General features: G+C 45.7%; 13 protein-coding genes, 1 long non-coding RNA gene and 2 other non-coding genes across 28 annotated transcripts in view; 6 read left to right on the top strand and 10 right to left on the bottom strand.

Annotated features, from left to right (window-relative positions):
• LOC121176459 (histone H4) overlaps positions 1-33 on the bottom strand; it is a 1,209-nt gene extending 1,176 nt beyond the window's left edge. Inside the window, exon 1 of the mRNA XM_041030523.1 lies at positions 1-33. This exon is cut by the window's left edge and continues 1,176 nt beyond it. The gene's annotated coding sequence lies outside the window, so the exon portion shown is untranslated.
• Positions 34-412: 379 nt separating this feature from the next.
• LOC121176462 (histone H2B 1/2-like) lies at positions 413-792 on the bottom strand. Its single transcript, XM_041030525.1, has one exon. The coding sequence runs from the start codon at positions 787-789 to the stop codon at positions 415-417; it is 375 nt and encodes a 124-aa protein (XP_040886459.1). The 5' UTR covers positions 790-792; the 3' UTR covers positions 413-414.
• Positions 793-20,377: 19,585 nt separating this feature from the next.
• LOC121176136 (potassium voltage-gated channel subfamily A member 1) lies at positions 20,378-22,105 on the bottom strand. The gene has a single exon (XM_041030125.1). It carries the CDS (start codon positions 22,103-22,105, stop codon positions 20,378-20,380), a length of 1,728 nt encoding a protein of 575 aa, XP_040886059.1.
• Positions 22,106-22,745: 640 nt separating this feature from the next.
• LOC121176395 lies at positions 22,746-24,032 on the bottom strand. Its single transcript, XR_005892972.1, has 3 exons — positions 24,013-24,032; positions 23,477-23,897; positions 22,746-23,160 (listed from the first exon to the last, which is right to left on the bottom strand). It is a non-coding gene; the product is annotated as an uncharacterized LOC121176395 (long non-coding RNA).
• A 14,889-nt stretch (positions 24,033-38,921) lies between these two features.
• Positions 38,922-46,338, bottom strand: kcna1b (potassium voltage-gated channel, shaker-related subfamily, member 1b). Of its 2 annotated transcripts, XM_041030078.1 has the most exons (2): positions 45,029-46,338; positions 38,922-39,555 (listed from the first exon to the last, which is right to left on the bottom strand). In XM_041030078.1, the coding sequence occupies exons 1-2, from the start codon at positions 46,336-46,338 to the stop codon at positions 39,351-39,353; spliced, it is 1,515 nt and encodes a 504-aa protein (XP_040886012.1). In that variant the 3' UTR covers positions 38,922-39,350. The 2 variants fall into 2 exon arrangements, with proteins under 2 accessions (XP_040886012.1, XP_040886013.1); XM_041030079.1 differs by lacking the exon at positions 38,922-39,555 and having other exon boundaries at positions 44,848-46,338.
• A 13,108-nt stretch (positions 46,339-59,446) lies between these two features.
• On the bottom strand, positions 59,447-69,146 carry LOC121176174 (shaker-related potassium channel tsha2-like). The gene is made up of 2 exons (XM_041030174.1): positions 65,453-69,146; positions 59,447-61,953 (listed from the first exon to the last, which is right to left on the bottom strand). The coding sequence occupies exon 1, from the start codon at positions 68,689-68,691 to the stop codon at positions 67,249-67,251; it is 1,443 nt and encodes a 480-aa protein (XP_040886108.1). The 5' UTR covers positions 68,692-69,146; the 3' UTR covers positions 59,447-61,953; positions 65,453-67,248.
• A 29,469-nt stretch (positions 69,147-98,615) lies between these two features.
• LOC121176081 (rho GTPase-activating protein 8-like) lies at positions 98,616-109,657 on the top strand. 4 transcript variants are annotated; one of them, XM_041030048.1, is made up of 18 exons: positions 98,616-98,702; positions 99,028-99,084; positions 101,059-101,202; positions 101,342-101,429; positions 101,517-101,648; positions 101,830-101,916; positions 101,994-102,092; positions 102,266-102,376; positions 102,496-102,569; positions 102,769-102,846; positions 103,035-103,163; positions 103,407-103,510; positions 103,599-104,925; positions 105,038-105,112; positions 105,624-105,749; positions 105,935-105,990; positions 108,570-108,665; positions 109,331-109,657. In XM_041030048.1, the coding sequence occupies exons 2-13, from the start codon at positions 99,045-99,047 to the stop codon at positions 103,794-103,796; spliced, it is 1,284 nt and encodes a 427-aa protein (XP_040885982.1). In that variant the 5' UTR covers positions 98,616-98,702; positions 99,028-99,044; the 3' UTR covers positions 103,797-104,925; positions 105,038-105,112; positions 105,624-105,749; positions 105,935-105,990; positions 108,570-108,665; positions 109,331-109,657. The 4 variants fall into 4 exon arrangements, with proteins under 4 accessions (XP_040885982.1, XP_040885980.1, XP_040885981.1 ...); XM_041030046.1 differs by having other exon boundaries at positions 109,277-109,657; XM_041030047.1 differs by lacking the exon at positions 105,624-105,749 and having other exon boundaries at positions 109,277-109,657.
• phf21b (PHD finger protein 21B) lies at positions 104,684-159,222 on the bottom strand. The gene is made up of 15 exons (XM_041030050.1): positions 159,042-159,222; positions 158,316-158,381; positions 131,550-131,594; positions 118,494-118,754; positions 111,615-111,707; positions 110,809-111,141; positions 109,845-109,973; positions 109,324-109,375; positions 109,133-109,209; positions 108,987-109,041; positions 108,615-108,637; positions 108,238-108,396; positions 108,057-108,123; positions 107,870-107,973; positions 104,684-107,725 (listed from the first exon to the last, which is right to left on the bottom strand). The coding sequence occupies exons 1-15, from the start codon at positions 159,093-159,095 to the stop codon at positions 107,471-107,473; spliced, it is 1,773 nt and encodes a 590-aa protein (XP_040885984.1). The 5' UTR covers positions 159,096-159,222; the 3' UTR covers positions 104,684-107,470.
• Positions 159,223-168,882: 9,660 nt separating this feature from the next.
• nup50 (nucleoporin 50) lies at positions 168,883-175,298 on the top strand. Its single transcript, XM_041030584.1, has 8 exons — positions 168,883-169,026; positions 169,839-169,916; positions 170,510-170,593; positions 170,759-170,960; positions 172,056-172,730; positions 173,428-173,512; positions 173,840-173,958; positions 174,305-175,298. The coding sequence occupies exons 2-8, from the start codon at positions 169,848-169,850 to the stop codon at positions 174,502-174,504; spliced, it is 1,434 nt and encodes a 477-aa protein (XP_040886518.1). The 5' UTR covers positions 168,883-169,026; positions 169,839-169,847; the 3' UTR covers positions 174,505-175,298.
• A 97-nt stretch (positions 175,299-175,395) lies between these two features.
• On the bottom strand, positions 175,396-188,186 carry kiaa0930 (KIAA0930 ortholog). Of its 3 annotated transcripts, none has more exons than XM_041030587.1 (11): positions 187,579-188,186; positions 187,029-187,465; positions 181,905-182,053; positions 180,656-180,760; positions 180,413-180,490; positions 180,213-180,314; positions 179,978-180,118; positions 179,628-179,816; positions 178,614-178,773; positions 178,179-178,334; positions 175,396-178,029 (listed from the first exon to the last, which is right to left on the bottom strand). In XM_041030587.1, exons 2-11 carry the CDS (start codon positions 187,171-187,173, stop codon positions 177,989-177,991), a joined length of 1,266 nt encoding a protein of 421 aa, XP_040886521.1. In that variant the 5' UTR covers positions 187,174-187,465; positions 187,579-188,186; the 3' UTR covers positions 175,396-177,988. The 3 variants fall into 3 exon arrangements, with proteins under 3 accessions (XP_040886521.1, XP_040886520.1, XP_040886519.1); XM_041030586.1 differs by having other exon boundaries at positions 187,029-187,693; positions 187,834-188,186; XM_041030585.1 differs by having other exon boundaries at positions 187,029-188,186.
• On the top strand, positions 185,974-186,046 carry trnaw-cca. The gene has a single exon. It is a non-coding gene; the product is annotated as a tRNA-Trp (tRNA).
• A 529-nt stretch (positions 188,187-188,715) lies between the features above and the next one.
• Positions 188,716-192,960, bottom strand: fbxo7 (F-box protein 7). 7 transcript variants are annotated; one of them, XM_041030577.1, is made up of 10 exons: positions 192,847-192,960; positions 192,160-192,292; positions 191,666-191,909; positions 190,851-191,108; positions 190,402-190,546; positions 190,237-190,320; positions 190,052-190,147; positions 189,688-189,864; positions 189,545-189,585; positions 188,716-189,282 (listed from the first exon to the last, which is right to left on the bottom strand). In XM_041030577.1, the coding sequence occupies exons 2-10, from the start codon at positions 192,279-192,281 to the stop codon at positions 188,980-188,982; spliced, it is 1,470 nt and encodes a 489-aa protein (XP_040886511.1). In that variant the 5' UTR covers positions 192,282-192,292; positions 192,847-192,960; the 3' UTR covers positions 188,716-188,979. The 7 variants fall into 7 exon arrangements, with proteins under 7 accessions (XP_040886511.1, XP_040886515.1, XP_040886513.1 ...); XM_041030581.1 differs by having other exon boundaries at positions 190,851-191,084; XM_041030579.1 differs by having other exon boundaries at positions 190,851-191,111; positions 191,681-191,909.
• A 550-nt stretch (positions 192,961-193,510) lies between these two features.
• On the top strand, positions 193,511-198,817 carry rtcb (RNA 2',3'-cyclic phosphate and 5'-OH ligase). Its single transcript, XM_041030077.1, has 12 exons — positions 193,511-193,685; positions 194,402-194,480; positions 194,572-194,639; positions 194,730-194,829; positions 195,072-195,228; positions 195,325-195,481; positions 195,875-196,034; positions 196,160-196,335; positions 196,475-196,663; positions 196,759-196,869; positions 196,954-197,073; positions 197,284-198,817. The coding sequence occupies exons 1-12, from the start codon at positions 193,593-193,595 to the stop codon at positions 197,389-197,391; spliced, it is 1,518 nt and encodes a 505-aa protein (XP_040886011.1). The 5' UTR covers positions 193,511-193,592; the 3' UTR covers positions 197,392-198,817.
• Positions 198,818-199,185: 368 nt separating this feature from the next.
• Positions 199,186-208,023, bottom strand: xpot (exportin, tRNA (nuclear export receptor for tRNAs)). Its single transcript, XM_041030076.1, has 25 exons — positions 207,890-208,023; positions 206,264-206,417; positions 205,736-205,818; positions 205,586-205,642; positions 205,429-205,498; positions 205,000-205,218; positions 204,648-204,832; positions 204,246-204,414; positions 203,730-203,966; positions 203,604-203,642; positions 203,463-203,525; positions 203,255-203,379; positions 202,914-203,058; positions 202,704-202,823; positions 202,513-202,607; positions 202,204-202,273; positions 201,767-202,005; positions 201,252-201,537; positions 200,949-201,138; positions 200,695-200,811; positions 200,496-200,611; positions 200,362-200,409; positions 200,182-200,253; positions 199,920-199,976; positions 199,186-199,833 (listed from the first exon to the last, which is right to left on the bottom strand). The coding sequence occupies exons 2-25, from the start codon at positions 206,348-206,350 to the stop codon at positions 199,807-199,809; spliced, it is 2,916 nt and encodes a 971-aa protein (XP_040886010.1). The 5' UTR covers positions 206,351-206,417; positions 207,890-208,023; the 3' UTR covers positions 199,186-199,806.
• Positions 208,024-208,488: 465 nt separating this feature from the next.
• On the top strand, positions 208,489-211,592 carry rpl18a (ribosomal protein L18a). Its single transcript, XM_041030640.1, has 5 exons — positions 208,489-208,556; positions 209,801-209,980; positions 210,496-210,625; positions 211,076-211,185; positions 211,448-211,592. The coding sequence occupies exons 1-5, from the start codon at positions 208,539-208,541 to the stop codon at positions 211,538-211,540; spliced, it is 531 nt and encodes a 176-aa protein (XP_040886574.1). The 5' UTR covers positions 208,489-208,538; the 3' UTR covers positions 211,541-211,592.
• LOC121176607 lies at positions 209,589-209,720 on the top strand. The gene has a single exon (XR_005893028.1). It is a non-coding gene; the product is annotated as a small nucleolar RNA SNORA68 (small nucleolar RNA).
• Positions 211,593-284,779: the final 73,187 nt, after the last annotated feature.

Below are 284,779 nucleotides of genomic sequence, written 5' to 3'. Positions count from 1 at the left end.
CTGGGTGGCAAAACAAGCTGTTAACCCTTTACCTCAAGGACAGCAGCAGGAAATTATCTGGTGTCGCAAAAGAATCTAATAACCAATTTTCTCCCCCGTATTTTCTTTGTCACCAACAAAACAACACAGTTACGTAGTGATAGTACACACGATTTCATCACCTAGAACGTTACTTTATCAGTAGTTTTACGTTAACATGTATGTATTTATGTTGTTACACGTAAGTGGAGTGTATGAACCCTTTAGCTTAACAGTGCAAATCTAACAGAAGTAACGTTAATGGCTGATATCTACACCGAGAAAGCTTTGAAAATTAAACAAACCAGTCGCCACCAAGTTCAGAGAAGTTTGCCTTTTCAGATAAAGTGTGTGGCTCTTAAAAGAGCCGTTGTTTTGTTGGAGCAGCAGAGCTGTTTACTTGGAGCTGGTGTACTTGGTCACAGCCTTGGTTCCCTCAGACACGGCGTGCTTGGCCAGCTCACCTGGCAGCAGCAGACGCACGGCGGTCTGAATCTCCCTGGAGGTGATGGTGGAGCGTTTGTTGTAGTGAGCCAGGCGGGAGGCCTCACCGGCGATGCGCTCAAAGATGTCGCTAACGAAGGAGTTCATGATACTCATGGCCTTTGAAGAGATACCGGTATCAGGGTGGACCTGCTTCAGGACCTTGTACACGTAGATGGCGTAGCTCTCCCTCCTGGTCTTTCTCTTCTTCTTGCCGCCCTTGCCGGCGGTCTTGGTCACGGCTTTCTTGGAGCCCTTCTTGGGCGCGGACTTTGCGGGTTCAGGCATCCTCACAGACTGACTATGGTCAAGTAAGTATGAGGAGAGAGCGCTGCGCCCGGTGTTCTTCAACACACGAGATGCAAATGCGACTGTGCTGTTCCCGCTCTGCGATTGGCTGATGCATCACACAGCACACAGTGATGGAAGATGTGATTTAACCTCAGTGTGTTGGTGCTGGAAACGGAAGTCAGTATCAACAGAACAAGGTAAAGACGTTTGTGAAAAAAGTGTTAACGAGTGCAAATATTTGGCCATAATGCTCAATATGTGGAAAAATCCAAAAGGTTTGTCTGTTAACATTTGTTTACTAGTGTCACCTCTCAAATCGTTAGCACCTCCGTTTTTGAGGGAGGTATCTTTTATCATTTCTTTCAAATAACACTCAGTTTATATTCTGGGAATAAAAGATTGATTGTGAGGTAAATTTATTCTAATTTAAAACTGCTCTTTTATGAATATGGTAAATGAAATAACACAAGTAACAAAATCCCCCTGCTTCTCAAACGTGTCAGGGTGAATGTAGATGGACCCACAGGCCCTGGTCACGCTCTGCTGAGAGGTTTACATGTGTCGCACCATCAAGTGGCAAAACACTGAAATGCAACCTCCCTCATTTCTCCTCAGTCAACAGCAAAGAGCCACAATTGAGTTTGTTTCAGTTTATTTCATAACTCTTCTGCATATATTAACATTTTAACAAACAGGAATCTTTTTGTTAAAAACACAATGTTAACATTAAGGGGATGAGGTTTAACATGTGATACACTTAAACCACTGATACACAGAGAACGTCAGAAAGTTTTGGCTTTTTCAGACCAATTTGGCAGCGTTGTTTTGGGGGATGGTGTCAGTAAAGGTACTTGATGGACGGAGGCAGCTCCACGGATGATTCACACTCACAGGCAGCAAAGTCTACTGACTCCACACAGAAGGGAAACTACCCATAGGGCTGTATTCAGTTAAAACCATGCAAAAAAAAAAAAAAAAACACTTTGCAGGTATGCCTGCAAACATGTGCTTTTCAACAAATGCTGAAACATGTCAGAAACTCAGGATTCAGGATATGACTGAAACAAGTTTGTGGACCATGAGCACCAGTTTGTGCCTGGGCTTTGTTTGTTTGTTGTTACATTTATCAAAAACACAAGTCAAACTTCCCAACAGGTTCTTAACTTCTGAGATACTGACACTAAGCGTTTAGTAAAGCAGATTTTTAAACCTATTTATTTCCAGCTTAGTCTTATTTTCTCTCTATTTTTATACAAAAATAATGTGTCTGAATTTTCTCTGCTTGTGTAAGATAAGAAAGATGTACAACATAGAGTTAAAAGTCTGTCCACACACTGTGGTGCACTTCGCTCTGGGGTTTTTGTGGTTTGGGTTAGGCAGCCAGTCGGAGCTGCTTGCTGGATGGTCGAAGAGCTTCGGACTAGGACCGATCGATTTATGGTTTTCTGATCGAAACTGCGGTTCTCAGACAACGCGATCATGTGATCGGCAAAGCTGCGGGTTTTTGCAGTGCTCCTGACTGACCCAGGATCTGCTGTGTCCACTATTTTCCACATACCTGCCGTCTCCCTACCTGCCGAGCTCACCGATCAGAAGCGGCGTGCTGCTCGTGCACAGGTCAGGCTAACGCAATCAGTATCACCTGCTCCACCTGCTGCTTCATTAGTCAAATGGCTTCAGCTGGACCACAAGCGGAGTTACGGCGTTTATCCGGATGATAAGAGCAGCCGAAGACACCGGGAGATAGGAGGAGCTGATATGTGGTCACTCACAGCGACTGAGCCGTATCTTAGTCTGACTGTTTGACTGCAATTAGATCTTTTCCTAAAATCGTTCAGCCCTACTTTGGACTCCCCATACCTGTAAAACAGGTCAAAACAAATCTACTTTACTGAACATGGGACAAAATAATTTAGTTCCCTGAAAGGTACAAACTGAATCAAGTTTACCACTGATGCCTGATGAGCCTATAAAATAAATGTGCATGTGTGTGTGTGTGTGTGTGTGTGTGAGGTATAATGGAGGATGTTTGTAGGGATAAGGCTGGACATCTCCGATCTACACAGTACAGGGATAGCAGCTTCAAGGAGACACACAACACGATGCACAACTGCAGAAAACAGGGTCGAAACCATAAAATGGGAATTACTGTAAATTCTCAAATAGCAGCCTGTATTTGAAACATAATAATTTGTACTATATATTATATACTTATTAATTAAATTAAATTAAATTTAATGCCCATCCAGGAAGCAGGTAGAGCATCCAGACCAGTATGGCACAGCATTGTGTACTGTAATCAGAGCTATCGACCACACCTTTGTGCTTCAGCCCAGAGGTCAGAATAAACATCCATCCTCATGTTCCTGTTCTTTTCTAGATTGCTAAACCAGAACAACAGTACTGACAGACTGAGATAAGCTAACAGGTTAGAAAAAGTACTTAGGCTAAGCTACTTGCGAACACCAGCTAACAAGGCACAAATCTAACATAAATTTAGTCATTATTTTTTCAGGTATCAGTCAGTAAATCACCAGAGTTATTACAGTTCATCCTGAGGGGAACATGAACGTCAAGATTGATTTTTATATCGATAGATTTTTATCTTCCTTAATTTTTGACCTGATGTTTTATATGAGACCTGGACGTTATTTGACTTTTATTTAAGAATTTACAGTATTTCACCTCCCATTCTGGCACTCATTCATTCTTCTCCATTTGCACACAGACATACTCATGCCACTTATAGTTGCTTGATTGATATGTAGGAGGAAGTACAAAATAACAGCAAGAAGAACAGGCCACACAAAGGTAGAGAATACTAAACACTTCAGATTCAAGCCCCTGAACAAACTGTAGAAACCAAAGCATCGCTCCAAAAATCCAACAGCTAAGATGAGCTGAGAGGAGGAGCCGGTGGCGTTGGCCCCAAATGGTGAGACCCTGAATGCATCTTGCTGTTAGGGACCCTGGTGTGTTTAAAACACCCGGTGCTTTGTTATCTGAGATAGGCTATGGCTTTGGCCCTGGAGGGGATGCAGTTGAGGAAAACTAAACTTGGGCAAATTGTCTTTTAGCAACAACCAAACATCCTCTCTCCCCTAAATGTATTCAGATGATTTTTTCTCCCCACACCTGTCTTAACATTTTAGAAAAATAGAAATCAGGAAAACATCATTACAAAAATAAACCAAAAAGTTCGTCCAAAGTCTACATCCACATGACAACTTCACACAAATATCGACCGATATTGCACAGCAAGGGATTTCTTCTGATATGAAGTAAATCACTGACACGATTTGTAGAAAAAAAAGAACGTTAGGACATTAAAATGATGAAAAGTTGCATGTCCTGGTTATGTTTGATTATTTTTTTTCTCCAGAGAGACAAAGCAGCACAATCCCAGGCCCTCCTACATCAGGCAGATATATCCTCTGAGTCCTGCTCCAAAGAAAAAAAAAAAAAAAAAAAAAGCAAAAGAAGAAGTATCACTGGTGAATGTTGATTGAAGGCACAGAGTTCCAAAAAAGGGTTGAAGATGCTGTTTTTTGAAGTGCAGCAGCAGTTTTTTGTGTTTGTGTTTCCAGGTGGAGGGGTTCCTGCTGTCAGATCGACTCTCCTGATGGTCGGAGGGCAGGGCTTCAACTCTCTGTGGAGACAGAAACAAACAGAAGACAAGTGTTGGTCGTCTCATTTCACAGGTCAGTGAGATTTACTTCCAATCACCTGATTTCAGAGTGAATATTGTACTTTTTGCAGCCCTACATTCATTTAACTGCTGTAGTTACTTTACAAAGTAAGATTTTTGAATGATGCTTTGTTATAAATGAATTAGTGGAGTAGAAGCAAATGGCAGCTGCTGAAACTCTTTAAAGCTGCGGGAAGCAAACGTTTACTCATTTCATTATTTGTTATTGTAGAATTATTGATTATATCAGCTTTAAGTGTTTTCCAGACTTGAATTCTTAAAGAGACTGAAACCGAAATGAGGTTTTGGTAAATGTAGGGATCTGGGAGTGGGTGGTCGACAGATCAGGGTGTGTATGTGACGATCAGGCCCTCCCACCCCCTCCTTTTTCAACATCTTCCTCGAAGTTAATCCTCCTCGCAGCGGCAGATGGTGCTGGGAACAACCACGGCTGTGCCCTCAACAGCTCCTGTAGTTATGAATGATTGCGTGGTCTTAGGCATTAAGTTGGATCAGTGTAATCCAGCGCAGCATATGCAGCAGCAGCCCACAGGGCCAAATCCAGCAGGCAGGAGAACTTTCCTCCTTCACTTTCCTCACTGAACGCTCTCCAAGGAGGTCACGCCAGGTGTTAACGTGGCCTCTGACAAGCCACCCTGCTTCGAACGAACACACCAAGAGTTTTTCCCCCCTCAAATGAATTTTCTTACTGAATGAGATATTGCACAATGAACGAAACGTCAGGGGAAAGTAAACAGAGCAGCAGAGGGGAGCTGATGTTTCTGACCTAACCATTAGCTTGTTAGCTGCAGCAGTGGCCCCTTTGCTTTCACACCAGCTTCACACCGTTCAGCCTCTGAGATGCTAAAAGCAGAGATGAACGCATCCAACGTGTAATGTAAACACAGCAGGGAGTGTTTCTGCTTTTTGGGAGAAAGCTACAGAAAAAAACATTTCAGAACATAGCAGGTGGTTAATGTTTTGCCTGTAGCTAGCAGATCAGATTCAGGTGACCCCCCCCCCCCCCCCCCCCCCGGTCAGTGACTGACCTTAACTTAACAAATCCCTTCACCTTCCTGTGACCTTGACTTCAGCCTTGTATGTTGGATTTTTCTGAATGGCTTAATCATTGATTATCCTGCGATCACTGATGTCTCGATCGGTCTCCTCCCACAGACCAATGATTACTGATCTGACACAGTGAATCAAATCAAAATCAAATCAAACAAAAAATGAGCTCAATAGAATAATTAAAGTCTTAAAAGGTTCCATCACAGCTGATGATTTGCTTCAGTGGTGCAAATGTCCAACTGATCTGTTTAAACCATTTTACAGCACAAATCACTGCAGCAACACAGAAAACACACGTGTTCTCAGCTTTTCAGGTTTTGCTGATGTTGTGGTTTTGGTTCTTTTACTTCAGTGAAGGGTCTGAGTGCTTCCTCCACCACTGCTTGTGAAAATGTTAAATAAAACTCTCGGATACCTTCACTCTGGTCGACCTCATTAAAAACCACAAGGTGGAGCTGCAGGATTTCTCCAGATTTTCTCCTCTCTCGTGTGGGAGGTTTCTGTCTTGTGTTGGTCTGAGAGAACAGAGGCTGCTCTGCGTTGTTTACTTGTTTTGTCGTGGTTTGTCCTGTAAATAGTTGCACGATCAGGACTTTGAGTAGCTTGTTTCTGGGACTGATGGTGTCTTTTCTTCTTTCTCCTCAACACTCAGCTTGACCTCTGCAGATGTAATTTCACACTAGGATGAAAACAGTGACATTTGGGTGCTCCAGCCGTCTTATTCTTATGAGTGTGTCGTGTGTCTGACGATGTAAAGCAGATTAAAGGCAGAGAGATCTGCATGCATGTATGTCTCTGTGTTGGTGCAGACAAAGACGTGTAGAGCATATCTGGCGTTACACAGTGGGAATATATGCACAGAGAAAAAACAGTGTGTGTGCGTTAGATTTGATGATTCACTGCTGGGGCTGTGAAACATCACGGTAACCTGCAGGGTGTTTTTTTTTCCTGCTGTCAGCTTATAAAGTGGGAGAGAATTTACTTGATGTGTTTTGGTTCCATTGCTAATTTGGATTTAATTGTGGTTGCCATGGTTACTGTTTTCCATACCGAAAAGGCTGAGTTTGCGTTCAGATTTCTGACCTTGACTTTCAACCTTTCAAGTCACATTTTTGTTGTCTTTACAGTAAGCTGCTGATATCAAGCTTTTATCAAATATAAGGTGACAGCCGACGTACATGGAGTCCCAGTAGTGACTAATGTCACTAACAGGCAATCTGATTCAGTAAAATAATAATAATAACAACAATAATAATAATAATGGTCTAAATCTATTTATTTTTTTCTTGCTAAAAAATGTGAAATGTGAGATGTTTGTGTCAGAAATGTATCTGAGAGATGTAAAAATAAAAATATAAGATTTTGCACATTAAAAACATTGAATATAATCATTCTCTCATTATTGATTTTAAAAATACTTGTTGCTGGAGCCCTAAAATACACACACTAGTGATCAGTGAGGTGTGGCTGTTTTTCACCAAAGACCATCCCTGACCTCTGGCTGTGAGGTTGACCATCAGATCACGTACCACACTGTGCATTATGTACTTAATAACAGACACTGCAAATCCCGGCAGGACGGGTTCCAGCAGTCAGCACAGCACAGCGCTGCAGGACTTAACTTGAGCCAAAGTGTTTTTGCAACCATTACACAGATACCACTGCAGTTTAAAAAGGATCTGCACATATTTCAGACCTCAGCACAGGAAAAAATAACACACACATCTCAAACCAGGATGCATAAATTGACCATATCCAAATCTGTTTTCACACCCAACCTACATGATGCGGGGACGGTCTGGCTGTTTCTTGCATGGACCAGAATTATGGGAAATCTGACAGTGACAGGCACTCAGGAGGAGATCTAAAGGTGCAGCCGTACATCACACATGTACACATATTTTCTGGGAGATATTCCCATTTCGATTTGATTCATGATTTTTTTTTTTTTTTTTCAAACCCAGCTTCAGTGCAATATTCACCATGTACAGTAACATTTACAAACATGGCAGAAAACTGCATCATACCATTAAAACATTAAATGCCATTACTCTAAAGCAAGAATGAAAACTAACGTTAAGAACTGATTTCAAATGTGTTTGTTAAGAAGAAACACGCAGGTACATTCTATAAAGTGAAATATCTCAGTGCAGTATTCTCTCCAGTGTGCTCAGTATGAAAGTCTGCTGTCTGCAGGCAGAGACTTTTCAACTCAGAGTTGGGATTTACGAAATACACAGTCAGACTAAGATACGGCTCGGTCGCTGTGCGTGACCACATATCAGCAGCTGTGGCATAATACTCCACATCTTTCAGCTCTGTTAGCACTTTTTCTTTCCACTCACACGGACAGCTGTGGGATGGAAACCTGGCTGAAGTCCCGGAGTCTTCGGCTGCTCTTATCATCCGGATAAACGCCGTAACTCCGCTTGTGGTCCAGCTGAAGCCATTTGACTAATGAAGCAGCAGGTGGAGCAGGTGATACTGATTGCGTTAGCCTGACCTGTGCACGAGCAGCATGTCGCTTCTGATCGGTGAGCTCGGCAGGTAGGGAGACGGCAGGTATGTGGAAAATAGTGGACACAGCAGATCCTGGGTCAGTCAGGAGCACTGCAAAAACCCGCAGCTTTGAAATCGCAGTTTGCATCAGAAAACCATAAATCGATCGGTCCTAATAGCAACAAGAAGACATGCTAATGCAGGAACTTCTGACATGTGGTGAAAAGAACTTTAAACATGTGAACAAACTGTTGGCAGGAAAGGCTGCAGTTCCTAATAATTAACATTAACACTGTTTGGGTCTGGTTTCACTTGAACGGCTACAAATCTGTAAGAAAACAAAAGAAGTTAATTTAGCCTGTGTATCTGGTGTGACTACGAGGTTAGCACAGAGGCTAACACCTTAGAATAATGTGTGAACACTCCCATGGTGGGATAACAGGTGTTTTTCCTGTTCTTGGACGCAGTGTCAGACCTAACATGCAAATGTTTAGCAGATGTAATGTTTACCATTTTCACCATCTTAGTTCAGCGTGTTTCGGAATTTTAACTTTTCCCAATTAGCAGTAAAGACAAAGTCCAGCTGAGGCCGATGAGAATGTGATTAGTTTTGCAGGTACTCGATCACAAACCAAAGTTTTGGACAAAGTCCCTGGTTTTCTAACCGTCTGAGATGAATGAAAGAACATTCAGCGCCGCTCGTCGTCGACACAGCCCACGACTTCACACCCTCGTCCTCGCAGAGAGGGAAGTGTGATGGAGATGAGCTGCAGTGAGACTGTCTGCTGCAGGAATGTTCAGCAGAGCAGGCATGAGCTGATTTTATCCAGCACTCCGCTGAAGTGGCTCTCATGAAGGCACAGATTCTGCAGAGGTTTGCAGCGTTACATCACCAAAATGACCAAATCACAGTCACGCCTCTCAGTAACTGAATCTGAGGTTAGGTAACACTCAGCAGCACCGGGTGAAAGCACTGCTGGGGGTAAGATGTTCGATAAGCAGCATGAACACTTCATACAGTGTCTGTTAGCACAGAGACTCACGATCACTGAGCCAAGAAAATAAAGCGCAAAGCTCCGTTAATCAGTCATTTCTATCCTAACAATGGAGCAATGAGCAATGTCACGGACTCTGCAGCTCTCCTTTACTTTCTAACCAGAACACAGAGACTTTGTAGTTTAACAAGCAGCCAGGGGTTAGTCTCCATAACCGGAACCCCACACAACCAGCTGCGAACCAGTCTGTCCCAGTTAGACCGCTAACGAACCAACCCCCAGTTTATCGTTATCTTATCTGTGATTGGTCTTTAGTTTCAACCAAACTGACGCGGACGCGTTGTATTGCTTGCATCTGTTTTAGTCAGGTGTTTGTATGTAGCCGCAGGACCTTCTCCCTCCCTGCCACTACATGGCACTGTGCCAGCTGTTGGCACACGGAGTTGTGGGAGGGGCGCTGCGCTCCTATACATATACAGGTGTGCCCACACCTCGGTTTCTTCTCCCGTTCCGCTCGTCCCCGGCGGTGGCTGTGGCCTGGCAGAGCGTTTTGTTTGGCGTGGCTGTGACTTCTTCCAATCGGACGCTGTAGCTGTTGTTTGTGGCAGCCGTCGAAGCACCTGTTTCCATACAGCCAGGTAGGGTGCACCGCTATCCCTCCTCTCATTTATGTGCGTAATGAGTGTACTTTAATATGGGTTTTCTGTGCGTAGCGCACCTGGTTGCCGGAGCTGTGGGAGACGGATTTCTTCTTGGTGCATTCGCGTATCCGTTGGGTAAGTGGCCGTTGTCTGCCTGCCTTTGTGTGTCTGTGGCTGGGCTTCAGGTCAGCCAGTGATACACACTCACTGCTGCAGCGTCGCCGAGCCGCGGCCTTTGAGACCCAAACCCTCTGAACCTCCGCGTAGCTGCGCTGTATGCCCAGGCGAGAGTGGTATGTATGGATTCGGTTATCCCTATTATTATTGTTATTATTATTATTAAATTTTATTTTATTTATTTTATTTTATTTTATTTTATTTTATTTTTATTTATTTATTTATTTATTTATTTATTATTTTTTTTTTTTTATTAAATCTATGATGTGCCCTCTCTTCTAGAGTCCTGGCATTGCTTGGCCTGCCGCTGGCTACCACTCCGGGCACTGCTGTGCGGTTCTGTTTTTCTACATTGTGCTGCTCTGTGCAGTGCGCCGTTTTGCGCACTGTTCTTTTGCGCGGTCCCGCTCGGCGCTGTGCTGGTTAGTGGAGAGTCCTGAGCCAGTCTACTGAGACCCCACAATATTTAAACCGTTATTTCTTTGTTTTCTTACATTATTTCCCTTGAGTTATTTAGGTTGTAATGCTTTGTTTTGTTTTTATTTATTGCCAGTAACATTTGTTGTGTCTTGTTCTTTTTATTATTTGGGTTTATTTGAAAATTTTTATTTATTTATTTTTTGGTTTATTTGGTCAGCACTGTGTGTGAAGCACTTGGCCTGTTTTAATTATCTTTTCTTCTTAAACAGGTGCGGAGGGCCTGAGGCGGCAGCTGATCCCTGCTGGTGCTGTGCCCTGTCACAGGTGGTTAGTTTTATGGACCCTCCCCTTTTTCAATTTTGTTAATTATTTTTGTTAAATAAAGTTGTTCCTTTTAAACCCTTCAAAACTGCATTAACAGTTTTATTATTAACAACATAATCTCCCTCACACTTGTTTGGAAGTAAAACTGGTTCACACTCCGTCGTGTCTCTGTCAGACCTGACACACATCTGTGACCAGCATCCACAGCAGTTCGCCTGAGGCTTTATTGGAAGCCGCGTTGTTAACGGTGGCCGACCGATGAAATTCAATCAAGCGAGGCCCACTGCGATTGGCTGCCGGGAGCATGTGACCTCTCCTCCTGTGTCTGCTGTTGGTGTGCTGTGACACCAACAGCAGCTCCGCTCCGATTACTACAAACAGCACAACACGCACACTCTCATATTGTCTATTTATATCCCGGGTTAGACATGGTGAATATTATTACTGAGTAATTAAATCTGTGTGTTCATGCATGACTGATGTGGCACATGGAGCCGAACGTGCTACTGTAGCCTGTCAGCTGAAAAAAGAAAAACGCAGTTATATGACGCAGTTGTGCCATTTCGTCTGTGAATAATGAAACAGGATTTTCCCTCTTTAAGCCCCTAAAAATAGCTTCCGGATTCAGGGAGGGGGGGTTTGTTACTGTCCATCCTCTCAGCCAAACGGAGGGTCACATCCACGGCCATCAAACCAGGTCTGGCTGCTTCACATCATATTTTCATTTTTAATATTTTCTAGCATCATTTATGGCCTCAGACATCTCGTATCAGCTGAGTTCTGTGTATTTAAGTGTAAGTGTAGTATGTACAGCTGCACATTAACTAAACGTGCTATAAACCGGATAAATACCAGGAGACTGCAGCAGTTCCACTTCAATAAGTTAATTCAGATATCTGATATTACACAAGACAAGAAAGACGTGTGCCTTCATGTCTGATCTGAGGTGTTTGACAGTGATCAGCACAGACTGAGAGCTGGAAAAGATCCGCCTCTGACCTTTGGTCAAAGTGAACTCATTCCGCAGCCCTGCTGAACACCGCACGTCCGGTCCTCCCTGAGCCACAGATCTGTGCGGACAGCGGAGCCTCACAGGGGCGTCGCACGGGCCTCAGGGCCAACTTCATGTCTCTGTCATCTCTCTGAGAAGCTCCAGCGTCACATCCCATCTGCCTCTGACCTGCTTCAGTGTTCACACAGTCTGAAGGTGACGAAATGAAAAACTGTGTCGCTGCACCTCATTGAAAGCTGTATTTATAACTGTGCTTCTGTATCTCACATATCTCATTGTTCTGTCTCCGGCTCTGAGCTGAAAGTCAACTAATGCACAGTGACATCTTTATGCCAAAATGCTTTGTTAGCATCACAACCTTTTTAAAACACAGCATCCAGCCTGCCCTCTTTTCCTCTTCTCATGCAGCTTTAAATTTATAATAAAGCAGTTTTTTCTTACAGTATTTATTTTATTTGCTGTTGACCACAGCTTTCCTTATCCTGTCTGTACCTCACTACTGTACAATCTGCTTGTTTAGATTTACCAACATGTACATTCTTTGAATTGAATAAATGTTTTGTCTTGATTGTTGAGCTGAATATTAGGACTGAACCATTTATGATTTTCTGATCGAAACAGCGATTTGAGACAACGCGATCATGTGATCGGCAAAGCTGCGGGTTTTTGCAGTGCTCCTGACTGACCCAGGATCTGCTGTGTCCACTATTTTCCACATACCTGCCGTCTCCCTACCTGCCGAGCTCACCGATCAGAAGCGGCGTGCTGCTCGTGCACAGGTCAGGCTAACGCAATCAGTATCACCTGCTCCACCTGCTGCTTCATTAGTCAAATGGCTTCAGCTGGACCACAAGCGGAGTTACGGCGTTTATCCGGATGATAAGAGCAGCCGAAGACACCGGGAGACAGGAGGACATGCTGACTGTTAACACGGTCACCGAAGACGGATTTAAAAACCTCCTCCACTCGCTGGACACAAGATCTGTGATTCCCTCCCGCACCTGCTTCAGCCAGGTTTCCATCCCACAGCTGTCCGTGTGAGTGGAAAGAAAAAGTGATGTAGTTTTCTGTCATGTTTGTAAATGTTGCTGTACATTGTGAATATTGCACTGAAGCTTGATTTGAAAACAGTCATGAATCAAGTCCTAATCACAATATCTGCCAGAAAAATCGCAATGAGATCTTTTCCTAAAGTCGTTCGGCCCCGCTGAATATGCTCTGGGTTTCCAGTGTCTCTGACACTGTCTCTTTTTTCTTTTCTCATGCCCACGTATTATTCAAACTGACCTGCGGTCTGTCAGACAGACGCTCTGCAGCTTAATGTTCGGCCTCGCTGGCTAACATGCGTCTGCGCAGTGAGGCCGTGCTCACACTGACCTTTATGTTCCCGCTGCTGTTTGGACTCTGTCAGCCTGCTGCATTATGTAAACACGTCACGTTTACAGATCTCTTTTAGTAGAATGTAGAACTATGAAGTACAATCAGTAACAGTCAAGTAAAGTAGACTTATCTCCAAATTGTACTTGAGTAAATGTACTTAGTTACATTCCACCACTGGCTAAAACCTGTGAGTTAAGTGTGTTAATGTGTGTCTGATGTTGTTTTACTGCAGGAAACACAACAGAACTGTTTCCAAGGACCAGAAAACAAACTGTCACTGGACAAACAAGGTATGTTTTCATGCTTCTGAGGCTCCTGTAGGTTGGAAATCTGCTTGGCTGTAAGCCGCAGCACCCTGGGGTATCATTATCATCATCACCATCATCATCATCATCATCACTTCCAGCAGCAGCGTAGGTGCTGTGGTGCCTGTGGCAGACAGTTAGGGTGCTGCACTTAAAGCAGATGATGCAGAAGTGATGGCAGCGGCCGCTCATGTGGAAACGCTGCGTTCAGTCAGTCTGGTTAGATAACGTTCCACTGATGCCTCTTTGTTTGCTTGTTTTCTGCTTATTTGATTTTTCTCTCTCTGCTTGCAGAAGCACCACAGTCTGTAACGATCCAAACCGCTGGAATGCGTCGGATACTGAAATATAATCTGCACTAAGATGTTCCGGGAGCGTTTTTAACCTGCAGGGGTTTAATGCTTCATAATTTCCTGGCTGTTCACCACACTGATATCATCAAGCTTTGTTACAGCTGAGCATTTATTTTAGTAAAGTTTTATGTTTTTTTCCCAGTAACGTACCAAACTGTGGTACGTTTACACCCCCACTTATACACAAAGGTGAATCTCCTCAGCAGCTTTTCTAGCTCATCCTTGGCTTCCTCACAGCACAATATGGAATCTGTTTATTTCATGTGTTCAGCGTTCACTAATCAGAGACATTTGTCAGGATGAGTCAGTGTGCTACTAAAGTGGAGGTGATGTTACCATGTGTGAAATTAGCAGTGGAGCCCCTCCGCCCCCCCATCCAGTTGGTTTGATGATCACAGTGAAGGAAACAGCAGCAGAGTTTGTCCAGGAAGGAGATGGCAGCGGAGGGCGGGAACACCGAGAGGGATTAATTAGCATTCTCAGCAGAGTTTACATATATTTGATTAATTCAGGCCCTCACAATGCTTTCCATTTTAAAGATAACTGCTCTTCTCCCGGGCTAAACAATTAGGTTACATAAGCTCATATGAGTCTTACATTTCCATGTCACAGGCCTCGAGCCAGCTGAGCAGCTCGGCTGAAAACCCTTAATTATCACACGCCAATGAGGAAATCATTTTCTATTTACTCGTGCGCTCTCTGCTACACACACGGCTCCAGTTAATGACCCAGGTTTAAAATAACCTACGTGAGGGTGTCGTGAACTTCACGTTGCCATTTTGATCTTTTTTAGATGACTGTGGGTGCATGGGCGTTCACTATGTGTTCAGGGTTCACTGTGGGGCTTATTGTGGATGTTTTACTGCTGGTTAGAAATGAGTGTCTGTGACTTTATTATTATTTATTGACCATACTATACTCTATACATACTCTGCAATAACTTGTAAATACATAATCCCTGTAATTCCAGTTTACATTGACACTGTCTGCACTTTATCCACCCTGGTACTATAAATATCTGTATATATATTGTATGTTTTTTTATTTTGTTTTTTTGTGTCTCTTTTCCACCTCATGCTGCTGAATGTGCCTTAAATTGCTCCCCAGGGACAAATAAAGTTCTCTGAATCTGAGTCTGAGTCTGAGTGTTAAATGTACTGCAGATCACAGGATATTCCCACAAAGTCTGGTGCTAATTATAAGGAAAGTGGAGAACGGGTCAGTTATTACCACTGCAGCTGAAAACCACAGGTAAAGTCAGACAGTTCAACCAACACACAGCCTAAATGTCAGTTAAATGAACATCAGAGCTAATCATAGTATTTCACAGCTAAATACAAGATCAGGAAATTATGAGGAAAGTTTATGGAGAAGAGAGAAAGTGTTGGACCTGTAGAATGAAGTGTTCTCACCTGACACTTTAACCCTTAACTGCACACACCTGCACACACTTTAACTAATTTCAGTGTTGCAGTACAAAGTGACAGCTCAGCAGCCTGCAGGCCTTACACCTGACTCTAATGCTCTCAGTGACACTACAGCTCATTTCAGCAGCTACACTTCAACTTCTCTCAATCTCTTACTGTAAAAATACTCACTGTATTTAGGAAATATTAAATTCTGGTTTGAAATTCCTGACAACTTGCACCAGGAATGCAGAGCAGCTTGAATGTTTTACTTTTTGAAAGCTTAAATCTTTTGAGTTCAGTGACTCAGAGGTTGTGAGGTCGTTAACTTTTTCATCAACCTGAACTGTAACACTGAGAGGGGCAGAAACAGGATTCTGAAAAGTTCCAGCAGAAAGTACAGCCTGGACACGTTTGGAGGCTCTGGGAATATCTCGTGCTCAAATGTGTGATTTTGGACGTCAGTAATTGGGACATGTTTTGCAGCCAAATCATCCCTTCAGAAAGCATGTGACACTAAATACCGCCATCTGCATCCCATCTCCAACGCCAGCGTCAGTTCCTTTAAGCTGTCATCTCCATTTTAGTGCACAAACCTGAACAAACAGCAGTGATGTGAGGATCAGATTGAATCAGGAGCTTTCAAGCAATGTAGGCTGTGTGAAGACTGAGTCCAGTACAGACCAGAACACACCTGAAGCAGACACGTGGTGTCCATCATCACGATCTTGTCATTTTAAAGAGATTAAATAAAGCGCTTCCTCTGGAGTCAGCGCCTGTCGGTCACAGTGTCACAGCCAGGACGAGCTCAGCCCCATCTTTGCTCTCTCACTGCTTTCTGACTTTTTTTGAGCAGCAGCGGAGGTTGCAGCTGAGGACTGCCACTGTGTGTGTGTGTGTGTGTGTGTGTGTGTGTGTGTGTGTGTGTGTGTTATGTAACTTCCTCATCACTTTGTTCCTCCTGCTTCCAGCACTTTCCCAGCCTGTGCAGAGCAAAGCAGGGGTTATCGGAGTCAGGAGGGCTGCAGAGAGAAGCTAATCACCTCACCCATCAGTGTATTCAGAAACAACAGAAAACGCTCAGCAGCCTCGTCTCTGCCTTCACATTCAACAACTGGAGTCAGTGTCAATGGCATAAGCTTCACTCAGCTTTCTTCAGCTAAGCTACGGTACCACATATTTACCTGTGACAGTCGTGTTTTAATAGCACTAATCATGGTAGATGGGTTTGTGTCGTAACAGCAGTGTAATTAGTCGAGCTGCTGCAGGTCCTCAGTTATATTTCTTGTGTTGCTCCCCTGTCACGCAAAGCATGAGACGCTGCTGGATTAAATGCATTTATGAGGGTAAAAATAGAAACATGATAATGCATCACATGTAAATACTGCATTTCTAATGTGTGTTTATTTATATGAATGGTGGAGATCATACTGTCCTGAGATTACAGAGCAGCTTGGATTAGTCATGGATACAGTTTTACCCTCTCTCAGTTCTCAGTGAAATGAGATGTCAATCAGTCCGGCAGCAGCAGTGACTCCATATATTTGTTAGCAAACAAAGTTTTTAAATCTTTTCCAAGTTTTTGAGGACACGGCTTAAAGCTAAGGCTCAAATCCTGCCGTCACGCCGACATGAGGCATTTCAGGTCAAAACATGACGGACAAATCATTTCGAAATGTTATTTGATTAAATGTTTAAGCCACTCAGGTGCCAGAATTTACTAATTTTCTACGTACTGTATTATCATAACCTGAGTATCTGAGTTTTAGACTGTTAATGAGACAAGAAAGTAGACATCACCTTGGACTCTGGGACACGTATCTGTGGATGATGCTGAGCCCCCTTCGGTCGCCAGCAGCAGACGGTTCCCCTTAATTGGGATCTACAGAGCGGCCGCCAGTTCACCAGATTACACGGCAGCTGCGGCTCTGCCAAAATGTATTATTGGATGGCGTCCCAGGGCTCATGGATAGTCGTGTTATCTGGCTAATTGATGCATCCAACAGATAATGAAGCCTGTGGGCTGTGTTTAGTCTGATCAGACCAAGCAACGAGGAACAGGTAGAGGTGTGGCAGGGATAATGGCCTCATTGTGGTTGAAGTGCATGGCCAGTGAGTTAGAATAAGTTTGTTAGTGAATATTTAAAAGCTCTGTGACTTTATGAGAAGTTAGAATTTAGTCCCAATACACAGAAGCCTTCACAGTTTCTGCTCCTGTCATTTCATGTCACATCTGTGCGCTGTGATTGTGAACATTTGGCTTTGTTGACGCTCACATTGCCTTCAGCCACTATTAGCATATATACATATCTGCCATTCCTTCAGTTTCTACTTGGGAATGAAAACTAGAATTAAAGATTAAATTAAAAAAAAGAGGAAACTGGAAAATCAATCACCAGTGTTTACTGGTGTGTTTTTTTTTTTGTTTTTTTTAAATAGACAAACAAAGCAGTCAGGAGTATGCACGACACAAACACGAGGAGATGGTGATGGAGGCTGTAATTACCCAGTGAAATCAGATGAAAATAATAAAAGATGCAGGCTAACATGTACATTGGCTTTTAGTCGACTGCGTCCAGATGTTGCACTGCTGGCGGTGTGTCGGCGTAGGTGAGACCACGTGGATCAGCAGGACAGATTTTTGTCCTGCAGCTTCCTGATGACTGAACATTTGAGTGAACATTTTTTCTATTTCTGGCAAAGAGTATGAACCTGTGAGATCACAGTGATCCTCTGAAGATGAATTCTGTTTTGATTCTGCCACCAAGGTTTGCACAGAGAACACGGCTGAATCATACACAGAGAGCTGAGGTCACAGATGGGGCCAGAAAACTGTGTCTTCCCACACTGTGTCAACACTTTGTGTTTGTCTCTCTCCTGTTTCAACATAATATTGCTGCACTCTAAACCAGCTCCACGAAGAAAAGATTTTCCCAGTTTGCTGTGGGAGAACTTGACTGGTCTGCACAGAGCCCTGATCCCAGACCCATCTAACACCTTTGGGGTTAACTGGAACACCAACAGACCTTATGACCAACATCAGCGACCAAAAACAGGCAGTCAAACTAAATGTGAGCAGCTGTATCAGTGGGAGCAGATACTGGTGATCAGCACAAGAATCTGCATATGCAACCTCAGTGGCTCCTCCACCTTTCAGTACCTCCACCGTCACAGCTTCACACCTGACTCAGCAAGATCAACAAGAAAACGCATCCATCCGCTGAAATCTCCTCTTATTTCAGCCCCTCTTCTCAGCACAATGTTACAACTGTGAAGATTTCACCGTGAGCTTTTACAACATTATTCCCATCGTGTTTCTCTGCTCTTTAGAGGAGTCACAGTCACTGTACGGAGCTTGTTTTAAATGAAGAAGATGTCAGAATTAGTTAAAGGTTAATTCTGAATTTTTTCCTCCAGCTCAGTCTCAGGCTCTGCAGTAAATCTCTCACAACCTTTGACTCTGCTGGCAGCTCTCCAGTCACTTACCAGCAGACACTTATCCTGATGTGGTAATGATCACAGCAGTCCTCAGCCTGCTCTGTCAGCCTGGATCATTATCCTCTAAATAACCATCACGTAAGCAGTATTGACTTTACAGCTCATAGCTACTTAAAGACTGATAGATTACCTCCTTTAAAGCAGAGTGTGTCCACATTTCTTGTCTGTGATAAAGGACTATACCAGTGTTTTAGTGTGTATCACTGTGCGTACACATTTTATCATTATACAGATTTTTCTCTATTTTAACATTTACATAATGATCTGATTAAGATGCCATTGTGACAATTTTCCATTTGGACAAAACACACAAAACCCAGTTTGGTTTGAGACGCCTCCGTCCCACATCTGAGCTCTTCAGGGTCTCTCAGGTCAAAAGTACAGGAGGCTCCCAGCTGCTTCAGAGACAACCGTCAGTGTAACAGCTGATGGACAAACACACCTGCAGACTCCAGCTGTCGACTGCAGTTTTTAGCCAAACCATTTTACAGTGGACAAAGCAGTCAGAGCACAGATGCAGTGGAGACTCGGTTTTGAAATGACCTCAGTTTGCATTTCTGTATTCAGTAAAAATATAATAATTCCCTCTGAAATGTTCAGCAGCAGCACATGGAAATACCACAAGCACCTCAAAGGAAAGTACTCACATTAATGTCCTCAGTCACTTTCCAGCACAGGTCGCAGGGTTAAACTGAAATTTGTCCCTGATGTTACTCCATACACGAGGAGCTGTTCCTTCAGCCCTGGTGCTGAATGTATGGAGGAAAATTAGGGACAAAGCTGCTCCATATCTGCACAAAGCTGTTCAATCACCAACAATTCCCATAAAAAAAAAACTATTTTTAAACCCAACGTACAGTTAAAATAATCACATACATTTCTGTACGACACTAACCTGGTGTCAGTGTTGCTTGTTCTCTCCAGATGGTCTCTGCGCTGTCCTCTTTTCTTGGCTGTCATTCCTTCGGTTTACATACTTCCACATTATGTCCTTTTTTTAAAAAAAATCAAAAATGTCCCGTGGTTTAAAATGATCATAAACAAGGCTGTTGTTCAACATCTAAAAATCTTCTCTTTAGGTCCACTGAGAGCAAATCGACTGTCATTTAGAAAAGAGAAAGTGTTTCACTTCTTTGACAGAACCTGAGTGGAGGAAAACAGGTGTCTGCCTCTCAAAAATATATATAGATATATGTTTGTTTTCTTCAAAATCTACAATAACACCATGATCCAAATTCATGAACAGCAGGTCTGTGGGAAATATGTACACATTTACTGCAACTTTCCAGTGTAAACATAATGACTAAACGTAGGGAAGATACGATAAAAAACAAAAATTTGGCTTTTTCTTCTGTTGTACTACTGAATATGGACTGTTTCCTACATTATGTACAAAGAGTACAGTACTAGTTGGTCCTGTTAATCCTCTCTCATGTCAAGTAATTATTCCAAGTCCTGCTTGTCCTTGATTATCTGTAGCACAGGCTAGATGTCCTATTTTTCCTCCTAACTAATTCATCCTTGAGTTAATGTTCTGTAGGTGTTCCTACTTTATTAAAGGGCCACTGTGTTGCATCACATGCACTGTGGTTTGTTCAGAACTCCTCAGTTTTTTCACTGACCGATGTGCTCACCAGATGAGGGGGATTAAAATGTGCTTTTTATAAATCAACCCCGTCGCTCTTAAAACTTTTCAGGATTGAAATGTGTTGATCCTCCTGGCTGCTATGTGCAAAGACTTAAGAGCCCATTAATGGGTTTTTTTTCTACACAACTATGGGCCCTAATAGTTTTTAAAAAAGTGAGGCCTGCGGGACTACAGGTCTGTCTCCCGTGTGTCCAGGCAGAAAGCGTAAAGGGATCTCTTGAAGTCCATGCTGCTGTTCGCTTTGATATTCGCCTTCTCCGCCGAAGCGGTCGTGTCGTTGTTCTCCACGTCCTGTGACTTGGCTGATGATTTGCTCCCTTTGCGTTTCAGCTCGGGACTCGTCCGGCCGCTGTTGGGCTCGTCCTTCAGGGAGGACTGGTCCTGGTCCGTCTCACGGTGGTAGAAGTAGTTGAAGTTTGATACGATGACCGGCACCGGCAGCGCGATGGTGAGCACGCCGGCGATGGCGCACAGAGAGCCCACGATCTTTCCCCCGACCGTTACCGGCCTCATGTCACCGTAGCCGACGGTTGTCATGGTGACCACGGCCCACCAGAAGGCGTCGGGGATGCTGGAGAAGTGAGACTCCGGCTCGTCCGCCTCTGCGAAGTAAACGGCGCTGGAGAAGAGGATGACTCCGATGAAGAGGAAGAAGATGAGGAGGCCCAGCTCCCGCATGCTGGCTTTCAGGGTCTGCCCCAGGATCTGGAGCCCCTTGGAGTGTCTGGAGAGCTTGAAGATCCGGAAGACCCGGACCAGGCGGATGACCCTCAGGATGGCCAGCGACATGGCCTGCTGTCCGTTCTGGTGCTCCTGGCCCTGCTGCTCCGCCAGCTCCGTGCCCACTGTGATGAAGTAAGGCATGATGGACATGATGTCGATGATGTTCATGATAGTCTTGGAGAACTCGGACTTACTGGGGCACGCGAAGAAGCGCACGATCAGCTCGAAAGTGAACCAAATGACGCATGTGGTCTCGATGATGAAGAAGGGGTCGGTGAAGGTGAGCGACGGCCGGGGCGCGGTGCTGTTGTCCAGCCGGCTGGTGACCGGCAGCTCCCTCTCATCCCTGAACTCTGGCAGCGTCTCCAGGCAGAAGGTGATGATGGATATGGTGATGACGATCACGGACACGATGGCGATGCCCCGGGCCGGACTGGAGCTCTCCGGGTACTCAAATATGAGCCAGACCTGCTTCTGGAACTCATTCTGAGGCAGCGGCTTCTCTTCTTCTTTTATAAACCCCTCATCCTCGCGGAACCTCTCCATGGCCTCCTCCCCCAGCTGATAAAACCTAATCTCATCCGCGAACACATCGATTGACACGTTGACAGGTCTCCGGATCTTCCCTCCTGACTGATAAAAATATAAAATCCCGTCAAAACTCGGTCTGTTGCGGTCGAAAAAGTACTCGTTCCGGAGCGGGTCGAAGTATTTTATCCTCTTGGCGGGGTCTCCCAGTAAAGTATCAGGGAACTGGTTCAGGGTGCCTAGTTGGGTCTCGTACCTCAGCCCGGCTATGTTGATAAGCACCCTCTCGTTGCTCTCGGTGTCCATGTCCATGTCCAGCAAGTCCTCGTCAAACAGATGGGGACTGTGGTCCGCGCGTAAAAGCGCATCCATGGCGTTCTCGCTGCAGCTGAAAGTGTTGTTCATGTCGTTGATTTTCCAGGAGCTCTGGTGCGGATGATGCTGCTGCAGCTGCTGAGGACTCCCCCGGGTGTTCAGCTCCTTGCTGTAGTCCTCTCCAAGTCCAGTTTGAACGAAGCCCGGCTGAGGGACATCCAGCGCGTTTCGGCAGCTCTCCTCGGCATTGTTGCCTCCACCTCCTCCACCGCCGCCACCGCCGCTCCCTTTAGCGGCGCCGTTCTCAAAACTCACCAAGGCTATCTCCATTCCGCAGCCATCCACAGTTAATCTGTGAGAAATAAAAGAGACTTGTTGAGCTGCGACGCAAACATCCTCTCCGATATTTTCAGGAAATGAAAAGTTAAAAATGATCAGCAGCAGCAGATGGAGACGGAGCCGTCCAAAGAACCACGGCTCCTCCAGCCGCAGCTCCTCTGCACATCAGTACATATGTGTTGTTGTTGTTGTTGTTAAGGCTTTAAGCCGCCGCTGGTCTGGATGAAGTAAATATTAAAAGCACAGGAGCAGAGGAGAAGGAGGAGACCCGGATGAGAGAGTAGGCTGTAATGATTATTCCTGACCCCCCCCCATCCCTTCCTCTCTCTCTCCCTCCTCTCTCTCTCTCTCTCTCTCTCTCTCTCTCTCTCTCTCTCTCTCTCTCTCTCTGGGGGCGGAGACGCGCTCAGTTATTCTCCGGTTTTATTGGAGAGGCCACATACTGTCACACTGAACTCAGTAGTATTTTGACCATTTTATGATTAAAGACAGAGTATTCAAACAGGCTACACTTTGTTCAGCTTCACAGTATTTACGCAATATTTCAATTACATCTAACATAAGGAAACAGACCCTGCTTATTCCAGTGCAATTATTTAAACACTTTACTTTGATTTAATGACTGCAGCTTTTATTGTTCCTCTCATGTACAATATAAAACATCAAATAGAAACTTAGTGTAATCAACTAGTCTTTTCTCATTCATATAAATTTAGCAATTAACAAATATTTTCTTCACTGAAAGTCAAGTCAAGAATGAATTCTACTCCCAAAATGAATTCATATTCGCTCCTTGAGTCTTATATAAGATTAAATCCTCTGTGTTATTCACATGGCCGGTCATTGCATCGTTTTCAAACCCAGAAACATCCTTAATGCATCCATCTCCTACAGTCTGAGCACAAAGACCTGCTTTCCACATGATGAGATCCATGGACTCTTCTCTTTCATTGGGGGTCTTTTTGTTGTCTTTGTGTTTGAGTCCTCTTCTCCTCTGTGGATGGAGGGTCGGGCCCCGGGGCCACACTCTGCTCTCGTCCTGCTGGCTTTGAAGGAGATGGACAGAGTCTTTCTTTACAACTGCACACATAAACTCAGGTTTCTGTGCTATAAAGACCACATCCTCTGACAACACTCAGTCCCACTCCTGAATCCTCTGAAACTGCTGTATTTTTATTTTTATCAGTCTTAAATCACATAGAAACAGGAAAACTCCAAATCACAGACTCTTAAAAGTAACACGTTCACAGACAACGTGTGAACAGATAATATCAGATCTTACAAAAGAGCTTTGGTTAAGGTTAAAGATAAGATTACATTACATTGCATTACATTACATTACATTACATTACATTACATTACCCTGTTGGCAGCTTGTTCCACCATCAGGGAACCACAACAGTGATTGCTTTGTGTGTAGGAACGCACCACCAGACAATGTTCCTTTGAGAAACACAGTGGCAGAGAGGGAGCATGAGCCTGAATGACTGAGTTCAAGTACATGGAGCAGACCCAGAATTCTCTGTGGGCAGAATTAATGCCTTGAATGTGGCGCAGCCAGAGGAGGTCAGTGAGCAGCAGAGTGACATGTGCCCTTTTAGGCTGATTGAAAACCAGACGCGCCGCCTCCTCCTGGACCATCTGTAAGGGTTTCACTGTGTGAAGAGAGGCCTGCTAAAGGACAGTGCTGTGGTGGAGGTGACAGATAACGATGGAGCTGGGTGGCGTACCGAGGCAGGTAAGGCCTGATTAATGGTGTACAGATGGCTGAGACCGGTGAAGACTGCAGAGGGAGAGAGAGCGCGTGGTTAGTTCGGGGCAGAGAGAAATAATCCAACGTTCAGGTAAGTAAATCCACAAAAAGTCTTTCACAAAGATCGCGCACAGAGACTACTCACCCCAGAAGAAGACGGAACGGTCTGGCGAGGAAAGACAGGAAAGCCGAGACTCTTGTAGCTTTGAGGGGGAGACTGATTGCGCACAGGTGTGCGCAATTAGCCTGAGCAGGAGGGTGGAGTAGGGAGGAGCTGCCCCGGAATCCAATGCCTGAAAAACACACACACACACACACATACATACACATGGAAGAGAGAGAAGAGAGAAAAACCAAAACAGAAAAACCCCAGAGGCAGCCGAGCTGTCTCCTGACAGAAACGTGATTTGGTCCAATTACTTAAAACGTATTTGCTGTTGCAGATTAGTTGAATATAAATGTAACCGATCTGCTGCATAAGAGCTTTTTTAGATTCATTTACAAATAACAAAGCTACAATAACAGCCCCATACACTGACCCTTCCACTGAGGAACATCCAAAATGTACTTACTCTGAACATCCCCAACTTAAATTGGCTTCGACAAAGGACAAAACCGCACGCACGCACACACACACACACACACGCACACACACAGCCAGTGGACACTGAGAGCCTGAGTGTGTTGGTTTCTAAAAGCAGAGAAGGTGACCTATTTAAAAGGTTAGTTTCTTAGCCCCGTGGGTGGATTAGGAAAACAAAGCACGAGCACTATATTTATCCTTTTCCTTATCTAATGCCGCAGCCTCATCATGATAAGAACTATGTGCATCTCCCCGCCCCTGGATTAGTGCACTGTCCTCAGACTACTGCAGCCATGAATAATAACTCGCCAACATCCATCTCACTGTGTGACTGGCCACTGGCAACGCTGCGATTTCACGCACTGGATACAGCCATTAGGATGTTTCTACAATAAACTTTAGAATATTTGTCGTGCGGACGAACAGGAAACTGCAGCTTCCTGATGTGAGGTTTTAAAGAAAAATTGGGGAGGAGGAGACAAGAGCAGGAAACAAGGACATGAGAAAAGAGCAAATAGCTCAGACATGGGGAGAATGTTTGTCATGTGTACGTGCACATTATCATGTTCACGTAAATATTATATTCATATCAATAAAATCATTTCTAGAAAAATGAATCCATCTGTTGAATTTCTTATTGAACTTATGAAATTCCCCTTTACAAAGAACCATCTCTAGTTCAACAGTGAATATGATGAACAACAACATGGCAAAAAAAAAAAAGTGATGGATTTTGGATATAAAAGATCAAAAGTGTTAGAAAAAGGTGATGACATGGAAAAATCTTTATTGAAAAGAGAAAGTTTCTGGATATTTACCCTGAAAACTTCACACTCTAATGGTCTGAATGTAGAACACAGTCCAGTGGCTTCCTGCTGTTCCAATGCTGGAGGCTCCCTCACTGTTAGGGATCTGATCACCTCACCAGGTGCAACACTAATCACATTAAAGAGAATCACCTGTGTGTTTGCTCTTTAAAAGGCAGCTAAGCAGTGAGTTCTAAAGTGTGAGTGTGATCCTCCTCTGTCAGCGTGAGTTAATTCACAGACCTCCTCCCGGTCAGTCTGCTGCTGTTCATGAAAGTGTCGCTTCATTCATCCAAAAAACACAAAGGTTTTCTCTGAACACAATCCAGCCAGAGATTACGCTGCCACCACAAGCAGTTCAGTTGTTTATGAATGTGATTTGTGGGGGACAGAGTTGGACTGGTCAGGAAGCTCTGCTTTAATCTTTAACAACACTCTGTAAATGGAACCAGAGCTTTGAACTAAATGCAGTGCAGTAAAAACCACAGTATTTCTCCTGAGAAGTAGAAGTATGAAGTAGCATAAAATGTAAATACTACGTATAAATACCTCACTGTTGTACTTAAGTGCAGTACTTGAGTGAATGTGCTTAGTTACTTTCCACCAATGAAACCAGTAAATAAGGAACAGTTTACCAGTTAGAAGCAAAGCTGCTGTTTGGTCTGACTGAAGTTTGAGTCAATTCTCTGTTTTGGGATTTAGTTACGTTAACTGAAGTGTGTGTGTGCGTGCGTGCGTGCGTGCGTGCGTGTGCGTGTGCGTGTGTGTGTGTGTGTGTGGGAGACAGAGAGCTGGCTGAGCTGAGTCCCACTCTGTGATACTTGAGGTCTTGTTGCCAGTTACAGAGGGAAACAGTAACCATAACAACAGGTAACCGTAGCAACCAGCAGCCATAACGACTGCAGCTCACAAATTAGCTCTCTAATTACAGAGGCACAGTTCAGAGCTGCTGCTCCTGTTGATAACAACAGGCTTTTCTAAAGTGTTTTCCACGCTGAAAAAAAACAACAGCACCGTATCGGTGCTGCAGCTCACCTCCATCAGACTGAAGGTCAGAGCACACAGGGAGAAACCATCCAACATAATGAGCACATCAAAATTCCTGATAATTACTGTGAGGTGGAGATCCTCCTGGTTCACATTGGCTTTGTCTCTTAGTGCTGGCTGCTGTTTTGTTGTAATATACCTCCTGTCAGTCAAACAGTGCATCTCCTCTCCCCGTTTCCTTTGGCTGGTTTATTGTGGAAAACACTAAATGTTTTCATGCAGTTGTGAGGACGTGGACACGGGCTGAGTAATCGCCTCCGATACTTCGGAACATGTGCTCCTTTGTTTTTACTGGGTGTTCAATGAAAAGGCTGAGATGTTTGTGATCAGTGATCTTTAGAAGTGCAGGTAGCTGGATTATGTTACCTTTGGACAGGCTAGCTGTTTCCACCTGTTTCCAGTCTTTGTGCTAAGCTAACGAGGGGAATGTCCCAGAATCTGAAATTACTTCCTTAATAAATCAGACTCGTTTCCTCCCGTGCACCTGTCGGCCACCACAATGCCACGAGCACAGATTTGTTCCTGAGCGTGTTGTTATTTGCGAGTCCAGTTACAGTTGCAGTTAAACGTCAGATTTGGTGCATGTGAGGAGACGAGCGAAGCTGTGAGGCTAACAGTAGGCCTGAGTCAGACTCTCCAACCCCTGAGGGGCCTTCACCAACCTCCCATCATCATCATCATCATCATCATCATATCTGTGTGTGTGTGTGTGTGTGTGTGTTTCCCACTGTGTGTCCTCCTCACCATGTCTGACTTTGCATGCACTCTCTGTGTGTTAAATATGTGTGTGTTTATGGGCTCAGGGCGGCTGCATGGAGAGAGTGGCGTGGGGGCGGGGTTGGGGTGTAGCGGGAGGAACGCGGCAATGAGTTTAAGAAGTCTTGACAGCAGATGCCTGCATAATAACACACAGAGAGGACATGTGCAAGCAGGAAAATCAAGGACACCACGTCATGCGTGCCAGTCATTTAAAGTAACAGTTTCCTCTCGCAGCTTAAAACATGCACAGATTATGAGCAGAAAAGGCTGCAGATGCTGCTAAATGGATTTATAAATCAGTGCTGTGAAATATAGCCGGGGAGGGATTTAAAACACTATCTGTGTATTTTGATGAGGTCGAGGCAGCGTTGCCAGGGAGAGGACGTTTTTTTAAAGTGTGATTGGTGATTGGTGAGATTTGTCAGCGAGCATTTTAACAGATGCTGACGTGTAGGAGGAGGCCGAGTTCAGCTTCAGCCCAAACCGGCGAAACATTTACACAATCTGATGCTGAGACCTGACACTGCTTCAGGTCCTGACTGTGCAAAAGGATCCACAGACATTCGCCTGACACTGGTGAAGGCAGCTCAGTCAATGTGTCGTCACATCATTTCTTCACTTGTCGTCCTGACTCTCACAGGAAAGGCGTCTCTGGCCGTCGTGCAGAGCAACGATCTGAGCGCGCTCACATTCTGCTTTGGAGAATTGGCCATCAGTGTCAAGATGGCAGCGGTTTAAAATGGGCTCCTATCTGTCTGCCTCCTCCTCCACACTGTACGAGTGTGTTTGTGTGTGCGTGCATACTTCTGTCTTTGTGAGGACCAGTTTGTGTTTTAAACCTGTCCAGTGGGGACATTTTTGTCTGTGTGTTTGTGGGTTAAAGGGTGACGCTCACTGAGAAAGCTGCTCTCTGCTTACAAACTGACTTCTGACACCATCACAGAGCTGCTGAGGGATCAGTGATCTGCTGGGAACCTGAGGCACAGCCTGATTTCTAACAGGTGAGTTGGCTGCAGGTGGAGCTACTTGAACGAGCCTCTGATGAGCAGATCAGATCCACCTGAGCGTCGTCTGAACATGTTTCAGTAGAAGAGACACAACTGAAGGAATCTGACCTTCAGTACAAAGGAGTTCAGCTTTTGATTAAATTTGATTTGTGACCCAGAAACAGATCAGAGTCTTAAACACCTTCTTTCAACACAGCCACATTTTAATATGAAGAACTTTTTGCTGTAATTTAACATACCATCACTGTTGTTGGGGTGAACACAATTTTTCTTTTTCAATTTTTTACTAATGCACAACACAACTGAGCAGCACCACAACCTACATCCTCCAAAATGACCACACAGGACCGACCGAGGACCAACACCTCTCTTCATCAGTCTCAGAACAAACTGAACATTAGAAGCTTTATGGATTTACTGCAGACAGACAGAAAATATGTTTGAGTGAAGCAACGTGCCGAGGTTTTAGCTTTAGGTTTGGGTTGAGGTCGGCCACAAGGGAATGTCTTATGCCAATGAGGGTCCTCACTAGTACAGAAGTATGTGTGTGTGTGTGTGTGTGTGTGCGTGCACTGAATGAGCACTGAACTGGAAAATAACTGCGACTGGAGGAACTGTGGGCCAATCATCGGCCTCCACTGGTCACGAATCACACCTCCAGCTTTAACATGCAGCCTGGGTACCCCCCCCCCCCCCCCCCACACACACACACACACCCGCCCCCCAACACACACACACAAGCCTGGGTCGGGCTTCCCCTCCTCCATCCTACCCACCTCAGTGTGTCTGCATGTGTTCAAAAGCCCTCAGGAACCCAGATCACCAGATACAAAAAGAAAATCTCTGCTTGTTCACAGCAGCCTACAGAGGATATTAACAACACACACACACACACATGCACGCACAAACACACACACACACACACACACACATGCACGCACAAACACACACACACAGTCATGCACAACCAAAGCTACAATAACTCAACAAAGGCTGTGGGGGGGGGGGGGGGGGGGGGGGGGGGGGGGGGGATTACAGCCTCAGAGAAATAATAACAGCCTCAGCCTCCTGCAACACACACACATAAAAACACACGCGCATGTTATGAGGGAGGTGCAGGAGGGTGAGGTAGGGGGGAGGTAAAGGGTAAGAGAACCATCAGTCATACACAGTGTGTGTGCAGTCAGGAGTGCCATTGAGCAGAGGGATGTCGGTCGGTGTGATGGGGGGAGGAGGGGTGGATTGTGTCGAGGGATTTTAATTGACAGCTGTCCAAATCCCCAGACAGATCCTCTCACTCTCACTCCCTTGCTCTCTCTCTCTCTCTCCCTCACTCTCTCTCTCACTGGGAGTATATGTCGCACGTCCTCCCTCCCTCTCTCTCTCAGACGAGGGTATTAAGAGTGAAAAGCATTAGGAAAAGTGAGGTATTAAGAGTCTTCTGGTCTCTCTCTCTCTCTCTGTCACACACACACACACACACACACCATGTATCTTTATATATATGTATATGTTCATACAGGCACTGCAGCTATATAGCACATATACATGCATGTATATGTAATATTCAATCAGTGTAGAATAAAAAAGTCCTGTGGTCAGTTACAGTCTCCTCTATGACTCAGGCACCGAAACATGACACAGACCGGCCTGTTGGTGGTGCTACTGAGGTTCTGCAGTAACATCTCTACCAGGTCCACTGTCTCTCCCCTTCATTATGGCACTGAAGGGTGGAGGCAGTGGACCTGGGGCAATAAACAGCAGCAGGGGTGGCCAGAGAGCAGAGTGTCTGTCCGACACCAAACCAGCCACAAAGCTTCATCCAGAGTCAGATTATTATTAAATATTATTATTCAATATTTTTTTAAAAAGCAAATGAATTAGTTTAATGTGTAATTTATATGAAAGCATTTTAATATTCCTTTAAATGAAGTTAGATCATATTAAATTAACCATTCAATCAGTCTGACACTGAATATCTGCAACTACAAGTACATTCCGAGTTTAAAGATATGAACATAACACTGCAGCGTCTGTTTAGACTGAACCAGATGCCTTCAGAGCCCACAGAGAGCTGCAACACACACACACACACACACACACATACACACACACACACACACACACACACACACACACACACACACACATACACACATCTTAAAAACACACGCACTCTGAGATATATGTAAACACACACCCCAGGAGAGAAACAAGAAAAGGAAGGACAGATTTTTTCAGCATGAGGGAACATGATCCTGCACATTGAATTCCCAACCAGAACACACACACACACACACACACACACAGGTTTTCTCTTCTATGCCTCTTACTGTGCTGGCAGCCTGCGGTCTGCATTCAGGGGTCATTATGTAATTCCTGAGCCCTTCTCCACATTAGAAAGCATCTGTGAAACCTCGGGGGACTTGACCATCGCTTCACGTCAAACTTCCTGTAACACAAACTCGCAGCCCATCAAACACCAATCTGAGAAAATATTACTGTGTGCAGCCGACCTACTGCAAATTATTAATGGGCCTAATACTGATAAATAAAGTTTCAGCACTATTAAACAGACCTGTATTATAAAACTACAATCATCTGCAAATCACATAAAATGAAATAATTATTCATGTATATTTAATGTATATGGTCAAACTTCACCATCATTGTATTGTCCAGTAACTCATCTCAGCCTTTCTCCACCCGTTAATTAGAAAATAAGTAAATTATCCAAACTGTGCAGATTAATTAATGAGATAAGCTGTAAAATATACAGTGTTCAGGGTTATTGTGTTGTCTGATCTCGTGTCTGTCATTTTTTTTAAAATGTAGTTAAGTGTTACATAAATGAATAAAGGGAGCTGCTGCTCAGCCCTGTCTGCCTGCAGAGGTCAGCTGTTTGTCTCTGCTGCTGACATGAAGCCAGCACAGCCTCTTGTTGTCCTCCATTTGTTTGTTATTTACCGGCGTTGTGGGAGGGAGCTGAATTTGTTTGAGAAGTGCCCAGCAGGAAAAGGCTGTCCTACTTTACCTCTCATTAAACAGGTCACACATCAGGGACATGACTCAGTTATAAAAAAAAAAAAAAGAGAGAGAGAGAGAGAGAGAGAGAGAGAGAGAGAGAGAGAGAGAGAGAGAGAGAGAGAGTGAGAGAGAGAGAGAGAGAGAGAGAGAAAAGTAATTGGAGTGAAATGGTAGTCGCACCAAACGCGGCCTGGAGGCTTTCTTGGCCTTATTTTTAAAGACAGCACCAGTGTCTTGTTATTTTATCTTATTTTACTATCATCTGTCGATAAGCACCAAACCTGATCATGTCATAATATCTCATTTCCTCTTATTCAGCGTCTCCTCTCCTTCATGTTTCAGCGTTCATTTTCCTCCCTCAGTTTTTGACATCTCCTCCTCTCTTCCCTCTCACCAGTTCACAGGTTACCATGGCGACACAAGGTAGTATTTGCCTGTTGCCAAGGCTCGTCTCCATGTGAACGCAGCATCCCTCCCACGGCGATGTGATGGATTGTGTATTGGATATGGGGACGTGTATTCCATAATGTCTTTTTTTAACGTTCTTTTGGAAAAGAAAAGCCCAAACTGCAGTGATGAGGAGGAGCCACAAGGTGGCGCTGGAGGCCTTTTGGTCGAGGAAAGGTGAGGTTTCTGACCGTGTCCTGTGCAGTGAAAGTGCCTCTTGTTTCCTCTCTTCGTCTTACAAATGCCAGTCATGTTCATGCTAACCTCAGTCTGCTGTTCTGAGTGAAGGATTCTTCTTTTAAAGGACTGACTCCAAACTGCAGAGTGTGGAAACGTTTTGGGAAAAAACATGAAAAAGGTGCAAATCCTCGTCAGATTCCACGTAATAAGAACTGTGTTGTTGGGACATGGTGTTTTTCACAGGAGGAGCTCGTCTCGCTGGTTTTTGTGACACATGCTAAACAATAACACAGACACATTCATCACTAAACAAACAGCCAGCGGTAGAACATGACTGGTCAAGGACACAACTGCAGTCACGCACCCGTCTGGTGATTTTTAAAAGGCGTTCTAGGAAACATGAAATAAAAAAAACGCTGAACATCAAACACTGATGTTGTGTACGTTGTACGGGAGGTTTCCTGTCAGCTGACACAAACCTTCATCCCGCTGCTCTGTAGTTAAAACCCTGCAGTCCCTGCACAGGTTCTGACCTGTCATCACTGATCCACAGCCTGGGAGTTAGCAGTGACCCAGAAAACCTGACGACAAACTCCCACATGCTGTGAGCACACTGCTGGCTGCAGAAATCAGCAGGCGTGACTGAAGTTTGGAGAAGGTAAGTTAGTTCCCATCATTAGGAAACCGTTTTTAGGAGTGAGTCGCCCTTTTCTTTGTATTGTACATATATATAAGTACGTATAAATATGCACAATTTTTATTTTTCTATAAGGAAATTCCACTGGAAGCTTTATTAGTCTGGTCTATGAAACACAGTTAACTGGTTTGTTGAACAGTGAGCTGTGATTTATGGCTGTGAAATGTAAGTCTTCTGTTGTCCACACAGAATCGTTCTCCTGTTCTTATTTTCATGAAAGTGAAGCAGCACTTTCAAGCATTCGTGTCTGCGTGATGACCTTCCTCAGCCAAAGACTCCCTCTGTCCTCTGGTCTCAGCTCACTGACTGACATTAAGCTGACACCAGCCCATTCAGCTCTTCTGTCCTCTGAAGACAATTCTCCAAACTGTCCTTTTGTCCTGAAGACTATTGTTTTGACGTATTATTCACAGCTCCTATTTTTAGAGTTCTGTCTCCAGCCTTAAAAGGCAGTCGAATCCTTACAGTATGTGCACTTACACAAGCAGAAAGCCAGTATCCGCTGTCAGTGTGTATTAAAGACACGTCGTCCCGTCCTGTGGAAGGCCTCGCTGCAGGGCAGTGAGCCTGTGTGACGAAAGCAATGAAAACAAACCAGAGACAGGGGAAAAAAACAAAGGGTAAGGGGCAGGGTTATGTAAATGATGCAAAGGCCGGCTGCCCAGAGGAAGAGGTGCACGCTCATGCATCCGAGCACACTTTAAATAAAGTTTTCATAACGTGGTCTTTACAAGAGAGAAACAGCTTCAGGCATCAACAACAGCAGCAGTGTGTTCTTGAATTACTCGCGCTGTGACTTCACCTTTCATCCATGTCTTCCCGGTATTGACAGAAATAACTTTTATGAACTGCATGCTGTGGAGCTGCAGCAGCGTTTACATCGTTCAGGACAAATACCTGCCTCTTCCTGTTCACCTGAGCTGAATGTGCAACCTGCCAACTGTAGGACGTCGCTCCAGACCAGCACAGGACGACTGCAACTTCATTTAACACGTAAACACACAAACAACATGAGTCTAAAGTTCTGCTAGTGGCCCCTAGAGCAGGGGTATTCAACTAAAATTTTAAGAGGTCCAGTGAGAGAAAATTTCTTCAAGCGAAGGTCCGGAACACCATAATGTCTCACCATAATACTCACATATATATATATATATATATATATATATATATATATATATATATATATATATATATATATATATATATATATAGCCTCATAGTTGTATCAACATCTGCAACTGACTGTTAAACAAAGTACAATTCAAAAATATTTATTGTCACTTAAGTTGTGAAGTATAAGTAAATCTGGGCCATCGTCTCTCGCTGTCTCCCGCTCACTCGCCTCTCTGTCTTCTCTATCTGTCTCCCGCTCACTCGCCTCTCTGTCTTCTCTATCTGTCTCCCGCTCACTCGTCTATAAATGTCATCTCCTTGTATCGCTAACTTCCCTCTCCACCTGTCACTCACCTCTCATCTCTCTCATCTCTGTATTAAGAGTCGCGCTTTCACTCTCGAATTTGATTGAGTAAAGACTAGAAAAGCTGTGCTGGTTAAAATATTAGCGTCCTATTGTGATGTAGAATAAACGATAATTTATTGATCGTAGGTCTGGGTCCGCATTGACGGCGTCTGGGTCCGGACCCGGACCGCGGTCCGCCTGTTAGTGACCTCTGCCCTAGAGGCTCCACTGTTAATTACAGCCACAATCTAAACTATTAACTCTCTGTTCTCGGAACCTTTCCACTATTAAATCAGATCACATACAACCGACTCAGACAACACAACAGGTAAATATACATATAAATATATAAACATAAATATGCAGTGAAAACACATATGAGTGCAGGTTGTTTCATGATCCCATTCAGTGACTATGAGACTGAAGCTATCGTTGTGTCAGACTTTCATACTGTGGTGGGCGGGCGGCTTCAATAGCACAGTGGTTAGGACTGTCTCCTCACAACCAGAGGGTTCCGGGTTCGAGTCCCGGTCTGGCCATGCCAGGCCTGCATGCCGTCGGCAGGATGTGTGCCAGTACAGGTGTGCCAATGCCTGTACAGGTGTGCTATGCACCCCACCCCCACCCCCCGGCCATGTAGGTGTAGTCACAGCTCACATTGCCTGTGACCTGTGAGCTGTGCTCACATTGCCTGTGACCTGTGAGACTGACAGAATGTCTACTAAAACTGACAGAATGTCAATCACATGCAACCCACACAGAAAATGCAACAAGTAAATATACATCAAGGCATATAAGTGTATAAAGTATAACAATAGAAGAGTATAGATATATAATAATAGTATAAGAGTATTTTATTAATTGTGGATGCTGCTTATTTTCTTATGGGGCAGAGATAATCACACACCATCCTGCCCAGGAAGTGGCTCTTTGATTTGTTTTCCTGTTTGCTTTAACTGTGTAGTGCCACACAAACAAACACACAAACGCAGTCTCAGGTGGCTAAATCAGCTGTCGGGTTTCACACTTTGCACCTTGTAACTCAAGAGTTGGAGCGGCTGCTCCTCTATCAGAGTGTTGACTGCAGCTCTGTATCATCCATCATTTAGAGGCCTGCTTTACACAGCTTTGTTTGGTATCAATCATTTAGTCCTGTTGTCCACATGCCAGCGGACAGCAGACGGCTGACACCTCGGATCCCTGCTGGGGTGTAAAACCAGACAAATATACTGAGGTGAGGCACCTGTGGCTGCTGAGCAGGATGTGCTGCATTATGTCTGATTTCTCTGACAAAGATATTTCAGTTCTGAAATCTTGTCTCCATGACAGTGTCATCGTGTTGATGCTGCTTTGTAAAATCCAGCAGCCTTGCTCCCATTTCATTCTACACACTCATTCTCCCTTCTCGCTTCTGGATAAATATTTGTGTGGTGTGGCCTTAAAATAGCGATGCAAATGACACATTTTTACATTACCGCCGGTGATAAGCGTGATGGGCTGTCAATGGGTCGCCTTAACGAAATGTAGCGTCCCAAATCCCCTCTCAGCTGCACTAATCTAATGTGAGACGAGAGGGGGGGGGGGCTGTTAACCCAAAGACCGACGGCTGAGGTGACTCTGCTTGTGTAACCTTTACACAGCAGGTCAGAGAGGAGGAAACTGGCCTCAGACCACTAACGTGTATGGAGGGGACACTCAGCTGTCCACACCTCCCAGTGCAACTGTCCCAATGCAGAGAACTTCACACTTTCTGGCTTCAAGACCTGTCGTTGGAAATCAGCAGATATACAAACGCACACAGACAAATCTGCTATCAGCAGGACAAGTTTTGCAAACTCAAACAATCAGTTAGAAAACAGTGATGCAGCTGAGCAGCACGGTGGTTCAGTGGTTAGCACTGTTGCCTGTCCCTGTCCCACGTTCGAATCCCGGTCTGGGCTCCTCTGTGTGGAGTCGTTCATTTGTTATAATTTAGAGCGTATAGCGCATGATGACCACTCATCTATGATTTAAAGGACATATTTTAATCCACACAGACTCACTGATGCTGACCCAACAGCAGAAACAGAGCCGGTTCTGGCCTCTTCACGCTGAGTCTGCTTCACGCTGTGAGCCCATATGGACGCCGGTCTTGGCGCTCAGAGCTCTGTGTCAGCAGACACAGGAAGAGATGAAACCCAATGAGCCAACTGCTTGTTCTCTGCTGTGTCGGGCTGTCTGGCGTTTTGTGTTGAAGGAAGACGCCCGGCCTGGCCCGACTGCCCCCGTCTCGCCTCCTCTCTGCCTGAATAGACTGATGCCGGCTCAGGTAAGAGCTGGAACGCTCCAGTGGAAAATGAAACTCGAGGAGACAGGGAGGCTATTAGGTTAGACATGTCTGTATGTCTGCATGAGAGAGACAGAGAGACAGAGCATGAGGGTGAATGTGAGTGGGTGTTTGCAGCTTGTGCCAACTGTGCACCCACCAAAACCTTTTAGCTAAACGATTTTCCGCTTTACAAACTCGTGTTTTGTGGTTGAGCATCGTTCAAACCCACACACTCTATTTCAAACTTTAGGTCTGAAAGTTTATAAAAATACCAAACAGAGCTGCAAATAACCTTTATTTTCTGTCTCTGGGTCTGTTGATTATGTTTTAAAGCTTGAATTGTGCAGCAGTTCTTGGTGCTTTAAATAAAATGGTTTTCCCAAACACAGGCAGGAGAGCAGGAACGGTGCGTGGTTTCGGTGAGGTCGGTCTGCTGAGCAGCTCTCAGTTACTGAGCAGAGCTCGACCCTGCAGCTCAGCACTGCTCCAGAGGACGTTACACAACCAGAGGACCGAACGGGAGAGAGCTCTACATCCGTCCGTCCATCTAGCTGTTCATCCATCCATCCATCCGCCCAGAAGAGGACTGCAGAGGGACAGGGGCTCTGCATCCACAATCATCTATTTATACATCTGTCCATCCATCCATCCATCATTCATCCATTTATCCACATGTAGGGCATTTAACGTATAATAATACACCACAATGTGTTAACTCCAGAACCAGAACACATATGTGTAGAATAAACGTAGTGGAGTTAAACATTCTGCAGTAGAACTACAAAACTGTACTGAAGTACCTAATACTCTGCAACGCTCAGGATCTTCCAGGAATCTGAACCTTTAACTGGATGTTTTACATTTCTCTCTCACTTCTTTCTTTTCTCCATCCCCGTATCTCCCTCTCTCCTCTTTCCCCAAATAGCAAACCTCTCGGTGTTTGGTAGTCTACCTCCTCCTCCTCCTCCTCCTCTATCCTGCCTCTTTGTTTCTGTTGTGCTTTGCCTCCTCTGGATCTCCCCCTGCGTCCACCCACACTAACCTAACATGCACTCTGCCCCAGGCTGCGTCTCTCTGTGGCTCCATATACACAGAAACAGCTCTTCTCACTAACATTTACTGTATGCTGCAGTGGTCTCCAGCCTCAGTATGATTCATGCAAAAAAAGAAACAGCATCTTATAAAAACAGTGTAGGAATTAGTGTCAGAAAAAGCAGCAGGATTTAGATCCAGTGGAGACGGTGAGCAGATGAGTAACTGTTGTCCCTCTGCAGGGATGAAATGTGCCACAGTCTGTTAAAGGAGCAGTCCAACATTTATGAGCAATAAACGTAAAATCTCCACAGATGGAAGTCAGTCTCCTCTCTGGGAGTCCAGAGCAGAGACAGGTCCAGGTGGACACGTTACATCTGGGCTGTGGTGAGTGAGGCTGCTTCGCTGAAGCTAAATGAAACTTGTCCGTCGTCGGTCTGTGTGTGTCTGTGCTCATCAAAGATCTTTTGTTAGGAAAGAGGCTCCACTATGAGACGTCTCTCACAGTGAGACGTCTCCTGTCTACGTGATACCAAACATCAGTTCCAGGAGTCACGTCCTCTTACTCAGATTCAGGTTAACATCTTCATATCTCAGCCTGAGTGTGCTGTACTGTCCATACTGAGCGTGCATCAGTCCATATGGACGAGCTCAGGAGGAGTGGCTGTTGGCAGTATCATGCTGCTGTGTGAGGGCTCTCAGTGCTGAGCAGTGTCAGTGTTGGTGCTGTTGTGTAGTGTCTTTGTGTATCTGTTGAAGCTGTTGGAGTCGTATTCTTAGCTCAGTAAGAATAGCTCCTCTCTGACTCAGATTGTTCACTTCAGCCCACAGAGCAGCTACACATGTACAGAGTATAGAGTCTATACTGCAGCAGCCTGCGTCTAAAACCAACCGGCTGCTGGTTCGTGTCCTTTTGTTTTCCGTTTCTTTTCACTTCCCCCGTTTCACGGTTTGCTGTCGTCAGTCAGACTGATGTGACTGTCAGTGTTCATGTAGCTGAGCAGGGTCGCCGTGTTCTGACACTGAGCTGCTTCACATGCCGGACTATTTTAGAGAGGTCACATCTACACGTGCTGCTGTTCTTCTCCAACATTCGTGTTCCTGGACTCTGACTTCGCCTGTGCTGCTCCTGTGTTGGATAAACTTCTGTCAATCATCTGAAGCTGCAGACGCTTTGATTCCTGAGAAACATCAGCCTCATGTCTAACATCAGTGGTGTTCAGAGACACCTGCCTGTCTGTTTAACTCTCAGGTGTTTTGTCTCGTCCTACCTGCCTCCCAGGAGGGGGGGGGGGGGGGGGCTGGGGGAGTGCTGGCAGCCTCAGGTTTCACAGATGAGTATCAGTCACAGATTCCTGGTAAATAAACCCTCCCATGCTGCAGCTGTGCCATTTGTTTGTTCTCAGCAATGAAACTTGTCCAAATCAAAGTTGTATGTTGCAAACGTGATGAAACAGGAAAAGTCATCAGACTTTAATTTGAGTTTACTTAAAAATTCTGATCAATTTTCAGGATATTTACTTCGGTTATTCCAGTGGAAAATAATCCAAGGTCAAATGACTGAGCTGAACTTGAGCCTGATCCTTGAATCATTTCCTGTCAGCGAATTTCTTCGACTTCCTGATCCATCATTTTCAACAATAAACAAACAGCAGTGTCATAACTTTCAAAATTTATTGAAACTGTTGTAAATGATGACGTCAGAATGGACAGAAGTTGTTGACTAACCTTGCATAGGTTACAGACTATGCCTCACCAACATATGACAGATGTTGCATACTGCAGCAAGAACCCATGAGAAAAAGAAACGAAAGAAGGGACGAACATACTGCGACGTGGACGACTCCAGGGTTCAGGGTGGATCTCAGCAGCCCAGTGGAGAAGACATTTAGTTAGTTTTTTTTTTTTTTTTTTTTAATTACGTTTCCAGCACCGGGACTTTCAGCCGTCGTGGTCAGGACAAGACTTTGGCTTCTGACTGTGAGTTAGGACGAGAGGGAACAGACGAACTACTGCTAAATGACAAAGTGAACCGAATTAGAATCCTCTGCAGACAGAAAATACACAGTAATAATTCTATCAATGATCATGTCTGTATGAGCAAAAATATATGACCAGCATTAATTTATTTTCATGTTGTGATCATGCAGTTCAGTCTTCGGTCATTCATGCACTTTCTCAGCAGAACTGAACTTAAACAGTGTCGACAGAAATCACCACCACACGACGACACGCTGCAGGAATCTCTGTTTGCACTGCTCAGTGCACCATCATCACCATCATCACCATCATCACCATCATCATCATCATCACCATCATCATCATCGTTATCGTCACTAAAGTCATGGCTTTTAAAATCACAGACTTTCCCTATGAACAGTTGAGTTGTGGTGATGCAGAGTTTCTTGACCTGTTCGTAACATTTTTAGCTTCAGTTCAACGTCTTTGGAAACTGAATTTCTTTTTGTTTGTTTTTTTGAAGGGTTGTGCAGAAAAAATAAGCAGTTCTGAAACATCACAATTGGTCATTATTTTTGATTTTTTATATAGATTGATTCAGAGAAGAAGAACAACAGTGTCAGACTAAGAGAGAAATTTGAAGAAGTCCAAATTTCAAACCAATATCTTGTTTAAAGCTGCATTAATCAGTTTTTTTTCTCTGCCAGTGATGAGTCCTGTTCTGTCCGGTTCACTCAGACCTTTTTTATCCTCTTTCAGTTCATTAAATTTAGTTTTGTAAATGTGTTGTTTGTTAACATGTTTACCATAACAACTTTAAACGGTCCAAAATCAATTAATGCAGCTTTAAGTGACAATATATGATAATATATGAAGAAAGTATTCTTCATATATTCATATATTCGAATCCTAAAATCTTCTCACAGCTGAGAAACTCTGCATCGATGGCTTATGTCAGTCAAAGAATATTAAGAAAATTAGACCAAAAATATTTTTCCTGTTATGAAAACACAGAAATTGAACATAAGTGGTTGATATGCAGCTCACTGGAGATAAATCATGTGATCATCTTTAAATTAATTCATTGATCATTTTAGACTTGGCAGTTGGAAGCTTGTAAACTAAACTATATTTACTGTAGATATAAAAATCTGGACTTTACTTTGGAAGGAAAAGTGATTTTTTTTTTCACTGCATATCCAACAAAAACGTCCAAAGACAAAAATGACAAACTGTAAAATTCTTTAAAACATATAATCCTCAGTCTAGAAAATGTACCTTTTTTCTATCATCCATCCGTTGAGCTGCTCTGATGATAAGAAACAACTATAAAACTTGGTTTGGTCCCTTCAGTGGCCGACGGTAAGAACAAACAACTAAAATCCACAAGAACTACCAACTACGCTGATGTCGTTTTCAATCACTAATTTCAAATAGTTGTCAAGAAAATATAGAACGTCTTTTTTACGTGATGTTTTTCTTTAAAAAAAGTTGTGAATTTGTAATTTTGCTCCCTACCGTATGTTTTACACGTAGCACCTTTTGTGGCATTTTTTTTAGTTTTCTCAGACTGAAAAGTTAATTAAAGGGATTTTTTTTTCTTCACGTCTTCAACAGCAGTTTGTGAAACGAGCCTTAAATCAATTAATTAGGGTGACGACACACAGCTGATACACACATACACACACACACTGTGAACACAGCCTGGGCCTTTAGACCATAAACCACAAAACCATCATATTTATGTGTGTTCACAAGTCAGGATGTTGTTCTCACTTTTAGCAGCGTCCTGCGGAAACAGGATCTTTATACACACAAGATAATTTGTGCTCCCGAGATGATTCATCTTTCACACTAACTTCCGCCTTACATGTGTAACTTGTCTGTCACACAGAAATCATATTGATGTACAAACAACAAAGGTGTTTTGGATCAGGATCTCGTGTGAACAGGATCATTTGTGCTGCTGAGTTTTGGGATTTGTGCTTTGAGGAGCTGCTCACTCAGACAAATGTTTGATCAGATTTCTGTTGAAGTTGGACAGAGCTCTGCTGGGATTAATGTGAAGTTACCAAATTCACCAGTATGCATGGTGGAGGTGCTGAGTTGTCCCAGCTTCACAGGTTCAGCAGGAGCCTGTGGACAACGTTAATCTAACAGTTTGCACCTGTCCACACAGTCCTGAGGAAAAGGTCCATTCAGCTCAGACAATTGGAAACACCTGTGTGGACCGATGGGAGGTGCTTTCTGTCCAGATACTTTTGGCTTGATCAGAGTGAGTCAACGCTCCTGATTGTTTCAGAATTGTCACTGATCAGTCCTCATGTCTTTCTAACGTCCTGTCCTCCACAGAAACAGCACAGAGAAGTCAGCCTTCCCCTCACACAGCCATGTGCTCCCTCCTCAAAACAAAACAGAGCAGCAGCAGCAGCGCCATTTTGCTGGCATGCAGAGTGAGTGAGTGAGTGAGTGAGTAAGTGAGTGAGTGAGTAATGCCTGTGGTAATGTTCAGATGAATGCAGCTCTGCAGAGCAAACACCGACTGCCTCCACTGTGCTCAGATCCTTCACAGCTCTCCACAGCTACATTCACATGTGACATGAAAAGCACATATTTTCTCCCTGATTTCTTAAGCTGTCCTAACATCGGACCCGCTGCTGCACTGAGAAGCAGCCTGCACAGCAGGTCCACGGTGAGGTAGGCCGACCACAGGAAGGCTCATGGTACAACTCAGAAGCAGAGACGTGGACAGATTCAGCAGCAGATTTTGGTCCCAGTGATCTGACAGTGGCAGTGTTTTGTGCAGCCAGAGGACGCTGTAGTCTGTGGACGCCTCTGACTGTGGCAGCTGAGCAAAAGAGCTGCTGATTATTCTGCAGATCTGAGTCCTGTGAAATCCTGCTGTGCTGCAGTCAGAGTCCACTGAGGACACTGAGGTCATGTCCCCACTAATTCAGGAAATATGGAGGTTTTTACAACCTGCCATGCTTTTTTTTAAACATTAGCATTAAAGAATAAATCTGATCATATTCAGTATTTTTCCCGTTGTCATCAAAGCCAAACAACAAACAGCAAATCTATGTGTATCACAGCCTGATGTCTCTGACTCCCACAAACTATTAAAACACATCAGCGATCTGCGCTGTTACACCGGGTGACATGTTCCTCCATCACCATCAACACACATGCTGTAGTTTGTTATGACTCAGCCCCACACACACAACGTCCTGCTGCCACAAATACTCACTGCAGCACCAAGTGTGGATTAATCCACCGCTGAAAATAGTCCCCAACAAAGTCACTGTTTCCTCCTGTTTGAGTAACTTTTTAAAGCCACACACAGTGAAGGGGAGTCAGAGAGCAGACAGACAAACTAACACACTGCTGGTTTGTGTCTGCACATGGGATTTGTTGACTATAAGAAAAATGTTGAACTTATCCTTTAAACAAACCTCATTTTTCTTGGTTTTCCATGCAAACAATCCATATTTGAACTCCTCTTGCTAAACGTGCACATCAGCCATGTGTCATCATCCAGGAAAACTGAGTTTATGTAGGCCCAATAAATCTGGCCCCAGAACTAGGAATATATTCATATCTTCCTCTACACATACAGAGTCTATAACCCTCGACTTTTCCAGATGTGCAGGGAGTAGTGCATCTTTATGGCAGGAGAAGTTAAGCTGCACATAGTAAGCATTTTGTTGTCTGTTGTAAAGGGAGGCACTTTGTCAATTCTATAATGAGACGGGGTTCAAGGCACTAAAAACTAATTTTAGATATATCTGTCATTTTTCAAATATTACTGCTTTTCTTCTTGAAACTCTTGAAAAGTCAAATGCAAAAAATAAAGTAAAATAAAAAAAAGGGGTCACAAATCACATAAAATGATCCCATGCACTCTGTCATCAAAGATCAAAGCTTCAGATAAATGAAAAAGGAGCATGTCATTTCTGAAATGTCATTTTTTTAAGAGATCACCGGATGTGTCTCTTCTGATCTTTTTTTTTTGTTTGTTTGTTTGTTTGTTTTTTCTTTTTCTTTTTTTTTTTCTTTTTTTTTTTTAGCAGATTTGTCCCCTCCGGCAGTTAGCTCCGTCATGCACCGTATCCTGTTGTTAGCTTGACAATAACGAGGAGGATCATCATCGTCCTCCTGCTCCCGAGGTCCCTCCACAACTGCAAGCAATTTAATACTGACATCATGCATTGAGTATATGTAGCTATACCATAGCTAATTAGGCCATAATGCTTTAGTATTTTGACATGCCGTGATCTTCGAGAAAGAAGTGTTCCTGTTCCCTTAATGCTTTAACATTCAACACTTAAATGCTTTGAAATAACTTAAACAATAATAAATAGCCAGTGCACTTTTGGTGAAAACAAATGAGAGAAAAAATCCAGGAGGAGAAGATGAAGGTCAAAGAAGAGAAAATGTAAAAAATAAAAATGAGGTAACGTCTTGTGCATGCCGATATAAGAGAGAAGAGAGTCCCCACATGCTTTTATATAAAGGAGTGTTGCATGGCATCATACAGGGAACCTCCAGCCGACCTGTAGCAGCAGCAGCAGTGCAGATAATCCTCCACAAGGCTCGGCACACTTGTTTCTGATAAGGTGCCTGAAAAACGTCGATCAACATCTGGCGTTAAGTTTTCCCAAAACTTCCCTGGATGTGCCGCAGAAAAACACGTCAGCCGTAACAACTGTAATCCACCTCAGTGTGTTTCCTCAGGGAGCGAGCTGTTCTTTAAATCTCAGCTGGGCTTTGTTCTTTTATTTTGTCTTTTTATCCTGAAAGTTGAGTCTGTGGTCCAAAGCCTGGAAGGTGTCAGAGACATTTTTTGATAAATTCTTGTCCATTAAAATGATTCAGTCATACTATCAATATACTGTGTTTTTCCTCGGTATGATCATTCAAACCCTCACATCTCTGAATTCAAAAATAATTTTTATCTTTTGTTCCACTTTACTGTTTTTAAACCCTGTTTGTTCGGGTTGCCTTGTTTCTGTCTTTGTCTGGTTTTAATGTAAAGCACTGCGAGTTGCCCTGTGCTTCCTTTTTAAATAATTTCTCTTGCTCCCTTATTCCTCCCTGTTAACAGATGTCAAAGATAACACAAGGTTGTGTTTAACACCCTAAACTTAAAGTAAATGTATTTCACTCAAACATCAAAGTCAGGCTGTTTTAAATCCATAAATAATGAGTAGGAAGTAAAGCTGTTCAAGGGGCATGCCAACCATCGTACTACTGAACTTCCAAAAAGTTAGAGACAAATTTTTGAAAGTAATTTGGCTTTTTGGTCTGTGCTTTGGGGCAGTGAACTGAACTTGATGTGTAAAAACTGGTGGAGCCTCCCATTGATTTTATGGACTAAATCAAATAATTCGAGGGTACAAGTAACTAAATCAATGGAATAAATTATCAAAATTGTTCCCGTGACACCTGCCAATCTTTGTCCTATTGCCAAACAAATCTCTTTTCTGTCTTTTAATGAAATAACTGAAATTCTACTCTTACAAATTTACCATGTGTGCCTTTAAAATATTTAAGTCTTCACACATGTTTGAATGAATCAATGCAAAAAAAAAGAGAGAATAAACTGCACCAATGGAGATAAAGCATCCAGATATTTCTACAATATGTACACTGGTGCGTCGGACGCTGCCTCACACGTCGGTGAGCAGCTTCCCTTTGTTCACACAGTTCTGGCTGGGAGCCGTGCAGTTGGCAGTCCTCAGGTTTGCTTCCCTAAAGTTATCGATGCTGTTGTTCATGTCCTCGTCTATCTCCATGTACTCCGACTTGCTGACCACAGAGGAGCTCCGGCGGCTTGAGTTGGTGTCCGACGCCAAGTTCTGGTTACTGACGTTGAGCAGCTGGGCCTGCTCCTCGCCCTCCGTCTCCCGGTGGTAGAAGTAGTTGAAGTTGGACACGATGACCGGCACCGGCAGTGCGATGGTTAACACACCAGCAATGGCGCACAGCGAGCCCACAATCTTCCCTCCGATGGTCACAGGGTACATGTCCCCGTAGCCGACGGTCGTCATAGACACCACGGCCCACCAGAACGCGTCTGGGATGCTGGTGAAGAACGACTCCTTCTCCTCAGCTTCGGCAAAGTAGACAGCACTGGAGAACAAAATCACGCCAATGAAGAGGAAGAAAATGAGCAAGCCCAGCTCCCGCATGCTCGCCTTTAGAGTTTGCCCCAGAATCTGGAGCCCCTTGGAGTGTCGGGACAGTTTAAAGATCCTGAACACCCTCACCAGACGGATTACCCTGAGAATAGCCAGAGATGTGGCCTGCTCCCCTCCTCCCTTCCCCTCCCTGTTGCCTTGGTCATCAGCCAGCTCTGTGCCAAGTGTGATGAAGTACGGGATTATAGCCACAATATCAATAGAGTTCATCATGTTTTTAAAGAACGCTGCCTTGCTGGGGCAGGCGAAGAACCGAACTATCAACTCAAAGGAAAACCAGATGATGCAGAGTGTCTCCACCACAAAGAATGGGTCTGTGAGGACATTTGGTTTGTAAAATATAGTGGTGTTCCCCACTATCTGAATCCGGTCGCTGGGATCTTCCTTCAACTCTGGAAGTGTCTCCAAACAAAATATGACTATTGATATAAGAATAACCATCACTGAGACGATGGCGATCCCCCGGGCCGGTCCGGAGCTCTCTGGATGCTCAAAGAGGAGCCAGATCTGTCGCTGGAACTCTTTCTCTGGCAGGGGTCGCTCCTCCTCCCGAATAAACCCCTCATCCTCCCGAAACTTCTCCATAGCCTCTGCACCAAGTTCATAAAATTTTATCTCCTCTGAGAACATATCCAGTGGCACGTTGACCGGTCTTCTCAACCTTCCCCCGGATTGGTAGTAATACAAGATGGCGTCAAAGCTCGGACGATTCCGGTCAAAGAAATACTCGTTTCGTAGAGGGTCAAAGTAGCGCATCCTCTTCTTGGGGTTCCCGAGCAGAGTATCCGGGAACTGGGCGAGCGTCTTCAGCTGGGTCTCAAAGCGCAGCCCTGAGATGTTGATGACCACCCGCTCACAGCAGTCGTGATCATCGTGGTCATCATCGGGCGGGTAGGGGTCCTGCGGGTGACCCGGCAGGGTGGAGGTCTCGTCCATGTTGTCTGTCGACACCACCGTCATCCTTCCTGGTGGGTGGAGGACAGGAAGAGGAACTGGTGTGAAGAAGGGGGGGGCAGCAGGTCAGAGTGCAGAAGCTCCTAGTGAGACCGGGAGCTGTGCAGAGCCTCCCTCTCCATCATCATCATCATCTCTGTGCTGAACATCTTCTTCTTTCTCTGAGCAACGTTTCACCAGTCACCTGGAAGAGAGGGAACCAACCAAATCTGGTCTTTAAAAAAGCAAACTGACTGTGGTTCAGTTGCTGGAGAGCTTCCTGTTTGTCAGAGACAGCAGGAGGAAAAAAAACAACCTTGCAGTACAGTACAGAAGCCTGTGCTGCATCTGCTGTATTTTTTACCGCATACATCAGTTGCCTATTCAAGTTTGCAGTCCCGCTGCGCTCCCGCTCTGCGCACATCAGGACCCGCAGTTTTCACTCACACATCATCTACAGCCCAGTGTCCGGTCAGATAAAGCTTTAACACGTTCAGATGAACAAACCAATATAAAATAGATCTCAAATATTCTTTACAAGGTGAAAATGTCAAATAAAAACGTACCTGTGCTGAGTTAGGGAGCAGCAGATGGAATGTCCTCACCGTGCGCACCTTTCCTCGGCCACCCACCACAACTTGGGTCTAATACTGATATCGCTTAACAGTATCTCTGAAATATTAATAGACTATGTTGTCTTGGTCAACATCCGTATCCTCTTGGTGTAGGTTTTCAGCGTCGTTCGGAGCAGCCCGCAGGAGGAGGAGGCTTCAGACGGCTGTGAACCTCGGCTCAGCAGCAAAAATCCTGACTGACAATTTATTAAAATCATGCTGGAAATAAAGGAGCTGGAGGACACACAGAAAAAAATATAAAATAAAGCTGGATCAAGCTCCCAGTCTGACGGAGGAAACTGGGAGGACTGGACACTGCAGCATCAGCAGAAAGCGGCTTCTCCTGTTTTTTTTTTTTTTTTTCTGCTGCGGTCTAAAAAAAAACGCGGAGGCTTTAAAGGAAAACCGGTTTAGGATCCCGCACTATAGGCGCACCGGAGAGAGGACGTGTCTCCGGTGATTTGGAAGCATATTGCAGGATTTCATGTAGAGAGAAAAAAGAACAAGTGAGTGAAGGAGGGAGGGAGGGGTTAGGAGAGAGTGAGTGAGTGAGGGGAGTGAGAGAGAGGAGAGGAGGGGGGTTTCGACGCAATGCAGACAGACTGTAAAACACAGTCGGCACTACAGTATATATGTGCGTGCGTGTGCGTGCGCGCGCGCGTGTGTGTGTGTGTGCAAAACCAGATCCGGTACCAAACGGAGCAGCAGCAGGGCCACACTGATCCGCACGGCTCACTAACTGTCATGTGACATTCATCAAACTCTTTGTTAAAATATAAATGAAATATAAAATGAAATATAAAAAATAACTGAGGGACGATGTTTGGTCCCAGTTAAAGACAAATATCACAGTGGTGTGTATCCACTGCATTGTGTTATGTAACCGGCGTGTTCAATATAGTTGTACTGCTGTTCAACACACACACACACACACACACACACACACACACACACACACACACACACACACACACACACACAGGTCTGAGGTTTGACTTCAGGAATCTGCAGCAGGAAGCGGCTCAAACTGTTTCCCATAATTGGCTGCTGAGCACTTTGCGACAGTCAGGCCTGCATGTTGGTGTAAATATGCCGGTGTTGCTATGGTAACAGGGAGGAAACCAGCACACTGATTTATTTATTTATTTTGTCCTGCGTGAAACTGCATGGCTTCAGATGATAGAGGTGGATCGATAAGTTATATATGATCAGTTAGTGTCAGCTGATCTATGGAAGCAAACAGGAAACGTAAAGAGTGGCAGAAGTTTCATAAATATTTTATAAGGAGCAGTTTATATATATTTACTTCATGTCTTTTCTGTAATTGTGTTTTCATTTTCATAATTTCTTTTCTTCTGATGTTTCCTGTTCAGTGTTTACTGTTTCTGTCATCTTGGTAAAATAAAGTTTGTTGAGGATGTCTGTAAGATATTCTGCCTCAGTACAAATGTTCCCGTGTTTGTGGGACGATGGACAAAGATATTTGTTACTGAAGACACCTGAGATCTGTGAGCAAAACAACTGATTCGGCCTGAAGTGTATTTTTAAGCAAAAGCAGAAGAAGTTTCCGTCTGAAGTCGACCTGCATTAAGCCTCATGTGCTGATAACTGAGACAACAAACGAAGGGTTCAGTTCATTTGGTATAAAACTCAAACCTCGAGCCAGGCATCGCTTCGGGGCTTAATTTAACTTTATGAGGGCTTTGGAGACTCAGCGTGAGGCCTGGAAGTTATCTCACCTCCACTGTGAGTCAGGTCAGATGAGCGGGTCGAGTTTAAGCCTTCGGATGTGACTTTAACATCAGACACACACTATTCAAAGAAGATATTTGCTGTAACGGGCGGTGGATTTATCAGTTGGCTTAATAATCCAGTCGAACGTCAGATAGGGAAACACGTCTGTGTGGTTAAACGGCTTTAAATGGAAATAAAGACATTTCTCAGTTTTCAGGTCTGATGGAAATCTGCAGGTTTTAGTCAGAAGATGAAATTCACCCATGAAAACACCTAAACCGAGAATGTGTGACTTCATCTCTTCCCTCCTCTGTCTGCGTCTCTCAGCTCTGAGCCCATTGGTTCATCCTGAAGACGTAAATCTCTAATGTGTAGTTTCATGTTTAAAAAACCAAACCATGCGTTTGTGCGGGACTGTTTTCAGCGGCGGATTAATCCTCATTTGGTGCCGTAGTGAGTATCTGTGGCAGCAGGACAGCGTGTGTGAGTCAGAATAAACTCCAGTGTGTGTGTTGATGGTGATGAGGGAACAGTGTGCATCACTGGTGTGTGAGCTGTAAGGCTCAGATCCATCAGGCTTTCGTACACCCTCCGTACAAAGCACAGTCTTCGGGGCTGAAAGGGTTAAAGCAGTAATGTAATAGGTTATTGATCCAGTTTAATGCTGGTTTGGCTTAATCAAAGGTTTTGGTCTGTGGCAGAAGCTCGCTGGGTTTTGGTGAAATAAGTTGATCAAATAATCAATGAGACGTTTGAAACCCAGCACCATGGACAGCTCCAGCCCCTCAGACGTCCTCCACCTCAGCTTCACAGGAGAGGGTGGATGCTTCCTTTCTTCATCATAGTAAAACTGCGTGTAGCCTCCGTGCGCGGCTGTTGTGCGCAGGCTCTTCAGCAGATCGGTGGCAGAGTCTGTTAGAGGCAGCAGTGAAAGCTCAGCAGACGGGCCCAGCAGTGGGCAGGAAGTCGGGAGATCAGCTGGCTTTGAGAGCTGGAACCAGTCCCAGTTATATTAATAACAGAGAAACATCCAGCACAGAGACAAAGACAAGACAGAGGCAGAGAAGCTTTCCACTGAAAAAAAAATGGTTTGGCTTTGTTTTTGAGGATTAATGAACCTCAACATGTTTGCAGCTCATTTCTGCTGTGATGGGAGACACAGTGGAAAAGATCAATTTATGCAGCAGATTCATTTATGCAGCACATTTCAAAGTAAAAGTTGAAAAGTGCTTCTAATAAAATTATTTAGGACTAAATATAAAACACATGAGCAACAAAAGAAAGAAAAAAAACAATAAAAAAGCCAAATATTGGTTAAAAAGTGAGTCTGTGAGAATTTAGTGCAGTGAAAGAGGAATGTGACCTTGTGTGTGACACTGTGGTGGATGAAGGTTGTTCTGTGACTGAACTATATTTGTAGTTACAGTGTTAGTTTGTCACTGTAACTGTCCGACAGCTGGTCGCGTTTCTGCTGCACGGCTGCTCAAACCAAATGTGGCCTACATGTAGTGGTGAATTCCTGAAAACTAAATTTAGTTTGAAAACATGCCAGTGGTATAAAATCCTCTGTGGATGACGGACATACAAATAAATTTCATTCATAAGCTTCGATGTTTCTCGGGCTTTTCAAACACAGCAGCACCTGTGCAGTGAATAATCTACCGCACGTTTGACCCCGGGGTCGAAATTAGACACACAATGCATTGAAAAAGGAAAAATGGCTTTGTGTTCAGTCATGCATGTGCAGCCAATCTGCACACTTGGTAAAGACTTATGATGAGCTTCAGTCCATATGTTATCGTGACCTTTGACCTCAGAGATTTAATGGGCAGGATTATAATCCAGTTTGACTTTAGCTGAGCCTAATGTCTTTATGAGAATGCACACAGGTCTGGTTCAGTCCGGCAGGAACATGGTTCACACCCTGACACTGTTGATAAAGCTGCCTCACACTCAGGGTAAAGGCTTTGTTCGAGGTGGTAACCACAGGTCAGATTCAACCGTGGGCACGTTTTCCAAACACAGCTTCAGACTCCAGCGGGATCAGTGCAGCTGGACGACACATGCTCACGTCCTTTGTCATGAATGGAAGCATGAAAATGTGAAAACTTGGCGAGACGCTGTCGTCTTCCCACAGATGTCACGAGCCCGAAAAAGCTGAAACAGGCAAACAGCCGACACAGTGCTGAACACACATATTCACACATTGACACGAGCGCACAGATGCACCTCGGATGACTTCATCCCTGTGGCGTTCAGTGAAACACTGCGCTGCCTGAGCTGTGTTTTATCTCATGTTAGATGATAGGGGCAGGCTGCTGCGGTACAAAGGAGAGGCTGCTGCCGCTGCTATAACCGGCCGAGCGTCGGATTACAGCTGCTGCTTCACCAACGCTGAAACTGAAGCTGGAAGACAGAGCCGCACCTAAAATCCCTTCTCAAAGCAAGTGGAAAGTTTAACGTGCACTTGAACTTTTCAGAGAGCTCTTACCCCTCTCCTCCATCTGCCGCTCAGCCAATCAGCAGCTGATGTTTGCAGTCGCTAAGCTCCTGAAGGCCCCGGTTTCCTCTGCTGGGAAGCAGAGATTGGCAACGGCAGGCGAGGATTAGTTTCTTAATTTACACGGCAAACGCCAGAGTATTATTTTGAATTCAACCTTGTTAGTCAGTCGCTGGCAGTACTTTCTAAACCAAGACAGCTTCACCTGCTATCTTAGACCTGCTGCTGACTGTGTGTGTGTGTGTGTGTGTGTGTGTGTGTGTGTGTGTGTGTGTGTGTGTGTGTGTGTGTGTGTGTGTGTGTGTGTGTGTGTGTGTGTGTGTGAAACGTGTCAGCCTTTGTGAGGATAGAACGATAAAGTCCTGGACTTATTTCCATCATCACAGTCTGATGAATGTTTTATTACTTTGCAGATGGATTTTCCTTCTGTCCAGTGAAGAGAGACTGAATGAGGCTGAACCCCTTGTCACTCTTCAGGCCAAGTCTCTGCTGTGATGTTGAGTGTAGGAGGCTGAACTGTGTTCTGTAGTGAGCTCTGGTCTTCATGTGACGAGCAGCAGAGAGGAGGAGGAGGAGGAGGGATGCCTCTGCTTCATGCAGACCGACGCTCCATCCCCTGTGGCAACGCACCGCCCTGTCATCTCCTGCCTCGTGCTCGTGCTGGAATCAGGGGCAACACACTCATTAAGCCTTCCTCTTTTCCACGGGGCTCTCAGCACCCCCACCCCCTCCCCTCCTCCTCCTCCCCTCACCCCTCCCTTTATACTCTCTCCACAGCCATCATCTCTTCCTGCATCCCTCTTATCTCCTCACTCTGGGCTCAGTGTACTTCATTGGGAAAACCTCAGGAGGCAGAGAGAGAGGAAGATGAAGATGGTAGAAAATCTAATGTAACCACATGAAACATTAATCTACCAAACACACTGCACAAGAACAAAACAGTGACTGTAGCTGAGGAGACTTCACATGATTCAAACAGCCTTCTGACTCTCTGAGGTCACATCTGATGAAAATGGAGCTCAGACGATTTTCTCACTGATGAGTTAACTGAAATGGTGGACACACGTCCCTTTACTTGAGTCTCCATTTGACTCATTTTCCTGATAACAGCAGCTTGTCCACTCCAGATTCATTCTGACCTTTTCAAGCAACATTTCGAGGTCATGTTCATTTACCAGACTGATTAAAGTCTTGTCAGACACGTCTGTGTTTGAGTTCTGGAGAAACTCGCTACAGTCGAGGTGATTAAATGGAAGAAAAGCAGCATTTTCTTCTCTGTTATTCGCATTAAATTTCAATATGTTCACACATGGATGAGTGAGCGGTGGGAGAGGGTGTTTAAAGCAGCAGCTGCAGCAGGACTTATGAATGTACCAAGCAACCCCCCCCCCCATCATTCATAAACACACGGGATGCTTATATAATGCCTATGCAGATCCCTCCTTCTTTCTCCAGAGCTATTTATAAGCTCTATAGCATGCAGGGAAAAGAGCGTGGCCAATTCATGCAGTGCCCTTCAAGACCAACGCACGGCCCTTGGGGGCTGCCGGGGCCCAACTTCAGGGAGCTATTATTAGAGTCACGTCATGGGAGAGCCAGCGAGGAGAGAGGGAGGCGAAGTGACAGATGGGGGAGGGAAGAGATAACAGACACGGAGCATAGCGGTGCTGCTGATGACGGAGAGAATGTAAAGTAAAGGCTGGGAAAGTACTGATGTCATGAGGTTCATGTTTAACCACACAGAGTCAGAAATAAAGCAGGTTTCAGAGGTGATACTAACTGAGGGGGGTCCAAACTGAGGTCCAACAGATACGTGGTTAGACCAGTCAGGAAGCTGCAAGGTAACAGGTACACTCGCCACACGCTCGTGATCACCTGCTAAAATAAAAGCCTGCAGCTCCAGGTGAAAGGTGTGGTCACATTACAGCTGGTTTTTGCAGCCAAACATAAGTTGAATTGATCCAAAATAGTGAATCAGAAGTGGAGCCAGCTGAGGTATGAAGGCCAGTGTCAGCAGCAGGCTCTGTATCAGAGTACAGACGTGAATCTGAGCCGTTATTTGACTTATCTGCTGACCCGAGGGAGCAGCGACATGTTTTGTTGTCCGGATAATTTATTATCTGTCAGCAGGATGTAATATGATGATCAGTCTAAAGGTTCAGTGTAAATAAAGAAACATCAGCTGACCACATCAATGTCCAAATGGCAGTTTCATCGTCATAGCATTGACCCCAGTGGGACATGTTGTCAATGAGCTGATCAACAGGAACACTTGAGACGGCGGTAAGTCAATGAACAGAGAGACATATTGATGCCAGAGGAGATGGTGTGGGAGCAGGATGAAGGAGAGGCAGGCCATAGGCCTTCCTCAGACCGTTGGTCAAAACGTCCTCATTTCCATTTTACCACATCACAATGTAAAGGGCAGATTCGCATGAAACTCTGAGGAGCAAATTCCTGCCCCTCAGAGGACGACCCCTTTGATGCTGGACACCCAAAAGAAGAATCACTTTGTCGTTGCAATCAGACAAATTTAAAAGACAACAGAGGTTTGCTCTCAGAAAAGACGGATGATTTTGCTGCATTTGAATGGAACAAGTCGTGAACGTGTGTGATCTTCAGTTCTTTAGCAGTCAAAACGCTGCAGGAGTCGTCAGTGAACAGACTTTCAGCAGGTTCTCAGTTCTGCTGTGAGTAAAAAGCTCTGCTGCATGAATAAATGATGTCTGTGATACACAAAGTACAAAGCTGTCCAGCAGGAGGACAGACAGAGTTTCCCTGTTGAACACAGTCAGGTCAGATCGTAGTGGGACGCCGCAGAGAGGACGAACAGTATGAGGCCAACAGCGTCTGAAATGTGTGTTCATCTGTTTGTATTTATGAAAAACTGAAGAAGAAATATGAATTAAACAAGAGAACACGAGCGAGAAATGTAAAAAAAAACTCTGCATGCAGTGTACACAGTTATAAAAACATAAAGGGAACACTGGACTTCATGTAGCTGTTGTTTGTGTTGCATACATCTTTGCATCTCTGTGCATCACTTTGTGTTCCTTTTGTGTCTCTGTCTGAGATGTTTTACTGGTGACGACCAGCGGCCCCCTGACCCGGGTCCTGACCCCCAGGTTGTGAATTGCAGATGGAACCATTAGTCATTAGTTTGATCACCGAAGCACCTGGAGCCCACTGAGAGTCCGGTCTGAACGTGCATCCTCAAAAACACATCAGAAAACATCACATCATCAGCTGTCAGAATTTAAAAGAGTTGCCTTTTCTTTTAACTGTTTCCCATAATGCATCATGTATGAAAGCAGTGAGGCGAGTGCACAGTAGCGTTTAATGAGGTCCTGGCAGCAGTCCTCCTGAAGACATGGCTGCTGTGCTCGTGGCTCTTCCAGAGAGAGGTTTAAGTGGGACGTCGACCCCCACACAGCTGGAGGACAGGCAGCATTAACACCATCATTGGATCCTGTAGGAGCTGAGAGTCTGTTCACATGGACGCTGCAGCCGGGTCACATTCATTCACCACAACGAGCCAGTGGTCGCACACAGGGAGACTGACTTCAGTGATCCTCTGACTTTTTATCTAGCGCCACCATGAGGCTGACTTTTGTGGTCATCTATTGGACGGATTGTCCTGTAATTTGGTTCAGACATTCATGTTCCCCCCACAGGTGTTTGTAATTTGGAGTCTGCTTTGGGCTGCACACCTGCGTGAGACGTGCTATACAAATTATTATTGTTATTAGTATTAATTCTTGTTTTTGTTGGAGCAGGTGGAGCCAGGTCACTGGTCTCTGTCCCTTTTCATCCTGCATTTGTTCGCACATTTCTCAGTAAAGATGTAAACGTTAAAACCAAAAATGACCTTCAGGGAATCCCTGCATGCAGCGACTATGGCTTCTGTGTGTGTGTGTGTGTGTGTGTGTGTGTGTGTGTGTGTGCGTGTGTGTGTGTGTGTGTGTGTGTGTGCATGTGTGTGTGTGTGAGCTATTTTTAGAAAGCTCCTCTTTCTTTGAGGGGATTCTGGAGTCTATTTTTGCTGAGGGTCCTGGTAGTTTGCACCATTCCCCGTCCAGAGGGGGGTTAGTGGTTAGTGATGCACAGTAAATGAGAAAATGCTGCAGTTTACACATCAGTGCACGACAGCTTATGCAACTAAGACAGTGTAGGATATTAGCTAATACTGCTGTCTGCGTGTGTGCATGGACTCACACATACTCTGCTGTATTTTCTCATCTTCCCCCTGTGGTTCTGTTCACTGATGGTATGACCCAAAAAATTATACAAATAAAAAAAATCCCTCCACTTTCTGCTAAGAGAGGAGTCGACCTTGCTTCGCCCCTGCAGAGAAACACACATCCGCCACAATATTGTAAAACTGCAGATATCCATCTAACAAACACGGCACTGACTCTGCTGCTGCAGTAGTAAGGCTCATTATTTAGTACGTGTTTTTATTTTTAATCTAAGGTTTTAAATGTTTATATACAGCTGAAAAAATGATGTGATGATAGATACAGATACTAAAATAATAAACTTTGAATTCATTATCTCCAATTAGTTCCTGTCTTAACAAAGAGTTTTTGAGCAAAATCTCTTAAGAGCCTTTATATAGTTTTCATGTATGAAGAGTCTTTAACAGGAGGAATGCTGTGTTGGCAGATCGGTCAGTCATGGATGACTGTGCACTGCTTCTTCGAGGACTCTGTCTCCTAAGTCAGCTAACAAAACGCTTCCTCTGAGGCAAAAGAGAGCAAACGAGCCCTGGTGATCACAGGGCAATGTGACTGATGTGACTGATGACTCTCGCTGTGACCTGGATTAATGATGAGTGGCCACTAACCATCTTCAAATGGACGGGAATGTCCTTGGATTACTGGCTAATCCCAGCTGAGATCTGAGAGATGAGAGAACTTTGTGGGCGTGATAAAGCTCGGTAATGGCTGAGTGTGAAGCAAAGATTAGTCGTCTAACAACCACATGGGCCGAGCACACGGCCTTGGGTTAACCCTTCGCTGCGGCGTGGCCGTCAGCTGATCCTGATCACAGTGATTGTTCCAGTGAAATAAGCTGTTCATTGACAGAGTGCATGAGTGCAGAAACCCCTCATCCTTCAGCTCACAGTATGAACACTTCCACCTTAATAACCAACGTCCGCAGCACCTTCGTGAGACCCGGTTCACAGAGCTGCTCTGACTGATGCAGGTCGTGAGGAGGACAGTCAGTACTGTACATGAACACACAGATTTCTGCACTCAGACCTTCTGTATCCCGGCCTCCCATTATTCCTCGCCACACGGGAGAGGCGAAGTGAAACCACGTCGGACGGATCAATTATTAACGAAAAGTGGAGCCGAGTTTCAGAAACACAAAGGCAAAGTGGTCTCGTGTCTCAGCCACCAGCTCAGTCACTCCACCGGTCAAATGATGCTGCAGTCAGAAAGTTGCACTGATGAGATACGGGACAAACAAAGACAGTAAATAAACAGGTTGTGTCAGAAATCACTGAACGTTTCCAGTATTGAGCCAGACCAGGATCTGTCCCTGACCTGAGTCAGGTACTGTGAGTCTGAACAGAACCAGAACCAGTTTCCTGATTCTGGAGTCACTGCAGGTGGATGTTGTACTGAGAGATCTGACTTCCTAACTTGGCCTGTTGACCCAAATTCAGAAAAGCGTCAGAAAATGAATGGAGAGGCGACTGAAAGACAATAAGTGCGACTGCTGACTCAGCACATCACAGCACTAATGGTCTGACTTGAGCTGTGGTTTTTCCATTTGCAGTCTCCACTGAGACCCTTCAGAGCGTGTCTCTTATGAAATGGATCTGTTTCCCTGCAGCTCAGGCATTACTTTTGAATGAGGCCTGGGACAGAAGACGTAGCAGGAACGCAGGTTTCCTCTGCAAACAGGAGTCAAGAAGCCAGAGTATGATATGACTTCATTGTTCCAGTGGGGAGACGACACTAAAACCACTGAAACTAAAATCTTCAGTGAACAACGTGATTTTAATGAAATGCTGTTGTAAAAACATGGACGGTGAGATGGACTGAAAAAAGAGGGAATGTTTTTCAGCTGAGCACAGTTCATTTATTTATTAAACATAAGTGGTAGAAACATAAAGCCTCATTAACTTTAATATACATTATGTCATATTATACAAATCATTTACAACATTGCAGTACATTAAAGAGAAAGAAAAGGCCACATTAAACGTAGTCACAACAAGTATTCAGAATGACTCTGTTGTGCATATACAGGATGTACGATCCCAGGTCATACATTTATTACATCATGAAAGACTTGGTCTCTTTTTTTTCTCTGTTGTTTATCTTTACACCTGTCATACAGTAAAACGCACAGATACTCCAAGTTAACAAAAATAAAAATCTATTATTTGAGATTTCCAACACGGAGGACACAAGTCGAGGTTTTGCAGACAGAGTTACTGTTGTATCAGCTGTTAGCAGGAAAACACCAGGAGACAAACACACACTTCAGTGAATGAACACAGGACTGACCTCAAATACATGGAGACAGATTGCAGTTGTTACACTCATGCCAGTAAAGGTCTATGATATTTATTTCTGCTTCTTCTTTGCCATCGTTCTCAGTCTTGTCTCACAGCACTGTGGCAAAAAGCAAATCAGTGTTTGGGTTTCACATTAACTCCACACTGTTTTTTTTTTTTTCTGTGGCTTTAACATACACGTCTGTAAAATCCAAATCATCTGTGATGAGCATTTCATCAGTATTAATATTATTTGTTATTTTTTTCAAACCAAAAAAGAAAAAAATATTGTAATTATTGTAACTGTAAGCTGCAGCCTCTGACACCAGCCCAACAATTCACACTGTGAATCTGACAGAATCAGTGTAGCATCATGTGGACCAATTAAAGAGATATTACAAAAACACATCATTTTAAATACGTTTGTTAAAACTTTATTTATTTATCTCAAGATTATGGACTCCCCAGTTTTATGTGTGCAAGATAAGAACTTGTGGAAACAAGTTCAGGGTTATTCTACACAGATAAATTCAACCCAAAAGAACAAAATTATTCAGCGACAATAACAGGCCTAAAATAACTGACTACTAATCATGGCCGCTCTGAGCTTCCGTAGACTGTCAGAGATTTCCTTTTTCCTTTTTTTTTCTCTCTCCAAACACAAACCAGGAAGACTGCTTACTGTACATTCAATACATTAATTTACAACACATTATTCCTATGTGCAACCAGTCGATTGCATCCCTACAGTTGTTATATAAACACACATTTTCTTCTTCTATGGTACTTCAGATGCATTTGACAGGGTTATTAACTCAAACAAATCATGATTAAGGCACTAATAACTTTTTTTCTGCACAGATAGGAACAACCAGACACGACACGTTTGCTGATGATATTGTACTTTTCATGCATTATTGCTTATTGATGAATAACTGTGGTTACTGCATGTTTCTAAGTAACATCTGCTGGTTTTCTGTCTGCAGTGAATATGCAGCTTTAGCTATGGAGCATTTCACAACACTGAAACCTTTCAGACTTTGAATATTCGGATGATTTGCATGTTAAAGAACAGGTTTTTATTGTTTATGCAAGGCTGTAGGTTTGTTTCAGATGTGGCTGACTCAGTATTCCCTTCAAACTCTTTTTTACTTTGTAATGAGGTGAAAAAATCTGATTTGCAACCAGTACATAAAACATGACGTGCATTTAAACATCAAGTCTGTAATTTCTCTCTGTCATCTGTCTTTAGGTTAAGGGCTTTGTTGTCATGGGGTATTAACTGTGGACAGAAATGGCGATGACAGAACACCAGGCCGACAATGAGGGAAAACAAACAATCAGCATTTTCTCTGGTCACTTATTATACGATGTCTGAAAATTAGAAAGTATTATATCAGTTTAAGGGCTGGATATTTACAGAGGGCCTACATCTCTTTTTTCTCTTTAAATCTCAATATCTTTGACATTCTTTGCTGCAGAGATTTTTTTCCCGGTTTTCCAGCTCTTTATGTAGTTTTCATTCATATTAAGTAGGTTTGTTGTCTTCATAGTCCTGATTCACTGGTTTCTTCTCTACTGATCACAGAGGAACCACAGAATGGCTGAAGGTAATGCAGATGTGAGGGATCTTTATCCCAGCGACACACATTCACACACACTATTTGAATCTTTCCTTCCCATCGTGTGGAAATGTTTATGACAACACAATCGAAACAGAAGATGACACATCTGCATGTGCATTCGACTGAAACACATGAAGATTGAAAGTGATCAGGATTAAAGATTTATTTTATCAAAAATAGATCACAATTGAAGATTGTCAAAATAAACAATAACTGGAAATAAAAAACAGAAAGAAGAAAAGAAATTCTAATGCATTTTGCTTCCACTCCCCGAGCACAGGAATCACTCACACTATTGCTTTTTCTTATTTTTGCTTGAAAATGAGACAATTTGGTGACAAGCCTGAACCGGACTCTGCAGCTGATAATGAAGCAGGAAAATGTCCTCAAAGACATAATGATGGACGTTACACGTGGTGCATATCAAATGATGGTTAAACGTGGAAATCAAGACCAGTCTTTCAGGACTTTGCTGCGCTCTCAGGGGAAATGCTGTATTATTATTATTGCACATACAGTATGCAGAGTACATTAATCGTCACAACTAATGCCCAGTGACAGCTCATCAGTGCCTCTGTCAAACAGAAATCTCCCTTGGCTGTTTTTATGTCTAAGCAAAGCAGAATTACAACAAGACCAAACTGCAGAGCTGATGCTGGGGCTTTGATGGATACAGCTTCTTACAGAGTAGTACCACTGTTTTATGATGATGATGATGATGATGATGATGATGAGATATAAAATTCAACATTTTAGGAAATGCTTCCCCAGAGTCAGATGAAAAGATGGATCTGTTTGGTTTCTGACACAGGAGAAGGTCCAGAATGTGTTTAAGTTAGCGGAAAGACTGGAGGCGTCAAAGTTAGCTACAAACTTTTCACTTTGATGAGCTACGCTAGCAGTTTCCCTCTGCTTCCAGTCTTTGTGCTAAGCTAGCCTAAACTCACTGTAGACCTCGCTTTTGTCCTGGACACAGAAAAATCCATCTGTAGACAGTTTGAAAAATAATTTCCCAAAATGTCAAATTATCCCTTTACATGGCCCCACGGTCCTGCCTGATGACAGGGCTTAATCATCACCCCACAACTGTGTTCCTCTCAGTTCACTGAAAAAACCTCGGCTAACATTAAATTCCATTAAACTCTCAAACTAATAAATAGTTTTAGGTTTAGCAGTTTCTCTGAGACAGGCTTATTCAATGCCAGGAAACCCTCTGCAGTACATTATTGCCCTTAAATCAATAATTCATCCAAAAACACACATTCACTCACACTCACTGAAAATTTCACAAATAAATTAATAAAATGTGCAAAGAAGATATCAGGCTGTACGTTGTTTTTCTTTAGTCAGGCTGGATGACATCTGACATTTAATTAAAAGGCCAATGTTGGCTTCAATATATACTGTATGTATAACTGTAGGTAATATCATAGTGATACATCTCATCGAGCATTTTACCATTTTTTGGACTTTGCTAAGTTATTAAATGGCAGTTTATGAGTGTTTGGGTTTATTTAATTGCACCAGATAATTACAGAGAGGCATTTAAAAACTCAACCCAGGTCTTATGACTGTGTTCAGATAATGGAGGGACGTCATTCAGGTGTTAAAGCTTCTGTCGTTAATGAGTGGACACTGAGGTAGATGTTATTGATATAACAGATATTACAGCATTCTGATCAAAAACCCAAACACAATCAGAAACATTCAGAAGTAACTCAGATGTCAGATGTCTGCGATAAATGCTTTTCAACTGTCTTTTGTCCTAATTTCCAGCACAGACATTCCTCTTACAGGGGCAGATGATTTTTGTTATTCAAAGTGTTTTTGGCAGGCAGACATTTTCCTCACAGCTGCCCACTGGAGCTTCTTTGTTTTTACCAAGGCAAACATGAACAAAAAATCATTGTAATAATAATTATAATGATAATTAAAACACATTAGCAAAAAATGTTAAAAATCTACAAAATGATTCACAAGGTTAACCAATTCCTCTCCATAGAAAACATATACAGAATGATACTTTAAAAAATAGAGATTTAGCGACTGACTCCACGAGTGGAACAGAATTATTTGAATAAAGTTGATTTCGATGAGTTGTGGTGGTTGCTGTTGTTCCCATATTTCAGATCAGCAGTGCTGGGTTGAGCCGTCGACACAAAAGTCAAACGTGTTTTCTTCTGCTTACATGCTCTACTTTCCAAGCATGCAATAATATGTTTTGGTTTGAATATGATATGCAACATACAGACAGGACTTACCAGTTTCTCTACAGCGAGAGGAGTAGTCTCCCAAAGAACATCTATTCATGAGTATATGGAGGACTCCGTTAGCCAGCAGACATGTTGGACATATTCGTAGCATCAGGATGATTCAAGTAATGTTTGTCATACCTCAGAGTCCGACTGTAGCTTTGCTCTGTGCAAAAATTAGTCAGGATTCTTGTCATGGAAAGGCGTCTCATAGCTCCATGTTTCCTATGAGTGTCAGTGTTTTCAACCAGTTTGTTTTACTTCACCTTCGTCAGTACAAGGAAGGTGAAGAAGAAGAAGAAGAAGAAGAGGGATTAAGTTGCAGGGATGTCGTACTCTTTTGGTTTGACAAGGTGCCGAGGAGTGAAGGGAAAGCAGGGTGGAGGAGCTCGTCATTCTTCACCTGGAAGAGAAAAAGAAAAAAACACTGGTGTTCAGTAACCAACAGTTTGTGTGTCATGTCTATGCAATTTAAGCGTTTTGCATGTACTTTAGTGTCATTTTAGTCAGGGATCTGGTCAGGGATCTGGTCAGGGATCTGCCTTTTAGTTTTCATCTGGATTCTCTGAAACTATATCTGTGAGAAAACTATAAACCTGTCTCTGGTTTAACCTCCTCTCTTCAGCAGTGTTTCCTTTTCATTCAGAAATATTTGACTCAATAAAAGGAATCAGACATTTAAAGGTTTGGAAGCAGGTTTCACCGACAACATACACACTGTGAACGTAACACACTCTGTACACCAGCATCTATATATTCTTTCTCTTTCTCTTTTCCCCTTTACCAGTCCCTCCATCACCCACACACACACACACACACACACACACACACACACGCACACACACACACACAAACACACACTCCAGGCCATCTTCATCACCGCAGTCACGTGCTGAGGAAGCTGAGCCAAGGACAGGACTAACCAGCAGCCATCACTTCCTGTTTAGTGCGTCTTGATTGTGCACACACAGAGCAGCCGAGCTGTTACTGTACAACACCGAGCAAACATCAAAGCTTTACCACGGCCTGGACAACAGGGAAGACGACTGTGACTGTGCGAAGAGAAAATCCAACAAAACCACCAAGTGAAATATCTTTATATTAATATCTTTATCTTTCCTGCAGATCTTGAGAAATGTCAGGGGTGTGTGGGTGTGGGTGTGTGTGTGGGGGTGTAGGGGGGGGCTGGTTATGGACACTGGTGGGAAATTATCTGCAGCCACAGACAGAATAAAAACCTTCCTCCAGACAGGACGTGATGAATTGAAACAGGACAACCAAGCAGCTGGTGAGCTGGACCATAAACAGAGGCAGTCGAACCAGCTGTGCACTGCACGTAATTTGTAAAATAACCCAGTGAAACTGCTCTGTGTGTTTTGTTGAGCTTCACTTCACCCCAGCAGATTCTGCAAGGTCTTATCAGCTGGCATCTGTAAGCATGGCTGCGCATTTTCCATGTAGTAACCACTAAAAATAGCCTGTTCTCCTGGAAGGAAAAGCGACGGGATATCAAGTAATAATCAGTGTGAAAGTCCTCAAAAATATTGATGATGAGGTTTATCCTAATCACTGCTTTGTTATGCTTGGGACTTTAAAGAATAATACACAATCAGCCTGAAAATAAAGGACAACACGGGCTAATCACCTCCATATAATGTGCTGTTTTTTGATAACAGCACAAAGTCTTGATGTGTGAACCTGAATCACCTCGTACGACAAATACCTTCATAAAAATGACTTTACCTCCGAGGATGTGATTCATGTGCCTGAATTACAACGTGTCAACAGCATTGAACCACTTCAGCAAGATGTTATGTGGATGTTGTGATCCCGTCACTATGGCGACCACAGCTCAGCAGCCGCTGTCACTGATGGTTTAATGTCGTGCTGGTCAGTGACTTGTGCCCGTAATTCATCAGGTGTAAGTGACATAAGTGTCTTTAAATAACTTCGACCTTCGACCTGAAGCTGCTGCTCGGACGCCGCACTGACAGGATGCTGCTTGGATTTAGTTCAGAGCTGCAACTAAAAAAAAGCTCAGTTAAAACTGTTGGAAAAAGCTTGGAAATGGACCTGGTTGATGTTGTTTTGACAAAATACTATTTTCCAAAGTACAGGATCAACATTTTCTGGCATGAAGCGTTAAATCTAAACCAAAACTGATTGTAGTTTGTTTCATCATGTATGTTGACCCGTGCTCTCCTCCCTCCATCTTTACCTCCATGCTGCTGTTTTTGTCTGTGCCTGTTTGTCTTTCACAAAGTGGAAAAAGGAGTGGGTTGGTGTGTGTGTGTGTGTGTGTGTGTGTGTGTGTGGGGGGTGGGGGTGGGGGTGGGGGGGGGGGGGGGTTAACTCACTGTGGGCCACTTGAGGCTTTGGGACAGATTCCCTCAGCAGTGACAAAGACGCTAACAATAGCTGTCAGAGTGTAACTCTGCCCCGTCAACAGCAGCAGTGTCATCCAAGGGGAAACCTGTTTACCTCTGCCTGCATGGGCTGCATATGTTCAGAGAGGACATGCAGGGCGCGAGGGAGGGGGGGGGGGGGGGGGGGGGGGGGGTGACTTCACAGGAAGAGATTTTGACCAAAAACCCTCCCGGGGGGGACAGACTCAGTTAGCGCGATGCTTGTTGGAGCTGTCATGTCTCCTGCTCTCGGTCTGACACGAGTTATGTAACTGTAACATGTAGATGTGTGTTTGAAGACGAGCCTATGGTTCATGCAACACGCTTCAAACATGATTTATTTTCCTACACGTCACCTTCACAGTCTCCTGCACAGAGAGGGAGAAAAACAAAGAAAGTAAACAGCTGAGTGGCTGAACCTTAACGAGACTCATTTCACCTGAGTCAGTCCTCATTAGGCAGAGTCGGAGCACCTGGCCTGAGGAAAGTTAGAAAAGCTGGTAGAGCTCAGAGAAAAGCTCAGAACACAAGGTTCTCTTTGGGGGAACAGTTGTTCCTGGTGCTTGTGACTGACTCACAGTGTTAATCTGAGGTTAAAGTCCAGGAAACCAGTTACCTACAGACTGGGTTCAATCTGGGTTCAAACCATTAAAAAATGTGTCTGAGGAAAAAAAATGAATTTACTGATTTACTTTCACAGAGGACAGACTTTCTATGAAACACACCAATCATCATATAGTTTAGGAGCCAGGCTGCGAAGATCTGTTTGAATGATAAATGTTGTGGGAACATTTCATGAGAAAAATATGATTTAAAAAGGAGTTTGGCACAAAAATGTGAAGTCACAAGATCACTGTGAAGTTTAAAAGACATTTTGATCCCCTGTTGATCACTGAAGCCAAAACTAAGTTATTGTAATGAAATGTTTGAAGGGAGAATGTGAAGGGAGATCCTCCCCCGCCCTTCAGCTTCTCTGAGCTGCTGTGTCTCCTCACAGCTGCAGACATTTCCTGCAGCAGCTGCTGCCACCTGCTGGCTGACAGCACCACTGCTCCTCTGTGTGTGACAGCACAGGTTACAGACCTGTACCATTATCTCACCTGTCAGCTGACTCAGAACCAGTCTAAACATTCACAGTATCACCCTGGATTCTTCACATGAGTCAGCAGGGACCAAGATACTGTTGATGCTTTTGTTCTTAGGAAATTAAAGGAAATTAACACCTCATTCTAAATGTTTGTGTCTGGTTTCATCCTTTCGGTGTGTTACTGAGCTATAAAAACAATATTCTCTAAATAATCTGCATGTTTTCATGTCACTGGATATCACCTGGACAGAGCAAAATATAACAGAACAAACTCCTCCTGCACAGGAACCAACATGAACACAACGGTAAAAACCAAACCGCCTCGGTCTGACATGAAGCCAGACAAACCTCATCTCTGCATCACAATAAATAAACTTGTGGGCGTGTGGATGTAGTTTAGTGTAACTCACCTGTGTTTGGACCAATCCTCCAGTGCTGTGAACCCGACAGTCGTCTGAGTTGAAGATTCGTCCATCCATCTGTCTGTCCGTCTGTTGATGCCTCAGCAGTTTAACTCCATCAGGCCTCCGTCCATCAGTCCATCAGGTAATAATCCAACCAACAGGATTGCGAACATGTGACCATCACACTAAAAACGTCTGCTGGGACCATGTTTTTATTCCATCAGCTTCTTAAGAATTCCCCCTTTTTCAGCAGGTTTGGTTGAATGAATTGTCCCTGGAGTCCTGATGAGTCCTGATGAGTCCTGATGAGTAAGGTGCTGGAAACCTCAGGTGTAGCAGGGGACATATATTATTGCAAAGGGTTTTTACTGTGTAATCATGTTTTAATCAAATGTAATCAATTTAATTTATTAATTTATCAAGTAAAATTATTAGAGTTCAACTCATACATGAGCGGCTGATGTTATCAGCTGATATCTGTCAATCACATTTATGTCTGTGCCTGTTTCTATGGTAACTCAATACTTACTGATGAACTTTAAACACCACCAAATTCATGGCATTAAAATATTTACTTTGAAAACCATCTGTCTGAATTTTAAGCGGATTGAATTCTTTTGTTTGTTATTGATAAGAAAATATTTATCTACAAACAATATATTGTTTTCCTTTCTTTCTTTTTTTCCCCTTTAATAATTAAATAAATAATTTCTTGAATAATTGTTGGCTGCAGCCCAGTTTGGACCATTTCTCTGTGCCTGAGGTGCAGAGATAACAGGTCAAACACCTGAGCGTGAATACTTTGCTGTTGAAGATGGAAGCGATGCTTCAGTTTCAGCCGCTGAAATCAAACAACATGGAGGCTTCCACAACATGGTGGTTTTCTGGCCTCGTCTCTACAGTTTCAGCCTGCGTCCTTTCATTCCTGTGGCAGACAATACAGAAAAGTCTGGAAGGTTGCTATAGAAACTGCATCCACCGAAGAGATGCAGGGTCTCTTTTCATCCACACTGGGGCGCTCTCGGTTTGGAAAAGCTGCGGCTGATTTCATAATGCTTTTACAAACAGGCAACTGTAGAGGATTTAACCTCCTGAAGCCCGTAATTGTAAATGTGCATGTCAATAACATGATGCATGTGTCCTGATTTTTGTCTTGCAGGCTGCTTGCACATAAGCCCGTTTTATAGAATACAGATGAAATTAAAACCTGGTCTCAGAGTCGTTTAATTTTAGGGTAATCGATTCTTCCAGGCTGCTGCACATCATCTGATCCACCACTGAGCTCCATCCAGCCTGAACGGAAAATACATGAGGGTGAAATAACAGGTGTGTGTGTGTGTGTGTGTGTGTGTGTGTGTGTGTGTGTGTGTGTGTGTGTGTGTGTGGGTGGGGGTCATGTGCCTCCTGCATCAGTTTGTAAATTTAGATTAAATTGGTCCTGTACTGTGTCTCTGCTGCAGATAGACAGAAAAGCAAATGTAAACTTTAAACCTGCATCATAACGGCAACTAATTACGCGTTTACTAAGAGAAACATTAATAATAAAATAATAAAGTGCTACAACTGGCTATAGGCTGATCATTTCTAAGCTTTTCCCGACTCAAGACGCGCGTAATGGAAGACTGTTTGAGGGGGATTCTGTGAATCTCCTATAATCCATCCTCTGTGGTGACTGAAATGATTCCCTTTGATGGCAGAAATAAGAAGCTCGCCAGTCTAAACTCAAACCAGAGCGCAGGATGTTGGGAATGACACTGAAAGATTCCCTCCGCGCGCCACTGGCGCGTAATTCTGGGCCACACTCAGACATCGGTGAGCTTCCCGGTGTAGGCTTTGTGCGGGCTGCAGTTGGTGTATTTGATGGAGTCCGCGTCCTCGCTGTCCAGGTAGTCAGACTTGGACAGGGACGGCTTGCTGTCGCTCTTCTTGAACTCTCCAAACGGCGGCTGCTGCTGGCCGCAAGTCACGTGCGTGTACTGGAACTGCTCCTCGTGCTCCGTCTCACGGTGGTAGAAGTAGTTGAAGTTGGAGACGATGACCGGCACCGGGAGCGCGATGGTCAACACTCCGGCGATGGCGCACAGGGAGCCAACGATTTTCCCCCCGATGGTGACCGGACACATGTCCCCGTAGCCCACCGTGGTCATGGACACCACCGCCCACCAGAACGCGTCCGGGATGCTGCTGAAACCCGAGTCCGGGTCGTCGGTCTCCGCGAAGTAAACCGCGCTGGAGAAGAGGATGACCCCGATGAAGAGGAAGAAAATGAGCAGTCCCAGCTCCCTCATGCTGGCCTGCAGGGTTTTTCCGAGGATCTGGAGCCCCTTGGAGTGTCTGGAGAGCTTGAAGATCCTGAAGACCCGGACCAGGCGGATGACCCTGAGGATGGCCAGCGACATGGCCTGCTGCCCGTTCCCCTGGTGCTCCGCTAACTCCAGCCCCAGCGTGATGAAGTATGGCATGATGGCCACGATGTCGATGGTGTTCATGATGTTCTTAAAGAACGCGGGCTTGCTCGGGCAGGCGAGGAACCTGACGAGCAGCTCGAAGGAGAACCAGATGATACAGAGCGTCTCCACGATGAAGAACGGGTCCGTGAACGGGTTCGGCTTCTTAGCGCGCGCGGTTCCGTTCACCACCAGCTGCTCGTCAAACGTTCGGACGTCCTCTCTGAACTCGGGCAAAGTCTCCAAGCAGAAAATCACAATGGAGATGAGAATAACCAGCACGGAAACTATCGCGATCCCCCTGGCGGGTCCGGAGCTCTCCGGGTACTCGAACAGGAGCCAAACCTGCCTCTGGAACTCGTTGTCGGGCAGTGGGCGCTCTTCCTCCTTAATAAACCCCTCATCCTCCTTAAAATTCTCAATCACCTCCTCTCCCAGTTCGTAAAATTTAATCTCCTCCATGAATATGTCCACCGGCACGTTGACGGGTCTCCGGAGCCTGCCCCCGGACTGGTAGTAGTAGAGGATGGCATCGAAGCTGGGTCGGTTCCTGTCGAAGAAATACTCGTTCCTCAGAGGGTCGAAGAAGCGCATCCTCTTGCGCGGGTCGCCCAGCAGAGTGCAGGGGAACTGGGCGAGCGTCTTCAGCTGCGTCTCGAAGCGCAGCCCGGAGATGTTGATGACCACCCGCTCGCAGCACTCCTGGTTCTCGACTCTCTCCGGGTCGTACACATCCTGGGCTGACAGCGCGGCCAGTGCCACAGTCTCATCCAGGTTCTCTCCGGGCACCACTGTCATCTTTCCCCCCCCCCCAGACTAGGGCGACGCTTCCCGCACCTCAGTCCTCTCACTTCCCCCTCCGACTCCTCCGCGCGTCTTTGGAAACCAGCTGAGCGTCTCCGCGCGTCTTCCTGCTTGTTGTCGGTGTGTCGGCGTCACGTCTGCGGGTGAGCTGGTTCCGCTGGCATTTTTGTGCCCCCCCCTCCCCTTTCACGCTCACCTTACCCGTCCACGCGCTGCTGTAGTCTGGACTATCTGCTCTGTTGTCACATTCACTGCATTTTAAGCAGGCTTTGCCCTCCCCGAGCTGACGTGTGTGTGCACGCTCTCTCACTGAGGGGGAAATAAAAACACACATGCACGCACATATGCTCAAGATGAATCTGATCCAGATATTTAGGAACAAGCATGCACAAGAGATCATCCGTTCATCATCCATTTCATGAGAAAATGTCAGCGGTTTGGTGACTTTTCGTGCGTAATGAACCTGTTGTCTCCGGTGTGGCACAGGCTCAAGGTTATCACGAGTTGTTGTTTACGGTGAAATATTTTGTGACATTTGCAAATCTGAACATGCAGTTATGGATGAAGACAGTTTAATGGCGTAAATGCGCGTCTGGCAACGTGGAAAGTGACGAGACGTCTCAGGCTAAACATGCGATTTTCATGCAACAACCGTCGGTTTTTTAAATTCATGATTTCATCCTAAATGAATACCTGTGGCTCGGGGCTCCGTCTTCCTTCATCCACCCATCCCTTCATCCACCCATGACACACACACAGACGGCAAAGAGACAAAAAGAGGCTCCGCAATGTCACGTCGCAGCCGCTTCAAGACCAAACCTTGCTGACGTTTCCACAACAGCCCCGACCGCTGCTGAGCTGCTCCACAAGTTGTGCACGACTTGCAGGATCTGTCATGCCTCTGCTGTGTCTGCTGCAGGCGTGTTGCACTGTGCATGAGGAACAAGAGAGAGCACACAGACTTCTTTTTCCTTCCAGCTTTTCTACAAAATACGAAGAGTTTCAAAGCAACGTGTGTCTGAACGGAGGGTAAACACTGCTGCTGTGCAACAAGTAAAGAGAGAACAGAAAAGCTGGATGATGGAAATAAGGGAGAGTTTCTGGGCTGCAGCTCAAAGCAGTGACGTGTTTTCCTAAAATAGCTGGATTTCTCCCAGGGCCAGGAAAAGTTTCTTTTCCCATGGAATGGCCCGAGGGAGCTGCAGGGGAAAATGAAAAAATGAGATGACATGAAAAGGAAAAAACAGATTTGCATCTTCCAGCCTACACAGATAGAGTGTGAGGGTCATTCAGAAAATACAGCTCGTCAGGGAGGACCAGGAGAAAGTCTGAACCCAGCAGAAACGCTGATGACAACAGGACTGAAACTTTTACCTGAAGCAGAAACACATGAGCAAAACAACATTCACTGATGTTAGTGTGTGGCCAGAGGGTCAGCCAACAGCTGTGACTCAAAGAAAGAGACTCAAAACTCAACAAATCACACAACTTTACTTTACACTCCTGTCCACTCACATGAAGTCAGGTTTGTCCAATCTGAGAAAACATGGCTGATTTTCAGACACTCGCTCTGCTCGATGACGCAGCTGAAGCTGCTTTCTGACCTGCAGCTTCTGATTAACTGTTACTTTAACATTATGATCCGCCTCTCGCCCATAGTCAGCTAATTTTACCTGGACTCTTCAAATTTAGAAATTTTCTTCTTCGTGTGTGAAGAAACCAGCTCTGTTCATGGAGACACTGGTACAGATCAGCCTGTCGCATCGTTCCAGAGGGATCCTCAGCCAATCAGAGGGCACTTCAGGGGACAGGGCCTTCTTATTTTTTTAATACAACATTTCCAACATCGTTTAAAAACATCTCTTACTCGCGTCCTCCCCGTGTGTTTAGTCTGACTCATGCTGGAATCCTGACTGACTTCAGCTGCCTGCAGACGACCTCTGGCACTACCTCATTTCCCGTATCCTGTGAGCTCATTGCCTGTAACACACACACACTCAAACACACACCAGTTGGTAGTTTCATACTCATTCTCCCGTCCACATGTTACTACGAGGCTTTTAAATGTCAGTGTGGCTCTCTGGTGGGTTCTTTGGCAGCTCGTTGCCCTTCTTTCTGTCCAGGTTTCTGCTTCCTGTTGGACTGCAGGACATCTCCAAGGCCTCGAGCACAGAAAGGATCCATAACATCTGTGATGAGGTCTCCTCCTCAGTCAAACCTTATATGTGACATTAATGTTGAAGGGCAGGTCAGGAGTTTCAGTTCTGTTTCTCTAAAACGCTCTGCAGGCAGAAACAGTCGACCGGTTTCACTCTGAGTGAATCAGCAGCTCCTGTTTTTCACTCACTCATGAAACTGTGCGTACGTGCACGAGTCTGATCTCCACTGCCACGGTCAGGGACAGATGGATGGAGGCTTACCCGTGATCGATAGTTTGCATACAGAGCTGTGTCTGCTCCAGCAGCGTCTCGGTGAATGGAAACACAGAATCAGCAGTTTTCCTGTGCTCTCCTCATGCTTGCGCCTGTAAACCATCATCATCTCACGTTGTCTGAGAACTGTTCCTGCACGACACCACTCAGACCTGGTCCTCGGGTTGTTTTTGGTTGTGAGCGGTTCACTGGGAGCTGACATGTGAGCACCACTGGGATTTCCAGAGGCTAACTGAGCTCTTTCTCACCAGCCGTTCCCCATCATGCACTTTAAATACATACAGCGTACGGAGGATTTTTCCCACCCTTTACAGCGTTTCACTGTCACTATAATTGATGTTAGTGAACAGGATTTTTTTAACTGCACAGTTCTGGACCACTTAAGAGTCTGACATGAAAAATGACTAAACTCCATGAGGGTCGCGGGCCGCTCAGAGCCTCACAGTGGAAACACATAACGTACACTTTGAAGAAACCCAGCAGCACATCACTGTCACTCCGGTGGTCACCATGCAGGCTGAAGTACAGAGGCGTGAAGTCAGAGAGCAGCTGGTGAACATGGTGCAGCGTTTAGCAGCTAAAGAGCCAGATATGTCCCTCAGGAGTCTGTCGCTGCCCCGAAGGCAGAGAAAACTTGGCCGGGCATCAGACTTTCCTGAAAGAACCGACACATGTCGGCTGCAGTAAAGGTCTTTAACGATTGTTGGACTCTTTCTTTTTTCTATATGACAAAACCATTTCCAGTGTAAAACTTGCTTTTTTTTTGTCTTTTTCAGCTCCTCTGTGTCCGTCTTAGTGTGGAATTAGGACATGAGCACGATTATCTCTGGCATATAATGAACACATAACATGGTCTGATAATGTGGGACACATCCCAGCAGTGCTGTCGGATGAAATCTTACACTGAACTATAAATCAGTTTCTACACCTGAGACATCTGCAAAAAAACCCACCAGGACAGATGACATGAATCTGGATTCACACCAAAACGTGTTCACTCTGAGCTCATGTTTCCATATAACTGTCACCTGAATTTGAAGTGAACTTTTGAAATGTCTAACAAGGCGGTGAGCTGTGGCTGATGTGACAGCTGACACTGTAGAAGACAGTAAGTGTCTGTCATTAACCTTCAGACGCTGAGAGCTGAAAAAGTCCCATCTGTGGTTGAGACAACAGCAGCTCTTTGGTGAAGGTTCAGGACAGATGGTGTCTCAGGTGATGTCTGAAGTCACTGTGTTTCTGTATTAAACGGTGAGAGACCAAGCTTCTCATTGGTTGATGATTTTGAAGATTGTCTTGTGATGAAAAAGGTAATAAAATAATGATGATACACGTCTCTGCTGACACAGCAGAAGCTTCAGCAGCAGTTTGAAAACGTCCGTTTCTCTGTGGAGAATAATTGTTTCTGTGCATCAGGAGGATTTTACTGTTATCTCAGGCAGAGAGGCATTAATCTTTAATTGAAGTCACTGACACGTCCGGGTTCGTTAAAGACCTTTGAACGCCTCGTTATAATTATTAACTGCACTACAACAGCAACACGAGCACAGTTAAAGAAAGAGAAAGAGAAAAGCTTCCACTGACCAGCTTCGTTTTCTTTATCATTCCTTTATTCAAAAAGGTCAAATCTCACCTCAGTCAAGTGACGACAATAAGTACAACACAAACACACAGAGATACACAAAGGAGGATGTTAGTGCCTTCAGATGTTACTGATGTTCACTTCCTGCTGCGTCCTCCGCACCGAGCTGCAGCAGCTGTACGACAGCCTGGCAGCTGAGCAGAGGATCCGTCTCCAGTCACATGGAGTCCAGAAAAGTTCAGTGATGAGCTGCTTCATGTACAAATATTTGCCAGTGGTAAAAGTTAATGTTCTGATCAAATATTTGTCCAGGAACCTGATGGCAGCAGGATGCAGAGGTTAGGATTTCGACTCCACCCTGATAAACTTCAGCACCCATAAAACTTTATTATATTATATTTAAAAAACCCACACTGCCTATACACACGTCCAAAGAGCTATGAAAATAACTTTCTTATCCTGAGACTCAGCTGTGACCTTGGGATCAGAGAATCTGGTTAACGGTCATATTAACCTTCCACATCACAACGATTTTTCAAATGTTTTTATTTCTTCAGAGACGAAGCAGCTGGTTTAGCTGAAACCTTCAGGTCTGTTTCAGGAAACTGTGAAATTATCTGCTTATTTTCTGATCCTATAAAAAGCAAACAGCAGTTTCACATACAGTTATTTTCATCTGTTCAGCCCCCCCCCCACACACACACCCCCACACAGACATGTGCAGCCGTGACCTCTCTCCAGACTCTGTTAGCATGGTTGATGAAACTGCCAGACAATCACACACAGAGCTCTGAACAACCCCCCCCCCCCCCCCCCCCCCTCCGCCCGACCACAGCAGAAACACATCCAAAGAATAATCAGATCAAACACTAACACTGCCTGAAAATGCCTTTGTCAAACATGAGCAAGTAAAACCTTTTCCTGTTTTCCTGACTGACTGTACTCAGGTGATCCAGATCAGACCTGATTAAACTGTGTCTCTGTGCAGACCATCAGTTCCACATGTGAGAGGAGAATCCAGATTTGGGACTCTTCCTTCGCAGCCTTCGATGTGAACTCGGCTGCGTTTCTTTTTTTTTCCTGGAAATCTCCCTCCTCTATTTCTGTGACATGTTCATGTATCTCACACGCCGTGTGGTTGCAGCTGAACCTCCCCTCCTCTCCACATCGACTGCTTTGTGTCTGTTCCACCACAACAGACTCACATCAATAACTTTTATCCACAGCAGCATGCGGCCGACGCTAATGTGACTAATTTGGGGGCTGGTTGGTGGAACGGCTGGTCAGGGGGGCGGTGACTGATGGATCTGGATTCCTGCTCCTGTACTAAAGCAAACAATGAATGTCCTGAAAAGCCTGCTCTTATTTTTAGGGTCTGACTGCCTTTTACGTAATGGGTCACTGTAGTAAGAATAGCTCCATCAATCACTGGGGCAGCTCCGTCCAAACGCTCTGGGAACGCTGGGATCAGAAAACAGCTCGACCGGCCAAGACCACGTTTCCACTTCCACACTCCAAAAACGCTTCAGTGAAGGATCCCAGAGGAGAAAAGTACACGTTCTGATTACAGCTTCACCTCCAGGCTCCTCATTCAGCATTTATCAGCACAATGTCACCTTTCAGAAGTAGTTTATAGCTGATAATGTCGTTATAAGCAGGTATAAGGACAGTGTCTCAGAGAGGCCGTGTGTTGGTCCCTGCTCATTAACAGTCTGTGGATCTTGAGTCTTCAGCTTCTCAGATGTAAAAACAGTGAGTGATCACTGGTTCAGCAGAGAATTAGAAAGCCAACATGTTGAACACTGAGCAGGTGGACAGGGTCTCGGGGGACAGACAGGTCAGCGGTGTCTACAGAGGAGGACACTTCAGAGGTGACGGCAGGTTGTTGCAGCGAAGCCTCAGATTTGGTGAACGGCTGAACGGGCAGACGGTGCGCGGCGGCGGCCTACAGACCTGTGCCAGCTCGGTGTCATGTGGTGAGAACAGGCCTGTCTGCACAGGAAGTCACTGCCAACAGGACAATGACTCTGCTGATTCAGGACTGACTCAGTTCACTTGCAGGCGTCCAGCTCAGCTCCATGAAAACATTCTGTGTATATATATTTTTATTTAGTGTCAAACAAACAAACAAAGAAAAGAACCCAGTGTTTCTCCGGGTCTGTCGTCGGGTTGTTGTCTGACTGCTTCAGTTTCTGTTCCTACTTTTCTGGTGGAGCTTTTTGCTGTGTTAAAATGGGCTGAGCAGGAGAGCAGCCATTTTGACTTCATGCTTTACTGTGTGGTTTGAGTCACCACAGCTCTGCAGGTGGACAACATCAGAGTGTCCTGGTTGAAGACACTGGAGGTGTTTTATCAGTGTGTGGTTCAGGCAGGTGGAGCAGGACGCTGCAAGGTGAGCTGAGATAAAGTCACGTTCACGTAAACGAAGCCCTGCTAATGATCTGCGCGGCCATTACTCATCCCAGCGGTCGCACATGGAGGTGAACGCTGTCGCTCAGGCCTGACGCCGCAGCTCGCCTCATATACGTCCATAACACGGAGAGGGCTGTTAAACTGCCTGACACTGTCCCTGACGTCCACCCTGCAGAGTCCCAGCATCTTAAATGTAATTTACAATCTCGTCCCATCTCCAGCCTCTGTGCAGGAAGGAGAAGAAACAAGCTCTAAAGCTGAATTAATTCACAGCCTCTCTCCCTCGGGGGGTGGGAAGGAAAGCTCACCTGCCATGCCAGACTGTCGGTAGCCGTGGCAACATGGGCCGGTCCTCCCTGCTTCCCAGCAGCAGTGCTGGGATGCAGAGCGGCAGAGATTGACCTGTCACATCCCATCACACTCCGAATACACTCTGGCAGAGCTCGCCGGTCATCAGGATGGTTCTGCTCCCTGGTCCGATCAGACCTGGGTCACGTTCACGAACACGGTATCATGAAAACAGAACGAGGAGGCTGCACTGGGTGAGTTCCTGTGGGTCATTTCCTGATGATTCCAGTGAGCTAAGAATGTGTCTGCGAGATGAGTCAGGAAGTGTTGAAATTAAAGGATCGTACCCGAGGCTTTGTACCATCAGCCCATAAAGTCTGTTACTGACAGGGCTTCAAGTCCACGTCCTCCAAGTCCAACGCTTGTGTGTGATGTTACAGCTCTTTAACAAACTCAAAGATTTATGAATCATTACAGAGCAAAGAGAAACAGACTGAGCACACAGGAGAGAGGTGTGTTTGAGTTTACACCGGGCTGAGACACTGCGCTGTGTACAGAAGCAGCCTGATGAACCTGACGAAGGACCAGAGCCTGAAAACAGTTTAAAATCAGAGATTAGGGAGTTTGTTTTTGCCTCCGTACGGTGGAGAGCACGGTCTGAACCATGTGTAGAAACAGCTTATGAAACAACTCGGCCTTTAAACAGTAAAACATCTCGTGCTGCTGCTGTGATTTTTAACTCTCTCCTCTTCAGTATCAGTGCTCACACAGAGGAAGGTCGTCTGTACTGAAATTTCATTTTTCGATGGAGGCACCTCATTATAACTGCTTCTCTTGGGTGAACTGATTGGGGTCATCTCACTGCGGGTAATTGCAATAATTGTGTTCTTCCCTGCTCATTATGCAAAGCAGGGAGGCAGCAGCATCACAGGGAGGTGAGAAAACGCTCCAACATGGTCAGTGTGCCGTCATTCAGCTTCAGGTCAGCTTGTTGGACTCTTGGTTCAGGATTCTGCCGATGCTCCTGAAAGTGTCTCGTGTATCAGCTGGAGTGTGGAGGGTGGGTAAAACACAGGACATGTGTCCAGATCTGGGACTTTGTTTGATGGACTTTGTGAACCTCTAAAGCTCCGTCCTCATGGGACGACTTACTGTCACATTAATTAATGAACGGATAATGAAATTAGCCGAAAAGTCCGAGCATCACAGAATGAAACTGAATGAGGGTCCAAAGACTACAGAGTCTGTTCATGTCACCTTTGTCCTTTTTAACTTAACTTAGTGTTTTAAATGGTGCTTTTTTTAGGTTTGCATTGAATGATGAGCATTTAAGACTTTTTAAGATATTTGAGACATAAAGCAGATCAGTAAGGTATCATGATTGTTAGCTGAATATTATACTGAGGGTCTTTTTTGAGGAACCTGAGTCCGGTGCTGTTCAGAACCTGCACAGACCTGCAGCCTGGACCAGAGTGCCGGGCTGACAGTTCTGCCCCTGCAGCCATGTGACTGAGTGACGAGTGGTTTTGGCAGCTGATTTGTTGTTGTTGTAGGAAGTATTGTATTTTATTATAAACTGTCAGAGTCAAAAACATTCGTCCAGACTTTAAAGGGGGGGTTCTGTCACCTCTCTCTCGGGGCACCTGCTCCCTCTGCGTCAGCCGTCTCAGATGTCTCATACTGATGAAGCAGTAGCTCCTGCCTCGTTAACAGCTCTCAGGGCAGAGGTCAAAGGTCAGGCTTTCCCTCTGCTCGTAGCAGCAAACAGAGCAGAGACGAGATGATGCAGCAGATTTAATGGTGACGGAGCAGAACGACCACATTTCTGATGATGACTGAATCCATATCGTCTGCCACAGCTTATGACTGTTTGCATGTTCAAGCCTTTGGCTCAGTGCAGACTGAGGCCTGATGAAGTGCTGAGTGACATGCATTGTACTGTCAGTGGTTTTTATTCATGCAGGGTGAGTGCACAGTTTCATCCACAAAGATTTGCCTTTTGCTGGTTTCTCTCTGTTGCAGGCTCATAACTTCCTTCCTACAGTTTTATTAGTCTTCAGTCTCTTCCAGAATCCACACGTGTTCTGTTATTTTGGCTGTTTTAAACATCATCATCATCATCATCATACAGAGCACGAGACTCACGGTTGTATGGACTCTGTCCAGCATTAAAAGTCTCAAACACAAAGCAGCCATTCTATTACAGAAAATAGAAATTCTATTACAGCCTCCTCTGTTCACTCGCTGATGGACCATCGACCTCTGACTTCAGTTTCTGACCCTCATGTCGCTGCTTTGGGAGCGTCGCAGCTCTGGGATCAGCCTGCTCGTGTCCACGAGAGCCACATCAATCACAGAAGGTCGCAGCTGACGGGCTGTTATAGCTTCTATTACCCATCACACAGCGGGTTCATCACCAGCTCATATCATCTATCTGAAACGAGTAGCCGCTGCTGCGGTGACCTCATCCCATGTGACGAAACAAATGCACACTTTAGGGGCCGTGTTGAGGTTACAGACTGTCGGAGAGCGAGGGGAGGTGAAGCCGAGGGCTGCGAGACAATAACCGTTCCTGTTCTGCTCCAGGCTCCACGGTGCTGATGAAGCACATCAAACACGTGTGGTCTGAAAACACAGAACAGAAGCGTGAGATGTGCAAAGACTGAGAAGTTAAAAGAGTCGAGGTTTCGTGATGGATTCTGATGAGCTGTGCTAAACAAGGCTCCTCGTACACACACATCTTCATAAGCTTCATCTCACTGAGTCCGAGAGTTTTCTCCTGCCGCCCGGTGTGACAGCAGCGAGGCTCCGTGATGGATGATGACTGGAGAACTGTTTTCTGGACGTTTTACGATTTGTTTTTCTCCTCCTGTAACCCCCAGTGTGCACACACACACATTCATCGATCCTAAGCAGAGTCTCAGGTCTGACTGGGACATATTTACTGGATCAAAACCTCCTCCATGAGGCAAAGTATGAGCAAAAGTTTCCATATTGTCACTTTGTTGATTCCAAATTTAAAGTAACTGAACCTAAACATGGTGCAGTAAGAGGAGACTGACTCCATCAAACCGACTGAGGTTCTGCATCAAGTCCAAGGTCTTTACGGGAGGAAACAGTCAGAGCAGCACGGCTGCTCCAGAAATATCCTTCGTATCCTGATTCCAGTTTATCGAGCGGCTCAGAGATAACGTATTGAGCGGATCCAGCAGCTGCACTGCAGAGGTCACCGAGCGGAGAAAACAGAACTCGTTCCCGTCTTTTTCTCTCCTTCACAGACCCACTGGTCTCAGGTTTGTCTTTCACGTCCTCGCTCCTGTCCTCAGTGTGGTCTCCAGCAGGATACAAGCTGAAACTCAAGCCCTCTGTCCTTTCTCTGACAGACGTCACCTTCCTGCTGAGCTCCTTTGAAAAACTTTCCCTCCTGAGTTTCTTTCAAATCCTCTGGTCTGTTTCTCTTTCACCTCTGACACTCACATTCTTTACACTGATGTTTGAGTGACTCAGCCATAAATTTTCAAGTGATTATTCATGTGTTTCTTAAAATGTTTCTTGAAGCCCTGATACTGAGCTTTAAGGAAGACAAAGCTGGTTGTAGAATCAGTCCATCACTTTGGTGCAGAGTGAGACATCAGACAGACGTCTGCTGTGAATATTCATGGTCTCCAGAAGATAAATCCTAACAACCCATTATTCTTTTATTGAGCATCATCTGAGTCGTCTGAGTTTGTGTTGGATTTTCCTTGTGTTCGGCGTCAGTGAGGCGGGGGAAGCAACAGGCGAGCTGAGGCTAACAATTAAGCAGCCGGGGCTGGATCTTCCTGTCCAGAGGATGATAATTATCGGAGGCAGAGAGACTCCGTGCAGCTGATCAGCTGCCCTGTGTCATTACAGAGCAGGAACAGAGCCATGGAAACGGGGACGACGGAGAAGGAAAGGCTAAAGGGAAATAAAACTTGACAGAGGATGTGTCAGAGGTGGGCGGATCAGGAAGGTGGAGGTGTTAGCGTCTTCAAGCTAGCTGTCACTCGGCAGGGTTATGTAATTTACTGGATGTCAAGAGCTGCCAGTGAACCTGTCAACTGTCGGCTGGAGGTGAAGTCCCATCCCATCTGACACCCTTGACCCCGGAGACGCCCCCCGACCTCCAGCTGCCCTTACTCAGCAGTTTCAGTCCTGCGTGAGGTTTGGGTTTCCCTCATCTCAAAATAGCACAGATAAATATGTGTGGACCCCCCCCCCCCCACACACACACACACACAAAATACACACACTCCTCACTGCTCCAGTTCATTACAGAGGAGGCTGAGAAACGATGTCGATGCTCTTGTGGAAAATACCTGTTGGAACTGAGGGAAGGATCCATGGAGGTGGTGTGTTTTCTTTATCGTGACTGGAAAAGTCAGAATGTGGTATCACCTCCTAAAAACCACGCTGTATCCTAATAAACCTTCAGAGCAGGTGTATCAGCGCTCCTTTCTCCACATGCTGAAGTTCATGTGGAGAGTTTGTTTGCATTATTTTCTACTGATTGTAAATAATTGGCTTTTTCTCAGTCCGAGCTCAGGACTCAGGTTATTTTCACACCACTACACTCGTCTTTGGTTGGAAGTAGCAGTTTCTCTTAAAGACATTAATGGTGCTGCAGGAAAGTGAAGCAGGATGAAATAAGTCCAGAGTGAAAGCAACTGCACTTTGTGCGCCGAGCATTAACTGATGAGATGTAACTGCGTCGGACGAAGTGCTGAATGAATTTCTCTTTTAAATTGGCTGCTGGTGATTGACAGCTGACCACGCCTCCCTCTGCGGTTCAGGAGGAGGCGCTGACAGATGTGACAGATGTGATAGATGCTTCATAATAAACTGTCGCACTCGACTCTGTTTCCTAACAAACACTGAAGGTTTCTGTTTCAACACAGCAGCAGCAGACAGAGGACGAGATGGCTGCTGATGTGTGCAGGCTTTTACTGTCATGTGGGTAAAGCCTGGTGTCATACTGGAGAGGGGAGGCGGCGGGGGGAGTGGGGGAGGGGGTGACTCCATGTCCTTGTCAAGGACCTAATTACCTGCAGCAGGAGCGGAGGGGAGGGGCAGAATAACCCAGAGACCTCTTTTATTCTCAGTTCCTGAATCGATCCGGTGCAGTGCAAATCCCGTTAAACACCGCGTCCTAATTTCATACTGATGTTATGAACAACCTCCTGCTGGACATGCTGCCTCCCTCTGAGTCTGCAGGCCAGGTGTGTAGGCAGGTACGGAGGGAGCTGGTACCTGCAGCCCTGAGGCATTTAAAGACCTGGAACTGCTGCAGTAATTCACAGTGGCATGTGTGGGAGGGGGTTAACTAAGAGCAGATGAATGACACCACTAATGTGAAGCTTTTAGCACAACAATTATCCGCCTCTGCGCAGGATTTGGAGTTTTGTGAAGAAAAAAACAACTTCAGCATTTTTTTTCCTGATGGTTCCTGAGCGTGGCGTGAGCAGCGTGCTGACGGGCAGGGGGGGACAGGTGCAACATGCAGGCGATACTCTAAGTATAGAAACCACCCCCCCCCTCTCCCCCAGCATTCCTGCCGTGCCTTTCACTGCGGGTATAACAATACAGCAGCTCAGATGACGGACGCTGAAAAGCCTCCTGCTGTCACGTCACCAGAGGCTCCACATCCCTCACTCTGCACTTCCCTCCACCACATGACCCCCCCCCCCCCCCCCCCCACCCAAAAAAAAATCCTCCACACACTTGTCACTGCCATCATCACACAAACAAACAACACCGGCGAAGGCAGAGCAGCCGGGCGACACTGCTCCTCAGTGGAACTTTGAGTTTAGATATTTCTGTTTTCGGATCTGTGGCCAGTTCACGTTCAGAAGTTCTGACACTGAAACAGCAGATTAACACAGGTGACGTGAACCTGAGGCACCTTCTTTTTTCTGATTGGACCAAATCTTTCTGCCCTCTGCAGAGTCTGATCCGTCTCCACCACCTGTCTGAAAGCAAAACTGTCACTGAACTGAAGCAGCACATGCACCACAGACTGTAACCAACACACCAGGTGCTTCAGTGTGTTCAGGTGCTGTGGACGTTTGACGGGACATGTTCTGTCCCTGCAGATTAGTTATAGGACAAACGTGTGCGTCCTCTGCTGCTCTCAGGCATGATTTTATCTAAAGAGCTGAGTGCGTCACATCTTCTGTTTTTTTATCTGCGGTGCTTGTCACTTCTTTTTAGGACGCTCAGTGACTTGAACAGACAGAGCAGAACCCTTCCTGCCTGTAAATCAGTGCTCAGGATTTACCTCTTTCATCCACTGTAACTGTGAGTCAGAGAAAACCTGACTAACAGACAAACCACTGCCATTCCACAGATGAATCATCTCACACAGCTGTTACCTCCATTTCTAACCCTCTGCCCTGACCGGACCGTTTTTCATACATTAAACTCCGAATCGGATTCATTTCTGGCTACATTTGCTGTGAAAAGTCTCTGTAAAGCGTCAGTGTCCAGGTCTCTGCTGAATGATTCCCACAAAATAAAACTTTACGTTTGAACCACAGAGAAAAGTTTCCGTTTTTGCGAACTGGAGCTGAAGTCAGTAAAGTTTTTTGTGTAAACTGAGGAGGAAGAAGATGAAGCCCTTTATTAGACTATTATTATTGGAACATAATCCATTAGGGGAAGCTTCTGCTTGAGCATTGCCTCTCCTTTATAACTTACTCATCACCACCTACTGTAATTTACTTTAAGAGGCCAAAACAACAGGAAGCTTCTTCATGGATAAAACAGCACTGATTAAAAGCAGAAGCCTCAGAGAGCCTGTGCAAACCAGCAGTGTTTGGTGTTATTGATCTGCAGAGCCGCAGTGACCGGTCAGTAAAAGGCTTCAGAGTGAAGCCGGTGACTCTGACATGATTTATGGGCGTTTAGATTGAAAGTGAGCCACTCCCCCCTCCCTCCCTGCACAGAGCACATACATGTACATGAACACACATGAACACACACACACACACATTCAGCCTGAATGTGATTGCAGTTATGCAGTGGAGCATTGAGGAGGGGCCGTCCTTGTCTCTCAGCAGCCAGTTTATTTCCTGACATGCAGCCTCTGACTTCATGATCGTGGTCTCTGTTTGGTGGTAAGGGTGGGGGTATGGGGGGTTGTGGCTCTTCTGCAGTCAAAGTCAATTTACCACAAGATCTCACGGCAAATGGTGCAGATCTGAATAAATGGCCTGATTCTAGATGACGTCTGGGAGCATCGCAGCCTGCAGATGTTCATGCTCCCTGAATGCTGTATTTCTGGATTAAAATACAGTCCTTTATTCAAACACTTTGTTTTTTCTAAACGTGTTTGCTCAGTGTTTTTACCTCAGCCAGGCAGGTTGTTTACAGCCCTGTTTGTTTGTTTGTCTTTAATGTATGTAAAGATCAGATTTGATATTTAGGTCGTGGACAGAGGAACTGATCATCTATCGCTACGTACAGATCTGGAAGATCTGGCAGGTCTGCTCTGTGTCCTGTCCTCTGTCCTCTGTCCTCTGTCCTCTGTGCCCTGTGCTCGTCAGGTAAAGCCTGTTCTTAGTGCTGCAGTTGCTTCATCCTGTTATCTGTCCTTTCTGTTTCACTGACAAACCACCTCCTTAAGACAACATGGAGGCATGCTCACACACACTTTTTAGGTAAACACAGGTATGTTTCTTCTTTATCTTTTTTATGACTGATTTACAGCTGCCAACAGAAAAACCATCTCTGCATCGACGCGAGGCCTGATGGTGATGAAGGAACCTGCAGAGCAATGAAAGCACACCTCTGTGAGGCTGTTAATCATTTAAAGGTTCCCTTGAATTTTGGCTTCAACATGCAAAGCTAATCAGATAATTTCACCAATGATCAACTCTTGTATCGATCGGCTAACCGTCAGGATGGGTGGGTGGGAAGCTGGTGAGGGATCAGGCTTCATCAGCAGCAGATTTCCGTTTGGTTGATCCGTGGGTACAGTTTGAGAGCAGACAGATTTCTGAACCCTCATCAAAGCAGAGAGAGGAGAGCGTGTCTGTACAGGGAATGCTTTGCGAGCGACGCAGTGTTTCCTGTTACAGATCTCTTTGAGGTTTCAGAAATAAAAGCTGGAGGAGGGACTCACACTCTCGAGGTAATTCCAGAGGCCCACTCACAGCGTACAGGAGGAAGCACGTCTGGAAGTAATCAGTGAGCTGAAAATCCCCCTGAGATGAGAAAAACGTGTCTAATATCAGGCAAACATGCGTCGTTTTTAGTATAATGTGTTTACACAGTGTAGATGAGGGTGTGATGGTCCACTGAACACTGTCCACCAGGCAGAGACAGCCTGTCAAACATCTCCATCTAACCTCTGTCTCCTGATCACCCTGAACAGGAAAGATTAAGTGGAGTTTTTCAGATTAATGAAGCCTGCAGGTTAAACATATGCAGTGGCCAAAAGTATATGGACACCCCTGTATTGCGTTTTCTTTCTTGTTTGGATTGGCCCTTTAATTCAGCCGGAAAAAATGACTAACACTCAACATACAATGATAGTTTAGACCCGAGGCTTCACCCGCCCACTTTCATGATATAAAATGCTGCATTCAGTCCCTGTCTGCTTGTCTTATTTTTGGAAATGCCTTCTTTTCTGCATCTACTTCAGTAACTTCTCACCCCAACAGACTCCACTCAGTTCTGCCAAAACCTTATCACAGAATATCAGCGTTTTTCTTCTGGTTTTAATGGAAGCCAGGCAGCAATGGTTTTCATCCAAAACATATTTGGCAAACATGTTTAGTCAGATCTGGGCGACCCAGCTGGAAGACAGCACTCGGAGAAAACTTGTGATGAGATTTCTTTTCCTACTGATCAGTAACAGAGGCTGACAGAAGTCTGATATCTCATTGGCCCTTTAAAAGAAGGTAAACAACACGATGCTCTCTGCCCCCCATCATGTCAAAGCACTCAGCTCCACTGACTGGGGGAATGCTGGTTTCCAGGCAACACACACTCACAAACTGGACGGATGAGCAGGTGCTGAGGACTTCTGCTGGTGGGTGGCAAGCGACTGTTGGCACCAACATCCCTTTTATTGGTCAGAGTGGTTATTTTTATCACCGAGCCCATCCCATGTAGAAAAACACGGCCCTGAAAAAGTTTCACACGGACGCCGGGCTGGGGCTGTTGACCCGAGTCGACCCGGGGACGAAGGTTTCACTGAGCTCCACAGGCCTGATTGGACATAAAACTCTGACAGCTGGAGACGGCTGGCACTCCCTGTGGTTTCCACCTGAGGGGAACCTGTGCCTCATGCATGAAAACTCATTGAACTAGTTAGTTAAAGTGATGAAGCAACACATAAGCAGTTAGAACTGTGAGTTAAAACAGAGGAATGGTTTAAATGAAAGCAAAGTGATGAGTTTATGGATTCTGGTTGAAATTCATGGCAGTGACGATGAAGGTCTGGAAGCATCGTGTTACGCAGCTGCTGCACTCAGTCCACATGAAACAGCACACAGCTCCTCTTTCTCCTCGTGAAAACATTTCAGGAATCTCGTCTTTATCAGAAATGTTGTAAATGGAGGAAACACCTCCTTTGCCTTTTACAGAGCTGTAAGTTCAAACCTCTGCTCCACATGAGACACACTCAGAGAGGAGACGTCCTCAAACTCCCACATTTCAAAGTGAAGCTTTGTTTTATAAATTTACATTAACATCTAATCACTAATGTTGTTGGATTTGATGTGTTAATTCATGTTGAGGATCAGATCGTCACTTCCACAGTACTGTGTCTCTTTGATGTGATAATGTCTTTCCATGGCTCACACACTGTGTGTATTATGTTGTAGATGAAAAGGATTTCACACAGATCCACAGCTTGTGAGGTTTAGAGACATGACAGCTCAGCAGAGACCTTCAGGTACCAGGAGAGAAGAGAAAGCATCGCCAGAGAAATATGTTCATCTATTTACTGAATTTAAATTTATTTCACTAATGAACAGTTTCCCAGATTCTCAGGTCGTTTTTTTAAACTCTGTGTTGCTGGTTTGAATTGTGAAATATTTTTTTAATGACTCGTGCTGCACTCGGTCAAGACCTCAGCAGGTCAAGACCACTCGCTGTGGGCCACATCTATAACTGGGAGACATGGTTTAATTGGTGCACATGAACAGGTTTCATCCCTTTATTTAAGGCGGTAAACACCTGAAGAAGAAGTTTGATTCTCTATTTCTGTTCTGTTTAAAAAGAAAATTCATATGAAGGAAAAAACATTGTTGTATTACTTGTGACTTACGGTCACATTCACCTTTGAGACGTTTCCGGAATAATCTGAAGGTTTGATCTGCTGGTCAGACAAAAACAACAGATTTGAGCAGATTACCCAGTGAAGCTAATCTTTAGTTGGTATGAGACGTGAACGCTTCCTGAAAGCTGCAGACACCAGCTCCGTTTCTATTTCTGCCTCCTGTTTATTCTGATTTTAAACACCGACGTGTAGAATATCAACTTTTCACCACTGACAGGTTTGCTTTGGTTTAATCACTTTATTTTCTGACTCATAACAAACTTAGCTGAAAGTTCAGTGACGCACATTATTACACGTACACGCAGCCTCTTCCCAGTGAGACAGTGTTGTGTAGATGATTTAGAGAAGCCAGCAAAAGCGTTTTTTTCCTCGCAGGTAGAAACAAGGCTGTACTGTGGTGTCAGAGCTGACAGGTGCACTGTGTACGTTGGACTGTGGCCTGAGAAGTACTGCCAACTGCAACTAGGGCGCACATTTGGCAGGAAGACCGCGGCACTACAGCCACCCTCAGACCAGGATGGAAAAAACATAATGAGCATAAATAAGCAGGGGAAGGCTCCGTGTGCGCAGACACGCAGGACAAACACGGCTCTGCTGTTATTTCCTCATACAAGGAGACAAGTGGCTTCTCTTCGAGAGTAAACAACATCAGGCTGAACACGCCCTGAGGCTGCACTCAGGACACAGGACGTCTCAAAGTGCAGCTTTGTTTTCAGGATCATAGGAACCACTGAGGACACCGAGGTCATTCACTTTATAACGTGTGTGAATGAATTAATAACATAATGTGCCACTGTTAACATTTCAGTATATATATTCAAAGATTACACAGTGTTGTGCAGCAGGTAAAATCAGTAACAAATCTCCAAAATCAGCAGCAAAAAACTGAGAACTGATGACAAACTGTGACCATTAAACCCAGAGAGGAGCAGAGCAGCTTCAGGTCACAGTTTCCCATTAGCTTCCTCACAGAAATCAGCTGACCAAGCTGCTGAAAGGTTTCTGATCCAGAATTCTTCCTGACACATCAGAGAGGTCGGGAATCCTTCAGGGAGGGTGGGTGTGGACTCCAGGCTCTGACAGACAGCTGTTAGTGTGTCAGGATTATGTCTTTGAAGTGTGTGCTGGGGTAAAATGAAGGAAAACTCGAGGCTTATGGGTGACAGACTTAATACTCAGGAGACACTGTAAGCTTTTAACTCGCAAAACACCTGGTTAAAGTTTGTCTCAGTGTGTGACAGCAAAAGGTCAGTGAAGGTCAAAACCCAAAATCCATGATGCAGCACCGTCCCCTAAACCTCACCTGGAGTGGAGAGGTGTGTGTGTGTGTGTGTGTGTGTGTGTGTGTGTCTCAGCAGCAGCAGTGGCCTTCAGTCTCTGTTTCCGTCCTTGCCTCAGATATAAGCCTCTCAGCTCAGCCACAGTCCAGCTCCTCAGAGGCTTCATGAGCATAATCTCCCCGTGTTTGTGTGAGAACCAGTTTAAATCAGAAACCTTCACACTGCTGATGTTTCTGCAGCACAACAACATTTCTGACTAATCTTACACCTGCAGGAATTAAAGAAAAAAGCAGGTGTCTCTAAAACCAGACTTTTTGTGTGTTTGGGTGTGAAGCTTCCTGCACAGATGAAGAGCAGTGCACTGTCACTCCGTGTTTTATTTCTCTGAATATCCAAATCAAATTTCAGCATGGCTGAGACAGGCGTAGCATCAGTGATTTACCTACACACCAACACGTCCTCCGAGTTTCTCTGAGAACCTGCTGCCCGTGCTGTCGGCTGCGAGCTGTTCTTCTTCACTGCCTCCTTCTTGAGCGTTAACCTAAAAACCAGAGAGCCTCGGGACTCTGGCCTGCTCGACTACAAAGCTCTGATAAAGGCTGTGCGGGAGGTTTGGCATTTTGCTTCAGCCGTGCATGTTGTTGTGGGAAGCCGGCCATCTGCCATCCTGCATGGCAGGGGTTGAGGATGGCCCGGGGGCCCAGGGGCCAGGAGGCGGCACAGCAGAGGGGCCTCTGGGCCTGGCCCGGCCTCTGTGATCCCTGCCTGGCATTTCCATCCGGCTGTGACCACCTGAGCACTGAGCACAGACAAACTGCAGGCGGAGCGATGGCTGGTGCTGGAGGATCGATGGTCTAACTGGTGGATGACGGTGTGTATTCAGGGTTTCATCAGTCTTCTTTTCTCCTTGATCACAGTGATTTCGTGCTCGTCGCCGTGTTTTAGTGCCTCATCAAACAGTCTGATTTAATTAGAATCCAGCTGCCTCCACCTGAACTTGTGTTTTGATTGATTTCCGTGCTCTGATGGATCAAACATGAGTTTATTTTTCCCCTCAGAGCACAGAGTGGACTGTGTGCTGAGCTCAGCAATGAGTTCTGGATCATCACCATTCCTCATGTATTGGTGATTAGTTTCTTTACCTAAAGGCTGATGGTTACATGAGAAGCACAAACGAGGTCATTTTAATGTCCCAGCCCCAGTTTAACTCCACGTTGACCTGCTGAGGCGACTCTGACTCTGATGAGGCTGATCAAACCCTGCTCTGATGCATGACGTCCTGTGTGAGAGGAACATATTTCACTGAGAGAAACGAGAGGGGAAAGTCGCCCCATGGCTTTGATAAATCACCTGTGGTTGGACCTTCGCGGGCCGTGCTGTCCACTGTCCTTCACAGAGAAACGTGTCAGGACTCGGACACACGATCCATCACAGTCGTATCATGTGTTGTCACCGATGAGATGAGTAGAGGAGCTTTACTGAGCCTCAGCAGGAACAAGGACGCAGCAGGATTGATGTTAAATGTTCTGATCAATAAGGTGATGCCATGGACTTCACAGCCAATACTCAGGAGGTGCATTAACCTGCTGTTGCTGGGGTAATGTATCTTTAAATTAAGTGGCCTTGTCAGTCCGTCGCCTGTCGGCCTGCGATGTTAAACTGCCCTCTTTGAAACCAAATGAATAAGGAAGTGTGACGGGCGGCTGAGCGAATCCAATCATGGATGTGGATGTTAGGAAAGTGTCCTCTGAGGTGCGTTTGTTTACCCACAACAATGAAGTAATTTCTGGTGTCCTCATGAGTCGCTGGCCTCTGAGCCTCCGACGCTCTCAGCGTTTCCATGATTCCCGGGATGTTTCTGGAAGGTGAGCGGCTGAATGAGGCCTGAGAGGCTGCAGCGTTACGGATGATCTCATCAACATGATGAGCCACAATGCACTGCTATTGTTTCCTCTCACCGCTCTCACAGAGACGTCTCCATCATCATTCAGTCTGATGTTCATCTCAGCTGTTTTCTTTTTTGGGATTTAAAGACATAAGGGACGTGATCAGTTCCTGCTGTGCATCAGTGCTTTTCCTGATGTTCGTTATCTAACTCAGAGCTCCGTGTGGTGGGACGACTGATGCACTGATACATGCAGTTCACCCACATACCATGTGAACAGGTCTTCAGCATCAGGGGGAGGTCACCTGCAGACCTCCTCCGAATCTCCTCCACCACACGTGGATCCTCCGGAGGCTCCTGCCAAGAGAGAAGATCCAGCATCACGTCCCCGAGCGGCGAGTCGGGATTCAGACCAGCAGAGGGAGGAATGATGTTCACAGACATCCTGGAAAACAACGAGTTTTCTATTTGATCTATTTGAGGCAAGAAATTAGGAGAGAAGGGTAAGAAGGAATCATGCATCCCTCTCATGTCAGTTTTTCTGTTGAGGGGTTTCACCCTCATCATCATCTAATGCTGTATTTCAGACTTCATGCTCATTTCACAAACGTTTGAGACTGAATGAAGGGAGACAATGAGACAGTCCTGCAGAAACGTCTCTGTTCGGAGGCCCGTCGTCCGCTGGAGGTTTCCCCTCAGTGTGGAATGAGACGTGTGAAGAAGCAGATTAGAGTCACTGTGGCTCTGAAGGATGCTGCCGAGCTCAGCTTTGATGTCCCCTCTCACTGAATCAGCTTAGCTGCAAATAAAAGTGCCAGAGAAGAAGAGAGGGCAGGGAATACAGCTTCCTCACTGGCAGCAGAAGCTTTCTGAAAATACAGTTAATTGAGTGTTATGTTTCAGTGACTTTTTTCAGTCTTGTCGAGGCCCGTCTTTGGCAGGGACGGATGTGTTTGGATGAGGAACAGTTGGACGTTTTTTTTTTTTTACCAACCCGGGCAACTGCCCAAACATGAAACCCACAAGAAAAGCAGGTTCCACAAGCTGCACTGCCCACATGCAGCTTTATATTTAGTGCCTGCACACAACCTCTGTCTCTGCTCTCTTCAGCTGACACTGAGAGAAATTAAAATCACTGATTCTGAGACGTCTCCATGCAAATCTCAAAGTACAGCCTCACTTATTACTCATGAGGTTATTTTTAAAAGCTCCTATCACTGTGAACTACTTCGCTTTGTAATTGCACTGGTGGAAGTTTAACTCCATTTGCAGGAGGTAAGTTTCTCTCCTCGTATGGGGCTTGATGGTGATTCCTTTCAGACTCAGGTCACAATCAACAAGCATCTTCTCAAGATGAAGAGAATCTGACATTTCATAAACTAACCTATTGGTCAGAACAGGCTTCGGCTGCAGATATTTAATCTTTCACAGGCAGAGAAAAGTGTGTTTAAGAGACATGACAAAGACAGAGACAGACAGAGAGGCTGCAGTGTCAGCCATCCGTCAGTGTTTGTTGCAGGTTTTGGATGAAGAGAAGCCGGAGGAGCAGATCGGGTCCCTGAGGGCCCCTCTGTCCCCTTCACCTTTCGTCAAGAGTTTCTCTAAAGTGTAGAAAACTTTCCACTTCTGCAAGGATGCAAACGAAACCAGAGGAGATTTGGCAAGAATGTCTCTTTGTGGGTTTGGATGCTTCTCCTCACCAGACCAGAGTGACCTTTACTGAAGCTGCTGACGATGAGACGATATTCGAATCATCCAACTGAACTCGTCCTGAAAACCTGAAACGTCAGGAGATCACGGGTCATAGGGTTCAGCACATTCAACACTGGCTGATCTGGAAATCTTCTGAGTTTCTTCACTTTCGTGCCACATGATAATTTCACATTTGTCAAATAAATTGTAAACACAAGTTTGTGACAAGCAGCAGAAGTCAAACAACACAACACACAGACCGAGCACAGAGAGAAAAGTAAGACAAAATTTCACATCAGTGCTCTGTTGTTGCTGTAAATGGTCATTTTCTTCTACTAACACACTGTCAACGTTAAATAAACACATCACGTTTTTGGCAACCTCCCCACATATTTGACTTATCTTGGAGTTGTTCTAACAGCTTCACGAGTCTGCAGGTCTGAGCATGATTGTTAAATCTGACATAAACTGAGAAGCAACGATCACCGAACAAAGCGCGGCGGCGTGCCGAGAGCCGTCAACCAAACAATGCAGGCAGAGAAGAGGAGCAGCAGGGAAACGTGCGGCTGAGGATATTTCTGACTGACAGATGAAGTTCCTCTGTGGGTGAAGCTGGGAGTCAGTGTGGGAGAGCCCAGCCAGCAGAAAACCTCCCAGGCTTCCTACTTTTCTTTTTCCTCCACTGTACAAACAGCATCCAGGACGCACTGGATGTGTGAGGTGGCCTACTTTACACTTCAGTCAAACACTCAGATGTGAAAAGTCTACATTAATATGTAAATATGTTTGTTTTGTTCAGAAATGGAAAGATTTCCAGACAACTCAGGGCAGTTGTGTGATAGTGGAGGTTTTCCTGTTCAGATATTGTATATCAGCACAACAGCACTGTATTCATTACATTTGGGTTTATTTACCACAGACAGGCTTTGTTTGATGTGATCTGTCCAAATGTGTCCACACCATAACCCAGTGTTTGTGTCCTGACACCACAGCTCACAGTGAGAGGCTGGTTGAAGACTGATTCCCTCAGAGTGAACGCAGCTAAGTGTCAGCTCTGTTTAAAACCTTAAAGTCTTTATTTACCCAAAAACACGTAACAAACACGATCCCAATGATAAGATCAATAAGAGTTAAAGAGCTCGTTCGCAGTCTGAATAAATGTTGTGCACAGTTTAGCACAGTGCATGTGTTTGTTTAAACTCCACCTGGATAGTTAGTGGCAGAAAAGTACTTTAATTAGAGCTGGGAGGGAAAACTGAAAGGTACAGTTCATGATTTCCCCAAAACATGGTGCTAACCAGCGTGAATGCAGGTGGACTATTAGCTTCAATTTGACAACCACACCCAAACCATCAACCTGGATGGAGAGTGGAGCGGAGACTCCTCTCTCAGACCTCCATCTGTGGGATATATTCATGATACGCCGCCTCAGTGAGGTTTAACAGGACAGGATGGGGTCAGATGCTGGATTATATTTATGTGTAGCAGCAGGATTAGTTCTCAGATGACTGAGGAAACTTTGACAGGGAGCGCAGTGTAAAGTCACGTCAGTCACAGCAAACAGGTTTGATCATGTAAATATTTAATGTGCGTCCTGAGGAAGAGCCAGGAGTCTGCTTCACTCAGGTCGATCGATGGGAAACACAACACTGTGCTGAGTCTGATCGTCATCGATCTGATGTGAAGTCCTGCCATGGAATCACACGCTGTGCCTTCACCCTCCGGTTCATCAGACCATCAGTTTTCTTTGTGTGCAGATTCAAACCAACACAGGCTGTGTCCCACTGTGTGTGTGTGTGTGTGTGTGTGTGTGTGTGTCCCACACTGATCCCTCTGAGCCACAGAGCTCCACTGTTTCCATCCACTCCATCCAAACTATTAAAACACATCTGTGATCCACACTGTTACACAGGGTCACATGTTCCTTCATCACCAGCATCACACACACAGCAGTTTACTCTGACTCTCTCTCACACACACACACACACACACACACACACACACACACCTTCCCGCTGCCACAAATACTCATTAGAGCACCGCCGCTGAAAATAGTCCCCAACAAAGTCACTATTGAAGTATATATACATATATACATATACATATATACATATATATACCCATACATATATCTATATGCAAATAGTTGAATGTTCAGAATCAGAATCAATAAAGTTATTCTGATTTAATGGCCACACAACAAGTTGGTGGAATGTGCTTTCAGTACAGCATGTGACAGTCACATCAATCACATACAACCCGCTCAGACAATACAACAAGTAAATAACACATCAACACATGTAAGTGCAGCTTATTTCATGAATTTCATGTACTGACCTCGTGTCAGAAAGGCTGAAGCTATCGTTGCATTAGTCTTTATGCATTGGGTGGGCGGGAGGCTCAATAGCTCACTGGTTAACACTGCCGCCTCACAGCTAGAGGGTTCCGGGTTCGATCCCCGGTCTGGACACCTCCGTGCGAGCATGCATGCTCGCCTCTCGTATGTCTCTCCTGATGTGCGCACCTGGTCACCGTAGCACACTCAGCTAACTAACTACAGCTAACTCAGACTACACACTACCGTCACAGAAGCCCTGGCACTCTATGGGCGTGTGGAGTCATAGGACAGGCTCCAGCTCCCCGCGACCCAGCGGTATAGAAAACGGACGAAGGGATTAAATAGGGGAGGATTACATATCATTATTTTTGTAAAGTTCTTTACCATGGCTTGTTATTTTCATTGTTTTGGTGGGGGCGTTGATCTATGACGTCACGGTCAGTGCACGCGACGCAGCCCTTCGGAGTTTCAGCGGACCAGAACTTTACTCTGGTGGATTTAAGTTTGTATACCGGGACAAGCGGCAGCACGGCACGGTCCGACCCACCCGGCGGGCCTCTGGGGAAGGATGGTGGTCCAGGATGTTAGCGCCGGGCAGGTGAGTTGTTGGATGTAGGTGGGGAGTTTTCCACCGGAAACACGTATTAGCTAACTTAGACTGCTACTAGCTAGCTATTAGCCTTACCGGCATGTTGTTGGCGCTGAATCAGCTGTGTGAGTTGTCCCAGAAGGGAAGTAGTTCCCAGCGGACATATTGACTTTGCATGCGCTGTCTTTTATATAAAATAATGTCCCCATGTGGAAGCATGTATATTGAATATGATCATGGACCTAAACCTGAGCCTTGTGGCACACCACGTCCAGCAGCCAATCACTGACAACAACGCACAGACTGGACCAATTCCCATTAAACCAGGTGAAAGAGGTAACCCTGAAATTAAATGGAACAGCAAAGCCTCTGAGCACAGAGCTCTTTGTTCGGTGCAACACATTCATATTATGAGCTATGATGAATACTGCAGGCTGTAGGGGGCGCTACTCAGGCGAATACACGGCTGAAAATTCTGTGATTGGAAACTGAAAAACGAAAACGTGACCTCTCCGGCTTCAGTGACCTGGAGCTTACAGGAGCATCATAAATCATAGAGCTAATCTTGACACACACACACAAAAAGATTTTTTACAAACACAGGTAAAGCAAACTGCTGGGGAGAAAAATGATATAATTATGTATTATTTGTTATCTGTAGCTTGCATATGGTCATTCCTCTTTGAGAGAGAAAGGCTAATCCAGAGGCCAACTGGGAGAATGTTCTCCATAAATCACAGCGACACCTTTAAACGGGTGAGGGCCATTATCTCGATAAAAACAACTGTAGTGTTTTTTTTTCCTCCAGCCTCGGGGCTCTGCAGGGACGGCCATGATGAATCTGTGTGTGTGTGTGTGTGTGTGGTGACGTGTCGTTTCATTCAGTTTGATTCATTCCCGTACGAAGGTGAATGTAGATGGAGGTTTGGTTAAATGTCTGTGGTGACATTAGCTGCCTGCCGGGCTGATGGATTCTCTCTTTCGTCCTGTTTTATTTTACCTTGATGGTTTTTCTTCCTCTTCCTGTGGGAATCTCCTCCATTCTTCACTGTATGAAAGAAATCATGTCATGTTATTGTTTCCCAGTTTATTTTTTTCCTGTGATGATCCAACACGAATGTGAGGTTCACTGAGCCTCCTCTCCACCGACAGTTCAACATTTTAGAAAGCTGACATTTGCCCAAACTGAAGTCCCGACATCACTTCCTGTCATTCCTCCCGTCTGCCTCCGATGACGCAGCAGATTAACTTCAATATTGTCTTGCCATCAGTTAGTGGCTGTGTGCTTTGGCTTAGCTCACAGGTGAGCTTTGTTTTCCTGGTGTGACCGTCTGAATGCTAATGAGGCAGAGGCTCACCCGTTTCCACGGCGATAAATGCCCTGATGCTGTGTGAATGTGAGACTCAAACCAGACATGGAGACCAGAGGAGTCTGGAAACACACAGGTTATCTGTCTCCGTCGTCCTCCTGCTGATGAGGATAATGGCTGACACTTAAGCTGCTGCTTCTTATCACAGAGATCACAGAGGAAGACGTCTGCACCTGAGTCATCGTCACACAGATTAGGACTCAGGAGTCAGTGTGTTGTGTTATATATTGGTGTCAGTGCCTTTGCAGTGCACTCTGTAAACATGTACTCCTGCAGAGATTCAGCTCCAGACCAGATGTTAATACCAGGAAAAATAGTGTCATGGAAAGAACATGGAAGCTGCAGGTTTCAAACCCACAACCTTCACCCTGTGAGGTGACACGACCCTCCGCCCTGAAACACCGCAGAGGAACGTGCTTTAATTGGCACTGGGAGAGCGAGCGTATCCACAAGAAGCTGCAGCGTCTGCGTCCAGAATGTCATCAGGACCTTGAGATTACAACGGAAAATCAATTAGAGTCCGTAATGCGGAGCGGCAGGCCGAGGAGCCGCCGCCGCTCACAGCTTTAAATTGGCTGCAGGAGCCGAGGGGCCGGCCGCTCGGCTCTTCAGCTGATTGTCCCTGGCAGAGGTCGGAGGAGCTCTCCAAACATTTAACACCAAACAACAGGAGCGCTGATTACAAGTGATCAGTGCACTGAGGACTGAGCTGCCCTCTGACTGCAGCTCAGTCCAGTCTGAGCGGGGTTTGGTTGTTTTCTATATCTGGACATTTTATTTTTTATTTGTTTTTTAAATTCTCTTATTTACTGTTGTCAAACCACCCACTCAGCATCCACCCACAGTGATTTTATTTCTACCATAATAATGCTCTCATTTTAAACAGACAGGCTGAAGCAGCTGAATGGTCCTTTAAAGATGCAGCATCGTCAACATTTGGACACGCAGCTTCCCCAGGGGTTGAGCTGCATGGCGTGCAGCTGGGTTTCTCTGTGTGTTGCTGGAGGATTAAAATCTGCCGTTTGTGTGGACGGATGCAGATAAAGCGTCGTTCAGCCGTTCATACATTACTGCACGCTGATTATCACAGCGTTCAGATGGCCTCAGGCGTGGATTTATCAGCCTGCAGCTCTCAGCCTGTGAGAAGAGACACAACCAGGACGATCTGCTGCAACGTTGACATCTGCTGGCTGCTGGGCTGCAACACAGGACCACACGGGGCCGAGGACCAGGATCAGGACCAGGTTTTCTAAGAAGATAAAAAGAGAAACGAATCAGCAAAGAAAGAGTTTTCATTTTATTTCTCCTCATGTTTTTATGCACTACGTTCATTTTATATTCAGCTGTTCGACGCTGGTATCATATTATTTTAAAGAAAATACAGTTTACTAATAATAATTCATATTTCTATCTGTTTCAGCTGTTACACTAAAAAGAAAGAAAACACTTGGAATTTTAAAAAGTTGGAGCTCAGCAGAAATTTATGAACATTAATTATTAATGTTTTGTTGTGTTCAGTTTAAAGAAAATAACATTTAACAGTCTATGATTAAGTGACCCCCCCCCCCCCACCACCAGCCTCCCCCTCACCACCACCAGCAGCCTCCCCCTCATTCCTCCCCTCTCTCTCTATTTATAGAGCGTTGTGGAAACACATTGTAATGAACAGGGTTCCCAGCTCTCTCTCACTCGCTCTGTCCTGTTTAACAGCTCTGTGATCTAAAAACTAAAACAGAGGACGGGCAGAGAAAATGTCAAGTGTCCTCTCCCTCGGTAGAATCCAATGAAAAGCCTCTGTTTGTCGCTGCAGACGCACAAAGACAGAAAACCAAAGTCTTCTGTAAAAACAACGTGTGTTCCTCAGATGAATGACCTTGGATTCGACGGCGTTGACCTTGGATTACAGCGGGCCTTTCTCATCAGTCACGTTCCAAAGATTGTCCCAATCCAGGATCCACATTTAGTCAGCAAAGGTCCAACTGTCCATTTTAGTGATGATGCATTTGGGGACCAAAATTAAATTGCTGATGAAGGCCGTGTGATCCGGTCGAAAGCTCTGGATCTTGAATGTGTTGTTCCATAGATAAACAACAGCAGAGAAACATTTCACACTGTGAATGTAAATCTGTTGAAAAGCAAATGTTGAAGTTAAACTATGATAAATTCACAGTTTAACGTTTGTCTGCCCCAGATCCTGTAACAGTCGGTGTATTTAGTAAATCCCCCCAGTAAGATGGAGGGGGTTGGGGGGTATATAATCTAACTTGTGGTTATATTCCCAATCATACAGCATGTGGAGGTGTCACGTATCTTCTGCCTGTGATTAAGCTCATCATTATTCTCTACAATATTTGGGTCACACAGTCCCTATGTACTCTGTTAATTTGCATAATCACAGAAAACCATATCAAACCCTGTTTTTTCGGTTCTTATTCCCGCGCCGCTCACAGATGTGTTTGGGTGGTGTGTATTTCCTGGTTGTGTGTTTGTGTGCAGCAGATAAGAGCAGAGCAGAAGCTGTGTTTTCATCCCCAGTGTTGTGCAGCCTCAGTGCGAAGTGTTTATCAAAGTGAGCGCGTGCAGTGAGTCACAGGCCTGAGCTGTGGTCGCTGCTGTGGGCTGATAAGCAGCCAATGTGTCGTATGTCTGTAGATTACAAGCACAAATCACAGATGTTAACGTGTTAAAGTACAGCGCTGCTGTACGAGGCAGGTGGACTGTTTGTGCAGACGTTCATGTTCATGATCTCCAGAGGAGGAATCTGAACGACTCTGGTGATGGCCTCACTAGTTCCACCGTGAGGATAACCTGAGAACTACAGGTGCTGGGACAGAACAGTGTCGGGTCTTAGGGTGATGAAAGCAGCTGAAGCAGCCTGACAGAACCTTTAGAAGCTCGGTTCTGTCCCGATCAGCTGTGGAAAAGCAACAGGAAGCCCTCTGACTTTATATGGTTTGACTTGGCTCTGATTTCAGTGTCTTCAGTGTCCTCTGGTCTCTCCAGTCTCATGTAGCTGGCCTCTTTGTTTGGACATCTCCGTCAGCTTCGGGACAAAAGACAAAGACTCTGACTCTGAAAGTTCTCCCCACAGAGTTTAGGACAGATTAGCATATAAATGTGTTTGTGAGTAAATCCTTTCCTCCGGGATTTCTTTTTAAACTCCACCGCCTCAGCAGGAGCCATCAGATCGAAAGACACTGAAGACTCTTCAGAGTTTGACAGAGCTCGGTATTAAAATGAAAACCCAGCTCTGTCCTTGTGGACAGCAGCAGTGCGCCGCTTCAGTCCAGCAGATGTCAGGCTTTCACAACTTTACACCAACCTGAGCTCAGCTGATCCCAGAGTTTTCTCCTGTCACAGCTTTGTCTCTGATGTGAAGACAGGTTTGTTTCCTGCCGCGAGTCACAGATGTTTCCATCAGGAGCATCACTGGCAGGAACAGCAGCTTCCACTGTCCCCAGCAAACTGTGCTTCTCTAAAATCTAGGGAATAAATACAGCACAACGTGCGTGTGTGTGTGCGCGCAGGGTGAGAGGAGCTGCTCAGACTCACCTGCAGCGTCACTGAGTCACGGCAGGTGACACAGTCAGAGTAATAAAAGCAGGAAGTGACACACGTTCAGGAAATAAACAAACTGATTCCAGGAAAGTGAAGATGATCAGAGTTTAAATAAATAAATAAATAAATAATCCTCTGATGTCATTCACCGCTTCTCAGTGACTCCGCACTGAGCATGCGCAGTCCGTCAGCCCGCTGGCGGTTGGTTGAGGAAGTTTGTGTTAGTTCTACCTGTCGAGTGTGTTGCTGTTAGCTGAGCTGAGGGTACAGGTGAGTGTTCTTCGGTCTCATACCGCCTCGTGTCGTCTCACTAACCTTCTTAAATATCACGTGAAGCAGTGAAACGGTGAAAAGTCGAGATTTAACCGCGTGTTTGACTCGCGTGTGTCTGATAAACGCGGTTTTCACGCGCTAATGAAAGTGCCCAGGTGTTCTCAGGTGCTAATTACCGCGTTTCACCGACCAAAGCTCTCACTTTCCTGTGTGTGTGTGTGTGTGTGTGTGTGTGTGTGTGTGTGTGTGTGTGTGTGTGTGTGTGTGTGTGTGTGTGTTTCTGTGGAATGAAGCGTCTCTGCTTTGTGTTTTCTCTCGGTAGAGACTCGGACTCCAGACATGAGCTCAGAGCCGGATCCGGAGCAGCTCGCTGAAATAGGTGAGTTCAGTCCAAACACAACTCACGACCCGAGGCTTCATTCATACTGAGAGACACACGAACGACGACAGACCACAACAGTCCGCTTTGTCCCCGTCTGTGTATCTGTGGTAGTGTTGTCTCCCTCTGGTTTTTGGTTCTTTGGTGGTTTTGTGGGTTTTTGCAGTAGTTTTCCGTCTTTGTCGCGGTTTCCTGTCTCTCTGTGGTTATTTTGCATATTTGACATTTGTGGTTAAAGAGTAACTGAATTTTCTTGGAGTTCTTTATATTGTTGTGCTGATTTAAAGCCAGTTGTGTGTAGGACTGATCGATTCATGGTTTTCTGATTGAAACTACGATTTGAGACAACGCGATCATGTGATCGGCAAAGCTGTGGGTTTTTGCAGTGCTCCTGACTGACCCAGGATCTGCTGTGTCCACTATTTTCCACATACCTGCCGTCTCCCTACCTGCCGAGCTCACCGATCAGAAGCGGCGTGCTGCTCGTGCACAGGTCAGGCTAACGCAATCAGTATCACCTGCTCCACCTGCTGCTTCATTAGTCAAATGGCTTCAGCTGGACCACAAGCGGAGTTACGTGCAGCAGAAACAGGTTCTGTGCAAAACCTGCCGCGCTGAAGCTGCAGCATCCAGCGGAAACACAACCAGTTTATACCGACACCTGAAAAATCAGCGCAGGTATCTGCATGACGGAAAAGTCTCGCGGAAATAGAAAAATCACTGCCATTGGTCAGTGACTTTATAGAATGTACCTGCGTGTTTCTTCTTAACAAACACATTTGAAATCAGTTCTTATCGTTAGTTTTCGTTCTTGCATCAGAGTAATGGTGTTAATGTGTTAATGGTCTGCTGCTCGGCTCAGACACTAACTCGTTTACACTGTTAAACGCTTCAGTGTGTTTCAGTGTGATGTTACTGAAGCTGAGGCGTCCGGACTCTGTCGCTTCAGACCGACCACAGACTGATGAGCCTTACAGACGGAAGCTCCTGGTTCTGGTTCCTTTCATCTCTCACTGCCGCTGCTTCACATTAAAAGCATTCAGCTGGTCAGCGGTGGTGTGGCTTTTATTGTGAAGGAAGCACAGGAAATTGAATGTGTTGGAATTGGTGAGACTTTGTCAGTGACGCTGTCGTTGACTTAAAATAGGTCAGTACACCAACACCGGGCCTTCTCAGCGCTTCCACGTGTGTGTTTTGGGGACTTGTTTTAGTGTTGATGGTTCATATTGTTTGTTTGTTGTTGTTGAGTCTCAGCGCCTCTTCCTCCTCCTCCTCCTCTTCCTCCTCCTCCTCCTCCTCCTGCCTCTCTGATCTGAGCTCAGCCTTTCGTCCGGTCCCTGTGAGCAGGTCATTTCCTGTCTGTTATCAGAGCGCCTGTGTTTACAGAACACACCCCACGTCCACCCAGGCCTCGGGCGTGTTTGGGAACAGATCAGGAAATGGTTTGGAAGATGTTGGTGGAGCGGAGCAGGGATCTGTGGGTCAGCTGAGGTTTTTCCTGTCGGTGCTTCTCATTTAAACCAGGACTTCACTGTGTTTATGTGTTTTTTAAACTGGACTTTTGATAAATGTTTAGTTTTGGTGAAAAATGGATCCTGAGCATCTGGAGTGCAAACAACACGACACACGTCTAATTAACAATTTAACATTTTATTTGATGTGTTTATTTTTGCTTGTATATATTTGTTATGCTTTGTTTTGTTGTACACATCCTTATTGTTGCTCTGTCATTAGTGTGGAAGGACTCGTATCTGTGGTTTAGTCTGAACCAGGTTCCTGCTGAGCCTCAGAGGTCGCTGAGGTCCCTGACTGTTCTCTGTTCTACTGTCAGAACGTGTTCTCTGTGGTTTGGAGGGAAACGTGTTGTAATATGATGCTGATTAAAATTCTCAGAGCAGCGTCACGTGACAGTCGACGCGTCTCAGCTGTTTGCATCAGATCAGTTCCACTCATCTCAGTGTTTCGTTCCCACAGAGCTTCAGAAGGAGGAAGAGGAGGATGAGGACGGTCAGAGGACAGTCCCTGGTGGTCCATCGGTTCGTCCAGGCAGCAGCTTCAGTCCTGATAGCTCTCACCCGTTCTACGATGTGGCCCGTCACGGCATCATCCAGGTCTCCGGTCGGTGTCCTGTCGAATATCTTCAGGTTCTAAAGATGCAACAACCGGTCGATTAATCAATTTTGATGAATCATGTTCCTTTCTGATCAGTGTGATCATTGAGTTATTGATTTGAATGATAGGTCTGTTTTGTCTTCAGGTGACGACAACTATGGCAGGAAGCTGATCATCTTCAGCAGCTGCTGTTTGCCTCCGTCACACCAGCTGAACCACCATCGCCTGCTCGAGTACGTCACGCGGTAAACACACACGACGCAGGTCTGGTCATTATACGAAACCATCATCATCTTCGTCTCTTCCTGTCCCTGCTGCAGGTACCTGAAGTTCACGTTGGACCAGTACGTGGAGATGGACTACATCCTGGTTTACTTCCACTATGGTCTGAGGAGCAGCAACAAGCCGTCTCTGAAATGGCTACGACAGGCGTACAGCGAGTTCGACAGGAAGTGGGTGACCTCGGCTTCAGTCCACACACACACACACACACACACACAGAGAGTGTGGTCATTTCGTGGCATCGTGGCAAATTCAGAATTTTTATTTTTTTAAAAAGTGACCAAACTATCTGTAAACAGAATTCATTAAAAAGAAATCCCGTGTTCTCCGACCGTCTGCATCTCGTCTCAGGTACAAGAAGAACCTGAAGACTCTTTACGTTGTTCATCCTACCAACTTCATCAGAATCGTCTGGAACATTTTCAAACCTCTGATCAGGTAAAGTCGGACTCACCTGCTCCATCTCAAACCGTTTTCACGTTCTCTAACGTTTCTTCTGCCTTTGTTTCCTTCAGCCACAAGTTTGGGAAGAAGCTGACGTATGTGAACTACCTGGATGAACTGAGAGATCACCTGAACTACGAGCAGCTCATCATCCCTCCTGAGGTGCTCAGGTACAGTTTCTCATTCATTTCCTTCATCTTGAGCTTTGGCTGAAAACGAATCCAATCACCTTAATCGATCAGATCTGTCGTCAGCACTGTATTGATAACTGATCGTGTTCTGAGGTCAGCGTCTCCTCAGCAGCTTCATGATCGTCACGGAAAATTCTTCCTTTTTTCCACAGACATGATGAAAAGCTGCGAGCGGCTCAGAGGAGCGGGCCCCCTCCCTCGGTGAAAACGCCCCCGCCCCGACCCCCCCTGCCCACACAGCAGTTTGGTGTCAGTCTGCAGTAGTGAGTCTGTTCACTGATGTTCACTCAGGACAGTCGACACGAACTGTTTCAATCAAACATCAATCAATCAATCAATCAATCAATCCATCCATCATCCATCCATCCTGTTTGTTTGACAGCATCAGAGAGAAGAACAGGGAGGCGATAATCCCACCTGTGATCCGTCAGACTGTCACTTACCTGAAGGAGAAAGGTGAGCATCAAACTAAGAGATGTCACGGCGGTGGTGGGCGGGGTTAGATGCAGATGACAGGTTGTTTTCCACCTGTGCAGGTAACAGACTGTCAGATATTTTCTCTGAGATGATTTCGAGCTGCAGCTTCTGTCCGTTTCTCTCTCTCTGTTCTCGGACTCGTGGTGTTTGTCCCTGACTCGGTTCTCGTGTGCGTCAGGTCTGAGGACGGAGGGAATCTTCAGGCGATCGGCTCGTGTTCAGCTCATCAAGGACGTTCAGAAGCTCTACAACCAGGGTGAGTCAGGCCATCTGCCCGGAGACGAGAGACGAGACAGAGACGAGATTTCTGTCTAAACTTTGTTTTAGTACAAACTGTTTCAGCTTCACTCTGGGTGAAGTCAGAACGTCCCAGATGGATGTTAATGTTTTATATTCATGTGAATCATATTTTTATTGTTGTTTTTTGATCTTTGATAAAATCAGGGAAGCCCGTGAACTTCGATGAGTACGCCGACGTCCACGTTCCTGCTGTGATCCTGAAGACGTTTCTCAGAGAGCTGCCTGAGCCCCTGCTCACCTTCAGAGTCTACAGCCAGGTCCAGGAGATGCTCAGTGAGTCCTGCACACATAGTGCTGACAGAACTAAGACCAGGGACCCGAGGAACATGAGAGAGAACAGAGTCAGGAAATCTAATCATCGACCAATGAGATTGTATTTTCATGATGATGATGATGATGATGATGATGATGATGATGATGTTGTTGTTGATGTTGTGAAGGGTCAGTGAGGAACACAGAACATCCACAGGCTCATTTCATAAACTCATGAATGACCTGTTGTCCTGTGTGTCTCAGATGTGGAGAGCATCCTTCGTGTGACGAGGTGTAAGCAGATCGTTGAGAGTCTCCCTGAGCACAACTTCATCGTGGTGAAGTTCCTGCTGAGCTTCCTGCACCTGGTCGGTCTGATCTCTGACACTTTTACTGTTTCAGCCTCGTATTGTTTAATGATGGCTGATCGTCTGTCTCTGTCTCTGTCCGTCTCAGGTGTCTCAGGAAAGCATCGTGAACAAGATGAGTCCGTCCAACCTGGCCTGTGTGTTCGGGGTGAACCTGGTTTGGCCTCGTCACGGTTCCATCTCCCTCACCGCCCTGACGCCCATCAACATCTTCACCGAGCTCCTCATCGAACATTTCCACACCGTGTTCGGCTCCCGCTGCCCACCTGGACAGGTAATCCCCTGAACCAGCAGATCAGCATGTCACAGCCCCTGGACCCAGGTCTCTCACTCTCCGGGGACGTTGTTAGTTTTTTCCCTTTTCCCCCGTCCTCCATGTTTGTCAGAGGACGGTTCCTCGTGACTCTGGAGGCCTTTTTTATTTTTTCCTCATGGCACCGTTTAGATTTCTGCACAGATAAAACTCTGAGTCTGAGACGTCTCCTTCAGTGTGGACAGGAGACGGACTGTTAACTTTCTCGTCTGCAGTTTGAGACGATGTTGAGATCATGTTGAGATCTGTGACGCTGAGGACAGGTGGGTGGGACAGGGTGTCCTCCTGAAGGTCAAAGCTTCAGTTACTCACTGCAGCTCCACGACAGCTGAATGTTTGAGCTGTAGATTTAAACGTTTTACAGTGTAAAAAAAACTCTTTAGTTTATTAAAAAACTTTTTACCAGTTTGTTGTGAACTTTGACCAAAGTGGTTTTTAAATCGTGTGTAAATCACTTGAACAGACACATGAATCTTTTGTTCTTGAATTTTATTAATGATTCAGTTTTTTGTAAGAACTCGGTACAAAAAAGTGAGACTACTCTTTAACCATTTACCAACTTCCATCGATCAACTTTTTAATGCATCATAAAGAAGAGGAAACTACATTGGCATATTTAAGACAAACACTTTCCTATACACACTATCCACTGGACAGTCCCTTTATCAATGACAAAGAAAAAATTTCTACTTCCACAGCCAACAGACATTTTCATTTCCATCTAAACACCTCGTCGTGTCGTCGCCTCTTCATGGCAAAATAATACATAGAACGCTGTAAGCTAGAAGTCAGAATGCAGAACTGGCAAACAATAGAAAACCCCAATGTTCTGTTTTCTTCTCTTTTTTTTTTTTTGCTCCTTGATAAAAGAATATAAAAATGTTCTAACTTTTTTTCTTTGTTCAAATGTTGTGTCGTGTATTAAAATAGATCTGTTTAAGCACTGCACAGTTTCTCCCGGAGAAGATTTTAGAAATGGATGAAGAGGTGTGGGTGCAGGGCGGGTGCAGGGTTTCTCTTTTCCTTTCAGGGGGAGGAGGGCGTGAGGAGCTGATATGGTTTCCGTCCACCTGGAGCCGCCTCGCGGCCCTGCAGCTCTCAGGTGAGGACGAGATATGAATCACGTGATAGATTTTGTTGTCGGGAGCTCAGCGATTTCAGCCGAATGAAATCCGAGTTCCTCCAAACTGATCATGGTTTTATTCTTTCAAAAGGCAAGTCGGAGTGATCGCACATCTGCTGTGTCGGACACAGAACCCGGGAGCGTCCGGGCTCCACGCGCTGAAAAGGTAATTGATCATTTTCATTCTTAAACCGTCTGACCTGAAGTATTAGTGTTAGTGTTTGGAGATGAAAGTGCTGCTTCTGCAGTTTAATGTTCTGAGTGAAGTCAGATCCAGAATAAATCTCCAGGTTTGTTGGGATCATGCTGCTGCAGGATTGTTCCCCTCCTCACCGGGCTGTGCTCTGATCAACAGCAGCGTGACTGTTCGCTCTGTTCGGTCTGTGCTCTGAGTCCAAAGCGTTCCCTGTTTCATGATGAGGTTCATGATAAATCTGTTGCTGGGCAGAGTTCAACACTCAACAACATTTAACTTAAAAAAAAAAAAAAAAATCAGACTTTTAGTTGACTGAACAAAAGTTTGAAAATGTTTTGGAAAAACAGAAAATGTAACTTGATTTATTAATTTAAACTGGTTTTCAGTGTGAAGAGTAAACAATATTTTGGCAGAATGATAAACTGTAAAATAAAGATCAAACTCAGTGTGAAGGAAAACAAACAGGATGTGGTTTCCACAGCTGATAGGAAGTGTTTGGACTGAGGACACGGACCGAGGACACGGACCGACACACCTGACGCCTCCGCGTGCTTCACGTACGTTTGATTCTTCGGCTGCAAACGAGAATTTTCCTGAAAGTTTGATCGTGAGTTTGATCCGGTACAGACGGTTTGAACGTTTGCTTCGCCGTGTCGCTGCTCTGGCGTCACTTTTTTTTCTCGCTCTTTGACCAAACACGTGTGGATATGATGAAATGATGAACTGATGAAAAGAAAGAAAGTCCCCTCCTCTCGTTTCTACCTTCACTGATCCTCTCCTCTCTCCTGATAGAGGCATCTCCCTCTGACCTGTTTGTGCACTGGCGGTGGCGGAGCCTCGGCTGTTCGGTGAGTACAGGATGAAAAGTTAAAGAAAAACTAAATCTGTGTTTTAAACGGAACCTCTCTGGACCAGCAGGAAGACTAGCGAGATAAATGGACCGAGCGGGACGCGGCGTCCTCGTCCCGCGGTCCACCGACAGTCAGACAGCGTTGTTGCAGCTGGACAGAGTTGTCCCGTTTCTGATGACGCAACAAAGACGGAAACCCTGGGTTTGAGACGGTTTGTACTTGAGGCAGTGTTCATCTGTCATTCACCGTTAAAACGTCCAAACATCACGAGTAAAAAAAGCTTCAAAGCCAAAAATATAAAAGAGGCAGGGAGGAAAAAAAAGCACTATAGACATTATCGATAGATGAACGATCCCAGTACAAAAACAAAGAGTTTTTGGCATATTTTCTATACTGGTTAAAGGGGGACAGGGACTGAATGGATGCATCGCACGTGGACTGGACTCGCGCGTCCTTCCACGTGTTGGTGTGCAGCTGTTTGTTTCCTGTGGCTGAAAATCAGCAGCACAAACAGGACAATCCGACAGAGACCAAACGTTTCCATCTGTAAACGGCTGCTTCTCCATCCGGACTCTTTACAAACAGAGAAAATGAAAAGATTCAGTTCATGTTTCCTGTTGTTCTCTGTATGAACTTTTTTAAAACTTCACTCAGATTCGTGTTTGTGCTGCTGGTGAACAGGTGAACAGGTGTGTGACTCCTGTTAAATTTGAAAACCTGCCATGATGATATTGATAATAATAATAATAATAATAATACAACGTATGTACAGTGATCCCCTTGAATACTCCAAACTTACATTTATCAACAGGCATCAGCATGAAAATACTAAAATCTCCACTAGAAATGCTAATTTCTGTAGTTTTATCTTAAATACTTTTTTCTTTGACTTTAACTCTATTAATACTGAAAAAAAGTTATTCTCTGTTTTTGTTTGAAGGCTCGAACGCGTTTACATACACCATGAAAACATCTTCCTGAATTATTATGGCAAAAACATTGTTCATAGGAGAATGAGAACAAACATCTACTCAGATATATCAATGTACAGTCCTTTCTCTTCCATCGCTCTGTGTTTTCTGTAACTACGTCTAACTCTACCGTTCTCTCTCACTATATGCAGAACAATAATTATACCTGTGTTTAAAAAAGGGAAACATCTTTAGGAGCGCGCAGAAAAACCTGCTCGTGTTCCTGCAGCGGCTCTGTCCTCTAACTTTTTGTAATAAATACATTAAGGCCAAGAACATTAATAAATAGAAAATAACTTAAAAAAGAAATCTCGTAAGCACTGTAGGTGTTGGGTTTTAAAAAATACTTGAATCGAGTGGAGGATCGAGGCTCGTTCTCAGTGTCTGGCTTTTTTCAGCTCTCGCAGAAAAGATGTTTGAAATTATTCAGACGAAACAAATCATCACTGCCCGCGACGTTTCGCTAAAAGAGTCGGAGCACCGTGGGGGGGCTCCCGGGGGCGGGGCTAGTTGTCGTTGTTGTCCTGGCTGTGGGCGTGGCTCTTCTGTGGGGGCGTGGCCGAGGGGCCCGGGGCGGCGGTGCTGGTGGGTTTGATCCAGGACTGAGAGAGCAGGGAGGTGGCGATGGTGGTGGTGGTCGTCACGGTGACCTGGATGAGCTGGTCGCGTTGGATCAACCTGATGAGAGCTTTGAGGCGGTCGAGCGACGCCTGAGTGTCTCTCTGCTGACCCAGGAGTCTCTCTCTCAGGTCCATACATTGCTGCAGACACAGGAAACAGCAGAGTCAACTTCCTGTCATGAACTTTGTCCTGCGTTTTACAGACACGACTGTGAGTCGGTCAGTGTGTGTGTGTGTGTGTGTGTGCGTGCGTGTGTGCGCGTGCGCGTGCGTGTGTGTTCTTACTTTGAGCGTCTTGTTGAGCTGCTTGTCTTGTTCCTCCAGGCTGGCGCACTCTTTCTTCAGCTCGTTGTTTCTTCTCAGAAGCCGTCGCTTCTCCTCCTGTCTCACTGCTCTCACACACACACACTTCATCAGAACATGTATATAAACAACACAACACTCTGAATGTGAGAGATAAACTTGTCCTCACCTGTCTTGTGTGTAACGTAGGACTGAACAAAGTTCTGTGGCCACGACAGGTTTTCCTTATTCAGAACCTGAAGACCAGAGACAACAGTTTACGTTTCTGTTTGTTTTTTAATCATTTAAACTAAAATAAGGAGCAGGATCCGACTTTAGTGTTGGACCAAGTAATGAACCGGACTCTGCACCTTCTTCTGGCACTTGGGGCAGTACCAGGGGCCTCTGGGCGGGGTTTTGAGCGGCGGCTGGAGGCAGTTGGGGTGGAAGGCTCGGGGGCAGTTGTGGCAGGGCTGCAGTTCGCCGTCCTCCTTACAGATGGCACAGTGGTCGTCATGCTCCAAGTCGTCCTGTAAAAGACGGAGATCAGTTCAGTGTGTGAAGAATCCTGTCGATTCCTAAAGCAAACGCTCAGTTTTGTAGCGTGAGGCGAGAAGCAGCAGTGAAATGAAAGACATTTAAACTTTTCACTGTTTTACAGCGTTTTAAATTCTGTACTGATCACTTGTCTTTGCTCCCACAGCCTCCTGCAGGATGTTTACGGCAGGTGTGACGTCATGTGACCTACCTTCCAGCAGAAATCCTCAGTGTCTAGCATGTCAATGGAAGCAGAGCAGAGGTTAGTGGCACAGACACAGAAAGGTTAAAGGTCAAACCGGAGGAGGAAGAGCACAGAGACACAGCTGGATGTTAAAGGATCAGCTGAACATGAGGAGACAACGTCTCGCTAACGTCTCACTGTTAATGTGAAGCTGATATTGGTTTATTTTTCTCTCTGTTAACGTTTGTGGAGGAAATTACAGATAATGATACTAATAATAATTATAATAACATTATTATGGAAATAAAACAGTGAAATCAGGAACATGATGAACTGAGACTTTCTGTGCTACTATAAAAAATCCTGCTGAAACTCGGGTGATGCTGAGATGTGTTTTACCTCGTGCAGACAGGAAGAGCGAGCTGTTCAGGTAATGTGATGCCAGGCGTTTACGCTGCAACGAAACGAGAAGGAAACGTGATTGAGAACAGCAAATAAACATCAGAGCGTCTGCTGTGATAAACGTGTTCACTCAGTTTTCTGACCTCTGGCTCGAACAGGCCGCTGTAGGCTGGGTTGGCTGTGCTGCGTCTCTTCCTCTCCTGTCGCTTCGTCTGAATTTCTGTTGGCGAGAAAAGATAAAACTCTTTGAATAAAACATGTTTCCTACGATGTTTTTCATTTCACAGGGAGCAGCTGAAGGTGTTTCCCTGCTCCACGCTCAGCGTGAACTCACCTTCCAGGTGTTCTGTGGTGACGAGGCCGAGGGCGACCATGAAGGCGATTTTCTGAAAGAGGCAGAGGAGACGTTAATGACGAGGTGACGCGCTGAAGGACTCTCAGCGTCTGAGGAAACATCCTCCACTCTTCAACCTGTTCTGACATTTTACTCTGAAAATATTATTATAATTACTGAATTGTGAGATTTCCTCTGCTGTTAACACGACATGAAGCGACAGTTATAAAAGTTTGTGGAGAATAAAGTCTGTAAATGAGAAATGAATATTCAGGGTTTGTGTTACTGTGTGAAAATGACAGAGCTGTAAAATAAACTGATAACATCAGACTGATGAGCTGAGCAGACGCTGTCCTCTCATTATTACTCTGTATTTTATGATCCACGTGAAACGTCAGGTTATATTTTTTCATCTCAGCAGTTTTTGGTTTATACTCAGACTGTTTCCATCCTCTGGTTCTGTTACACACTGAGAACTAATGAAGAAACAAACCTGATTCAGTGTGTTTGTGTTTTCTCACCTCGGGGTCCTCGTCCTTCTTCTGGGACGGGGATTTCAGGGTGGGCGGGGCATCCTGTGACGGGAGGTCAGCCTGGGCCCCCGGGGACCCCTCCGAGCTGCTGGGGGCCTGCGGCTGGATTATTATCACCTGAAAACACAAATGTCAGATTATTAAACCAAAGCTGACGATCGGCTCATCGTTTACAGACATGAACTGATTTAACTGAGTTCATTTTCACCATCGACAGTAGAAACAGTCACTGAATTAAATAAATGACAGGAAATGTGTGAAGCTGCAGCAGGAAATTATTCTGAACAGAGGAGGTGACAGGACTCTGACTCCAGCTCTCAGGTGATCTGATCACAGGTGAACAGCTCTGAGTACCCTTCACTCAGACTACAGGAGGACCAGCTGCTCACCGTTCTGCCTCAGCGCACCTGAACGAGGCTCCGCCCCTTCTTCTGTCCAAGTGAGGACATAAAACACAAACAGAATATTCAGTGAATGTGTGAATATTCATGTATTCATTACTGAAGCGAACGTCGCAGCGAGTTAATAAAAGCTACTGGAAATGATCGAAGCTGCCACGTCGATATTTAAGGTTGATTCATGCACCGAGTAAAACATTCCACCTTAAAAGTAGCGGTAGCTGTCCGTGGCCTTTCTCTACCTGTCCTTCCTTCATGCTTCTCTGCTCTGACTCAGTTTGCGCTGCAGATGTTTTCACAGCTGTTCGCTGAGACTCACGGTCACGTGTTTCCTCTGAAATCATCCGCAGCACAAACCTGCTGCCTTCAAAGCAACAACACCTGAGGTACTCAGAGCTGTCCACCTGTGCTGGGATCACGTGACACCACGCTGATGCCGACTCCTCCCTGTCACTGAGGTCTGAGTTAGACCTGAACCCGGTCTCTGGCGGTTCAGGCTCAGTGTGGGTGGAGACACCAGCCTTGTTGTCAGCGCTGAAGAGCAGTGGCTGCACCTTGACGGCCTCGCTGACGGCGGACACTCCGTTGCCGGTGGCGGGGGAGGCTGCGATGATGGCGTAGGCCACGCCAGGTCCCGCCGAGGCGTGCTGTGCCGGGCCGCCGGAGTCCGGGCCTCCCGACGGGCCGTGGGTCGGGGCGGGGGGCGGAGAGGCGTCGCTCTGGCCGTTGGGCTGGTGGTCGGGACTGAAGGTGCTGTTGGCGGTGGGCAGGGTGGGGCCCTGGCTCTTCGGACTGACCACGGCGGTGGCCCTCTGCAGGCTGAGAGGCTGCAGGTCCTGGCAGGGACTGTGGGGAAGGCTGTCCGGGATCTGGGTCTTTGGCCTGACCTGCGGGAGGACCACAACAGGAAGGAGGCCACGTTAAACCCCGGATCCACTTATTATACAAAACATAAAGAATCTGAACAAAACCATGAGTTAAATAATGATTCGGATCTTTCCAGACCGGAAGAGTTTCCAGTTCACGGTCAAAACCAGTACAAACCAGCACAACACCCACGGTTTGATGTGAAAACTGCTGGTGATTAATTCTGTCATGTTGTGTTCACTGCCTCAGAAACAGAGGGAAGCTCTCAGGTAGGAGAACACCTGTGTGCGCGTGCCGAGCATCACCACACACACATCACATCATGTCTGCTGTGACTGAGAGGAGCTCGGTGCTGCCGCCTGCTGGACGTCTGCTGCCACTACAGCCACTGACAGAAGCTTCTCCAGTTTATTCAGCTGTGACTGTGTGTGTCTGTGTGTGTCTGTGTGTGTGTGTGTGTGTGTGTGTGTGTGTGTGTGTGTGTGTGTGTTACCTGAGGTAGCACAGTGGCTGCTTGTCCTGCCAGCCGGTGCAGGGAGCTGACTTGAGGCACCTTGATGGGCACAGCAGTGAGAGTTCCCAGCATCTGAAACACACACAAACACACCAGTTACACCATTTGCACCAGTTACACCAGTTACAGTCTGCACAGTGAAGACTGAAGGAACTTCAGAAAAGATATTCAGTGTATTTTATCAGAATTTGCACATAAACTCTTGACTTATGGCCACAAAGGTGTTTTGTGAGGTCACAGTGACCTTTGACCTCTGACCACCAAAATCTACTCAGTTCATGTCCAATCAGAACAAAGCCTCCTGATCTGAAATAAGTGACAGTCTCAGTTTTAGTAAAATAAATGCTGAGGTTTGAATGTTCAGGCTGATCACTCTGCAGAGTCACTGGGTTTTCCTCTCCTCTCCCTGATGAAGTGATGAAAAGACGAAGAAGCAGCGGTTCATATCAGAGAATAACAGCTTCACTCCTGTGAGCGGCCAGCTGGGCTGTAATGAGAATCTCCACCTTTCATTCGTCTTCCTGCATTAAATCACCGTCAGCTGCTTCACACAGGTGGAAGCAGACGACATTAACGCGGCTTTAATTCACCTCTGTGGACGGAGTGTGTCTGGTTTAACCTCAGACCGCTCTCATTGACCTCCGAGCTTCATTAAAGCTCGTGAAGAAGAGGAACTCTTCCACAGGGAAACGTCAGTGTTGATCAGAGAGAACATTCTCCTGTTGCTCGGCAGCCCGAGCCTCCAGCAGCTTCTTTTCCTGGTTTGATGGAAATCTGCAGTTTCTATCAAACTTTAGAACCATAAAAAAGGGACGTGGATGTCGAATATGGAAGTCCAGCAGAGCCAGTATCAAACTCTGAACTGAGATTTTCTGTTTTACAAGCACATTAAAGTAATGAATCTACATTTAAATAAAGAACAGACATTTGAAGTGATCCTTTGTATTTAAGTAATAAACTGATTCATCTTAAGAATCAATAAAAACAGAACAGTTAAATAATTCTGTAAAAACACAGGAACATTATTATCAGTAGGAAATTTTAACTTTTTAAAAATGTTTCTCAGGAGCTTTAATTTTTTTCACTCATGTTTTTACTGAATATTCTGACTTTTTTCTGTTCATAGCAAAAAAGACTTGACATCTTTTTTTCTGTATTTTGTGTTTAAAGCCTGTGTGAAGTGACGGCTCCCACCTCTGGCACCATCTGGTGGCGGTGTAAAGTATGAACGTGGCACAGAGACAGATAAAAAGCTGTAATTACACAGAACAATGCTGGAATGTTTTCTGCTGTCTGTGGGTTTCAGGGGGATTTCTGTGTTGGTGCTCACACCGGATGTTTACCACACACTGATACGTCCTGTGCAGGCGTTCAGACTGAAGATCAGCTGACATCGCCTGCAGCTTCAAGGTCAAACCAGCGCTGACGTTAGCATCCGACCAGCACGTAAACTACGGTGGGGTGCAGAGGACAAACAGAGAAATGCGACGGCATTTCAGTCCATTTTATTTCGCAGATTCCAAATCACACCTGCTCACAACAGGTAAACCTGCGACTGAGGAGTCAATGCAAAGACACCACAGGTGCAGACTCACTGGATGGATGAGTGGATGAATGGATTCAAATTTAAAATGACCAATTCACTGATGAATTTCAGAGAATTTTCAGAGCTGATGTAAAGTCACCTCAAACTAAACCTCTGTGAACTTTATCAGCGTGTCAGCCGCTCGTCTCTCACAGAAAATAAAAAGAAACCAGAATAAACGCAGGAAACTTTTCTCCTCCCCCCTCGGGTCCACAGTTCTCTCCCTCCCCCTCCTTTCTTCTTCTGTGAAAATCCCTTCATTTCATTGTATTGTGCAGCAGAGCAGCTCAGCGAAGGGGGGGGTGGCTGAGGCCTGTTCCCATGGCAACTGCCGAGATGAAAATTCTTGCAGTGCAAGGGCTTTCATTTTCGTAATTGCTGCCTCTTTCCTCCAAACCTAAGCACCTTCTCTTTAGCCCCCCCCCCCCCCCCCCCCCCCCACTGTGAGCAGCGAACACAACCTTCAACCAGCGATTTCCTGTTGGTTTTTTTTAATGAATTTTATTTCTTTTATTCAAATGCCAATGTCCATACCACAGGTGAGACAGATGACACCGACAGTCGTCCTCCCCGAAGTCCCACAGACCTGCTGTGATAAACGGGGGAGGGGACATCTAGGCCACTGTGACTTATCTTCCACTGAAGTCTGCACAAATCATGTCAAACCTAAGGTGACAGTGGACTCCCCACTCCCACTCAGCTGCTAACATGCGTTACAAGTTTATTCGGTTCAGGGCAGAGAGGAGCTGCCAGACCAAAACAAGGTGAAGAGGATGAAAACAAGCTGCGGGAACAGAACTTTCAGGAGCGCCGGGGCTATTCATCCATACACAGAAAACATGACTCAGCAAATGGGCTGATTTTCTGAAAATAAACTGATCAATCTTGATGTTGACTTTGTGAGAGGATGAGAGGAAAACCGCCAGTCAAGGTGGAGAGAGAGAGAGGGAGGAGATGGAGGGATTACAGAGATATAAACTCCACAGTGGAAGGTGTGCCAAGGCTCAGAGTTTGCCATCAATGGTCCTGTCATCGCAGGAGGAGGAGGAGGAGGAGGAAGTGCACACGCAGCAGCCGAGGACAAAACACAACGACAGAGCAGAGACGACATGTTTGATCTGAGAGAAAGTCTTTTCTTTTCTTCCTCCCTCTGGAGGTGAGGTGATGCTGCAGCATCATCTGCTCCTGAAACGTAAACTCAGCAGCCAAGAGCTGAGATGTTTTTACAAATATCAGCTGAAAACACAGACGCATTCAGCTCACATCCACCTACAGTTCACTGAACACAGACATTTTATTTTGGGTCATTTATTGTTTCCTTCTGTTCCAGAACCTGCAGTGACTCGTTCTGTCCACTGGGCGTCACTGTTTCACACACCTGACTCATCAGAAAAGGTAAAAGCCAGACGTTGTTGTTGCTGACGTCACAGTAAAGTTATCGCCCATGTGTTCTTCCTGCACACTGACTAACTTCCTCTGATCCAAAATGAACTTCTGTAATCTGACAGCTTCGTTTGCAGACGTGATTTACACACAAACAATTATTTTTAATATCCATTAATCTGCTGGTTCTTTTCTCAGTTAACGATTTTGTCTCAGTGGAAAATAACCTGTCTCAGGACTGTGAGCTATAACCTGTGGAACCAGTGAAATGCTCCTTTAAACAAACCAGAAAGTAAAAGCATCCAACATGAAAAGGACCCGAGGCAGGACGCTACCAAACTCACGTGGTGCTCATTCATCCCTACACATCAACCACAGAACGCTTCAACTCCTCCAACTATGAAAACCACCATCACTTTCATTCTGTTCATATTGGATGGAAATGCACCGCCACAGAAAACTGCAGGTGAGAGACGGAGGCTGCTGCTGGTCTGTTCGTGCAGATCAAAGAGCCCTGCAGACATCATCACACTCTGAGGAGGAACATGTAACCTGCTGTTCCTGCAGCCGCCAGCAGAGGGCGCTGCCCGGGGCCATGTCAGCTCTGTGACGGCGCCCCCTCCATCTTCACCATGAAGATGAAGAAAGAGGCTTTTCATTTCATTCATGCTCTGAGCTGTGAGAGACTGAGCTCTGCTCCGTAATGAAGTGATGCTGTGGGGAGGCTGCTACACAACGTAAACAACACTGTTTGTTGTTGTGTTAAGTGTGTTACAGTTTGAACTGATCCTTCCTCACACAATACGGATTTAAAAAGAATGAGAACTGTACGAGACGGAATAAATAACATCTGCACCGAAAACCCACATTTACATTTACAGAGCGATGGATTCTTGTTGATTTTTTCACTCATCCCACATTATTCTAACTTCCTTCAACACCTTTTCATTCAGTTTTCTATCCAATGACACAAGAGTCTTTTATACATTTCATGTGAAATGGATTGAAATTTTACTGTGCTGCATAAAAAGCTGACACCAGAAGAGAAGACGTTTGAAACGTTGGGAAAAAGAAAGAAAACACATTTCCAGACCTTTGTTTGCTGCAGCACACCTACAGTACCATATGATTATGTGCTAAATATATCAGTGGTGGAGCACAGTATGGTCATTAGGTGCTTTCTCATTCACAGCAATTACTAAGAAACAGCTAAAATTAGACAGAAAACAAAGGAGGACAGGAGCTTAGACAAACTTCTTCCATGATGCCCCTGCAGCTCTCACAGAACTTTGTCCAGCAAAGTTCAATCAAACGCACGTATCTGGACAGTTCCACTGTTTTTTCAGGCTCTGAGCTTCAGGCCATTCGACCTGAAATAAAATGGTACAGTACAGTTTAAGTCTCAGCTTTCATTTCAGTAAGTTTACACTGAGACATAAAGAGCTGTGTGGGAGACAGAGCCCGGTAACACAGCGCCTGAGGTTTAGGGCTGAAACAGTAACTGGGCGTGTGAAAACATTCGTGTGTACAGCGTGTACACAGAGAAGTGGAACCAGCAGGAACATTAATGTGGCCACACAGCGTTCTGGGCTGAATCTATTCATCCACGGTTTAATTCCTCAGTTCGTCATTCACAGCTCTGAGTGGGAAAGCGACCACTTGAAGATGCCATCTACCTTCCTCCGGCTTTGACGAGACTTGGAGGCGGATGGCAGAGATGACCTTGGCTGCTGTTTAAAGAGGATAAAGACGTCTTTGGAAGGCGGCGAGATGGAGAGCCATGAAAGGGAGGCGGGATCAGCGTTAAAGCAGCAGACTTTCAAACACCTTCTGCCTCCCTGTAGCCTCTCTTTGTTCTCCTGCTTCAAGCTAACGGGCGCTAAACACAACTGAAGCTCCAATCACAACAAACATCTTCCAGTCCAGTGTTTTTATGGTGCTCAGGGTCCGGAGCAGTTCAAAGATCTGTTTCACAAGGGAGCGGAACTCAAATCATTTCTTCAATTTATAACAGCAGAGAATTTATTTTAGGGGGAAACAATGAGAACGGAAGAAAAAATTATTTGATCTTTTAGTCCTTTTCAACCAAAAAGCTCCAGGAACTATGAAGCCACAGAAAATAAACTCCTGAACTGAATCACGGTGGAGCTGCACCTGGAAACGTACAGAAACTAAAGCTGAGTCCCAGTTCTTAAACACCTCCGCTGGGTGGAGTTCCCCTCAGGTAACGTAACTCTCCTCCAATAAAAAATATAATTCAAAAAAACGCATAATTCATGATCTGCACCAGAAACAAACCAGACCAGTGTGTGTGTGTGTGTAGCAGCACTCAGTTCACTGAAGAGCTGAAACAATGCAGTTATAATGTGTGCACTCATGCAGAGCAGCAATCCCATTACACCTCATTATTGATCTCCAAATTAGCAGCCAGGTGGTCTGAGGGACCTGTCCCCCCTCCCGCCTCCTCGGTCCTCACAGCAGCCAGGCTGGCCTCCGATTGGCCGAGCGTTTACGACGCTCAATTGATGGAGGTAAGAAAAGCGAGGAGGCCTGTGAGGGGTTTTGCTTTTTACTGCCTCGCGCTCACAGGCAGCTGGGCGAGGAGCGCTCACTCCGACCGAACAATACAACCATAAAGAGCTGCGAGACAATCCTGCCCCCTGACCCGCTCACCTCCAACCAGCCGACAGCCCGTCAGGGAGGGTGAGGGGGAGGAGGGGGAGGAGGGAGACTGGGTTTCTCCAAAGTGACACTTTGATGAAATGCAGCAGCTTTATCGCAGCGAATGTCTGCGTTTGTGTCGGAGCCTCAGACCTGTTCTGAATCCCAACCAGAGGACGGGGACGAGACTCACAAAGACAAAGTTACATCACCGAGAATCGGCCAATCACCGAGCTCCGAGGAGTTCAGCCGTGACGTGACGCTCGACAGAACTTCTGAACTCCCTGAACCTCATCAACTATTTATGTAAATCATAGTTTTCTCTCTGATTTCTTTTATTCATACTTCACAGTGTTTACGACACAAGCTGCACATATATAACACATCAAATAATTACTTGTTAAAGCTGGATTTAAAAAAAAGCTCATCAGTCACACTCACAACATGAAACTCTTCCGTCTCCATGCAGCTCTGGAGGTCCTGTTATAAGCTTTCACGGAAACTGACATGTTCCATCTTATATAAGACATGTTGATGGACAGAGAGTCAAATCTGCTGGATGGACAGAACAATCATAAAGCAGGAGCCCGAGGGCCCCGAGGCTCAGCCCTCCTCTCTCTATGGGGCCGTGCAATTACAGTAATAGTGTGGAGGCTGCCAGTGTTGAGCGTGAAGCTCTGATCCTGACTGTGTGCTGACGGAGGTGATGGTGCTGAATACAGAGTGTGGAGGAGACGAGACGCTGTGGCCTGAATCCTAACGCACACTCAGAGGAGGAGGATGGAAAAAATACAGCAGCACTGATGAATTAAACGTCTCCTGCTCGTTTGACAGTTTTCCAAACCACACTGTGTTTAACATGTCAGAGATCACACATCAGGAGATAATCTATCTTTTCCCCCCTGAAACACATGTTTAACTGCTGCTGCTGCAGGAGCTGGAAATAAAAACAATAAAACCTTTGGTGTCGTCTCCAATCAGACGAAACCAAATTAAGCTGCACTCACACACACAAGCTGCTACAGGACGTTTGCTATGAACTGGACCTGAGCACAGTCCTAGATTCAGGTTTACAGTCAGATGTTATTTATGTTTGTGTTATTTTTCTGTTGTTATTCATATGTCAGTTGTGTCTTTCGAATCAACATTTTATGGAAACACAGCTGAAGAAATGGTGGAGGGATTTAGTGGCCCCTCCCCCTGTGCAGGTGTTCCAGGTGTTGCGTTACCTGAGAGGGAGGCAGCTCCCCGGCTCTCCTGCTGCTGAACGGGTGGACTCCGGCTGCCGCCACCCTGCCGGCGGTCTGGAGGTTGATGGGCGACGTCTGCAGCGGCTCCGAGCTCGCCGCCTTCTGTCCGTTAATGTGTGCGGTCACCATGGAAACGGGAGCCTTGGCCGGCACCACGGAGATGGCGATGCCCTGGCCGGGAGGCTTGATGAGAGACAGCGGCTTAGTCGTCCCTACAGGACAACTTCTGACCGCCAGCTTCTGCAGGGGAAGAGAGAGAGACAGGTGTACTGTCAGAGAGACAGACAGCTGTCTGAGACAGACAGACAGACAGAGGACGGACAGACGTACTGACTCAGTGTGTGTGTGACTGCAGGTGTCTCAGTGTATTTGTACACAGAGCACACACCACTGCTGTTTTCACACTGACAGCAGCTTTCTACTAAAACTATTATCATCAGTACTGCTACTACTACTGTACACACACACACACACACACACACACACTGACACCAATAAACTTTAATACTCACAAACATCAGTTTAAAACGTACCAGGTTTATGTACTACAGTGTAGTACAGATACTACAGTCAGTGTGTACTAATAGAGACCAGCTCTACTGTGTCTCCACTGTCAAACAGAAAAGACTGCAGTTCAGCTCAGGAGCTCACAGAGTCCTCGTCAGTCCTACACACACACACTTATATATACACACACTGAAACCCCTCCCCCATCTGTCCACCACCTCCTCCTCTTCAGCCTGGAAAAGAAAAATACATCTAGAGATAAGTACATCTGCCCCCCCCCCCCCCCCCCCCCCCCCCCCCCCCCCCCCCCACCGTCACACTACTGAAAAGAAGAGTCTCTCTAAATATTTTATATTCCATCCCACTGCCCCTTCTCATCCCGCCGCAGCCTTTTTTATGCTTTTCTAGGGACTACAGTGGGTTTGTGGGTGTGGGGAGGGGGAGAGGGGGAGAAGGGGAGAGGGGGAGAGGGGGAGGGATTTCTTTTTCTGTGGCAGAAGCAGACAGCAGTTTTGTGCATCCTCTGAAAAAAAAACCTAACATGGCTTACAGTTTGAAAGCATTCTCAGACCTGAGTGTCCTTGCTCGCTGCAGTAATTACTCTGTAAATACATCAGCAAAGAGGCAGCGCTCTGACAAACAGCATCAAATGCCAAAGAAAAAGCAGAGGATATAAATGTATGTTAGAGGAAAACGAGCCACGGTCGATCATGTTCCTGTCTGCAGCCTCGTTGTTTGGATAATTTCACAAAGTTTCCAAATCACCAACAGACTCTGAAGGTTCAGTCCACAGGAGCTGGATTTTCATTTTATGTTTCCTGAGTGAAAAGCTTCCATACCCCCCCCCCCCCACCAAAACAAGAAAAGCTCACCATTAGCACTCTCTATTATCCACCCAGAGTGCTTTGGGAGGGGGGGGGGGTTTACACACTCATTCAGGGCCCCATTGCTGCCTTGTGCACCACTAATCAGCTGGTCCACCTTAAAACACAAGCCAGAGCCTTAAGGTGGAATTTGACATGTTGGATTTACTGCCAGCCTCTGACAAAAGCAGAGGAAACTCCGTTATAACAACGACTTCACAGCCGAGGCCTCCACACTGTACAGAGTTAAAGCCCCCTGCATTTATTCACATGTTGTTATTTATTAATTCCCCTCAACAATGAGCGTGGTGGGGCCCCATTGTTTCAGGGGATCAATGTAATCCACAGGCAGCCCGGGCAGCCGCCTGCATCAGGACCCAGGGGCCGCCGCTCGCCATTCAGCATTTGTTGGAGCCGGGGCACCTCTGATTGTCTCAAAGGTCACTCATTTAAAGCCTCTCCAGGCTGGAGAGCAGAGCCTCATCCCTCCTGCAGAGAGGCGAGCAGAAAGTGAATGAAGGGGAAAATACAGAGCGTGCTATCAGCGGGTATCAGAGAGCCACGTTTAAGATGCTCTAAGACCTTTTTAAAGCCACCTGGAATTAGATTAAAGGAGGATTTACTTCCAGAGAAATAAAGTCTGAGACGGAGCGATGCAACACATCCTCAAGAGTCATGAAAGCTTTAAATCTTCATGGGCAAAATATCTGGTGTGAAGCAGCTCCTTCCTTTGAACATTTCGAGACGCTTTATTTTACAGGTCCTGTATTTTACAGCTCATTTCCTCAGAATTCACTGAGAAAATTACGAGGAAAATTTTTCAGGGAATCAGCTGGAAAATACGGGAGGTGTAAAATCAAACATTCCCCGGGAAAAGATTCCTTCAATAATCAAACAAATCAAGGGGACGGAGATTTAAAACATCAACATCCTCAAAGAAACAGAGCACACTGCCCGATGAAATATCTACAGGAGGAGCTGCAGCTCCGAACACGAGGAGATGGAAAAAAAACAAGAGCTTAAAAATTAACAGCTTTAAATAAGTCAACAAACGTCGGCCTGAGCGAACACAGCTCATGAAAATCACAAGCCTGTTCACTCTGGTGAGACGGTCTCACAGATTCAAGCCTGCTTTCCACGATGCATGCTGTTTACTCAACATGTCACGTTTAGCTATTTGTTAATTAACCTCATGGAACAGATTCATGGTTTTCTGCCTGAGTCAGAGGCTTTAAAGGGTAAAACACCTTTGATTCTTTATCACAGAACATTTACAGTGAATCTGTAAAATGAGCTAAGAACCGTTTCTGTTCTGCAGCAGATGGAATATTCTCCTCCTGATGGACAGACGAGTCTCTGGGGATGCTGGGATACCTTCAGACCAGGATTACGTGTAAATGACCTTCTGAGTTCTTCAGAAGCTGTGAGCGATTTATCCCTGAGAAAAACGGAATGGACACCCTGAAATGAAACTGACATCCATCTGAAACATCCAACTAAGAGAGGGATTTACCAAAATGTCAGAGGATCATCATGCACACTGAACCGGCCTCTGCTCATTTCAAACTCTGGGTAAAATCCTGAAAGTCGTCTGACGGGCCGGTGAGCAAACTGCCCTCGTACAACAAAAATCCCGCTCAGACTTTCAGACAGAGCCGCTGTGTCGTTACTGCTCCCTGTCACACTGAACTGCATCGACAAAAAAACAGAATTTGAGCATTTATGCTTTTCCACAGCGTTTCTTTAAAACGTTCGGCTGCACATTTGGCAGCATTGCAGCCCCTCAGGTATGGACTCACAGACGTGATGAGGTCTCGCTGACGTACACGGGACACACAACAAAACACAGCAGAGGCAAAAACACTGTGTCTGATTCTTTAACACGTTCATGTAAATCCCTGACAGTTCAGCACCTTATCCTGCTGCATCGTTTCTCATGTTTATTCTACATCAACATGATGTTCCAGCCACAGATGATCTGAATACAACCACCTGTGGTCAAAACACTGTCATGTTCATGTAGAACAACATAATAATTACAGGTTTTCTTTGACTTTTTATGCAGGTAATGGTCACACTGCACCTGTACAGAGTCTATGGATGTGTGAACCTGCCGACAGTTGTCTGAAAATTGAATTTAAGCCATTTTTAGCACCTGAAGACAAGCTGAAGGAGTGTGATACCACTGCGAAGGCAGACTCTAACTGAATGAAACTTCACTCTCAGGTCAAATCCAATTCATTTCACTCTGCTCTGACTTGGAACTCGCACGCAAGAGATAACAGCTGCCAAATCTGAGAGCGAGCAGCTTTAAGGGCGACACATGAAGCACAGCTGCAATCAATCACATTCCTCTGACATGGTCTACAAACTTTTGAGTTACGAAGACATCGCTGGATGTTTTCAATTTTAAATTTCCAGATTGATCACAGCCCACACTTTCTTCAGTAGTTCAGTCAGCAAAGCGCTTCCACGCTGCTGTGATGGAGCAGCAGGAGTCGGCCTGTCAGAGGCAGCGGATCCTCCTCTCCACACAGATCACCACCGCTGTTTGCTGGCTCAGGGAGCGCGTTAATTGAAACTTTGGGAGCGCTCCCATTAAAAAGTGCTCCAGATAGGCAAGTCAGCTGGAACCAGAGAGCCGGTGCTCGCTGCTGAAGGACCAGGAGCTGGCAGAGCTCGCTAACAGCTGCACTGTGCCGAGCGTCAGCTGACAGGAGAAGGAAAGTCCATGTGACACAGCTGATTTCCAGAGGTGGGAGGTAACAGAGTGCAGACACCTTCACTGTGTCTTATACTCAGACGAGGGACTGAGACAAAATGTAAGGAGAAGATCTGAGGACAGAGGAATCAAGGAAGAACGTGACGTCCTTTCCTCCGACCTGTCATCCGGAGAGACGGCAGGAAACTGGAGGATTCAGGGAAACACTGAAACACTTTTCCATCTTCAAACCATAAAACGTGCATTAAGTGAAATCTTTAGGCTTCACACAAACCGCTCTAATCAGCACTTCCTCCTTTGTTAGGTGTGTAGATGTTCTGCTGTATAACCTGCCGTCAGATATCAGAGTATCTGTGGACGCGCTGTCTTTCCCCACTCGACCGGCTGAATTTAATTGAGAACGCTGCCGTCGCTCGACAGCCACAGTTAAGGTCATCCGTCGGCCCAGCGCTGTTTACTGCAGATCCAGCGAGCGGACAGGATTATCCACACTCATTACGGACTCTGTTTTGATAGTGTGCCTTTGAGATAATGGGGCTGCTGAAAAACGCATTAGAAGCTGTTCAGATTTCCATCAGTGCAGCTGCCAGACGTTTTCTTTGTTTACACTCCATTTACTGACGAGGCCCTTCGGTCCTGAAAGGTGCTGAGGAGACGGACAGTGCAGTTTGTCCTTTTCCCACCAGTGAAGAAGAAACACTAAAACCCTTCACTTCAAAACTAAAAGAACTAGACAAATACTCCATTAAAAGACAATTATAGTTAGATTATAAATGTGGTGGAAATAAATGTGATGATTCTGCCAAATACACTGGAGGAATAAAGATCTCAGGAAACCTGAAAAAACCAGAGCCCCGCACCTGTACCTGGGTACAGTATCTGAGCGGATGGACTGTTCTCATCCCAGAAAACCAGCTTCTGTTGTTGCTGAGTGATTTCCTGTGGAGGAGAACCCCCCTCCTCCTCTGGCAGTGGGACAGCTTATCAGCAGGGGCACACAGGACAGAGTCTGGTCCCTGGCCCACAGTTTGGCAAAGGGGGCATCAGTGAGGCCGAGGCCCCCGCTGCGGAGGAGCCGGTGGCTGCGACCCAGCAGGGTCGTCGGTCCAGAGGTGATTCTGGCCTCTGGGGAGGGACATCGATCGTGTGTGTGTAAACGCGATAAAAGCTGAGCTCCCCGTCGGTTCAGGACGGGATCTGATGGTGAAGCAGTGCGTGTTCGCTCAGTCGTGAATCACCTGTTTTAGTTTGACCTAAAATAAAGAAACAGCCTGCAGTTTGTTGCCACCTGTTGCTGAGTGAAGCTGTGGATGCTTCAGTGTCCACATTAAACGGCTGACAGTCGGTGTCCCTGCTCCTTTGCTAATGTCCACCAGCAGATAACAATCACATTAAAATGTTCGTTACCAGCCAAACGACAACATGAGGCCGCGTCCAGGCGAACTGGGATCTCTCACTGTCACATTCAGGCAGCAGAACTCCTAATTTCCTCCCACAGGAAAAAAAAAAAACCAAAACAGTCTGATCATGTGATCAGTCTCCGCCCGTCACACCGACAACGGACAATAAATCCATTTAAATGCAAATCAAACACGCCCCGGGCCTCATTTTCTTCATGTTCACTGGAATGTGACACGCAGCAGCAGCTACTATATTGAGCCGACAGCAGGAAATGTGCACAACCAGGGCCGAAATGATCAATCAATGAATTGATTAGGGGATCAATGACAACTCTGATAAGTAATTAAGCATTTTAGAGATTTAACTACAAACAGATGTGAAGATTATTTTCAGTATCACTGTAACTGAAGAGCACTTCTATTACTTCTTGAATGCTGGATTAAATTTCACCTGGCAGGCCTTCAGCTGTGCTGTGCTGTGCCGTGCTGTGGTGACTTGGTAAATAGACCCAAAGAGAGAAACTTTAATTACAAAAACAGAATTAGCGACAATGCCTCTTCGACTGATCAATAGCACCGACTCTAATCACTTTGTTTTTCAGTGGGTTTGCTGCCTTCAGGTTCTTTGATTTCTTTCTTCTTTGTTGGAGAGAATAACTCAGGAAATCACAGCAGCAGCTTCAAGCTCCAGTTTGTTTCTCATCTCGATTCAGTTTTCAGCAAAGTGAAGAAGATATTTCACCGACCGAACACCAAAACTGTTTCTGAGCCGAGCCTGCTGCGAGTTTCCAGCTATCATCATCGTCCTCATCATCATCACTGAGATTTCAATCGCCAATCTATGGTAATTAGGTTTTCAGAAGTGACAGAGCCACTGCTCTGCACAGATGAATGGACGCTGATAAAGGGTCTGAGATTTTCTGCAGCTCCACTTTATTTCAGCTCACGCCGCAGAGCGATGCTGATTTGTTGAAAGGCTGAGATGTAATGGAGGCTGCTGGGACACACTGACACTGCCTGCTGTTCTCACGACAGCTCCTCTCAATAAAAACTAAATGATCAAATCTCACGCTCCGTATTGGCAGGAGGACCCCTCCTCTGCTTTCATTACAAGTTAAATAGTATGTGAGCTCTGTCAGTGTCTGTCAGTGGCTGGAGACTGAAGCGATGTTTGTTCAGAGGCTAAAAGCAGCAGCCAGGAGACGGATTCTGTCTTATTCCACTTCCAGCATCACAGGCTCACAGAGAAATGTTGCTATAGAGACTTGTCACTCGATCACAGTTGCAGCTTGCAGCCCACACAGCAGGAGAGCTGGTACGTAAATGAAAACAACAACAAGAGGAAAATAAAACAAGTGAGGAAGCAGCTTGATCTGAGTCGGCCTGAATCCTCTCGGGTTTGTTAAAGTCTCGGCCCTCGTTTTAACAGAAGCTCAGTCTGTGTTGTTGCATCATCTTCATGCGTGTGCACACTCGCTTCATTATCAAGGCTTACTGTCACTTCCCATCAGCCTCGGGGAGAGGTGGGGATTCACCTCGCCATCAACAGCGAGGACGAGGCCCAGCGGGCGAGGTGGTGACACTGCTGACGCTTTTATACTGAAGGGAAATCAGAGTTCCTGTGTCACAGATGTTTGTTTTGGTCTGGTTTTTTTGGAGGGGGGGTGGGGGGTGGGGACCGACTCCTACATCAACAAACTGTAAACGCAGCACTGCGCCACGGATCGGTCCTGAAACAGAAACACCAGAAGTTAAAAAGAAGGAGTTTCTATACTTTGCTGAGGCAGAGAAAGTGTCACAGAGGAACCACAGTGAACGCCACGCCCCTACTTCCTGTCACTTCTTCCTGTGTGTTTGTTCTTACTGCTCTTAAACAGGCTCTGCTTTTACTTTGTTACTTCCTCTTTGCTGACCCTGTGTTGAGCAGCTGTCATTGATCTCTCCTCTGTTGAGAAACACGGCCGAGCTCCCTCTGCAAAAACTAAATCACCGGCTGAAGCGGGAATGATCTGAGCATCATGGAGAGCGATGCGGCTCGAGGCCGACGCTGTAATGAAGACATTTATTTGCAGAGCCAACGGGCTCACACCTTCAGCGAGAGCCGAGAATATTGACCGGCGGCGGCAACAATCACAAACCGCTGAAAGGTCAAACTCCATATGAAGTGAAGAGCCGAGGAGAAATGATGGCGCCGCTGCTGCGTCCACTGATCATCTGAACCCTGCTCTCCTAATCACAGATAATAGGAGAGTGAAAAATGGCAGAAAGAGCAGCAGCAGACGTTATTGGTGCTGATTAAATGGCTGCTCAGCGTCTGTTTGAGCAGGTCGGGCTGAGGCGCTGCCTGCTCCATCAGCTTTCTTCACTCGAAGCAGTTAAAACTATCTCTTTTAATTCAGACGGAATCAGGACAGAGATGCTCGTGTTGATGTCCAGACCATGAAATGATGAACACGATGAGAATATTACAGATGCAATGACAGAAACGTGTGCTGCAAAAACTGAGTAAATATAAATGTGAGTGTGAAAACCAGCTGATGTGGCCTGAAACAGACCCGGCTCAGAGCGGGAGAGGAGGAAACAGGTAAACGAAGTAATCTGAAGTGTAAATTATTCATCTGAGAGACCAAATCCAGTCATTTCAGCGTACGAGTTACAAAACCGAGGGAATAAAAAGTTATTTAAGGGAATGATTTTGAAATGAGAGGACAGATGACTGGTGCACTGATTTATCACCTGCAGGCCTCTGCTGCTTTCACACAACTGCACGAGAAACAACAGCAGAGAGTTTACCGAGTGTCATAAACTCTACTACAGTCGTTTCTGAGCAGCACGGAAAAATCACCATTTTCTTTTGGTGCAGTTGTCATGACAACAAAGAGATTAATTATGGGATTGAGCATTAAAAAAAGTCTCAAATAAAACAGCCAATCCCAAATCAGTATCACCCAAAAACCACTGACTTTTATTTTGAAAGTCATCCACTTAGCGTGTTGATGGTGGACGTGTCATGAATCGAAGGACAGACTTTAATATAAAGAGTCATATTTTTTTTCCCCTTTCTCCTGGACTACCAGCTCACATGTCCCCTCTGCGTCAGGAATAGCCTCACATATGGCCACAGAAACACACACTTCATTAATTCAGCCTCCACTTGGCAGTATGGCGGGGAGCTGAGAGCACTAGACCAGGACCAGAGGGGGTCTGAGGAAGTCCAACTGGCCTGTGGGAAGCTTCAGTGCCAGGGTCGGCGCCCCGCACTCGCTGCAGAGACAACAACCATTTAACATGTTGGATTAGCCGGGATTAAGGACATCTGTTGAGCAAAATGAGATGCTTCTGCTGGGTTTCTCTTTCCTGCTGCGACAGCAGAGGACGGACCAGGAGGTATGAGAAATGAAAAGTCAAAGTCTGAGCTGAGCGCCGTGAGGATTTACACTTCTGTGCTCCAATATTAATTATGCAAAACATATAAAAACATTATATATAAACGTTACACAGAGCATTATATATATACAGCTTAATATACTGCTGTAGCAAACTGCCAAAAAGTACAAGACACATAACCTGAACCGCCCACAACATTAAAATGCTTATAGCCGACTTCATTCATCATTTCGACTCACAATAAGTAGTTAAGCTACGTTCCACTGCCAGTGCTTTTTACTTTATCCTGAATATTAAACTAAATGGAGTCATTAATAAAACTAAAATACTAAAACCTGCTGCTTCCCAGTGTGAGGACCTTCTCTTCTTCTCTGTATTGGAATATTTCAAACGGAGCGCTCTATGGTTTTGTTCAGGTGGAAACTTCCTGAACTAATATCAAACTCACCTGATGATATTTTCCCAGCTCTGCTTTCACTGATCAATACTCACTGTTGTCATCTTGAACTATTGATCAGGAAAGTAAATCGAACCCGTTAATGCCTTTAGCAAGACATTTATAGCCCAGTGCTGTTTGTCCAGAGTGCAAAGTCTGTACTGTGATTTCATTTTGTACTTCTTATTCATACGTGTACATACGTGTTTCATGTGCACCATGCTGGATTAAATAACAATACAAAGAATGCATCTTACTGCTCACCAGTGCAGCCTATGTATCTCTGAGCTACACACGGCAGTGATGGAGGGCACAGGAGGAGGGGGACAGCTGGCTTTCCTGGAGAGGCACTGAGACACCGACAGAGGGGAGGATGGGAGGAGGAACAGGGGTGAGGTTGGGGGTGTTTGTTCCCCGCACAGGGGGGAAGTATGAAGGGGGAGGGGGGGTTAGCTGGAGGCCAGCAGATGGACCTCTGCGAACAATAGAGGCAGACAGATGCAGCCACAAAGAACAGCGACCACACACTCAACACAGACACACACTTCACCGCACAAACACACAGAGACAAACGTCCAAATCTGAGAGCTGAGGCCAGCGTCAAAACGTCCTGCAGTTCGTCTCACTGACACTAGGGGCTGAAACACAAACTGACTGTGGTGAAAAACTTCTCAAGATATTTGTGCCTTAAAAGCTCATTTCACCAAAACACTGTCCTCATAACTTCAGCTTTAGGTGTGTCATGGTCTCACAGCAAACTCAACTCAGGTCTATAACTGCAGAGATAGCTGAACATCTGCTGTCGACACAGCCACGCTGTATCCCTGCACAGACATCTGAGAACTTCCTGCAGTCACCCAGGGGGCCCTGAGGAGGACAAAGGGAGGGTTTCTGTCCCCGCCCAACTCTCCTTCATCTGAGGGGGGGGCGGCGACACAGCCCGAGGCAGAGAGGAAACATCCCAACACACTCTGGCTGCTGTGTGGGCTGTGGGGTGGTCCACATGATGTAACGGGGGGTTTGGAGCTGAAACAGTGAGGCTGGTACTCTGCCCGGGAGGAAAGACACCAGCATGTTAAAGAACCTGGAGCATGAAGTCATGAAGTCATCACCACGAGCCTAACATGGCTCTTAACTCTGGTTTACGTGGTAATAAACACTCAAAGGAAAACAAGAGTTAAAAACATCATGAAGCTTCTGTTCTTTCCACAAAAGGTGGGACTGCTCCTTTAAATCCTCTCTGATGCTTCTTATCTGAGTTTCTGTAGGAGGTGTGGAGCTCCATCTCCTCTCTCTCTTTATCTGGCTGCTTCCTCCTCCTTCTTCTTCTTCTTGCCTCGCAGAGTGTGACGACTTTCAATATCAGTGTATTTGGTTTGAGGCCAGCGAGCAAATATTGACAGAGTGGATCTGAATGAAAGACGCTCCATTTCTGCAGCGCCGCGTCTGAGATGAGTTTTCCTCACCGGTCGGAGGAGGGTGTGCGTGGCGGTGGGGCTCGATGGAGGAGAATGGAGGACGGTCGGACTGCAGCGCGGGGCTGCGGGGGCCTCCCATCAACACAAGCCATTTTCTTTCATTTATTTCCCCTCTCTGCACCTGTCCCACTGCCTGCTGCTGCCGTCAGCTCAGCTGGTTCTGAGCCATCGATTCGTGCACCACAAGCTTTTACAATCACTCTTTTCACTCCGTCCTTTTGATTCAAAAACAATTCAGCTTCTCCGCAGCGTCGGCCCTGATTGAATCATAAAATACAGGTGGTTTGTTTCTGACTCCAAACGCACAGAGCGACCCTGACTTCTGCCTAAACTAGTTCCCTCTCCAACTCAATGACTCGCACCATCCAGCCAATTACAGCGGCCTTAACAAGTGGCCGACAGCTCGCCATTACAGCAGCGCCCGACTCATTTTTCTGCACCATTATTGCTCATCCGCAATCACTTCAAATTAGATCTACAAGTCAATACGAGAAGTCAATATTTAATTTGCTCCCAGCAGGTGGTGATTTAGTCAGAGACATGGTGGATCCCCGGCATCATACAGACTGTGTCCTTCATATGAAGCAGTGAGGGGGCTGAGACACATGGGGAGGACACTTAGCAAGGAGGGGGGGTCCAGCTGAGGGAAAGGTCATCAACTGGCAACAGAAAACTGGAAATCACGACTGGAGTCGAGGTATTTTGTGGATTACTGAACAGGCCTGCAGGGAACAGGACCAGGGGCCCTCTGGACCAGGGGCCCTCAGGACCAGGGGCCCTCTGGACCAGGGGCCCTCAGGACCAGGGGCCCTCAGGACCAGGGGCCCTCTGGACCAGGGGCCCTCTGGACCAGGGGCCCTCTGGACCAGGGCCACTGACTGCTGCTCAACATTTCCTGCTGGGAAGTCAATGAAATGACCACAAAGACACACAAACAGACCCACAAAACTACAAACAGCCTCAAAACAACTACATGAGCCTTCAAACAGACACACAAAGCAACAAGAAAGAGACTCAAAGAGGACTGTCCTTAACGTGGCTGTCTGTCTGTGTTAGCCTGGGTGTCTCAGTGCATGCTGGGATACCATCAGCCTGAGCGCACAGAGAGGACAGTGAGACGACGGAGGGTGTAAGGAGCTGGTTCTGCCCTCAGAGTGTCTGGGTTTGGGGACTGAAGCCACCAGCCTGCCTCCCTCGATGCTGACTGACTGTTAAACACCGCAGAAGCTGCTGAAACTCTCCGGAGAATCATTTACCAGCTTCACTCTGTGTCGTATTATGATGTTCAGAATTGATCTCCCTCTTTGGCTGTGTCTAATTATGCCTCGGGGAGGTAACAAAGGAAGGTGCTGCACAGGATTCTTCATTACTTGGCTGGAGAAGAACCTTGGCAACGACTCACTGAGTCTTTAGCCACAAAAAAAAAAAAAAAAAACCTGAGGAGTTTGTGTTTAACAGTTGTGTTGATGTGAGTGAAGACAGTTTACGTCCACACCGACACCACCAGGGACTCGTGTGTGTGTTTGTCTGCTAACTTTTGTGGGTATCACTGAAGTGACAGTTATTAGACTCTCAAGAAGCAGTTTTAATTACCTCCTCTGGTTAACAGCACAAGGAATAAACTGATAAAACACCTTTTACAACATGACTGCCACATGCAGAGTCCTGCAGTAACCAGCTGAGGGAAAAAATGCAAATGTACCCATTTACAAGGTAAACCTGTAAAACAAATTCAGCCTCAATTACACACACCGATGCCTTGCAACAATTATCCACCCATCACAGAGCGCAAAGTTCATTTTAATTAGTTTTTTCCAGAGCTCTTGTGCTTTGCTTGCTCTGCTCTGTGAGGGGAAATGTATGCGAGGGCCCGCAGAAAGCAAAGCTGCCACAATGCGAGGCAAAATCGACTTCCACTCCGTAATGAATCGCAGCTCTGAAATTAAACTGACATGTAATGAATCTCCAGCTGTTTTCTTTTTTTTTGCTCTTCCCGTTGTCTCTGCTCTGTGAAAGCAGCCGAAGAAGTCATTTACATTCTTCAGCACTTCCTGCAGTCACAAAAGCTTATTGTGGCTTTAGGAAAGGACAGAGATGAAGTGTGGACCCGTACGGGTCGACACAATGGAAACCAGCTCCACCTGCAGCAGGACCAGCTACAGAATTCACTCACTCACTCACTCACTCACTCAGTGGTTTCTGTATGAAAACAGAAGGTGTGAGGTGGACGGTCGGTGCCTACCTGTCCGTTCTGAAGTTCATTGAGGCCTTTGCACAACGTCTGATTCTGTGAAAGAGGAAAGAAGAAGCGAGTAAACCAGCTGTGATCCTGCTGTGTTACCATGTCGTGCAACATGAAGCAGCTTAATGACTTTAAAAACTCATTTTTACAAAACAGAACATTTTCTGAAAACTCGCAGGATAAAATAACGAGCGTTGAAGTGGGAAAACTTTATTAAGGGCCCAGTAATATCAGAGCGCGATCAGAGCTGATTCACATGGGGACAAACGCACCACCGTCAGTGTTGTTTCATCGCCACCTATCAGCAGCTGATTGTCTACAAACTTTTTCCTTGTCCTTCAGTGTTGTCCGCCTGATCCACTTCACGCTGCAGCGACTCCTCGTCCTCAACCACCCTGCACTTTAACAAACACCAGTCAAACCTCAGGAGGCAGAAACGCCACCGTGCTGTAACAGCTGGGCCGCTCCCAGCCGGCAGAGGAAGACCTGCGTCTATTTGTCATCTGTAATCTAATGGATACGCGTAGAAACGTCTGGGGACCCGAGCGGAAAAACTGGAGCCCGGTCCCCCGTCTTTATTTTTATATTTCCCTACAGCAGAGCAGGTAGCTGGGATAGAGTGAGGAGTGTGAGTCAGTGTGTGTGTGTGTGTGTGTGTGTGTACCCAGATAGATAAATAGAGGCGGATTCATTCTGTATGCATTGCTTTTCACACTGGGGAAATTTATAAGCAGAGTGCTGATAGTTTCCAAATCAGCTGCACTCGGGAGCTGAGTGGCGTCACGTCACAGAGAGATTACAGCTCCGCATTTTACAACGTCGACACAGAGTCTGACAGTTTACGGTGCCGACTCATTCACTGTTACCGCTGGGTCTCTGTCTCTGTGTCTGTCTCCCTGTGTCTCTGTGTCCAGCCTCGTCCTGCAGCTTTATTTCTCAGAGTTCAGTGCTGCTGCAGAGGATTTTCTCGTTTCCACTCAGAGCTTCAGAGTGAGGTTACTACAGTCGTCAGCAGTGGTGGAGTGATAACCGAAGAAGACGACCTCTACTACTACAGCAGTAACAGAACAGAGGGGGTGGGGGAGGAGGCTTGAGTGCGTTTCTACAGTTACACAACTGAGCTTTACAATCCATCATCCTAGCAGATATTCAGACCTGGATGTCTGCTTTTGTGTTTCACATCACACACTTACTGGTGGAGCTCAGGAGCAACGTTCTATGTGTTTCTCCACACAAACGTACGTGTGATGCTGCATGCATACATGCATACATGCATACATGACGCTGCGGAGGATTTACACTCGTATCAGACCGTGATGACACACCTGATTTATGCAGATCTGTGCTGCACTAATGGAGGAAACAGAGTGAAGTGTAGTGCATCAAGTTTGTGTTGTTACAATACAACAATTTACATTTTCATTTTACTGTAAGTATGATTTATATTCAGAGGATTTTTAGTGTTGAGCTGAGTTTTACTGATGACGATTCTTTTTCAGAGTTCACACTGTGTGTTCGTGTTCGTCCTTCGTTCCTAAAACACAAATATTTGGTTTGCAGGATAAAGATCAGCTCCCTCAGAGAAAAGGACAGACTGAATTTGCTGCTGATGCATCTGAATGACTGTTTTCTCTCACAACACAATCCTCCCCCTTCCCTATTTCCAAAATGAAAACAAATGGCATTCCCCCCATATTTACAGCCAGAGCATCTGTTCAAAACGCACACAAACACAGCCGGCTTCTGAGTTCCTGTTAGCATTTGGACGAGGAGGCTTTCTAGGGAGAGCATTAGCTCTGTTTGGCTAACTCTGACGGGCTTCATCTCTCAAAGGCTGCAACCGTGGAGCCTCGTGGGAAAGACGACCACCTGCCCAGCTGCCTCCGTCGCCTCCCCCCCAACACTCTGCTGTCCGACACACAATGTGCCTTTGGTGCTTCAGTCAACAAGAGGAATTTGCCAAAAGTGGCGGTAACTTTTCAAAACGATTACAGCTACAGATCATACTCAGAGGTTATGGTGAATTTACATTTAGTTTCATCATAATCCAACAGTAACAAGCTGTGGTGTCTCAGAGGACAATCACAGGAGACGGTCTGGGGAGTACAGGAGCAAAAGGAGGTGTGAGGAGGCGACGAGGCCGAGGCCCAGAGACGAGGAGGCCCGGTCCCCAGTGTGACAGCAGCTGATGGCGGCGTGAGGCTGGAACATGCTCCGACATGCCAGTGTTCAATTAGAGGTGTGGCTCTCACATATTCACAGCTCCAGCAGGAGAAACAGCCACTTAGTTACAGTGAAAATGAGTGCTGGAGCGATCTCTGGGACGCCCGTGGATACTGTTTCTACATGTTAATTAAAGGAAGCCCCTGGAAGCTCTATTTACCAGCTGCTCTGTCAGATTTCAGGAAAAAAAACATTTTTCTTTACAGCAGTGCGACTTTTTGGCCGAGCAGGATTCTCCACCAGAAGCTGCCTCCAGTTTTGGTGACACTCTCTAACACCGATTACAGAGGCTTTTACAGCCCTCTAATGGCTTTGTTAATGCTTAATTAATTATTTACCACTGCTTTACTGATTTCTTATAAGCCATTAATAACATAAATGTGACAGTCGCCAGACACTGTGGGCAGGTCGGCCCTTACAGGTCACAGCGTCGTCCACGGCGTCTCCGTCTCCGTGTTACCACACAACAAATCGCCTTTTCATTCGATGCAGGCAAATGAAACTGTCTTTTGTCTCTGCTCCTGTGTGAGAGGGAAGTCACCCATGTTCAGACACAGAATCCAGCACAGTCTGAGGCGGGAAACCCCACCGACCGGGTAGAAACACCAGTGGAGACGACACCACATTCTGAATTTTTCCTGCACAGAGTTTCTGCTGCATCACATTATGATCTTTCTCTGTCAGCATCAGAAACTCTCATCTCTGCCTCTCCTGCAGTACACTCCTGCCTGTGAGATGCTGCAGGATCGCTGAAAAATGCCGGCTGTAGAGAGAAGCTCTTTGATTCTGAGGTGCTGAGCCCGAAATGTTTTCTCTCCGCAGGAAAAACGAAAACACTTCACCACAAACAACCCAAATGGTTCCTGGAATCCAAAGAACAGCATCTGCAGCTGTTTTTAAAAACTGTTCAATTATTTTAGGCTGAATATTTTTTCTTCAAAGCCGACACACACACACACACACACACACACACACGCACGCATGCACACACGCACGCACACACGCACACACACACACACACACACACACACACTCATATATATATTTTCATCCTGAGCCTCAGCTTTTCTCTGTGGGAGCAGATTTCTCTCTAAAATCAGGCCTTTGTACTCCACGTTCAGTTTTCTAATAAGAGTAATTCCTTTAGGCTTTGATCATTTCCGTGTAATGTTCCAGTACATAATGTTCCACAGGCTTCCAATTTTCACTCAACACTCGTTTCTACTGGAGAAGAAATTTTCTGACTCCGTCTCAGCCTTGTTTGATTTGTCCGTCGCTGAATTTCCTGTTGAAGCCTGAAACCTTTAACTCTGTTCACACAGAAATGTTTCTCAGACACACACACCAGCTCCTGCAGCAGCACAGCAGCATCTCTTACTAATTTTAGCAGTAACTTGAGCGTTCTTTGACATTAAACCGACACAGAAGACGCCGTCAAAAGGTCAAATCTTCAATTAAGACGAAATCCTGCACACCAATCAGACAAAGAGCGGAGTGCAGAGGAAGATCATGCAAACGGTGAAATCAGAAACTCATTTCTTGCTGTTTTCAGAACCACAACACTGATGTCTCCGTCCATAATCTGCATCACAGTCAAACATTTCTCTGTCATTATGAGATGTGAGAACTTCTGGATGCAAAACCACTGAGGTGGCACTGATGCCTTCAAACTTTTATTCTATTTAAATGTGAAGCACTTTGTGTCTGAAAAGTAATGCAGACAAAAGTCAAATATAAACACTATTATCATGATTATTATTACTGCACAGCAGCCTCTGCTGTCGAGCTCCGGGCTCTGCTTTGTCCCTCGCCTCCGTGAGAGGAAACGGGAGTGTGCGGTGAAAAGCACCAGCGAGGGCAAACCACTGTGATGTACATTTACTGTTCTCCTCTGTAGAGCAGATGAAAGCAGGAAAATAAACCCTGCATCATGTTTGTTGGTGTAAAAAGTCAGTGTGACTCTGTTTGTAGCAGCTTCAGAGCCGCAGGCCAGCGTCCAGACATTAGCATTCATTTGAATTCCATGTTTAAAACAGACTGAATACCATCAGAGAGGGAGATGAGGCCTGCAGTCCTGCTCCAGTCAGCGAGCAGCCTCTGCAGAGCTGCACGTCTCCGTCCCTCTGTCTTTATTTTTATGTCAGCACAAGCCTTGTTATATTTGGCATGTTGCTACGGAAACTAGCCTTCATTTAAGAACTATTGTTGCCTCTTCCACGAAGGGTAGAACAAACTGTGCCCAGGCTTTTCTTTTCATTTGTGAAGTACCCCTTTGACATGGAGCTCAGGTACAGCGGAGGCTAAAGAGAACAAACACAAAGAAATTTAAACTCCGTGGCAAGCAAGTCATTATTTTTCATTAAGCAAAGCCGCACAGTAATCACTCTGCCTTTGCAGGCACAGATTCAGCTGACCGTTGAGTAATGTGCAGTGAACACACACAGAAACACACACACAGAAACACACACTCATGACCAGAAGCTGTGGACAGACAACATGGATATACAGTCCTCAGAAATAACAGAGCCTGCAGGCAGCAGCGCCACTTCAGCTCGCTCCAAATATCTGGGTTAATTTAGCCGTTTAGTGTGATGACGCCCCAGGACGCCGCCCAAAAAGACATCCACAGCAGCTACAACAGTTGTGACAAAAATAAAAAATAAAACCGAGGCGGCGGCAGCAGCAGCAGCAGTGAACAGCCTCCATACTGTTTCTGCCTTTATCTCTTTCTCTGGGGCACTTCTGTCCAAACCCCATTTATTTTTAATTGCTTTTCAGCGTTTGTCCGCATCTTTGTTTACGTCTCTGCAGCCCCCGATAAGCAAGGCAATAATGGGAAATTAATTTGAATACATTTACAGAGGTAGCTAAAATGTCAGCCTTTAAAATAAAACTCATCGCCGCAGAGAGCAGCGATTCTTCTCATGAACCTCATTCTGCTGCTTTCATTAGTTTTCTTCACAGCGTTTAGATTTCCATACACGTGCTCACGAAGCAGCCGGTGTCCCTGGCAGACAACATGTAAACACAATGTATGTCAGAGGGCAAAGAAGACGTATCACAGCCGTCTGGACAGAGGGTTACATCAGTCCCACAGAGGCTGCAGGGCGCCGAGCGCCACATCCACAGGCCGAAGCTTGGACTCAGACTGTGTGCTTATCACTTTATTACTTCTCTTCTTTTTTTATGCTGGAATTGATGGAAGTGATTAACAGGATGTACAGGAATTCACAGTGACACTTTATTTCACACGTGCAGTATTTTCCAGCTAATCTCCTGGAAACAGGAGGAGCGTCCACACAGCTGTGTGCAGCGTCTGTTTGGTTCTTCCTCCAAATACTACAACACCCATAAACCTTATCGGCCTGTTGCCATGGAGACAACAAAGCTTCTCACAGGCTGCTGCTTCTTGCCTTCGTCCTTTCCTTCAATCATACTGATGCGTTCATGTGCTGTCACAAAAATTGGAAAAATGACCATTAATTTGTGCATTTTGCAGTTTTATCCACCACTAACACAAACATTCGAGTAATTTGAGGCTTTTATTGCCCCCCTCCTCACATTGCCCCCCCCCCCCCCCCCCCCTCACATTGCCCCCCCCCCCCCCCGCCTTTCACCCATCACTCACAGCGACCTTGTCAAGGAAAAACAAATTAAAGTCCCATTTATTATGCGGCGCTCTCTCTTTGCACAAGCCCCAAACCTCAGTGTCCCCAGCCAACGGTACTAATGACTCAGGTTTTATTTAGCAGGTTCTGATCAACTGTTTGTGGTTTTATCAGAACCAGATCTGTTCCCGGAGAGGCAGAGCAGAGGGGAGACAAACTAACTCCACCACCGGGATCATCTCTGGCTGTAAATCCTCGTCACCGCTCGCACACAGAAAGAAATGAATAAATCAAAACGGTCATTTTTCATTCAGGAGTTCCTTTAGAGCAGTGGTGTTTCCTCCGCCCTGCCCTTCGTCTCAAGGTTATCCTCAACAGCTTTTTAAACAAAAACAAACCCAGTGAAATGTTTAAATTATCGAACGGCTCCTGTCTTTTTTGTCTTTTTGTTTTAAATGAGGAGATGCACATTTCTAACACATCAGCCAGTTGCCAATCAATTTTCTTGTGACTGCCTAATAAATGAATTAGTGTATGATGTTTGTGTTAGAGCTGAAATAACAGCCAACAGCCAGTTATGATCTACACATCTGGAGACGTGTTATAATCCTCTGCCTCACAGGACTGTCTCACAAGGTTCCAACATGCACATTAATCCAAAAGGTCACATGACAAGAGGTCATGTATGATCCTGTCTCCTGGAATAAATCCAGGCTGATGAACAAATGTTAGTCTGACTTCAACTTTTCGATGTGTAAATAAATCCAGCTGGATCCATCATTCAAAGCCCTTCTGAGGCCTGGATTCACAGATAACCTCAGCAGTTACCAACCAAAGAGGTGATCTTTTCTCCACCCTAACTGCTCCTGTCTTACTCAGAGTCTTTCATAATGATTAAATCTGACTTTAATTCCTAAAAGAAATCAGAACATACGAAGAAGAAACCTGTAATCCTGGAGAGAACACAGCAGCTGTTAAAAACCCTGACTCAAAAACTGCACGGAGCTTCTTTCAAGGACACTTCTGAGGCCTTGAATGTGGTTATTCAAAGACATTCTCCCGCTGCTTTTGTTAAATCATGATTCTTAAGTCAACTATTTCCGCTCCACTTTAGTTACCAGGCAACTTGGCTGCACATTTTACATGAGACCTGATTTAGCACACACAGTATTCGCCCCTCTGAGGCCCGATGAAACACATTTCAGTCTGGGCCTGTTAGTCCTGCTTTTAATTCCTCTTTAACCAGTGAAAGGACGTCAGTGTTGGTGCAAAATTGTGACTGGCACCGCTGTCGCGAAGAGCGACCAGGAAGGGATAAAAACCTGGGTGCAAAAAAAAAATGGCTGTCAGCGGCGCCCTGCAGCCGAGGAGGTCTGTCAGAAAACCGTCTCGTCACAGGAAAGGCGATGCATTTGCAGCCTTAAATCTCGGCTCAAACCAGGAAATCCCTTTTCAGTTTTAATCACAATCATCAGCCACTTACACGGCAATAAACTGTCATGCTGCTTTATGTGCACGTTTGCATCTGTGTGCCGTTTCTCCAGAGCGAAGCCTGGCTTGTACAGTTATGTTCCCTCCCAGTGAGCAGCAGTTTATTTACACACACACACACACACATTTAAAAGCATGGCAGGGCTATTAATAGCGTGGCAGTCCTGATCTCTAGTTTTGAGAGGAGACTGCATACGAACCATGCCATCTTCTGGCTGCAGCAGAGAGACAAGAGGCTGAACATGGAGAGAGAGAAAAAAGACAACACATCACTGTCGACATCCAACCGGTCTGGAAGCGGAGACAGAGATAGTGCTGCACACAAACGATAAGAAACCAGACTCACAGCACAGAAATGTGTCACTGCACCCCAGGTGCTGATCTCTGTTTCCACAAGCACCTTATGCAACAGCAACTAATCTGATAGAAATCACCAACGACGAGACGACGATGAGTGAAACACAGACACCGGTCATTTACAACATGGTTCTGATCCATATCTGCTGCGCGGGATGCTACAGCCACGTCTCCCTCTTTTAATTCCAAGAAAATGACAAATGCTAAAGAGACATTAGGTCCACATCTCATCGAGTCGTCTGCATACGACCATTTTCTTGTGCGCACAATGTATAAATCTAAGATTCAGATCCATATCTTATTGATCAGTTCTTGCCGTGTGTGAACAAGTTAAAATCGTGTGCCTGATACTACATTTTCCTCTTACATCCATTATATCGTGTGAACAAGACAAAAACAAAGCAACATATTTTCACTGGGCTCAGAAAACTACAGCATCCACAGCACAGTGAAACACAGTAAGCAGAAAGCGGCCATTTTGTTTCTGGCCTGTGGAAGCTGCTGTATTTATCCCAGCTCAGTGTTTGCTGTTGAGTCGCTTCCTGTCCGTCTTCTCCTGCTTTTCCAGCACGGTCACCTGCCCCCACTCGGCTCGGATCACCCCCCCGACAAACATCATCCTCTCCCGGTCGGATCACCAGGTTCCCCCTGAACGCCGGCTGCTTCCAAACCTTCCCAGCTGGAGCGGTGACTCACAGGTCAGAGTAACCCGGCAGAGAGAACAGGAGGAACATGGGTGATATTTTTAGGTGAGTGACTCACACAGACACACATCTCTCTTTTCTCCACGCGTTCACTTCTTGACTTAATGTCTTAACAGAGTGCTTGAGCAGTAATGAGCTAACACAGCGAGGATGTGCAGCAGGATGAAAAGGCCCCAGTCGCTGGTGGATGGTGTGTTTTCATTATCTGAAATGCGGCCAGGCCGTCTGCTGTCCTGTTCACAGGGATGGAAATCGCTCTATCAAAGTGAGGGGTGAAATTAAAATTAACGCTTCTCTTCTCTTACTTTAAAAGCCAAGACACAAACTGAACTTTCACATGTAATGATGGCAGATTTATTCTCTGACACGCCAAGAGCTAGAATTAGATGTTAATCCATACCTGAGGGAGGTAACAGGTATTCAAGACCGATCGCTGTGTGAAGCTGAAATCTTATTAAGATCTATCAGTGTCTGTGAGTGTCAGATTATGTTTTGGATACAGGCCTGACTGTTGATAAGGGAACTGAAAGATTATTACAGCAGATCTCGACATGTTTGTTTTAGTTAAATTTCACACCTGTAGATGTGAAAAAGATAATCAGCTGGTTTATTCCAAACCAACCAGGTAAACACAAAGTCACACAGACCGACAGGTGACTCGTTATCCTGCACTTTACTGAACCTGGTGTCGCATGATTACTGAAATGAATGAATGAATGAATTACATGAAACAGGCTGAAACGGGCTCCAATCGATTAGTCGACTGCTAAAACCACTGGCAGTTATTTTACTGCCATTAGATTTATCCACGGTTTCTTTTTAAAGAGAATATAATTCAAGAACTTTTCACTTCTTCACCAGTCGAAGAATAACGGACAAACAAAAACAGGCCAACGAAAGATTTCTTGACATTCATTTCACATGTGAAATGGTGCGGCAGTTAAAGAGGTAAACTTTTAAACTGCCTCTCAGCAGATTCATTGTACTTTCAAAGATGTCGGAGTGTTTTCAGTCAGGACACAGTGTCATTGTTAGTTCAGCGTCTGCCTCATTACTCTGACAAACCTTTGGGCACTAAGCAGAAATAACAAATCTGGATATCAGTGCAGAATTAGAGCACAGAGTCTGTTTTACAGCTCTGTGAATGTACCTTTGTGACTGTGCCCGTCCCCACTTCAAAGCACAGAGACTTTTCAGGCAGAAATGTCCCCAACTTTGAAGTTGATCAGGGAGGCTGCCAAGCAGCGGCTGACAGTGGGAGGGTCTGGGTGAAGGCTGAGAGCCTCCCTAGAGGCTCCTCCACTACTGCGAGAAAGAAAACACACTCCACTTCAAAGCGGAGCCGCCTCGGCTCACTATCTCCTCTGCCTCTGCTGCCCGAGCCTCCACCGTGCAACCAGTGCCTTTACCACGGCGGTTTGTTTGGATGTGAGCAGAGACGTCACCGTTCACCTTCACTTCCACTCTGTTTGAGATGTCCACATCTGGATGCACTGGTTAAAAGTTAGTTATATCTATAGATGTTCAACACCTGCTCCTGTAGGTGAGCTCCACCTCTGAGACAACAAAGCAGAGCTCCAGTGATCAGCCGATCAACAGAAAATTAATCAGTAACTATTTCAAGGTGAAGAATGAACTGCGATGCGTGTGGAGGCAGATGTGTCGGCACAAATTAGCTTAAACCCTCACAGTATTAGTACAATGAGGTTTACATTAGTTCATGAACGCTGAACATGTGAAGCTGTGTGTTTGGCCTCATGGAGTTAGGTCTGAAACTGAAACTTGATCACGCTGACTCTGGAGACCCTCACAGAGACCTGGATCTGTTCACGGTGGGGACATGATGACTGATAATCATCTGGCTCCTCAGATAAATGTATTGTTATTAGCGGCTCAGAGGTAAATTTAGCCTGAAACATCAGATCTGAACAACATGAAAAGGGGGAAACTCTGTGGCATTTTGCCGTATTAAGTCTTTACTCGGCCGTTTTCCAAGGCAATGTTTGTGTCACTGCTGCTTTGATTAAAGGGATTTTCAAAGATTATATTCCCCACAAACTAGAAAAGCATTATCAGTATTAAGGCAGCGATGCCTTGAGCTATGCTGGAGATCTGTGGATGAGATCAGATTTGAGAGGGCTGGTAGGATTAGACACACAGAGGCGTAGACCTGACAGCTCATCACAGCTTAACAGAGCCATGATCCCCAGGACGCCACCGATATCCCTCCGTCTCCTAAATATCTGGACCCGAGACCAGATCCACGGTGCCAGCAAGAACGGGGGAGGGGGAGGAGGGTGGGGGAGGGTGAGGGTGATGCTGCACTTTTTAGGAAAAAACTATTTCAGCTCCGGTTTTGATTGATGTCTCTGAACTCAGCCATAAAACACATCCTGGGATCTGATCACTGTGTGGAGCTCCTCATGCACAACCTTGCATGTCTTTACCATTGTTACGTCTTTTCACCTTTCTGTCTATTAAATACTGAAAAAAAACACCTGTTAAAAATTCCAACAGCCCAAGGTGATGTGTTCAAACACTGCGTCCTAACAAAGCACCTGGATCCAGGTTCACTGATGCCAAACAGTTCAGGTTTCAAAGTTTGTACCTGTGTGAGAAACCAAACAGCCTCCATACAGCCAGATAACAAGCTACCAAACAGAACGCCATCACACTCGCTTCATTCATGCATTCATTCATGGTCCTCCGAGGATAAATCCTACTCGCTCTGTGTTTTTCATCTGATGCACAACTTTGGTTTATAACCAATACGGTGATACAACAGTGAGAAAACCAGGTTTGTCTCAGGAAACAGATTTCTGCCATAAAACCACCGTGATGCTGCTGGTGCCACATAATGAACTACTGTGAGGCTCCAGCATCATGTGACACATTCATCTTTCTCCTCTGTACTCAGCCCAACCCCCTCCCCTCCTCCTCCTCCTCCTCCTCCTCCTCCTCTGTTGTATCATGGGACAACAGGGAAGTGTTTAGTAAATCAGGACAACTCCTCCTGGGCCCGAACAAGGGCATCGCTCTCCTACATCTCCCACATCACCGCTGCCTGTCCAGGTCTGATACTACAGGTCAGGTTCAGCGACATCCACAATATCCAGTGTTCGCTGCAGTGGATATTCAGTGTGAGGTGAAAGCTTCGAAGTTCGGCACTGATGTAGGAAAGAGCCAAAAGTCCTGAGCATAAAGTTCCTCCTACAGGTTTAGGCTGGTGGTAGAAAAAGCTCCTGGTTGTGTTGCAGCCGTGTTGTGACCAGACAAATGGAGGCGAAACCAAACAGCCCACACAGAGCTAAGGTCTAATCACCTCTCCTCAATAAACCGTTCAATGGTTCCTTTTTCTTTGTTCTAGTAATTTATTCCATAAGTGCCCTATGTAATGTGAATATCTGCCCAAAGGCCTTTCATGACTGTTAAACAACTGCATGATCATTAAAATTTAATCAGATGCTAATGAGCCGTCTGCAGGCGATAATGTTTGTTAGCCTTTTACGACATTACAAAAAATACGCTCAACTTTATGAGGAAAATTCATTATTTGCTGCTGAAACATATGAACTGGCTGCAACTAATATTATTTATTATCATAAAACACAGTCCAAGAGTTTCTTTTATCTTTTAGGCTTTTACCAATATGTGTAATTTCTAAAATGAGATTTTAACATTAAAATTTAGTGGATAAAGTCAGCGATGATGTTCCTTGATATTTATTGGCGGCTCCTGAGATGCAGCGCCTGACGTTTAGTGAGGTCTTTATTATCACCCGGGTGATGTAATGTGACATACGACCCCGTGACCTTCCACAGAGAAAAGGACGCCCTGGAGGAGACATCGAGGACTCAGCAGCAGCCGAACACACCGCTCAAATACAAAACATTCTCACCACAGAGAATGAGAAAAACTTTGCTCACTCTTTGTAAAGATTAAAGTTTCTCATATTTACAAGAGAGTTTTCGTGATATTATGACATACTGTGCATTATTATGAAATATCAAATTATTCTGTTTATACAAAAACTTTTCTTCTTATAACAAATCACAGTATTTTGAAATATCACAAAACAAATGTGTCTTATAATAACATAAGTTAACTTCCATATTCTGTTAAAACAAGAGGAGCATTAGCATTACTGTGGCGTACATCGTTATAAAAACGTCCTGTTGTTATGATGTGGCTTAAAAATAATAGATATTCCCAAAGACACAAAAACTGACATTTAAAGGAGAAATCAGGTGAAACACAGCGAAGACGTGACCTTTTTAAACGTGTCCGAGGAGCCTCACTGCCACCAGAGGAATTCTCTACCACACTTTCTCCTGTTCACGTACATAAATAAGGTTTTTTTCTTGCTGCTTGTGTTTTGTGTTGTTAACCTGAGATCTGCTTTAGCTACAACCCCATCTGATCAATTTTTCAAAGGGGCTTTGAAGTCACCCTTGTTGAGTATGGAGTCCTACTTCCTTTTATGGAGAGACCTCTTCCCCTTTTAAGGATGCCACTAGGAGACTCAATAATGCATAAAAAGCAGGGCATTGTGGGATGCTGGCCCAGAAGGAGTATGTAAATGAATGCTGGGTAAGAAGGCCAAAAACACAGGCCACTCCCACACGTTGTTCTGATTTAAACTGAGAAAAACAAACAGTTTTTCTACGGTTTTAAGCTGTGGTTTTATTTCTGCGATGTGTTGTGACCCAGCTGGAGGAAAGCAGCAGCTGTAGTGAGACACAACCATTCTGGTTTTTTTTTTTTAATCATCACGTGAAGGTTGTGGAGTGAAAAAAGCTGAAAAGCTGCAGCATTTCAGATTTTCATCGATGTCAGGCGTACAATCAGAGCCTGATGTCGACGGCAGGAGACCAATTTCTCTGAGCCGAAGTACGAAATTGTTTCCATAACAAAGACTAATCAGACTGACATTGAGATTTTTTTTTTTTGCTCTTTGTTAGCCCTTTTCCGTAATTGACCTCTTTCTGGTGATGTCTGTTTAGCTGGCTGAGCGAGTCCATTGTTTGTTCCTTAAAAAAGGGTTGACGAACGAGCCACTTCCTCACCCACACACACACACACACACACGTGTAGAGGCAGGAGATGGAGGGAGAGGCAACAAAAACCTAATCAGAGAGCAGTGAATGAGGCCTGGACAGCAGGGGCTGAGAAGGAACCAGCTGCTGTGGAAGACAAAAACATTCCTCTCCTTTCTCTGCTCGCCTTCTCACAAAGACAAAGACCTGCGGTGACAAATGCTGCCGCTCCACATCCTCACGGGTCCTTTCAAACTTCTACCTCTGCACATGCTGGCCATGTTTTATACATGTTTATACTTATTACTACTATACAAAGCTCAAATGTAAGTAGCAAAGTAAAGTAAGAATAATCTGTGGTTTAGCTTTGGTTCAGTTTAAGCTCAGAAACTAACTGTTAACCTTTGTTGTTATGGTTAAATAATAAAAAATACTTGTTAGGCATAGTTTTTATTGAGTGAGTAAATTCATACCAGAACCTAAATATTACCCAGAAAATACCAGTCTGATTAAATACTGATGACATTTACATGCACACTGGTTTATCAGCTGGGATTCAAACATCCTGTTTACATATTTGTTAACATCATATTTTGTTTAGAGGAAGCCAGCTGGGCTTTAATCCGGTGTTTTGTTTTGTTTTGGGGTTTTTTTTCTGAGAAAGCAGAATATGAAAGGTGGGCTGTTTTGAAACAAACCTCATAAGCACAGTATCAAACCTAAAAACTTTTTAAATACCAGTTCCTTCGTATCAAATAAATATGAATTAATCTTTTCTGATTTGAATAAGAAAACGATTAGGTAAAGAAGGAAAGGGTTAACTTTCCCCACAAACACAGGCATCAGAAACACTGTTTGAGAACAGTCTGAAATGATGACAGGACCTACTCAAACCTCCTGAATGTATGAAAGCACACATCCTCTGTTACAGCGGGAGGTTGTGCTGTTTGGCTGCCATCGAAGACTGATGGGATTTCCACTGAACAACATCGTAACTGATATGCTGTGACTTGGTCCACACGAGTTCAACAGATCAAGTAAAACAATTAATAATTTGCAGCGAGCAGTCATTTAACATTATTCATGGAACGGCACCCCTGGCCTCTCCATAATTACCCATTTAACAAAGCCATCTGAGCCAATCAGGGGTCAGGAAGCTGAGGAGGGGCTGATTCAGCAGCTCTGGAGATGGAGACGGAGTCCATGGAGACGGAGTCCATGCTGACAGACAACGGGCCTGAGCGGTGCTGGTATTATCAGGCAGTAGCTTCATTACAAAACCAGTCTACTTCTTCTAATTGTTTGTTTCCTCTAAAACCTTATCCCTACAATCTCTGCATACCCTCAAATCCAGGCAGATCATTTTCAGTTCAAAGAAAAGGACCCAGGATCCAGGAGACGGGACGGACTGTGGGACGGATCAGCAGAGCAGCCTGATCCCTGATCGACTAATCCCCGCAGCAGGAGAAAGTGATGTGGAGTCAGCGGCTGGCATCCAAAACAGCAGCAACAACAACAAAATGACTTTCTGCTCCTGTCAGTTCGCTACCACTTCTTTTTTTCCCCTCTTTATTTCTGAAGCTGTAAACTCCCCAAACTCCAGCGCTCCCGCTCAATGTTTAATCAGGATGACCTCTTTAGTTCGGGGAATAAATAAAAGATTAAAGAGGAGCCCAGTTAATACAAAAGCAGGAGCACTGGGGAGCTCAGAAACTCACTTTTCAACTCCAGACTTCTGCAGGCCTGTGCCACTTGGAGCTGTTGACTCAGCTCACCACCACCACCAGCACCAGCACCACCACCACCACCAGCACCACCACCACCACCAGCAGCAGCAGCAGCAACTTAATCTGTTGACCTCATTGCCCAGAGCTACATCCAGATGATCACTTTAGATTCATCACACCTTTCATATCGATTATAGCTACTTTAAGAACGGAGTTCAGTTTCACGTGGAGCAGAAAAGCAAAGACAGAAAATCAGCAGAAACAGTGAGTGGCTGCACACGACAGTTTGGACAAACCTCAAACCTCCCAACACACCATCAAGGTAAGAAACACATCGTCCTGCTGTTTGGGAAAGCAGCTGCAGGAATCCCAACGTGATGAAAATCCAATCCAACAGTGTCGGGTTCAGAGCGAGCGGCTGCCGCGTTCTGGCAGAGCTGCACGTACTCTGCACTCTCTCTCTCCCCCAGTCTGACAGATGGAGGTGAAGTGGGTTAGAGGAGCAGCAGGCAGCTACAGCCCATCACCCTGTCAGTCTGCGGGTTAACTGAATCAGATGTGAGCCCCCCCCCCACCACCACCACCACCACCCATGTCCATACACGCTTCTCTTTAACTGATCAAAGTGCTGCGCAACATGGGAGCTACTCACAACAAACCCAACAACCTCACTTCCTGTTCGGGGATCAACACATGGAGGAGACACAGAGTGGTAATGGAAATGATAGCTGTGCGTGTGGACCCTCCACATACTGTGCATAATGTGCAGATGAGTACATGTGTTCATAACGTGTTCATGCAGCACTCTGAAACAAGACTTCCATGAGTTTGCAGCAGATATTCATGGTGACCAGTACATGACTCCTACAGATGCTGGGCACATGTTCAGGTTTACCAGCCAGACTGGTTTACAGTAATGGCTACACTTGATTTTCTTAGACCCTCATGAAGATGATATTTTTCACGTTTTCAGATTGTTCAGTTTACGGATCAACTGGCTGCATTACTGTATACAAACCTACAAAGTTAAATCTGTCATCTAAAGTTCTCAGGACATCTCCTCGTTGAAATCTCACATGAAGACCTTTCAGGTGCTGCTGTCATGGTAACTGTCAAAATAATCTGCCATAAAGCGGGGCTGAGATGCCGCAGCTCAGCATTTGAAGATAAAGTGGGTCTTTTGGCCGCGCCCGGCTGCTGACTGTGCACAGCGGCGTTGTCAGCCGGTAAGCTGCTGACCGAAGCCTCGGCACGCCGCTCCACTCGGTTAGCAACACAGAGGCGAGCTGGAAAACCTTATCGAGGAAAAAGTCAATACGGCCGCCGTTCCTAATGCTGTGCCCTTTACAGGAAAGAAAACTGATTCAACAAGGACCTGATTCTAATCTCTGAGAAAAAAAAGTCAGAGCTGTCCTTTAAATTACAGCGTTCAAGGTGAGTTCATCCGGCTGCTGCAGGGTTTACTGGTTGAGTTGTGAGTAAACTCATTATTCTACAGAGTAAAAGCAGATTTTGATTGTACTTTTACAAAGATCTGTAACAAACGCTCCTGTTGGCACAGCTTCGACAGTACAGAGGCCAAACTGGAGCTCTGCAGCGGGCAGATTCACGAATATGAGGAGTAAAGATTTTTTGTGTGACTTTAAAGCTATTTCAGAGGAAATGAATGTAGAAATCAGAGTTTAGAAGGTTAATAACATCCAACCACAACTCCTTTGCTTTGGTTTCCTGAATAAAGGAGAAAAGGCTCAGCCCACCATTGTCCACTGATTGACAGATAAGTGGTGAGTCAAACCTGAGCTGAACTATAATCTGTTATGCATGGAAGAACTCACGTACACAAGTCGTTTCCGTGTCAAGGAATTTGCTCGTGTCTCATCGTAGTCCTCAGAAAGATATTATTCATCGTGTCAGTCAGCTGGATGGCTGAGACGTGGACGCGAGTGGGAGGAAGAGGAAGAGGAAAACGACTGAAGATGGACCGTATGAATGGCGTCGACCCGGCTGATCACAAACACACTTTTGACTTACTGCATTTACAAAAACCTTTAAATTGAACTTTCCTGGAGCCTTTGCCTTCAAATCAAAACTCAATATTTCAAATCCATAAATCTACAGGCCTAAAGGCTTTTATTCTGAAGGCGTGGGCAGAAGACAGTGACTGGTTGGTACGAGAATAGAAGTAGAGGAACAGTCATACACGCACACACACAAAGCCCCGGCCCAGGTGACTGGGCGCTGATAAAACGTGTTGCTACGATACAGCGAGGGTGAGAAAATGTGAGGAAGTTCATTATGGGTGAGGCCTGTGAATGAGGAAGACTGAAGCTCCACGGAGAGACAAAACAAATGAGCGCAGCTTTTGTCCGTTCAGCTCATCACTGCAGCCTGTTCAGCCAGACCGAAGCCACTCAGACACACAGCAGAGATCCACTGACCTCAGACCAGCTGCCATGTGCTCTGCATACACAGTGCACTGCTGCTTCTGTCTGTGCCGGCTCAGAGGCAAGATCCACGCTGTAGCACACAGTCAGTGTTTCTCTTGATCACTTTCCTTCTTTCTAATGTTGGAGTCTCTCTGAAATGATGACGTGATGATACAAAATGATGCGAAAATGCAGTTTTTAGTCAAATAACATCACATTTTCTTTAGAGAGGACACGTCAAAGTGTCTGAAACTAAAAAACAGAACGAACAGAGGGAGGTTTAGAAAAGGATTCACTGAATCTTTTTGTTGAACCAAGTTGCATCTAAATGTTTGACTCCTCCAGCAGCTGAACACACTCGCCGTTCTTTCTACAGTGGAAATCAAATATAGTTATTGATGTAACAGTAACACAGTCTGTTCCAGCACTGCCTTTGTACGGACAGTTTCTGTAAGTGATCAATAAAAGTTGGGTCACCTGTAGGAACTGTCTGAGTCAACTTTCGAGGTTTAATTTACTTCCACTTCTGCAGAGAAGCCGTTACTTGATCCTTCTGTTTCTGAGGAACTAAACTTACCTAAAATGATGTAAAATACCTTTAGGTTTTTCAAAACAAGGGTCAGGAACAGGTGCCGTTTGGTGTCTGTACCAAAACTCAGGCGCTGGTATCAGTAAATTTCAGACCAAGCCCTAAATGCTACTGTTAATTTTCTGCAGCCATAAAATAAGAGGGACAGATGAAATAAGCACCGTCCTGCTGATTCATCTGTTCTCAGTCTCACCAGCACTGGAGCTAAAATGTAAAGTTTGTCTCGTGGGTGGTGCCAAAGGAAAAATCATGGGGTCATTAAAATATAAAGGGCTCAGAAGATCTAACTGTGATGTGAACATTAGATTAAAGAAAGTTGGCATCGACGCTTGAAGGTAGAGCTGCTCATGGAGCAAAGGGACACATCCACTGAGGGACAGAGTCCAACATTTAGCAGTGAGAGCATCAGTGTCAGTACAGCATCACAGTACACGCTGACTGATTTCATTCATTAGCATCCTGCTACACCTGTGAGTCCACTGAGCTCCACACCTTGATAAATACCACCACATACTGTATATCTGTGACACAGGGAGGTGCTGCCATACACTACCACCGGGCTGAACTTTGCAAATACCAAATTTGCCAATATAATTGACTGTAACTTCCCAGCCCCTAAAGCAGTGTGTATGTATGGTATTTGAGTGCGGCGTCCACTGACAGTGAAAACACATTGATGTCCATGAAACTGCAACAATTAACTTCAGGTCTGCGTGAAATTGAGCAATGATACGGAGTTGTGCTGAAAATACCATCTCCACAAAGGGCAGGAGACGGCTCTCATAAACAAAACATGCAAATTGCTCAGCCACAGTAGCACTTTGTCTGTGCTACACAAACACAAATCTTCAAAAAGAAGAACAGGCTCTGTGCATGATGCACGGAGGCAATTTTTAAATTATTACAGCAATTTTCACGGCTTTTTGAGTAGGATAATCCGGGCTCTGCAGCTCTCCACTACATGACTCTCTCATTCCCCGAAGGGAGAACAAGACAGTCTGACTGAGCTGAAGGATGTTTCCACCTGACACCTACAAAACTTGCCGCAGAAGGAAGACGAGAGAAGAAAGTCACAACGTAAAATACGAGGCCATGTCTTCATTTCACCTCTACACCTGCTGCCACGCTGCTTTACAGGACACAGATGTTTGTTAATGTAATTATCCTGAACACAGAAACTCTCTTCTGTGAGAAGAAAGGCAACTATAACTATGTATGCTAGTATAAAACTAACAAATATGAAATTTTACTTGAAAAAGGTCGTATGAGAATAAATAAATCACAAATTACCAGATAAAGCTGTGACTGTACTGAATGTTTAAAGTTTATATTGTGAGAGAAAAACCACATTACTATCAGACAGTACTGGTGATATTTTCCAAGACATCATAACATTATGAGAACGAATTTAATACATTTGAATTTTAGAATAAATACATTAGAAACTAAAACAATGATCTTTTGTCATTGTTCACTCCACAAAACCAGTTTTTCCAAACCAGACTCTCACACGTTCTTATTTCCGCTGGGATCAGCTCCAAACACAACAAACAGAGGAGTGTGCTGCTGTGGAACCAGGGAAGTGAGGAAATTTAATGACTTTTTCTGATTTCTATGTACCTGCTGCTTGTTCCAGGGGCTGGAACTGTGCTGCAGAATGAGCCTCCTCACTTCAACAGAGTGATTACACAGAAAACGTCCTAACCTCTGCTCTCATGATCCCCCGCGTCTCTTATTACAGCTACAAGACACAGAAAACACCTTCACTGTGTGATGGGACATGTGGCTGCTAGCTAAGCTTTGGAATGACCAGCCTGTGAAGCCCAGATTATAATTCCTACATGAGTTTAGTCGTCAGCGTGGCAGAAAGTTATAATTTACCGAGATGAACTCCAGCGACTGACACGACGCGATCCACTAGATTAATCAACTAATCCAGGAAATAATCTGCAGATCAATCAATGATGAAAAGAACAGGCTGCAGCCCTGATACTGAAACCATCCAAATTTATCAGATCTGTCAAATCATTAAAAGAACTGACGCTTAAATCACTGTGTGTACAATACAGGGATTAATCCGACACGTCTGACATGTCTGCTAACAGGATGCAGCCGTGGTATTTACAGTAGATACACTGCTAAACCAAACCATTACATGGGAAATAAAACTGATGAATGATAAACTGCTGGAGAAATAACAGATTACTGTATATCTAAGATTTCCAAAGCAGTAGTGTGAGGACTCGCTGAGGTAAATACACTGGAAAAATAGAAATTACATGTAAATGCCTCGGCCGGCCACTGACAACGTGTGATTTATGTACGATTTAGTCATTTCTGTAGAAGGTGAATTATGACCCTCCTCAGATTAAAAAAAACAAGATTTAGTGCTTCTCCCTCGTTACATTACACACTGTTGCTGAGTGCAGGAAGATGACAGAGTGTTTGAGAGGGAGAAACAGCAGCATGGCAGTCAACATGGGTTAATTCATCGCAGCCTTTCTGCTCCCTCTGCCTGCCAGCCCAGCTACATCAGCACTTTTCTGCGAGTCTCTGGAAATGACTGTTTGCTGTTCGGTAATAAGGAGCTGTCATACGAATGCACGGCTGCAGGATGATACAAACCCCGGCCTCGAAAGTGGGAGGTGATCCGCAGCGTGTTTACCAGCCTGACTCCACTACACAGGGTCCCTGTTAGAGAGCATGACATAGTTTTGATTGGGGATGTCCCCGGCTGATCCTAAGCATCGGTGTTGGGGTGTCAGGTACGTTTTTACTCAACATTCAGGTAAACGAATACAGAATCAGAACAGACTGCATCAGCAGACAAGTCCCTGGTTTTAATCAGGGCTGCGACTAACGATTATTTTCATGTTTGAATAATCTGCTGATGATTTTGTTGGTTAGTTGTTTAGTTTTAAATGTCAAAAAGTGCCCATCGCCATCACCACGGTGAAGAAGAACCAACACGTGTCCTAACGACTGCTACCTGCGTCCAAAGTAACAACTGATGTTACGTCTACAGAAGGCAAGAAAAGATATTCAGGACTTTTGTTAATAAAGTTTAAGAACTGTTATAACTTTCTACAGCCTTATTCGAGGAAAATGAATCTGATGCTTTTCACGACTTTTTGAGACCTGCAGAAAACGTGTGAAGGAATTCAGCAGCGGAATAAAAAGTTAAGCTCGTAGACAGACAGTCAGTGTGTCGCCGAGCAGCTCTGCCCTCCCTCAGGAAGAGTCATCGCAGGGTTTCCTGCCATGCTGCTCTTAATTAAAGCTGAGCGTGCCTCCCAGTAATGATTAAAAAGAGTCTGCAAACAAAAAAAAGGGGGACGATTCGCTGCAGCCTCAAGAGCACTGGGACATAAGAGAGCAGATTTATACTCCTCTGAGACTGAGCGGGGAATCTGCTGCTTTGTGCTGGTGATATGTGGGTGCCCTTTAGTTGGCCCTTCCTACTGAACACACACACACACACACACACACACACACACACACACACACACACACACACACACACCCACCTCCATTTGTCTTACTGTGAGGATCTATACACTTGTAAAGTCAGTCATTCATGGTTCGTCCTGCTCAGAATGATAAATAAAGGATGTATAAAGATGTGGTTCGTGGAAGCCATGTCTCTGAACTTCATCTTCTCTTTCTGTTCAGGGTGATGGGACTGGAGTGTATCCCAGCATGCACTGAGGCACCCTAAACAGGTCTCCAGTTCATCACAGAGTGAACAGAGACAGACAGACGCTCTGGCTCATACTGATGGACGAGTTAGTGACCAGAGTTCAGTCCTTGGAGACGAGCAGGAAACCGACCTAAATAAAAGGACTGGTAGCAGGTTTCATCCAGGTAAAGCTTCCTTCACTTTTTATAGACAAATGAGAAAGAAAAGAGGACGGACTGAGGGAGAAAACTGTGTAAACATACAGATCGGCCCTTGGTCCTTTCCACCAGCCTGTTCTGTAAAACCACCAGTTAGTCCCACAGAAATCCCTAAACCTCCCCCTGGTTTAATCAGCCCTGCAGGAGCCTATAATGAGCCATTGTGGGATTAGTCCGAGTTTGGTTTCAGTTGTTCACCGGCCTGTCCTCTGTCCATGCACGGCTAAGAGTGACCACCACTCCCTGAAACCTTTACCCCAGCCCAGCAGGAGGAGGCTGGGAAAGGAGGGATGGATGGACCGGCAGAGGGACGGATGGATGGGGGATGGACGGAGGGAGCGGCCTGCTTCCCACTGGAGACAACCAACAGCTTCTCCAGCCTCTCAAATGTCCAATTACTGAGAGCTGATGTATGACACAGACCAGTTTTAGCAGCGCGGGCCGACCGCTGACCCCCGCTGACTAATGTATGTGCAAAAACGACATTAGTGCAGGAAAAAGAGACAGTGTTGTCTTTAAATGGCTTTTCCCTGGACTGGAAACAGTTTCTGTCCACGTCCCAGCAGCTTTAATGTCACCTGCAGGGCCGTACGGGAACAAACAGAGACACTCCGTCACGCTTTTCTCAAATCTGTCGCATTCACCTTTCTGACGACTGTCACTTCCACTTTACAACATCGGACAGAAAACTTTATTCTTTCACTCCATTTACTGGACCACTTTAGTTACTCACTACAAGATGAACTAAAACAGAGCCTGAAGGTTTTATTATTGACATTATTATTTTATTATTGAAAAAACAGGCAATTGTGCTGGGGCCCCCAAAACCTCCAGGGGCCCTGAAAGGTTCAGGCTTACTGTGATATCATTTTTGATAAAAGCACAGTATCATGTCTCAATTTAAACTGAGCTAAACAAGAGTCCCAGCATTACTGTGGACTTGATTAGGTGAGGACAGGAGAAAGGGACGTGTTTGGGAATGTGATAAATTCAAAGAGTCTGTGGAGAAAATACTGAATACCGTAACGTTAGTTCAAACCCCAGCAGAAGTCGCTCGCGTCTGTCTTTTCCGTCATTATCCCAAACGATAAGAACTCAGAAAGAGGCAGGGACACAGTAAGTGCAATTTTATATTTTATTCTGAAAGGCACGATGCCAGTTAGAACGGTGAAAAAACGGTTTCAAAAGCTGATGAAAGCTTTGACTCCAGGTACAAACTCCCAGGACGGAAAGTTTTTTTCAAAAATAGCACTGCCTCAGCTTTATGCAGGAAAAACAGCTTTAGAGTCTGCAGCACAGCAGAGCCTCACATGAACCGAACAGACATACATGTTAAATCATGCTGGCTCTGGAGAGAATCAAGTTCTCGATTCAAAAATCATAACAAACCACGTGATTTCTGAAGGATTCGATTCTAAACTGAACAAAAATCTCACAGATCTAAATTAAAGCTCCACTGTGGAGTTTTCGTCTAAACAAACAATGTTTACTTTCAGTGTTTCTCACCAAAACACACGTGTGAACCCCTCTGGTCTAATAAACTGAACGTGACTGCACCAAAACAAACACTGGAAACACACAAGTCAGGATTCTAGCTACGTACCAGCCTGTTATTTTGCACAACATCAAACTGCAGCATCGCTCTCAAACAATGCTTGAAATCTGAATTATTAACCACCTCTAAACTGTGCCATCACATCTTCTTTGGGGGCAGTTTCCTCAAACAAAAGCCTAATGTGACTGTACTTTTAAATATAATAATTTCTTGTACACTAACAGGCACAATATGAGCACATAATATGGACTTTACAGCATCAGTAAACAGCACGAATCGAGACGCACAATGTTAGTCACGACCTTTAAACACAGCAAAGCCCTGGATATCCAACCATCCAGAAATACACAATTTCTCATTAAACCATTCACATTTAATTGTGAGGTACTCTCTCAACACGCCTTTTCCTCCACGTCATCCAATGACAGGAGCTGACACTGGTAAGTTGCACCAATCAGGCGGCTGCATTCCTCAATACAAATCCAAATAAAACCAGCTTTTGTCTGTTTTACTACATCTGTGGCCTCTCCTCCAATCTCTCCCTCTGCAGTCAGTCTCAGTTTAGTGGACACTCTCTTCATTCCACATGTATATAAAAGACACACTCTGTATAGATGTCCATATGTGAAACTTTAAAGAAAAGCCTTAATGAGGTTTACACACTGTGAATGTGTCAGAAGCATGAGTATCCATGGTTACAGATGCTGCCTTTGAAAGGACTTTACTACTGGCATTGGAAATCTTTCAAGTCAAGTAGCTTTGGTCTTTGTTTCTACTTAAATGTAAGACTTCTCGAGACTAGAACAACGATTTCACTCCAGAAATGGAATAAAGATAAGTATTGAATGCACATTTCAAGAGATAAATCCACTTAAGACTTTTCTCCAGAAGCTGCTAACACCCTGATCGATGATGATCTGCTTTAAGGAATAAATAAAGACCCCTGCAAAACAGTAAATGGAGCAGAACTGTCTAAAAAGGAACAAAAACAACTTCTCTCTACCTGACAAGTCAGTAAAAACTGGTGCCATGACGCAACAGAGAGCAAGTGGAGCAGAATGAAAAAGAATCAATGAATCCATTCTTCTTCAAGGGCCAAGAACACAGCTATCAAGGGTGAAGGTAGTCGATTTAGATTTTATGGCGGAGAGAGACCTTGATATTGAATCTGAATATATGAGGAGGAGAATAAAAATGCAGTCCGATTCAAGAATGCATCCCATCTATTTTGCACTTCTCCAGTTAAGTTATTTTGATTTTCTAATCATTCCTCATTTGCATTTACATCCGTCAACTCCAGAGAGCAGCCTGTTCCCCCTCCTCTGACAAATACTGGCTGTTTTCTGGAGCAAAACAGGGTGTTATTAAAACGTGTTCTTATTCACAACATGGACGCTGAAGACAGACTGCGCTCCATATTCAAAGCTCAACTCCAAAATGAATCCTTCTGCTGATGTTTATAAGCTTTTATTCACGCTGAAGGAAATAAAACTTCCATCCACAGGCCTCAAACCGTGACCGTGAAATGACCTCCAGGCCTTAGATGTTTTCTCAATCATACTAATAAACATTTGTGCAGTTATCTAATTATTTCTGCTTCAAACTGATAAATACTGACTCTTAGTTTAAAGTTCAGGGTGAGTTTATTCTGAGGCACAGCAAATGTTGACACAGCCTCAACGCATGCTTAGTTTTAGCCAAGATCATCACTAAATCTGTGTGTGTGGATGTATAATTCCAGGCTAATTTGGCTTAACCGTAAAGTGGTGGTTCATATATGTGCAGAGGAAAAGTAAAGGTCACATTTTGCTGCTAAAACAGAAGAAAAAAATCAGTGATTAAAAACATCGCCTTGCAGTGCTGACTGGGCTTTCTGTCTCTCTCTCCTCTCCCTGCCACCCCTCCCCCCTCCAAACCAAAAACAGCATCAAAGCAATCAAAATGGTAATGTTAGGCATGAATGGGGGCCCATCCCCCCTCCTCCTCCACCTCCTCCTGCACGAAACTCTGCAGACTTTTTTCCTCTCCGTGTTGGGGGGGGGGGGGGGTGACCACCCCCTTTTCTCTCTCAAAATGGAAGCTTCCACTACCAAACTGAAAGAAGAAGAAGAAGAAGAATGGAGAAAAATACTACAACACAAATATTCAGCCTCATGATTCAGACCAGCATCAAGTCAAAAAGCTGGATTATTAAAAAAGCTGCTGATGATGCTGCTGGGTCTTTGATGTGGCTTTTTACAGAAAGCAAGTTTAATGTGTTTAACTGTAACTGCAACAAATCAAGTGCTTATAAACTGCATTCCACAGGAAACGGCATCGATTAAAGTCAAGCAGAAGGAAATCAGGCCACTAACTATTCAAATAAAACACAAGACAGCGAGCGGTTAGATAAATATCGACCTATTTTCCATGAATTCTCCTTTTCCCTGATGCTAATGTGGGGAAGTTGTGTGCGCTGCTGTCGGGCTGGGACCGACCGGCGGGGCGGTGCAGCAGCAGCCGGAGGAGCGGGAGGAGCTGGCCGCGGTGCTGAACACTGCTGCAGCCTCCATCCATCCTCCATCTCCGGCGTGGCTTCAAAAAGCACTTGCTGCAAAGTTGATGTAAAGACACCGTTTGCAGGCCGTAAAGATAGTTATAAATAAATAAATAAATAAATAAAAGTGAAAGCGTAATCGTTAGCGAATCAAACGCACCGCTGTGGTCATGTGACCGAGAAGAAATAATACCACCAGACTAAGTATAAAGTAACAAAACCGGGGTGTTTAACCGTGTAAAAGACGCTAAAAGGCAACTCCAGGCTGATATTAACCCTCACTTTAACCTTTAAACTTCAATTACGATGTTTCCAAAAAAGTCTGAGTCGGGTAGTTAGCCAGGCTGCTCCTTTATTAGCCTCTAACGTTACTCTCCAGAAACATGTCGACCTACTCAAAATGGACGCTAAAATTTTTCAACATTACACAACTTTGAGTGTCGAGACAAGAGCCGGGGTGAAGCCCAGCTTCATAGCCCACCAGGACACGATAAACGAGGGGTTTAACACACAGCCACCACGCTGTTAATGCTAAAGAGACAAGCTTTCACAATGGACACAGAAGAGGCAGAAAAACAGTCCTGAAAGCCTGAGAGACGAAACATATTGCAGCTTACTTGTTTATCGCTCAGGGCTGTTATTCTTGTTTGCCTGTCGTGCAGCTGTCTCTTAAGCTCTCCATCCTACAATTAAACAAAACATTTGTCAGTGTAAATGAGCATTTCTTCTTTTTGACACAACAATGAAACTTCACAACCGTATGTATTTTCAGCAAAGTCACGATGAAGCTGCCCAAATAAAGACAGGCTAGCCGAAGAGAAGAGGAGATTTATGCTGATAAAGTTTCTCGCACACACTCCACCGATCCAACCCGAGCCCGGGTCGTGTGGCTGAGGAGCTCTCAGGAAAATATAACGTTTACCTGTGGGTCCTGCTTCATCTGTGCAACTAGTTTGTGGACGATGGAGGAGCGAAATGTGGGTTAGAAAAGTGTCTCAAGTTAGTATGTGAAGGGAGGAACAAAGCGGGGGTGATAGCCACAGCGACTCCGGCACCTCATAAATATTCAGGTCGCGTCCTGAACGCCACACAGCACCACCACCACCGCATTACCGCTCCAAATTCTTCGGAGAAAACACCGCCGACAATTAGCCAAAGTACTGCGAAAAGTGCACTTAATCAGACTTGGAAGTGGACGTTGTGTCGCCAGCAGACAGTACAAAGCGACATGTCCCCCCCCCACCCCCGGAGTGTTAACCTCTCATCCCTTCAGATTTTCACCCTCCTGCTCTCACTTGCTTCATAACACCAATAAGGCTGCTATAACACGATGTTTCATTTACCTGATGACATTGGATTTCTACTTTCAGCGCCTCTTGCAGGCCTTGTAGTTCCATGTTCCGACTAGAAAAGCACTTTTCTCCCACTTTCGACGCGGCCAAGACGAAGTTTAAGTGAATTAAAGATTTTTTAAAGCGACAATAACAATTGAAAGAAGAACTACTCAGCCTGCAAAGCAAGTTCTCGCTTCTTTTACAGGCTAGGACTCATCACCCACTTTCCGCCCGTCTTCAAAAGTGCTCCAAACCCGGCGGAAAGAGCTCAGGCCCCGGACGGGTCCTCTCCAGATTATAGCCGATCGTCGAGGGGTCCGACGGGGGAGCGGGGTAGCTTTTCCGTCGATAATTTTAAGTTGAAAGATGGGGACTATATTTTGTCCGAGTCCGCGGCTTGATTTCACTTTGCCTGGGGAAAAGTTGCGCTTCGGCTGTCAATGGTAATTCTGAAGTTCCCGGATGGAGCAGAGATAGAAAGACCCCCCCCCCCCCCCCCCCCCCCCAACCACCTCAAAACGGACATGCGCAGTCGGCCACGGGGAGGCACAACTACTAGTTCACAGTAAGGAGTATGGAATAACAGAGCTGCAGATTACAGTATTGATTAAAGTTTTAATCAATACTAGATTTTCACCATTTTATTCTGTGTTACATTTAGTTTACAATCCTGCCCTAAACTTATATTTATCTTATGTATACTTTTCATTTCCCTTTATTTAACCAGGTTAAACTCATGTTGATTCAAGAGAGGCCTGGCCAAGAGGGCAGCAAAAAGTCACTGTCAAAACAATAAATACACACAACAAACAGACAGAAGCAGCTGTCACACAGCATGAGAATATACACAATATCCAGATGAAATGTGATGACAGTGAACAAATATAGATAAAATAAAAGAGTAAAAATCAACTAAGCTGCAGAAACAATATCAAAATGTGTAATAAAAAATATCCATACATTTAAAAGCAAAAATACTGAACAGTGCTATTTCCATTAGATATATCATATACTAGTGACTTTCTATGGAAGAGATGAGTACATTTAAGTTCTGCGCTTGTGCCTTTTAGCTTTTCGTTGATTCTCTTAAATTCATTATTCTGATAATACTCCTGTGCTTTTATTTAATAAAAAGTCCTTCTACCACTTTTATTTTTTAAGTAAAACCTTGTAAAGCTCCAGCGTCCATTCAATCTATTACCAAAGACTTGGAGGACTGAAACAAGTCCAGAAAGTCTTTCAACCAATTCTCACTGTCAAAACAGTTCACTTTACACTGCCAGTATAATAATGTGGTGTGCAGTTTAAGAAGGTATAGCAGCCATTTTTGTACCAAGTACCAGACTACTGAAAAATCTCAAGTGCAGTGTAGTATCGTCCAAAACACGGCCTTATAGGTCTGATCCTGTACAATCACTAATATGAGATCTCTATGTACATATTTTGTCAGTTAAAAAAAAACAATGTAGTAAAACAATGCTGCTGCAACATACATATTTATAGTGTATCATGTTGATGATAATGCTCCACCACTATTCATTTTCATTACGTTTACAGACTTAAATCTGAGTATAGAATATTCTTGAACTACATTCAGAAGTAGTGTTGCTGCAGACGTGTAACATGAACCATCTGCTGTGGACTCCAGCACTGACATGAAAAATGGCAGCAGCAGCATCTACAGCTCGAACCAGAACTCACGGAGACAAACAAAAAAGGAGGGAATGTGGAAGATTCGAAAACATAAAACTTGTCGAAAGAAATAGAAGCCTCCAGCCCAGTCTGACTAGTATTATTATTTTTTTGCCTCTTCAAACACAAAGAGGAAAAAAGTGGCAGCTTGTTATAAAAAATCCTACCCCTTTCTCCCCATGTCGGTCAGTCTGACCCCCTCCACCACCGCCTTCTCCTCTTCCCGCCCTTTGGATACAAACAGAGCCGCTATTGGTCAAAGCTACTGGTTCGGCGTACTGGGGACGAAGGGGAGGCGGGAAGGATGAGCCAATCAGGAGTTGAAAACGCGGAAGGACAGGTGATAGAACCAATGAGCATTAGAGGGCGGGGCTGTGTGCTGGAATATGTGATCGGAGAGTTGATGAAGAACAGAGATGGCAGTTTGCGTTTAAAATTGCTGTGAACTCGACAGTGAACAGTTTGAACGCAGTTTGAAGCACAAATTCTCTCAATTTGATCATTAAATGGCGCTCGTCTGTGTGATTTCTGTTTGTTTTAAGTTAGATTGCAGTGCTTTTAATGGGTGAAACAGAGTAGCACCATGGACAGAGGCAGCAGCTCCAGGGACACACAAACGGACATTACTATTCTTTCGACGCTGCTGTGGAGCTTTTTATTCATGTCGGCGAATCCGCTAGCCTCGAGCCACACTCCAGAGTCTTTATTAATACAACACTTCAATCCCTCAAGGATTCCAGCGAGCCAGGATTCACAAATACAGGCCTAAATTCTGCATGAAGACTAACAGTAAAGTTGTAGTTTATAGGCAGCTGCCAGAAAGTAGTCCCTCCGCTGCTCGCCTCCCTGCCTGCCCGCTGAAACCCTCCCCCACCCCGGCCAGGTCTGCTGCTACTTCAGCTGCTACTGTTCATTTCACGGCTCAGCGGTGAAACTCTTGAAGTCCTCTCTGTGGTGGCTTTCGATTCCAAGCAGTTCGAGTTTTTAAGCTCCACTCGGCCTACTTCAGACAGACTGTAGTTGCTGCTGTATTTGTTTGTATTTGTGGAGGTTAAGGGCCTAACCAGGTCTTTAGGGATGCTCTACTGAGGTTATGAGCCTATATTCTCTTTGTACAACCCATTAATTTTGTTTGCCAAGTAACTACCAGACAGAAGAAGTCACACACTCATATTCATGTGGAAATTATTAAACATAATAGACCCACTGGATGTTAGTATGCCACTCCATTTTGTGGTGTTGCATTCAGGGGCATTGGTAATTCTGAGACCTGTGTTGTAATTTTGTTTCTGTAAACTTTGGGGCTGAATAAATAAAAGTTCTGTGTTTCTGTTTCAGTATCCAGTCAAGCAGCCGGCTGTATGTTATTTGGTTTCCAAATATTCCTTGTTAAACACTTCCTGTGAGTGACGACCCAGGCTGGGTCCAGGACCAGCCAGGCTTCACTGGTTTCTGCCAGTATTGACAGATGGCCGGTGCAGGCCTGGCCCGAGGTAGACTATAAGATAAAAACTAACGTCCAGCTGATATCAAATCTGTCTGAGTTCCTCCGTGTCTTCTTCTAACTGTATCTGAAATAAGGTTAATTATTTGGTGACATCAAACAGTCACTGTGATTTTTATTGTGTCTGCAGAGCATCTGCACGTAGGAATAGCAGGAATATTTTTACACAGACAGGCAGGCGCACAGACAGGTCCAGACAACAGGTTACAAAACACAGGTAGCAGGCACACAGGAGAACTCCTTTGCTCCATTAAGTTCACCACCTGGTCTCTGAAGGTGACAATCCGATCCGTAGTTGTGATGTTGCTCTTGGTTTGGTTTAGTCAAATTTTAACAAATGCTCTAAAAAGAAAAAAGACAGAAAACCAAGAACAAGCAAAATAAAGAATAAGTAAAACAAATATAAAATACTTTCCTCCCATAAATGTAAAACAGTTTTAGTGGTTTGAGGAGTTGGAAGAAGAAATCACAGCTCTGTGTCGCAGTAGATTGTCTGTATTGATGAGCGGCTCTTACTGAGGACGATAAGCCGGAGGGTTAGAGATTAGAAGCTTTTTCATTATTTGTCCTGAATATCTTCTGCTCTACACAGCAGTATAATTAAGAGTGGAAAGAAAAGCACATAGCCTAAAAGATAAATTAACATGAGGGAAAAGAGTCCATGTGGTAATTTCCAAATTACTTCACTTCATTTACCTGCTGGTGGAAATACCTGCTGTACAGTGCTGTGTGTTTTGTAGCATTAATTTGAACATGTGTGGTGTAAACAGCAGCAGCAGGGTCGACAGTTAAATGTGGCCTAATATCAGCAGAGACTCTCCATCACTGAAGAGGTGCTCTGACATTTTTATTTGGTCTTCCAAATGGATGATTGGCAAACAGCGGCGTCGCACCGTGCAGACGGAGCAGAAGCCAAGAACGTATCCTTCACTGCTGATGAAAAGATACACTGACATTTGTAAGGACTGTGTCTTTGGGCTTATGAGAGGTTGACATAAATGTCAGCCAAGTGCAGTCAGAGAGCAGAGAGAGCTGGCAGCAGAGATCAGAGCAGAGGAAGCGCTGCATCCCCCCACCTACAAAAACGCAGGCCTGATATCAGCCTGTCTGCTGCAGTCACAGACAGAGCATGAAACCAAGGGCCCCACAGATAAGTAAAGGGCCCCCAACCCTCCAACAAGGAGACCTCCACACTAAAAGAGACACAACAATGTCTGTGTTAGCATGCTAACATTAGCTAATTACTAAACACAGCATACAGGTAAATGATTGGCTGAATTTAACACAGACGACAGTGAAACAAAGTGAAACCTCCACAGCATCTTCTCAGGTTTAAACTTCCACTGCTCTTCTCTACACTGACAGAGGCAGTACAGCCAACATGTATGGATCAATGGGCCTACAGGGCACAAGCCCAAGGGCCTGAGGAGTCAGGAAGCCCCTGGGCCAAAGTTTCTGCATGGTGTTTAATCATTTTGATTGTAAAATCAATCAAACGCCCACAAAAAGACACAAAAGGAGCACAAACAGAGTCACCCTGTGTCTCTGAGTCCTGAGGTCTTGCTGTTGGAGGGTTGGGGGGGCTGTGCCCAGGGGCCCATTGTCTCATGATCCGCCCCTGACAGTCGACAGCAGAAACTTTCCCAAACTAACTGTTGTTCTGCTGAGGCTGTGACCCAGTTCTCTCACTCAGAGCTTCTTTCACTTCACCAACAATAAATGAACACAAGTTTTCAGGCGAGTGGTCTCGGCTCAGCTTTGGCTACCAGCTGAGCAATTCTGCAGCACGAAGAAGAGCTGTTGGAGAACGAGTCGTATCTGAACAAAAATAAGGCTGCGGTGCTTTTCTGCTGTTGTGAATGGGAGAGAAATGCATTGTTCAGCTGGAAATTGTCATGTGGAGATAATATGCTGACATAATAATGATCCACTCTGTTTTTCTGTGTCAGAAACAGCAGTGTAGCAGGGAGGAGGCAGCCAGAACTAAAGGATATCTCTGCTTTTCTCTGGTTTAAGGAGCTGCAAAGAATCACAAAGAAAAAAATCTCTCTCTCATGTAAACCAACACGAGGCAGCATGTGATCAGACCTCTACGAGCTGCAAAACAACAATTAAGTCAACATTCAACAGTTACGTTAGAATTTCTGTGTATTGTCACCAACATGACAGAGAAATATACAACGTCCCAGCACTTCAGCCACAAACAGCAGGTGTGATGAATGAATCTCAGTATAAGCAGAGAACCACTAAAGTCATTCCTTTAACACCAAGATCATGAGAAATTTGCATTCAACAGAAAAATGAGTGCATGTGGGAGACGTGGTGTTTGGGTTGTTGGTCAGAGAAAGTTATTGGACCTGCTCAGACACACACACACACACACACACTCCTCAGTAGCAGCACTGCAGCTCTGCAGCAGCCGCACACTTGTTCTAAGTTTGAGGGTTTAACAGGAATGAATTATTAATCAGTATAATTCAATCATCTCAGTCTGATTGTTCTAAACTCCCTTTAGTGTTTGCCAAGCCACTTCATATTAAACCAAACAGACAGTTTGTAATCAGGCGGCTTTAAAGAGTCTGACGGGCGAATTCATTTGTCAGATGGATATTTCCCCAGGTGGAGAATCAGCTTCACAGGCTGTTATGAGCTCTGATCCAGAGCAGCAGGGAGGACGAACTCCCCAAAAACATCAGACGGCGTGCTGTTAGCACCACATCCAGCAGTGAAACATCAAAGACACAATTCATATACGTATGTGGATTACACAGGACGGAGGAGCGAGCACAGGCTGCTGCCGTCTGAACATTCACTGCCTCTTTCTCTGCAGGTCAGTGGGTGGAAGGGTTTCCCAGCATGCCTCTAAACTCCTCTGGCACGTTACCACTTACCTTTTCACCACTTAAGGTTTTTAACAGGACTTGGACATCACTGGGGGTTCAGTGTTGTGTAGATATCTCCAGTCTATTTGTTTGCCTTTCTTTAAATGGGAATGTTTGTCCTTAGTCTAGTAAAATAAATTGAAGTTCATTTGTCAAACAATTCAGTACAACAAAGGCTTTATGTGTTTTACTAACATCAGTCTTATTGAATTAACTAATGTTTAAAATAGCTTTGCTAATATCAGTCTTACTGTTTCAATGAGTGTTGTTTTTGACAAACAGTAACTTGACCACTTTAAACACAATGACTGACCGTGGCTACGGCTACATCCTGGCACTCATCCCACTCACCGTCCTCTCTCCCGTAGCGGAGCCGTTAGCCTAGCTACAGCACAGGTACACGGTCGCACGGAGCCGGTGATGACGTCCCAGAACGTCACGCTCCCGCTCCTTCAAACTTTTTCCGCATTTCGTGAGCGCGGAGCATGCGCAGTAGCAAACCTTATAAGAGCCATTGGTTTGCGGGACATCACTGTCACTGGATTGACGTTAATGAAAACAGAATGACAACAGAAACAAGCCAATCATTTATTCTGGTTTGCTAATCGAACCAACGCCCTGGCTGATTTTTCTGAGTGCAGGTGGATGGTTCGATTCCCTGATTCCTCCAAGTGTTCTAGAGCAAAACACTGAACCCCACATTGCTCCCCGTGGTTAAAATGTACAGTGTAGCATGAGTGATGTGTTGTTATCTGTAGCTTAAGATACATAAAAACCAAATCAGAATCTTGCAATTGAATTAAAATGAGTGAAAATCAAAGTCTCTTCAAAGTGACTCTGACCTGCTGTAAGTTAACAGAAGTCAAATTGTTGAACATGTTGTTTTGAAACAGGCAGTTTTACTCATCTGTCATTTTTTTTTTTTTTTTTTTTTGTGCTCCAGTTTAGTACCTTTCTCAGCCACTAGAAGGCATTAGGTTATTTTTCTCCCAGTGCATGAAACCTCAGAGCCCACACAGGAGTCCAGTTGAAAAACCAGCCCTTTTTCCTCAGAGGCTGAGGAGAAATGTTACAAAATGAATTAAAATTAAAAGCCATGTGTTTAAAACTTGTCATGTCACCTTTTTAAAAATGGAGACAGCATTTTGGATCATTAAGAAACATCAGCTCTGCTTCCTTTTAATTTGTCTCTGTACTAATTGCTGTCCACATAGCCAGTCAATTAATTCAACCTAATTAAAGCTCCATTTGCAAAAGCCTAATTGACACGTAGATCTGTCCACTGAACGGGCAATTAGAGAAGAGATGCATGAATTATTGGATGCATGAAATAAAATGAAGGCAAGACCTTAATGGTTTAATTACATATAATAATTAATTACAGGAAGGAATCTGAAGGTCTACTACTACAAGATGAGATTATTACAAAGAGAAGAGGTATTCATGATCATTTTGTTTCCTTCAAACAGAAAACGGACAATGATGAATCTCAGACACGCCAAACTCCATACAGAAAAGACAGGATTTTTTCTTCTGAGTCATTCAACCTTTATTTTATCTTTATCATACAGAGAATATAATAACAAATATAAATTTGGACAATAATTCAGGGATGAGATGAGATTAAGCTTCATTTAGTGTACACACATTAAAACATGTTAAAACTAACTAAAACTTAAAGCAGTTCATTGAGGCCCCAATAATCAAAGCAAACCACTGATCAATAGTTGATCAGTTCTCTGGAGACGTCGCCTTTGATTTTACTCACCGCTCTGAAGCTTGGTCCTGTACAAACCGGCCCCTCTGAGCTCGGGGGGCCCCAACCGACTTGCTCTGAGCCCAACCGGCTGCTCCAGGCTTCAGAGGACCCCTGCTGAGCCGAGGGCCCGTCCATCTTATCAGCGTGCTGTAATTCTCTCTGCACAGTGGGAAGGAGCTGCTTCTTTTAAACCTGCAGCCTCTGATGGTGAACACGCACGAAAAGGTCTCCACAGAGTAACATTTATAACATATAGAGAGCAATTATACACACAGAGAGACTCATTTTGCACTGAATCAATCGATCGTTGGTCTATAATGTGAAAAACTAGTGACAAATGTCAATGAAATTTTCATAGTCCATGCTGAATTAAAATGAGTGAAACATTTAACTGTCAAATGTCTAATTATTGCTGTTAACATTGTTAACATTCATTAACATTAAACCCTTAATGAATGTTAACAGTTGTTAACAGTTAAATGTTAAACTGCTCCTTTAATAATACCAGTAAAACAGATAAGACATGTTGGAAATGAAACAGTGATATAACACCAATAATGAATGAATTGAATGAATTTGGTTTTACTGTTTCAGGAGAAAGAATGAAAATATCCCCTTATGTTGTATACTCTGCTCTTTGTCTCTCATGTCTTTAACATATGCAAAATAAATTTGTTAGAAAGTCTACCCGACATGTTGATAACATTCATGATAAAACTCTTTTTTGGGATCTTCACAGACATCAAAATTAAATCAAATTCTGGATCTGATCTCAGCCTTTAAAATAATCGCCTCTCATTCAGTGTGATGTGTTAGTGCTGTACCTCTGTTTAAAAGCCCTTAAAGAGCCCCTGCCTCTCTCAGTCTCACATGTTGGCTGGCCTCTTCCTTCTACATTATACAGGTTTTCTTTTTTCTGCTGCCAAGTCTTTCCATTTTCTCCTCGCCAGCTGGTCAAGGGTCTCCTGCTGCCGCTAGGGCCCACAGCTCACTTCCTACTTTCTCCAGCACCTGTTCCTATTTGGCAAGGCTGACCAGGATCCTGAAAGCTTGGAGACGAGCCATCTGCTGCCCAGCTCTGCACCATTTTACCCCCAATCCCTCGAGCCTCTAAATGCATCCTGAGTTTTTCTCTGAATAACACAACGCTGCTGAAAGATGGAGGAAAAGCTGAAACGGACTGGCTGGTAAATCCCAAAATCACCATTTAGCTGCAGGGAAAAGCTGTGAGTACGCAGGTTAAATCAAAGCTGGACATGTGTAGCAGAGCTTGTTTACCCCATGCAGGTGGAGCGACTGATAACTGTCACTTTTCATCTCCAACAAACAAACAAACACTGAAAGTTATTCTGACCTTGACGTAGCAGCAGTGGTTTATTTTTAATGCCTTGTGCCAAAACTGATGTTTTCCAGTTTATAAGGATGAGGGAAAATGTGTGAATTCAGGCTTTATGGGACACTTTCAAGCTGAATCCTGTGAACACCACAAAACCTCACAGGTGTCTCCAGTTTTGACGCTTTTCATTCAGAGTTTCAGGATTGTTTCAGAGAAACAAGTCAATATTTCTTACTCACTGTCTCTTCAGTGTTTCTGAAGAAGAAGCCAGGAAAAGTCTGTTTTTGTCTGCTGTTTAAAAATTGTTAGAATTTGATGTAAATGATTATTGTTGGTTGAGTAAGAAGTTTTACAGAATACTTTTGTGGAGGTGTTTATTTTATTTTATTTTATTTTATTTTATTTTATTTTATTTTATTTATTTGTATCCATAAATCCAAAAGCTAGATAAACAGAAATCATCAGTCTCATTAGGACGCCTGATGGTTCCAGACTCATGCTGCAGCAGGACAATGAGCTTCCTCATTTTTCAGGTCTGTAACCGCTGTGACATACAACTACTGAGCTGTGAAAAAGCTAGTTGTTTTGGACTACAACTCCCATAGTACAGGGCACTCTCCGTCTGCCGCGCATGTGCAAAAAGGTGGAACGCGCGAACCCATGCGGATGTTCCGCTGTGTAAAATGGCGGCGTGAGAGAGGCTCGTTCAAAACACATCGTTTTACGTTTTTGTGTCTGTGGAGGTGTTTAGCTCACATTTGAAGCGGTCGGCGTCACCTGGAGCGGCCACAGAATCAGTCAGGACTTACATTCCGGAAAAGGTGCGTTAGATTTAAGAAGCTTGGCTGTGTGAGGAGCTAATATTAGCGCGGAGGAGGTGTTTAACATGACGTTAGCCGCTAGAAGCTGGCGGCTAACGGCTAACGTCCTGTTGAACGTGGGCCCGCTTAGCCTTAACGCCTGCTGTTAGCTCATCGGTCAACAGCTCGAACATGGACGTTAGACACCCAGTGAGCTTATTAACAAGGTTTCCAATCTCTGCACAGTTAAAGCTAACCATTTCACCCGGTTAGCTGTTAATCTGACCTGGACCTTTACGGTTAAATCATCTGTTAGCCGGGAAGAGGAGCTAACTCAGTGAGGCTAAATAACTTGCTTAACTTCATGTTTGCTCAGGTTTTTGTAGTGTTTGACTGTGGAGCTGACTGAAAACAGAAATCTGGGGTTTAATTCTCAGATCAGCGCGTTAATGGACTGATGGAGATGTTTTTAAAGACACGGATTTGTGTTCCACACTGACCCTGAGGCTAACTGCTGTGAAGATTATTTCTTACAGCGATATTATTTACAATAATAATGTACATGATAACGAACGGCAGTTACTGGGCAGGATCACAGAGCAGTATATTAATACGTATTACGTATGATCCAGATCATAGTTCAGTCTCTCATTACAGACTGTTTCATGATGTGTTGAACTTTCCCATTCATATCCATCTGTCTGTCTACCATATACTATCTGTTATAATGGAACAGGTAGTACTGAAGGTAGTTGCTTGAGCTGATCTGCTAAGATTCATACATATGATTTAATGAATAATATATTATTTTTGTTTTATTTTTTGTGTTACAGAGAGGTGGGATGGCGAAGAGGATCGCGGATAAAGAGCTAACGGACAGGAACTGGGATCAGGAGGAGGAGGGAGAGGAGGTGAGTCCCAAATAGGGCTGATAGATTTATGGTTTTCTGATGGAAACTGCGATTTCAGACAACACGATCATGTGATCGGCAAAGCTGCGGGTTTTTGCAGTGCTCCTGACTGACCCAGGATCTGCTGTGTCCACTATTTTGCACATACATGCTGTCTCCCTACCTGCCGAGCTCACCGATCAGAAGCGGCGTGCTGCTCGTGCACAGGTCAGGCTAACGCAATCAGTATCACCTGCTCCACCTGCTGCTTCATTAGTCAAATGCGTTTATCCGGATGATAAGAGCAGCCGAAGACACCGGGAGATAACGGCTGCCATAACACACTACTGCTTCAGCCAGGTTTCCATCCCACAGCTGTCCGTGTGAGTGGAAAGAAAAAGTGCTAACAGAGCTGAAAGATGTGGAGTATTATGCCACAGCTGCTGATATGTGGTCACGCACAGCGACCGAGCCGTATCTTAGTCTGACTGTGCATTTCGTAAATCCCAACTCTGAGTTGGAAAGTCTCTGCCTGCAGACAGCAGACTTTATACATACGTTGCAGTGATGCATTAACCTGTAAAAGTAAACCAGATAATGTTGTCCTCCATCAGGCTGGGACTTTTTCAGTTGCAAGTGAAGATGTGTTGAAGAACCGAGCGATTAAGAAGGCCAAACGCCGCAATGTAGGAGCAGAGGTAAAACCCCACAGATTTTTACATCGAGTGACTGAAATGTTTAGCAAAAATGTACAGATTCTTATATCTACTTTGTGTTTTCATTCTTTGATTCTTAGAATAATTTGTAGTCTGAAACTCTCGGTTCAGTTCTGTCAGATTTATGAATGTTTTCCTTTGTTTCAGGGGGAAAGTGGAGGAGCTTTCAAAGGTTTTAAAGGGTTTTCTTTGACCACGTCAGCAGCGAGCGGAGGCTCGGCCTCAACTGTGTTTTCTGGTTTTGGGAACGGTGGAGGCTTCAAAGGCCTCGGCGGTCTGACCAATGGAAACAGCATCACTCCGTCATTTGGAGGTTTCTCATCTCCTGCTACATCCACTGCTTCACCAGGTGAGAGGAAACCGTTATATCCACATTTGATTTTAGCACTGAATCCTAAATAAATCTGACACAGGCTCGTTGTGGCTCTGTGGTTCTGAAAAAAATAAACATCACACAACAGATCAACATGTTCTGCTGCACAGAGGTGATGAGTGAAAGGTCAGGCAGCAGCAGCTGCAGAGCCTTACTGTGTGTGAGTCTGGCTGTTAGTGCTGCAGTTTGGCTGTGCAGGCTTTGCGTTTGTGTTTCGGGGTCGGAAACAAAGGAGCCCACTTGCATTAAACAGGAGCTGTTGAAGTAACGTGGGACACGTTTTAACCAGTAGATCACGAGGATTTCTTCTGAATTTGTTTTCTAAAGATTTTGCTGTTTTAAGTGATTGAGCTTCTGTGTGTTGATGTTGATTCATTTATTTATATTTTATTGCAATTTAGTTCTATTGGTTATTAATGTCACTGATTCTATGACGTACTCTGCCAATGATTTACACAATTACAGAAAATGACTAAATGAAATGAGAACAGAAGCAGGTTTGCTGGTGTCGGCTTCCCAGCATGCTGCAGTGTTCTTATTGTTCTTACTAACATCGCAGAGCTTCTGTTGCTTGTGTTGTTTGATGTGATTTTGTTTGTTTTAAGCTGGATCGTGACCTGATTTAGATGATTTTAATATTCTCCACTGACCTTCCATAGAGGGTCATGTGCTCTTATTCCATCATCATCATCATCATCATCATCATCCTCAGTGACTGTCTGCTGCCTGGTTTCAGTCGACTGTTGACATGTAATGGAGTTGAAAATCTGCTCCATTGTTGAGGGTCTTGGTTTGGAATCAGAGTCTAATGGAGCTGAATCAGTGAGGCTGTGTGTGTCTGTGTGTGGCTGCTCTTTCATTTCATCTTGTTGTGTTGCCGCAGGGCAGAATGGGGGGGGGATGGGGGGAATGGAGGGGGATGGGGGGAATGGAGGGGTGGGTGGGGACAATGGAGGGGTGGGTGGGTGGGTGGGTGGGTGGGGGGGATGGAGGGGAGGGCGGGCCTCTCAGACTCCTCGTTTCTCTTCCTCTCAGCCTCATCCAGCTGTAACATTTCTCCCTCCGTCTCAGGTCTAACATTCAACGGCCCCACCTCCACCAAACCCACCAGTGACATCACTGCCAAGCAGACCAATGGCTCCTCCCCGAGCCCGACTCAAAGCTCCAGCAGCAGCAGCAGTGTCAGCAGCAGCAAGGAGTACAGCCGGCAGCTCACCGCGCTCAACTGCTCTGTGCGGGACTGGATCACCAAACACGTGAACGACAACCCTCTGTGTGATCTCAACCCCATCTTCAGGGATTATGAGCGACACCTGGCCAGCATCGAGCGACAGTACGGGGCCGGATCTGCTGCTCTGGCTGACGGAGGCTCGGATGAGAAGAAGCAGGGAGGGACGCTGACAACCACAGCCACCCCTCCTCCTCCTGCTTCATCTTCCTCCTCCAGCAGCCCGGCGGCTCCAGCTCCAGTCGCTGCTTTGTTCTCCTTTGGTAAAAAAACGACAGAAGACTCGACTCGGGACAAAACCTCCACCGCTGCTCCGATTCCCACAGGCGTCACTTTTAACTTTGGTCAGAAGGTAGACAGCTCGGTCCTCGGCTCCTTGGGGTCCAAAACGACGACCCCCAGCTTCTCCTTCTCCTCCTCCAGCGCCTCCTCCAGTCAGACCTCCCTGTTCGGAGCTGCTGGATCTGCTGCTCCTCTGTCCTTCAGTGGGACAAAAGCTGAGGACTCTCAGCCTGCAGGTACACCGTCAGGACAGTGTCCTTAAATGTACAGAGGAAGCAGAGAGACTTTAATTTATAAAAGACTCTTCTTCTTCAGCCAGTATCACAGGAAGCACGAGCTTCTAATGAGGGCTGCAGCTAACTGTGATTCTTTTCATCAGTTAAAAGATAAATTTAGAGCAGTAATGAAAATGCAATCAAAAAAATGTTTTATTTGAAAAATGCCAGATGTTTATTCCACCTTCTCAGAAATGAGCATTTGCTTCTTCTGTTTGTCTCACACAGTAAACGAGCTCTGCTTTTTGACATTCTGTAGATGGAATGATAAAATAACGGCTTGTTGCTGCTCTGATGAACTGTCGATGCTGGACGGAGTCAAAGGCCACGTCCAACCATCAGAACAGAACCTGAGGATTCAGTTTCATACAAGAAAGAAAAACAAAATTAGTTCAGCGTCACAGAAGTTTAAGAACAACAGTATTTACATTTCAGAAGTTAGAGGGAATTTTGGGACGATGAATCGACTGTCAGGAAAGTTTATTTTCTGTAGATGGATCGATCATAGATGGTCGATCCGCCTCAGAGGTCTCAGCTTTCCTGTTTGTAAATTCAGACTTTTCTCTGTGAGCTTCCCTCTGACGTCAGACAGAGTCGATGCCACAGGATGAAAAACGTGAACCGAAGCTTCATGAAACGTTATCGTTTGTTTTTGTAGATGAGAACGGAGACGAAGAGTCGGAGGAGCCGCCCAAACCGGAGGTCAAGGAGGTGAAAGAGGAAGATGCTTTCTACTCAAAGAAGTAAGTCTGTTTTCAGCCGTCAGCTGCTCTGACCAGGAGCCTGTGCACAGTAAACACAGTAAACTAACAGCTTTAAAACACAACTAACTTTTAAAGTAGTGTGGTCAGTAACAGCATTTTGTTAATTTACAGTGTTTTATTTGCTCTTATGACAAACTCTTAATTGACCACATTATTATAGAAATGGCTTGTACCTATGTTTCTTCTGCCATTTCACTTCATAGATACATGAACATGAAAATATTGTCAGTAATTGTGATGCAGAACGTTGGTCTTCGTGTGGTTATATCTGTTAACATGGAGTGTGTCTGTTTTTGTTTCCTTCAGGTGTAAAATGTTCTACAAGAAGGACTCAGAGTTCAAAGAGAAAGGAGTGGGAACTCTGCACCTCAAAGAAACGGCAGAGGGAAAAACACAGATGATCATTCGTGCCGACACCAATCTGGGTAAAAAAAAATTAAACTAAAAGTTAAGGAGCTGCTGGTTTGAGAACTGAAAAAAAGTTTGAGAAAGATTTTAGTCGATGCAGCTAGAGGATGAATTGTCCTTGAACTGTAGAACATGTGGTCGCATCGTTATTTATCCCAAACCTCAGAGTGGTAAATAATTAAAATATGCACCAGGGTGTTACACAGGCTGTTGGAGACAACTGAGCAAACGGCTCCACCTGCTGGTGAATCAGAGGAATTACAGATTTCAGTCAAAGAAGTTGTGAAAATTGTTTGTTTTTCATCATTTGCTGAAAAACGTGGTGGATCTGTCGGTTACTGACCTTTGTCTGTCGTCTGTCAGGAAACATCCTGCTCAACATCATCGTGCAGTCATCCATGCCGTGCTCCCGGGTCGGTAAGAACAACGTGATGGTGGTTTGCGTCCCGAACCCGTCCATCGATGACAAAAACCCCAGCAGCCCCGTCCCCCTTCTCCTCCGGGTCAAGACCGCTGAGGACGCCGACGAGCTCCACAAGACTCTGGAAGAGAAGAAGGGCTGAACCCTGAGCTCTTAGCAGACTTCATCTGGTCATCCTCAGACCCTCCAGACTCACCGACCTCCTCACCCCGGTTTCTCACACACACACACACACACGCACACACACACCTATTTGTACTTAATCATCCCGGTAGATCAGCTGTTTGGTCACAATAAATAGTTCGTCATACTGTGAAATATTTTCGGTTCTTTTAAATCATAAGTATCAGAAGCAGGTGGTCGTCGCTCCTCGACTCGGTCACATTCCTCCCGATTCGACGCTGCTGCTGAGAAACAGAACGATGGATCTGATCAGTGTTTAATTTCTACTGTTTTAATTTGCTCAGAATGACTGAACGTGTGAATCCAGAAGAATTATGATGATTATTGTGCGACATCTGCGATCCTTACCACTGAGTCTTTGGGGAAAGCTCCAAATAAAGAAGGTCCAGTCGATTTGGTTTTACAAATTAAATACTTACAGTAACAGTTAATTTTTTAATGAACGTGTCGAGGATTTAGAGCTGAGTGTCTGCTGAGTGTTTGGGTTTTTTTTTGCTCTGGAAACTATTTATTGTGTCGGCAGGATTTGTACTCACTGATTGAACCTTGTGTGAATGTTTCCCCTGAAGAGCTTCTGAAACGGTGGAAGTGTCAAACAGACCAGCTCCTTTATTTTTCTGTAAACATGGACTCTGTTGTTTTCCAAGTGTCCTTTGTGTGGCCTTCGGTTCGGCCTTCGAGATGAGGCATGCTGTCACCGTCTGAGAACATTTGTAAAGACATTTATTGGGGAATAAAAGGAAACCAACTCGGCTGCTGCTTTTCCGTTGTTTTTGGCTCCATGTTCTAATGTCCCTGAAATCCCAAAACGTCTCTCAGCTCAGTGTTTGTAAACTGAGGAGCAGTTTTAGGAGCTTTAACAAAAGCAGACAGGAAATTATCATCAGAGTGGAGTCCGATGACGGTGATGGAGAATCAGTAAAAACCCGGGAAGCGTCAGTTTTTCTGCTAATGTGTATTTCAACAAATAAATAGAGGAAAATGTACACAGAGTTTGGAGACTGAGCAACAGAAGAATGGACTGATAACATGCACATTAACAGTGTGTGTGTACAAAAGCCATGATGAGAGCGATAAAGTGTGAAGAACAAAAAGGTTTTTAACAAACTTTCAAAAAGGATCTAAAAGCGTTTTACAGTGCAAACTGTCATTTTGCTCATATCAAACGTTCAGTTAAAGCATCTTTGCTATTGATCAGCGTGGATACATTCAGCTGGAGAAACTATAAACTACATCATCATCAATAACACTGAAGAGACGAGCAGCGTCGGCTCGTCTGAACCCAAACAAAGAAAAGTGCTGTGGAAAATTTCACTGCTTAAACACGACACGGAGAAAAACACTGGACTTTGATCGAGGATGGCTTCGTCTCTGAGTGCAAGTCAGTCACCGATCATTTCTGATCAATAAGTACAACGGCAGCTGGCACACGTCGGCTTGTGTCTGAACTCCTCCTGTTTCCAATCAGATCAACGATCCTCCTCAGATGTCGATGATTTTTAACGCTGAACAATGAGAAACCAAAATCTTCACAGCAGATCAGTGAATCACCGATTTCCAACCAATCGCAACCTTCAGCCGAATCATCTAATAATCAATATTTGTGTCACATGCTCCAAATGTAACATGTGTACATCTGTGACTTTAGCTTCAGGACATTTGAATAAATTGACTTCCTGTAATGATTCTTGTAAAAAAAATTTCTCCTCTAAACATTTAGATTAGAGAAAGAATTTTTTAAAAATTAAGTTTGTAATAATTTTTTTCTGTAATTTTTTTTATCACAGTGAATATAGTGATCTCAGTTCTTCCATTGTTGTTCAAAATGTTAGAAAACACATCATCCCTCTGCCCGTCCCTCTGTCCCTCTGTCCCTGTCTGTCCCTCTGTCCCTGTCTGTCCCTTTGCCCCCCTGTCCCCCTAACACTAAACCAAACAACTTGATTAATCCACTCATTTTAAAAACTAATCACTAAATTCATTATCTAAAGAAGAAAACAACACTTTGCTGATGAATTGATCAGAGCTCATCTGAACACACTGGCTGGCTTCTGCATTCTGACGTTTTACAGATGATCGATTGGAAACAGATCGGTATCGATCCTCGGCTGCAGCACCGACTCGGCAGGAAGATTGTGGTGTTCGGGTGTTTGGACGTGTTGTTCTCTGATGATAAAACATTTTCAGGTTCGTTCCAATGAAAACGAAGTGAAGAGAAAGAAAAAACAAAGTTACATACAGTCAGAGTTTAAGGCTTCAGGAGCACAGAGGGAGAGAAACCAGAGGAGTCAAACATCAACCAGCTGAAGAACCGTCACATCTGTGTCCTCTGTCCACACGTGGATCCCAAACATCCGTCCACCTCCTCCTGTAATGTCCCCTTTCAAATACAAACAGTTTTGGGCTTTTTATTCCAGTTTCCCTTTAAAATCATCTTCACCGTTTTTACTTCAGTAGTTTTTCAAGTCACTTCCAGTTGAGTCGCAGTTTTTAAACTAAAGCAGTAAAAAGTCAAAGCTGGGTTTCTGTGATGTTTGTGTTTTGTTTTTTTGTGTGTTTTTTTTAAGTTGGTGGTGAAAAGCCACAGAAGTGAACTACAGTACGAACCATCACACAGCTGGACTGTTAAAATGCAGATGTTGTGTCTGTGGGTTCAGACGGAGCTGCTCAGGGAACCAGAACTGAACTGGACTCAGGCTCCTCTGTTGGTTTTTGTCCTAATAAAGTAAAAATACCAAATAGTTGCTGGTTCCAGGTTCTTACATGTGTTAATCCTTCTGACAAACGAATCAACATTGACGTTGTGAAGATCGCTCGTTAATAAATCTGACCTTTCAGAGACCAAATGAATAAGAATATGTGTAAGTTAAACACAGAAGATAAGCTGTGAGTGAGCGAGGATCCCTTTTCTTTGAGGAATGTGAGTGAGCTGAAGGCTCTGACCTTTTCTGCAGGAACTTCTCACACAAACGAGTCAGAGGCAGAATCCTGTTCACCTCGCGTCCCCTGCGTCCCCTCGCGTCCCCAGCAGGTCCACGACGCGTCCGACAGGAGCAGGTGTCAGTAAGAGCAGAACCTTTAGCCGAGGCGTGTCAGTGAGTGAAGCAGCAGGATATTTACAAGAACAACACACACTCCTCACTTCCTGCCTGGTCAGAGTTCAGCCAATGCCTTCTCACACTGAGGTCATGTGATCCTGACGCTGAGCCCGTTTCCGTGGAGACAACTTTAGACACAGCAAGAACTGAAAAGAAGAAGAGGAGGCACTTCTTGAATGGCTGGTTTGTTTGTTTGTGTCTCGTCGTCTCCTCCGACCGCCTCCAGCTGAAGCAGGTGTTTGGTTGTCGGTCTCAGCCTGGACACCGGGGGGCGCTGCTGTTCGTCTCAGTGGCCTGATGCAGGAGGCACTTGGTAGTGATGCTCTGAGGCGGGGTCCAGCCCTGCTATGTCATCAGGATGGGCTTCTGCCTCACCTCCAGGATGTCTGACACAAAAACCCGCACACACAGCTCAGGGTTAAACCGCGGAGCCACGAACACACAGAGGCTGAACCAAGGAAACTTCTGGAAGAAGACTAACTCACAGTCTCTGCAGGAAGTCCAGGCTCGATTCGTGTGTGTGTTGACCTCTTACCTGTGGTGATGCGGTGCAGTGGCAGGGTGACGTAGGTCAGGTGTGAGTACAGCAGGAAGTAGTCCTCCGTCCGGTTCAGTTTGAGCCAGGAGCCGACCAGAGAGCGGCCGGTCCCCGACAGAGAGCGAGAGCGAAGGTTGGTGGTGGTGTGAAGATCTGAAACACAAACAAACAAAACAACAAACAAAACAAACAGCTTTGAAAACAGATTCACCATCTTAACCTGTAAAGATCCATAATAATCAATGTGATTATATTTTCTATTAATAAAATAAAAGCACTGCAGTTATAACCAAAAACGAACCCACTGAAGTGTCAGTAGGAAACGCAGTGAATTTACAGGCGTCGGTTTCATCACAGCACCGACCGCACTGATGATGGTTGGTCTGTGTAATAATGCAGTGAGACCAGTCTGACCAGTTTGGAGGTTCTCACCTTCGTCTTCCTCCTCCCTGAAGAATTCCTCGCTGTCGTTGGCCGAGTGAGATTTCTTCATCTCAGCGATTCGGTTTCGGGGCACCTTCCGTCTGAGAGACGGGGAGAAGAAGGAGGGACGGTTCCTCTCCGGGGTCGGAGGAGTGCTGAAGGACGTCACCTAGAGAAAACCAGGACTGACAGTCAGCCTCCAACACACATACACAGGAAATCACATTCACAATCAACTGATCTTATTCAGCACAGATTTATTCATTTGTTCATTAGGAAACATAAAAAAAGTCTGTTATTCTTATATGTTAAAAATATTCAACAATTATCTCAGGACTCTTCACAGGCTGAGACGGGAAATTAACTGTGGATCGGAGGAAATGTGTGACCTGATTTCACACTGATCTCCTTTTAAATCCTTCGCCTCTGATCTGATGTTGTCATGACGATAACTCTGGTTCAGAAAACGCAGGATGAGACATCACTGCTCCTCCCTCATGACTTTTCAACAACAACATTAAACGGGTTAAAAGAATCACTGTGTGGTTCTGGTTCTGGTTCTGGTTCTGGTCTCTGCTCCACCCAGAGAAGAACCAGGTTCTTCTAACCTCAGACCAACAGTCAGAGCGTCGTTTCCTCCTGAACTCTGAGGCTCCGTCAGACGCATCAGGACCACAGACTGTTAAATGATGCATCATCCAGTCCAGCAGCATTTATTATTGATCATGACCTGATTTCATCTGTGTGAGTCTTTGTGCTGCTCACGGTCGACTCACAGAAAACCACAGACAGGAGGAAGTGAGACCAAAGTCTTTGCCAGTTCTCTTCTTAGCTTCGCCCCCACCGCCTCGGAAACTACCGAGCGGGAAGCGTGGACTTCCTGTTTGTGAATTCAGGGGAGGATTTGGAAGAAAACTTTATAACGCTGCCTGAGACAAACCATTAAAACACGCAGATCATGTTTACGTCATACGAAGAGTTGAGCTGCTTTATCATAAAAACACCAGCTTTATTTGTCCTCACCCTCTCGTGCATGGGGGACACCTGGTCCTCCTCGGTGCCACAGGGGGAGGTGTCCCCTGTCGGGACCCTGCTGACGGCCATCTCTGCGTGACCTTTGCCCTGCGGACCCTTCATCCTCACAAACTCCATGTTGTTGTACTTGTAGAAGCCGAAAGACATGCGCTGGGCCATCTTAGCTGCAACACTCACCTACAGGAGACATGTTCAGACGTCCTGCATCAGCATTTTAGTGGAATGGAGTTCACCTTGGCATGCCTGAACGTTCACGTGCTAACATGCTAACATTGTTTAGCTTAAAGTGGACACAGGTTTACAGGTGGAGCCTGGACAGGTGCAGGTTTCTGTCTCACCCTGTTGTCGTAGACCTTCTTGAGGGCCTCGTAGCGGATGGAGCCCTGGAAGATGACGCCCTGGAAGGTGTTGCTCTTGTCGCTCGCCACCAGCTCCACACAAACCATCTCCCCCTCGCCCACCGTCATGTCACTGAACACCTGCACAGACACACAATCCAACACAATCAATACAAACCTTCACCGTGTGAATCGTTTCAGCAAACAGCAGAGGGATTCAGTCTGATTCTGTTACCTCCTCAAAGTTGTCGATCATGAAGAAGATGTTCGGGTAGCTCATCTTGGACTCCTCTCCTTTGCTGTCCATGGCGTGTTTACTGGGAGACGCAAACACTTCCTGTGAGAGGAAGACGAAGCGAGTCAGGGTCAAACACTGGGCTAAGCTCCGCCTGGACCAGGCTGGGGTTTGGGCTGAGGGGCCGTGTGGTTCCTTACCTGACACTTCTTCTTGTGGATGTGGATATCTCCTGCGTCTGAGCGCGTGCAGACGGCGCACGTCACCACGTAGTCCAGCTGGAGGACAGAAGAGGTCTCAGGTGATCAGTGTGTAAAACATCAGGCTGTTTCCTACATTTACTCCAAAATCTCGTTCCTGTGTCTGAGACACCGACTGTTTGAATAAAGCAGAGTGATGTGTGTGCAGCCCTGACGGGAACCATTCTTCATCATCATCATCACCTTCTGCAGGATGAGGTTCAGGTAGACGCTCTCCTCCCAGTCGATGTCGGGGTCACCGAGGCCTGGCAGCTTCTTGGAATCCCTCCTGTAAACCTCCACTTCCACCTGAAACACAGTCCACAATCTGCATCAGAACCAGAACCGGGATCCCTGTCCGGGATCGAGGACTGAGGCATCCCCCGCAGCAGAGAGACACAGTCCGCTCAACAATTATCAGACAAGTGTGTGGCCGTCCTTTATGACTCATCCAGACCCGATGAACGTTCACGTGGACCGGTCTGCAGGGACATACGAGCTCTCCGCGCGTCAGGATTCATATCATCCAGAGCACAGGGCCGGTTGCCGTGGTTACACTGTGAAAAGTGAACACGCGTGACGGGAAATGCCCCTTCACTGACGAAACCGATCGATATGAGAAACAATAAAAGATCAACACTGATCCTACGTCCTCACGCTCAGAGGCAGCGCTGCACTTCCTGCTCTGCTCGTCAGGACACTGTTCTCCATTCTGCCCACGCACGGCTGACTCAGCGCTGACACAGTTTTCATAAGAGAAGAAGAAATCACAGATTATCACGAGAAGCAAACACATGAAGTGACTCTTTGATGAATCCTGAGCGTTGTCGGAGACTGGGCTGGTGTATGCTGCTTCAGTACCTGCAGCTCCCAACGCGTTCACTGTTTCCCTGATAACTGATCAAATAAGTTTTCTGGTCTCTTCTTGGAAACACACCCGCAGCTAATCTTTAGGAAAGTTTCCAGGAAATGATCTCGTTTCCCTCCTCTGTGTGGAAATCTGTTTCCTCATCGCTCCACACACATCTGATGGAAACACTACACAACAGCACGACGACACACAGCCAGCGTCCTGACTGCCGGGGCTGTTAACCTGGACACGGAACAATAATGTGTAACCATGGCTACCAGGGACAGAGGGGGGTGTGGGACAAACTACAAAAGGCAGACAGAGAGCCTGTGCAGACGAGTGCTGCTGAGAAAATGTAATTACAAAGAGGAGAGGAGGGAGGAGGAGCCCCGGCAGAGCTCCATCAAACACAGACCAACAGAAAGTCTACGTCCGAAACCTTCGCCCTCAGCGTCTGAACTGTTACAGTCTGAATCATGTGTGTTTCACTTCCTGTTCAGACTCTCTCTGTTTATCTCTCGTAGACCTTGATCGTATACCTTAAAGATGAGCAACGTCTGTTTAACTGGAGGAGGCGTGAAAGAGCAGAGATCTGTAAATCACCTTTTTGCCCTCGCTGTTGTCAGCGCTGACGTAGGAGAGCTTCCTGCGGACGTAGAACAGCATGTCGTCCTGTCGAGGAGCCCACTTCTCCATGAAATATGTGGAGAACATCCAGGTCCAGAACACAATGCGGTCATCCTTAAAACAGCCTGCAAACAAAAAAATAAAAATACACTGAAAAAACTGATATATATAAACTGGTCAAAACAAACTGGTTTCAGGAAGATTCTGATGTTAATGTGAATTAAGCACAAACTACACAGAAACATGTAAAACTCACAGAATAGTGGAATCAATCATCTCTGAATAAATAAATCTCTCTCTGAGAGAAGCTGCTGCTCTAACAGGAAGTTTAACTTAACGCCATGTCATCCTCTGCCTGGTTGCCTGGCAACGGTTGCCATGGGGCAGGTGTCTCGGCCGGTTAAAAGGTAGCAGAGCACCCTGAGGTGGCGGAGGGCAGGTGGTCGACACCGTCGGCAGCATCTGAAACACGTCAGTATCGTATCGATCGGCTGCAGCCGAGTGGTTTTATCACCTGATATTATTTGGTGTTTGATCATTTTTTCAAAATAAAAGCATTTGGGAATGACTGAGCGTAGCAGCTCAGCAGAATGTGAATAATTTACGAGCTGTTTTATTGGCCATAATAAAATCCAGAGCAGAATAATGGAATAATAAATTGTAATATTACAGTCGGACCACAGGACACACTGCAGGTGGTTTATTACCGCCAAAATAAACTGCCTTCCTCCTCTGAAAACTAACCGACTTCCTGTGGTTGTTTCATAATTAAAGTACCAACTGTTTTTCTGTCACTCAGGTCGAGTTTCAGTACTTTGGTCTGCATCAGGACTGGGACTGAAAGCAGCCGTACATCAGCAGAGTCAGTACGTTGGTCTGCTTTTACTTTGGCTGAATGAGGAGGAGGTGCAGACGCAGTGGGAGGGAAGATCGTGTGTTGGCATTTCATTTAATTTCACAGACACAAAATGAATTAAATTAACGTGAGGCTGTGGGGATTAACCTCGTTGTCTTTGATCGGCTCGAGCTTTAATTTAATTGTGTGCAGCTTCAGTGAAAGGTCACCTTGTTAAAACTGCAAACCGAACTTTTTCTCTTCGTGCCCTGCAGAGGATGAACCCTTCACACTGAACCAGCTGTGTAAACACCTTGTCCCTGTGCTGCAGTGAAGCTGTTCACATTTCACTCAACACAACGTCTTTCTGTTCGGGCCGGCGGCCAGCCACAGCTTTGGACGTAGAGGAGACACGACCTCTGGCCTCCGTCCAGTCAGACTTGGCATGAAGGATTTCCTTCTCAGACGGAGGTGAGTCAGAGAACAGGACCTGCTGGCAAACTGAGCAGGAGAAGCTTCCAGAAGCTGCAGCCAGAACATATTCATATTCCCTGATGGTGGAGGAAAGAGCAGGTTCCTCTCAATCATCCACAGATCTGAGACCCCTGGAGCCTCCTCAGCAACAACCAGCACCACATGAAGGACCCTCAGAACCTCCTCAGTGACCACGGAAAACAAATAAAGCACCTCTAGTCCCCCACGTGACCACCAAAACCACCTAAAGGGCATCTAGAACTTTGTGAATGACCACTAGAGCCTGTAGGTGGCAGACAGTCTGACCTGTGTGACTCTCTCCACTCTCTGCTGCTGTTTTATTTTGGGTGTTCATTGAAAAAAGATCCTGCACATCTCTCAGAGTTTGTTATACCACAGTGAGGAACGTTCTGCTGCAGCCGCAGAGACGCTGATAAAAGTCCGGCTCTATTTATAGCAGCGTGTCTCATTTTAAAAATATATCAACTGTGTTATGAAGCTCCGCGCACTATCACTCATCATCTGATGAAAGTGAGCCGAATGGCCCAAAATCCATCTCTGCTGGCAGCGGGAAGAAATATCACGAGCCGCGTTCGGCTGCTGGATTTTTTATGACAGTTATATAATAGACGGTGGGAGCTCGGTGCCGCTCTGTCAGAGCTCCAGTGACCTGGATGAAGGGATGAACGAAGGGACGGGAGGATGGATGGATCAGGAGGAGCTCTGAGTGTGACTCAGCCACCGAGGTTCAGGGTTTAAACTCCACATTCATGAGTTAGTCTGTGAGGACTGTGAGTCCAAGCACCAGCACTCAGTGTGTTCTTCAGATGTTGATCCACATCAGAGCAGCTTCAGCTCCACACTCTCAGAGAGGAACAGCATCAAACTCAAAGTATCACAGTAACTCTGCTTCCTGTTTTCGGTTTCTGGACTTTTCTCTGATCTTTGATTTTTAGTGAAATATTGATCTTTTGATTTTGATCAGTTATTGAAATGAAAGCATGTGAGACGTTTGGAGGAGAAGTCATCCTGCTAACAACTCACAGAGAAGTGAAACCTGAGACGAGGAGCTGGAGCAGATACTGCTGTTTTTAATGTACAGTCTTGACCTGAAAGGCAACAGCAGCTTCACAGACACGTAGAGAGGCACAGATATAAAGCAGTGAAGTATGTGGGGATACGTGAGAAGGTGTAAAACTCTCCTCTCTACTCTCGATGTCCTGCGGCGACAGGATGGAGGATTTACTGCTGCTTCACTTACCCACCGCTTTATCACGAGCACGCACCTTTACAGTCTGAGCACACGAGCGTTATCTGTGAGCCGACACACAGACTGTGCAGAGTAAACAGATGGGAGGCCTCCTGCTGTGATGTCCTTCTGCCTGTGAGGTCCTGCCGTCGTATACACAAACACATATGTGCATGTAGACTGTTCTCCAGCGACCCGCTGCAGAACCCAGAGTAAAATGACTGAAACGAGCTGACAGGACTCATCTCTCCATCACCTCGTCTCGTGACTCAGGCGTGACTCGGCTCACAGAAATCAGAGACCGAGCAGGACTTGTAATAATTTGCGTTTGTCAGAGTGAGTCACTGATCAGATGTATTTACTGTACAGGAAGTAGCAGGTAGTTACACCTGAATCACTGGTCACCGGTCCAACAGGGTCCTGCTCTGTATGAGAACACGCAGCTTCACCCTGACCTCGGTGACTTTCATGTGATTGTCACTGATGGAAATAACAGAGGAAACTACCAAAATAAGAGTCCAGTAGAGTAAAGACCTGAGTCACTGTTGATGCTGACTGTCAGACTCAGACCTGACTCACTCTCAGCAGCCTGTAAAGGACCATCCAAGGACACAGACCTCAGTCTCTGAATGAAATGAAGACACAGCAGCTCCTGTCAGAGCAGAGGAACCAGCTGCCAGACGCAGCAGCACCTGTGTGCTATTGTTTGGTTTTTTATTTATTAATTGACTAAATGCTTCGTCTATAAAATGTCAAAAAAAAATAGTGAAAAATGTCCATCATCACAACTTCCTGTAGTCCAAGAACACGTCTTCAAATGTCTTGATTTGTCCAAAACCCAAAGTAAATCAGCTGATGATGATGTAAAACAGAGACAGGAAATATTCCCACTGAAGAAGCTGGGACCAGAGAACTCGGGGCTGTTTTCCTCCGTAAATGTCGGAACACTGGCTCGTCCCTTTCTTTCCTTTACTTTCTTTTCTCGTGGCAAACAAACACAAAGCAGTCAAACGTCGCTGGGCAGCAAACACAGGCTCATGTGCTGTGATGAAGTCATGGGCCGTGAACAGAGCTCTATTGATTTCTCCATCAGAACTAACGACCCACAAAAACAAGCAGCAGGACAGTCTGCAGGGATCTGATCCTATCAGCACACACACACACACACACACACACACGCACACACACACACACACAAAGCATCAGTGAAGAGAGAGAGAGTCACTGCAGGAGATTTAACTGGAGCTTTTGATCAGCTGGTGGATCTTCAGCTCTGTTTGATCACCAGAGATCTGATCAATAACGTCCTCCACCTGAGAGTCCACCTTCCTTTAAACAGGCTTCAGATCCAATTATCATGAAAACCCGTCAGTGAGGGACGAACACAGCTCAGCAGCAGGACACAGAGGACACATCTCTGAGCCTGAGGCTGAAGGATGTGATGAAAACATCTACCTGAGATTACTCTCACCAACACTTCACCTGCCGCCTGGTTAGCTCAGTTGGTAGAGCATGAGACTCCACCTCTCAGGGTCGTGGGTTTGAATCCCACTCTGGGTGGCACCACCTCCCATGGGCTCACCACCCGTGGAGGTGCCATAGACCTTCGGTGCATTGTGAATTGGGCGGGCTGCCCCCATCTGGACCCAGATAAGCGGCAGATGATGATTCACTTCACCTTCCATTTAAACAACAATCACTGTCTACAGGTTTAACTCCTGAGCTGCTTGAGGCTGGATCACCGACCGGGGCAAAGCAGGCAGCTGGTCCAGGGCCACTCCACTTCCTGTGAGCTCATTTGTTGCTGTGTTTTATCAGGTAGCTTCAGATTCATTTCCTGTTAATCAGTTCAGTTCTACAGCTCAGTTCTAATGATTAAACTGTCCTGTACAGTGGGGGTCAGTGGGGGCCCAACAATATATTTTTGCCCTGGGGTCCCTCAGGAGGTTAATCCAGATGTGGTTCTGGCATCTGGAGCTATCAGTCAGAGTTAGTTCTTTGCTGATTTTCCTGTGACAACGAAGATAAAGTGAATTTCCTCGACTGTTTGACTCGTTCGAACACATCCCCGAAACTTTGAGGAACTGAGGGGCGTTTTGTTTTTTTTTTAACTATTTGATAATATTTTATATTCTAAACAGTTAATTAATAAATCGTGAGAGTAATAGATAGATAATAAAGATATAACATTCATATGTTGGAGTAATAATAATAATAAAAGGTTTATAAATAAAAGGCTCCAGGTTATTTCTCTGACACAGACTCTCATTACAACGTTTTAAGAATACATTTAAATTAAAATACTGATCATTTAAACTGACACCGCTCCATCAAACCAGGCCCAGGGTATCAGGGGTCAGGGGCCCGTCTCAGCTGATACTGGACTTCAGTGGTGTCAGTACATAACCCAGTGGTCGCAGAGTGACCCCGCTGGTGCTCCAGCCCGGTAATCCCCCTCCCCCCCCCCCCCCCCCCACTGATACCGGAGCACCTCTCTCTCTCCCAGGCCCCACACTACATAAAAGCGGCCGGATCATCTCACCCAGTCCGCTGATCTCCTGTCGGACGTTGAGTCGGTTCCTCTCGTCGGCGATGGCCTTCAGCATCTGCTGCAGAGAGCCGTCCCGCTCTCCGTTCTCCTCCTCCGCGGGCACGACAGCCTTACACAAACCGGGGAAGGACGCCATCTCCGCGCTGGGATCATGACAGTCCGGGCTAACAGCTACCGACGGCACCGGTTCACGGCAGCTAACTGAGAAGGAGCGGAGGAGCGGGGAGGGGGGAGCGCCGAGGATCCCCCCCGGTTCTTCCACTGATTAAATCCCGGTGAGATCCTTGATGCGGCGGCGCAGAGCTGCCGGTGGTCGGTACCGGGGTGCTCTGCTGTGGTGCCGGAGGACGAGGCGGACGGCTCGGGCTGCTGGGGGGGGGACACTGGTCCTCGTTCTGTTGATCAGCTGGAAACACCCCTCACACTTCCTGTAACAACACGAGGCTTTTAAAGCGACAGAGCAGCTGAGCACCGTTCACGCGCACCGTGACCCGGATTATACCCCGGTGTTATACCCCGGTGTTACAGACAGTCCTGTCACCTGGTTCATCTGATGCCGGTCTGTTTTCCTCACAGCCGGATGCAGTGACAGCAAACACGGAATATGAAAGACAGGTAATGAGGAAATCCAGAAGCAACTCACGGCGCATTCAGTCCTGAGCGTTTTCAAAGAGAATATAAAGAATTGTTCATTTCAGAATCTCAACTTTTTAAATTAAAGAGGCCACGGTGGTTTATTTATTTCTAAATCTGACATGTAGTCACAGAAAAGTGCTAAAGTTCCTCTGTTACCGACCAACTGACAGGATCTGAATCTGAAACCTCCGGTGCTTAGCGGCTCACAAATCAGACGCACCCCTGTTAGCATGAAGCTTAGCAGTAGCAACGAACAAGAGAGTCCCCGCCCGGTTGGTGGAGGAGGAACATGGAAAGAACCGACTGCTGACCCTCATCTGCCGTCGGTTAAAGTAACGACGAAAGAGCCGTGAAATAAAAGGGAAATTAAAACGGTGATGAAACGTCGGTGGCGGCGGCGCCGAGCTGCTGAGAGTCCGGACAGGTCCCAGGCTCTGCTGGGAAACGAAACTCAGCGTCACACCGGAGTTTCACCGCCCGCACGGACGAGGCCTCACCGCCGGCGAAACGGTTTTCTTCAGCGAGTGCACCCTTTGTCTAAGACAAAGAATGACGTCATCGTGTGGCGATATTTATTTATTTAGTTTTGAATCTATAACTTTATTCAGTCCGTCTGTTACGACAACAACAAAATCAATAGAAGTCATGTTTCTGCGCCGTAAAAACCTTCATCTGGACTTAAAAACCCAGAAGTTTGATCAGAATTAAATAAAAATCTTTTGATGGCCGACTGAGCAGAATTTTATTCACTGTTTCATGTGGATTTGCCGCTTTTCTGTTTCAAATGAATGTAAATTGAATTTGTTTAGGTTTTCTTTGAGGATTTAATTCTTTAAGGATCAAGTCACCAAGTGAAAAACTAAATTCTGACTTTTAACTTATCTAACGACTGGTCACACATTAGAAAGAAATGTCTGTTTTAATTTAATAAGGACAATACATTATTAACCCCCTCCATCTGCAGTGTGTAGTTCTTTTGTTTTAAAAAGATTAACTGAAGAATACATAAGCAGAATAAGAAAACACTTTTCATCTCAGTTTCATTCCCAAACAAATCTGCATTTAATAAAATCTCAAACTGATAAACACAGACCCAGTGAACCTGTCAGGGGCCCCGACTGTCAGGGGCCCCCGACTGTCAGACCCTGAACACATAACATGCCCAGTTTGTTTCCTCAGGAACTGAAGTGGAGCTTTGTCTTTCAGGAGACAGAACTTTACACTAACTAACTCTGGTGTTGTTCAGATCTTGGTTTTTATTGCAGAAGCTCTGATCAGTCCTGAAACCAGACTCTGGCCTCAGTTATCAGATGAATCCTCGTCGGACGTCTGCAGGTCGTCCCCCTGTCGGCCGGGCTCTGCGGAAGTTGCCCAGAGGTTGATCGTAATCTCGAGGGGAACTGATGGGGTCGTAGCGGGGGTGGGGCAGGAAGCCGTGGGGGAGGTTCGGTCTCTGATCGTATTCCCCCCCAATGATACCGGGCAGCTGGGGGTGAAGGGGGACAGGCATGGAGAAGATGTCTCGAGGGTTTCGGTGGAAGGGCGGGAGGGAGCGGTGACGAGCAGCACGTCTATGTTCACAGCGGAGTTTATAAAACCTTTTATAAAGCTGGAGAACATCAGAAAAACAACGTTAGAACGCTGACGACTGAAGGTGGAACAGGAAAACCTGCGGATTCCTGTGGGAGGAAACTTCTTTCTATTCTTGTCATTTTTATTTATTTATTTTTTTCTCCATTAAAATGCCTGTATCATAACTCATCAATCATCAGTTTAAAATATTCTAATGACATCCTCATTAATGGATAAAGGAATTTAGAAATGACTGTTGGCTGCAGCCTCGGTGAAGTGAAGCTGACAGTGTTCCTCACCTCTTTCCAGTCTGTGTCTCTGGACCTGTTTGGATCTGGATCTGATCAACAGCAGATAGTAAGAGTTAATGAACGAGAACAGACAGACTGTTCCAGCTCTGAATTTAACTGTTGCCATCAGAAACCTTTTCCTGTAGCCTCACCGTTGAAGTCTCGGCGGAACAGGTGTCTCCACAGCGTAGAGTCAGCTGTGGCGACGCTTAAGTGTCTGCAGACAGAGGACAGTCTCACCACAGAGCAAACGTCCAACAGTCTGAGGACTCGGAGGAGAAGCTCCGGAGGAAGAGCGGCCAGACCGAACGCCACCGGCAGAGCCATCGCTGGAAACAAGAGTCAGCAGACGGGTTATGACATTTGTCAGTGACCGAGCACATGAAGAACATAATGAGGTTTACTGAAATCAGCTGTTGGACACTTTGTCACATTAATCCTGTGTGAATGGAGCTTGAGACTAAAATGTCTCGATACCAAGACTAAATCTAAACATCCAGTGATCCTCGTCTGTACCTTCTCTGGCTGCAGCGATCAGCGGATACGCCAGCTGGTCTTTGAAGACTCGTGACAGTTTACTCAGATCTTTGAAAGCTGCAGCTGCACTTTCTCCTGAACAACAGAGACATGACGTTATGCTGCAGTTATTTACAGACACTCTGACACTGGTGTGGCATCAAATTGTCCAATCAGAGCTCTACCTGGCCACTCGTCAGTCACGTAGCTGGATGGACTGAGACACAGTTTGCGAACCGTGTTGACTGTTTCGTTCGCCTTCAGAGTGGCTGGAGAAAGGAAAGAACTTTTACTTCACAATAAACGTCTTCAGTCACCGAGTAAAAAATGTCTGATGTCTTTGAACTCACCGTTGATGACGAGCACCGGGCCCATGCACACAGCTACCACCATGGCGAGGCTGTTTTCACACAAAGGATGAGTGTACTGAAGTTTGTAGACTCCACCTGCTGACCTCCACCCATCAGGCATCTCACCGGGCCTCGGCTCACAGCCCTGAACACATCACATCCACCCATAACAGAGAGAATGAATACCTGACAGGTAACAGTGAGTCCTACTGGCTGCAGTGTTCATCAGGGTTTGGATCCTTTACTTTGTCTTTGACAGAACAGAGAAACACAGGCTCAACCTACTCTCTACCTTAAACCTTAAGCAGTTAAGGTCCAATTCAGGGGCTCATCCCAAATCTGAGTTTTAAGTTCAAGGATTATTATAAAGGCATTTTAACTGAACAACAATTTAAAACCTTTTATTATACCAATATTAATGAGAAAATTAATTTAAAATCTTTCCTCACCTGAGGAATGAAGCCAGTTTCGAGCATCAGCAGGTTTCCGGCCACCATGATGGCGTCACTGGGACTGGTGGTCTGTGCTGTGTGGTAGAGGAGCTCCAGAGAGAGAGGAGCCTGACCGTCCTCTGCCTCGCTGCACAGCATGGGCTCCCAGCTGGGGACGGAAGGCTCAGAGTCCAGCATCTCAGTGGTCCCCTCAGACTGTGTCAGTGCTGCACGGCTGCTGCTGCTGCTGGGCTGTTCAGCATGGAGAGGAGAGAACTGCTGGAACAGTCAGTGTGGAGGGAATCAGGACCAAAGAGGCCTTTTTAAAACTGGTGGTAAAAAATATACACACACAAACTGTCTCTACATGCTGTGATGTTTGCAGGGATGTAAACACGGATCAACACATTTGTCTGTGTCAGCTGTGGTTCCTGATGCAGGAAGTCCAGAAAAATGACTCAGCATTAAACATGATGAGCTTCACTGACTCTGACAGCAGCTCTGTTTACTGCGAACGATGATGTGAGGATTATTTTCTACTGAAGGCCACAGGCTGCTTTTCAGTTTACAGCAACACATTCCTCTCCACCAACACGACGAGTCCAAAACACACCCAGTTTTTTTTTTAATCATCTGCTTCACTGACAAACCACTTTTATTTTGTACCACCACACTATAAAGCTGTGGGAGGGATGGAAATCAGGATCATTTAGATCATTATTGGCTGACATACATACTGACATGGACAGCTTTATGAATTCATCTGTAAGGTTCTGTATATAAACATATTGTTCTTTAGATTTTTCTCTTTTATTGAATATACTGAATAAGACCTTTATTTCATTGACCTGGCTGGAGGTCATGGCAGCCATCGGTGGCCCCTGGTTCTGTGTGGAGCTGCTGGTCATCGCCGTGTTGGCGGAGTTGGTGGAGGAGTCTGGCGCAGCGGTGGCTGCAGACTCAGGCAGGATGACACAGATCAGATCTCCAGAAACGATGCCGCAGGACGACAGAGTCTGACCGGTGTCTGACAGAAGCTCGGAGCCGTTCAGGGACAAACTGAACTCTGTGTCTGCACTGAAAGAGAAAGAGAAAACACTCAGGAGCTGTTTCTCATCAGGGAAATCAAATACTCTGCCTGACTCTGCCTGACTTAATATCTGGCTTCTAGATTCAAGTCCAGATTTTACCAGTGAAAAAAGTTATACTGGTGAAACAAAACTTCTAAAACAGTTTTAAAGTTGAGAATTATTTTATTTAAATGTGTGAAATGAAACTAATTTGACTGTAGAAGTCCTGGGGTCGTGTCTCTGGGGTTCTGGCTGACCTGAGTCCATGAGAAGACAGAACCGCCTCCTTGATGTGATCAGTGAGCTCTTTCAAACTGGGTTCTTCTCCCAGTAACTCCACCCGACAGGTCTGCTTGTTGATCCGGACTCGCAGCTTCATGCTGTGGACAACTAACGACCACAGTTACAATATAAAGCTGAGACTGTGTAAAGCTGCCCTGCTGCTTGGACAATAAACAAAAAGGCTCTGAGACATTACTTTGCACTGTGATGAAAGCTTCGCTGTACAAAGTCCCATCAGAAATCTACCATTTTAATTTTTTGATGAGTCATTATCGGTTTTCCATGTTAGTGAGGAGTTTAGCTTGGTGTTAGTATGAAACAATACATTTTCTAATTCAGCTCAAAACTCAAACTCGGATAATTTTAGTTTCCCATTAACTAACGTAAGAAACTTCAGTTTGGAAGAACATTTAGCACAGGACAAAATCACCACCACGAGCCAAATATAGCACGTTAAATTAAATTATTAAATTAAAATACAGGTATAAAACCTGGCTTGTTATTTTAGAAGAAATGAAATGTTTCGTTTTCGTTTCTGGGGATGAGTCTGAACGTTAGCTAACGTTTTAAGTTGCTGCGTACCCGTGAAGCCAGTTAGTTTAACCAACGTCTACGGCGATGGAAGCTTTCAGAGCAACAAAGGCGGACAGAAAAACACGTACATGATAAATTAAAGTGATGATATCCACAGCTTCAGGACATTTCTCTGGTAAAGCGCAGTGTAAACACAAACCAACACCGACTGGAACAACTCCACACAGCAAAGCACAGCATTTCCGGTGAGCATTTTCAAAATAAATTGCAAATCGACAATCGCAGTCATCTTTTTCTCTTCAATAAAATTTCATTAACAGAACTACAAAGAATTTTTTAGATTTTGTACTCTTTATTAAAATATATACAATAAAGTACATACTAAATGTTCACTGTGTTCAGCAGAATAGCTCAAAAATGTTGACAAATTTCAAACTTCGTTTTTGAAATTCTATGCTCTACATCAGAGAAAGCATGTTTTTATTTTGGAAGTCTTGTCACCAAACTTCCGGCACCATCGTGGATTTTTTGGCGAACATGACAAAATATTTTTTGACTACAACTACGGCAAGTGAGCAGTGTAGCGTGAGTGGCTTTAAACAACATATACTTTCATAAGTCACAATGAAAAGGAAAATAAAGCATTTGATTTACCTTCAGGTTGAGTGTTAAAGCTTCAGTTGAAAAGGTTCGCACTCAGGTCTTTGTTTTCGTTCACTTTTTAAATTTCATGCGTCATGCCAAATTAACAAGCGCGTTTTCAGTCTAAATGCTTGCGGCTTTCCGTAGCGCTCTGCCTGCTGGCACTTGGCATCAGACAGGCGGTGAAGCGCAGCGTTTAACACTCAAAGTCTGACATTTCCGAATCAGAAAAATGAGCCGAAGTTATAACGATGAGCTGCAGTACATGGATAAAGTCACCAGCAACTGCTGGAGGATTAAAAAGGGATTTGTTCCCAACATGCAGGTGAGAATCAGTTAATGTTAACAGGGCTAGCCGGTTAGCTTCGTGAGTCATAGTAAACTGTACAGTCAGTTTGCACATGTAGACATGTAGTAGCCTTCAGCCACACAGGGGCTAAACTGAAAATATGACCATAAGAAACTTAATGTAGTCACATGATTAATTAAAATATCCACGAAACTACCCGCGAACTAAAATTAAAGCTGCTGACGAAGCTCAGAGATGCAGCTTTTAGTGTATGAGCCGAACTGAAGGGAGGTTCTCTCTTAATCTAAAGTTATGATATCACGGCCTGCAGTATTGTTCAGTAACCCTCCTATAAAACAAGAAGCAGACCAATATTGTATGTTTTTACTGGTGTTTAAAAGATCCAAAAATCGGATTATTTCTTTTAATACTAGAAACTAATCAGGTAATGTAATGAAATATGAATATGATGATGAAATGAATATAATCTCTAATCGGAAACAACAACAAACACATTAAGTCTAACAGATAGAGAACTTTATTATCAGTATTATATTAATAATAAGAAACTGCAGCGTTGCATCAGCCACTTCACATAAATCACAAAAGCAAGGAGGCAGGTAACAGTTAAATTATGAACAATAACTAATCAGAGCCAGTGAAGTATAAAGGGCTGAGGTTGGACAGACCTGTCTCTGACCTGTGTGCTGAACAGACACTGTCCTGTGGTAACATCCGTCTCTGCCTCTCAGGTTGAAGGGATTTTCTATGTCAATGATTCTCTGGAGAAACTGATGTTTGAGGAGCTTCGTAACGCCTGTCGAGGAGGAGGTCTGCTCACCTGTCAAACCCACTTACATCCTGTCCACGAGTCTACTCTGATGTCTCCTCTGATTTATTCTTGGATGTTATTTTTTCTCAGGTGTGGGAGGTTTCCTTCCGGCCATGAAGCAAATCGGGAACGTGGCGGCGCTGCCAGGGATTGTACATGTGAGTAACATCATTCCATGTTCTTTATAAACACTCAGATCTGAGGATGAAAGTGTGTCAAGGGTTTGAAGTGGTCCAATTGTTCCTCAGAGGTCCATCGGTCTCCCTGATGTCCACTCCGGATATGGATTTGCTATTGGAAACATGGCTGCCTTCGACATGAATGACCCTGATGCTGTGGTGTCTCCAGGTATGTGAGGAACATGGAACTTTTTTGCCTCTTCCAGCTCCTAAATGTACCAGGTTCCTGGTACATTTCCTGTCTGGTCCAGTCTCAGTGTTCTGGTTCCAGTTGGTCCAGTGTGTCAGATTCCCTGGGTTTCTCTGGTTTCTGTCACAGTAAACTGTGAATGTCTTTGTGTCAAACAAAAGACATCTGAAAACGTCACCTTGGACTCTGAGAGAGAAACTGTGATGGGCCTTTTCCTGTAGGTGGTGTTGGCTTTGACATCAACTGTGGCGTCCGTCTGCTGAGGACGAACCTGGACGAACGCGACGTGCAGCCGGTGAAGGAGCAGCTGGCCCAGTCCCTGTTCAACCACATCCCAGTGGGAGTCGGATCCAAGGGAGTCATTCCTATGGGAGCCAAGTAAGGAGCGACTCATTCAGACTGAAACTAGATCACAGCACAGACTCTCTCCTCCTGTTCACCTGTCTCACTTGTGTCTCACCTGTGCATCATCAGGGACCTGGAGGAGGCTCTGGAGATGGGGGTGGACTGGTCTCTGAGGGAGGGCTACGCCTGGGCTGAGGATAAGGAGCACTGTGAGGAGTACGGCAGGATGCTGCAGGCCGACCCCAACAAGGTCTCCTCCAAGGCCAAGAAGAGAGGCTTGCCCCAGGTATCCCAGCATGCCCCAACTCACGTCTCTGTTTATACCAGTGTTTCTGAACCTTATTCTGCTGGTCTGAACAGGCCCGAGCTGCTTTTTAAACGTGTCTTTAGGGAGAGAGAGAAATTCAAGAGCTCCAAACTCAAAGGCTCAAAATTTGAGTTACACAAGAGCCCAAACTCTTTAGCAGCATTTTACAGCAGCTGTGAGGGTTAGGGAAGTCTCGATGAGGCAGGTGAACAGGGAAGTGATGAAATGAACCTGTGAATAATCATCTCCACCTCAACTCAGGTCACAATAGTTCATTTAAGTAGGACAGAGGTTTGTGATACTTGGAGGCTTAAACGAGATGAAAGTCGTCTGCACAGAAATCGTGAGACTGTGGGTTTTTGTGCGTTGAAGCTGGGAACTCTGGGAGCAGGAAATCACTACGCTGAGATCCAGGTGGTGGACGAGATCTACAACGACTACGCCGCCAAGAAGATGGGCATTGACCACAAAGGTCAGGTGTGTGTGATGATCCACAGCGGCAGCAGAGGCCTCGGACACCAGGTCGCCACAGGTAGGAGCTGCACCATGTTAACACACCTGAAGCTAAAGGTCATGACGTGTATGAAGCATGTGAGGGGGGGTCGCAGTCTGAAAAAGACTGGTACTCAGACAACATGTTGTTGTTGCTGTTGACAGATGCTCTGGTTGCCATGGAGAAGGCGATGAAAAGAGATAAGATCACGGTGAACGACCGTCAGCTCGCCTGCGCTCGCATCACCTCACAGGAAGGTCAGGACTACCTGAAGGGCATGGCTGCTGCAGGAAACTACGCCTGGGTCAACCGCTCGTCCATGACCTTCCTCACCAGACAGGTACAGCACACCTGGAACCACAGCTGCAGCAGCCGTGCAGTGGCAGTGATAAATTAGTGGAAGTCTGGTGGATTTCTGTGGGGCCCCACAGTTGGGATGTTTGCAGAGAATCTTTTTAAACCCCAGCTGTGTTTCTCAGGCCTTCTCTGAAGTGTTCAGCACCACACCGGACGACCTGGACATGCACGTCATCTACGACGTCTCTCACAACATCGCTAAAGTGGAGGAGCACATGGTGGACGGGAAGCAGAGGACACTGCTGGTTCACCGCAAAGGATCCACCCGAGCTTTCCCCCCACACCACCCACTCATCCCCGTAGACTACCAGGTACACGACTCCTCGGACTGAAGTCATCCAGACCAGATTTCAAACTGTCTCTTGTGATTTGAATCCTTGGTTTTCTTCGTGTTTGACGGGTTCAGCTCACAGGTCAGCCCGTGTTGATCGGAGGGACGATGGGAACCTGCAGTTACGTCCTCACAGGGACAGAACAGGGAATGACGGAAACCTTCGGTACCACCTGTCACGGAGCGGTAAGAGTCCCATCACTCACGTTTTATTTATTTATTCCACCTCTGGATCTTTGTGTCATCTTCTCCCTTCACGTGTCGTTTCAGGGTCGCGCTCTCTCTCGAGCAAAGTCCCGCAGGAACCTGGACTTCCAGGACGTCCTGGACAAACTGGCCGACATGGGCATCGCCATCAGAGTGGCCTCACCCAAACTGGTCATGGAGGAGGTGATGAAAATGTTTTTGGTCATGAAATGTGACTGTGATCCTAAAATGAGACTTAAGTTCAAATCCTCTGTTATTACTTGAATATTTAATAGTTTGTGTTCAAACATTACAGGAACAACTTTTTGATTTACTTGAATCATTTTTGTCATTTCACATACTTTTTGTAGTTTTATTAGTTTCCAGAGTTTTTCTTTGTCTCTTTGTTTTCAGGCTCCTGAATCGTACAAAAACGTGACGGACGTCGTCAACACGTGTCACGACGCTGGAATCAGTAAGAAGGCGATCAAACTGAGGCCGATCGCTGTGATTAAAGGCTGAAGCTGCACGGCTCAGCACTCAGAGACAATTAGAAACACAGGAGACTAAACGCAGAGAACAGCAGAGGATATTTGTTCTTTTTTTTTTTTTTTTGGAGAACAAAGTGAGTTTATGTTGAAGAGGAAAAACCTGACTGGAAGTTTCATTTCTGACTGGAATCATTTTTTTTCTGTTCATGCCAAATCTGCGGTGCAAATAAAGATGACCGCTGAAAAGTAAATTTCATATTCTCCATTACAGTTCAGAAACAGCTGTTTCAAATTAAAAGCTGTCTGAAAGTGGACACAGTTGAAGCTGCAGCTTCAGGCTTCACCTGCTCGAGTCAGTGGAAAACATTCATGCTGTTTTCTACTGTGCTGTCAGTGAAATACATCTCAGAGTTTCACATTAAAAGCCTTCCATCAGCTCAGAGAGTAAAATCTCTCCCTTTTAATGTGAAACATCTGCAGGAAGTGTCGAATTTAACTCACAACAGCTTATGAAAGAAAAATGCAGAATATCATGAGGCACATTTTTCTCGATGAGGAAACTCTTTATTGGTTCTAACAGAAGGTTCATCACCATATCAAAAAAAATAAATCAACATTTAACCATCGATGAACAAATTCATTCATTTGGCAAGTTTTTCTTAGACATGAGCAAACCTCAGTGAAATGAACGAATGAGCATCACTGCTAAGTGATTTTAGCAGTGGAAACAGTACAGTGTGTGTGTGTGTGTGTGTGTGTGGGGGGGGGGGCCCGGCTGCCTGGGTGTCTAAGAGAAGCTTCTGTACAGTCATTTAAAGAGCGTTAGAGTTTTTACATCTCGTCGTCTCACGCCGATCAGTCGCGGCTCCTTCGCAGCTTTGCATGATCAATTTGTTGATCATCCCGAATTGTCACAAAAGCCTAAATATAAAATTCACTGAGCTGCTTCTGTACATTGATGTTTTAACACCAGCTGTGCGTTAGTGAGTCCTATGAGGGACTTTGTGTTTCTATGGAAGCTCATTTGTGCCAAAAGGATAAAAACATGATGAGAATGACAAAAATGAAAAAAAATCAAAGTTTGAGATGCTAAGTGAAAAATATCACTAAGAACACTCACAGCAAGAAGAACTTCTGAGTCAGTGAAACTAAAACGTGAAGTTTAAAAAAGTAATTACAGGGTCAAAATTATTTTCAAAAAAATTCATCACTGCAAGTCATTATGAGAAGAACCAAAACGTTTTAGCCGCAATGAGGCGACATCCACTCAAAGGTCTGTTAAGTCACAGTTATGAGATTTTAAGTTAAACAGTCCATTTTCACTCATTTTACTAAGTCAAGTCAGAAGTTTCACTTTTTAAGCCTCAGTTATGAGATTTGAGGTCAAAGTTATAAATAAAAATCATGATTTATAAAAAAAAAAAAAAAAGCTCATTCAAATCTAATACTTCAAACTCCAGTGAGTCAGTGAGTGATGTGGTTCCAAATCAGATTCTCTATCATTCTCATCATTCTTAACTTTTAAATCCTTTATGTTTTTCCATTGTTTTGGCAGCAATGGGCTTCCACATTTAGGTTCCAGATGGGAATGAAGTTTAAAAAAAAAAAAACGAAACCTCGGAACTTTATTTACATTTTTTAACATCTTATTCTCTTATTTACACTTTGTTCATTTCCATCTGAAAACAGCCGAACGTGCTCGTCATATCCCCAAGAAACAAAAATACTCTGTGGAGCTTCGTGGGAAACTCAGCAGCTGATGTACGTCTACATCTGCTCAGGCAACAAACACAAAGAGCGGCTGCGATCATTCAGATGATGTTTGATTTTAAATCGAGAAATGAGGAAAATAAAGTCAGTGGAAGGCGGGTGCACATGGAGCTGGGCTGAAAACTTCATGTTTTACTTCAAACTCAACGCAAAGAGACCGGTCCTCAAAAAAAAAAAAAAAAAAAAAGATGCAGTTCAGCCCTTATTTCTCATCCATTCTGTGGCAACATCATCCAAAAAACTCAAATCTAGCATCTTTTGAAGTGCGGTTTCTACTGTAAAGGTCCGACTAGAATAAAGCTATCGTTACACAAACCCTACGAGGATCGATTTCAGGATAGTTACCAAATGATTTCCAGATCGGGGGCGTCCTCTCCCACAGATCCGTGTTTACGTCTGAAAGCCCTTTCCACAAAGTTCTCCGCAGTTCGGATCAGAGTTCGAGCTCCTTCACGTCTCGAGTCCACGGGGACAGCTCGTCTTCTTGGCAGCGGGAGGGGTCTATCCGTCCACACACCTTCTGTCCATTTTCCCGACTTAGACAGACTGGACTTTGTTATGCATTCACTTTTTAAGTGCAAAAGCAGCTGAGTTCCATGTTTTTGTTGTTAAGTGGCGAGTTCGACCACTTCCTGTGAAGAGTCCTTTCAGTCCCAGTGAACTTCCGTCTGATTTCCTACAGCTTCGCGCGCTGAAAGAACGCCTGCAGAGGACAGGAAGGAGAATCATCAGGTGAGCCGACGAGCCACACCGAGCCAGCACCACACATTTCTATGAACACACTTGTACCTTGATGTAGTTTTTCAGGACTTTGACGTCTGGCTGCTGAAGCACCTGACACAGCTCCTGTTACACACAGACATCGTGACAAACCGTTCACCAGCAGAGAGACGAGCAGCACGTTTCAGTCACCGATCAAACACTTTTCCTAACAAGACAAAATGGAGGCAGCTCTGCTCCTTCGCCCTCCTCCGCCTGGTTAACACGTCACTCAGGGACACGTCGAAATTCATGTCTGATAAAGTTTTAGTGGAAATGCTGATCGTCTTACCTGTGAGATTTCAGGTGACACCTGAAGTGAGGGCAGATACTCCTGCTGCAAGAACTGGATAAACTCTGGGCCCTGAAAGACAAGATTCCACAACTATTGACATCCAACCACAGAGAGAGGAGAGGAGACGCCTCCATCAGTTAAACATGAGTTCTACTGCAGAGTGGAAGCTGCCTTTACCCGTTTGAGATGAATCATTTTCAGTGTGACAGCACACTCTGACAGCGTCTGGAAAACAAACAGTGGCATTGAAGAATGTGGAAAACATGTCAAAATTACATGTTTTTTGGCTGGACTCTGGCACAGAGACTCACCAGGACCGTCTGAGCATCGGAGAGGTCAAAGGTCGGTTTGAGAGGGGCCAGGAAACATGCAGGGACGATGTGTTTGTAGATGAAGTCAGGAAAGCCCACCATGCCGTCTTTACCTCCTGCAGAGTCGATCACAACATCAGCAGGAGACGACAAAAGAGAGGAATAAAGCACAGTTTGATGCTTCTCTACGTTTCCTCACCCCACAGCTCCACCAGTTTGGAGAGGATGATGAAGCAGGTTTTCTGAGCGATGGGGTCTGGGAAATCCACGGCTCCCTGGATGATGGTGAACACCACTCGCTCGATGTTTTCTGCTCCTGGAAACACAAACACAACATTCACACAACTTCAGCTGAGCTTTGGCAGAAAGGTTTGCTCAGCTATAAATCCCACGTCAGCTCCACATTAACAAAATGAGAGCAGAACATGACCACGCCCTCCGGTAATAACTCACCCTGATTGGCCATCACCTCGTTCATCCCGCTCCCAGTGATGGTCTGGATGAAGCTGAAGTAGCTTCTCCTCAGCATCTGTTTCTCCAGAGCTGCCGCCTGGTCGTTGTCCTCCGCGGGCCGGGCCAACACCTCGAAGATGGCGAGGACCAGCGGCATGAAGACCTGCTGCAGGAAGGGGGACACCTGCCTCTGCCATGGCAACGAGAAAGAGAGAGCCCGTTATCATCCTGTGGTCCTTTCTAACAACAACAACCACCGTCAGGCTGAGACTCCACCTCTCTGTCCTGATATTTCCGGCGTACCTTGAACTTGGCGGTGATCTGGCTGATGAGCGGGATGAACTCCTGCAGGTCTTTGGCCTCGCAGTCCTTCAGCATGTGTTCAGAGGCGGCGGGGATGAAGGGCAGCACCTCCTCCTCCAGGCAGATGATCATTCGGTGCAGGAAGGAGCGGACCGAGCTGCGCAGCACCCCCCGCTGGACGGGACAGCTCAGCGCAGGCAGGAAGGTCTGCAGACAGTCCCTGTAGACCTCTGTGCAGCCGCACTGCTTCACCGTCTGCTTGTTGCTGAATGCCTTACTGGTCCGACTACAACCACACACACAGAAATCAGACGCGTCTGTGCCTCAGAGCGCGGGACAGCTTCAGCTCACGAAGACTGAAACTTTCTGTCCATGACGCAGATGTGATGGCACCTGCCAACTTTATTATTCATTTACTATTGACAGTTACAGAATCTGCAGTAAAAAAGCACAACTCTGTGATGAACAGGTTAGGGATCAATTCTGGTTCCTTTTCTGGTGATCGTCGCCCTCACCTGGCGAATCCGACGGCGTGGCTCAGACAGTCGGCGAGGGCGGTCTGTCTCTCCTCCTCTGTCTCCTGCGGCAGTTTGGCGAGCAGCAGGCGGAAGGCGTCCATCAGCGGCGACAGCAGACTCCTCATCAGCGCCTGCTTCCTCTCCACGGGACTCTCTCCGTTCACAATCAGGACGCCCGCCGTCTCGAAAATGAACAGCTGGTCGTCACTGGTCAGCAGCGCCAGGAAGCCGTTTTCCTGGTCAGAGGACAAAGGACAACTGATGAAGACGTCACTTGATGTTTGAGGGGACCAACAGAGACATGAAGACAAAGTTGGGACAAGCTTCCATTCTTGTTTTATTTCATGCCAACAAAATGACTTCAAACACATCTGTGAGGTGAACCTGAGGGTTTCTGGGTAATGAGACGTGACTCATCACATGATGATGCTTACAGGTGGAGAGAGCTCCAGCAGGTCCTGGATCCTGGTCAGGATGTCCTCGATGAAGGCAGTCATGTGTTTACTGTCAGCAGAAAGCATCATCATCATCATCATCATCATCATCATCATCATCAACAGTAAACAGGTAAACTGAATCCTACACTGATCTTAGTAAATAACTATAAACATATTTTATTCACTGCACAGGATCCACGTCCTGTTCCCAGAAACTGGGCTTCGTCACACTTCCTGCGGCCACGTTCTGCACGGTCCTGTTTATTCTGTCCACTCAGAGGATGAAAAGACTGACGCTGGACTCACTGCAGAGTTTTGACGAATCTGGAGAAGAGGTAGGCCACTCTGCTGCGGACCTTCGGGCTGTTGTGTCTCAGTCCCCTTTGGTCCAGAAACGCCATCTGACAGTGAACACAACACCGGTCTGCGTTAAACACGTCGTCAGTCACACAGGGGTTGGATGTAGACGTTCTTACACCTGCTAAAATGTGTCTCACCAAAACATTTGGAATGTGCTGAGGCTCCACGATGAAGAATTTATCGTATCGAACGACTGTTTCAAAGAACTCCAGAGACACTGAGGCGTGCTGGTAGCTGCTGACGCCACACGACACAAGCTGAAGATTCAAATTAGAAACACATGAGCAGAGGAAACAACAGAAAGTGAAGACTTTATACACGTGTAACACCGGAGTCGGGTGACTGACCGTCCTCATCATGTCCTGCAGAGCACTGGTCTTCGCCGTGTCTCCGGAGAAATGAGCGCCGTGAGACGCCGGCAGGGCCTCGCCCAGCATGTACAACAGCCTGATGGCCACCTCCACCTCCATGAACGGAGCCGTCTGCCAGCTCCTGAAAACAGAGTCCACACAGGATGAGCTTCTGTGCTGCCTGCCTGGTTTTAATCCCAGCTCCAGCGGTGCTACATGTGAAACTCACCTGTTTTACCTACATTCTACTGTTCTGATGATTCTCTTACTTTAGTTGGTTCAGAGTTCAGGTGTTTGCATGCGTTTTATTTTGAGTTTTAATAAAAGCAGGTTCTTACTGCATTGTACTGGTGAACACTCTGCGGACGGCCTCCAGCAGCAGCTCAGGAGAAACCTGAGCCAAACGATCCAACAGCATCTTCAGCTGCTTCCTGTACTCCACAAACATCGCCTCATCCTCCCCCTGACAGGCGAAACCAGAAGGTCTGCTGTGGTCTACAGTCCTCAGAGTCTAACAGTGACTCAGCACTAAATAATGACACTCACCTCATTTTCAAAGTTGTACTCGTCATCGTACGTCAGTTTCTTCATGACAGCCAACATGATTGCCTGCAGTGAAGAGTATTTTTAATATTTCTTACCTCAAAGAAAAAAATCTGCCTGCATCATTAATAATCAGAGACTCACCTCTATGTTTGCTTTCTGCTGATCTGTCAGTTGGGGAAGCTGCAAACAAAATTAAATACATGGTAAAATATTTCTAAAACTACAACTGTGATTATTTTCTCCACAGCTGAGTCCTTTTTAAAGCACCTGTTTGAGGACGTGCAGGTATTCGTAGCAGAAGCCGACGATGTTGGCCGAGATGTCGTCGTCCTCGTGCACCAGCAGCTGCAGCAGCAGCGGCACTTTGGCCTCCACGGCCTGCAGCGTCTCGGCCGTGTCCTTCACGTTGCCGGATTTGGCCAGCTTGGTCCAGCTCAGAACCAGACTCTGACCCATCCCGTTCACCAGCCGAGAGAACTTAGCCAGGAAGTCCACGTCCTCCTCCTGAAAACACAGGAAGAGGAAAATCAAAACCACTCTGCCATCCAGGACGTGAGCAGAATCCAGGAAACGCGCGGGAACTCGTGGCCTCGGGTGGAGAATATAAACACACGGCTCTGTAGTAAACCTGGGCCTCTGAAATATGCAGGTTAAATATTATAAATAATTCAAATAGTGTTTGGTAAATGTGCATATTCATGTGCTTCGTTTAGAAACTTTAACACTAACTCAAGTTTTTCTAATCGAGTTTTGTTTTCTCGTTCAGTCACAGCGAAGCCACACCTGCTCCACGTTGAAGAACCCAGCCGACTGCAGCACTTGGCACAGAGACTCCACCAGCTTGGTTTTATCCACGGGGTCCATTCCTTTGTTGACAATTTCAAACAGGCAGTCACAGGCTTCCTCTCTGAGCTCCTCCACGGACATCTGACTCAGCAACAGGTTCACAAACCTGGAAACGCACAACAGACACACACATGAAGTGACCAACACGTACCACACAGCATTTTCCCACTGTTCACAGACGCGATGAACTTTCCTCTCCCTGTTTGAACTCACTACTTTCTTTATGCAGCTTTGGTTCGCTACTTTAAAGAGCCGCACACGGTCTGATCAGGTTTATCAACACGTAACTTTACCTGTTGATAAACCTGAACAGCCTTTCTGTGGCGTCTGATGACTGACCGGTCGTTGGCAATGAGGTTGAGGTCGATCCAGGACACGTAGGCTCCCACCACCTCCAGACAATGACAGGTGAGCTCTGGGTGGGACTGCTGGTACGTCTGCAGGATCTGGAACCAGGACTCCACCAGGCTGGGGATGCACTGCTCCCGCATGGTGTCTTTGATTAAAGTGTTTCTGCGAGTCTCCTGAGCGAAACATACAATATGATTAACCCGAGTCAATCGGCTGAACTTATCAAATTTACATTTAATCATATTTTGAGTCTAAAGTTTCTGTGTTTGTTTCCCAAAGGAAAAATACGCCCTGATACTGCAGGAGGTCCAGGCCTGTCATCAGAAAGACTGTGTCTTACCTCAGGTGTGTGGAGGATGTCTCTGTCGACCACCTCAGCATCGATCGCCATCAGTGTCCTCAGGTAGATGTCGATGCCGTGAGGGTTCAGACCCACCAGAGACAGGATGTCGAAGAAGAACTTGGGCCACAGAGTCAGATACTCCATGACGAAGGTGAGGGCGAACACCTGGGCCGCCTTGTTCCTGATGAAGGGCTTCTCAGGCTGAGCATTCATCAGCTGCAGTCAAGGAGAAGGGACGAAAACATCACCAGTCTGCAGGAGAATCTCAGTGACCACAGCTTATGGAGGTAACTTACAACTGTCACTTCTGATTTAGTGACATGTTTTGGGTAAAACATTTCATCTTTTGTAACTGCAGCTTTGAAACAGTCGTCACTCTGGGCTCAGGAAATGCAGCCAGTTCCATCACATCACGTCGTACTGTACCTGAAACTGGAGCCACTTCATCAGAGTCTCTCTGATGAGCTGCTGCTGGACCGCACTCAGACCAGCATGTCTGTAACACAACCAACAGTTCACAGGTTGACACAGTTCACTCAGATGAAAGTGTAAAGAATATGAGGATACAGAGCCACAACATTACCTGAACTTTATCTGATGTTCCAAAACCTGGAAGCAGAAGAACTTCACATGGTCGTCACTATAACAACAAACAGATAAACACGTTTAAACACATGGGAAACGTGTCGTCTCAGCTGTGGACAGGAATCATGAAACCTGTGCTGAAACTCACTTGTAAACCCCTTTAGCGAGAGCCTCTGCACACACCTCCCAGGCGTCCTGAGACTCCTTCAGCTGCTCAAAGTATGCCATGGCCTGAGGAAACGCAGAAGCACGCAGACACCAGGCTTACAAATCTCTCTGCACCGAGTTCATTCAGCTCTGGATGAAACTAAAATGTCCAGAGTTTCCTAAATACTGACGACTAAAGATAAGAGTTGACTAAAACAGACAGACCTCTGATCTCAGAGACTGAATCTAAAAAACAAACAGGTCAATAACTCATTTCAAGCTGATTTCTTTCTTTTGTGCAGAGTCTGTTGTAGAAATGCTGAATATGTGGATGCACCTAAAACCACCAGCTTCCTCTCACACTCAGTAAAAACTTCACTTTCTTCAAACTGCAATGTTTTATTATCAAAAACTGAAATATCACATTTCACATTAAGTGAACAGTGAAGCATCTTCCCACATTAATGACACTGCTGTACATGTATCAGTACAGTGACAGTGTGTGAAGCTCGTGGACACGGCGTCTCACCCTCTGCCTGTAGCGGGCGTCGGCGTTCGGGTTGAGCCCCAGAAGGGCCTGCTCGTCCATGACTGCAGCGACAGACTGGCAGGCCATTCGTGGGTTAGCTTTCCTCCAGGGCAGGTTCACTCCTCTCTGCTGCTGTCAGGCAGATTTCTCTCATCTGGAAAGAAAAACCTGAGGTGAAACACTCACCTCTTCCACCCCATTACACCGCCGCAGGATCTATAATTACAAACTCTTTATAGAGCTCAGCTTTATTACTGAGGAGTCTACTGTTCACAGTCTCTGTGGAGATTTATAAGATCACAAATATGTCCCAGAAAAGAACAGGAAATCATGGACCAGGCCAGAGTCACGGTGGTGCAGTGGTTAGCACTGTTGCCTCAAAGCAGGAGGGTTCCAGGTTCAAACCCCGGTCTGGGCATGTCAGGTTACTCGGCTAAATTATTATTATTGGCTCTAAATTGCCCGTAGGTATGAGTGTGTGTGTGTGGTTGTCTGTGTTTGTGTGTCAGCCCTGTGACTGACTGGTGACCAGTCCAGGATGTACCCTGCCTCCCGCCCATAGTCAGCTGGGATAGGCTCCAGCTCCCCAGTTGTTTTCACTGTATTAACCCTCCATTAGTGAATTTGTCCGTTTATAATGACATGTGGCAAAGAAAATTACCTGTCAATTCATGTGAGAAGCTGAAATGTTTTGACGGCTTTGGACTTTGGACCGCCCGGAGATCGGAGGGTCGCCGGTTCGATTCCTCGACCAAGCACAATGGATATGGGTGGTAGTGAAGGAGACGCCCCCCCCTGCGAACAGGGCCGTGGTGCCCCTGAGCAAGGCATCGATCTACCCCACCTCCCCGGGCTCCTCCTAGAGAAGCCCCCTGCCCCAGCGTCTCCAGTGCATGTGCATGTTTGTGTGTGTGTTTCGTTCACTTGGTGTGGGTAAAATGCAGAAAGAGTCATTTCCCAGCTTGAGGGATTAATAAAGTATAAACTTAAACTTATGATAATAGCTGTGGATCTATTAGGACTGTTTTCTTGTCAATGCACAGACAGTGCTGATGGAGGATGGAGGCGACAGCTCAGCCTTCATGATGCAACACGCTGTCAACACTTCTTGAGCCACAATGTCCGTTTATAATGTTAATACCATAAATAAAGAAGCTCCACTGGGCATTGGAGTGGTTAAACTGCCACATAAATGTCCGTGTTTGTGGATGAAGACTGAACACAGATAACGTTTCCCGGGCCACTCCTCTAAAAGTTGACACTGCAGTGCTACATGCTAACAACTTCACTCCAACACAAAATAGCTGACTGCGGCTAACTCAGGCTGGCTCCGGTTAGCCGGCTAGTTAGCTTCCGAGCTCGCCTGCTGGAGTAAATCTGACACGGTAACACATAATAAAACCCCGGTCATCACCCGGAGGAGCTTAGTAACATCCGTACTGACAGTGTGGGAGACGTGAGAGCAGTTTTATTGTGTTTTCTCTGCGTGTTTATCTCGGCTCAGTAACGTTACCTGCTGCTCGCTCGCCTCCGCTGTGAAAATCTCACGATGACAAACTCCGCCGCTGTTTTTCACAGGCAAAGCACACGGAAAGAAGGGGTGGGGTGATTATATTTAAACCTTACCTTAGTGAAAACTTAATTCATCAAGTGTTTTCTTCGATCTCCTGCTCACGTTAACTCATCGCGGAGCCGCTGCGAAATCTCCAGAAATCAGTTGCACGTCGGCCGGACTCACACGACACAAGCGGCGGTGCGGCGTGTCCGCCCGGTTAGGATCCGGGTCACGGCCGCAGGAAGAAATTCACTGACACCGCGGTGAAAAACTGTGTTAAAACCAGAGGTGGAAAGTAATAGGGTCAAATACTGCACTTTCGTACAGGTTTGAGGTACTTGTACTTATTTGTATTACAGTCTTTGTATTTCCATTCTCTGCTTTATTTCAGAGGGAAATGTACTTTTCACTGCATTTAAACTCCCAAGTTTACTGTACATCAACTGTTTGTTGATGAAGTGTAGTATGAGATGTGGAAACTGAAAAAATAGAACTTTCTCTCCATCCAGAGACAAAACAAAAAAAAGCCCACGAGATTAACACTAAGATATTCTAAGTAATTAAGACATTTTCTGTTTTCACGAATGATCATAACAGAGGAGTTAAATGGCGTCCGTGCTTTTACTTTGAAATCCCTCCCCCGGTCCCTCCGTCCTCTTGACATGCGCAGTCTCCGCCCTACTGCTTCCTCTTTTACTGTGGCAGTGAGCGAGAGACACCATGAAGGCGTCCGGCACAGTACGTAAAACCCTTTATTTAACCATATCAGCTCACAACACACGACCAGAATGCACAGATGTAGTAATATAAGGTTATATTCTTCAGTCTTCTGCATTAATATCTCTAAAAAGTCCTCGTTAAAGCGTCGTTTTAAAGCGTTTTCGTCCCGATGCTTTTGCGGCTACAACATGGCGTCCGCGGTACCATGTGGACGGCTGAGGCTTGAGACGGGACGGTGTGTGTTTCAATGAGTCCGCTGTGAAACGATAAATATTTAGTTACAGTTAAGGACGAGCTGTCTCCTCCGAGAGATCCCAGCTTTATCAGTAATCCGTGTTAAAATAGTCTGCTGAACATATCGCATGGTTGGGCAAGCAGCTAACATTAGCGGCTAGTGTGGGTTTTATTTCGAGATAGTTGCCGTGGTGGTAAATACAGCTTTTAATTCGCTGGCGTTTCTAAATGTCAGTGTTATTTAAAAAATATTTTTTTAATTTTCAGAATAATCTGTGAGCTGAGTAGCTCACGGTTTGTGGACAGTTTTTCAGGGGTTTTCTAGTTTTAGCACAACACCCGCTTATACTTACAGGCTGCCACAGATCTTTAGTCATCAAACTGCGTGAAGTTTAATCCTGCACAAAGTGTTGAGTGCTCCCGGGACTGTGTTTATGTAGTGTATTTTGAGGCTTTGTCACACACTGTGCTTCACTAAGGGAATGTTTGCAACGCAACCGACCACAAAGCACCATGATGCTTCAGAGTAATCAAACCTTTCATATAAGAAACCATCAAACGCATAAGCTGTTAAACATTTCCTCTGAAAAACTAGTCACTAAACCTGTTAAAACAAGTTAATTCCTTCTTTATAGGAGAGTGAATGAATTCTACATTTGGTTATGTTTTTATGTTCATTCAGATTTTTTAGTGTAGAAAAGATAGAAATATAACTCTGGAGGTGCTGACGTGCCTTTTTTTAAATTCTCCTCCAAACCCACAGAGGATTTAACAGAAATGTATAAAGTCCAGTGCAGCAGTGTTCCCATCACCACTCGTGCACCCAAACCCAAAGGTCATATCCTTTCAGTGGTATGATTTTGTCTGGTGTGCAGACAGAAAACTGATCCTTGTCGCCTTTCTCTGATGCTGCAGTGCCTTTGAAAGTGAATTCAAGGTTCAACAGATCTGATTGTTAATGGCTCATTATGAGGTGTTTACTTTAATGTGATGCATGTATCCTGACATGCTGTTTCTTCTGCACACAGCTTAGGGAGTACAAAGTCATTGGGCGTCTGCTGCCCTCTGCCAAGAACCCTGCCCCTCCTCTGTACCGGATGAGAATCTTCGCCCCCAACCATGTCGTGGCCAAGTCCCGCTTCTGGTACTTCGTCTCCCAGCTGAGGAAGATGAAGAAGGCCTCTGGAGAGACAGTCTACTGTGGCCTGGTAGGTGTTTGTACATGAGAGGCACAGACTGGGACTAGGTTCAGCTTCATTCTAACACTTAAACGTCTGGAAGTGTCTTGTGGTCCTCTCAGTTTGCATGATCGTGCACTGTGAGGAGACTACACAGGTGAAGCGCTGAGGCTGTTTTTACTATGAGCATTAGGACTGGACTGAATCCAGATGTCCACCATCTGGACTGAGCCCTCACAGACTTTGGTTCTAAACCAAGGCTGCAACCCACAGTTATTTTCATTGTTGGTTAATCTGATATTTTATAGATTTCTAAACAAATCATTTTGTCTGTGAGAACATATAAAAACTGAAAAATAACAAACCCCTAAGATAAATTTTCTTTAGACTCATCTATTCTCAAAAACCAAAAGATGCTGAATTATATAAGATTATATAAGACAAAGAAAAGCAGCAAATACTCTCCAGCCTGTACAGCCTGCAGTTGTGTTCAAATAAGTGAGATCATTGAAATTTAATGGACTGTTGTTGTTGAATTTGTTCAGGTCCATGAGAAGACCCCTCTGAAGGTGAAGAACTTTGGTATCTGGCTGCGTTATGACTCCCGCAGCGGCACCCACAACATGTACAGAGAGTACAGAGACCTGACCACCTCTGGAGCCGTCACCCAGTGCTGTGAGTGCACACAACACGAGCAGGGACATTTAATATGCAGAGGGAGGATGACTGACTGTGCAGCATCTGGACTCCAGTGATACAGTGTTGTACAGTGTTTGAGGCAGATGCATCTCTTCCTTCTGTTCATGTGTTCAGACGTTTGCTTTGACCAACAGACCAAAAACCAAAGATTCAGTTCACTGCTGTTAATACTCAGGTTTGGAAAGTTTGAAACTGTAAATTCTTTAGCTGAAAATGACTAAAATGATGATTCACTCGTCAGAATAGTTGCTGATTAATTTTCTGTGGATTAGTCTTTTGAAACCTGTGTGGACACAGAGTCTGGATCTGTTCAGTGAAATAAAGAGCAGAGGAAGTGGAGAGAGAGAGAGAGAGAACTGGATGGAAACTAACGGAGCCTTCGTCTTTCAGTCCGTCCAGTTGTGTAAAACGGTCTCTGTCTTTCAGATCGTGACATGGGAGCTCGCCATCGTGCTCGCGCCCACTCCATCCAGATCATGAAGGTGCAGGTCATTCCTGCCAACAAGTGTCGCAGACCTGCCATCAAGCAGTTCCACGTGAGTCTCCACACACTGGTTTGTGCTGTCTGAGAATGTGGCGGGTCTCTCTCTGGACTGCCTCCATGATTGTCAGCTCCGGTTTAAAACCCGCCAGACAAAAAGCCAGATTCCTCTTCCAGATTTCCAGCTTCCATCTTCAAACCTGGCGGTTCTGAAACTGGCGACATGATTAATAACGGGGGATTAGCTGAGTATTTAAAATGAGTTTGCTTTCATCTGCCTGAGAACTGAAGATTATTTCCTCTCTCTCCTCCTGCAGGACTCCAAGATCAAGTTCCCCCTGCCTCACAGGGTCCTGCGTCGCCAGCACAAACCCCGCTTCACCACAAAGAGACCAAACACCTTCTATTAAAACAGTTTTTTCACTTTGTGCGGGAAATAATAAAACTTCTATCAAAGAAGAAGAGCTGCTCCACTCTGAGTGATTTTTCTGATGATGTTGGTTTTGGTCACTTGATTCCACCGCCTGTAGAATAAAGCTGTAACGGCTGAACGTGTCACAGTACGACAGGTTTTATAAAGGAAGTAGTCTGAAGGGAAAAGTTCTGAGAATAAATTGAAAAGTTTGAGCAAAAAACAAAAAATTCACAAATGAAAAACTGAACAACTAAACGGCTCCGACTGGTTTGTTTATTGGGAGGTTAAAACTTAACATCTGAGGTTTTGTAAAATCTCATTTTGTACTAAATTATTTTACTGTAACAAAACAAAACTTTGTGAACAGTGTGACTCCAGGTTTTCTTAAATACTTAAACTATAAACTGAGTTCAGTTTACTGTAGTTTGTCTCCCTGGGTTTTAATTATCAGTAGTTATTTATAATAAATAAACCAAAATAAATAAATATTTAAACAAGACAGTTTGACATAAAAACCATCTCCTGTCATCTTTAAGTTTAATGAACTGTTAAATAAAAATCATAACCATCAGCTCAGGACAGAGGAATTTATACAAATTAAAATGAAAATCTAAACATCTGACACTTTAATCGATGAGATGATCAGAGTCAGCTGATGGATTAACGATGGGTCTGACCCTGACCTTTGACCTCTGAACGTCGGTCTCCACCGTGAGGGCTGTGAAGCTGCTGCTGCTGTTGTTGCACCGTCTGTCCACACGGTGGCAGTGTTGCCTAACACATGAAGGCGTGGAGCTGCTCACTGACTTCACACAGGTAACGACCTCAGATGATTCAGTGCTTTAACCTGAAACCAGATTTCAGGACAGTCTCTGCGTCTCATTTAGATCCTTGATGTTTCGTTTGACCTGATGAAACGTTCTGTAAATATTTCTCTACATAAAAAGTCTAAATGTGATTTCTCCAATGAAGAATCATGTTCTGCATGACAGTGACCTGTTCATCTGACAGACTGGAATCAGGCACTGAGACATGTCATTTTTCATGTGAACTCCTTTAACGAGTCAAATCTCCAGCATCAGTTTAAGCATCAGTAACGTGTTGTTGTCAGACCGATGCGCTTTGCCTATCAGGGGTCAGGTCTGGACTCTGGACCAGGTGCAGACCTCTGGCTGTTCTGATGATGGAGCAGCATCATTTCAGGGGTTGAAAACACCAAAGCTCTGCTGTTATTAGCTCGTTAGCATTTAGCTCAAAGCTGTGCTGTGTAAGTTGAGCCTGGCAGAGCTGCTACAACCTGCAGGTGGTGTGTGAAGAAATCTCATTTTCAGCTGGACTTTGACCAAGTGGGACAACATTTATTTTACCTGCAGTTTTCAGTCAGAATGTGGAAGCTGATTATAGAATGATGTTTGGCTCATTATCAGGCGGCCTGCTGGGAGCAGGCTGCTGTTCCAGTATGAGAGGTGGAGGTACTGTAGGGTTTGATGGGCGTTGACTGGGTGTGTGTGAGGGAGACGGAGCAGTGGGTGGCTGCAGAAAAGACCTCACTCAGTGATGGAAAACATTCTTTTCAGTGAGTCACAGTCATAAACATGTAAAATCATTACAGTCAGTGTGTGCTGACTTCAGCCTGAGGTATGTGAAACTCACTCCAAACCAAACAGCAGAAAAATGGTGATTCTGATGGTTAATTAAATTCTAATATACAGCCGCATGTTTATGAGCCGGATCCAACTATTAGAGCTCGCTGAGCAGCAACATTTTCCATTATTTGTGAGCAGCTCTTTAAAGAGCACTTCTGACAGGAAACAGGTTATGGCTTCAGAAATCAATTCCATACAAAGACGCTCAGTATGTACTGTAGTTTTTTACTGTGGGAATTAAAAGACAGTTTAGGAATACATTCGAGCGTTCTCAGGGCTTCGAGCTCTCCGACTCCACTGAAAGTTAAAGTTACTGCTTCCCAGTGGAGCTCATTGTGAAAGCGGCATCGGCAAGAAGTCAGAGGCCGTTAAATGAAACTGGCTGAGCTTTCTGCCCGACATAAATGTTTGAAATACTGGAGACTTCCCGCTGCAGATGAAATACTCTTCATGCAGTGCAGGCCTGCCCGTGGCTCTCACACACACACACACACACACACACACACAGAAAATAAGACTGTTGTGTTTTAAAGTTGGTGTTTGAGGATGGAAGATGCAAAGTTGGTGCAAGAATAATCAGGTCTGGGTGTGGATGCCATCAGTCTCTGTCCGTATTTTTTGTCCATTATTGTCTGTATGTGGACACCTGGGAGTCTCTGTTGTCTCTGAGAGGACACCATTGTCTTCTTTGGTGAGTACAGTGTCATTGTTGTACAGAGTTGTACTAAACCATTGTCCCTGAAGCCCAGGAGTCAAACTCTGTTGCAGTTTGCAGATACAAACAGACTCACAGAAAACCTGGATCAGTGCAGGACCTCCTGTATGTGACAGTGTCTTTGTGCAGAGGGGAGTCCTGACTCCAGCTCTGAGGGTTGGACCTGACCACAGTCTGGTCTCAGCCTCTGCCAGGTTTACTGTTCTGTGGCGTGGGCTGAAGGCTTGAGGCGGCCGGGAGGCTTTGTGGATCCGCAGCCTTCCAAGAACTCTCCGTGGGCAGCAAGTGGCAAAGCCTGAAGCCACAGAATCCACAGGGCATAAAGGCTGTCAGTGTCAGAGCTTCAGGAAGCAGCTGGCAGGTAGAGAGGAGGACAGGCCGGCTCAGCATGGTGATGGACGTGGAGAAGGTGGAAGGTGGACTGAAGAAGGGAAAAGTTATTCTTCAACCTGCTCCAAAGACGTTTCTCACTTCCACTCACCGGCTGCTACAGGACAAAAGGTGGTAATATTCAGAGACTTTATTGTTCCAATGCAGTGAGGTGAGAGCGGTAACTCTCAGCTTCTACGTATGGACTGACTGACTTTATTAGCAAAATATTACAAATGCAATCTACAAAGTTTTTTCCTGTAACATGACTTTTATCAGCAAACATGTTCATTCAAACCAGGCTCTGTAACCTGTCAAGTGGCTTCGCTCGCTACCTGCAAGTCAGCAAGCTCACGAGCTTCACCTTTACCTGGACAATAGGTTCACACAGTTTAAAGACAGTGTCCTTAATCCGTTTTGTAGAGTAGTTTGTTCCACGACAGGAGCTGAGTTATCCTTTAACTTGTTCCCTCTCAGGTTAACACTTTATGAATCTGAGCTTTGTTCACTAAAGTTGAACTCACTCCTTTTCTCTCCTGATGGCAGGTCCCCGCGAACTGATTTCAGTCCAGATTTTGTCGTCATAAATACCAGTTTAACTGAACACTTAATCTTAGTTTTGTTTCTCCACTGTCACAATGAGGGTTATGTGTTAAAGTTATTAAATAAAATTGGGGGTCAACCAAATAATGTGGTTGGACTTGTCACATAAAATCATCAGTAAGCTCATCATATTTTAGTAGAGGTCTGAAACCACTCATAATCATTACCACTGTGGCAAGCTGGCTTTTAAATAATCTTTGTAACACTCCAAGTGGAGGTCAGGATTTTCCTGAGAGGTTTCCTTACAGAGAAAAACACAGAGTGTGTTTAAACACAGAAGTACCTTTCTTCAGTGTGGAGAAAGAGAGAAGAGTAACAGCCAGCTCAGCTATCGGCAGCATGGCAGAATCCACAACCTGCTGACTCAGATTCAGCCCGTTTGATTGACTGGCTTTAAGTTTGCCCAGTTTTCTGCAGGAGGAGAGCAAAGCGGGGACAAACCAGGACTGAACCCAGACCACGTCTACGTTCTGCTGCAGAGGAATGTGCTAAAAGCTCCATCCACACCAGCCAAACGCTTTCCTTCGCATTAATGTTTCTCAGAACCTCCCACGAATCTTCGGACCTGTCGGAGCCAAGACGACATGTAATCACAAAGATCAACAAAGCTTTAACAGCTTTTACAGAGGATCACCATGACCGGCTGCAGGCCAGCTTTATAAAGAGATGGAAACACACACATACGGGCTGTTATGAAAGGTGAATCATTTTCTGATGCCCAGAACACAGAGTTTTTGTGCAATGAATCAGGAAACACAGTTTTCTGAAGAACTGAAGTGTTTGTGCCAGAAAAAGTTCACTTCAAGTTTGGTGTAAACAGTGGCATCTGGAGGCCAACACCTGACACTGCAACTGTTCGAAACGATTGAACTTTCAAAATAAGAAATCAAAAGGCAGGTATGTTCACCAGCTGAGTTTAGACAAAAACAGCAGGAGGTCAGGACTCAGTGCAGAGCAGAGACGGGCAGCTGCAGCTGGGAGGACAGTGTGGAAATGGACAGGTATACACCATGGAGCTAATGAGGGAATGGCTAACAGGTGAGCAGTGGGGGAAGGGAATCAGGTGGCCGGGATCTGAGATGACAGGAGAGTTAGTAAAATTAAATGAAAGAGTTTTTCTACAAATGGCTCAGAGAGACGGATGAACGAAGGCTCACAGTGGCTCCCATCAGGCCATGACCACGAACCCGTGGCACAGCTCTACGCTGTCTGTGACTTTTCAGTGCTTTCAAGTCAATTGAAAAATGAGCTCATCTCGAATGGCCCTGACCCGAGTCCAGACAGCTTTCATCTGAAATCTCTTTCTGATGAAACACACTGTCAGCTCCCATCGGCGCCTCAGCGAAGCTGCAAACCGGACTCACAGAGGAGGCTTTATTCGCTGAGAGGACGCACTCAGAAAGCTGGAGGGAGGACTTTGAACTTTCTGCCCGTCGTATCTGTTACAACAGTCCAGTTCACAGGCCTGCAGCAACGACGAGCTTTGACAGAGGAGAAAGAAGAAGAAAAACTCCTTGTTCGTGGCGCCAGGATGGTCTGGAGTCAGGAATACGAGGAAGATGGAAAGACTTCAGAACGATGGAGGTAAAGATTTAACTGCATGCCAGATAGAAAATTTGAGTCATGTGACCAAACATTTCTTCAACTGTGATGGAACCAACCACATGGGAGCACATATTTTAGATAGAATTACATGTAACTGACTGTTGGGTTGGTGCAGGTACAGGACTGGAACAGTGCGTGTTCGGACGCTGGAACATGAACCTGTCCTCAGACAAAAACTCAAAACTGTTTCCTCCTGATTAAAACATCATTTCAATGCTTCACGTGACGACTGTTTACTGAGAGTCTGGATGTCAGACGAAGTCCCTGCACACCGAGACGTCTCAGAGACAGGTGGGAGGGATCCCACACACCGTACACCTTGAGGGACAGGTGATATGTTTGTACATTCACAGCAAACAGCCTGACGTGCTCCACTCTGTAATGAAATTAATTAATCAGCTGGTGGTGTTTGCTCCACGCAGACTCTCCTCTGCCTGTCAGGCTGAAGCGTCTTCTTCTTTGGTGGCCTGGAAACCTTGATGTTGTTGTTCAGGTCTGCCGGACGCTCGCTCACACTTCAAACGCCGTCGGGTTGTTTTTGGAGAGACTTCAGCTGGACGTGTCCCACGCTGTTAGCATCTGTGCTGTTAGGAGTTAATCAATGCAGCCTCGTTTCAGGAGAGGATGTTGGTTTAAAGACACAAATGTCAACAGTTAAGTGCAGCTCGTTAATCCCATTAACATGCCTGAAAGTGTGTGTTTGTACAGCTAATTGGGCCGAATTATTCAATTTGTGCGTTTTGGAAATGGTGTTTGGAGAGCTAATTTGTGGAGGACATTTTCCACAAAGAGAAGAAAGACAGAGCAGCTGTCTGACGCTGGAGTTCAGAGAAAACAAACCAGATCATGGAGACAGAAACGAAACGTAGTCAAAGTGGTGTCAAAGGGACACAAACAGACTTTCATTTAATCAGCGAGAGCGGATGTAACCGAGCACCAGGTCTTCAGTGGGTCAACCAGGCAAACCTGCAGAAATCCTGCAGTAAAACCTCAGTGGATCGTCAAAGTTATTACGGTTCATCCTGAGGGGAACAAGAACATATATATATACAAATCTGTCCATAAGAAGTGGATCCACATTCCAGAATTAAAGGGACACTGCAAAACGTCTTCGTTAAGCCTCGGTCCAAATTAAAGACAAAGGACAGGACCAGATCACCTCAGAGTGTAGATCCTGGTGGTGGATGAGAGCCAGTGGGTGGACGATGAAAAGGTGGACTCCACAGTCTGAAAGACAGACTGAGTTAAAGATTGGCTCGGGGACAGACACTGGTCTTCTTTGTTGGGGGATGAACTGAACAGCGCCACCATCAGGTGTACGTTCATTCACAACGTGACCAGTTCCACTCTCAGCAGAGTGAAGTGTCGCAGCAGTTTGTTGGTTTGTGCAGCTTCTCTCCACGTGACGTGAACTCTGTCAGCAACAGACACAAACAGGCCCATCAACAGATCAGAGGAGAAGAAGATCACTGACGCCACCGAGCTGACAGCTGGGGCGACGCCCGCCCGCCACACGCCTGCCCGCCACACGCCTGCCACACCCTCGCTGAAGGATGGTCGGCGGCACGGTTACGTAACAGTGACCACGCACAACTACAACTCAACACAGACGATTCATGGTGAAACCACGACGAAGTCAGACTGTTGACTGAAACATAAAGACAATATTTCACACTGAGTTCGAGCCTCTTATGATTTTACTCTGCAGCATGACTGACTCTGAACAGCGGTCAGTCCTTCACTTCCCTCTTTTTCCTTTCTTCCTTTTCCTAATTTCCCACCTTCCTTCCTTCCTGACTGTGAAACTAAACTTTACTTCTCTTCACTGTGATGATTTTTTTTTTTTTTAACTTTGTCGTTGAATCTGAATCTGATATTAGATTTTTTCTGCTCGTGTCCTAATGATTCTTGATTGGAGCTCTCTCCTCAGCTGTGCACACCTCCACAGGTGTGTCCAGTTGTGCCTGATTAGAGCTCTGCTCAGGCTGAGGATGAAGGTACAATGTGAACACACACACACACACACACACACATACGTTTGATGTGTGTGTGTGTGTGTGTGAATGTTAACATTCTTCTGGGAAAATCAGATGAACTTTAACACGACTGACTCTTGTGAACAAAGGAAGTGAAAGAAAACGTAGTTTCTATGGTTGAAGCTCCACCTCAGCGAGTCTACGTTCAGAGCCAAAGTAAAACCAAAGCTCCAGCGTCGATGATTCATTTCACTTCAGCTTCATCATTAATGTCAGGGGGTTTCATTTTTCTCCTTTCTGCCGTCTGACAGTCCAGACCGGACTCTGAGGACGGTGTGAACATCAGAGAGAAACTCCTGACAAACAGCTTCACACCTTTTCATCGAGTCCATGCTGAGCTAAAGTACCTGCAGACAGAGGAGACGTGGACGCCTCTGGTTCCTGTCTCTGCTCAATGGACGCCTGTGTTCCCCTGAAAATAAAGGATGAGGGGTTAGAGACTGTCCACCCTGCACTTCATCATCCTCTCAACACTGGAACAGACAGAGGTCTTTCTGAAAACCTGGAGCTTTGTACCTTTGTATTCAGCATCTCTGCCAGTTTAGGCTCAGACATCAGATTCCAGTGTTTGGGACTCAATAAAAAATAAAACTTCAGATTCATCCTAATTTTAATTGGACGGATCCTATAACACTTCAGACAGAGAAAGATTCACTGGTTATCAACAGGAAAACCTGGGATCCGTCACTGATCTCAGTGATGAACGTCTTGAAAAACATTTAATCAAACAGATAAATGAAAAAAGTGAACGTGCAGAGGAAGCTGTGTTTACAACAGAGGACATAAAGGCGTGATTTAAATAAATCTGATGACTGAGAGCGGGAGAACGACGAGTGGACGAAACACAAAACCAAAAACTATAGATTTAAATTTCTACCTGACATTCGCCGACAAAAAGAGGAACAATTCAGCTGCTGTATAACTTCACCATAATTATGAGGAGAGTTATCAAGGATCAATGATGTGATCAGAAATATAATGAACTGATTAGAAAATATAACATCACATGTAAAGCTCATTAACATTTGTGAGTTGTATGAAACATAAAAACAGACGACACCAGGCTAAAACCTGCAGATCAGTGTGAAAGTTAGATTTTTGTATTGATTATTGATTTTTATTATTTATTGGATGATCAGCTTCAGTCCGTCCTCAGGACAGTGATCTGTGATAGCACCAAACCTACAGCAGCTGTTTTCAATGATGAGCTCCTGCTCTCTGAGGTGAGTTAATCAGACACCTCAGCTCACCTGTCAGGTAACAACCTGCAGATCCTCACAGGGACAAAGACAAAGACCTCCAGTCTGTTCTGGTCTGTGGACAGAAGCACAGAAGGTCTTGTCTTTTTGTTTGTGACTCAGATCTTAGGAACTGGTTTAAGTTTCTGATTTGAGTCTTTCTCTCATTATTTGTGGACAGAAGATCAATGAATTGTTCCATCAAACATTTTGAGCAACACATCTACACAACAGCTTCTCAGCTTTCATCTACACTGAGGAGAATTCATTCATTCATTCTTCAACTCGCTGCAACACCAGACGAAACAAAGAACAGAGCAAACGTAGACCTGTGAGGTGGGGGTTGTGGTAACGTGGGGGGGCACATTTGTAACAGTCAGAATGTTTAGCTAGCTGCACCTTCAGGACAAAACTCCTCGACCAAACATTTTGCTCCATGACGAGGATTGTTCCTGCTCCACAGAGGACAAACCCTCTCCATTGTGGACCTGTCCTCAGGGTGGCAGGACAGGTCCAAGACAGAAAGAGTTTTCTCATCGTCCAGTAGAATCAGAGCCTTCACTCGTGTCCCTGTCTGCATGCTGCTCATTCGTACGTGTCCCATGATGACATGTTGTCAGAGGTCAGCAGAGCCTCAGCATCCTGGAGCCTGAGCCTGAGAGTCTGAGCCTCTCCCTCACAATCAAAACAAGGAAGAGGAGCTTTCAGCGCGCAGCTCCACACCCAGAGAGAGTAACCCGAGCCGGGGTGGATCACACACACAGCGTCCTGGAGCCTGGAGGACGGGTGGAAGAGCGAACACCGAGTGTCTTTACAGCTCTGCAGAGGAAAACACACACAGATGAGAGAGGGAATCCACTGGGTCAGTTTACTAGAAGAAGAAGACTGTGATCAAACCAGTCTCTGGATCCTGGGACGTGTGCACGTGCACCGGCTTCTGTCATCCATTGTTTCTTGTCAATCAGTCAAATCCCCGTCGGGTCCAGCAGCAACAATAAAACCACCACAGAGGTTAATAAGAGAAAGACACACGTCTGCACACTGAATGAATCACACGTGACTGTTCACACTGAGACGTGTTTCTGCCCATGAACAGACTCTGAAGGCAGAGAACGTGTTCAGGACACATACGTCTGTGATGAATCACCATTTTAAACTGGGATTATTAGTTCATCGGTTTGTATCAATCCCTGATTCAAACATGCCAAGTTCGTTAGAAACAAAACTATGTGAGGATACAGACAGATTCATCAGGCCGTGATGATTTCTGCTCACACATCAGGAAAACAGCCAGGGAACAGAGTTTGAACTGTTTTTCTTTTCTTTGGACAACGAGTCCTGTTATTTAAAATGAGGGAATTTAAAGGCTCGTTTGTTAAATATGTGATGTTGAGGGAGGGGGTGATAGTAAAGAGAGATACCATCACAGCTGCTGACAGGACTTTACGAGAAGCTGCGGTATCAGGAATCCAATCACACCGACGCAGTGGACAGATGAGCTCATTAGCACGAAAACAACCAGGATAAATTTAGAGCGTGAAACTAAACCGACTGCTTCACTTGTTTGGGGCGGAAGAGTCTCTCAGCGGCCTTCACTAATGGACCCCTCCCTCTGTGGCCCTTATCACTCCATCTGTTTCTCCCTTTGCTTTCTAAAAACACGATGACTCTTTGGCCTCGATGGCAAAGAGCCCGAGCAGAGGCTCGTGTGAACACAGACCCGTGACCTCTGACCTCACCACAGGTCTGAAATGGAGGATTAACAGCTGTTTCTCTTGCTTTTCTTTTCAAAGCTGCAATGTCACCACATATAAATGATTCTCATCCACTGACTGACTGACACCATTTATTCTGCAACTGAGACAAAGACAGAAAATAATCTAAAGATAAAGAAAAACCCAAAAACTAACTTTATCATAAAGATGCCAGATCAGATTTAAAGTGTGAGAATCGAGTTAAACAGAGTTTCACCTGTGGTCATTAAGTCAGAGGATAAATCCAAAGGGTTCATCCTCTGAGGAGCGAGTGCACACTGTGCACTAACTGCACTTTTATTTAAGAAAGTCACTCCACAGTCACAGCTTCCCAGCTGTTTGGTTACCTGCTGTTTCTGAACTTCAAAGGTCATGTGTGAAAAATGGCCTCGCCTCGTGACCTTTGACCTCTCCTGAGTGGCGGGGGGCAGATGGGCTGTACGTGCCTCTCGCAGTGTTTCCAGCTGGGTGTGTGATCTCAGCTGTCATCAGACTCCTCACAATGATAAGAGGCAGCACCGAGGACGAGTATAAATAGACTCCTTATCACCTCATCAACCAATCAAATCAGACTGTTTACCATGATGTCATACTCCGACAGGGGTATTAATAAAGTTATTTAAACCTGGACTGTGTAAACATCCTGCTGTGGAGTCCGACAGAGGGTCTGCATCCACACTCACCTGCTAAATGACCGACTTACGTAACTTCTTCCACATGTCATGTCCTGAGTGTTGGTGTGTTTCTGACATCACTTCCCTCAGCGTGAGCAGGTGGAAGCGAACAGGTGGTCACAGGTAATAACTTCATGTTGTGAAGGCTTTGAACCGCGTGACTCCAGTTAAAACTCCATGATGTGACTCCATGTTTAAAACAGAACAGAAAATGAGGACTGGAGAAACAGAGAGGTCACAGTTCATCCTCTGAGGAGCAGGAATACCAAATGTATTGATTAATTAGATATCAATCAGCCCTGTTGGTGTCGAATGTTCTTGTCCTCCTTAGGAACCTGAACTATAAAAAGAAACTGAGGACTTTCAGCTTCCAGTTAATCAACATCAGATCGTCTCCCTGCAGACAAAACAAGAAGCAGCAGATCAGCTGGGACGGTCCTGTCCCTCTGCCGAGTCCAGGGTGGCAGACGCTCACTAATCACAGATCACAGATCAGGAAACAAACACCGCTGTTGTCCAGCGGCTTTAATTCCTACTGAAGCTGCAGCTCGTCTCTGCAGCTTGACGTTCAGGCCCGTGACGTCCTCAGAGGATCCCCCGTCTCTGCAGCTCCACTGGACCTTATGAATGAACAAGTGTTTCATGTGGAAATTGTTATTCTAACCACATACATAAGTGTTTCAGGCCTGTTATGGAAAAGTAATTGGCCCAATTACAGAGGAGGGGGACGTGTGTCAGAGGGTCGGGGGCTTTCCCAGAACACAAAGTTTCCTCTGCAGAGACAAACTGTAACCAGAGGCAGACGGAAAAGACGAAGGACACGAGGCATCACTCTGCTGCTGTGTCCGAGCCGTGAGAGGTGACAAACGCCGGCTGAGTCAGAGGCTTTCTCATCATAACTGAAGTTTGACTTTAAACTCGGAACTTTAGGTAACGAATCAGATGTTTTAGCAGAAAACAAAGATGGCGTCTGCGTCTCTGACGTCTTCACTGCACAAATGAACCAGGGACAGAATCTGTGAGAGAAAATGATTGTGAACTGCTGCAGTCTGACGGACGTCTGATGAAACCTCATCTTTCAAAAAGCAGCTTGTGGTGTAGGAACGGTTCAGCTTCAGTAAGCTGTTCTGGATCATCTGTCGAGAGGAGAAGGCCTCAGACAAAATAAGGCTTGTTAAAGTTTGACTCACTGAATGTTCTCGCTGTAAAGAACCAGATCAGGAACAAAACAACATGAAAAGAGTCCATCATCTCTCTGCAGGACATGTCTCTGTGTTTGAGGGTCTGTCCTCACCTCTGATTGGTTTTCCAGCCTCCTCTCTCTGACAGATGTTGTAGGTATGAGCCTCAGGAGTTGACCTTTGAACCTGCTACAGTCTAAAAATAAACCTGACAGACTAAACAAACATCTGTGCTGCAGGTCTGGATTCCTTTCACTGTGGAAGTGTCTTTGGTGGGAACCTGGAGAACATCAGTGTGTTCTTCAGAGGAAGCTAAATCAGTTGATTTAACTCCAATCGTCCTCTGGATGTGCTGTTTTCTGTCTCATTAACCTGAAGACGTCTCCCTTGTATCCCACCCCAGTATCTTACAGACAGAAGTAAAGTAAAAGCAGAGGCTTTTCCATGTTAAATCTCATAGAGTGAAAGTGACACATCAGCTTCAGCAGCCACACTAAACTTCAGTACAACTGCTTTATAAGTAAATAAGGACAAACACAGTTTGACTGAGGAAGAGAAATGCCACCTCATGTTTTATCTTTTAATTCCAAAAACATGTGAAGATCTTCAGTTTTTAAAACGTCCTTGTTGGAGGTTTTCACCTGAGGTGGGGGAAGGTGAGCGACATTGCAGCGTAAACATGGTTTAAACAATGAGTTATTCTGCAGCAGAAAACCTCCACAGATTGGTTTACACCTGAACCACCACATGTGGCTCCTCTCTCTGGATCCGCATATTGGCTCTGATTACTGTAATTGGCTCTGAGGCCCAGTAGAAACCGGCAGCCCCAGTAAAAAGTACCCTCTCAGTAAAGCCATTAACCCTGTCATAACGAGGAGCGGGGAGGGGGGGGGGTAAAGTGGCTTCCAATTAGCTGGATGAAGAAAAGCTGAGCAGCCTCTTACCTCCATGTTAAAGGAAATAAAAGTGGAGAGGACGAGGCACAAAAGAGCGTCTGTAACAGGAAACTGAGCGCCACCGGCGGCCAATGAAAACACTTTGCCTCATGTTCAAATCAGAAACACATGCAGGTAGAATGAAGCACAAAGAGCCGTAATCATCAGGAGGTCCTACGTCCCGTCTGCTGATGAAAAAATCCGTTTTCCAAATGTTTAATGACGAAGGAAACAGATCCGAGCTGACGGTTAAAGTTTGAGCAGAATTAGAAAACTGTCACTCTCAGCGCCACCCAGTGGTCGTGTGAGAACCGCCGCTGTTTCAGAGCGTAAGGGCTGCAGCTTGAAGATAATCTGAAAGATGCTATAATCACATACAAACTCAACATGTGGACACTTTGGGTTCAGGATCTGAGTCCCTGATCCAGCGCTGGTCCTGGGTCAGTGCGCAGGTGATGTCACGTCAAACCAAATTTAGCTCGGTGCTGATTAATGAGCTGCTGCCGAGGTTTCTCCTCTAAAAATACTCCTCCACGGGAACGTGTGATGAGCCGTAGCTCAGAGAAGAAAGATGTGTCCGTTGGTGGTTTTCTATCTTTGTCTCTCAAAATAAAAAGGTCATCGCGCTGAGGTCAGTCCTCGTCCCAGCTGTGTTTGAAAGACTTCCACCTTCACTCTGAGGACTGCAGTGTTTAAAAGCTGGAGCTCCATTAGGAAAAATAACCGGCGGACGGGCTCCAGGTGGCCAGACGAGCAGCGTCTGGTCCACCATGGTCCAGCAGATCCTCCGCCATCGAACTGAGGACGAGCTGAGAGACGGAGGGAAAAATAATCCATCCTTCATCCTGCTGCTTCACAGCTGCTGCACACACTGAACCGACAGACTCTAACTGATGTGGTTTTCATGTTTTGAACCTTAGCGTCGTTCCTCCATCACAGCGAGTAAAGATTATGTGACAGTAAGATAAACTGGACTCGCCACCTTCACCTGTTTGTCCTGTCCGGAGGCAGGGCAGAGGTTCTCTGACAGTACATTCAACAGGGTCCAGAAGATGGAGGATCTCACACCAGGCCTTATTTTACTTCAGTCAGATGTGAGATTAATTGAATCATGTAGCTCCTGATGATGTGGAGTGAGCCTGAGGCCCTGACTTTATTTGACTTTCTCAAGTCAAATAAATGAAGCGTCCTGGTCTGTGAGACAGCAGCTTTAGGATTCACCTGTTCTGACCCTCAGGTCCCTGCTCTGAGAAATGTCCATCAGCACAGCGTGTCTCTGGCTGTGTGGACAGTCTGTGTCCACGATGAAGACGATGAGGAGACTGATGTGAAAACCAGCCGCGTGGGCGGATTTAGACGACTTTGTCTCGCTCCGGGTCAAAATGAAAGAGGTGCGACAGTTCATCAGCGGAGTCTGGGAAGTGTCACCTCACACTCACTTATTGGCTTCAGTGACAGCTGAGACGCTGCACTCTCCTGATCCCGTTACCTGTCCAAGTCTTCCACATATTCATGGTATTGGGAAGAGAGTGGAGGATGGCTCCTGGCTGTCTGCAGGGGCTCAGGCAAACTTCAAGGAAATGAGCTTTTCCAAAAAGCTCGGGATTAAGGAACAGACAATTGATAAGACACCTGGGAAGCTGCAGAGGACGTCCAGAGGTCGATCATCTTACATGAGCTGCAGCAGATGAAGAGCAGAGAAAAAGGAAGTGTTCATAATTCTGATACAGCACAAGTTCAGAAATGAAAATGTAACAGAGGTGGACCTGCGACCTCTGTGATGTGTGTCTCCTCCACCTCAGGCAGGATAACAGCTCATCAGGATGACTGACAGGTGTTGGGGTGAAAAGTTGACCAACAGACAGCGAGCGGGGAAACACTGACGCCTTCACCCCGCCTCACAGGGAGAAAGCTTTCACACTTCATCCTACAAACAACACCAACAAGGTTTTGTATTTTTGCATCTTCTGGTCGAGGCTGGATCCTGAACAGATGATACAGAGCCTCACTTCAGTGTGTTGTATAATCTGATTATTGTGCTCACGCAGTGGCCTTGAACCTGAGCCCCCAGCTGCTCCAGTGCAGCTGCCCGGCAGCCAGCAGGTCAGACGTTCCGACCCACCACCGAGGCCTTTAAAGGCCACATACTCCAAAACAGAAGCAGGCAGTGGACGCATGTGTGGTTCTGTTCATAGGACGGGTTCTGTAATGTCTGCAAACACTGTGGAACCTCCACAGGAAAGAAGTCTTCAAACAGAGAGAAGCAGGTGCAGCCCTAACCCCTGAGCCCACCTGCTTTATCTTTATCGATAATGATTTAATAATAATGATTTTAGATTGAAATGTATTAAACAGCTGTGTTTCAGTGAAGTGCTGAGGCGTCGCAGTGTGTCGACAGCAGTGTGTCAGGAGGTTTTCACTTCATCCCACTCTGCCCACACTGTGTGAAGACAGTATAAAGCTTCTTTATATTGATTTTAACTTATTTATTTCCTAAAACTTCTAAAACTTCTTAACAAACGAGCCCACAGAGTCTGAACGCTGCTTCAGCCCCGTCACTCAGCAGCAGTCAGGCCGACTCGGGTCGCTGCCGACTGAAACGGTAACTGAGCCCAGGACTGGAAGAAGAAGCTCAGCATGTACGGTTGAAGTGCTGTCATGAAATCTGAGCTCTTAATTTTAACAGTACAAAGCAATAAAGTGGACCATTAATTCAGCCCCCGCCCTCCACTTCACCACCTCCACCTCCCCTCGTCTCGGTCTGTTCTTCTTCTCTGGCCCCTGCAGCCTACGATGGTTTTTCCAGTGTTAAACGGCGGCCAGCAGCACCTTTGATCCTGCTCATCTGCGCGTGTCTCAGTCTGCCCACACTTTTCCCCTGCAGCCGTCCAACCATCGGCCTCAAACGGCTCCGTGGAGAGCGTTCAGTGACTGAGCCCAGATGAGGTGAGGGACTCCTCCAAGCCGCCCCGGGGCTCCAGCATTCGTCCCAAATGCTTTTATCAGCTGCTAAATGGGATTCCTCCGCTCAGCCAAATGACCTAATATATAGCGTGCCATTTCTCTCCTGCAGTCATACGTGAGCGCAGAGCTGATGGAGAGGCTCTGTTTACAGCGCGACTGTTCTCAGCTGCCTCCGAGATGAAAAACGCAGTGCGAGATTTTATTGGTCCTGCTGGAGAAATTGTCTTTTCCATTGGCTGCTGCCTTCAGAGATCAGAGGCTGCTTCCACAAAGATCCCTCACACTGATGTGCAGAGCTAAAGCTCTCACTCTGACTCTGAGGTGACTCACAAGCAAACCAATTACCATTTTCATACATGCAAACAAATGAACCTTTAAGATTTTAACGAGCCCATGACCTTTTCCTCGTGTCAGGACAAACTGTTCTCTGAGCTTCGTTCCTCCACAGCTAAGAACAAACACTCTGACACCTGTCATTCACAAGCCTGAAGTTTCCAGCAGTGAAGTTTGAATGGAACAAAAGCAGCAGTGTGTGAATGAGGCTGTGTGTGTGTGTGTGTGTATAGCCTGAGGTTCAGTCTGAGAGTTCATTCACTCATTCATTCTCCCAGCCACGCCCACCTGCAGTCACCTGAGCCCCACACCCACCTGCTCACCTGTTTCTCATTCCCTCTTTAGCTCCCCAGTATATATACCGGTCCACCTCCACTTGTGCCCTGATGGGTTGTTTGTGTGTCTGTGTTGTGCAGTCTGTCGGCACCACGTTTAAATAAAGGTGAACTGTTTGAACCTTTCGTTGGCGACTTCTACAAAATCCACGAAGCACACTTCAGATACAGTATTCCACAAGTGATTGATGAAGCGTTTTATTTTGAAGGAACCTCCCTCAGTTTTCACTCACATGTTGACGCTGTGTGGGATGAGCCGTGTTCCCTGAGGCTCATCTGATGTTCGACCACTCGGGCAGAAACGCTTTACAAACAGAGTATAAAAAATCGGAACTTATGACGAATCATGCGTTTTTTTTTATTCCAGTAACGAAGCTGAACCATCTATTTCCTGGAATAAATGACCAGGCTGTAGAGACGAGTCTTCCACGGAGCAATCAGGGAAATGGGTCATGATTAATTTGTGGTAATTAACAGTGGCTAATTGGAATTCAGCTCCCTGCTTATGTAAGTCTCCAATGAAGACCATGTCCTAACTGTGGCATCTGTGTTGGACTGTTTGCTGATGTTTCCTTCAAACAGTTGTACGCTGAGCGTACGAGGCTGCCACGTTCCACCAATCACACACGACCCCGTTAGGCTTCATACAGGCTTCATGACCTTTGACCTTCATACCAGGTCAAAGGTCATGACGAAACAGGTCCTATAGGAAGAGACATAGCTGGGATGTGTCTGTGTCTGTGACTTCAGACAGAAAAAACTGACGTATTAAAGGGCAGAACTGGGAGGTTGTGCTGTGTGCAGTGTGGTGTGTTGTGTTGTGTTGTGTTGTGTTGTGTTGTGTTGTGTTGAGCTGACGCGTCGATGTTGGGATGCAGGACAGAAAGTGTCCTGACACTTTCAGAGTCAGAGAACTTTATTTGTCCCCTGGGGGCAATTTAAGGCACATTAACACTGACACCAGTCAGAAGGTCAGGACCCACCCGGTTGTTCATTAACTAGCAGGAGACAAAGACGATGGAAATTAAAGTGGCATTAAAGTCAAGTCTCAACAGGTGGCTGCTGGGACCGATCCTCACCTCCAGACAGGAAGTGAAGCCCTGAGGACAGGGACTCCCCGCTGTCTGAGCGGACCTCACTTGCTGACACTCTGACGTGTTGATTAAATGTTTGGTGAGCGGCAGACAGGCATTTACTGACCGGGGAAGTCTGGGTGTTAATTTGACCCTGGCGGGGCGGGGAGGGGTTGGGGGGGGGGTGGGGGGGGTGGGGGGGGGTGGTATCAAACCATGATGGAAATGTGGTGTGAAAAGATGTTCACATGAGTCAGGAACAGAGGGGGCTGCTGCTGGGGGGCGGTGGGGGGGGGGGGGGGGGGACTGATGCCTCCTGATGGCATTAAAGGCCTTTATGTAAACAGGCTGTGCTGTTACTTTGATTACTGAGGTCACTTTTTAAGTTTTACTCTCACTGTGATTTTAACTCTGTTTGCTCTAAATTAGAAGGTGACTCTATCAGTAGGTCAAGCACACACACACACACACACACACACACACACACACACACACACACAGCGTACATGTGAGTCCAGTTCTGTCCAGGTCTGCTTCATGTTGCAGTGATTGCAGATTATCCCTGTGACACCTAAAGCTCAGACTTCTCACACTGTTGGAGGGTGTGTGCAGGCTGAGGCTGGACTGCAGGTGATCAGGTGGAATCCAATCCTCTTTTTCCTTCAATCCCGTCTTATCTGCTTATTTGTTGTTGGAGGCCCGCGGCGGGGCTTCGTGCACCTGTGGCCGCTCAGCCCGCAGCCTGGTATTGGTCTTAAGACCCGTGGGAGACGAGCAGTGGCCCGAGCCGGTCCCACCCAGCCTTTCCACATGGGTGTGCTGATCCAGATGTCAGCGCATACCAGCACTACAACAAAGAGAGCAGGATTTACCTCCAATCCCCCGACCTGTTGACAGTAGCTGCCAGTGCTACTGTGGGAATGTGCTGTGTTATGGTGAGACCCTTCGACTGGTGAAGCCCCTCCGACTCTGGCTCTGTGGGTGGATGGATCCAGGCCTCCTGCTTCCACACTCATCACAAGAAATTCAGTTTATTGGATCCAAAAGGCGACAAAATGTCGAGCAAAGAAAATTATTAGTAAACTGTAGTGAAATTATAGGTGAGTCACTCATTTAAAGATGAATGGGCTTTTCTGCTGGAGTATGTTTTCGACTGACACAATGTACCTGTTGAATAATTTACCGTCAGACACCGACAGGATGTGGAGCTTATTAAAGTTGGATTAGCACAAAGTTTTGCAGAGACGTTCCTGGTCTCCAGAGGATGAATCCTACTGAATCTGAGCAGCTACTGGAGGGACGGCCATGAGGGTTTCTACTGTCAGCCTTTAGCATTTAGCTCATCACACCCTGTGTGGCTCCAGACAATAACTGATCAGTTTTTATCTGTTGAATATTGACCCATACTGACATTTGATACCTGATTGATTGGAGCCTCCACAGTGATGAAACTGGTTCATTTTATGTCTCTAAACCTTTTGAACATTGAGATGTTGCAGCTGAGTTTCCCTGTGTATGTGCGTGTGTGTGTGTGTGTGTGTGTGTGTGTGTGTGTGTGTGTGTGTGTGTGTGTGTGTGTGTGTGGGGCTGGTATGTTTGTGTACAGGGGTGGGGGTGCTTTGGGAAGGTTTCGGGGTTGATCTGTCCAAGCTGTGATACACTTACTTACTGTCCTCAGAAGGGAACTCCAGGCACTGATCGGCCAGCTTTAGGGCTTAGCTCCTGTAATGTGCTCCAGACCCGGGGCCCTGCCCTCCAGAGGCCGGGAGAGAGGCCGCAAAACGCCCCATCAGCACATCCAGCACCTGGCTGCTCTCCAGCTGCTGCGCTCTCTCCACCTCAGGGTATTTACACAGGAGTCAGATGGTACAGAGCAGTGTCCTCTCCAGCTGCTGAGACGAGGGTTACACCAACACACGTTTGATTTCACTGGACTGAGATTAGAATGGGATCAGTGAGTCACCCTGACGGGGCGAGATGGAAACGACTGTTTTCATCATCTGCTGATTATTTTCTATCAGCCGATTATTTGTTTGGTCCATAAAATGTCAGAATGACAGTTTTCCTGAAGATCTCAGTGTTGATATGAGACGTTTTTTTTCTGTCAATCATTTCAGCTCGTCAGTGAAGACGTGGTCTTCGCTGTGCGACGCTCTGTCTCTTTGTTGTTGTTTGTTTCTCTTTGTTGTTTGTGTTTCTCTTTCTTCCTGTTTTGCGTCTCTGTTGTCATTTTGCGTCTCTTTGTTGTTGTATTTGTCTCTTTGTAGTCGTTCCATTGACTTCACTAATATAAACCTTTATTTCACACAGAGGCCGTGGCCCCTGGGCCTGTGCCCTGGAGGCCCCGTTCAGCTCCTTCCATGGCTCAAACCCAAACTGAAGTCTGAGGTTCAGGAAAGAGTAAAACCCAGAATTCTGGTTTCTGTTCAGTCCTCAGATCCAAACCCAGCACAGTGTCCTGGTTCTTCTCTCACAGTCCAGTTCTTCGGTGCAGAGGTATTTTAGTTCAGAGTGTGTCGTGAGGTCAGTGCTGTGATCTGAGGCGGACTCAGAGCTCAGTGCTGGATTGAGCTGAATTTGCAGGCAGGATGTTTCAGCGTCACAGATCACTGCACAGGGGCTGGTCCTGGTGTACAGGTCCTGCATGGTGGACAGTCAGTTCTGCAGTCCTGACTGTCTGTGCTGAGTGTGTCTGTGCAGATGATGTGAAACAGCAGGTTGGTGGTGCAGAGTATCAGACATGGACCCGCTGACCTCACCTGCCTGTTTGTGCTTTAGTGTTGATGAACTTTCCAGTTAATTCGTGAGGAGCTGTGTCAGGTCAGAACAGTGAGCGTGGTCTGAGGGTGCATGCCTTTTCTATCCAGCCACACCACGATGCTGACAGACACGGCAGACGTCTGCAGCGGGAGGCCGGAGCGTGACATTTAGGACGACCTGATCGTCCTCGTGTGGTGGCGGGAGGCGGCTCTGCCCACAGCGAACAAAATAACTTCAGACTGATGGTTTACCTGCTGAGAGACCATCAATGAATTATATTACACTTTATTTATGCATCAGTACTGGCTGTTCTGATACACACGGTACTGTACTGCAGTGCAACATGGAGCGTCACACTTCCGTTCTCCTCATCGTCCGTGTCAGTGTGGCGTTGGCTGACGCTGCTGTGCTCCTCACCCTGCACCTTGCTCCTCACCCCGCTCCTCTCCCCGCTCCTCTCCCTGCTCCTCGCTCCGCTCCTCGCCCTGCTCCTCGCTCCTCGCCCCGCTCCTCGCCCTGCGCCTCGCTCTGGCTCTGTCAAACAAACCTGTTCACAGCTCGTATGTGGAGCAGATAGAAGCACGGAGCCCTCAGACCTCAGCATCACCTCCTGTTTCTCACTGAGCATCTGTACTGAAGCCACATGCTGTTCAGCCAAACCTGATGATGAGAAGCCTTGTGCCTCAGCCAGTCAGCTGGCTGCTCACTTATGCAAATCTGAGAAGCTGACAGGCATTCCTGAGAATCAAATGCCCCAAAAAATAACTGCCCACTCTGAAAGTGATGGGGCTGTTGTACACTCCGCATAATAACTGTGCTGCATATTTACAGTATGAGGATAGTGTCTGGGAGATGGACTGGTGAGGCACAGACACACAGTGGTTTTGGGTAGAAAATGATTTTACATCGCTGGTTAACCACAGCATGAATGCTGCACATGTATAATTTACTCAGGGCAAACACAGCTGAGTTTTACAGCGTGTGTTTCTGAGAGGAAAGTAACCGCCGGCTGAAACACTGGAGGCAGCGTGACTCCGTGTGACGGACGGCGACAGAGTCAGAGAGCTAACTCTCAGTTAGCTGAGGAGCTGCAGGTCTGACAGGGAGATGGACTGAGACCCCTCCCATCAGGACGGACATGTTTCATCACTCAGAGCAGCTGTGACCCCTCCCTCTGAGGGGACGAGTGGACCCAAACCATGTCTGCCAAATAAGACAATAACACACAACTATTGTCAGATACAATTCATGGAGTATTTAACATGAAGACGATTATTTTAATTCTCAGAAAACTGTAGCGTTTGGTTGGTTGCCAGTTTTAGGTGGACGGGAGTGTTTGGGAGTTCAGACTCAGCATTTCTAAAATCCCTGTGTGCGAGCAGCAACACAAACAGAAGCACTTTTAAGAACTTGCTTGGTTTCGTGTGAAAAGCTCACATTTAAATTTGGACCTGAACCTTAATCCTTTAATGGTGTAATGATAAGCACACTGTAGTGCCACACTGTCGAGCTGTCGAGCTGCGTTTCTCAGTAAATACATGCGTGTCCTTCGCTGTACGTCTGCACTGAAACTGGCATGTTCCCTCCACAGCCCCTCAGAGACTCTGACAATTTGTTTATTAAAGTTTATCTAATTTTCCAACATAGCGGTTGCCAACATGTTTGGGAAATAAGGGGTGATGTCAGTGGTTTGTGCCTCTCCGCTGTATGAATGAGGCCAACTTGGACGAGGTGCTGAGGATCTGTAGGTCCAACAGAGCGCCCGGAGCTCAGCCGAGCAGCCGCTCAGAGACGATCTGGGTGTGGACCACAGGGTAACGTGTCCTTAACCTATCAGATTGATGAACACTTGGACTGCTCACCTAAGAACTGGTTTGTTTATTGGTTTTGGAGAACCACCCTGGAGTCCTTGAAGCGGTTCCAGGTGCTTCGATCGGGTCTGACGGTGAAACAGAGCCGAGCTGAGAGAGCGAGAGCAGAGGAGCTTTAGTAGAAACTGATGACACAGCTCAGGCTCTGCTAACGCTTAAAGGTGGGAAGGATTTTTAAAGAGAGGCGAGATTTTCATGTTAAAACTTCTTGGGCCTTTTCCCGCTCACTGAACCCAGATTCTCACGCTGAGTTTGTCCAGATGAACGTGTTGGGAGCAGAGGTGGGACCTCAGGAATGAGACCTGAGGACACCTGGACTTTTGCCTTTGGCTTTAAATAACCTGAATCAACAAACGTCGGCTTTTTGCAGTGACAGTGATTCACTGACGAAGAGTTTGAGCTCTGGTTGTGTCGCGCTGCTGAAATGTTTTCTGACTGACAGCCGTCATCCCCTGGTTTGTTCCTCTCTTTAAATTAAAGAGAAGAGTTTTACAGTGATTTCACTCCAACATGTTTAATCTTCAGAATGGAAAAGCAGCTGATCGTGGGCTGATCGTCAAATGTCGTCAAAACCAACAGGAAATGTCCCCAAAACTACAAAATAAGATCCCGTTTGTAAAAGGACTGAAACTTGCTTCTGTTCAGTGTGTGGAAAGTTTGGATCCGAACACAAACAGCTCCCTTTCAGCTGTGTTTCCTTTTTTGTGCATTTCAATGATTGATTACGAGCAGCACAAAAGGCAGAAACTGGTCCAAGCTGGAGGTCTGAGTTCCTGCATCAATACCTCTTTGATTCAGACAGTGGCTCTTTATAGGAGAGCAACTAACAGCACTCACATCAGCAGATACTGTTCCTCAATAAAGGAAATGTTTGCCTTGGCCTTCGTGGAAAAGGCTGACTCCCTCTTCCTCCTCTGACAACCTCCCAGGGAATGTCCAAGTTTACATGACACAAGTAGAGATCTCGCTCCAGTCCGGGGCAGAAAAAAAAATAAGAAGGGGGGGGTTTGTTCAAAAGAAGCTGGAGACCTGAATCATAAACCGGATACAGAGAAATGTTCCTCTGTGGAAGGAAAAGGAGGCTTCAAAGGGCGATTTATACGGGGAGTATTATAAACTGTGGAGAAAATGACCACACGCAGCAGAGCGCTGACCCCAGAACTGCTGAACAAACAGTCAGTGCAGCGAGAAAGCAAAGAATTACTTAATTCTCCACTTAAAACATAAACCGTGAAATGGATTATTACACACAGCGAAGAGCTAAATTACACAGGTATCGGGTCACATCAGCTCCACGGTTCCCGTCTGATTACTTAGAGCTGCAGCCAGCTGACAATTTACACTCTGCTCTATATATTTACTCTGTATACGTTTCTCTGTAATGGTTCCCATGCAGTTTGGACTCAAAGAGACACTTGTGGAGGAATCAGAAAGCTGGTGCCTCAAATTCCCACAAAGTGTTGTTCAACATCACTTTGTGGCCTTATCTGAGATCTGGCTGTTGAACTCTGCAGCGGCTCAGGGCTGAGGGTAATTTACCAGAAAGGGAAAATATTGGCTGAAGGTATTCTGCTATAATCCAATTTCATGTTCATGTGCGCTGTGGCCAGGAAGAGTTTTCCCTCTGCTCTGCTGCTTCTCCATACGTTTCTCTCTGTGTGCACTTTTCACCAGTTTGAAGCTGTGATGGTAGAATTCATCCAACAGAGTCAGACGACTGTTTCCACTTCTCCATTTGAATGACAGTTGAAGGCAGTGAGCTGTCAGGCTCAGTCACACCGTCCTCCTCTCTTTAAACCTTAGAGAGAAAATCATTTACTCATCATTTCCTGTTGCTTCCTCTCTGCCACTTCTGCAATCACTGTTAAGTTAGCATCAGTAAAATTCAGCATTTCCTGCACAGGTGCTTCACAATAAAAGCTTCCCAATAACTTTTAATGCGCTTACCAGGACAGGAAGTTTTTAATGTGAAACATCCACAGAGGTGCAGGTGAGCAGTGCTGACAAAAAATGGCATCAGTGAAGTCATGAGCTTCATAAAGAGCCAGAGTTTCACCCGCACACTCAGGGACAGGGTCTGCACTGCTGCTGATCCTGCATCAGTCCACCTGTACGTTTCCCAGCAGAGAACCTGGGACACAGCTTTACTGGGCAGGTGTGTGTTCCTCAGTCATTTGGTGAAAGAGTTTCCTCACGTCTTCTGATGTCCCCAGCTCCAACTCACTGACTCCTCCTGTCCTCACTCCTTCCTGAAGGTCATCCCAGCGGCCAAAGCTGATGGCGACCTCGTGACCTTTGCCCTCCTGGCATCTGATCAGGGTTGATCTCACCTGGCAGCTGTGTCTGAGCTCCTCATCCTGACGTCCCACTGATCCCGGCCAGCTGACTGTTTGAAAGGCTCCAGAGGAAACAAGAAATACAAATAATGAAACTGAATCTGAGAGTGTTTGGCACAGCCGCTCACCTCCACATATGACCTACTTTTACATTTTCCCTGGCAGCAGCTTATCTGAGGGCCAGAAACACGGCGGTAAAATGTATAAAGACAAAACAAAACAAAAGATTCTGCTGAGAGAAGCTTCGTACACCTGCGAACTTCAAGAGGCCGACATGGCTGCTGTCCAGCGATTGGACGTCTGGGTGTTACTTCCACCAAAGAAACACAAATAGTGAAGCTTTTAACTGAACTGACCTCTGTGTGAGCGCGACAGCTGGCTCGGAGTTTTCATTTCATAGGAACGGACGGCAAAACAAATTTGGGCGAGTGAATTAGTGTGAATGTCCAGCACTCTGGTGTTGGACAGAGTGACGTCCCATCATTTCCAGAGAGTTTTGAATTTCATGATCCCCTGATGATGAACCACTGACTTTGACGGCAGCCTGACCCACACGCCAACACCAGGAGAAGATGTGATCAGCAGTTTGCTGTGAAATGTCCTGATCTCCCTCCTGCTCTCCAGAGGATGAACTCTTTACATCTGTGGACAACCGTCCACGTTTTTTTTTTTAAAGCTCACCTGTTCAGGTGTCTCAAACTTTCCCAGTAAAAAGAAAAGGACACGGATCACTCCACACCTGTGAGCAGTGATATGTGGGGAGAGAACAAGCTTTTGGATAAAATATTTGAGTTCTGTGGTTCATGGTTCTGTGGTTCTGTGGTTCATGGTTCTGCGGTTCTGTGGTTCTGCGGTTCATGGCCCTGTGGTAGAACCCCGCCCACAGAGCGAGATGCTGCGGCGCTCAGTAAAAAGGCTGACAGGCTGAAGCTGCTCTGATGTTCTGGGATGTGATTCACAGATTGTGAGTGCAGCTCTTGGCTCTGTGAGCCGCTCTGTGAGGCTGCATGCATCAATGTATTTACTGTTCTCCTATGTCAGTTTGGACCAGCGAGGCCACCAGCGACTCGCCAATTTACTGACATCACCGGCTAAATAATACCACTTATGAGAATACAAGCCCCGCCCTGAAGCTGGAGCCGGCTTCCCTGAGCTGAATTTAGCTCTGAATCACTGCAGCCATTATGAAAACCTCTCAAAAGTGTATTCATGCCTCACTCCCCTCCAGCATCTTACCTCCTTTTTCCACAGGACTCCTCACTTCGCTTCACCCTGCTGAGTCCACACATCATTACCACAACAGGGCGGCCTGCAGAGGGCCCTCGCATGAAGGACTCTGCATTGTGTTTTCATTCAGTCAGAGGGAACCGACGGGACTCCGAGTCTGGCAGCTGAATGAAAAAAAGCTTCAGCAGAGAATCAAAGACCCACCAGGTGTAAATGAGGCGTAATGTGAGAGAAATGTTTTCGCCTCCAGTGGAATGAAAAACATGCAAAGAATCCATTTATAGCTTTAATAAAACCTGCGTTATGTTCTGTATCCATACTCAATCACATGACAGTGGCCAACCCTCTCACGCTTTCAGCCTCTTTTAGCTCCTGGTTTCGGTTCAGCAGCAGCAGCAGTTTCCATCGGAGCTGATACACTCGCTGGTTTTCAGTCCAGTTCTTTCAGTGCTGAGTAAAAACTGATTCACCAGTCATCAGTCCGGTCTGTCAGCACTGTCTGACACTGACAAACATGTTCTAAACTTAGCTAAACTCACATCTCTCTCCTGAACGCTGCGTCTGTGGCGTCACATGTTTGAGTTTCACTGTTTTCTCTACGTTTACCAGTAAATGAGCGAGTTCCTCTGTGAGACCTGATCCCATTAAAGGACCTGGAGGAGCTGAGGGCCCAGACTGATTCAGTGGGTCTCCCACGGTGAAGGTGATGAGTCGCAGTCCAACTCTCACCAAGATGACATCGTCCTCAGCTCCAGACCACACAGGCTGAGACGCTTAAAGAGAGCAGAGAAGAAGAATGTCAGACATCTTTCATCCACTGACGGAAAATCAGGAGGGGGGGTGTTACAAACGAAAACGTACGGAGGAGACTCATCCGACTGCAGCCAATCGCAGAGTGTGTGTGTGTGTGTGTGTGTGTGAGACTGCACACACACACACACTGTGCAGTCTCATTAAAAAGCACATTAAAAGCAAAGTGAGGATTTTGAAGCCACATTTTTATATTTTTTATTTGCAGTAAAGAGAAAGTTAGATCAGGATTTGTCTTTAAACCAGCAGCAGTTCTCCTCAGCACACCTGCACAGTTTCTCAGGTACCTGTCAGGTAGGTTGCTCCATGATGCTGAGGCCAGGTCTCTGTGGGGTCTCTTGCGGAGCCGTGTGTTCACATTGTGTCGCTCTGCTCCGTCCACAACAACGTGGCTGTTGTCGTGCCTCGCTGTGATTGGCTCACCGGCTTCAGAGCCTCTGTGTTTGAAATCTCATCTTTGGAGCAGATGTGACTCTGCAGAGACTCTGAATATTCCCCGGAGCTGCGTCCACCTCCAGGGAAGATTCCGCTGGATGGAAAAGAACATTCTTGGAAATCACAAACTGAAAAGGTGTGAGAGTAAAGGGCACTGCAGTTGCATTGTGGGTAATCTGGGTTTATTTAGACTGGGTTTGTGGAGCCATTACACACCGACAGACCATCAGACTGGAGAGCTGTGGTTCACAGGTAGATCTGTCTGAGCTCTGCTGGGTTTTACTGTAAGCTCAGATTGATGTGTAATATTTTACTGAACACACTGGAAAAGTTTAGCTGGACCTGGAGCTTAAACCCCCTGCAGGTTCCACCGCACAGAGGCTGATCAGATCCAGTCCACTCTGCCGAAACAGATTACCCACAGTGCACCTGGACCACAGACAGTTTGGTGGTGTACTGGGGTGTGTGGGGTGGACAAAGAAATAAATAAACTGGACGTCAGTTGGTAAAATCCAAGAAAAGACGATGGCAGCGTTTTTTTCTTTTTAGTTTTCACAGGAACAGAAGGAGAAGCGTTTGTGTAAAATGTTGGAAATCATTTTAAAAACAGAACAAAAAGAGTGTGTTAAAGAGGCAGCTGGTGTGTGTGTGTGTGTGTAGTCTTTGAAGTAGTGGAAATAATACTCAGTGGTGCATTTACATCTTCCACGGCCCGTCGATTGTTTGTCTTTTCATCGCATTAATCCAGACTCTTTCTTCATCTCTGATCCTTACAACAACATGAGCTCTGAGAACTAATAAATGGAAGGGTTTGATTTCCGTCGGCGGTGCCAAACACCACAGGCTCACCTTCACGGTGCAGGGGTCAGGACGGAGCGCCCGGGCCCCCGAAGGCCGAGGGGCCGAATGTTTACCCACAGGGCGTTGCCTTATTGATCTTATATATCAGCGCAGGGCGAGAGCTCTGAGATTCACTCACGGTGGGAAATTCATATTTACACCCTCTGAAGTCACATCTGTCAGCAGCTGCTTATTCTCACAGTATTTGTCAGTGAGTCAGTGAGTCATCCTTCACAACACAGAGAGGAAAGAAAGCTGCTATCAAAGCTGGAACCATTCGAACAGTCATTGATTAGCTGATCGACAGGAAAACAAAAGGTTTCCGCTTCATAAAAACAAGCCAACAAACAAACAAACAGTGAACAAAGGAGTTCACTGTGTCAGACACAGAGGCTGCACAGTGACTGACCCCCGACCACACGACTCTCTGTGGTGTTTAGAAGCAGTTATGTGCTGGAACTACTTCCTGACAAACGGCAGCGTATCCATCCGCTCAGCGTCTCTCAGGGCTGGTTGCCCCTCTGGTGCTTTCAGCTGTGTTATGCTGACGTCATCAGCGACCTCGAGAACCCTGCGTATCGGTCCCATCGATGGGCAGAGTCCAGCAGACATGAGCTCACACCTGAGCCGAGGATTTCTGAGATGTTCGTCGGCCAGAAGCCAAACGTGAGCCTCCACTCCTCTTTCTCCGAGATGTTCCCACGCGTCACCACGGCTCAGGCTTCAGTCAGATTTCACGAAGAGCTGGACTGAAATCAGAAAAACAAACCGTCATTACTGAGAAGCTTTGTGATCTTTCCTGAGGAGATTTGTCCTCAGACAGGTGGAGCCTTATCTAACGCCCATCTCTCTGAACGCCTTCCTCCAGCCTGTTTGCCTTTCCTTGAAGCTGCTTTGTTTTTTCCAGAGGAACATCAACACTGGCTCACACTCTGCCATCTGCCATCAGGACGGTTGCATAACATCTTTGTGTGAAGAGAGCCGTGAGAACAGACGCTACAAACACAACCGAGAAAGACAAACATATAAATCAGGGTCATTAATTTCACTGTTTATCATCGAGTCCTGACAACTCATTAACAGCAGACCACAAAAACATGTCACTGTGCAGTTTTTAACGGGGGAACAAAAACCGATGCTCCGGTCCAGCTCCAGGTCTCAGCCTCCACCTTCGAGCTCACTGGGATATTTCAGGAGATTTTCTGTGTCACCTTTTTCATCCAAATGCTAAAAGCGTTAACATCAACACGTCTGTTTGACTCGAGAAGAATGAATAACACCCTGCACCTTTCCACCACCTCACAGCTCTGGACTTTTGTTTGTTTCAGCGAGCGTCTGAAAGGTTTTCTGGTTTACATGGCTCGCTGTTTTATAACCTGGCACCGAGAAAGAACGGAAAGGTTTTAAGTTCTGCAGCTGACGAATGAGGCCAGAGCTAACGTTTCATTTGTCTTTTTACTCGCTGATGTTCAAAACTCAACCAGAGGAGGGAGGTAATGAGGAGCCCCGGGCCGGGCGTGAGGTGCTGGTGTGAACCTTTGCTCCAGTCTGTTCATCTGACAGATAAATTATAGATATTCATCCTGAGCGTTCGCAGCAGTTTGATGGATTATATTCGGTTTTTCAGCTTTTTTAATGTCACACAGTGATTCAACACGGACGTGACACACCGTAAACTCTCACCGTCAGTTTGAGTAAAATCCAAAACAGCTTTTATATTCAAATGTTGGTCAATGCTTAGAATAAAATTCAGACAAACAGCGACGAACACGAGTCACGTGACTGAAACGTCAGACGTCAGGTCTGAGTGGAGCGATGAGGAGGCTCGTGGGCGACTTTCAGCCTCGGCTGCTTCCTGCAGTGAATCTGAGAGAAGATTGCTGCTCTGTTTTGTGTGTTTCGTGTGTTTTGTAGTGTTTTGTTGTATTTGTGTGGAACAAACTGCTGCTCAGCTCTGTGGAAACAGCAGGAGAAACTTTTCCATCCTCAACTTGTCAGAAAGGATTTAAATAAACTGTAACGCAGCTTTTCATGAGACTGTTGCATAACCAGATCGGCCTGTGTAACGTGGTTAAAGGTTTCCTTTACCTGCGTCCGATTTGTGCTTTTGCCAGAAGTGACAAACAGAACCACTTTTCGTTCAGGTATCAGACTTGTGTTTTGTCATTGTGTCATTTCTGAATTCGTCACCGAGGTCCTGTGTTGCATTCAGGATGTCATTCAAAGGCCAACTGTAGCCAAAAGCAAATGCTGGCGCTGCTGTTCAGTTGTGTGTCTGCATGTTTCAGTCTGCAGTGACGTTAACGTGAGTCCGAGCAGCAAACACAATGAAAAGGTCATTACGTCATCATGTGGGGAAACTTTCTGCAGCTTCTCAAAGTCGCTCGAGGTGACGAATGTGTGGACGTGACGTCTTCGCAGGAACATGTTCCACCTCACGAAGGAAAACATCATCGCCGCGTTCAGTCTGCGTCTCATCTTCTGTCTGTTCAGGTTCTCCTCCCCCATCAGGCCCATCAGAGCCCATCACATCCTGTTTTTACTCTTACTAACATCAGCTATGAAATCAGTGGTGTCCTCATGGGAATCAGAGCGTCTCAGATTTCGTTCACTCACCATCTCCGTCTGAAGCTGCTGACGCTGGACACACAAGTCGTGGTTAAAAAATCTTCTGCTGTCAAACTGCAGTTTGATGAACCACGAAGTTTGGCGCTCACATTTTGGGGTCGGGTCTCGGTTTTCGCCTCAGCTGTCTGTCTGTCTGGAAGTGGGATCATTTATTTAATTATGTATTTAACAGATTTATGATATTTTCACGAAACATCCTTGTGGGACTGATGATGGAGACGAAGCTGAACGTCTGAAGTGTCTGAAACTTTTCCACAGCTCTGTTTGTTCCAGGTTAGTTGACAGTTTAGGAAACATCAGATTTACATGTTAGTTCCTGTGCAGCCAGTGAACGAGTGTGAGCTCATCAGAGCGGCTGAAGATGCAGCTCGCTGCAGGACACACGAGCTGTGGATCAGGAACGGTGTGAAAAAAGTTGTTAGAAAAATGTTTTCCTCAAGTTTCCGATGATGCTGCAGGTTGGTGTTGGTGCTGCCTGTCTGCAGCGTGTGTGTGTGTGTGTGTGTGTGTGTGTGTCTTCTGGGTGGCATAATAAACACTGACACACCTTCCTGTGTGTGTGACTGAGCTTTGAGTCTGTTTTTGACCTTAAATAGACCTCTGTCTGACACAGACCTCCGCCCACGCCTCGGTCTGGACTCTCCTCTGTGACGGGGCAGGTAGCCCACAGACCTGCAGCACGACCCACATTTAGATTTACAATCACTGGCCTTTGTTTGGACTCACACTTCCTGATGTGTCTTTTCCAAATAAATGGATTCTCTGGAAAAGCAGCTCGGGACGGCCGCACCAACCGGAAAATTCTTCAGACACGAGACGTTTGGAGCTTTGTTTATCGGTTTTTAACAGATGTGGAGGGAGAAGGAGATACTGCACGGAGGTGGAGAAAGAAGGGAAATACTTCAGTGTGGATGGAAAGTATTGTATGGAAGGAAGAATATGATACAGAGGATAAAGGAAGTAAAGATGGATGGGCCTAAGGAAAGGAAACAGAGGACACAATTAGGAAAGGAAAGAAGGAAGGATCCAATGCAGACAGAAAGTAAAAATAGAAAAACTGAAGTCAGTGTGTGTCTGCTGAGAGAAACTGACCAGCATCAGCATCTGTTTCAGCATCTGCATCTCACCTGCATCTCACCTGTGTCTCACCTGTGAATCTCTCTTTCTCTCTCCCTACACTTTGTGAATACTTGACATAGTTTTCTTTCTGGTAAAGCTTTTTGTCCCTCAGCAGACCCGGTCAGTTCCCGTAACCTGCCTCACCTCATCAAACACTTCAAACATCAGCAGGACACACACATTCCTCCACACACACTTTCTATTTTTAGGATTTTAACCTTGTGAGCCCCCCCCCCCCCCCCCCCCCGCCCAGATGGGTTTCCCATCCAAAGTCCAAACAGATGACTCCACCAGGTCTCTGAGATCCTGTTTTCTATTTAAAGAAGTGTGTCCTCACCTCACACACCTGTTTGTTTGAACACGGCCCCTCAGGATCAGACCAGGTAAAAACAGGCTAATAAAAATATCCTACAGATGCCTCAGAGTTTGTCAGAAATCCCAGAGGAATTCCTCTAAACACGTCTTTAACATACATCATCTTCATCATCGTCATCCTTTCGTCTCCATCAGTAGAATCAGTGTCAGCCCCGTCTGTCCATCCACACCTTCCTTTCAACGAGAATCACAGATTTCAGCTCCCAATCAAACGTCTCTGCTTCCACATCAACATGTGGTCACTTTTGGACCAGATATCCAACAATTATCAGCCATCTGCGGCGCGGCGAGCCAGCCTCTGCTCAAATAATTACTCAGACGTTTACTCAAACCTGTGTCTAAAACCGAGCCGAGCGTCTGGAATGAAAACAGTCGTCCTGAGAGAAAACCATTTGGCCTCGGCTGCAGCCACTGTTTCCTCTTCCTGCTGTTACTGTGCGTCTGTTAGCATTCCTGCTCCGTTCTCCCTGCTAATGTCTCCACGCTCGGATCATTAGGGGAGTCAGATTGTGTTGCATGTTAACATCTGAACAGCGATGATGATGATGATGATGTGGTTTCAGGTCTCTGGAGGTCCACTTAGTCTCAGATCTCTGGACGCAGTTTGGTTTGTGTTTGTGTGTTTGCTTGGAGACGGCAGCAGAAACACAAAGACTGAAGAAAAGATCAATGCGTCACTGTCAGCTTAAAGGGACACTCCACCCAAAATCTGTCTTCTGTGAATCAAAAAGCGTCTGCAGGACTGAGAAGTGGCTTGAAACATCTCAGGACAGTGATGACAACTGATTTAAATCTGCCAACATTTCAAACTACTCGTGCCGGATGATCCACTTTTCCTCCAAAACTAAAGAGATGGTGAAAACTTCTCTCACGTGTTTCTCTTCGTATCTGACAACTCAAAGAAATGACCGTAGAGTCTTTGTCTCCGGAGGAGGAACCTGAGCTTTTCAGTGCTTTCACTCATTGTTACATCTGATTCCTTTTCTCAGTCACTTTCAACCCTTTAAAAACATGTAGCTGAGAACACGTCTGTACGTTCTGAAGTTTGAGGTGAGAACATTCACACTGAACAGTAAAACGTTGTCTTGTTGAAAATCAATAAAAACATTTTTGTAAAGAAAACGTCTGATGTTTCGCTCTGAGGTGAAGAGGAGGGAACGAGGAGAGAGACCTGGACCGTGAGCTGAATGTCCATGGTTACTTCCTCTGGTGTTTGAGGTCAGAGTCATGGTGAAGAAGAGGAAATGAAGCGTGTCCCTGCAGGACTCGGGACGCCGCTGCAGCAGGTCTGCTCGTATTGTTCGCCCGGGTTCATCGTCTCCGTCTCACCGAAGGCCCCGTCGTCTTTTTAAAACCACAAGTCTAAACACACTTAGCCCCGCGGCCGGCCACAAAAGCCTGCTGTTCACCTCTCTCTGACCAACATGCACCCGTCATGTTTAGAAAATACGCCTGCGGTCCAAAGCACACAGCCCGCTGCACCGCTGAAATAAATCTCAATTTCCCTCAGCCACTCTCTTCATTTAGCAGTTATGTAATGAATTCACCAATCAGAAGGGAAAACTGCCGCTTTTCTCCAGGAACCATCCAGATCATCCGACACAACACATGCATGAACCCACGCGTGTCACTAATGTGTTAATGGGGTAAAATGTGGAGTGACATCCTCTGGTTAAAAGGTCCCACTGTGAGCTGCACACACCATTATTCCTGCGCTCAGCACACCCACGTCACATTTAATGGGGCTGTCAGAGGAGGCTGAGGTGTGGTCACCAGCCGTTTCCAAATAATTACCCCTCACAACAGAGACGTTATTGTGTCCAACTGTGGGGCTCAGAAAGTAGGTGAAGAACACGGAGGAGTGAGCAGAGCTCAGACCTCAGTGATTCTGATGAGTAGAACACGACTTCCACTCCGATAGAAACCTGCCTCATCTGTGGAAAGAATGACAGTCCACACGTCCTCTGATGTCCTCTGAGAAAACATCAGAGGAGCCTAAAGACGACAGAGGCAAAGAAGTAAAAGAAAACCAGTCAACAACAACAACAAAAAGAGCAGAGGCACAGGAGCAGAGAGTTAATGTGAATACAAAGGCATCACAACCAGAGAGGAAACTGCTGCAGACGTCCAACTGCACATCGTCCAAACCTCAGAGAATCACAGTCAGAGGACAAGGAGAGATGGACTTTAACAGGAAGTAAACTGATTTTAAATCAGCTGATTTGGACTCAGGCAGCGAAGTTTCCAACCTTAAAAACGAGGCTGAGCTGCAGCAGCTCAGCTGAGGAGTGATTCCCTCTAAACATGGCTTCATTTCACCGTTTCCTCTCCCTCATTTATTTGATTTTATATTATTATACAGCTGTTTGCTGTAAAACCTGTAAAGATTTTCAACTGTGAATCGTCATGTTTCTGAAAACACTTCTGTGACAGGAAGGATGAACCTCAGCTCGTCTAAATTTAGTTTTTTATGATTTCATTTTTATGATTTCAGATCATTTTCTATCACTTTAGTTTTTTCTTTATTCAGATATTTCTTTACTTAAATAATTGTTGTGTCTGTGTCTTTAGTTGGTTTAAAATGAAAACTCTGAAGCTGATTGGTTAGTTGGATCATTTTCTCTGCACCTGGTTGCCGTTGTTGCTGATCAGCCTGCTGAGGCTCTGATTGTTCATTGCCTCCACCTGAGTGACTCTTTCCTGCAGCTCAAAGCTCAGGAGCAGAGACGTCATCAGATGAACTCTGTCGGGCGGGTGGTCACGCTCAGCGAGTTCTCTGAGCAGACGGAGGATGACCTCCGGTCCATCTTCCACCCACATCAGTTTCCAACAGGAAATACCTTCACATGGTCCACATAGCTCAAAGACAAAGAGCAGACAGCTTCACACAGACGTGACCCGTCTCAGTCGCTCACAGCATTTTGTTCCTGCAGCTCTGAGCTGCAGACTTTTACTCTTTACTCACTCTGAGTAACAGAGAAAACTCTAAACTCCTGAGCTGCAGCACGACAGAAACACTGCAGGTGGACGCTTAATGTTGTGGATCAGAGTCCACACATGCAGCGCTCTGCTGGAGATCTGCTCACACAGGCAGAGACATTTGTACAGATCCTCACTCTTCACCTGCTTCTGCAAACTCAAACTCCTGGTCAGGTTCAGGAGAATGAAGGGTTTGGGTTCGGTCACCATAGTTACAGAAATAACCACATGTTCAGGGTCAATGAAAACAGATGTAGGATATAATGTACAAAATAAACCGTGATGTAAAAAAGGAAAAAGACAAAGAATCAGGAAAAAAAGCAAAATGAAAGAAAATCAAAACAACAAGGTGGAGGGCGACGTGTGAAAGTAGAAAATAATTAGAGAACATGAACACTAAACACTAAATGTGTTCAAGTTGTAAGTGTTGTGTGTGGCCTGTTCCTGGCTGTGTCCCCCCTCCCACCCTCCATCCTCCCACCTCCACCCCCCCCCCCCCCCCACAAACGACTTCCAGAAGTTTCAGTGCCCCTCTGAGCCCTCGGCCAAACGTCCTCTGGTCTCCGTCAGCCTCTTCTCATCTCACCTGGCCCACCAGCGGCGCTGCCGCCGGCCCCCCGGCCCGTCACCGTGGAGACGGACGGGTCCTCCACTCTGTATTTATCCACATTCAGGTGGGAGAAAAAAAACTGCACTTCCAAAATAATCAGCCTCCAAATATTTGTACAAGTTAGAGCAACATAATCAGTCAGAGAGCGCCGGGTGTTTCCTGTTCATCAGAGAGATTTATACAAGACCCACCCAGACCCCCACCAGCACACAACTCACACACACAGGTACACACATACACGCAGGTAAACACACACCGCTGAGGTGGGAAGAAGTGTGTGTTATTTTCATATGAGTTATTATGATATTTCATATTTACTGTCTGATCTGCTGCTGCTTCTTTTCCCAGGAGCATCCAAACGTTTGTGTTTGACAGTGAAATATTAAAGAAATCATAAATCCGGCAGCATGTGTCCTGATCTCTGAAAATCCATGAACACAGTTTTTTAAAAATCAGAAAGCATAAACAACTTCCTTGAGTTGGTGTCTGCTGTGATTAATTAATCCCTGCCTGTAGTTTGCACTCTCCTCCATGAGGGGGCAGTGTGCAGAGGTGAGTCTGAGCTTTCTGGGCCGTCAGATGAAATTACATAATTCTTGGAAAGTTTTGTTCAGTGGTGGTGTGGAAAAATTAATTGACACTCCCTCAGTGTGCAGTTATTTTAAGACATGCTCGATCAGAGGCGAGGTATTTTCTCTGAGTGATACAAACACTCAGCAGCCTCCTCCGTCTCACACTGACGGCGCTTTTTCCTCTGAACACACTGAAAATACTGAACCGCTCAGGAGGAAATGTTTCACAATCTTTTCAAGGGCTCCAAAGAATAAAATAAGTGAGGTCTCGTCTGCCAGACTGTCAGATTTTACTGTCCACTGGAAGTTTTTCAGAATAAAATACACCCATCCTGTTCTGAGTTAATGCCCTGAAATTAACTGAGGGAGTAAATAAAAATCATGCACACGCTGTAGGTGGAGGAGGTGAACTCCACTTTTCTTTACGACATGTACAACGATGGTAAAGTCTGCGTGACCTGTGAGGAGGAAACGCACAGTGGACACACACTGAGGAGGAGCTGCTTTCAACATTCAGACCTGAAACAGCAACACAACAGCAACAGCTCAACAACAACGCAGCAACAATAGCAACAACACATCAACGTAATGTGAGAAGAAACGTGCTACAGTGACAGTGTTACACAAAAACCCGACGCCAACATCAGCACACCTTCACCTTCGTCCAGATGCCTCAGAATCTGGAGAACAGATCATCACAGCTACATTTTTTACTGGTGCTTCGTGAACATTCACAGCTGGTTTCTGTGGGAACCAGTCTGAGTTTTCATCCTTCGAGAAACTGAAGATTTCCAGCAAATATCAGCTCCCAGCGACGTTTGTCCCAAAACATTAGCATCAGGCTTCATATCACAAACCTCAGAGCCAAGGATCAATCACCTGGACGCCTGACCTTCCTCCTCCTCCTCCTCCTCCTCCTGCAGTCTCAGAGGTCAGGGAGGAGGCACAGACTCATGACAGAGGTGTGGGCAGACAGTGGTGACAGACCATCAGGTCCACGACCCCCCCTGTGAAACAGGAGCTGGAGGGAAAACCCAAGCAGGAAGCTGGACCCCTCTGTCCTCCTGCACCTCCTCTTCCTCCTCTTCCTCTCTGAGCTGGCTGTGGAGGCGTTACAGAGAAAAGGCTTCTGTTTTATTTAAAAACAACCTAAAACCTTTTCTGGGTCCATAATGTTTCCTGGAGATTTTTTATTTTCACCAATCTGCACAGTCGGAGCTGTTTAAGTCATTTAAAACATCTAAAATGTTCAAATTAATACTAAACCTGAGACGTAACCAGTGAAGGGCAGCGTGGGTGGATCTGAGGAGAACATAAGGATAGAGAATTAAAAACCATCCGATATCCAAGACAAGAGATAACGGAGACAGGTCGGCCTGTCTCGGGTGTACAGGTGTGTATCATCAGCATAACAATGGAAGCCTGTAACATTCATGTAAACTGTATGTGGAGAATAAAGCAGGACCTCGGGTGGATCCCTGGGGAACTCCACGGCATGAGGATGGACTTTTGGATAAAAATGTGTTTGTATAAAACACTTAACAAAAGAAAAGTCAACAAACAAACATCAGCCCATTGTTTAAGGTAATTAAAACCAGATGTTTCCTCCACATTAAGTGTTAGCATCAAAGATCATATTGAATTTGTTTCATATATTACTGCACTGCTCAGGCCTGAGCATCAGACATGTTCCTCTGTTAATACCATTCATGTTTTCTCTGACCTGTGAGCAGAAACATTCACACTGAAGGTGAATTAGCCCACACACAGATGATAAGAGCTGCAGTGCAGACAGATGCTGTAAATCAGAGGCATGAAGAGCTGGACTCGGATCAGCCTGCAGCAGAAACACAAACAAACCGACTGCATGTAAATGAAGGTGGATCTGTTCCAGCTGAGCAGCGAGCATGGTTAGATCACGCTGTCCCGCGGCGCGGTCACCCACAGACACCCAAAATACGCATTACAGCATGCAGGGGGAATTCTGGGCCGGGATTGGTCGTGGGGGCGGACAGGTATGGGAGGTGTGATGCGTTCAGACCACACAGAGCCGTCACACTCACACTTCATGTCGCTGCAGTTTCCTCTTGTAAATATTTGGTGCTGTTGGTGTCTGCCGGCTACAGCCGGTGTGTGTGTGCGTGCACACGCTCGTGTGCAGGTGAAGCCTCGGGGCGAGCTTTAATGACACTGTTACCAGTAAAGAGGATTGCTTTCATGTGGTGCATACCTGTCTGCAGGTATTTCTGCTGGGGGGGGGCGTCTTTATGAGCCTCCTGCAGCTTCACAACTTCTGTTCTGCTTGTAATGAAGCAATGTGATGAATGTGACTCTGTGACCAACACACAGACACGATGCCTCTGTGTGTGTGTGTGTTTGGACTGATGGGAAATCTGTCTGCTGTCTGAAGAACACACGACGCTCATGATCCGACTGTGTCTCATCATCCTGCTCTGCCCGGTGAATAAACACACACAATCCAGAAACAGCAGCACAACGCTAACATCTGTAACATCTGTTTCTGACTGAACACTCGCAGTAGAAACAGTTGAAATATTCTTGGTGATTTTAAAGATGAAATATTGATTTTAAATCATTTAAAATCTGTATTTGTTATGAAAATGAAAGGTGCGAGTCTTTCCTCTTTATGCTGAGGTGACAGAATAAAACCGGTCTGATGGAACAGCTGTGAGCTGAGCTCCAATGTGTTCGGACGCTGACGCACGTTTACGTTCGTGCAGTTTCCTGCCATAAACAGCAGATCGTTGCACTCGTGTTGAGTATCTCTGCTCGTTCTGCCTGTCAATCCTGCCAGCGATGAATTATGGGGGATAAGTGGAGGAAGACAGTGACTGACCACAGGCTCACGGCCGCAGACCAAAATGACAGAGGTCATAAAAAGCCTCCATGTCAGGAAATAAAAGCTACTGCTGCCAGAGCTGCCTTTAACACACACACACACACACACACACACACACACACACACACACACACAGTAAATTACTGAGCTCTTTATGTGTTTTTCCAGCTCCAGCTTCACTTTGCTGAGGTCTCCCCTCTTTTACTGCTGTCACATTTAGTGCAACAATAGCTGCTGGTGTTCGGAAGCAGCAGAGGTCGTGAAGCTGAGGCAGCAGCTAAAATCAGCTCAGAGAAGAAGCCGAGGGAAATGATGGAGCTCTGAGGAGACGTCAGAGTCCTGAGTGACGTGGTGGACTGTCGGGAGGTGACTCAGGACGCAATGTCTCACGCGACAACACATAACGTGACACACAGATGTGAATTCATCAATTGCTTTGACCTCCAGGGATTATGGGAAGATGTGACTAAAGCCTCAGGTTTTTGTCCTCTGACCTCTGATGATAACGGACACGGCGTCTGTGTGTTCAAGCACCAGCTCTCTAATTACTGTCAGAATGCCCTCACAGCAGGAACTGAAGTTACAGGCTGGTGTTTCTGCTCCAGTCAGAGAGGAGCACGCAGAGTTAGCAGCCTTCTGAGGGATGGCTTTCAAACGTTGCACAAGTGTCAACTGTGCCTCAAGGATGAACTGACTAGATTTTGGAGGCCAGAGGTCAAAGGTCAAGGTCAGTGTGACCAGTCCCTGGGACAGAGGAGGCTGGGAAGCCTGTGGCGTGTGAGACTGTTGTGATGTTCACAAATCAAACGACTTTTCTGGACTGAAATAAAATAAAAATTCTCACCAAATTTCTAAATGTTGACCAGAACTTTCAGACTCTGATCATGTCACAGGTCTCCACTGTCTTCACTTCACCTGTGATCTGACCTGTCCTCTGACGTCACAAGGACCCCTCCCTGCTGAGAGACACTGTGTGTGCCCAGTGTAATCCGTCTCCCACCCTCTGCAGTCTAATGGGGATGTTCAGCTTTAATTGTCCTAACTATCATAAACAGTGAGTGTGAGCCTGCAGGATGCGTCGGCCTCCCTGTTATTATGTTCTGCTCGGCAGCTCAGCGGTGAACAATGACGGTGATCAGCGAAACAAACGCTCCCCTGAACATCAAAGACTTTGACCTGACAGCTCAGCAATTACCTGCAGAGAGTTTGATTCGGGGTGTGTCCGCTCTGCTTTGACGACAGAAGAAAAGGAATCTGACATGCAGGTATGAATCCAATGTGATGATTACCTGCTCAGGTGAAGCTGCAGGGAGTTTATATTTTCACTGCTGACTGACAGGAGAGGGGGCCGATCATATTTCAAAAGGTTAGAAATATAATCGTCTGCTGTCCTGACAGATGTTGGCTGAAGGATGTTGATTAGATTTTGATCTGAGTCCATGTTTTTCAGCCTGAACTTTCACAGCTGTAACTCAGATACAGGAGGTCGCCACCACACACTTCCCTTCCAGAGCTCTGCAGCTGGTTCAACCAGCACTGATGGCTACAGTGTTCCAGTGTCCACATACTTTTGTCCACATAGCGTACCTGTTGCTGAGGACTCATACCTGCCTGGCACAGCAGAGCAGCAGACGAGTTACCTGGTCAGCAGGTAACGTTTATGAACAGTGAGTGTGTATAAAAACACAGAGCAGGTGATGATGGACAGCAGCACACGGCCAATCAGAGGAGACCGTCTGTCGCACTAAACAACGCATTTTCTATCGTCAACAACCAACAAGGAACAAAGTTCAGGGACATTTCACTTCACTGAAACAGGAAGCGTCTGATCAGTTTTCCTCACGTTAGCGTCTCTGTCAGCTCTGAACGCCGCAGCCACGTTTCACACTCACAGCCGGCATCTGAGCTGTCAGCACCTGAAGTTTTTACGCTTCTGTGCTTCAAAAGGCCAAATATTCCGTGGAACTCTGCACAGATTCCAGTGTGTCCCACAGTGCAAGGTAAGCAAATATAGCTGGCCTCCCCGCGGCTCCAATCCTCAGGATCTGCCGTGATTCAGAGAGTGTGAGGCCCGCCGTGGGGGCAGGAAGTGGAGCTGGAGCCAATGGAGCGTTGATTTACAGGCTGATGAGTCGAAGAGCCTCCTCCAGGACTGAAAGCTCTCCAAGACCGGGGAGGATTAGTTTCTTTCAGGACTCTCTATAATTAGGCCTACATCTGCACTCTGGCTGCTCGGCCTGCTGGGAGACGTAATTTACTGATGTGTGTGTGTGCTGGTGTAAATTCTTATAAAAGCTCTGGTGAAACAGCTCGAACGGAGCCAACAGTGAAGATACCAGGAAAAAATATGATGAAAAAACAGAATTTACTGAAACAACAACACATCAGCTCTGAGGAGAAATGAGAGGCCGAGGTGACAGGAGCATTCGTACACACTGTGGCTAACCTGTTAGCCAACAGCTGCTTTCACAGCCAGCAGACACAGAACAACACAATCGTCCAATCAGAGCAGGGTCCTGCTACCTGACCCAAACCAAGCAGGAGTCCTGGATCAGCTTCGTCTCCCAAAGCGTTCCAATGTCAGGTCGACGTGACGTCTCCCTGACGATGACAATCTAAACATCTAAAGAGCCTGAACTGCTGCACAGTGAAAGTGTAGCTGCTCCGGCGCCGGATTAGAAACTGAGCAGACGTGTGAAGTAACACGCTAACACGAGATTTTCCGTCAGTGTTAGCTAACCTCACCTGTGGTGGCTGTGGGGACATTATGAGACATGATCAGAGCTGAACATGTGACTCCAGCAGCATGTGAGCGCGTGTTCTTCGTGTAATAATCAGGTCCTGGGTTCAGAGAGCCGTGTTTGATGAATCCACCAATGAGAACGTCCCGTCAGTCTGACTGTGAAGCCGCTTTGAAATCAAACTACAGCAATTTGCTTATTAACACTGATCCCAAACCAAATGTTGCACATGCAGCACAGACTGCAGCTGAGGCTGCTCGCTGTGAATTACAGCTTATGATTGTGTGTACGCTCTGTGTGTGGTCTGCGCCTCCTCTTGTTTTCTAGTTTTTCTCAGACTATTGTTACCGTTGAAACTGGATCAGCAGATCTGTGTGCGTGTTTGCCTTGGACTCGTTCTCCTGAATATTTAAGCCTCTTTTACTGGTTCACTGCTCCGATCGTTTCATTCAGCGTTTGAGAATGTGATGAACTCATCCTGAGGGTTTAAACTGCACCTGAAATCTAAAAACACACCAGGTGAAGAAGAAAATGAGGGCAATCATTTACAGATTTACCCTCAGAGGATGAAAGGGACGAAAACAGGATGAATTTTTCATGATGATTTTTTTTTTAAGAGAGAGAGAGAGAGAGAGAGAGAGAGGGGACGACATGCCACAAAGGTCTACAGCTGGAATCAAACCTTATGTGAGCTTCAAGCTGTGAAGCTCCTGAGGTCAAAGTCCACGTTACTTTGTCTCCCAGAGAAAAGTGTCTCAGATTAAAGGAAGCGCTGCATAAAAACGCAAACAAGACAATAAAGCACAGTAAATAAGAGGAGACGAGGAGACAACAGGACACAGACGCACACTCTGTGATGCTCAGTGAAAGTCTGCAGTCACCTCCCCGCTCCTCCGTCCTCCTGCAGGAGCTGAACATCAGTGAGTTTAACTGAGATGATGTGTTGTCAGAGTCGGACTCATGTGAGACGGACGTTAGACTGGACTGCGTGGCTGTGGCTGTGTGTCTCATAAACGTCACCTGCATCACGTTGGTTTGACTGACTTGTCCTCACTGCATGGTCTCTGTGCTCACACTGACACTGAGGGAGTGTGTGGAAACTCCCAGGGAGCTGAATTTAACATGTCGAAGAACGGCCCCGTGTTTTGACACAAATAGACTCTGAGAATCTCCAAACTGCAGAAACACGCCCAAAGAAAATATTGATAAAGTCGAAGCTGTGAAAAGTTTACGCTTCATCAGATGAGTCAGGGTGAATTCCCCGACCACAGGCTCCTCAGAAAATCTAAATGAAGATCCTCCCCGTCCCGTCCGCCGAGTCTGATCTCTGAGGGACGCAGCCGGTCGTCCTCATTCCAACAGACACTGAATCAATAAAGCTTTATTAACAAGCATTTTATTAACAAACTGAGCTGTGAGTCGTGTTTGGTGCAATAAAGGTTTTTACTGGAGAAAGCCTCAACAGTGAAAATTATGACAGAAGGAAAAGAAGGGAGGGAAGAAGAGAAAAGAAAGGAAGAAAGAAACAAAGGGGAAGAATTAAAGAAAGGAAAAAATAAGGAAAGAGGTGAAGAGGCAGTGAAGGAGAAACAACAAAGGAGGAAAGGAAAGAAGGAAACACGTCATGTCTCCTTTAAATTCTACTTCAGTGTTTAATGCGTGGGCCTGTGGTGGAGCTGCTCAGGCCACGTTCAGGTTCCTGTTCAGCTTCTTCTGATGATTCACTCAGAAAAACACAACAATGACACTGTAATTAGATCTGATGTGTCGTCATCAGCAGGAAGGACCTCAGACACAGACCAGCTCTGAAAACAGCTGATCAAATCAGACAGGCGTTTAACAGAGAAGGACAGAGGCTGATGTTCGGTCAGAGGTCAGAGGTCAAAGGTCAGAGAACGAAGCTGCTGATAAGTTTTTCTTCACTGATGAGCAGATCAGACGCTGCACTGCAGCTACGTTTAGAAATCACACTGGAAGTGTTTTTAATGTGAGACATGGACAGTGGATTTTCCAACCCCAGGACAAGGACTGGACGTCAAACCTCAGTCCCTTTGATGCGGTCACCAAAACCCAGAAAGTACTGAAAGTTGGCACCTGTCCTCAGGAGCATCTGTCCTCAGGAGCACCTGTCCCCAGGAGCACCTGTCCTCTGTTACAGCCATGAAGTCTAAGAAGATCCAAATCATTTAATAAATAACACAAAACAACAGTTTACTGTGGATTTAAAGCAGAGATAATCCCACTGAAAGGAAGAAGCTTCACTTCAAACTGGAACTGGACTTTGTCTCCATGTGGAACAAACAGAGACGCAGCTTGTTCCTGCAGGGACATTTGAAGGTATTTCTGTTGTGAGTGTTTTGCAGTGGAACAATCAGAAATTCCTCCAACGCTGCTTCTGTCTTTGGTCAATCTGTGAAGTCGGACATGGAGCAGATGTGTGTGGAGGTCTTTTGGAAACGCTGAAATGTTCCCATGATATTTATGCTTGGAAGGTTTGAGTCCTTCAGTGTCTGGAATATTTTAAAAGCAAGCGAAGCCTAAAGCCTTTTGGCTCAGAGCCACAGCTGGAAGACGGAGCGGGAACACAGAAAGGCGAATGATGAATGATGATCCATGGATCAATCAATGGCTCCGATACCAGGAAAGGGATTTATACACTCTCCTGGCACCGACACCGGGCTGAAGGATTAGGACGTATCCTTAAATTACACATTCCATTATTTCACTGCTCAGATAACCTCCTTCACAGACAGGCTGGATCTTCAGAGCAGAACAATATGGACGTGACGGCGATGGAGACTCGTCTCTCTGAGGAAAGACGCAGGATTTTTCCTGTGAGGCAAAGTTTCATCCAAATCAGTGAATCAAACGTGGGCCTGCTTCAGCCTCAGTCAACAGGTGCATCACATCTGAGACCTGCAGAGACAACCCTCTGCAGCAAAGCTGGTCCCACTGAGGACCTCAGTATCCCCTCACGTCTCGGCTCTGCTGCATTGGTCCGTATGAACGTCCTGTTCCTGTGGCGTGAATCTCAGCCATCCTCCCAAATTTCACAACAACAGGTCCACAGTTGCAACCACGGATAAATTACTGAAAGGCCCTCTGAGGCATGGCCCCAGGGGCCCCCTGACCACTCGGGCCCCAGAGAGCCCCAGTTTGACCTGCGTCTGATCTGTGTCACCTTCAGGACAAACATCACATGTGTAACTTTCTCTTTCTGTTCAGCGTCATCGTGTTCTGAGGCGTAATGAACGTTTCAGTGAACGTGAGTCATCAGACTGACTTTAGACTTTTACTGATGTTATTTCCTTAAAGCTGACAGTTTAATTGCAGATAAAATAAGACTGTAAGTCACTCCTTTAGCTCCGTGCTACATGTTGTCGGAGTTTGTTCCTCTTGTTTATGAGCTGTTGTTACCTCGAAGCAATTTGTGCCTCACTTTGTTTTTCAGAAGAGGCGTGGCAGCGTCTCGGCTTCTCTTTTACGACCGTGAGGAGAATAAATTGACTTAAAATGTTTTGTCTACTTAACACTTAGGAATACAGCTATGATGACATGACATCCCACAGGATGGCCTGACATACAAAACCACAGAGCTCCTCCGTGTCATAAAATCCACAGTCTTCTTATTGCATGGAAACTCATCCCACAAACATCAATTATTCAGTGTTTAAATGATTGTTCCTGTGTAGTTGGTTCATATTAGAGGCTTCGTGCTGACTTTCATCGACGTTTCCATACGACAGCAGCGTCGTCCCCTGAGGTTGGAGCCTGAAGCTCATTTCTGCCCAGAAAAGAAATAAAAAGAAATATTTTTATTTAGATGATGAAAATAAAACACTGTGATACTAAGGCACTTATGAAATATAGACCGTACCGTGGCCTGATGGTTATTTAACCTGTGTTCATCGTCACTGCATGCTGTCCAATAAATGCCCCCCAGAAAAACATCAATCGTGTGTTTGACAGTAAACCAAAATTCAAAGTTACTGAGTGTTTGTGTTTGCACAGATATATTTTTGGGCTTTGGGTTATTAATGCAGAGTAAGTTTCTCTTTGTGTTGGTGCTTTGACTCTGAATATTTTGTTAATTCGATTCAGAAAAAGTCGTATGTTTCCCTCCACTAATTCACACAGAGTGAAAATGTGGATCCTTGTTACTGTACACAAGCAACTGTGGATTCAGACTTTTAAAAAGACAAACTAAAGGAAAAAACCATAAACATGTGTGGTTTGTAATCCTGTTGACCACAGAGAGAGTCGACACTCGCACGGTCATGGCAGCCATCCAGCCCCGGCCCAGCAGACTGGGAGCTCTGGGAATTTGGAAGAAGTTTCCCAGCGAAATGCGTCAGCTGGTGGGCCGGAGAGGACACACCCTTCTGCAGCGACGGTTGCATCACGGCTGCTGTCAGCCGCAACATCAAACAAGACGCTGCCTGCATCCCTGCTGAAGACGTGGGCGGCGGCGGGCGGCCCGCTCTGCATGACACATCCAAAATAACCACTCATACACATTCCAGCTCCGGAAATAACACGACGCTCGCCGCGCGGGGCTCCAGAGGCCGCAAACCAAACAAAGCTTTTACATTTTTACATTTCTTACGCATTGTTTGAGCCGAGAGGAAAGAGTGAAAGAGTCCAGCTCCAGACATGGCAGCTGTATATTTAGACCGGAGCACATTAAAAATAGATTGGTGGCCTACAGTGAGATTCCTCTGAAAACACTGAGAGACATCACTGTGCGTCAGTCACAGTGGAAGCCCTGCAGCTACAGAGGCCCACACAGGAAGGCGTCGTCGTGTTCACCTCTGTAATCCCCATCAAAAACACGACGTGAGGGACCGCTGCTCTTTCCCACCAGCCAGCCCTGACAGCAGCCGTGCAGTGGCTGATGGGATACCTGGCTGCAGCGGCTCTGCAGGAGTCGAGCCGCTCAGAGAAAGACATGCGACCGCAAGGTAATGGGCATTCCTGTGAGCTGAGCGCAGAGCGAGGCTTTGAAGAGGCTCAGACCACAACAGAGCAGACCTGAGGGCCTGATCCAATCAGGCCTTCATGGGGGTAAAATTACCCAGAGTTCCCTGCAGAGAGCACAGAAACACCCCCGAACAGTTCAGGCTGATTATCCTGCTCTCCCCTGACTCTGTGACTGTGAGGCTGATGTGACAGAAGTGTGTGAATTAATAATGAATTATCATGGATGTCTGACTGCAGCACCTACACCTGTACACTGACTTTGAACTAATTATTCAACCAGAGCTCAGTAAACTCCGTAGCGTAAGACGTGGTTTGAAAGACGATGATGAGTTGGAGAATCTGAGCTCCTCAGGCAGGTCAAGCTCAAGTTCACGACAGTTTGATGTCTGATGAAAAAAATTCTCTCTTTTGATTCTGACTTCCAAAATCAGACTCTCCAAACCGCAGGCGGCTCCGTTTATCGCTGTAATTATCCATACCATCTCTCCTTTTATGCATTCGATCAAATGACCAGTGTCTTTATTCCCTGCTGTTTGTGAGGACAGTCCCTCGCTGCTATGAAGACATTCAATAATTCCACTGGAATGACGTGAGTCTCCGTATCATCGGGGCCGTCTGCCTGTCCCAGGTGTTTTTTTCATACACGCTGTAGATGGAGAAACTCTCAGCGCCCTGCTCGTGTCCAGGATGATGATGTCAGATCACATTTAAAGTTAAATCTTTTGCATATAATGCGACATATTGAGCAACTTCTCTGTGCTCAGGCCTGTACGAGCTGCAGCACTTGAAAGAAAAGAAAGATTCAGTGATTTATTCCATCAGACAGCTCTGTATGAGTTCACTGTCTGACCTAAACTGCAGCATTAAGCTCAACCAGTCCACATTTAACTATTAGACCCAGTGGGAAAAGTGAGAGGGGGTATAATTGGAGGGACCTCCACGCTGCCAAACATGTCAACACGCCTGTTAAAGTGCCAGATGGCTGCGCTTTGATCCGGATTTATGTGCCTCACCTTCCCTGATTGTCTCAGAGCCTGGCGACGCTGTTTTCCTGCCTGCCGGCCTGAATCTTCTTCATCCTGCGCTCTGATCCGCCCACAGTGTCCATCCTCCTTCCTGGAAGAATTCGTCTAAGTTCTGTTTTTCTGACGTATTCGGGTCGAATTTCTCACCGTTAAACTGTTAAATTGTAAAATTTGTTGAGTAGTTTTAGAAATGTTTTCTTTTGACAGCTGGTAAAATGTAAAGCAAAACAAAAACGATTCATTCAGAAATCATAAAATATATTCAGCACATATTTTCCCTGACCTTGAACCAGGTGCAGACCTGAACCAGGTGCTGTGAGAGTCTGAACCAGAAACAGAACCAGAAACCAGTTTCATGATGCTGAAGTCAGAATTATATTTCTTAAACGTGATCCTGTCAAAATGACTTTTCCCTCAACATGAATTTGCTGTTGTGATTTGCTGGAAACTGGTTTGGTGCCGTGGTGAACAGGCTGCTGATGGAGGCGGTGACGGAGGATTTCACTGTAATCCAACATTTTAACTGTCCCTCAGCATAAAGTTTTTCACAGTCAGTACAGCATGACGACGTCTTTTTCTCTTTTATGTGTCCGTGTCCTTTGGAGCTTTGTTAAAGGTTCATCTTTTATATTTCACATTTCAAAGCGAGAGTCTTTTCAGTGGTTGTCTTTTCTCTCAGGGCGTCACCTCCGCCTTCACCCTCCTGATCAAACAGAAAGAAAGAAAGAAAGAAAGAAAGAAATCCACCTACTCCATCCAGAGTCTCCTACTTCGTCATTTGCCATCCCAATTTGTTTTGAGGCTGCTAAGGCATGTCTTTTGGTTTGCCTCAGTGAAGCTGTTAACACATAGCAGATTTTTACATGCTGCCATTAAAAGCCACACTCTTTAAAAAGACCCATTTTTATTTTTAGCATGTCTCCGTTGAAAAAGAAAAAGGAAAAGTGGCTTTGGATCGCCTGAAACCTTCAGAGGGACTGCCAAAGGTCCACTGAAACTATGACTTTTATAGCCGAGGAGCCAAATCCTGCACTTTAAGCAGGACAAACCCCATTTCAAGTATCAGCCTCTGCAAAGATGCCCACCCACCTTTCTCAATTACCCCCGGCCCCCAAACCCTCCAGCTCTGCATGGCGAGACAATGTAATTATGAGAAAATGTTTGCTAAAACTTAAAGCAGACGGGGGTTTTTCATCAGCTGGCAGAGCTCCGAGCCTCCTCCATCCCCAACAGATCCACCCACCAACCACCAGCCAAAAACCCCCCACCCTCCACCCAGGACCATCATCTGACACCCACACTCTGATGCAGAGCCGTGGGAGCAGCGACAGCCTAATATGTGGTCAGTGGGAATGTGTGTGTGACCACAGTGTGTGAACTGACATATTCCTCTGTTTAACATTTGACACCAGAAGATAAATGGTTCAGAGCCACCGACTAATCTTTCCAAACGAATGTGTCCCCGGTGGGCCGTGTTCTCCGTCTTTGTCATAGATATGACAAACGTATTCTGTGGTGTTTGATTCTTCACATGAAGAGAAGCTGTGGAAAATGTTTTGTAAAACCCAGAGAGACTGCACGGCCTGATGTGAACCATTGTGTAATCATATATATATTATAGCTGTGGCAGAAGAACATTCAGCAACTGTATGTATATTTAGCATCTGTTTATGTACAGCTGCAGTGCGACTTATTCAGCCCCTGAACCTGTGAGACCTGTGATGTGAGTGAGACGTAATGAAACACATCAGCTGCAGGCTGAGTAAACAGAGCTGGTGTTTAAAGACAGTGTACCATGTGTGGAACTACAGTTCCCATAATGCTTTGGGGGCAGTAAACAGGAAGTATAATGTATGCCGTGCATACCTGGGAGGTAGCAGTGGGCTATAATTTAAGCTCCAGCTTTTTTTTTAGCTCGTTTTTGCTTCATCAGTCAAACTGTCTGAATCAGCTGCTGTTTGCAGTGAAGCCGTGGATGAACAGACCACTCTCACTGGATCACTGTGATACTGAAGGAAACTGAAAAACAGCAGGATTCTCAATGAACTTCTGCACGTACAAAGAAGGTATTTTTTTTCTCTGATTTCTGTGAACATTTATGCACATCAGAGAAAATGATATCCTCAGGAAGTGGATGTTATACTGACTCTGAAAACATGAGTGTGAACGACGATTTCAGTGCGTGTCTCCGGCCTCTGGTGGCTGCCCCAGCATTTAAACTGACTTGAATCTGAGCATGAAAATAGTGCTCAGCAGAACAAATGTCTGCTCACAATAATATTTATAGCAGAGTTCCTGTTTTGTACTAAAATTAAAATATGGCCCACAGTGAATGCCATGGTGTCCGGAGACAATAGACCATTTATTGATGAGAAAACCATAAACACGGAGTCTGTCTGTGGTAATGCTTTGGGCCTGGATCGCAGTAGAGAGCACTTTGAGTGACTCATGGAAATAGCCTGAGTATGGATGGGAAAAGTAACACACAACAAAGGGAGTAATTCACAATAGAAAAGGGGAAAAAAGAAAAGCGCTGAGAAAACGCACAACAGATGGAGGCTGTAATCAATACTGCAGCCGAGCCTCACATCTGCCTCAGCCTGCGGGGAATGGAAGCATCTTTCCATCTGAGCGCAGAGGAAAACCAGAGATCTGCATTTTAGGGTGATTCTCCTCTGGGTGTTGGCGTCCGTTCATGGGAAAGGTCGGCTGTTTGCTGATAAGATAATGATCCGTTCAATAACGCTGATATTAAATAAGGTTTTCCTGCTCCGTTCCCGAGGAGGAAAACAGTAGGACAGCAGGTTATTTTGTGATGGTTGTTTGTCACATGGAAAACAAGCTTAAATATGGGTTTTATTAAATGTTTGTTTTTATACATGGTCTTTTGGATAATGCTGCATTATCCAAAAGACCACGTAGTTCATATGAGCATAATGTTGTATAATGAGTATAATGTTGCTTCAGTGACTTACACTGTGGGCTACAACCTGAGCCCTGTTTGTTTACATCTGGAAAATCAATGCTGAATCAGATGTGATCAGCTGCTGTTTGCAGTGAACCCGTGGATGTACAGACAACTCTCACTGGATCACTGTGATACTGAAGGAAACTTAAAAACAGCAGGATTCTGAATGAAGTTCTGCAGCTAGAAGGAGCATCTTCTTCTCCCAACTTGAATACCTGCAGTAGGCAGCAGGTTTTTCTGAACACTGAGGCTGTGTGAACCATCAGTGCCCTCCTCTCTTTACCTAATGACTCCACTTCTCAGGGTTCGGGTTCTCCGGTGTCCGAGGGACATATGGAGAAACGCTGAACAAGCTTCCTTCCTCTTCTTTCCTCCCAGAAATCTCCTCCAGTGCTTTCACTGCCCGTCCTCAAGACATTTAAAAACAATTTACAACCACAGAGTCACAACAAGGAAACGTGTAACTGCACTTGCGTATCTATTACACACCGCACACTGCATGGTATTACCATTATAAGAAAAATGGCCCTGACGTGACCTTCACTTCGTTTTCTGCACAGCGCTGACCCACATGAGGAACGCCTGCTCCTGAAAACCAGCAAACACCACGAGAAAACAAAAACTCAAAACCAGCGAGCATCGATTGGTTCTTCGTGCGTCTTTGGTTCCCTCTCAGTGAGAACCGACACCGAGTCCCTCCAGTCAGTCTGCAGAAGAACCCACACTGTTTTTCTAGACAGACGTAACATAACGACAGTTAAATTGATACACATGGGGAAAAGTGCTGGAATATTCTGCTGAAAATCAAATTAGGAAACTATCAGAGGAGTTTAGTTCAGTAAATCACTCGCTCTTATAATAAATGCCTCCAGTCTGTCCACTCTAAGACTCACTGCAGGGAAAATGATATGTGCACGTCCAGAGGATCAGACGCAGCTAAAAATAGCCACGTCAGAACCGCTGCAGATTTTATTTTTGCATTAGCATAATGGATGTTTGCATTAGAAAGGTCCAAAATGTCCAAAACGTCCAAAACGTCCACCCTGTGTTACCAAGAGTCCAGTATTTGGACAACAAATCACCACATAACGACAGTAAAGTGATGTTTTCCTTTTTATGGCTGCAGGGACAGGTAGAGCAGACTGGACGATACTGTGACTAGCTGTTGCCTCTTCAGGTATAAAGTGGTATTACAGGACTGGGCGGGCCGAGGCTAGCTGGTTAGCGTGCTAACTTAGTAGATATCTCTGCAATGTTTTATCATAAGGTCAGAACTGTTCACAGTCTGTTGATGATCTGAAGGTTTAAACTAAAATACATATCGACCCTTTAAGAGAATAAAAAAAATACAGAAACAAAACAATTATCCTTTTTGTTCCTTTTCAGATTTCTCTCTGACATTTTCCATTTCTTCTCTGTGTTTTTCATTCTGCTGACTGATGGAGAAGGACATGTCCCAGTGTGAAGTTGACATGGCTCAGGCTAATATCAACAGAGGGACTGTGGATGGAAATGAGGCCTGTTCTGTATGAGCTGAGGGTCCAGTCAGGATGTTGGACCGGTCAGTTCGGTTCAGACGAGGACGCAGACTGGGCCGCTGTGTTCTTCAGTCCAAACAAGGTAAAGACAAAACCAGAGCCACCCGGCTGACTGGCGCCGGTTACAACTCGCTGAGACGAGAAACAGCAAGAAGAAACGAGAGTCTGTCCCCGGTTCGAGGCTGGACGGCAGGTGGACTGAGGGAAAGCTGCTGCGTTTGTAGTTTGATTCAGGAGCTGATTCTTTTACTGTGCCACTCACCACACCTTCACAGCCTTTAACACCTGGCTGCTGACGAGTCAGCCACGAGAACAGTCCACCAGCGTCTTACTTCAAATCCGGTTCAGTTCTTTTTGATGTAGATACTGACGCTGACATTTAACAAATCTGATAACAATAAATTAAAAAGCAACTTGATTCAGATCCCGAAGATTTTTTATTGTGACCGATTCAAGATATTTTACAGTGGAAAAGACAACAACACAAAAAGGCTGAAATAGATGATTATTATATCAGTGACACTGTGTTGTGTTGCTTTGTGTTGCTCTGCTCTGTTTGTGCCATTGTCACATTTGTGTAGTGAATTTCAAACATTAGAGAGCAGCTGAACATGAGTCACCTAAACTAAACTAAACACTGGCAGGCAGATGGTGGCCATGTTGCCAGTGGCCATGTTTTTGTAATGATATGTTGGGCCATTACATATGGGTGGAACATTTAGGTGTCCACATACTTTTGGCCACGTAGTTTACCTGCTGTGACATCACTGTGGGTGTGGCCAAAGGCTGAAGTTACATGTTATTGGTATTAGTGTCTGTTATTACTGCAGTTGGGACTCAGTTCGGGTTTAAATGAGTCTTTATCGGCCTCTCAGAGCCTCAGTGGATCCATATTTTAAAAGAGAAACAGAGGGCGATCGTCAATAATCAGGTTTCTTCTCTGCTTCTTGTCCAGTGGATCTCCTGGCTGATGGAGCGAGGAGGGAAAAAGGAGGACAGTGCATCAGTAAATCCTCACTAAGCTGCTTTCTTCAAGGCATCCATTTTTGGAGAAAAACTGACACAGAACTTCCATTACCATCTTGGCAGATCAAGCCTGCCAATAAAGAAGGAAATGAGACTAATTATTTCCTGAGTGGAAGTCAAGATTTTTCTCTTTGCGTCGAGGCTCCAGGGCTGGAGGCTGAGGACTGAGAGCTCTGGATAAACACCCACCTGAGCTCGGCGGCTACCTGCAGCCAGACGCTGAACTTATCCAAACAGCCTCCTGCGTCGCCTCTGCTGCAGGTACTCTGCTGTAAATACCCCGAGGCTCCTGTGTGGAGGAGTCGTGTCCTGGTGTCCATTTCTGCTCAGTCATCTCCCCTGACTGCTCGAGGAAACCAGCACATCCTGCACCCAGCGCTGGAATCGCTGCTGGATCAGGAACCCGAGGTCTGCAACAGATTACAGGCCGGCCTGATTCTCAGTCACTGAAACCAGAAGGCAGCAGCCATTTTCCCCCCACTGACAGGGTTCATCGCTCAGGATCAACAGAGGTGGAGGAGAAGTATCAGTAACAAGGAAACGAGGAGAGAGTGTGGAAAAGAAGGACGCAAAGAAGGAAACATAAGAAAGAAAAGTACAAAATGAAAAGAGGGACATAAAAAATGGGAGGGATGAAACGGACACGTCGGCCCCCGTGCAGTCGTCAGGTCTGAAGGACTCATCACCCGAGCAGGTCCTTGATCCCTGATCTGCCCTGATCTGGCCCCTCAGATGACCCCCTCTGCCCCACGGTGATGAAGGAGCTCAGTGGTGGCCATTTTGACAGTGACAATGACGTCATCACTGCAGTGGATCACTTCCTGCAGGTCCAAGACGCCGATGAGGACATTACACTGAGAAATAAATGTGCAAGGTTTTCTAAAACTGACTCCTTCCAGGCAAGGGAAGAGAGAAAGGAAACAAGGAGACGTGGAGTGAAAGAAATAAGAGAAGGAAGAATGGAAAGAAGGAGAAAAGGTCAGAAAGTAATAAAGGAAGGAAAGATGAAAAAGAAATGGAAAACTGACAGAAGGACGTTGAGAAAATTCTTTGAAACATTCAGGTAAAAATAAGTTTCTGCTCCAGATGTTAAAAACAAAAAGTACTAAAAATAAAGTGAATCCTTAGAAGACACCTGAGGACATGCAGAGACATTCTGAAGGCCTTAAACTGAGGACGAGGCTGTTGTGCAGCCACAGAGCGCTCTTATTCTCCCCTGAGCGAGTGATTTTTTTACAGGATTTTCCCTGCATGCATTGCCCTCATGAGGAGTTGTGGGGATTTCTTTGTATTTGGCTCGAGAGGCCGCCTGTCAACACGCCCCATCAACAAAGCTCTGTTTCCATAGAGACTCCCAAATAAGGGAAAAAAGAAACGCAAACGGCCGAGGCCAAATTGCATTTTCTTCTCCTCTCAAGTCAATTGGTATGAACAAGGGAGTTAGGTTAAAGGAGTTGATACTTTAAACATGTCATATACAGTTAAACAAAAAAAGCAGAGGCTTTTTTTCGTGCTGGCATCTGGTTGACAGAGTTATTCACTACTGAGCTTTTGTCCATCTGAATCTGTCTCACTGGCTCCAGAGGAGCAGGCTCACTGAGACCTGGATCAAAAAGAAGAATCAACAACTGGAACTGTGAGTGGCTCCGTCACACATGGTAACACCATCAGTCTAATCACATCAACGGGGGGGGGCGGCGTTTCTCAGATGATGAAATAAATCTGTGAAATAAGACAAACTCTGGATCAGGTCGGTGAAACCGTGTGACGCTGTGCACAGGACGCAGGTGAGCAGCTCAGGTCTTTCAGTGATCTTCTACCTGTCTGTTGGGGAGAGCGCCATCTAATGTGCCACAGCCTCCTGAAGGAGCAGCAGGACCAATTCACGGTCAGAACGTGGATCAGGAGTTGTTTTTTGACTGAGGGTCCTCGGTTGAGGGTTTCACTGAGGATCCAGCAGATCACCACAGATCCTGCACGGGCCGTCGGTCTCAGTCCTGTCTGAGACGAGTGACGAGGTCAGAAATTTCTATCCGTCTCCATGAAAACACGTGAGGTCTCTCTGTGCTGTCTTTCACCCCGTCGTGGTCCAGAAGCCTCACAGACCTGATGTGATGACGGTGAAGACGTCAGCAGGTCTGGTCCTCCGTCTTTGACACTGTCCTCAGCAGAGAAACAAAGGAAATGGTTAAAAGCTCCCGTGTTGGAAACGTGTTGTGGTCGTGTGAAAATCGAAGGTGATTGTGTGACTGCTTGTGTTTGTTGCTCCAACTCTTTTTTGTGTGCACGTCGAGAGCAAAGCAATTAGTTTGATGAACAGGTTTTTATTACTGCTGATAGAACTAATGCCCGGAGCAGAAACCAAACCCAGCTCGTGACAAACCTTTACCTCAGGAAGCAGAGGCTGATAAACCTCTTCTTCTTTCCATTCTCCTTCTCTCGATTTCATCGTGTCTCTTTTCCACTTCAGCTCTGCAGCAGAGGAGTTTCTCTTTCAGAAATGTTCAAAGACGGCACAGTAAAGTCGGAGCGACAGTCGGACAGATTGAGGCCACACAGATTTCTCATTTCCCAGTTTTCATTGACATAATAGAAAGTTTATAGATGTTTTTTATTGAAATAAAAGCCAACAGCAATCAAGTCAACCACTTCAGAAACTTGGAGTAAATGAGCACAGATTTACAACATCACTGAAATTACTTTCCCAATTGCGCAACATCTTAAATCAGAGCTGGATTCAGATCTTGTTTAATGTGCTCTGCACAGGAAGCCATGTTTTTGTTTTGCAGTGAGTCTCAGTTTGGCCTCGTGCCGACCAACAAGTGACTGGATTTTAGTGCAGATTCAGTTCCATTAGTTTCATCACGTCTGCAGTTACGAAGCGCGGTGCGTTCAGTTAGAGTTGAATCCATCAGTTTTACACCCAGCTCAGACGACCAGTGACCAACAAAACAAATTATTTTATTTCAATGATTTAAATTATTCACAGTAAATTATCTTCCCCAAAGACGTAAGGTAGCTGAAGAAGTTGAGATTTTTTTCTTGTTCCAAAGGTAAAGAAGGAGCTTTAATGGTCAAAGGTTTGGATGTCCATCAGACCCGAGGAGGCCTGTGTGAATCTGAAGTGACTGACGTCGTCCGCGCTGCAGAAATTAGCTCTTGTCTTGTGGGTTGAGGGTTTTCACTGGAGCAAAGTGTGAGTTTGATTGTGGCCCATTTTTCTGGTGCTCGTGTTGTTTCAGACGAAGCCGTCCTGCGCTGAAGCCGACGTGTCAGCCACCAGACCGCCGTCTGCCAGGGGATTTTCAGACCAGAGGGAGACGCTCCACACGACTACTCCTCCTCTCTTTTTACTGTGCGGTCGAGCAATTCGATCCAAGCCTCAGGAACAAGACAAGGGCTAATAAGTGGAGGCTGTACAGTAGCACCTACTGTAAGTTTACAGCCTCTCTGCTGCTGTACCAGATCCAGATGTTTGGTGAAGTCTGGATAAATATAGACTCTGTCAGGAGCTGTGAAGTCCCGGCTACGTTCTGTAAACATTTTCCTTACCATAATTTGAATTTTATTATAAACTTACAGTCTAACAAGCCAGTGAAAAAGCAGCCACCATTCAGCAATAAACAGGAGAGCAGCCACTGAACATGAAGACACGAGTGCTTTCAGCTCAGCAGGGAGTTTGCTTCTCAGACTGAGGACTGTAAATGTGTCCCACAGTGAGCACAAGTGTCCCGTCCTTTACTCCAGGGTTCAGTCAAAGCTGCACAGAGCCTCCCTGACGTTGTCCTGCCCTCCATGATGTGGCACAGTCCAGGTGCAGAGGCATCGCAGCCCCAGATCCCGATGCTCCATCACCGTCCTCCACCTCTGGGATGATGGGCTTCATCCTGAGTCAGTGAGATCTGCGTCAGGCGACACGGAGAATGTTTGAATGACGTTTTCAGAATGAACGAGAACAACACAATGATTTGTGTGATGAGTTTGCATAGATCGTGTGAATCTGAGTTCACTTACTGTTTCTCACCCCTGTAGCTGAATGCAGTGGAGTAAGACAAACAGCATTTCCTTCGTGAATATCGTCTCCCAAAATGGAAATAGTGTAAAACCAAACTGACGAGCAGAGCTGGATCTATCTGCATCTACATGTACTTTACTACTTTCTGTGTCTCTCACTCACATTTACACATTTTCCTATGGAGATATGAGGTCAGTCAGGATGATGAGGATTTCTTCTTTAATCGCTTCTGGACCCATCAAACATTCCTCCTCCACATTTTTAAGAGCTGTCTGACTTTTACAACCTGAGGCCGTGAGCCTGGACGCTCCAGCAGCAGGTTTTTGTGGCTGCAAGTGGAAAAAAATGGAGGCGAGGGAGGTCACGTTATTAAAAACCGACTCCACTACTGCTTATTATCTTCTGTCAGACTCGGCCTGTGTTTTTCAGGAGGTGTGGACATGGGAGTATTTACGAGCTCTGTTTTTAATAGACTGTTCCTTTTAAACTCAAACAAATGCCTCTCATTATATCCTGACTGAATTCGCCACAACTACAGTAATGGCTGGTGGCAATTCTATGATCCACAACTGCAGACCATTAACATGTTGGTGTAGGAGTGTTAATCTCTCGCACTTTCAGCCATGCTCCCCAAAGTCTGGTCTGACTGGGACTGAAAGTGCCTCTGCGCTCCTCACTTTGCGTCTCTGAGACGTCAGGTTTTCAGCTAACCTCCTCACCTGGCCTTCGTATCCAGACGTCCCTGGAGGGGGGAGTAAGTAAATAAAAAGTGAGCTCACAACTGGGCAAACCACAGGATACCTCCGAGCTCCAAGGCCCAGCAACCAGCGAGAGCAGAGAGCCTGCAGGCCCGGTGCCATGTTTGGAATAAGGGAAAGAAAAATTGAAGTCTTTTTGAAGGGACAAGGTTAGAAGAATGGCTTTGGTTTATTTTCCATAATCATAATGTTGGAATGTGTAAAGGTCTCTTTTTGAGAGATTGGCCCCTCGGTCACCTTATTAGCCAAAATGTGATGAGATGATTGGCACTGAAATCATCTCTGAGACTGGAGAAGTGAGGTTTAACTCGAGGTATTTAACAGGCCTGTAAGCTTGTTTTCATGTTACAGTTTCCTGCCGGTTTGTCGAAGCACTGATGCGTCTGATGCTGTGTGTGTTTTCTGGTTAAACTCGTCTTTCTTTCTCTCTGCTGCACAGCAAACCTGTTCACATGCTGAGCTGAGCAATGAAATTAGAACCCAGAAGCACAAACAGCTCTTTTTGTTTGTTTGTTTGGTTACAGAATTTTTGAGGGACGATCAAATGTTCGCTCTCAGAATTCAGACAATGAAATGGTGAATAATGAATCTGAAGCAGTTATTCTGGACAAAGCACAGATGTTTCCCATTAATTGACATGACTGCCATGTGACCCAGTGACTCACCTGAGCCTAATGAGCCTCAGGTGTCCTCAATGTGCTAACGATCCAAAGGAGGTTATAAAGTCTGGTCCTGTTGGACATTTGTCTTCCAGACCTTTGAGACTGAATGACATGGCTGAGGTCCTGTGAATCTTTAGCAGGATACAAACAGAGAGAAAACACGTTGTGCTACACAACACTGTGTGTAAGCACCACAGCTCAGTGCTGAGGTGAATGGGACTGCGTCAGACACAGCTGATACGTTCACTTTCACGCTTTGATTGTGAAGCACTTTGCAACGTTTGATTTGCAGCGTCCTATAAAAATAATCCCCGACTTACTAACATGTGGTGAGACGATCAACAGCTGATGCAGTCGATAAACTCCTGTGTCAGTCCAACAGCCTGCAGCTACCTGCAGTGATAAACTGGAGTGGATTTATTTCTGGCTCTCAGCCACAGTTCAAGTGTTGACTAGCATACTTTCCATCATTTACTCTGATTCAGAATCTGGACTCGCTCACCGTTTCATCAATGAGCTGACTGACTGCTCCAATACTGAATGTTAGTCATTCTGCAAACACTATTTACGACTACTGGAACCTGCAGCTGAGAAAATACAGGTTTTTTTAAGCTCCCAGATCCAGGTGAATCACTCCTACTTTGTTCAGCCATTACATCACACATTCTCAACACAAACTCACAAATGGGCCTGAACAGAAGTGCAGACAAATTAGCTAAAATATGAAGTGTGGTGAGGGGAAAGAGCCGTGATACCCTGCTTAATTAGTACCTGAAATCTTCCAGAATTTGAGCCTATATTTTGAAGCACAGCGAGGAAAACTCTAACTCAAAGGTCAGAGCAATTACTGCACAAATGAATAAGAGCAGTGTAGGTATGGCATGGAGTTCAAACGTGGCCCTGGAGTCGGCTGCAGGGTGGCCGGGCTGCCTGGCACGGCCGGCGATGACGTGACACGTCAAATAAATGTCCACACACAAACTGGGTCCACACGAGAAAAATGTACTCCGCTTCCACCTGGAGGAGTCGACTCCGTCGCTCTCTTCCTCGCCGCTCTTTGGCGTTTCACAGCGCAAAAGTGTCACAGGTTGTAACTGTTTGAGTGTCGAGCTCTCAGCAGCCAGAAGGTGGTGAAATCAATACAACTCCAAGGAAAGAGCGACTGTAATCCCAGTGAATTACACATGAAGGCCGGGAAAACTGTCCTCATCCCACTGCATCACAGGCCTCAGAGCAGTGACGTGCTCAGATACACCACAGTCCACGGTTAGCAGTCAGGACTAATGAGATACTTTGTGGGATGTCTTCTTCATGTCCTCTGCCTGTTTCAGTTTCAGGAGACGAATCTTTCCCATATTTGTTGCTTCTGTGTGAAGTTCGTTCCTTTTCTGTCAATGTCTCATTTGTCAGCTACTTATTCATGGTCCTCAGAGGATGATCCCCAGTGATTATGGTTACATCTCAACCTTTCCTGTGGCACCACCATCAGGCCAAAATGTCCCTGTGGACAGTGGAAATGTCCTGAATCGGATCTAAGAACCAGATCATCAGTTGCTTCACTCGTTTCTGCTCCTGCTGATTTTGATCAGTGAGCAGAACCACCTCAGAAACCTGTAGCTCATCATGGTGTTCAAACACTTTCTGTTCTCATGTGTAATGAACATTTGGGCCTGTAGGGGCTGCTGTCAAGGCTTCAGACATGTAGGCCTCTGAAATCTGAAAACCATCCAGCCCAGTAATACTCACCAAACATAACAAATGACTTATTTGTGGAGAGTTCATTAAATGACTCTTAGGCTACAACAAATTCCTCCTGTAACAATGACTGACTTTACAGTTCACTCCTTGTTCTGTTTTAATTTATTCAAGACCTCAGAGTAAGTTGCTGCTGACAGCTGCGGTCAGCTTGTCTGCTGGCCCTCGCCTCGGTTTATTCCCCCAATCAAGCCTCTAACCTCACGCCCCGGCTGATCAGCAATGTCATCTAAACATCCCCAGTCCTAACAGGCCGCCCACGCCCTGCACTCACTTGTTACCCGAGTAATTGTATAAAAAGTCAGTTAATCAGCGGGACGAGCGGAGACAGGAGCTGAATCATCTCATCTGGGCACCCGGCAGCCAATCGGGGACACGGGCCTCGGCGGGGTCCACCCTTCAGGGAGATGTTCCGCTCCACATCCAGGAACAACCAGTCACTTTTTCCCCCCCAAACTTAAAGCTAACATAATTATTGAAAGGTTGAGAGGCCGACACATGCCAGGCTCTACCTACCGAGCGGCCGGCTGACTGACTGACTGCACAGTGGAAAAGCTACACTGAAAATCAACACACTTAATGACACCTTGATTCAGGGTCGGACACGGCCTGCCCTCTTGAAGAGTTGAGGATGTGACCCCCCCCTCTCAGACCCAGACTATAAACAACAACCTGCCAAGGTCTACCTGGGCCCGAGTCGCTGCTGCCTGTGAAAATCAACAGGCTTAATGACACCTTTATTAGTCATCTGCTCAGACGCCCCTGGTGGCGAGGCTCTCCCCAATGAGCTCTGGAAACTTTGGATCACTGAGGCCGCTGACTAACTCTCACACTGTTTACATACCAGAGAGGGCCAACACTGGGGGTGAGGGCTGCAGGGAGCTGCTGTTGCCGCTCACACCGATGAGGGGGGGGGGGGGTTCAGTGTATTCACAGGTAGATGAGTTAAGAGCTAAAATTATTCCACGTTATCATACACAGAACGAATGTATCTCATCTCGCTGGGAATAAACCACAGGTCATCTCTCCTAACGTCCTGTCAGAAGAGCTCTAATGTGTTTGAGTTGATTTTAAACTGGAGCTTATTCAGTGTAAATACAGTGTTAAACAGCACAAATAGCAGATGTCGTCAGTGTCTGTTCGAGCCGTGCCAGAGTGGAAAGGCCGGCCGGCCTCACCACTGGATGGATTCTCATCGTAGCACTTCCTGTGAACATTCGTTGTCTTCAGAAGATGATCTCTGATGATCTGGGTGATGTCCTGCAGCATGAAGCTGCTTTTACTGAAATATCCTCAACATGTCAGAAGTGACTGGAAATGTACACGTGCACGTGCATGAATTCAAAGAAGTATTCACTCACTCAAAGTCTGTATTTACTAGACGCACATTTGGCAGCAGTGACAGGCGTGTTTTATTTTTGTAAGAAAATATAATTAATAAAGCTTCAGTAAAATGACGAGTCATGGCAGCAAGTCTCTGTTCTGTTGAGTGGCAGATTTCTCTCAGTGCTAAACGCTCAGAGCTCGGCGCTGACGGCGAGTCAGACGCTTCTCTAACTTCTCAGACGACTGAAGGACCAACGCTGCAGAAAATTATTGCTCTTGGCATTTTTGGGGGCATTTCTATGCTTTAGGTGGAGTTTATGTCTCAGAAAACATGATTTTCAAGTTCAGTCATGTCGTGTTATGAAATAATGTGAAATGTTTGGCAGAGAATAATATATTTAGGAGCAGGGGAGTTGTGGAAATGCAACATGTTAAGTTGCCATAATACCACCACAAACAGAGCAGTGTGAGTGGTATCCATGCAGGCCTCTCCTCTGTGAAAGACTCTCCATGACTGCTCGTAGTTTCTGACCTGATGTGCAGCCTCAGCACGGAGCTCTGCTGCAGCTTCCTCACTCCAAAGAGCAATCAGCAGCGAGGGCAGCCGGCCAAGCCCCGTTACACGTTTATAAGCAATTAAAAAGCGATTTATCATCCTCTTCTCAAAGGTGCCTAACCACAGTCACACAGTCGCCTGGTCTGCGGTGGAGTTTCTAAATGTGCTCTGCAGAGTGGCCCAGATTTTAATGAAGAGGAGAGAAAAGTCAGCAGAGCTCTGGTTTACAGAGACCTGCTGCTCAGACTGTGACCTGACAGGCACCAACACTGAGCTCTGCTCACACAGAGGCTCTGCAGAGAGCAGCTTCAGGTCCAGACACGCTCATCAGCATTCGAATGGAATCGGCTCGGTCCTCAGAGAAAAGCATCAGCGCTACTGAAGGAACCGTTTCATGAGAAAATATCCAGGTTCAGGTCTGAGCAGGTGGGTCCTGGTTCTCAGGTGAATGAAGCTGCGTCACACTGTGAGACATCTTCTGTCAGATGACGGAGAGGTGAGAGGGTTCAGGAGTATTTAACACACTGAACGCCTCCCCCACCCCCTACACCCCCCACCCCACCCCTCCTCCCCCTCCCAGTAGCCATCAGCAGCCTGCAGCGGTTTGTTAAGGCAGAGCTCGTTTAGTGTTTTACACACTTCTTTAAATGACTTTGAGCCTGGCCGGTTTCCTGAGAGCGACCAAACACGCCCATGGAGGCGACAGCTTCGCCCTGCGCCTGTAACCACAACACCACAACAGTAACATGACTCACACACAGCCTGCTAATATGGATTCCTCTCTATATGAGAGGCCATAAATGGGATTAAAAACAACACTTGACATGCTGTATTTTTTTTTTGATTATGGTGTAGACAGAATCTGAAACTGCCAATAAAATTTGTCTTTGGGCACAAATGGCTGCCATGTTAAGATGAAAGCAGCTGTAGTCCTCAGGGTAAAATACAGACCAGGACACAACAGAGAGGACGAGAAAAACCCCGATGTAAAGTGATCTTCATGCAGCCCCCAGTGCATCCATGGTGGTCCAGGGAGCTTCTTCAGTCCAGCACCCAGCTGCAGGAGCACTGAGTGACCTGTGTGTTTCTGCTGCCTCTTTAAACCAGGGGCAGTTGGCTGGTTTGAACTGGGACAGTTGGCTGTTGGTTGGTGCTTTTGAGAATTCTGTCAAACAAAAGGTGCACACCTGTGTCCAGACAGGTACACCGGAGATGAAGCAAAGGTTCAAAACAGCACAGTCCCAGTGTACAGTCTGAGGAAAGGTGTCCTGACATGTGACCTCAGTGAAGCCTGTCCCAGCCCTGAGCATCGTCTCTCTTTATAGTTTAATAAAACTTAGAAATACCAGTTTAGTTTTTGACACAAGTGTTAGCAGTGAAGCTGATTGAGGGCTTTTACTTTACACTTTGTGCTGTTGCTGCCTTCATTTAAATAAAGTTTAGAGTGCATGTCTCACAGCTGTCTGTGGGGCTGCTGGTGTGTGTTTTCGTGGTTAATGTGTGAGGTCTGAAGTGGTGAGCGGGCAGCTCTGGCCGATGCCTCGCCGTGTTTATCCATAGCTGCTTCAGACAGAGCTGGTTGTGTGTCGCTCTTCTCACGGCGGCCTGAATGGCCTCACTCAGCCGCCTCTGCGCTCATCTCGGGCCTGTCACTATGACTGATGGTCACTTTACAAATGGGGCATTTCCCCCACATGGCCCCTCTGAAACAAACAGCGCAGTGCGAGGCCCTTACCCCCCCACTGCACCTGCACTGAAATCATGTTTAAACTGAGGCTCTGCAGACAGATTGATTCAAATAACGTCTCTGTACTCAGGGTTTTATGCACAGTTTGAATTAGTGTGTGAGAAAACCTTCATTTACCAACAAAAAAATAAAAGTTCAGAGTTTGTTCCTGTTGTTGCAGGTTGATTTAAGCTGAGTCCCTAAACTGATGCTGACAGGGATCCACTAGGATCAGTAGCAGGTCCTCTGCTGCTTACTCTGTGTGTAAAAACTGGATTAAAAGTCTGAGGATCATCAGAGTTCCTGGGGTTCATCCTGAGGGGACCATGAGTGTCTGAACCACATTTCATCACAGTCCATCATCTCAGTCAGGGACCAGCAGACACTTCCATCCATGGTTCTGACAGAACGACTAAATTACTGGTGTGTGATCATTTGTTTGGCACATTCAAGACTCCATAGAAAATAAAAATAAAAATACTACACACACAAACTACAAAATAAAATGGCAGCACCTCCCAGCTGGCCCACATACTGTGGGCAGAGAAGCCAGGACCACTCACATCTCTAATGACAGGCAAACACACAGCTGAGGGCTCAGACTCTTGCAGAAATGTGTTGGTGTGTTGCCTGTTTGTTGGTTGTGGTGTTGTGTGGCGTGTTCCCTCATTAGGACTCTGGACTCTTCACTGAGCCTCCTCAGTCCGTCATTAACCTGTCAGGTCTGATGAGCGTGTGCAGGCTGAGGGCGCCTTCAGAGCACGCTCACTTCGAGCGCCTGGCCTGCCCAAGGCCGCAGAGCAAACTGACGGTGGTCCAAGCTGTGAACCCCAAACCACAGCGGCTTTCACCCCCACCCCCCCCACACCAACCACCCCCCCCCCCCCCCCCCCCCTCCTGCCCTGACGGGAATCCACAGCACCTGCCACAGTCTGCCTGGTCTATATGCACAAATAAACACACAGAGACACACAAGCAAACAGTCTGCACTCTACAAACACACACATACACAGGAGGGAAGTGAAAGGCACAGGTTAGAGCCTCACTGCAGCACCATTGTGGATTAATCCGCCTCTGAAAATAGTCCACAACGAGGGGACTTTTCCCTGTTTCTGATGAAAGTAGAGAACAGCTGTTTCAGGAAACAACTGAACCAATGGGCTCCGAGCTGAGGGACACAGACGGAGGACGGAGACGGACGAACACACTGTTGGTTTGAGACTAAACATGAGATTTGTTGAGAGATGAAGAACATGGAAGATCAGACTCAAACAGTTTTCATCTGGTTTTCCAGCAGCAGAACTTCGCTGTGTTTTTCTCTGGTGTGATAGAACATCTGTGATTTAAGTGCAGGATTTGAGTGAGTGCCTCCTTCTCCTCTGAGGAGAACCTGATCTTATTAAGGAGTTTGTTTGGAGAACTGAGGGACTAACAGCTCATAATGACCCATAATCCTTGGCGAGGCTGGCGGGGTGGACTTTCAGCCTTGGAGCTCAGCGTGGTTTGAAGGTTTGAAGGGTGGAGTCTGCTGCCTGCTGCGAGCAGAGGAAATAGGTTAACAGGATTCAATCACACTCTGCAGCCAATCCAATTATGTAGTTAGCTGGAGCTCAGGTGCACCTGGCAGCAGAGCGGAGAACCCCGTCTCTATTCGCTGGAAAAAACATGAAATGGAGCAAAAGTTTAGTGGTTTTTACATGTGAGTGAACCACAGAGAGACCCTGACCGACTCCGGTTCAGCTGGTGAACACGCTCCTTCAATAAACAGCAGACTTTAGGAAACACTCCGGGTTAAACTGAGCCCATTAAACAAACAGAGTAACAGGTGAATCAGATCTGATCTGAGGTCTGCGCCGCTGAAGGTTGGTTTTTGTCCGGTGTTTTAGCCGCAGCAGCGTCACAGGAATCCTGGGACTCTCCTCTCTGTTCCAGCTCCGCCTTCTGATTCAGCCTGATAACACCAGATAAAGGAGCAGCTTTCATCAGGACAGGACCTCCTGCACTGCTGAGGTCAAGAGGCTCTGGAAGTTGATCAGATAGGAGACGTGGGAGACGCCCAGCAAGAGGAGGGAGGAAGGTTTTGTGATGACGCTGAAAGCCAGAACCCAGGACCCAGAACCAGAGATGATGGAGGATGTGGAGGTGGCAGACTGTTTAACATCAAACTGCAGAATCTGACACATCCACATCACACTGCTGTGAATTCACGTGTGCTGTCCCTGATAACTAATCAATAAAAAATCTTACCACCTGATCTGAGGCCAGCCACAACGAAAGCTCTGACCCGAGGCCCAGGTTTAATGGTTTCAGTTTACTAAAAGTTACAGAGCTTTTCGGCCTCTTTTATTCTGAAAGGATTCATGCAGCTCTGTTGGTGTGTGAAATTCTCACAGTTCTGTTGAACCTGAACCTTAGTGGCCCACCTTCCTCCCTCGTCCTGTGGTAAACATGCAGGATGAAGCTGAATGTTGTTGTCACAGAAGGATGTGTAAAAGTGAGGAGGAGATAAGACTGAGGCGTTTTTGTTCTGCTGTGTGACTCTGGGCTCAGTCTGCTTTCACCACTGGAATGATTTGGTAAATCTTTATCTAAACCTCACAAAGGAGTGGACGAAAAACTCGGAGAGTTTCACCATCGTGACGGTTAAACCTGCAGGTTGATCTGAGGGCAAGATGCTTCACAATCCAACCTAATCTGAGGAATTTAAACTGTGTCACCTCAGGACGTCGCAGCCACGTCAGACCACCTTTACATTTAACTGCATCACCTGTAACGTTACATCAGACTGGTCCGGTCACGGTCTCCTCCCTGTCCCCAGAACCTGCAGCTGTGGTACATCTCAGAGGAGAACAGAAGAACTCCCAGAACCCGAGCCTGCTGCACATCCTCCTGTGTGTGTGTGTGTGTGTGTGTGTGTGTGTGTGTGTGTGTGTGTGTGTGTGTGTGTGTGTGTGTGTGTGTGTGTGTGTGTGTGTGTCAGACAGAAACCAGGCCGACTGGCTGCAGATCAATAGTAACATCATTCACTGAAGATGTGAAGTGTTGAAAGCAGGGGAACGTGCGGTCTGTGCTTCTCCTTTAAAGATAAGCAATTTAAACATTAGACAGAGTGGCTGCAGTGTGTATTAGCCCCATTTTCAGGAATGTGTGTGTGCAGTGAAAACAGCTCAGACACTCACGCAGCGTCATTAGTGCTCTCTGCCAGGAGCGAGGGGCAGCCTTGAGAAGTTTCCAGAGCTCTGGTATGCATTATTGTGGAGCAGGAGATCAAGAAGCTTTTAATACAACGTGACGTTTTACCAAGTTGTTAGTTAAACCGAGAAAAAAAAGGCTTGTTACCATCCTGAGGAAATCTTTCTTTGCTTTTCTCCACCGAGGAGAACGAGGTCACGGCAGCAGCACGGAGTTTACTCTGATTTCATGACGTTGGAAACACTTTTAAAGCCCATGGCTCTGAGGGAAACAGGTTTCTGCCTGTTTTCTGCTTCATTCATGATCATTTTAAGACGACAGAAAGTTTTACATAGAAGTGAATGAAATCCTGTAAAACATCCTTTTTATAAACCAGGATCCTGCTCAGACAGTTGGGAGGGTTCTGGCCTCCATGCAGACGACAGTAACTCTACAACCTGCAAACAATCTTTATAAATGTCAGTGTTCCCCTAACTGTGTCGGAGCTTTCAGTTTTCCTTTCCGTTTTTTTTTTTTTTTGGACCCACACCCATCTAAGCGTTGTCAGAGCCAATCCCAACAAGCCCAGCATCCAGCAGACAAGAGTTCAAGCTCTGCAGAGCAAAGAACTGAGAAGTCGTCAGATGAACAGAGAGCAGGTCACCTGACCACGTTCTCTGCGACCATGAACGGTCCTATGTCACGAAGCTGGACGGTGGCACGTTCGTCTCAGTGGGACACATCCGTCAGAGCGTCGTCCTGTTTATCAGTTCACTCCCTCCCTGGATGGAGAATGAGGGTGTCACGTAAAAAAAAGAAAAGAGCACATTTTTACTCAGGTTCAAAAGAAATTCAGTCGTTTGCAGAAAGTTTCTGCTCATTACGACAGTGGCAAAAGAAATGAAATCATCTGCAGCTCATGTTACAGCAGAATGAACGTGTGTGTGTGTGTTTGACTCCTGAGAGTTTGTTTTTGTTGTTGTTTGTTTAAAGCGTTGCAGAGACGAGGTTGTTGTGCAGAGTTAGTTGGATTTTCAACATTAAAGAAATGTAGATTCTGGTTTATAGAGCAGCAGGATCAGAGGGTGGGAGGTGGGAGGTGGGGGTGATGGAGGAGGGGGGTGATCGGGGGGGACTCCAGCTCTGATGATGAACCAGCTGCATCATGGAACCAACATGACGTCATCTCACTGAGGCGTCTCCAGGAGGGTGGAGACGCTCTGCTGTCTCTTCACCCTGCTCCCCCCCAATTACCATTACCATCACTGAATCTACCCCCCCCCCCCCCCCCCCCACACACACACCACCACATACAAACACAAACACACCACCCAGGATCATCACACAGAGCCGAACACCCAGAGTGACGGTGAGTCTGCTCAGATGTAAACAGTCTGAAAACAAACACAACATCAAGACGGACTGATGTCACTGCTGATACTGATCACACACTCCTCCCTGTGCTCAGAGCACACACACACACAATGTACAGGAGGTGTCCTCTTTCAAAACAAACACAACGTTTCAGCTCTGTCAGTCGCACATGAAGTTGTCTGATGTTCGGTATCAGGCGGAAACAGCTCACTGATCATCGGTCTGCAGCTCCACCTTCATCTGCAGCTCCACCTTCAGAACACGGACTCCACAGGTCCGATGGGTCTGACTGCTCTTCGTCTCTCAGACCTCCCGAGAAGCTGCCGTTGCCTCCAGCTGGCAGATTTCCCAGCAGCCCTTCCTCCGGCTGATGCCTGGGGGGTCCGCATGCTGCTGAAACTCTGGCAGGCGGTTTGACAAACTCCTCTGTGAGGAATTTAAACTGAAACTTCATGTTTAAGCCTTAACGGCTGAATCATGGTGATAAACCTCACTCAGCTTTTTAAAGAGGTTTAATGATGTTCTGAAATGTGCTGACACGCACAGATTCTTGTTGTTTCATCTTCATCTTCCTCAGCGATGATTTCAGGACTTTGACGACATGAACTGATGCATCAGACAGTTTGAGACAGTTCCAGAGGTCAGTCACTGATACGTGGGCTGAAATCCAAAAGACACAGCATCAAAACTGGGAACTGATTTTTGCATCTGTCCATAAACATTAACTTGTGATCACATGACACAGTTTTCACTTTGTGTCCTTAACTTGAATTTGAACTTTCGGCCTTTTCAGTCTGAGCTTTCTGTGATTTCTTGGGACTTTTCTCATAAAAATATTGTGGTGTGAGGACGTGTGAATGAGACAGATGCAGGCTGTGCGTCCACCTCACACTGTGGTGTGTTTCGCTGTGTTCTGAACATCCACGCAGGAAGTGCTGGTGAGAGGAGTGAGAAGCCGTGAAGCGGGAAATGTTTGTCTGAAGGAAGAAAACTGAGAGAGAAGTTCAAACTTTGTGTGGATGCATCAACAGTTAAAGCTGCTGTGAAAACAGGCTGAACGTGGGCAGAGATCCAGATGTAACACTGTTCTCTCACAACAACAAACTTCATTCGTTCACACGTTCCCCTCGTCCCCTCGTCCTCGTCTGCCAGGCTTCATACAAAACATGGCCAAAAGTATGCAGACAGCTGAACGTTCCCTGCCCCTCCACTCCTCCACATGTTTGGGATTGTTAAAAACGTCTGCATCGGTGTGTGTGTGTAGTGACCGACCTGCCGATGAGTCAGACGTGCACACACGTCGGTGTTGATCTGCTCTACATGTGTGTTGGATGAGCAGTGAGTTTTTCGGCGTCGGCTGATCTGAGATCTGTCTGTGAGTTAGCAGGGAGACCACAGAGCTGCGCTGGCAGACGCTCTGGCAGTGCTGGTAAGCCCCGGCTTACTCTGAGGCCTCTGACGTGAGCCAGGACTGTATTCCTTTCTACTTTGGTATCATAACAAGTGAAGCTCTCTGGGTTTAGAGCGACACCACAGACATTATCCACAACACAACGCCCACTGCTGCTTTTAATAGCACGCCTGTCACATGTGGATATTCACCCGTGAAGGCACCGCACACTGTGATCAGCATTACTGTAAGGATCATCAGGGACATTCAGGAGGACAGGCGGCGTTAACGTGATCAAGACTGAGAGTAATTCAGTGAAATGAGAAACACAGCTTCAGAAAAATGTCCACACGAGGCTGCAGAAGAAGAAGGACTGTTGTGATGTGAAGAACTGGGTCGACATGCAAAGTTCCCATGCTGCCCTGGGCCTCGGCCTACGGTGGTGATACACGCCACCAGCAGCCTATCGGGGCGTCCGAGCCCACAGACGGCTCGATGACATCACCACTGCCTCAAAAACAGTTTTATTTAGCGACGTGTGGAATCCCGCCTTCGTCAAACGGCGTGCCGCCCCCGCTGGCGTTACAGCCGGGCGGTGTTTACAGCGAGCAGAGGCCAAGCAGAGAGTCAGACTCTGAGTTTTCTGCTCTGTGTTTGTTGGCAACTGCTGCGGCCATTTGTGGCGAAGCCTGAGGTTTAGGGAGCAGTGGGGGCTGCTGGGAGCACAAGCAGAGAGTCTGGCCTGTGTGGATTCCCCCCACCCCCACCCCCTGTGAGCAGAACGCCGGCTGCTGTGAGGGGGTCAACAGGCAGGGCCGAGTCATGTGACCACAGCTGGACCTGAACCAGCCACAGCTGCTGGAGTTTCACGTGACGCTGTGACACAGAACAACACACGACGACGTCACAGAGACACACACACACAGGTGGAGTGTGTCTCCCAACATTTAGAGTCCCTCATGTTTCTGTCTCACTGTTTGTCTTCGCTCCATTGTTTTCCTGTCTGACTTAAGTGTCTACGGGACAAAATGAATGGGAACAGAAATGAAGGGAATGAACGTGTGTACGTGTGGATTTAAAGACGAAACAGTGAGTTTGTCTTTAAAAAGACGAGAGACATCAAACACCTGCGTCCTGTTTTTAACAGCAGTTCAAATGTCTCTGGAATCTGTGGCTCTTCTTCTCTTCTTGTCAGATTTGAAGTTTCGTATTAACATGATGTGTTTATCAGAGCTGAGCTCTGGGATCCAGCTGAGGATGCAGGTGTCGCTGTTCTCACGCTGTCCTTCAAACCTTTGTTCAGTCTCACAGTTTTCACAGACTGTTGCTCAATCTGGGATGTGACACTAAGAACATGTATTTCCCCATGTGACATGTTTACTGTCACATTTTACAGTTCACACGCCATCATGCCAAACAGACCAGAGGGCGTCGGGCAGATTTATATTCATCAGCAGTCGCCCAGAAAAGTTCTTTTTTAATGTTTTCAATTATTTCTGTATTAAAGACTGAGCACGGCTCACGCTGGCTCGGTCTGTCGTGTCCCAAACGATGCGATCATAAAACCCAAAAGGTCAATAAATAATAAACGCCTCTGCGCTGACAGTAAAGTGATCATGAGAGTGGTTCATTTCTCAGTAATCTGTGCGTCCACGGTGCCGCCCCGTGTGAAAGTTCACTCATAAATCCCACACATGTGTTTGTGCTGGATTTTAAAGTGACCTAAACTGGTCTTTGCACAGAACAAACTCTGAACAAGCACAGCAGCTAAGTCTCCTTCAGAGGACACAAACAAACCGCGGTCTTCTGATGAGACGATGTCCACGGTGTCTCTGACAGACTCTTCCCTCTTTGTGTTTCTCTGAGTTCATGTTAATCATTTCTAACATGGACAGTGAAACACGCAGTGAACATGTGTTAACTTCAGACTGAAGTGGTTTCCATCCGTGTGTTATCATCACCGTTCAGTCATTGTGTAACTCACCTTCATGCTGACACGTCACACAGCCACAGCCAATCAGAGGTGTAAGCACTCAGCTGGGCAGCAGAGACCGCCGTCTCACAGCCTGTTTCTGACCTTTCATCCATCATTACGTAGAAAATCACCTGAAGAGTTAAGTTCAAGTAACGGAGTGGTAGCAGGGGGCTGTTTAACTGGGCGCTGAACAAGCATGAGCTCATTCTCACAGTGTCGGCCTGTCAGAGCTTTTTCCCGCCACTGTGGGCTTCATCATTCTCTGGGTGCGACACTGAGATCCTGACGGTCCGGAGAGAAAGTGACCGATGGGCTCAGCCAGCCAGTGTCGTTAGTGGGAGGTCGTGTTCCCGTAAACCTGCTGCTGCCTCTTCCACGCGCTGAACGTCCACGTTACAGCCATTAGCTCGTCTCACACGCTGACCTTCTGTGATGTGGGTGGGGGGTTAAAAATGGGGGTAAATCCCTCGGGGCCAGACTAGGCTGATTGGATAATGCTGTAATAACACAGCAGACTGAGAGTCATGGTGGAGGAACACCACAGTCAGACTGATCTGGGCCCAGCCACCGCTGTGGTTTTGTCTCTTCACAGCTCCAAACACACTCAGCTTGCCACTCGCAGGGTTTTTGGCTTTTCCCGCCACAGGAGTCGCGCTCTGACGCAGGATTCCTCCCGCTCGGTGGAGCTCCTCCGGTCTGTCACCGAGCAGCAGGGAGACGCTGGAGTCCGAGATCAGCCCAAAACGTCAAACACGTCTAAAGTTAGAAGGAGGTTTCTATTATTGGAGCAGCTCAGTGTGTCAGAGGACTGGGAGCTCTCTGTCATTTCACTCTTTATTTTCAGTCTCTCCAAACATTTAAAGGTCTGAAGTTATTGTCAGTCACTAAATCCAGAGGCACATGTCTAAAATTGAAACTACTGAACAGCCGCGTCTGTTCATAGTTCTCAGAGGATGAATCACAGAAAGTGTGAGGGCTGTGATCTTTCCTCTGAGCCACCTTCACTTTCACTTTTACCTCAAAATGTCAAAATCTAATGATTTATTTTAAACAAGTAAAAATTTGATTTTAAAAATCAGAAACAGGAACATTCAGCTGAAACTTCAGACCCGATTAGTTTAACTGGTGTTTTGTAAAATGAATTTTTTAAAAGGCACATTGTCTGATTCCTCTCTGCGATATTTATTGTGGATGTGTGATGAGCTGTGTTTCTTGTGGCTGGTTCACTGTAGTTTCCGTGTGCAAAGGTGTCCTCGGAGATTAAACTCGCCGACCAATCTGTAATTCCAGCTGCATTTCTTCCACTGCAACACGAGGACACGCCAAGCAAACTGCTGCAGAGGACGGCGCCAGCGCAATCTGAGT

Source organism: Toxotes jaculatrix, chromosome 22 (genome assembly GCF_017976425.1).
Source record: "Toxotes jaculatrix isolate fToxJac2 chromosome 22, fToxJac2.pri, whole genome shotgun sequence".
Classification (NCBI taxonomy): Eukaryota; Metazoa; Chordata; class Actinopteri; family Toxotidae; genus Toxotes; species Toxotes jaculatrix.
The sequence above is the reverse complement of the archived record's forward strand: the minus strand, read 5'-3'. Positions and strand labels throughout refer to the sequence as shown.

Excerpts from the sequence above, each read along its gene's own strand:
- LOC121176462 (XM_041030525.1), bottom strand. The coding sequence starts at position 789 with ATGCCTGAACCCGCAAAGTCCGCGCCCAAGAAGGGCTCCAAGAAAGCC.
- rpl18a (XM_041030640.1), top strand. Across the intron at positions 209,981-210,495 it reads AGACAGTCTACTGTGGCCTG|GTCCATGAGAAGACCCCTCT; the intron begins GTAGGTGTTTGT and ends GAATTTGTTCAG. Across the intron at positions 211,186-211,447 it reads CTGCCATCAAGCAGTTCCAC|GACTCCAAGATCAAGTTCCC; the intron begins GTGAGTCTCCAC and ends CTCCTCCTGCAG.
- xpot (XM_041030076.1), bottom strand. The coding sequence starts at position 206,350 with ATGGCCTGCCAGTCTGTCGCTGCAGTCATGGACGAGCAGGCCCTTCTG. Across the intron at positions 205,819-206,263 it reads ACGCCCGCTACAGGCAGAGG|GCCATGGCATACTTTGAGCA; the intron begins GTGAGACGCCGT and ends GCGTTTCCTCAG. Across the intron at positions 205,499-205,585 it reads GAACATCAGATAAAGTTCAG|ACATGCTGGTCTGAGTGCGG; the intron begins GTAATGTTGTGG and ends GTTGTGTTACAG.
- kcna1b (XM_041030078.1), bottom strand. The coding sequence starts at position 46,338 with ATGACGGTGGTGTCGACAGACAACATGGACGAGACCTCCACCCTGCCG. Across the intron at positions 39,556-45,028 it reads GTCAGTAACCAGAACTTGGC|TGACGATAACGATGATGATG; the intron begins GTCGGACACCAA and ends CCATGACTTTAG.
- phf21b (XM_041030050.1), bottom strand. The coding sequence starts at position 159,095 with ATGGAACTACAAGGCCTGCAAGAGGCGCTGAAAGTAGAAATCCAATGT. Across the intron at positions 109,042-109,132 it reads GCGGCCTGTTCGAGCCAGAG|CGTAAACGCCTGGCATCACA; the intron begins GTCAGAAAACTG and ends GTTTCGTTGCAG. Across the intron at positions 108,397-108,614 it reads CTGAGGATTTCTGCTGGAAG|GACGACTTGGAGCATGACGA; the intron begins GTAGGTCACATG and ends CGTCTTTTACAG.
- LOC121176174 (XM_041030174.1), bottom strand. The coding sequence starts at position 68,691 with ATGACAGTGGTGCCCGGAGAGAACCTGGATGAGACTGTGGCACTGGCC.
- kiaa0930 (XM_041030585.1), bottom strand. The coding sequence starts at position 187,173 with ATGGCGTCCTTCCCCGGTTTGTGTAAGGCTGTCGTGCCCGCGGAGGAG. Across the intron at positions 178,774-179,627 it reads TGTCCCCCATGCACGAGAGG|GTGACGTCCTTCAGCACTCC; the intron begins GTGAGGACAAAT and ends GGTTTTCTCTAG. Across the intron at positions 178,030-178,178 it reads ACTGCACCGCATCACCACAG|ACATCCTGGAGGTGAGGCAG; the intron begins GTAAGAGGTCAA and ends TTTTTGTGTCAG.
- fbxo7 (XM_041030577.1), bottom strand. The coding sequence starts at position 192,281 with ATGAAGCTGCGAGTCCGGATCAACAAGCAGACCTGTCGGGTGGAGTTA. Across the intron at positions 191,109-191,665 it reads GCCAGGTCAATGAAATAAAG|TTCTCTCCTCTCCATGCTGA; the intron begins GTCTTATTCAGT and ends CTGTTCCAGCAG. Across the intron at positions 189,865-190,051 it reads GATCGCTGCAGCCAGAGAAG|CGATGGCTCTGCCGGTGGCG; the intron begins GTACAGACGAGG and ends TCTTGTTTCCAG.
- nup50 (XM_041030584.1), top strand. The coding sequence starts at position 169,848 with ATGGCGAAGAGGATCGCGGATAAAGAGCTAACGGACAGGAACTGGGAT. Across the intron at positions 170,594-170,758 it reads GCCGCAATGTAGGAGCAGAG|GGGGAAAGTGGAGGAGCTTT; the intron begins GTAAAACCCCAC and ends CCTTTGTTTCAG. Across the intron at positions 172,731-173,427 it reads TGAGGACTCTCAGCCTGCAG|ATGAGAACGGAGACGAAGAG; the intron begins GTACACCGTCAG and ends TTGTTTTTGTAG.
- LOC121176081 (XM_041030049.1), top strand. The coding sequence starts at position 99,045 with ATGAGCTCAGAGCCGGATCCGGAGCAGCTCGCTGAAATAG. Across the intron at positions 102,093-102,265 it reads ATCCCTCCTGAGGTGCTCAG|ACATGATGAAAAGCTGCGAG; the intron begins GTACAGTTTCTC and ends TTTTTTCCACAG. Across the intron at positions 102,570-102,768 it reads CACTTACCTGAAGGAGAAAG|GTCTGAGGACGGAGGGAATC; the intron begins GTGAGCATCAAA and ends CGTGTGCGTCAG.
- rtcb (XM_041030077.1), top strand. The coding sequence starts at position 193,593 with ATGAGCCGAAGTTATAACGATGAGCTGCAGTACATGGATAAAGTCACC. Across the intron at positions 195,229-195,324 it reads GTCATTCCTATGGGAGCCAA|GGACCTGGAGGAGGCTCTGG; the intron begins GTAAGGAGCGAC and ends GTGCATCATCAG. Across the intron at positions 196,664-196,758 it reads TCATCCCCGTAGACTACCAG|CTCACAGGTCAGCCCGTGTT; the intron begins GTACACGACTCC and ends TGACGGGTTCAG.
- LOC121176136 (XM_041030125.1), bottom strand. The coding sequence starts at position 22,105 with ATGGAGATAGCCTTGGTGAGTTTTGAGAACGGCGCCGCTAAAGGGAGC.